The sequence below is a fragment of the Pelobates fuscus genome, chromosome 8 (genome assembly GCF_036172605.1).
Source record: "Pelobates fuscus isolate aPelFus1 chromosome 8, aPelFus1.pri, whole genome shotgun sequence".
Taxonomy (NCBI): Eukaryota; Metazoa; Chordata; class Amphibia; order Anura; family Pelobatidae; genus Pelobates; species Pelobates fuscus.
In genome coordinates, this window is record NC_086324.1 from 62,308,491 (window position 1) to 62,596,848 (window position 288,358).

At 42.4% G+C, this 288,358-nt stretch overlaps 2 protein-coding genes across 2 annotated transcripts in view; one reads left to right on the forward strand and one right to left on the reverse strand.

The window, feature by feature from the left end:
• Positions 1-69,939: 69,939 nt before the first annotated feature.
• On the forward strand, positions 69,940-225,269 carry LOC134571244 (uncharacterized). Its single transcript, XM_063429418.1, has 14 exons — positions 69,940-69,998; positions 71,007-71,028; positions 72,025-72,093; positions 73,574-73,701; positions 91,481-91,583; positions 172,175-172,287; positions 178,868-178,946; positions 180,316-180,459; positions 187,427-187,466; positions 190,008-190,072; positions 213,243-213,353; positions 213,710-213,797; positions 218,693-218,774; positions 225,176-225,269. The coding sequence occupies exons 1-14, from the start codon at positions 69,940-69,942 to the stop codon at positions 225,267-225,269; spliced, it is 1,197 nt and encodes a 398-aa protein (XP_063285488.1).
• Positions 225,270-253,296: 28,027 nt separating this feature from the next.
• Positions 253,297-288,358, reverse strand: part of ERBB4 (erb-b2 receptor tyrosine kinase 4) — a 797,331-nt gene continuing 762,269 nt past the window's right edge. Inside the window, exons 26-28 of the mRNA XM_063429955.1 lie at positions 270,547-270,594; positions 258,519-258,816; positions 253,297-254,625 (exon numbers count right to left, since the gene is read on the reverse strand). Coding sequence (XP_063286025.1) covers positions 254,180-254,625; positions 258,519-258,816; positions 270,547-270,594 — 792 coding nt within the window. The 3' untranslated portion in view covers positions 253,297-254,179. The remainder of the gene's footprint in view (positions 254,626-258,518; positions 258,817-270,546; positions 270,595-288,358) is intronic.

The window sequence follows — 288,358 nt, forward strand, 5'->3', positions numbered from 1 at the left end:
GTTGAATAACTTAAGTTCAACCAGTGGCAAGTCGCCATTAAACAGGATAAGTGCTACTCTGAAAAGGTTACCTACCTATCCCTGTACTTTTACCCTTACCAATCATAAGCCCTATCTGACAAAGGAACAACCATCTGAGTATTTAAAAAAAAAAAAAAAATCAATCAGCTTCTAGGAAATTTAGATAATCATGGTAGGTCTTAGGAAAGTTGCAGGTTAGGTATGTGCATTTTTCTGGTCTACATACCAATCTCTCTCATCTCACTGCTATTAGGCTGGAAGACTTTCCATTGGGAATTTGCCAGCCATATTAAAAAAAAATGTTATAGTTAAAAAAATTAAAAAAGTAAAAACAAATTTCAAAAAGAAAACAAACAAGACAAATACAGCTGAAAGTACCTAATTAGCTGAATCTTCTCGAGTGCTTACTATATCATGGTATGAATGAAATCTCACAGCCAATCCTCACCTACCAAAAGCTTTGTAGGGGATAACTATGGAGCTTGTGAACGTATACAAAGACAGTAATATCAAATTTAAGTGACAGAGAAAGTGTGCATACGTACAATTTAGCTGCAAGTGGCTTCTCATTAACTAAAAACTAAACGAATGAGCTTGTAGAGGGAAATTGCTGCAAATGGGTATATGGGTAGTGCATAGCTGTGTATTTCCTGTTAAATGTTTGTTACAATAAGTATGAAGCAAGTGTTTTTAAGAGATGATACTAACATAAAAAACAGTCCTCAAAAACAGATTTAGGCAGCTTCTCTCCCAAACCCAACCAAATTAAGGAAGATAAGATCCTTGTTCAGTGCTTCAAGCAGCTGCTGTAAGCCCTTGAACTGTGCGGTAGTCCTCTCTGATAATGGAAGCTGATATTATACCAAGGACAATCCAGAGCTGAATAAAGCTAATGTTCTGTAATTATACCCCAAAGTGCTATAGCTCGGCAGTCGGTGCCAGATACCCACAGCTGCAGGTGCCAGGCTTTAACACAATCAGCCAGACAAAGCTGCCTAATTACAGCCCACACTATGGCGCTGCTAATGGGATGCCATTGACTCAGATCGCTAGTTCTGTGTTTTGCAACTTTGTTTGTCTCTGTATACCATTTGCCTGTGAGCCTCGCCAGTTTGTATTTTATACTTCTACACAAAGCCGCTTTGTTCTACAATCCAGGCATGACATTAAGTGCAACTGTAGGCTGGTTCTGCCGCCTGAATTTGGGTCATGCAGAACTATGGGAAAGACGGTGAGTTCCCTGTAAAGAGAAACAAGTACTGAAAAAACTCTAGACTTAGCCAATGGACATCTTTCATAGCATCATTACAATATTTTGTATGAAAAGGGGTCGTTCAAGGATTTAATGTGTAAGTGAAAAAAATTCATGGTTGTACTTACAGGGAAATCGTTTTCATATTTTATTATCAATGGGAATAAAATATTACATGATATATAGCTTCTTTTTTTATTATTTTGTAAATCATAGATAGACGCCAACACATGATTTGAATGTTTCTCATAGCTGACTCTTACTATGTGTGGGCAGCCATCTTTAATAAATGCTTCTTAGTCACCCTTACCACTAATGCATCAGAGTTTGTGCACAATATGTTCAGCTACTACAGACTCAGAGCTTGTAGCCTGTGATTTACTTCAGGAATTGTGAATATACTGTTGCACTTGATTACTCGCATGGACTTTGGCCAAGAGATGCAGTGAACAGAAGTATTTACTTATAAGTGCAACATATTTATAGGGGTAAGTCTGACTACTTTAGAAGTTCGCCACTGCCCTATGGGAGGCAGTACCGTTATTTTTAACAATTCATTTTGGGCAGTTGCTCAGAATGTGTTGAATAATATACATTTTTAAACCAGAGAATCCACTAAAACAGCATGTATGCATGCCAACAGTTCTGATATTGGGGTCCTGTCTTGCTGTCCCACTTTAGTTCCCTCGTGTCCCACATCAAGGGACAACAGGGAACTGTCCCCGGTCAGCACAGAGCAAGTGCATCATGAGACATGCTTGCGCTGGGCAGCCGAGCTCTAGGACTAAGCAGAAAGAATTTCAGCAGCGATACCTGCCTGGTCCTGTCAGCGATGCCTGCCTGGTCCTGTCAGTAAGGTGCCAGCTAGAAATGTTGTCACACCCCTTCAGCTGGCAGGCCCACCTCTTTATGGTGGACCCGCCAATTATGCACTTTGAGGTGATGCGAGCTGTGTCACTTGCGACACGGATAGTGTCACTGGCAATTGCCCCGCTCAGGGGGGCATAATATAAAGAAGCCCATACAATACACAGAGCTGGCAACAACACAAAGATAAGGGTAATTGGGGGGGGGGGGCACACCCAGAACATGTATTTCTAAGTAGTGGTGGTGCTGTAAAGACCAAAATATATACAAAATCCAGATTAAGGTACGGTGCACACACACACAAAAAAAAAACAGTTTTAAATTTTACAACGCTATTTAAAAGATCACCTAGATTCGCAAATGCTGTGCTGCTTAAGGACTGTTCCCCTGTGTCCCCAGATGTAAGAAAGGACCCTGAAATCGGGACTGTCACAAGGCCTAGTAATATAGTGTTTTCAAAATAAGCGCTAATGTAAATAGCTTTTATGAATATGTATATATATATATATATATATATATATTATTTTATATTTATAAATACACACTTTTTTTAGAATATTTTACATGTATCTGTATATGTATATATATTTTATATGTATTTATATGTATTTTATGATCTGTGTCTTTGGGTCTCATCTACTGCAAGTTCAATTATAGGTACTTTGAAACACAAGCAAGGAGGCAGACTGATACAAAGGAAACGCATGGCCGGCTGGATTTATCCTTATCTCCTCGAAGAAAGCTGGAAGTGAGGTGTGCTATCTGTGATCATGAAAGAAAAAAAAAATCCTATTAACATTAATTGGAGGATTTTAACTCCTCAAAGATGCAGTAATTGAATTGCATTGTCTTCTAAGTGATTAGGATTAATTGCTTCCGCTGTATCACTTTTCTGTTCATTATCTGCTGTAAGTGGGACAATTTTCTTGTTTCGAAGAGTTCATCCATCTAATGCAAACCCTCCTGCTGGCCGTGCACAGCCTGCCAAGACAGCAGCTACTGAGATTACATAGGTATAGGGAGACTTAGAACTGTCTGCGTATATAACCCTACTATCTACTTACTAACCAAGCTCGTGGAAAAAAATAAACAAAACTTCGTTCTCTGGGAAAATATTGCTGTATCAGAATTGACGAAGCATTTAGGAACTTAAAGTATTTTAGGAGCTTGTAAGAGCTGGAAAATGTGGGCTTAAAATGAAATCAATGAAAGGAAGCCAGCTGCACCCACCAAACGTTAAGGGTTTCTCAAACCCTTATGAGTGTAAAATAGATTAATACCCTATTGGCAGTATTCTATAGGTCCCCCCAAAATAAATACATTGTTAAATAAGTTTCACTTACCATACTTCAGTGCAGGAGAAGCTCCCCGTCATGGAAGTCTCAAAGCTCCCCGTAAGGTCATAGGAGCTATGTCGAGGTCCAGTCAAATACTTCTCACATAGAAAACTTTGATTGGTGGATTTAACAGGCTCTGAGCCCACAATGTGAGGGGGGAAGGGAGGGAGTGAATGGAGAAGGAGGGAGGGCTTGGGTTAAAAAAAAATTGCAGAGGTAATAGGGAGGAGGAAGGGCTTTAATCAGCGTGGGTGGGAGGGAAAGGCAGTGTGTGCTGACAACAGATAGTTTTTATGCACAGAATTGACACTAGGTAGTTCGGAACAGAGATCTGGGCTGCCTAGGTCACATTTGGCGAGGGTGCAACTTGCCCACAGCACACAATTAAAATTATTTCTGGATGTGCAGCGTTTCAAGCTGAAACACTGAATATCTAGACTCCTACCAGCAGGACCCCTTCTAATTACTGAAGGGGTCATGGTGGGTGGATTAACCCTTTAAATATTTAAAGCATGTGCAGGCCATCCTGCAGCCAGGATTGACAATTGACGCTATTGTTGTACTATGTAGATGATAGAGTAATAACAGCGCAAGCATGTTATTACATTTGAACAAATACAGGGCCTTTTTCTAATGCTAGAGCTCTTCAGCAGGGCTCTGCACATTGAACCAACATGCTCACTATAAGAGGATTATTAGTGATGACAAAACACACCCTTCTCAGGGGGCCGCTGTGATTGAAAAATACTCGGGCCAAATTTTTTCCCAGTCCGGCCCTGAACTCAATTATCTCCAGGTAAACAAAAAACAAACAATTTCACAACTCCCCAAAAGTATCCCCAAAATCCATGGAAACCCCACACATCCCCACACATCGGGATAGCCCCGATCTGAGTGACCAACATATCCAAAAATCACTCAGCTCGGTTCAGTGGTTCGGATTTCCCATGGAAGTCAACTTTTAACATGTCTTTTTACATGGCCCATAGTCTTTGGGCAGGAGGCTAGCCAGCAGGCCCCTCCAGGTACACATGGCAGAGGCATCTTTGCCACCAACGTGATTACTATTTTTCTTTTTATTTCATAGTGTTAACTTTAGCTCTACACAGAGAATAACCATAGCTAAATAATTGTAGATTATACTAGCTTTAGTGTAACTATAATCTTAATTTTATTAATGACAGGAGGCGAATATTTGCTTAAGTCTCTCTTTACTAGAACTCCACAGCAGCACATTAACAGAGAGATAAACACCAAAGACAAAAACATAAGGTATCTATATAAGGCTCCTCCTAAGCCACCATTTCCTCTTTCACGCTGCGACAACGTAACGTACACAACAATGACAATAACTAAATAAAGAAAAATTCACAACATAACGATGAATGTCATCTGGAAAAACTTCGGATAATGGATGAACTTGATCTTTATCCCGCCAAACGGCCGATCCTATGAACTGAAGTCGAACCATTAAACTGAAACGAAATAAACAGAATCGAAAACACTGATTAGTGAACGAAATGTACTGATAAAACAAATCCCACGATCCAGTACTGATAGAATAAAGACACGAAATCCATAATAATGACCGTCAATACAGTATAACATGCACTTCCCACAACATCACCCCAGACTAACCAACCTAGCCCAGATAATCAGACAAATCAACAGAAATACAATCAATGCAATCCATCCAAAACAAGGGGGGGAAGAAATCAAATTGGGTGGGAAATATTCGCCTCCTGTCATTAATAAAATTAAGATTATAGTTACACTAAAGCTAGTATAATCTACAATTTTATAGCATGACAGGAGGCTTCATATTTGCTGTTTTAACGCTCCGACAGCAAAGCAAAAGAAGCATGTTCCGACGGTCTAAAGTAAAATAGGCGAAAAAAACTCTACACGGGACCCGTCCGCCGAACGCAAAATGTCCTGAAGGGAAGCGCTCGCCAAAAAAGCTCCGGAAGCTGCGGCGCCCCTAACCAAAAGCGCTCAGAAGGTCGCATCCACGCCCGCCAGAGCCAAAAGACATCTTATCCATCGCGCCAGTGCCTTCGCTACACGAAGCTTAGGCGAGTCCTAGAAGTAAGGGCATGATACAACCATCGAATCCGACTTGGTACGTCTAAGCACCTTGACTGAGACCCCCTCTGGAGAAAAACGAGAAAGCGCCGACACCGAAGGCCCGGACATCCGAAACACATCTGAACGAGACCAGACACAAGAGGGCAAATTTCGCTGAAAGCTGGCGAAGAGAAAGGTCCTGGTTATCAGGCCAATTCCGAAAGAACGCCAAAACCAAACGCACGTCCCAGAGGGAAGAATACTTGGGCGCCGGAGGGCGCACCAGTCTCATTCCACGCAGGAGCCTGCAGACTAGCGGATCCTGGCCGATGGGGAAAAACCCGAAGCGGGACAAGTGCCGTCGAGATAGCTGATCTAACCACGATAACCAAGCGATATGACCGACCCAGGTCAAAGACAAGAGACAAGAAATTCAGCACGCTAGATACAGGACCCGTAAAGGGATCGGTATCCCGTTCCAAGCACCAGCGAAACCAGGAGCTCCATGTTGAGAGATAACACCTCTAGTGCTCGAAACCGAGTGGTTGATGTATTGCACCGCCGAACCATTGTCCATCCGAAGGAGCACGCATCAGTCTGACAGATGCTTCGCCAGGCTCCGAATTGCCAACGAACCTGCAATCAACCCCAGGCAATTGATGCGGGATTCCGATCTATTGTCTGACCACGGGCCCCCCGTGGACCTCGTCGTGCACGAGGCACCCCAGTCCCAAAGACTCGGATCCGACTCCTACACGAGATCCAGGGTCATCCCGAATATCGCCTTGCTGTTCCAGGCGGATATATGCGGGAGGCACCAGCTCAATCCGGCCTGCACGTCCGAGGTCAAGGAGATCATCTGGTCCTAAGAGGGTCTCTTGCGTAGAGAGTGCGCCTTCAGCCACTGCATGGCCCTGTAATGTAGTGGGCCCGGGTAGAACACCTGTATAGAGGCCAAGAGGAGACCCACCACGCGAGCCAACCTCCAGAGGGGAGTTCGGTCTTGTCGAAAACACGTCTGATCTCCTTCCGAATGGTCGTTATCTTCGCCACAGGCAGGCGGAGAATGCCGTCTTGCGCAACGACTACGAAACCCAAGAATTCCACCGTCTGCGCAGGCTCCAAGGCCGATTTCTTCAGAATGACCACGAACCCCCGGCATTCCAACGAGGAAAACGCAGAGCGCGTCCGAAATCTGAGCCCGGCGGGGTCCTCGCAAAGATAAGCAAGTCGTCCAGATAGACGATGCAGCGTACGGCCTCTGCTCTGAATTGGGTGACCACCGGTTTCAGGAGCTTGGTGAAGCACCAAGGGGCCGAGCTGAGGCTGAAGGGGAGGCATGGGAATTGGTACGGAGAGTCTCTCCATACGAATCAGAGGGGACTGCGACAGGCCCCGTCCACCGGGATGGAGAGGTAAGCGTCTTCTAGGTCCAGTCTCGTGACCCAGTCTACTGGCCAGAGAAGGCATCGAAGAAGGTGAATGCCCTCCATCTCGAAGTGGTTGTATACCACGAAGGCGTTCATTTCTCCTAAATTGATCACTGGACGGAATTCTACAGACTTCTCCCTTACCAGGAGAAAATCGAGCTGACGAAACCCCCCAAATCCGGGGCCTGTAGGACCGCGCCTTTGGCTAGCGTTGCTCGAACTTCCACCTCCAACAAAGGCTGTTGGCCTCTTGTGATGACGGGGATCCTCGGGCGTCCAACCTGTGTAGGGGAAGAGTGGAAGTCTGTGACATAACTCCGCACTGTCCCAAGGTAACCGTGGGCGAAGACCCTCCCGATCGAAGACTTCGCTTTATCCCGGGAGGTAAACAGAATAACCTGTTTCTGCAGTTCCTCAACGAAAGGCTCCCTGAACAGCAGACCTTTAGCCAGGGGACCCACATCTTCGGCTCCCAAATCCGACAGCTTGTTGTCCATATGGAAGAGTGCCGTCTTCCTGGGTTCCGTGCAAAGGGCCACAGTGGCATTGCCCAGCAGGCAAATTGAACGAAGTGCCCAGTCCCTCATGGTGGCTGGGTCCAGAGCCCTACCTTCTATGAAGGCCTCGTCTGTTAGGGCCAACATCCGGGGTAACCGCCACCCTGTCCGGCAGTACCGGTCTGGGGCATTCCGCCCGCAGCTTCTTGCAGGCCTCACTTCCAAGGGGTCTACGGACCCAGTAGCGCACAAATTGTGCCAAGTGGTCGGGCAGTGACTAGTCCGAGGACCTGGGGCGTCGGATAGATTGAGGCTCTAACAGAGGTTCTCCAGTAGTGCCCAAAAGGGTATCGTCCCCCAACATTGTCGTGGGGGCCCTAGTCGGTGGCGCGTCTTCCTCTTCCCGGCATCCACCGGGACCCTCGCCAAGGTCCGCAACCCAAACATCTTCTCCATCTGAGGGAGGCTGGTCTGCCCGCCACACATCCAGCACGGCCAAGGTGGGGGGGGGGGTAAGGAGGCCTCCTCCCCTGCGCCCAATAGGCGGTGGCGCCTGGCCGGCGAGGTTGTCAACCTCAAACCACGTCACTTCGCCTGAGTCTTGCCCGTCCGGGAGCGCGGTTCAGGGTCTTCACCCTTTCAATAGCGCGTTCGCGCACTTGCCTGCTCTCGCACCTGAGAGTCTGACTCATCCGAGTCTTCTGCCAACTGAGGGGTTCCACACACACCCCTGTCTGTATGTGGTTGAGGGAGGGCCCTAGCCAGGGCTTTTTCAACAGATGCGGTCACAGCCGCATTAAGTAAAGCCTGCAAATTCTGCTCCTGTGCAGAGGCGTCCATAAAGTCTGAGTCTATGATACTTGATACCTACGAAGCTAGAAAAACAGGTATCATTAGCAGGCAAAAGGGGCAGCACCCCTAGTGTTGGCAGAGGCAAGTAATAATGCATGCAGGCTCAACAAACCGTTATCCAGGGTATGGAGCCACCAGTCCAATAGCATGCATAGTATGGCACAGACAAAGCAGGCCAATCAAGGGGCACAGACAAAGCAGGCCAATCAAGGGGCACAGACAAAGCAGGCCAATCAAGGGGCACAGACAAAGCAGGCCAATCAAGGGGCACAGACAAAGCAGGCCAATCAAGGGGCACAGACAAAGCAGGCCAATTATAAAGGCACAGACAAGGCAGGCCAATTATAAAGGCACAGACAAGGCAGGCCAGTATAAGGGTACGGGCGGTACCGACCCAGAGGTATAATGCAGGCGGAAACCTAGATCCTTTTAGACATGTAGTAGAATCTTGACTATTAGGGTGCAGGGTAGAGACGAAGCTGGGTCCTTATAGGCAAGGTTCTTCAAGATAGCGATACACTTTAGTTTTTATATGGTTGTGCCTAATCCATTAGGCCACAAAATAAGAGTGCCATGCTCAACCACCCAGATGGGGCCTGAACCCACAATCCCTGGCTTTTGACGCCAGTGCTACCTCCATCAGGCATAAGTGGGTAAGGACACCAGGCAGGGACACCTGCAGGAGGCACGCAGTGCCATGTGGAAGTCAGGAGAACCAGTAAACCGTAAAACCATGTCCATAGAAAAACATACAGGGCAAGCACACATGCAAAGAATCGAAAACTAAAGTCTATTGCTTAGTTACTTGGGAAGGTGAGGGGGATTGAATCTGCGACCCTCATATATGGGGCATAATTTATGATGCAAGGGCTCACAGAGCTGCCTCACATGGACAGAAAAGAAAGCTGTCACCAAAAAATACGCACCCCCAAACAGCCCAGGAGATGGGGAAACACACCGGACCAGCTAGTCACTGTACCTTTAATAAGGCAGTGACGCGCGCATCTAACACCGTGGAGAGCCGCGCACCCACTGCCCGACCACGCGGTCGCGGGGAAGGCGACCGGGAGCGGAGGCTCCCGCGGCAAATGAATAGATCCCTGCTCCGTCCCCACTCTGATAACAGTGTTAGCGAGTGAGCGGGGACGCGGGCAGGGTAAAGAACAAAACGGGGATTCCCGCTCGGCGGACGAAGCCGGCGGGCGGGAATCAAAGGCAACACACGAGGGACCGCAGGAGTCTTTCTCCGCGGTCCCGGCGGTCGGCACGGGGAGCGGTCGGAAGACAGCTTCTCGGCGACCACCACGACCAATAAGCCAGAGGAAACAGAACAAACAATAAAGCCAACAGGGTAAAACAAAACTCCCAAGGAGAAAACAGGCACAAAGAAATAAACACATGGCAAACTGTCAGTAATCTGTATAACTAAACACATGGCAAACTGTCAGTAATCTGTATAACTAAACACATGGCAAACTGTCAGTAATCTGTATAACTAAACACATGGCAAACTGTCAGTAATCTGTATAACTAAACACATGGCAAACTGTCAGTAATCTGTATAACTAAATACATGGCAAACTGTCAGTAATCTGTATAACTAAACACATGGCAAACTGTCAGTAATCTGTATAACTAAACACATGGCAAACTGTCAGTAATCTGTATAACTAAACACATGGCAAACTGTCAGTAATCTGTATAACTAAACACATGGCAAACTGTCAGTAATCTGTATAACTAAACACATGGCAAACTGTCAGTAATCTGTATAACTAAACACATGGCAAACTGTCAGTAATCTGTATAACTAAACACATGGCAAACTACCAGTAATCTGTATAAATAAACACATGGCAAACTGTCAGTAATCTGTATAAATAAACACATGGCAAACTGTCAGTAATCTGTATAAATAAACACATGAAAAAAACTATCAGTATTGTAAAGGAAACATTCACCAAAGAAAATAAAAGAGCCAGAAAGGCACATAAATCTCACAACCAAGCATAGTTCATAACAATCATAAATAAATCACACTAAATCCCAAAGCCACCCACAAGAAGCAGGAGGCAGAGGTACTCTGACCTGTACTGATGCAGAGCAGCAAAGAAAGAGGAAATGGTGGCTTAGGAGGAGCCTTATATAGATACCTTATGTTTTTGTCTTTGGTGTTTATCTCTCTGTTAATGTGCTGCTGTGGAGTTCTAGTAAAGAGAGACTTAAGCAAATATGAAGCCTCCTGTCATGCTATAAAATTGGGGACATTTCAAGCCCCAAGGGTTCAGCAGAAGAGACGTAGTTACATGCAAACCCATCAATATTATATATTTCTCTGATATTAACATACACAGCTTTGAATACGGTTTTGGCCTTTCATAGTAATGGAAAAATCATAAGCTGTTGACTTTTTACTGGTCATCAACTGTGAAGAAAAAGCCAAACGAATCAAATTTAAAGAAAGTCAGTAACAAATAAAAACGAAATCCCAACAGCTCGAGCGGAATATATGATGGACAGTCATTGTATAAACAATTAAATCTTCTCTTGTCCCTGGTGACCTCTTCTAAACCAATCTTGGCAAAGCTTTCCTCTGCCACTGGTGATTTATATGGGGTCAGTTCACACTTGTGATGTTGGAAATAAATTCTCAATAGTGCTGTTGTCAGTATATGCTATAGTCAAGAGCCATTTGTGTTTGTCTTAAAGAAAAGTGTTACATAATAACTGCATGAAATCAGCAGTAAAAACACTTTACCTTATATGATTGTATAAGGTTCAACTAAAATACTTCTCATATTGATAATAATAAGTATGCAGCTTAGCTGGGACTGTGTATCAGAGAAGGAACTGGGTAAAAGGTGAGAGTATCTGTACAATTAAATACGTGGTAAAGTTACATTATTCAATGCATTTCATTTGACATAATTCTAGCTAGGATTTCGCATTGTCTTTGTAGATAATAATCACAGTCTAGCTGCGAATGCACTAAGTCTCTGATTGTTTTAGGCCAGGTAACAACAGTTGAAGACTATCAATTCTTTACCTGCTAAACTGGGGGTGCCCAAAAGGTATATCCCCAGATCTGGTACATGAAATGTGCAGTTCTATAACATCTTGCCTTCAACTTTTAACTAAATGAACGCTCGTGTCCTAAATGTAAATGATCTTTTCTAGATATGTTGCATTAATTATACATCTATCTATCTATCTATCTATCTATCTATTTATCTATCTATCTATCTATCTCTTATATACAGTATTTATTTATTTATTTACATACATGGATGCATTAAACACTAGAGGCCCAAGAACAAGAGAATTACAAGGAGTTTGGGGCAACTAATTTATTAAACTAGACCTTATATTTACTACTGCAAGCTGTACCACCATGTACCTACTCAACAGTAAGTGTCTGCTAATTCAATCAGTCTACTCTGTTTGAGTCTAGATTTCTTACTTCTTCTCTTGTTCCATCATAGAACTAAGATTGAGGAGTCAGAAAACCAACAATACATCATGCAAAATTCAAGGTAGAGAAATATTTAGGGCTTCTTTTCAATCTTGTTGGAAAATAGCGGTCACCAACAGCTTGTACAAATTACCGACAGATTTACAACCTTGTTGCAAAATTTGTGTAGCCCATTGCTAATAATGGCTGCCACTACAGATACCAACCACTCACATATCATCATCTTGCTGGTAAAGCAGTGAAACACACACCTGAGTATTCACACATCACCCTGTGTGGAATGTAGCAATAGGCAACTAGCATCTGGACAATAAATGTAGTGAATATCCTTCTCCCTTATATCTGTTGACCAAAAACCCATAAATCACCTAACATTCCTAAATTGTTTGGAATAACGTGCTTTAAAACATCAGGTATGATGTTGTATCGATCAGGTAGTGTAAGGGTTACACCCGCTTCACAGTGACAGACCAAACTCCCCGCTTAACGCACCGCAAACAACCGCAAACAGTTCATTTGCACAACTGCAAACTCCCCATTTGCACAATGTTGGATACCAAGCTAGCCATGTCCCGTTCCTTGTCCTCACTGATGTCATTGAAGGTCTCTTCCTCCACCCAGCCACGTACAACACCAAGGGTCCCCGAAAGGTGACAACAAGCCCCCTGTATTTTTTTTTTAATGTACACTACTGTTACATCAGACATGAGTTACACTGGTGTGACACTGTGCCCTGGCAGGCCCTGAAACACACACGTGTGAAGGAAACTGACTGCTATTATATTACAGTCAAAAAAGTTGTTGTTTTTTTTTTTAAATGCAAGCTATTGTGACACCAGATATGAGTGGTGGCTCTGAGACCACCTTAAAAATATTGGATATCGCTAAAAATCATGATCACTATATATTTTCTCTATAAACCTCTAAAACGAACCAAACTACTCATCCATCCGCTATACCACTTTATCCCACCTAGAACTAGTGCCAAGTTAAAATACTTGACTCTTACTTACCCACACTCAGTCATGCCACACACATTTCACCACTACTCTCACTGAATTCCTCTGACTACGGCTAAATTCATCTTCTACATCAGAACACTACTCCTAAGATTGGGTTGTATCCATGTCTCGGCTCTTTCATTTAGAATAGGGGCAGCGTCGGTCTCCTTCAACACTGACACTCCAGTGCATATTATTGGGCAGATGGAAATCCTCAGTCTACAACCGATATATTCCTCATCCTGAGAAAGAAATGAGGAAAGCTTTTAAAAGTTTGGCTTTGTAAATTTGATGCAATAAGTGTGTTTTTCTTTAATACCTTTTCACCCTCTTTGCATGAACCCGATTTACATATATTACTAATATGTTTCTGAACATATATATTATATTATTTACTCACTCACTCACTCACTCTCTGGGCTGGCCTAAGACATCATGCTGCCTAGGTCCAACGATAAATCACTATGGGGGATAATGTATAATAAACAGAGGTTACTGTCTATGGAGGGATAATGTATAATAAACAGAGGTTACTGGCTATGGGAGGATAATGTATAATAAACACAGGTAACTGGCTATGGGGAGGATAATGTATAATAAACACAGGTTACTGGCTATGGGGGATGATGTATAATAAACACAGGTTACTGGTTGTGGGGGGATAATGTATAATAAACACATGTTACTGGTTGTGGGGGGATAATGTATAATAAACACAGGTTACTGGTTGTGGTGGGATAATGTATAATAAACACAGGTTACTGGCTATGGGAGGATAATGTATAATAAACACAGGTTACTGGCTATGGGGGAGATAATGTATAATAAGCACAGGTTACTGGATATGGGAGGATAATGTATATTAAACACAGGTTACTGGCTATGGGGGAGATAATGTATAATAAACACAGGTTACTGGCTATGGGAGGATAATGTATAATAAACACAGGTTACTGGCTATGGGGGGATAATGTATAATAAACACAGGTTACTGGCTATGGAGGGATAATGTATAATAAACGCAGGTTACTGGCTATGGGGGGATAATGTATAATAAACACAGGTTACTGGCTATGGGAGGATAATGTATAATAAACACAGGTTACTGGCTATGGGGGGATAATGTATAATAAACACAGGTTACTGGCTATGGAGGGATAATGTATAATAAACGCAGGTTACTGGCTATGGGGGGATAATGTATAATAAACACAGGTTACTGGCTATGGGGGATAATGTATAATAAACACAGGTTACTGGCTATGGGGAGGATAATGTATAATAAACACAGGTTACTGGCTATGGGGGGATAATGTATAATAAACACAGGTTACTGGTTCTGGGGGGATAATGTATAATAAACACAGGTTACTGGTTGTGGGGGGATAATGTATAATAAACACAGGTTACTGGTTGTGGGGGGATAATGTATAATAAACACAGGTTACTGGTTGTGGGGGGGATAATGTATAATAAACACAGGTTACTGGTTGTGGGGGGATAATGTATAATAAACACAGGTTACTGGCTATGGTGGAGATAATGTTTAATAAACACAGGTTACTGGCTATGGGAGGATAATGTATAATAAACACAGGTTACTGGCTATGGGAGGATAATGTATAATAAACACAGGTTACTGGCTATGGGGGAGATAATGTATAATAAGCACAGGTTACTGGCTATGGGGGGGGGGTAATGTATAATAAACACAGGTTACTGGCTATGGGGGGATACTGTATAATAAACACAGGTTACTGGCTATGGGGGGATAATGTATAATAAACACAGGTTACTGGCTATGGGAGGATAATGTATAATAAACACAGGTTACTGGCTATGGGGGGATACTGTATAATAAACACAGGTTACTGGCTATGGGGGGATAATGAAAATGAATGTAGCTTCAGAATTAATCTAAATTGTATGCTGTCTAGGAGGTGGGAGGGTCTGGGAGGGAGGGTCTGCTGCTGATTGGCTGGAATGTGTCTGCTGACTGTGAGGTACAGGGTCAAAGTTTACTCAATTATGACGAATAGGGGGCGGACCGAACATCGCATATGTTCGCCGTCCGTGGCGAACGCGAACACGCGATGTTCGCCAGGAACTATTCGCCAGCGAACCGTTCAGGAAATCACTAGTGGTAATACATTTAAAAGAGAGGATGCAAAACACCAAAGGGGGTTAAGAGGCACACAGGTGAAGATGCTTTTTTTGGGGGTGGGGGGGGGACGGGGAGGCAAAATGCATCTTCACCTGTGTACCCAAAAATCCTTGCACCGGCAATGAGCTGACTATCCTATTAAATTAATTGAGCATCCAGCAAAGGCAATGGAAAGTGAGCCCAGCAAACTACATATAGGGACCTCAAATAGTAAATTGCTAAATTATATCAAACTATAGATTCAATTTAATATTGTTGGATACGCTTTTAAAATTATATAAAACTTTTGAATAAACTTTTTTAATAATTTTTTTTAGTGCAGAATAAAACATATAAGCTTGCAAATCTAGCATGAAAGGAGTATATATAACAATAAAAGTTGCGTATATTACAGGAAAAGTCAGGAATACACCTTGTTTTACCATAGAACGATGGGTTTGAAAGAGAGAAATCAATGCTATAAATCTGCACTAGTTTTTATATAGACAGGCTTACTGAAAGATTTTTAAGACAGTTGAAAAGTTTACCCTGGTGGGCTCCTTTGTTTTTAAAGTTACTTCAGATGCCTATAATGACTTTGTCTACATTTAGAGAGTAAAAGATAAAATAAAAGAGAGGCAGCATTAAATGGAATAACAGAGAAAAAAAATAACAGTGAAAAAACAGGCATATGCTCAGGTGAGGCGACGCCTCATGAGGCCCAGCACCAGCATGCAGTATTCCCACTTCCTTCCTGCCTGCTGTGGTAGCCCCACATTTCTTATGGGTCTTCTGCACCAGTGTTGGGTTGTGCATCTCTTTCTACAGGGCCCACCAATGTGGCCTCCACCACTTTAAGTGCACCGTTCGAGAGAGGGTGGCAGCCAGATGTCCTTCAATGCTCAGGGGTGGCCTCAATGGAGCATGGGTATTGCATGGAGCAGGTATGTGCAGCTTGGCTCGCAGGTGACATGTGATGGAGGTAGCCTCTCCGAGGTATTTAGGAGTACATGTGGCGTCCGCCATATTGTGTATACCATTTTCAGTAGAACCTGGCACCAACCCCCAGCAGATCTGGAAAGCCTCCAGGGTGATGACCAGGAATACCCCACCAGTCCAGAGTGGAAGCTGCAGGGGGCCAGCTTCATTTTGAGGTGATCCTGCATGCGTCAGGCTGAAAGGTTGACCACCTCTCCCTCCTACAGCAACTGCTAAGCCACACTCGTGATGGCAGAAGGACCGCGGATGAATGACTATTAATGACCGCAGGTGGCACTCCCAGGCCAGTCAGTCGATTCGAGGGTCCAAGCTTGTGCTGTCATTCTGAGATCAGGAGCCAAAATCTCAGAGAAATTGTGCTTTTTCATTGATTTACTGGGAGCTCTCTAGAATCACATCTTGCTGCCATGATAGCCAGGCCTCGCCCCCTTGGATAATCTTTTTAAATATTTTTTTCAATATATTGAAATGTCAAAAAAGATATCATGTTTAAAAAAGTTTCAATATATTAAATATCACAATATTACAAAATTTTTATATTTTCATTTTATTAAATAATTTTAAAGTTTAAACAAAAGTAATTTGAAAAGCTTATCCGACAATATGAAATTGAGGCCTAACTCTGCCAAGCGTTCAGGGTGAGAAATAGGAGGCACAGCCTCTTTGAGGAGAACCATTGGCTAAAAAGCTGTAATGGCTGGCTAGGACTGGCTAGGCATCTAGTAAAATTGAAGAGAAGAATGATGCCTGCTCTAAATCAAACACTGGGTCAGGTGCCTGGTTAAATCAAGCCCTGGGCATGCACTCGAGGTCCCGATTGTGTGGAGATGAACGGTAGATGACCGATTATTAAGCAGCGCAATGATTGCTTGTGGATGTGACAGTCAGTTATTTATTGTCTGTAATTTATGATTGTAAAAATTAAGTTTAATTTATGCACTGCTTTTTACAGTGGGATATCCTTGTTCTAAAGGTTGCCTTTTGACTGAAGGACTTGGGGGAAAAATGTCTACATAAAAAAAAAAAAAAATAGAAAAAATACATAATAGCTGTTTACACTTTCTTGTTACACATGAATAATTGCAAGCAGTCGTATGAGTAAGGAGTTTTTGGCTCTCACTGTGGTGCTGTTCTTTTGGCCTGCCGCGTGTATGCCAATAAAGTTGCTATTGTTTCGTATGCTGTTGGAGAGTGGGGTCTTCGTTAACCGGCAGTTTCTCCTCTCAGAGTTGGCTGCCTTTTAGCCCTATCAGCAGGCAGAGTTTGGGTAACCAATTACTATTTATATTATTTCATGTATGCCTCTTTAGTCCAGTTGATATTTGGCATATTGATGTTACAAACGATACATGATAATTGTACCAAAGTGTTTTTAGATTTTATAGAATTTTTTTTTTTTTTTTATCATTGCTGTATATTATAATGGAAATGTAATGGAAAAGCATAAAAACGAAAGCCCTTGTCTTATCCACAATGAAAGTGCTACAACACATCTAATTTTTGCAATTTAGTATAAATAAATAAAAACATGGTATAACATTATAGGTGACGAAGGCCCTGCTCATATGAGCTTACAATCTATGAGGTAGGTGCATGGATATTATTATGTTGTTATTTATAAAGCGCCAACAAATTCTGCAGCGCTTTAAGTACACTTACTGTTGAGGTATCTGACCAGGATTCAAACCTGAGTTTCCAAGTTTAACCAGCTAAATTTTACATACAATTGAACGAATACAGCACAGAACTTCTCACAGCACAGCAAAGTTTTATTGAAGTAAAGTCCTTCAAGAAGCAGATCATTTTCAGATAGTCATGGCATTAAATAAATATGAGCTGCCATAATTCTCCTATTATTACCAAGTATTATATATATCAGATCAGCATAATAAATAATATGTAACTCTGACAACTTTGCTCAATAGTAGTTCTCAACTCTTTCCTCTTCCAATTATTCGTTTTTGGATCCCTATATTCACATATTAACTGAATGATATATTCTTAAAAAAATGAAAAAATAAATACATAATAAAAAAATAAAAAATAAATAAATAAATAAATAAATAAATAAATATATATATATATATATATATATATATATATATATATGTCAGTTTGTTATACATGTTTGCTGAAGGTAATACTCCTACTAGTTCTCCTCTTTCTGCATTTCCCAGTTTTCTTCCCTCCACCCACTTGCGAATGTTTGTGTGTGTGTGTGTGTTGGACCAGATGTTAGATAATCGAAACTAATTATCCATACAATTTGAATGCACGTCTGTTTTTCTAGGGAGATTGATTTTCTAGATTCTCCACTTGTCTCTTCAGTCTGCCTTAGTCTGTCTGAATTATATATGTTTTAGTATTCTGCATCCTGCTCTCGTTTCTGTATTAAGAACAAGCAAAGATACAGTTTCCGTACCATTTTCTTTGCTCCTTTAATTGGCCAGAAATACTATAGATCTGAGATATTCGGTTCCGGACATAAAAAAGGTAATTTCTGCGGAAAAGTAATCCTAATTTACTAAAATGAAAAAAACAAACAAACAAGTATGATGCCAAAGTTGTACCAACTGTATATTTAAAGACCTGGAATATGACCATTGAATCCAAATTATGGTTCTTCAACTTTGGTTTTAACTGAGAAAACATCTGGTTAAGCCGCCAGAGAGAGTCAGTATCCACCTTTCAAAGTGGAGAGAGGGAACAGTGCAGGTTAAAATGGCAACGTCACCAGTGGTGTCTTGGTTTTGTGCTGCCCTAGGCAGGACAAAACTCAGACACCCCCCCCCCGCGCGCGCGCGCGCGCCACCTCCACCCAACCCTTCCCCGCCTTCTAAATACACACACATTCACTGACAGATACGCATACACTAGCTAACAGACACACACAGTCGGACACACACACACACTAACAAACACACATAGTCGGACACACACACTAACAAACACACACAGTCGGACACACACACACTAACAAACACACACAGTGAGACACACACACTAACAAACACACACAGTCGGACACACACACTAACAAACACACACAGTCGGACACACACACACTAACAAACACACACAGTCGGACACACACACTAACAAACACACACAGTCGGACACACACACACTAACAGACACACACAGTGAGACACACACACTAACAAACACACACAGTCTGACACACACACTAACAAACACACACAGTCGGACACACACACACTAACAGACACACACAGTGAGACACACACACTAACAGACACACACACTAACAGACACACACTGTCGGACACACAGTCAGACACACACAGTCAGACACACACACTAACAGACACACACACACACACTAACACACACAGTCACAGACACACACTAACAGACACACACACACACACACACACACACACTAACAGACACACACACACACACAGACACACACACACAGACACACACACACTAACAGACACACACACATACACACTATCAGACACACACAGTCAGAGACACACACACACACTCACATTAACACATTTTTTTTTTTATTTACTCCCCCCCCCCCTTACCTTAGGGAATGCTGGGGGTGGGGGGGTTCTCCCATTCCCTGGTGGTCCAGTGGCTGCAGGACGGCACTGGCAGGCAGGCTGGGCGGCCGGCAAGGGAGCTCTTGCCCTGAGCTCTCTGCTCAGCTCCCTCGCGCGCCGCCCGCAGAGTGAGGCTGGGAGGCGGAGCCGGAATATGACGTCATATTCCGGCTCCCAGTCTCACTCTGCGGGCGGCGCGCGAGGGAGCTGAGCAGAGAGCTCAGGGGAAGAGCTCCCTCGCCGGCCGCCCAGCAACCAGCAACCAGCAACCAGCCCAGCATGTCTGTTAGCCGCAAGGCTAACAAGACATTTGCCTTGGGCATTTGGGGGCGGCGTTTTTTGCCGCCCCCTGGAAAATGCCGCCCAAGGCAAATGCCTTGTTTGCCTCGCGGCTAATACGCCCCTGAACGTCACACTAAACACACCTTGAAACATATAGTTATGACAATGGATCTGCATGACTTGAGTTATGACAATGATTATTTGGCTGTTTGAACTGGTTTTAATTATGGGTCGTATTTATTGCCGGACATTATCCAAACTTTCACCAACGATATCAAACTGGATTGCTATCTGTGTTTTTTAATACTCAGTTTACAATTTTCATGAATCCATCCATTGTGATACGAATGATATTCAGAAAGAAAATGCACCATACTCACTGATTTGACACAATTTTACTATTATGGCAAATAAGGCAATATTAAATCACACATTGCAGAATTTTCATGAAAAGGTCCCAATACTGTGTTGCTTAAAAGGATAAGGAGAAAAACACTTATTTTATTTAGAATAGTCATCTAGATTGTTCTAATAATAAAAACACTCACATTTATGGACTCCTGGGGTGGTGTTGCCAGAGTCCTCAGCCTTGTATGCCAAATACATCGTCTTCCTTCTCCCTCTCTGCCCTTTTCCACAGACCCTGAATCACATGGAGTTTGGACCCCATACACGTTGGCATGGATAGAGTATCTCTACCTATCGCTCAGATCAATTTTTTATGGGTCGCTCTCATGTCCCTTTCAAATTCCCAATGGTAAGACGCTCTCCCCCACTGTTATTCCTATTGGGTAGCATAAATCTCAGCTTATACTGATGATCAGCTCTTTCTGTTCATATTTGTCTTCCTTCTCTTGTTTCCCCTTCACTTCCTCTTTCGAAATCTGTTCTTTTTTTCTTAATTTCTGATCCATTTATCTTTAAAATCTTAACAAAAGGTCGAGCTTAGGGCAAGTTCCATTATCTTGACAAAGGAAGTGGAGCTTGCCTTAAACTCCATCCTTTGTCAAGTTTGTCAAGCGTAGGAGAAATACATAATACAAGTAGTCCCTACTTTGCCTTGTGTTTTAATGAGAAATAGATCAGAAATAAAGAAAAGAAGCACATATTTTCAAAGGAAAAGAAAAAGAAACAGGAGAAAGGTAAGTTTGAGGTAACAGAGCCATATTTAAGATAAATATTGGTAAATCTGAGATAGTGAGCATTAATGTCTCTACTACTCCCAACTATACCACTCCCAAACACAAAAACTCAAGTATTTGGACTGTGTATTTTTTGTGCCGACATTTCATTTCTGGACTGCCCTTATAGGTGGGATCAGTCTGGTATACAAATGGTGTAGGTTCACTCTGTAATGGAACAAGTGAGCAAAAACATTTTTGAGACCTGACTGGGATTTACCGAAGGCCAAGTATCTCCAGTTTGTCCAGCCTCAGAGTTCTCATAATATCTGTTTTTTTTTGCAGTGCAGTTTGATAGGGCTCTCCCTAAGCAAAAAAGGGTAATCCAGACATGGGCCCCGTGCTCACTTGCCTAGAGGCGTATCAGCTATACCTTCATGATGAATCTCAAAGAAGGCCAAAATGAGTGTCCGGGGTTACTACATCTTTCGTGCAGAGACAACTTGCCATCATTTCCGTTCTGGACTGCCCTTATTGTGAGGATCAGTCTAATATGCAAATGGTATAGGTTCACTCTGTAATGAAACAAGTGAGCAAAAACATTTTTAAGACTGAAGGGCAAACTATTAAGTTTTTCTAAATGTTTGTCTGTTCTCATATTCTATGTAATTCTCTGTATTTGGGTGAATATCTTACTCCCAACTGCAAATGTCAAAAAAAAAATCTCCACCTGCTTGTTCTCCACCTGCTTGCTTGTTCCCAAACTGCTTGTTCTTACCACTCATGTTGGTCTTTCCCACATGTGACATGGATAGGTATTGAAAATGAATATCTTCTCCTGTTTCTTATACCTATTCCAGACTTTGCCTATTCACATAACTGTCTTTTTTTTTTTTACTTCCATCTACCGGACTCTTACAGAATACATTTAACACTGTAAGCCTCCTTGTTTACATTATTTTTACTACCATCCACTGGATTTACCAGATTTGTTCTGCAGAGTTGTTGACATCTATGTCTAGGGGGTACGAGGCATGCACATGATATTAGATGACGCCTTTGATGAGATGCCCTCACAAGGAATTATTTTATCCTACTTTTTGACCTCTGTACCTTGATCTATACCCATACCGTGCCTACTTCTTATGATTAACCTATGATTGGCTACTTTGCTAATTTTCATATTCAATATCATGTTCTATTACCTAATTTAACAGCAATTTTTATTTACTTTTAGTCATAGCATTTTAACTAAAATTCCATTTAGTTTTAGTAATATTTTAATCATCTGTGTTGTTTTAGTTTTAGTTTTAGTGTAGTTTTAGTTAACTAGAAATCATCAGATTTTAGTTGACTATATCTACAGTAGATGTGTTTAGTAAAAAAAAATTAATGCATTGTTTAAGCATGTCTCTTGAATTTCCAAACTCATTATATAATATTGGAGGAGTGAACATCTATTGACCTGTTATTATTTAAGGTATTAGGGTATGAACATGTGATATAGACACATATTTAAAGGACCACTATAGGTACCCAGACCACTTCAGCTCAATGAAGTGGTCTGGGTGCCAGGTCCCCCTAGTTTTAACCCTGCAGCTGTAGACATAGCAGTTTCAGAGAAACTGCTATGTTTACATTGAGGGTCAATCCCAGTAGTGGCTGCTTCTGCAATCCTCAAAGTGCTCCTTTAACTGTTATATAGCATGTCTTTATTATTTATCTTAAAATTAAACAAAACTAAGTCTCATAAAGAAACAAAATATGCCTTTGCCTTTTCACAAAAGACCAATAATTATATATGCATTGAGTATGATAATTTGCATATAACAGTCTTCATTCGTTCAAGCAGAAGTAAATCTCTAAAATATTAATTTTAAAAAGCTGTATTGACTTTAAAATGCCATTGCACATATTACCTGAACTTGACTATAACAAATTTAACAGTTATATGTTATTAGACAATTGTCGCACCAAGTGCATGCCCCTAAGGAGTCCCAGATAGCTAGGCATCAGTAACACACTAAATTTGTATTAACTTGCATAAAAAACAGCAATATAACCACTTATGATAATAGCTAGTTTGCAAAAAAAAAAACAAAACACAGATAAAGATAAAGATCTTCATGTATTGGCCCTATTTACTGCAGAAGAAACAGCTAGTAGCCACCAAAACCAGCTATAGATGCTGCGTGATTGCTCTCGGCTCTCGAAAGAGCATCAAACAGGGAGCTGCAGAGTAGACCCTATGGAGTTGACCTCTGTCCAAGACTCTGGTGCACATTGGCATGGCACCTCGTAGAGCAGAGGGAGAGGCACAGAGAGGGAGTGCCAGGTAAGCAGCGGTGGCCTGACAGACTCTGTCCAAGGGAGATACCACTGGAGCCATCCAGTCTCGATCAGAATGCTGACGGTAAAACAAATGAATTATATGTGGAGCATCTAGGATACAGGAACCCAATATGTGTTGGACTTCATACTCGGGTTCGCTAAACACCATGATTTGTAGTGGTGGTGGTGTTATAGTTCAAGAAATGTATTATCCGTAAGGGGTTCAGCAGGGAGACATGAAACGTAGGATGAAGAAAAGAAAAGATAAGTAACCGCACCCAGATCATTGAATAAATACACTTATTGGACCTCAAAAAAACATTGAGGAGACAATAATAGCGTAATACAGTCTATACAATGAATATGTGGTGAGTGATCTAGTATGGTTACACTCATATTTAATAGAGCTATTTCAGAGCTCTGCTGTTTCAGCACATGGAAGGAACAATCCCCGTCAAAGGATATATGCAGGAACAGATGTCCTGGAGTGGCTCAGATGAAGTACAGCATATAGGTCATATGTGGCGATAAATATGTAGAATACTCCAATGGTGAAATAAATATATATAAAATTGAATAAAAGAAAGAATAAAATTTACTCACAGTTTCCAGAGCAAGAACTTGCTCTGGTTTATAGAACATGGGTGGTATAATCCCCACCTAAGGATATTGATGGTACCAGGAAGTGATGAATGGAAAAATAAAAAAGTGTAAATATATAGTAAATTACACTATTTATTAACCATATAAATAGTATTAAAACAATAATATAAGTGCTCAAAACATTTTTTTTTGCCGATGGTAGACCCTTAACAGGAACAAATGGACCATTTTTGTTAAATGGTCAACCTGCACCATGATGGTATTGTAACCATGTGACCTAGGTAAGTCCATGATAAAGTCAACGGTTAGGTGACTCCAAAGATGAGAGAGAATGGGTAGTAGTTGTAAGAGACCAGTTGTTTTTGTATAAATTGATTTGGAAAAGGCACAAGTGGCACATGAGGTGACAAATGCTTTGTTGTCTTGTAATAACGAAGGCCACAAGACATTTTATTGTACATTGTGTAGGGCTTTTATCAGACCTCCATGTTTGAATACCGGTACCTCATGACAGCATTGTAGGACTTGGAGACAGATAGGTTCAGGTATAAATATCTTGCCGTGTGACAGAGGGTATTACTTTGACGAGAGATGAAGCTCAGTGGAAGCAGTGTAATTTTGTATCTTTGTTAGGAAACTAGCAGTTTGATTTTGTAATATGGGTTCTTCTTTCTTTGGTCATTGTTCTTCAATTGAGTAAATTGTAGATAGGGCATTGGCCTTCTGATTTTTAGGAACCGAGGCGATATGTTATGTGGAAATGAGAGAAGAACAAGTGGCATGCCAATGACACTGCCCCTGCACACGATACCACTCTTTACCTTTACATAGGCTAATATTCAGCGCGTGCACTAAGTGGGTTGGACCACAAGGAGTATCAGCGGCTCCCTCCTACAGTCTGAGGGGATCTGCATCCAGGCTGGTTTGCGTTGTGGCATCTGTATAGGATCCGCTAATGGGAAGAGCGTCAGACAGGTAGCTAGAGTGGAGGCCCAGCACACACTGACATGGTGCTTCATAGAGTGGAGGTAGAGATGTGGCAAGGGAGTGTCAGGTAAGTAGTGGTAATCTGGTAAAAGGTAGACTTTATCGTGTAATGGAAACATTGCAGTTTATAAAAAACTGCAATGTTTTAGATTGCATGGTTAAGAGGACAGGTAAACTGCACCCAGACCACTTTACTGATATTAACCCGAGTCACCCATTGAGGTGAAGTGACCTGGGTTACTATAATAATTGTCCTTTAAAAACGGTGCTTTGTGAATCTTTACAACCCTATATTTTGTATAGGGTTAAGATGTGAAAGCAATGATTTTAACCCGGACACCGATTTGGCTTTACTAAGTATGAAAATTGAATTTCCAATCGAATTTGGACATTGTCACTCAATTTTTTCCAGTCGTCAGTGAATAACCCTGAGAGTCTGCGATTGTACTGAGAATCCAGTTCCAGCCACCAATGCATGGCCTCAACAGATTGAGCTTTGTAAGAGCATAATTAGGTAAAAAGTGAAACAAAACAAATATTAAATAATTATGATAGATGTGATAACATAATATTGTGTTTAATTTGCTATGAGACGACAGTCTTTAGATATGTAACATTTACACATATTCACATAGTAAATAAATATTTGAACATTGGGTGAGCCATTATCTGAATATTATGAAAAGCCTACTGGTTTCCCAACACATTATGTCTGGTGCATGGAAACTGTTGCATTTTTAAATTCTGTGATAAGCCATACAAATAAAACCCCACACTCAAACTCCCACTATTCCTAGGTGGAAGCAATGACTTTAGGACACATCATCCCTAATAGATCCAATAAAAACCAAAGAAAAAAAAACTTGCACACTATCCCAAATCCCTATGCGTTTTTAAATACCTGGATGGTTTGTTTTTTATCACTCCAATGGCTATTTAAGTGTAAGCTCACCTGCAACATCAAGGCAAAACATCATAGATGAGTCGAACACTAGCAATTCACATTGCTTCTAGCTATAAGACAACATCTCGAATAAAACAGAGAGGGGTATTTTTCTAAACCCCTACCCCAGGGGTCAGCAACCTAGGCACTCGAGGTGCCTTTGCCAGAATCAAACAGCCTCTGGCCTTTAAGGAGTCCAAGTGGGACGTCAGATATCTGCTAGTGCCATCCAAGAGGCGATTGCGCGTGATGAGGGACAAGTCTCAATCTACGCATTGCAGCACATAGAGAAAATGATCTCAGATCACTGTCTCCCAGCACTTGTGAACAGGAATCCGCACTAGAGTAGAGCAGCCAGCAGTATCTATTGCAGTTCCTGTCCTTGACCTGTACCTGTTCCCCACTGGACCCTAGGGAAGCCACCCACACTGCTAGATATACACAGGGCTGCAGAAAAAGTCTTCCTTATTAACCCTTGTAGCGGAGCTCCCTGTACCCCGGCTGGGTACCTCCATCAAGTACCGCTTTCTAGCTGGAAATAACGAACACCTCAGCGCTTCTGCCCTAGTCGCCATGGCATGAATGGGGTCGTTCTGGAGCCTCTCTGTCCTGGAACAGGATCGGGGACAAACTCTATTTCCTCCCAGGGACTGGACGACACACAGTCCTGGGAGCTATAGTCCTCACAAGGACTTTCCCCACTGAATCCTCCATGAGCTGGAACAAGGTGCTGAGCAATGAATAGCCCTATCCCCTAACAGTAACTGGATGACACATAGTTCTGGGAGTACAATTGATTTTAATGAGCCAAACTCAGCGTTTTATACACAGACTCCAGCAGGGGGTCTCCAAACAATACAATGCCCTGACCCTCCCAGGAATATCTGGGCTTGGGAGATAATTTGGTTAAAGACTGGTAAGCTAATTATCTCCTAGGAACAGACCTTTTCCCCTCCTTGGAACTCACTCTGCTGCTTTGGGAGTGAGACCGGCTGTCTCCACTCCCAATAACTCACACTGCCACTGGGGAGGAAGGACGATACTCTTCTCTCCCTGGAATACACTCTGTAGCAGCAGTGTGCGTTACAGCCCTTAATAGGGAACACCTGGGCTGGGAGGCAGCGTGTTACATTAGAGATTGTGCCTTTTAGCTGAAGACAGCAAGGTGAATTGCTAGTGTAGGATCCGCCTAAAAGCTCTCCATCCTGCTGTCTCTGTCAAGATTGATGATTTCAGCCAATCCAATGTTGTGAATTTAGTTTGACTTGCTTTTCAACTTGGAAATACCTCTAATGTAAATATTGCAGTTTCTACAAAATTGAAAAAAACGGGTCTGCTACACCTCATTGAGATGAAGTCATCTGGGTGCCTCTAGTGGTGCTTTAAGCTTCTATAAAACTAGGGTTATTTTCTGCCAATAGTTTTTATTAAAGAATGTGGCAGTCGCATATTTTAAAGGTTGAACTTGATGGACGTAAGTATTTTTTCATCCATAATTACTATGTAATAATTCTCAATTTGTAATATTCTCTTAGGGTATCCAATATTTATTTTAGCCACCAACTGATTATTTCCACAATATAAGGGAGGACAATGTTAATCCTTCTCTGGATTCAATTAAAAATGAAGTGTCCCAAGACCTGTGCCACTGGAAAACAGATGTCAAAACTCCTCAAAATGTATGAGGACACCATGTCTCCTGCTGTTGCTCCCAAGTTCACCTTCGTTGCACCTTCTGAACTGACCTGGACAGAGGTCTGTAACCTCTGTGAAATGGAATGGAATTCTGCAAGAAGACATTGTGTCAAACTGAACTTATGTTTTATCATCCCCTTACAAATGTCTGCAATGTCTTGTAGCACTCATTGAGTTAAAAAAAACTAAATTTTCAAACCTATGAAAAGCATATTTTTAGGCACTCAAGATTTTTGTTGTCTTATTCAGAACATGTACCGTACATGCTGTCCTTGCTTGCAGGGAATTATTAAAGTTTATAACAATAATAAAAAAAAAAATCCCAAACTCACTATCATTTATAAAAAATAAGTGAAATACCAATTTGTCATTAAGTTCTGCACGACCTTGTCTATCCTCTTAGAAGATATACAGCTCGAGAATTCACTGCAGCCTTGGCTGTATAATACCCTAAATGGATGGTGCTCAGTTTTGAGATTTCAAGTTCAGCTGGTCACTTGCTGCCTACATAGGAGACATTCAAAAAGTTTTATGAGGATAATTTAACCTTTTGTAAGATGATAGCTGATATGAAATGGCTACATTCCACCCAAAGAATTATTTCAGGTAACATAAAGAAATAAACAAATCTTTCTATACTTTCTCATATTTTGCTTGTGGATATATGCTCCAACTTTAAAGAACACCTGTGTCCAGGAAACATTTCTGCCTTTTTTCTGATAGAGAAGAGAGTAAACTCAAGATCTCCTAAGAACCGCACAATATGCTTGGTATTAAAACTTTTTGTTTAAGAGGAATTTTAAAAATAATTTTATCTTTTTAGTGGGCAAGTCTGTGTAGATCAAAATGGACGTTTAGATTACTGGACAGCACGTTCCAGTGCAATGTCATTAAACCTGTTTTAAACCACTTTCCTTGCAAATGCTGGATTTAATTATTTTTTTGTAAAGGCCTTTCTTGCATGATCACTCATATAGCAATTAGTAGTCGTTCAGGCAATGAGAGACAAGTTATGACATGACAAGGGTTTAGCGTCTGGAAAAATACTGTTTGACTGTTTCCAGCTTGACTATTTTCCATTAGAACTTTTTCTCGAATTACCATTAAAGGGTACCTAAGAACCATGATGACCTCATCTTGGTAAAGTATTTAAAACTTTTTATTCCTATGTGTAGGGCAGCCTTCCTGGGATGTCAATCAACCAGTTGCTGTTCTCTCATTCTGACTGGTGATCTAAATTTTGTGCAACTTTTGTAGCTGACGTCAGTGTGCACAGTTTGCTAATTCTAGACACAGTGGACAACAAGCACAGTTTCCCTTTTGGCTGTTACAGAGTCAACAGTATCTCAGTGCTAACAGCAGCAGTATTGTTATATGTATGCAGCCATGAAGAGTGTAAGGACTTGCCCCTGTTTCTGGCTATCTAATTCATCTCCCAGAATGAAGTGCAGACCAGAGAGGCTCCTTCTAAGTTGTCACTTAGTGTTCCTGAGGCCAGGTATGCAGGTAACCTTCTGTTGAACTGGAACACAGGCTGTGAACCCATGTTGCCCATGACTGGGTGAGTTACGAGCACAGTATCAAAGCTCTAGCTGCCTTGCTATCAGGCAAGTAAACTAATTTACTTCTTCGCAAAGAAATATCATACAGTGGTTCAGTTCTCTACCTCTGCCCTGCCTTGGTGCATTGGTTAGAGAAAAAACAACACAATGGAAAATGTATATAGATAGCAGAGGAGTATAGCTGATAATCTACAGAAACAAAACATAACACAATAGTGTGATATTGTAAACAAACATAAGAACTGCGCAAATATAAGTGGAACTCACAAGATGTAGATAGTAAAATTGCCTTAGGGTGCTTCCCCTTGGATATATGGGGGGGTATTTTCTGAACTCCCTCTCAGCTGGTTGATGGTATCTCCACAATATGGAAGTTCGGACTCAGGAAATGGTTAAGAAATCTGCTTTATTTAGTATGTATAAAAAGTAAAAACACAAATATGGTCCAACATGTTTCGTCTGACAAAGACCGCTTCAGGGACACAATAATAAAAACAAATAAAAATATCCTAACAAAATGACAAAATGACAGCATAACCCTTCCCTCCCCAGTCCTTCCTTATATGTGGCTAGCTTTTCTTCCTATTGTTGGTCCAGGGGGCGTTGTCCTCACTGTCCAGCTGTTTCAAGGGATTCCTCAATTAATTTTCACGGGTATCAGTCTTGTGACGTCACTTCCGGTTTGTCACTTCCGGGTGACGTATGCATTCCAAATGGTGGCCATTTTGCGTTCCAATAGGAAGAAAAGCTTTTATTTTTTTTTTATTATTGTGTCCCTGAAGAAGTCTTTGTCAGATGAAACATGTTGGACCATATTTGTGTGTTTACTTTTTATACATACTAAATAAAGCAGATTTCTTAACCATTTCCTGAGTCCGGACTTCCATATTGTGGCGATATCATCAACCAGCTGAGAGGGAGTTCAGAAAATACCCCCCCATATATCCAAGGGGAGACACTCTAAGGCGATTTTACTATCTACATCTTGCGAGTTCCACTTATATTTGCGCAGTTCTTATGTTTGTTTACAATATCACACTATTGTGTTATGTTTTGTTTCTGTAGATTATCAGCTATACTCCTCTACCATCTATATACATTTTCCATTTTGAAAGGGATAAAGTCTGGAATATCCACAGAAGACGCTGCTTTCATTACTACGATAAGTGATTGTTTTTGTACAATTGTCTTACAGAAGTGTGGGTTTTACACACTCTGTTGCCTGCCTGTCACATATTGAAAAACAACACAAGCCACTCTGTTGGCCCGTCAATTTGAGTGCAAGACATTGATTGCCCCTGTCAGGCTATAGTTCAAATTGTGTTCTAGCTGAGGCTGATGGGAGTTAAAATATACATTGATAAAGTTGCACACGTGGAGCAAAAAAACCTAAATGAGCACAGAAAACTTTATCGGTGAATATGCCTGGTGGAAATAAGTACAACAAGATTATTCACTAAAGTGAAATTTAAAAATTAATTTCAAATGTTCTCATTTTATTTTTTAAATAAGTTTATTTCCAACAGTCGAAGATGACGATATCAAAAGCATCAGTTGCTGATCACATTGAATTAGGTGAGTAACAAGTATTTGTGTTTTTAACAGCAGGAGAAAGACTACTGTTTGTATTCCTAGCTGTGAAAGAACTTCAACTGCAAACACTATTTGCATATTTTGTAAACTCCTCTCTGCACAGCTAACAGCTATAGCACTTATTAATTCACTGTTTGATACATATGTTAAATTACTACTAGGGAAACACAATTCTCTGAGCCTATTTTATTATTTTTTTCATAAACACCTTTTCAAAAAATAGTTTGTGATAAAATTCTTAGTAGTTCTCAGAACATTCTTTGTTACTTCCACAGTAAGTGTTTAGCGAAGAAATGACAGAGATATCGCTCACAATTTATTCTCCTCTTTGTTCATGTCAAAACCTTTTTTATCAAATCTCCTTCTCGACTGTCTTCACTGACAAGACGTTTTTTTTTTTTTTTTTTGGCTAATGCGCACAAAATCCTGCAAATTGACAGCTAAAGACAAAAAGATAAAAAGGAATCATTCTTTCTGTTAATCTGAACATGTGTATTTTGCAGACAGGAGATCTGAATCATCGACCTAAGATAAATGAAATCCTGATCAATAGAGTAATAAAAAATAAGGTTATAGTTTTTGAATGCAGTATAATTAATAATATCAAATAAAATAAGCAGATATTAGCAATGAGATATGTGACGGCAGATAAGAACCATTCGGCCCATCTAGTCTGCCCAATTTTCTAAATACTTTCATTAGTCCCTGGCCTTATCTTATAGTTAGGATAGCCTTATGCCTATCCCACGCATACTTAAACTCTTTCACTGTGTTAAGCTGTACCACTTCAGCTGGAAGGCTATTCCATGCATCCACTACCCTCTCAGTAAAGTAATACTTCCGGATATTATTTTTAAACAAGTCGAACAACTATAGGCCAGTAAGTCTTACTTCAGGAGTGGGGAAGGTAATGGAAACTATGTTAAAGGTTAGGATTGTTGAACATCTAAAATCATATGGATTTCAAGGTCAGAGACAACATGGGTTTACTTCAGGAAGATCATGCCAAACTATTTATTTTTTTGATTGGGTAACTAAAATAATAGATCAGGGTGGTGCAGTAGACATTGCGTACATAGATTTCAGTAAGGCTTTTGACACTGTTGCACATACACTGCGTGCAGAATTATTAGGCAAATGAGTATTTTGACCACATCATCCTCTTTATGCATGTTGTCTTACTCCAAGCTGTATAGGCTCGAAAGCCTACTACCAATTAAGCATATTAGGTGATGTGCATCTCTGTAATGAGAAGGGGTGTGGTCTAATGACATCAACACCCTATATCAGGTGTGCATAATTATTAGGCAACCTCCTTTCCTTTGGCAAAATGGGTCAAAAGAAGGACTTGACAAGCTCAGAAAAGTTAAAAATAGTGAGATATCTTGCAGAGGGATGCAGCACTCTTAAAATTGCAAAGCTTCTGAAGCGTGATCATCGAACAATCAAGCGTTTCATTCAAAATAGTCAACAGGGTCGCAAGAAGCGTGTGGAGAAACCAAGGCGCAAAATAACTGCCCATGAACTGAGAAAAGTCAAGCGTGCAGCTGCCAAGATGCCACTTGCCACCAGTTTGGCCATATTTCAGAGCTGCAACATCACTGGAGTGCCCGAAAGCACAAGTTGTGCAATACTCAGAGACATGGCCAAGGTAAGAAAGGCTGAAAGACGACCACCACTGAACAAGACACACAAGCTGAAACGTCAAGACTGGGCCAAGAAATATCTCAAGACTGATTTTTCTAAGGTTTTATGGACTGATGAAATGAGAGTGAGTCTTGATGGGCCAGATGGATGGATTGGTAAAGGGCAGAGAGCTCCAGTCCGACTCAGACGCCAGCAAGGTGGAGGTGGAGTACTGGTTTGGGCTGGTATCATCAAAGATGAGCTTGTGGGGCCTTTTCGGGTTGAGGATTGAGTCAAGCTCAACTCCCAGTTTCTGGAAGACACCTTCTTCAAGCAGTGGTACAGGAAGAAGTCTGCATCCTTCAAGAAAAACATGATTTTCATGCAGGACAATGCTCCATCACACGCGTCCAAGTACTCCACAGCGTGGCTGGCAAGAAAGGGTATAAAAGAAGAAAATCTAATGACATGGCCTCCTTGTTCACCTGATCTGAACCCCATTGAGAACCTGTGGTCCATCATCAAATGTGAGATTTACAAGGAGGGAAAACAGTACACCTCTCTGAACAGTGTCTGGCAGGCTGTGGTTGCTGCTGCACGCAATGATGATGGTGAACAGATCAAAACACTGACAGAATCCATGGATGGCAGGCTTTTGAGTGTCCTTGCAAAGAAAGGTGGCTATATTGGTCACTGATTTGTTTTTGTTATGTTTTTGAATGTCAGAAATGTATATTTGTGAATGTTGAGATGTTATATTGGTTTCACTGGTAAAAATAAATAATTGAAATGGGTATATATTTGTTTTTTGTTAAGTTGCCTAATAATTATGCACAGTAATAGTCACCTGCACACACAGATATCCCCCTAAAATAGCTATAACTAAAAACAAACTAAAAACTACTTCCAAAAATATTCAGCTTTGATATTAATGAGTTTTTGGGGTTCATTGAGAACATGGTTGTTGTTCAATAATAAAATTAATCCTCAAAAATACAACTTGCCTAATAATTCTGCACTCCCTGTAGAAGGCTTATCAACAGAGGGTTGTATTCAATGGAGTATATTCGAAGCATGGGCTTGTCACCAGTGGGGTTCTTCAGGGATCTGCACTTGGGCCCATTCTCTTTAATATTTTTATTATTGATATTGCAGAAGGTCTTAATGGTAAGGTATGTCTTTTTGTTCATGATACTAAGATTTGCCTCTAATTTAAGACTATATCCTCTTGTGGTAGTTTTTATTCTTTAAAATATGGTCTCCTCCTTTTACCGTGTTGATTCCCTTTATGTATTTAAATGTTTCTACCACATCCCCCCTGTATCGTCTTTCCTCCAAGCTATACATATTAAGATCCTTTAACCCGTCCTGGTAAGTTTTATCCTGCAATTCATGAACCAGTTTAGTAGCCCTTCTCTGAACTCTAAAGTATCAATTTCCTTCTGGAGATATGGTCTCCAGTACTGCGCACAATACTCCAAGTGAGGTCTCACCAGTGTTTTGTACAATGGCATGAGCACTTCCCTCTTTCTACTGCTAATACCTCTCCCTATACAACCAAGCATTCTGCTAGCATTTCCTGCTGCTCTATTACATTGTCTGCCTACCTTTAAGTCATCGGAAATAATCACCCCTAAATCCTTTTCCTCAGATGTTGAGGTTAGGACTCTATCAAATATTCTGTACTCTGCCCTTGGGTTTTTACGTCCAAGATGCATTATCTTGCACTTATCCACATTAAATATCAGTTGCCACAACTCTGACCATTTTTCTAGTTTACCTAAATCCTTTGCCATTTGGCTTATCCGTCCTGAAACATTGACCCTGTTACATATCTTAGTATCATGAACAAAAAGACACACCTTACCATTAAGACCTTCTGCAATATCAATAATAAAAATATTAAAGAGAATGGGCCCAAGTGCAGATCCTTGAAGAACCCCACTGGTGACATGCCCATGCTTCGAATATACTCCATTGAATACAACCCTCTGTTGCTTGTCACTCAGCCACTGCCTTACTCATTCAACAATATTGGAATCCAAACTTAAAGATTGCAGTTTATTGATAAGCCTTCTATGTGCAACAGTGTCAAAAGCCTTACTGAAATCTATGTAAGCAATGTCTACTGCACCACCCGGATCTATTATTTTAATTACCCAATCAAAAAAATAAATAGGATTAGTTTGGCATGATCTTCCTGACGTAAACCCATGTTGTCTCTGACCTTGAAATCCATATGATTTTAGATGTTCAACAATCCTAACCTTTAACATAGTTTCCATTACCTTCCCCACTCCTGAAGTAAGACTTACTGGCCTATAGTTGTTCGACTCCTCCCTACTACCTTTCTTGTGAATGGGCACAACATTCCTTAACTTCTTCTACACCACTAAGCTCTAATAACTTTGGGTGTATTCCATCAGGTCCCATTGACTTATTTGTCGTTACTTTTGACAGTTGAAATAGAACCTCTTCCTCTGTAAACTCATATGTAACAAATTACTCATTTGTCCTTTATCCTAACTGAGGCCCCTTTCCTTCAATTTCATTGGTAAATACTGAACAAAAATATTCACTGAGACGGCCAGCTAGACCTTTATCCTATATACATACCTTCCTTCTTTTGTTTTTAATCTAACTAATCCTTGTTTTACTTTCCTTTTCTCATTTATGTTTCTAAAAAATGTTTTGTCCCTGTCCCTGACTGTGCTATTTTCTCTTCTGTGAGTGATTTGGAAGCACTTATTACTTGCTTAGCCTCTTTCTGTCTAATCTGTAGATCTGTCTACCTTCCTCTGGAGTTTTTTTTTTTTTTTTTTTAAATTCTTTATTTTTGCAGTGCATATGGTGATAACATTCAGGCACGTGGTACCCCAAAGGCAATCCGCATGCATAGTTCAGATCAAAGAGTGTACAACATAGAAAGCATTGGGATATGGCAGTACAATGCACTATTTTTATATTTAGGAACAGGCTTAAAACACGGTAATTAGGTATATCAAGGATTATAAGATGGCTTGTTATAGTTAAGGTAAACAAGATTGCTGAGACAGTCTACGAGGTCTTAATGATAATAATGTAGGTAGAGTAACTTAGCTTTAAATGCTCTGATTCGTGTTGGTACAATATCTACAGCGTGTGAGCTATCTAAAGCTTAGTGAGTAGACAGTAATTGTGCGTAGGTAAGTCAAGATTAAACATAGCAGAATTATATGTGAATAAAGCGAGATGATAAGAGGCTTAATAATTGTTAGGAGACACATGGCTCAAATTAAAGCACATGAATAAACCAGTTGTTATACTGAACAGTGAAAGTCTAGTCAGCTGCTGGAGTGGTAAGGCGTAGTATGAGGGACATGCGGTGGGTTTGTTGGATGAGTACTATGCCCTTCGCTGTGCTGGTTATCCCCGTGTATTGTGCCCCTGACTCAAGGGGGGGAGAGAGGAGGGGTGGTAGGGGGGGAAAGGGGGGGGGGGAGGAAGGGGGGTAGGGGGGGAAAGGGTGGGGGGGTGATGTCCCGTCCGGTTAGGCGTGCCGGTATGGTAGTGAGGTCATGTTGTGACAGTGTCCTGTCCCAGTCCTTGCCTAAAGCATGGATTGTAGCATTTAGCAGTTTGTGAAATCATAAGCATAAGGGTAAACTGACCTAGCATTAGGTGTAACAAATTAAAGCAGAATGTTAGGGCATAACAGTGAGCCCTTATAACGTCCGCACATATCTGTGTCCCTCAGACCCACTTGGTAGCGTAAGTCCCATTGGGCTCTGAGCAGTCAGGTCCCGTGTGTTTCGGAGCCTCTGGGCACGAAGGGTTCTACGTTGTCGAGGTCCCAGGATCTGACCGAATTGTCGGGGTTATCGGTGGGTGCTTGTGTGGCAGGTAGTGGCATACCGTTCGCTTCCAGGAATGCGGATATGTCATCCGGCGTGCGGAGCGTGTGTGTAACTCCGTTACTCTTTGCCATGAGGGAGCCTGCCGGACCCCAGCGGTACTGCACCCCTGAAGACCGCAGGTGGGTAGTGACCGGCCCCAGGGATCTGCGCCACTGAAGCGTTGCCTTGGAGAGGTCTTGAAAAAAGGTGAGCTGAGAGTCCTCAAATTTTAGGGGCGTCTTGCCGCGGACGGCAGCCATTATGTGGGCCTTGTCGGTGGCAGATGTGCAGCGGACTATGACGTCCCGTGCTGTGGTGGTGGTTCCGAGGCCCGGGATACGGAATATCCCTTCTAAGGTGAGTCGTTTGGTCACTGCTGGTGGCAAGATAGTGGCTAGCAGCCTCCGGGTGTAATGCGGTAGTTCCACCGCTGTTATTCCTGCTGGGATGCCCCGAATCTTAATATTATTCCGGCGTTGTTGGTCCTCTAGGTTAGCCACCCGTTGTGAGATGATGTCCTGCTGGGCCTGTAGCTGCTGTATTGAGCCGTTGAAGTTGGACACTGTGGCTTGGGTGACTTGGATATCTCCCTCAGCTGCCTTAATGCGGTCTGTGTTGGCCCGTATTTCGGCCTGCAGAAGTGTTCTGTCCGCCGCCATCATTTGGTGCAGTTCAGCAAGGAGCATTTTAAGATCCCCTTTGGTTGTCGGAGCTGAGCTATCAGTAAGGTGAAGGCTCGTCGAGGGGTGTGGAGGCGGTGAGTCCCGTACAGCGCTCCGTTGTATTTCAGGCTGTGGGTTCTCCATCTGTGGAGTTTTAGGTGCCGCAGGCCGTTGGAGCATGGCTCCTATGTCCCTGTCGGGTTTTTGTGATCTGCGTCCCATATGGAGGCTTTGTGTTTGCGGGGTTATCAGGTGGGACTCGGGTTCTCCTATGTCCTGTGCCTCCAGAAAACTGTCGAGGAAAGTTTCTAGGCCTCGTGCTTGTGATGTGTGGTAGGCCCCAGTTTTGCGTTTTGGTTTTGCTTGCCTTGGGGTGAACGTGAAAGGCATCAGTGTGTGCAGCTTGTCGCCCGGCTGGCAGTGCCGCGATTTATTTTCAGTTTGGACGGGTTTGTCTCGTGGTTTTCAGGCTTAATTTACACGGTGAGCCCCTCTGGAGTTTTTTATAATGACCAAAAGCTAATTTTTAGTTTTTTACTATTTTGACCACATCTGCGGAGTACTACAGTAGTTTCTCAATTTTTTTGATTTTTCTGACAAGCCTAATGCAATTTTCTGCCTTCAGCAGTGCAACTTTGAAATAATCCCATTTCTCTTGTACTCTATTTAAATTGCTCCAGTCTGATAATGACTCCTTTACACATATTCTAATTTTAGAAAAGTCTGTTTTTCTTAAGACTTTTGTTTTTGTGTGGTGTCACTCAGTCACTGTTCTTTTATTAAACCACACTGACTGATGATCACTGGATCCTAAACTTTCACCTACAGTTATATCTGATACCAAATCTCCATTTGTTAACACTAAATCTAGTATGGCCTCTTTAGGAGTTGGCTCCTCAACAACTTGTTTTAGAGACAATGCCAGTAGGGAGTTTAGAATATGTGTGCTCCTAGCACAAGCAGCTATTTTGGTTTTCCAGTTCACATCAGGGAGATTAAAGTCACCCATGATGATAACTTCCCCCTTCATTGTCATTTTAGCCATTTCCTCAACTAGTAGATTGTCTAACTCTTCTATTTGTCCTGGGGGCCTATAAATCACACCTACATGAGTTACAGTGTGATTACCAAATACTAACGTAACCCAAACAGACTCTATGTTCGCCTCACTAACTTTTATTAGGCTAGATTTTATGCTACCCTTCACATACAGAGCCATCCCTCCCCCTTTCTTGCCTTCCCTGTCTTTTCTATATAAAGAGTACCCTGGTATTGCTATGTCCCAGAGTGCACAGCGCAGCACCCCCTCCTGCAAATAACTCCATGTGAAGCATGGACACTGGACCACATGAGAGGATTGTCTGTATACCCTACTCGGTCTGACAGGAAGTGCTCGCTGAGAGCAATGAACTGCTTCCTGTCAGACCAGGTAGAAAAAAAGATCCTCTACTGAAGTCCATGCCGTCAACTACAAAGGGGGAAGTAAGGAAACAAAGGAGGGAATAGCAGGAAGAGATTACAATGGGTTAGAACAGGCCACAAAGGGGAAGGGACCACGAAGATGAGGGAGTGGAAAAGACACACAGAGGGGCCGAGGGAAACAGACAAGGTGCTGGGAGAAAGACATTCAGAAAGGGGCTGGAAGTTAGAATGAGATACACAAATTGGCTGTGAAAAGAGAGAAGAGACACACAACAAGGGTGGGGAAGGGGAGAATGATACACACAAAAGGGACTGAGAAAGGGGGGTTACACTGAGGAACTGGGGAGAAAGACAGACAGATGGCCTGTGGGAAGTAAGAGACACACAGAGGGGATTGGGGAGAAAGAGACACACAGAGGGGATGAGGGAAAAAGAGACATGCAGAGGGGTTGGGGGAAAGATACAAGGTGCTGAGGGAAGAGAAATACAGAGGAGCCAGGGGAGGCGATAATGAGATACACAAAGGGGCTGTGGGTAAATGACATGCAGAGGGATTGAGGAAGAGAAAGAGTCACACAGAGGGGGTTGGGGACAAAGACACACAGAGGGGGTTGGGGACAAAGACACACAGAGGGCCTGGGGAGAAAGAAACACAGAGGGTCTGGGGGAAAAAAACACAGAGGGACTGTGGGCAGAAAAGGACACACAGATGGATTAAGGGAGAAAGACACATAGATGGGCTAGGAGGTGTCAGGGTACCTGAGGTCTCTACCTCCGAGAGAGGTAGAGACTTAGTCGTTCATCCATCCGGACGGCCTGATTTCCCTCTTCCTCGCGGTCCATCTGGTCATGCAAAGCCGGCCGCGAGGGAGTGACTCCCTTTTATAGCATGACGCCCGGAGGTCGACGTCAGGACGTCAACCCGGAACGACCTGTCACTCAATTGGTTCAGGACCAATCAGGACTCGACGGAGGTGTGTCTACTTATCTGAACAGGGCATTTAACAGTGCTTCTTTCATTAGCTCATTGCCCTGTCGTGGTTCTAGCTTGTTCTAGTCACTCAGTGCTCGTGTTTTCTAGTTATCCCTTTTGGTTTTGACCCGGCTTGTTTGCTCTATTCTGCTTATCTCTGTTACCCTTGATTCGGCTTGTCTATCGCTTACCTGTCTTCTGTTACCCTCGACCTCGGCTTGTCTTTGACTATTCTCTACTGTACTACTTACGTTAGTCCGGCCATTCTAAGGTCCGGTATACGTATCTGGCTACTGTTTGTACTCTGCGTGTTGGATCCCTGTCCCGATCCTGACATTACGACAGGGCCAATGGATCCTGCAAGTACAAACAGTCAGCTTGGTTCTCCTGATCCTAGGTTTGAAGCCATGGATCACAGAATGGATCAGATGGCGCTAGCACTACAGGCGTTATTATCTCGTGCCAATAATCCACCAGAAGAGTTACGTACTACTCCTATCTCTCCTGTAGGTTCAGGCCTAGAGGTAGCCACTGTAGGTGCTTCTTCTCACATTACCCCACCAGTACGTTATGGTGGTGCTCCTGAGAAGTGTCGTGGTTTTTTAAACCAAATTAGTATCCACTTTGAATTGCAACCTCGCTCCTATCCTACGGATAGGGCAAAGGTGGGATTTATTATCACCTTACTCATTGAGAAGGCTCTGAGATGGGCCAATCCACTGTGGGAGAACGATAACCCGTTAGTATATAACTATAACGCATTTGTAGCTGCTTTTAGAAGAACTTTTGACCCTCCAGGTAGAAAGGTTAATGCAGCCAGATTACTGTTACGCCTGAGACAGGAGAACCGAACACTTGTGGATTATGCACTAGAGTTCAGGTCTCTGGCGTCAGAGGTCAAGTGGAATGAGCAGGCGTATATGGACGTATTTTTGAATGGGCTATCAGATGTAATCCTTGACGAGGTTGCTACTAGAGAACTTCCTGAGAATTTAGAGGATTTCATTTCGTTCATTTCTCGTATAGATGAACGTTTAAGAGAGAGACAGAGCACTCGAGAGAGGAACCGGAGACCTTCCTTTAGGTTAGCTCCCGCATTTCTAAGTCCTGACTCCACGGTCTCATTGCTCCCTGAACCTATGCAGGTAGGCTATACCCGCCTCTCTGAGGAGGAGAGACAGTACAGGAGAAAGGAGGGGTTATGTATGTACTGTGGAGCCAGAGGTCATTTACTCTCGAACTGTCCTAACCGCCCGGGAAAAGCTCGCACCTAAGTTCCTCTAGAGGACAGGCCTTGGGTGTTTCTATTTTGTCCTCCACTCCTAATTATAAAGATCACAGGCTTCTGCTACCAGTTTCCTTAACCTGGGAGAAAGAAGTGGTAAAGGCTATGGCCTTGATAGATTCCGGAGCTGCTGAGAATTTTATCGACCAAGCCTTTGCTACTAGACACAATATCCCATCCCAGTTAAGGGAGACACCCTTGGCCGTTGAGGCCATAGATGGTAGACCATTACTGGACCCCGTTATCTTTCGTGAGACCATACCCATTAACTTAAATGTTGGTATCCTACACGTGGAGAATTTATCTCTCATGCTCATTTCGTCCCCTTCTGTTCCCATAGTTCTGGGGTATCCATGGTTGAAGAGACATAACCCTATTATCGATTGGGAATTAGGGGAGATACTCTCGTGGGGTCTGAGCTGCCAGGAGAAGTGTTTACGCAGGGTTTCTCCATTGGCCAATATTAATACACCAGGTAGTTCTACTCAGTCCACAGAGAGACAGATACCGCCCCTGTACCAAGACTTAAAGGCAGTATTCGACAAGAAGAATGCCGATTCATTACCTCCACACAGGCCATTTGATTGTAAAATTAAGCTTCTACCTGGTACTATGCCCCCGAGGGGTAATGTATATCCTTTATCTGTTCAGGAGAACTCTGTTCTAGAGGAATATATCCGTGAGAATTTAGAGAAAGGATTCATTAGGAGGTCTTCTTCCCCTGCCGGGGCTGGGTTTTTCTTCTTTAAAAAGAAGGATGGCACGCTGAGGCCTTGTATTGATTACCGAGGTTTGAATAAAATAACTATCAGAAATGCCTATCCTATCCCATTGATTACCGAGTTGTTTGATCGTCTTAAGGGCTCCAAAGTCTTCACCAAATTAGATCTCAGAGGGGCATATAATTTGGTGAGAATCCAGCATGGACACGAGTGGATGACGGCGTTCAATACTCGGTATGGCCATTATGAATACACAGTTATGCCATTTGGACTTTGCAATGCTCCTGCAGTATTTCAGGATTTGATTAATGAGGTACTTAGGGAGTTTCAACATGATTGTGTTATTGTCTACCTGGACGACATACTGATACACTCTAGGGAGATTGAGACTCACCATAGACAAGTCAGAAAGGTACTACACAAACTTCTGCAACATGGTCTATACTGTAAATTGGAGAAATGCAGCTTTGACCAGTCGCAGATAGACTTTCTTGGTTACGTGATTTCTGGGGAAGGCTTTAAAATGGACCCTGACAAACTCCAGTCTATTTTAGATTGGCCGTTGCCTAAAGGACTCAAGGCTATTCAGAGGTTTATTGGTTTTTCCAACTATTATAGGCGCTTCATTAAGGGATACTCTTCTATCATCTCGCCTATTACCAGTATGACCAAACAAGGGGCTGATACTAAGACTTGGTCTACGGAGGCTCTTGTTGCGTTCAAGACTCTCAAAGAACTTTTTGCCTCTGCTCCCATTCTAGTCCACCCTGATACGACTCTGCCGTTCTTACTCGAGGTCGATGCCTCTGAGACGGGAGTTGGTGCTGTTCTGTCTCAAAGGTTAGGGGTGGACAAACCGTTACACCCTTGTGGGTTCTTCTCTAAGAAATTATCTGGGCCTGAAAGCAGATATGACATCGGTGATAGGGAACTGTTAGCGGTCATTAAGGCTTTAAAGGAGTGGAGACATTTACTAGAAGGGACATTACACCCTGTTACTATTTTAACGGATCATAAGAACTTGTCTTATATTGGGGAGGCTAAGCGCCTGTCCGCCAGACAAGCTCGTTGGTCCTTGTTCCTTACTCACTTTAATTATGTACTTACTTACAGACCTGGTTCTAAGAACTCTAAAGCCGATGCTTTGTCTCGTCAATATGAACCGTTCACTATAACTGAGCCAGTCCTTTCCTCGATAGTTCCTAAGGGTAACATCATCGCTAACACGAATCTCAGGATTCACTCTCCGTTGCTTACTGAGATCATGAAATTACAGCATCTTGCGCCCAAACAGACTCCTGGGGATCAACACTTCGTTCCCGCCACTCTCCAACTAGAAGTGTTACGCTGTTTCCATAACAGCAAGGTGGCTGGGCATCCTGGCATTCGCAAGACGTATGCTTTGATCTCTAAAGATTTCTGGTGGCCTGATTTACGTAAAGATATTAAAAAATTAATCGGGGCGTGTGAAGTTTGTACCAAGACTAAGCTACCTCATTCGTTCCCATGCGGATTTCTGCACCCTCTAGAGGTTCCTGAAAAGCCATGGTCCTGTTTGGCTATGGACTTCATTGTTGATTTGCCTATCTCTAAAAAGCAGACTGTTATCCTCACTGTGGTGGACAGATTTACTAAGATGGCTCACTTCATTCCCTTACCTAAACTCCCATCTTCGCCCGAATTAGCAGAGATATTCGCTAGGGAGATCTTCCGTTTACATGGGATACCTTCCCAAATTGTATCGGACAGAGGTTCCCAATTTGTTTCCCGTTTTTGGAAATCCTTCTGCTCTCAACTAGGCATCAAATTGAATTTTTCTTCTGCCTACCATCCTCAGTCCAATGGAGCTACTGAACGCACCAACCAAAAGGTTGAACAATATCTACGTTGTTTCGTTTCTGAACACCAGGACGATTGGGTCGGTTTGATTCCTTGGGCGGAGTTTGCACACAACAATCTCGTTTGTGATTCTACGCATTCTAGCCCCTTCTTCGTGAATTATGGCTTTCATCCTTCCATTCTTCCTTCGGAGTCTTCTTCCCAAGGGGTACCGTCGGTTGATGTCCATGTTGCCAATTTGAGGAAGTTGTGGGACCAGACTCGACAAATTCTTCTGCACAATTCTATGCTGGTGAAAAAACACGCTGACAAACGTAGAAGGGCAGCACCGGTGTTTGTTCCAGGCGATAGAGTATGGCTAAGTACTAGAAACATTCGGTTAAAAGTGCCTTCCATGAAGTTCGCTCCTCGGTATATTGGACCTTACAGGGTGTTGGCTCAAATTAACCCAGTTGCGTATCGTCTAGCTTTGCCTACTACCTTACGCATTCCTAACTCGTTCCATGTTTCGTTGCTGAAACCACTAGTTTGTAACAGATTCTCCTCCACGATCGCCCCTCCTCGCTCTGTTCAGGTGGAGGGTCAGGAGGAGTATGAGGTCAATTCCATCGTCAATTCTCGAATCTCCCGGGGCAAAGTACAATATCTGGTCGATTGGAGAGGATATGGTCCTGAGGAGAGAAGTTGGGTACCTCAGGAGGATGTTCATGCTCCCCGTCTCCGCAGGGCATTTCACTCTCGCTTCCCTTCTCGTCCTGGTTACTTCCGCCCGGTGGGCGTATCTGAGAGGGGGGGTACTGTCAGGGTACCTGAGGTCTCTACCTCCAAGAGAGGTAGAGACTTAGTCGTTCATCCATCCGGACGGCCTGATTTCCCTCTTCCTCGCGGTCCATCCGGTCATGCAAAGCCGGCCGCGAGGGAGTGACTCCCTTTTATAGCATGACGCCCGGAGGTCGACGTCAGGACGTCAACCCGGAACGACCTGTCACTCAATTGGTTCAGGACCAATCAGGACTCGACGGAGGTGTGTCTACTTATCTGAACAGGGCATTTAACAGTGCTTCTTTCATTAGCTCATTGCCCTGTCGTGGTTCTAGCTTGTTCTAGTCACTCAGTGCTCGTGTTTTCTAGTTATCCCTTTTGGTTTTGACCCGGCTTGTTTGCTCTATTCTGCTTATCTCTGTTACCCTTGATTCGGCTTGTCTATCGCTTTCCTGTCTTCTGTTACCCTCGACCTCGGCTTGTCTTTGACTATTCTCTACTGTACTACTTACGTTAGTCCGGCCATTCTAAGGTCCGGTATACGTATCTGGCTACTGTTTGTACTCTGCGTGTTGGATCCCTGTCCCGATCCTGACAGGAGGGAAGAGACATTGCAGGGGAAGGGGACAAGAGACACATAGAGGAGCTGTGGGCAGAAAGAGACCAACAGAGGGTTTGAGGAAAAGGAAAAAATAGGGACTGTGGTGGCAGAGACAAGGGGTTGGGGTAGGGTAAAAAGAGACAAACAAAATGGGCTGGTGGTAAGAGACACACAAAAAAGGTTTGTGGGAGAATGAGACACACAAAGGGTTGTCTGCCAGCTAATTTATAAAAGTTGCAATGTCTATTGAAATATGCACTTTGTATAAAATAAAAAGAAGAAAGAAGAAGCTTAAGTGCTTTAGAGTCCTGGAGTGTCCATTTTTCCCTGCCAGGTTTGAAATCTTCTCCAGGAGTACTTGAAATAATAGGACTACAATATGTACTTTGCTTTATTAAGTAACCATTCAGTTAAGTTAATTGTAGATTATGCTAGCTTTAGTGTACCTATAATCTTAATTTTATTAATGACAGGAGGCGAGTATTTGCTTAAGTCTCTCTTTACTAGAACTCCACAGCAGCACAGAAAACAACCAATCAGAAAAAAGTTAGGTATTATAAAATTCCCTTCCCATTGCATCATTTCCTCTTTCAAGCTGCGACAAAAACAGAACAAAGGCAGAAAAAATAATGGGAAGAAACGAAGTCCTAGAAACAATGAATACAGCAATGTCCACCATCCGAGAAGAATTGCCATACCAGATAGCGTTGATGGACTGTAAACTGAAATGAGAGAAAAACAAAATTGAACAGGTTGATTATCCAATGAAATGTACTCTGAATAAACCTGTAGGTACCCAATGTAGCAACCAAAATTACCTTAATTATGTAAATATCCCAACCCTACTTATAAAAAACAGACATAAGGACAGGTGACAGGTAGCAGAGACAACAAGCAGAGTTGTATACATACCTGATTAATCCAACTATTAAAATTAAACAAGGGAGGGATAAGAACGGGTGGAAAATACTCGCCTCCTGTCATTAATAATATTAAGATTATAGGTACACTAAAGCTAGCATAATCTACAATTTTATAACATGACAGGAGGCTTCGTATTTGCTGTTTTAACGCTCAGTCAACAAATCCAACGCTGTTTGTTTCGCTGGTACCTATTCCAGGAGATATCCGAGCAATCTTAAATGGACTTTCCAACTGCGAGAAGTGCCAGTAGACGGGTCGATGAGGATGCCAGCTGACGAAACATCCCAATACGGAAATAACACCATCCGTTGATTGCTCCATTGTACGTGGGGTTGTGACCTGTTTCCTAGCAGCCGGTGCATGAGCTGCCAAGCTGACCTATTAGCCATTTTCCTGTAATTGTAAAATGTCGAAGGTAATTTACGGACTTGGGGCCGTGAGACGAAACTGCCACCATGTCTCAACTCTTGATGTGTAAGGTGGTTCCTCCGATCATACCAGGGTCACTTGGCGATGTGGCCTTGCAGGTAGATCTCCAATCTCAAGGAATGCGCCCAAGTCCACCACCAATTTCGTAATAAAACTGAGTAGGATCTTTCGTTCTCTCCTGGTCTACCCGGTGAGATGTCTCATCCGAGAATAAATTTATTATGCAGGCAAGAGTGTGGTCAACTAATCGTATCCTAAGTGACTGTGTAATCCTCGGCTGTGTAATCCTCGGCTGCGGTAATCCTCGGACTGTGTAATCCTCGGCTGCGGTAGGGAAAGGACACCAAAAGGACGTCCAATCAGGGTCCCAAACTGAACTTGTGTGGTGGAATGGTGGTCGACTATTCTGGGGATAGTGAATCCCGGAAATATTCGGAGGGATGGGAAACGTAAACCGGAGTTGAGATCTCCATCCAGATAGGTCATCGTCTAAGAGTGATAAGATGTACGGATCCAATGTTGATTGGGACCTGTATAACAACGAAGAGTCCTCACGTGCTGTAGTGAGAGAGTGAAATAATCCGCTTGCCCGTAGTATGATCCTGATCCATGCCCGACCTGTCAAGATTTGTGTAGGGGTTCCTGGTCTACACACCACCTACAAGATAGGGTATAACATAGTGAGACCCCTAGATCCCAGTACCCCTGACTGTCCGGGCATGTATCTCCCAGAGTAGGCCCTAGGTAAAGGGATCCAGGAATGTGAGTTTAATAACCATAGTCAATGTAAAACAGCCGGCCGCGGCGAGGCGGCCACGTGTGTGAGCCAGGTACTCGCATATGAATGAGGGAAATCCCGGGCGCCGGCAGGCTCACACTAGAGCTCGGGGAATCAGAGGAGGCAGCCAAACGGCTAGTCTCCTAACACCCCGAGCAGAATGCCCGTAGTCCGGCGGCGCTTGGAAGTGGGGTGGGGGGTAGGGTAACTAACGGACAAGGCAAAGGGAGAGCAGACTGAAGGTCTCCCCGGAAAAAAGCCCCCCATAAAACCCCCACTCTGTAAGGCAAAACATCACCCCAAGCAGCAGGGGGAGCAAAGAGGAGTAGGGTGTAGAAACCCCAGACTAAATCTATATATAATCTATGATAAAATAATACATATAATATAAAATTAAATAATGTATAAAATATAACCAAATAACATATATAATATAACTAAATAATATATATAAAATATATAAATAATAAATATATAAAAAAACATAATATGATCAAATATAATACATATAAATCATAATCCATTCCCAAAGCCCCCAACTAATATTAGCAGGAGGCAGTGGTACTCTGGCCTGTACTGACTGCAGAGCAGCAAAGAAAGAGGAAATGATGCAATGGGAAGGGAGTTTTATAATTCCTAACTTTTTTCTGATTGGTTGTTTTCTGTGCTGCTGTGGAGTTCTAGTAAAGAGAGGCTTAAGCAAATACGAAGCCTCCTGTCATGTTATAAAATGTATTCTTCCAACATATGTGGTCTTTCAGGATTCCAAGCCTTACGTGGAAAATGGTGTCATCTTCTGTTAACCTTTTGTCACGTTTAAACATTTGTTATGAAGGAACACAACTGCAGATTTCGTATAGTTGAATATTTATTAAAGAAAGTAAAAGGTAAAAACTTTAATTCCAAATTACAGGCACTGTAGCTTAAGTAGTAAATGATAACTGAAGTCCACAGTTACAGGCACTGTAGCTTTAAGTAGTAAATGATAACTGAAGTCCACAATTACAGGCACTGTAGCTTTAAGGAGTAAACGATAGAAAATTGCAGACACTGAATCAATAAAGAGTCTCTTAATAGAGTTAACGGTTTAGGTGAGAAGTAATTACAATAGCTGTTGCATACTTTAACTTAAGCAAGCCAGATGCAGATAACTGATATGAAGTATGAGTTGAAGTTAGCTGTAACAGGATTGTTTTTACCGAAGGACTTTTGGAGACAGGTAATAACAGCTTTTAGATGCAACTCTTATCACATTGGTTTTACTTAGCTTCCTGCACATAGAACACTGGTTCCCGAGATATCCTCAGAGGCGTATGAAGAGTGTTTAATCTTTAGTCTTGGATGAGGAGAGGTGAAGGGAACTTTGCAGAGTCTTTCAGTCCGGTTTGGTAGCAGAGGCTTTCACAACGAAGTTGTAGCCTGGTTGTGAGTAAGGAACGTAGTTCAATAATCCAGCCCTGATCAGCTGGTGCAGTCAGATTAAATAGGCAGACCGTGTCATAAAGGGGTGTGGCTAGACTCCGTGGAACCAGGAAGTAAGAGGATACCGTAGTTAAGGCATTACAGTACCCCCTCTCTAATGAGCAACCTCAGGGTGCTATTGACTTGGCTTAGAAGGGTAACGCTTGTGAAATTTGGAAATTAATTTGTCAGCATGAACGACAGAGGAGTTTTCCCATGTATCTTCATCAATTCCATATCCTTTCCATCTGATGAGGTATTGTAAGGAGCCACGATGGATCCTTGAATCCAGTATACTTTGAATTTCGTATTCTTCTTCACCCTGGACCAATATGGGATCAGGAGAAGTAGTGACATTTCTTTGGAAAGGATCAGGATGATGAGGCTTCAACAAGGACACATGAAAAACAGGATGTAGCTTTAAAGTTGGTGGAAGTTTCAATTTAACGACATTACGGTTGATAACCGATATTATTGGAAAAGGACCAAGGAAAAGAGAACTTAACTTCTTTGATGGACGATTTGTAGAGATGTTCTTTGAGGAAAGCCAGACAAGATCACCGATTTTATAAGAAGGTGAAGGTTGTCTTTTTGTATCAAAAAACTTCTTTTGATTGGAGGAGGCCAATTCTAGATTCTCATGCAATTTCTTGAATAAAGAGGACATATGAGAGATTTGATTCGAATCGGAGAGATTAGATGAAGAAACTGTCTGAGCAGGAAATGAGGAAGGATGGAATCCATAATTGGATAGAAATGGAGTCATTTTACTGCTGGTATGAAAAGAGTTATTGTATGCGAATTCTGCCATGGGTAACCATGTGATCCAATCGTCTTGTAAGTGAGAGCAATAACATCGTAGATATTGTTCTAGGCATTGGTTGACTCTTTCAGTTTGTCCATCTGTTTGAGGATGATATGCAGATGATAGTTTACGTTGGATATGAAGAGTGGCACACAATGCATTCCAGAATTTGGAGGTAAATTGAGTTCCTCGGTCTGAAATGATTTCGTCTGGCAGTCCGTGAAGTTTAACTATGTTATCAAGAAATATTTTCGAAAGTTCAGAGGATGTGGGTAACTTCTTTAAAGGAATGAAATGAGACATTTTCGTGAAGCGGTCTACCACCACTAAAATGGTGGTATGATGATGAGAAGGAGGTAATTCTACCAGAAAGTCCATAGAAATGGATTGCCAAGGTCGTTCAGGAATTGGTAAATTCAATAATTGACCAAATGGTTGATGATGGGCATGTTTTGATCTTTGGCATACAGAACAAGATTTGACATAAGATTCAATAGTTTGGTCTTGACGAGGCCACCAATAGTATCTTTTAGACAATTCAAGGGTCTTTTTTATACCTGGATGACCTGCCAGAGGAGAATCATGAATAAATTCGAGTACTTTAATTCTGAAAGAGGGAGGTACGTAAATCCGGTCTTTGAAGTAGTAGAGACCGTTTTTCTTGGATAATTGAATTGATTTAGGAAGTTCGAGAGCATCTTCACTGAGATCTTTAATGTCATCAATAAGAGAAGATAAGATTCCAATGACTTTAGGCGAAGGAGGTTCAATTTGAGTGTCTTTATGGATCCTGGAAAGGGCATCAGCCTTTTTGTTTCTAGACCCAGGTCTAAAGACGATTTGGAAGTTGAACCGGGAAAAAAAGAGATTCCATCTCACTTGTCGAGCAGACAGTGTTTTATTGGAGTGAAGATATTCGAGATTTTTATGGTCAGTATATATGATTAAAGAGTTCTGAGCACCTTCAAGAAGGTGTCTCCAGGTTTCTAAAGCCGCTTTGATACTTAATAATTCTTTTTCTCCTGTAGGATAATTCTTTTCGGCAGGAGATAATGATCGTGAGAAGAAGGCAACAGGATGAAGAGGTTCTTGAGGAGTTTTGTGTTGAGAAAGGACAGCTCCAATTGCAAATTCCGAAGCATCCGTTTCAAGGACATAAAGACATGAAGGATTTGGAAGTTGAAGAATAGGAGCTGTTGTAAATTTTCTCTTTAATTCAGTGAAGGCAGTTTGAGCCTTCTCGTTCCAATTGAAGGGATGTTTTTTACTGTTAAGTTGATTGAGTGGGTGAGCTATTTCAGAGTAGTTTTTAATAAATTTTCTGTAGAAGTTGGCGAACCCTAGAAATCGCTGTAATTCTTTTACTGTAGAGGGAACAGGCCAGTTGATGATACAATCGACTTTTGAATTATCCATACCTATTGAATGAGGGGAGATGACATAACCTAAGAAGGTTATTTCTTTGACGTGAAAAACACATTTTTCGGGTTTAGCGAATAATTTGTGAGTTCTGAGTCTTGATAACACCCATCTGACATGTTTTCTATGTTCCTCAGGAGTGTTGGAGTATATGAGAATATCATCTAAATAAATGATGACACAGACGTCCAATAGGTCTCTAAAGATATCATTTATGAAATGTTGAAAAGTTGCAGGGGCGTTGCAGAGGCCAAAAGGCATCACCAGATATTCGAAGAGGCCATATCTTGTTCGGAAAGCAGTTTTCCATTCATCATTAGCCTTTATCCTGATGAGATTATATGCCCCGCGAAGGTCAAGCTTAGTGTAGATGGTAGCAGTTTTTAATCGTTCAACCAGTTCATTGATGAGGGGAAGAGGATAACGATTTTTAACTGTTATTTTGTTTAAGGCTCTGTAATCAATGATAGGACGTATAGTCTGGTCTTTGTTTCTTACGAAAAACATACTTGAGGCAGCAGGTGAACTAGAGGGTCTAATGAACCCTTTCCGTAGGTTTTCATCTAGATATTCTTTGAGAATTTGTAATTCAGCCTCAGAGAGAGGGTAGATGTGCCCAAAAGGTACTGGGGCACCAGGTATGAGGTCTATAGGACAATCGTAGGAACGATGAGGCGGGAGCGTTTCAGCTTCTTTTTTACTGAAGACATCTGAAAAGTCTGAATAACAAGAAGGTATGGTTGGTTCTTTGGAGATTTGAAAAATAGGAATTTGCTGTAAACATGTTTCTTTACAATAATGTGAGTTAAAGGTGATAGAGAAAGGAGACCATGAAATTTGAGGGTTGTGGTTCCTTAACCAATTGATCCCTATTATAACGGGATAGAGAGGTGATGGAATAACATCAAATACTAGAAATTCAGTATGAATATGATTGGTGGTTACCTTTAGAGGGATGGTTTCATGAAGAATCGGTCCCGAGGAGATAAAGGAGCCGTCAATCACTTTAACAGGAACAGAAATGGCTTTTTGAACACAAGGAATTTTATTCTTTGTTACAAAGGTTGAATCGATGAATACTCCATGTGCACCAGAATCGATGAGAGCTTCAGTCACAATTCTCACCTTATCCCACTGTATTACAAGGGATACAGGTGTGAACGGAGTGGTCGATGTTGAGGGGGGTGCACTGAAGATCGCAGAGGTATAGGCTTGTCTACCGGCCTTTGTCCGTTTTAGTAAGGGACAATCAGAGACCAGATGATCTTGAGAGGCACAATACATGCATAGGTTTAATTGACGTCTTCGGTTCTTTTCTGCAGGAGTGAGTGGACTTCTTATTACCCCTAATTCCATGGGTTCACTTGGTAAAGAAGTTTTTTCTGGAGCTTTTGAGGGAGTAAAAGATTTTCGGTCTTTAGAATGAAAAAGGGCTTTTTCTGCCTTTCTTTCTCTTAATCTTCTGTCAATGCTGATTGATAAGTGAATTAGAGCGTTCAAAGTAGTAGGGAGTTCTGTTCTAGAGAGTTCATCTTTTACAGCTTCAGATAAACCAATTCGAAACTGGTTGCGCAATGTGATGTCATTCCATTGCGTTTCAACAGCCCATCTTTTGAATTCAGCAATATAATCTTCAACGGGTCTATTTCTTTGCTGTAGTGTTCTGATTGTTAAATCAGCTGTAGCTTGTTTATTAGGATCTTCATAGAGAAGAGACATGGCTTCAAAAAATTCATCCAGTGAGCCTAAAATGGGGTCATCATTGTCCAAAAAGGTATGGGCCCAGAACATAGGTTCACCTCTTAGAAAGGAAATAACTGAAAAAACCTTAGATCTTTCTGTGGGATAAGCTCTAGGTTTTAAAGCAATCAATAGTTTGCAGGAATAAAAAAACTCCTTATATTTGGAACGATCACCATAGAATTTTTCAGGGTTACATACAGCAGAATCACTAGCCGAGAGCAGAGTAGTATGAGGAGTACGAGTTTGTAAATCTCTGACATAAGTGAGAAGTCTTTCGTTAGTGACTTGCAGGTCTTGCACATCTTGGGTTAGTGTATCAACTCTTTGATTCAGCGTAGTTATAGTAGAATCAAAATCTGCTGGATCCATTACAATGGCTGGATTATTCTGTCACGTTTAAACATTTGTTATGAAGGAACACAACTGCAGATTTCGTATAGTTGAATATTTATTAAAGAAAGTAAAAGGTAAAAACTTTAATTCACAATTACAGGCACTGTAGCTTAAGTAGTAAATGATAACTGAAGTCCACAGTTACAGGCACTGTAGCTTTAAGTAGTAAATGATAACTGAAGTCCACAATTACAGGCACTGTAGCTTTAAGGAGTAAACGATAGAAAATTGCAGACACTGAATCAATAAAGAGTCTCTTAATAGAGTTAACGGTTTAGGTGAGAAGTAATTACAATAGCTGTTGCATACTTTAACTTAAGCAAGCCAGATGCAGATAACTGATATGAAGTATGAGTTGAAGTTAGCTGTAACAGGATTGTTTTTACCGAAGGACTTTTGGAGACAGGTAATAACAGCTTTTAGATGCAACTCTTATCACATTGGTTTTACTTAGCTTCCTGCACATAGAACACTGGTTCCCGAGATATCCTCAGAGGCGTATGAAGAGTGTTTAATCTTTAGTCTTGGATGAGGAGAGGTGAAGGGAACTTTGCAGAGTCTTTCAGTCCGGTTTGGTAGCAGAGGCTTTCACAACGAAGTTGTAGCCTGGTTGTGAGTAAGGAACGTAGTTCAATAATCCAGCCCTGATCAGCTGGTGCAGTCAGATTAAATAGGCAGACCGTGTCATAAAGGGGTGTGGCTAGACTCCGTGGAACCAGGAAGTAAGAGGATACCGTAGTTAAGGCATTACACCTTTCAACAAACATTACCTTCACTTAGTTGAACCCATTGCAATAAGTTAATGAGCCATTTTAATTCAATAATTTCAAGCATACAGCTGATACAACCCAACTGCATTAAACAGAAAAGAAGATTATTATTATTATTATGATTATTATTAGGATATTTATATAGCGCCATCAAATTTCGCAGCGCTTTACAATGGGTGGACGAACAGACATGTAGTTGTAACCAGACAAGTTGGATACACAGGAACAGAGGGGTTGAGGGCCCTGCTCAATGAGCTTACATGCTAGAGGGAGTGGGGTAAAATGACATAAAAAGGTAAGAATAGTATTAGACTAGTGACAGTTGCAGAAGAGGAATCAGTCAGGTGCTATTAACAGTTTAACTGGTACGCTTTTATGAAGAAGTGGGTTTTTAACAATTTTTTTTGAAGGAGTGGAGACTGGGTGAGCATCTAACGGATGAGGGAAGTGAGTTCCACAGGAACGGTGAGGCCCTCGAGAAATCTTGAAGGCGAGCATTAGAGGTGGAAGTACGGACAGAAGATAGACGTAAGTAAGGGCCTAGACGGGACATACTTGTGTATAAGGGAGGATGGATAGGTGGGAGCAGCATTATGTAGAGATTTGAAAGCAAGAACCAGAATTTTAAATTGAGCTCTATATTTTATAGGAAGCCAATGTAGGGACTGACAGAAGGGTGTGGCATGGGAGGTGCGGACAGGAAGATGAGCCTCGCTGCCGCATTCATTATGGACTGTAACGGCGCAAGTTGGGAGCATGTAAGACCACTGAGAAGCGGATTACAGTAGTCAAGGCGAGAAAGGACAGTGGAATGTACCAACACCTTAGTCGCATCTGGCGTTAAGTAGGGGCGGATTCGCGCAATGTTTTTGAGATGGAAATGACAGGATTTGGCGATAGATTGACATGAGACTTGAAGGAGAGGTCGGAGTCAAAGAGAACATCAATATTTAATCTTTATTTGAACATTATAAGCAGTATCTGGAAGTGGGTGATTTACCCCACCCTGAAATTCCATAATACCATGAAAGTATATTTGTTGTCTTTACCGTTTTGCAAATGACATAGCATAACATATCAAGAAAGTAAAAAAGTGACATTTGTTTTTTTTTTAAAGCATACGATAGCATGTTATTTAGCAAAAATATTTAATCTTTATTTGAACATTATAAGCAGTATCTGGAAGTGGGTGATTTACCCCACCCTGAAATTCCATAATACCATGAAAGTATATTTGTCGTCTTTACCGTTTTGCAAATGACATAGCATAACATATCAAGAAAGTAAAAAAGTGACAAAATTTGTTTTTTTTTAAAGCATACGATAGCATGTTATTTAGCAAAATAAATAGATTAAATTGAATTCTATATATTTTATATATCAAGTTACATGTTGATGTGGTAGGTGAACTCAAATTTTAATATATGACTGTGTGTCCTTATACCTATATGCACAATAAGATCAATTTCTCCACATTTTTCAATGTCTGAACTGAATTTCTCTGACGAACAAAATTCAGCAAATTAAAAGCAATGTTTTCCCTAACATCTGGTGCACTCCCAGAGGAGAAACCCATATCTTTTCATAAGCACCTTTATAAAAAAAAAAGCTTGCCTTCTGTTATCACTAAAAATATTTGGCAAACAACTAAACAGAAAACAGAACATGACTAAAAAGAACACCATGCCTGGAAACATACAATTCATAATTATCATTTTTTTTTTTAAGTCTTTGCATATTTGAAGACTGTACATTTTATTTTGTGCTGATAAACAGATCCTATCCTAATTACACAATTTAATGTTGTTTTTTTTGTTTTTGTTTTTTTTTGGTATTTCTCAGTAGTTGCATTTTTAAAGAATAAATGTAAAAAAATGTAAAAACAAAAGAAAAACCCTTCTCCCTATAGAGAAGATGAAGCTTTCATTTGTAACTTGAAAAATTAAATAGAAAATGAATCAAACATCAAGGCAAATGTTTAATGAATAATACTATGATAATTTTATTAGAGCACTAATTGGCCCGCCAAATCAAAAGAAGTAGTTGAGAGAGATAACATCAACTCTCAATGGTTTGGGTTATTATTCACAATAAGTATAGTATATGGGCTATGAATGTAAAAAAAATACTTTCTACAGTTTTATTCCTATCTTATTGCATTAGGCAGAAACCCCTGTTTGAAGAAAATTTTGAAGAAAAATAGGAAAAACGTCCTTCTCATCTCCATAATAGCATTTAGACTTCTCCTTGGATCAAGAAGCTGTTACCCCGCATATTAAATGTTATATTCCTCAATATTATGATTTTTCAAGATTTCATCCACTCCCAGTTTAAACCACCGCTTCAGGCAGAGATTTGTTTACCTTTCTTCATAACTTATATCTTCCATTTCCCATATTAATTTTATAGCCCCTCTGTACACTTTTCCTAGTGTCGTAATATCCTTCTTTGAAACCAGTGCACAAAAGTACATGGCATACTGAAGGTGTGGTCTTACCATTGATTTATAAAGAAGCAAACTTAGATTTTTGTCTTGAAAATGCCACTTTTGATACATGACAATACCTTACTGGCCTTCGCAACTGCTGGTTGACATTGGACTAGATCTAGTTTGAGTGGTTTATAAGTGTATCCAGAACTCAGAGTTGGAATTATGTTCCCTTAATATATGTTTTATCATAACGCATTTTTTGTATTACATAATCATTAGGGTTAGTGTTAGGACTAGGTCCGGGAATAATAATTCTAGGCCTATGAATAGGTTTGGTGTAACAGAATGGTTAGGGATAGGGTTACAGACAGAGTTAGGGTTAAAGCTAGTATTTGGGATATGGCTGGGGTTATGCATATCGCTAGGTTCTTTAATCTTGGCCAGTATTTGGATATATATATTCCAGTCTGCCCAAGATGTGCAATCTCAATTCTTAAGTAAGAGCTGCTATTATTTATTCAGTCTCTCTCCCAATATTGAAAGGTCAACAGATGATCTGTAGAGCCATAGTAACATTGTTTCCTTTGCAAAATCAATATTGGGCTTAGGGCTTGATTAAAATGGAGGCAACTGCATAAAATATGTCAGTTGATAGAACGGATAATGATCTGGTGACGGTTTTCCAATGGTGGCACAGAGGGGAGGATCTCACAGAGGGGAGCGGATAACCCCTCAGGCCTGCCTCTGTGAAATTCCTCCCATTGCAGGGAGAACTGGGCGTCCGGGCTCCCAATTTTCTTCTATCTATTTTTTAATTTTTGTTCAAATGTGGAAAGTATACCAGCAAGGATTACAACATCCAAAGAACAGTGTTTTATTATAACAATGTATATTCTGTAAGAGAAAGATCTGGTGTTAATGAGCAGCTGTGGGTGCAGATCCAGTTCTGGTGGTGTGCTATACAGTTCCACTGACGTAATGCTATTCTATCATCCACCAAGTTAAAGAAGTAGACATCCTGTCATGCAGAGTCCAGGACTGCCTACTAAGAGCTCTAACTACTTACACCAATAACTTACCTAAGGTCCTGACTGCTTACATAGTTCTGCATTATATATTTCAACACGCAGAGTTATATTGATCATCCTAGAGTATTATACATAATACACTGTGTTTATTCTATGATGATGATCTCTATATACGTAAACAGTACTTTTGCTGGTCATGATATACTTTTGTAAAATTGGGAAAATATCATCACCATTGTGGGGTTCTCCCTATCCATTAGGTGGGGTCTCTTTGATCTCTCAAATTCTGCACATGGACTCAAACCTTTTCATCTTATACTATATATATATATATACTTTATATATATATATATATATATATATATATATATGCACTAGCTTCTTTTATTCTTTTTGCAAAGAGAGATAACTAGAAAAATATTTTATTTTATAACTCCAATTATAATTAATATGCAATATTATTTATATTTTTTAAAAAAACATCAGTTTCAATGATCTGAAAAACTGTTTTTAGCTATTTAAAATGTTTAATGCATATGAGTTTGTAGTACTTTTTATCTTCTCTACATCAGCATGAATGCATCCAAGAGATGTTTTATTAGTTCCCCTAGCAGCCTTGCTAAAGAGTTACAACTAGTTTAAATGGAATGCCAAAAACGGCATACCACAATACGATGAAAATAAAACACTACAATAAAAACACAACTGCTCACTGCAATAAAAGCAAAATATGCAATCCCTGCTTACATTTCTCTTATTGCAGAACATATGACAGGCTCCGGTTTGTAATGGACAAAAAAAAGCAAAAACAACGAAAATTATTCTGCACATATCAAACCATTGAATTTTCTTCTGTAAAATAGGTAAGCATTCTCAGTAAACAGTGAAGAAAAATTAAATTCATGGCAAGACTTTTTTTTTTTATTTAAAACAATTAGTATATAACATTAATTATTAATTCTAACATATTTTAGCATTTACAGAGAATAAATAATGGTGAGGCTGAATTTAGCAAATGTCCCCCAATTACTATGTAAAGTCTCCTCTGAATTGAATATTAGTAAAGGTGTAAAGTGGAGCATGTGCGTTCTCGTGGTAAGGACTGGACTCTTAAAAAACGGTGGCCAATCGATTGGTCTCTCTTATTTTCTCTTATTGCATTTACAAATGATTGGTGACTATGCAAATATGGCACACAGTCAGTGTCACATGGCATTCATTCCCCAATATGATGTCTTTCTATTTATGTTTTATTGTTATTTAAAAAAAAATTAAGGTAACGGTATTTGGTGAGCAATTGCTGCCCATTCTAAATGTATCGATTTAACACGAGCCTTTCTTAATAAAAGCAAAAATATTTATTCATATTTTTCCAAGTATTTATCATGAATACAACATTGAAAATTATATATGTTTTTTTTTTTTTATATATAAATTTTCTCTCCCCATTTTTTCATTTCTGTATATCTTAATTTAGAAAATAATATAAATTGGCAAATATATAACCCCCTCTCCCCAAAACTTTTTTTTTAATTAGAAGGAATATGGCGGGGTTTATTTTGTTTTCAAGTACTCATGACCTTTAATCACCCCAAATCTTGTGTTACTGTTCTGATTTGGGATCAACCTGGAGTAAAGCATCACAGTCACTGCAGCATATTGCAGTAGTTATGGTGCCTGTTTTGCAGTGATTTAAAATAAACTACGATCCACCCTGGCAGTAGTTATGGTGCCTGTTTTGCAGTAATTTAAAATAAACTATGATCCACCCTGGCAGTAGTTATGGTGCCTGTTTTGCAGTGATTTAAAATAAACTATGATCCACCCTGGCAGTAGTTATGGTGCCTGTTTTGCAGTGATTTAAAATAAACTATGATCCACCCTGGCAGTAGTTATGGTGCCTGTTTTGCTGTGATTTAAAATAAACTATGATCCTCCCTAACAGTAGTTATGGTGCCTGTTTTGCAGTGATTTAAAATAAACTATGATCCACCCTGGAATTCATAGCCCACCCCACCCATCTGTAGCCACACTGATAATGCCTAAACGTTACTGTTTATGCTGTTTTATAAAAAAAAAAAAGAAAAGTAGATACTTTCATAATGTATGTGATATATTGCATTAATGAATGCTTGCTTTATTTTGGGTGAATTTAGGGTGGGGTATTTTCTCTCATTTATTAAAACAAGGTTGTACGTTTCCTACAGTGCAGCCAAGAGAATAGTCATATAATTACAGGTGTTCAGTTACAGGAATTTGATAAACACTAGTATTGTATATTAGTAACATGTTTCTTTCATCCCTCCAGCAGTGAAGGTGTTACACAGACAGCATGAGAAAGTGTTTGGTCAAGCCCAGCCCTGCAGCTCCTTGGTGATGATGGCTAAACACAGACCTGGAAAACCCTAGCAGCACTAGAAACTAAATCACACAAGTGCTATTATTAAAGCCATCGCCTCTCTCAAAAGATCTTTTATACAGTGACAATTGTCGAGACACAAAGGATTATGGGGCACACAGATCAATATGACTTTCCACAAGACGAGGGCTATTATAGTTTGATTGAGCTGAGGTAAGAACTACTATAGCCTTGCTAATAAATAAAATTAACCTGGCTTGTGACGAGGGCCCTCTTTTGCTTTTTTTCCCCACTAGTCAATGTAGATTGTACTGTCTGTTTTACCCCAGTTGTACCACTCTGTGGAATATTCTGATATTTTAAAATTACTACCGCTAATATTTCTCATGAAAGTGAATTAGTATATGGTTATCACACTAAAAATCATCGTACCATAATTTCCACGTGATACAAATTGTAATTTTAAGTGAATTATACAATAACAATGTTATAGCCTGTCTATAAGGAAAGTAATTTTGCTAAAAGGGAAGTGTCACTGCCCACAATATTTTTTATATTACGTAAACTTATGCCTGTATTTGACAAATATGGATTCGTGAGGTGTGAAAAATAAAATTAACAGTAGAAATCCACACCTTTTTATCCTGTAAATGGGCGCCCTCATCACAAGCACTGTCGTTTTGCTCGCAGCCATCGGCGTAGAAAAAGCATACGATAAATGAAAATAGTAAGGGTGTTTTACTAAAGTGAAAATTGTTAGAATTCAACGTGATTTTTAAACTTGAGGCCAAAGCAGTTAAACTGATAAAAAAAAATCCAACCAATTCCCAGGGTCATAATCCAATCACACCAAAACTAAAACTAACATCCTATTACTTTCTTCAGGAAAGTTAGTGAGAATCTAATAGATTTGTGCACGCATTCTTTTCCGCTGGTACATCCAAATTAAATTCCTTTTATGGTCTCACGAATCGATCCATCTGGTATCTACCAATGGAATCTTATTTAATGAATTATGCTCCACAAGTTAATCCTGGACAGATCGATTGATTCGGGCATGGAATAAAAGGAATTTGATTCATACGTACCAGTTTATGAGAATTTGTGCACAAGTCTAGATTCTCTGTAGTTAAAGGGACTCTCCAGGGAGGCAAGTTTACTCACCTGGTTCCAGCGCCGGGAGCCTCGTGAAGCCGCGCCCCCTATTTCGCGAGCAGGCGCGAGCAGGGAGCAATCAGACGCTTCCATTTGGGCAAAGCCGCGCATGCGCACATACATTCATGCCGCCCTCTGAAGTCCTGAGCGCAGTACCGCGCATGCGCGCGGTGTGCGCGGCCGCGAGCTGAGCTGAGTGACAGCTCAGCTCGCGGTCTTTGCCCGCCCCCCTCCGTCGCTGACAGGCTGGAGAGAGAAGGCGCGCACACAGTGCCTTCTCTCTCCTGAACACGTCAGACGTATTTTCAAACGTCTGACGTGTACAGGGCCTTTTTAGGGCCCTGCGTGATAGGAAGTCCCTCTAGTGGCCGTCTGAGTGACGGCCACTGGAGGTATTCCTATCAATCAATGTAAACACTGTATACAGTGTTTACATCAGATTGCCTGCAGGGAGCTATAGATCTCACCTGAACAACTACATTAAGCTGTAGTTGTTCAGGTGACTATAGTGTCCCTTTAATGATATTATTATGGTACACATATGCATTAACACTGAATTCTTTTCGACCCGCCAGCCCAGTGGTGTACTTTATTTTCGGAATAGCGTGAATCAATACTTATCTTGCTGTGGAATACAGTTATGATATAATGATATTACACACATGCATTCACACAGATTTCTTATAGACAAGCCCAGAGGTGTCATTTATTCTTTGAATACCATGAATCACATGAATCGATACTTCTCTTGTTGTGGTATAAAACCTCTAAATGCTTCAATCCCATAGAATGAATTGCAGGAGTACACTCTGCAGCCATTGATATTACTAGAAATTAGTGAGCAAGGATTTCTGGAATAGGGAAGATACGTTGTTTACCTTCATCTTAATTTTGCATTAGAATTGTCCCATTGCCTTTCCCATTGCCTTTCCCTTTGACATTACATTGTAAACTGCAATTCTAAACCCTTAAATTCTAATAATGCAATGTTCATCCTTACTAAGAGTCACTAATGATCAGTGGCGTACTAAGGGGGGGGCGGGGGGTGCGGTCCGCCCCGGGTGCCACCAGTTAGGGGGGTGCCACCAGGTAAGGGGTGCCTCCAGGGCTTGTGACTCTGTGAGCTGTGTGGCTGCACAGGGCGCCGGGAGTCACACAGCTCACACACGCAGGGGCTGGGAATTCAGCAGTACAGTGTACTGCACGGAGAAATGGGGGCGGAGCCAAACCGGATGCGGGGGCGGAGCTACAGCCAGCCTCCATTTGCTGCCTTTCACTGCAGCACACTGAGGGGAAGCAGGAAGGAGGCCCTGCTTCCCCAACTCCAACACACCAGGGACTCACTGACTGGACTCCTCCACCAGTAAGTGAGAGAGAGAGAGAGAGAGAGAGAGAGAGAGAGAGAGAGAGAGAGAGAGAGAGAGAGAGAGAGAGAGAGAGAGAGAGAGAGAGAGAGAGAGAGAGAGAGTGAGAGTGAGAGAGTGAGTGAGTGTGTGTGTGAATCCCTGCCTTTGACTGTCTGTGACTGTGTGTGTGAAACTGCTTGTGACTGTCTGTGAGTGTGAATCCCTGCCTTTGACTGTCTGTGACTCAGTGGCGTACTAAGGGGGGGGCGGGGGGTGCGGTCCGCCCCGGGTGCCACCAGTTAGGGGGGTGCCACCAGGTAAGGGGTGCCTCCAGGGCTTGTGACTCTGTGAGCTGTGTGGCTGCACAGGGCGCCGGGAGTCACACAGCTCACACACGCAGGGGCTGGGAATTCAGCAGTACAGTGTACTGCACGGAGAAATGGGGGCGGAGCCAAACCGGATGCGGGGGCGGAGCTACAGCCAGCCTCCATTTGCTGCCTTTCACTGCAGCACACTGAGGGGAAGCAGGAAGGAGGCCCTGCTTCCCCAACTCCAACACACCAGGGACTCACTGACTGGACTCCTCCACCAGTAAGTAAGAGAGAGAGAGAGAGAGAGAGAGTGAGAGTGAGAGAGAGAGAGAGAGAGTGAGTGAGTGTGTGTGTGTGTGAAACTGCTTGTGACTGTGTGTGTGAATCCCTGCCTTTGACTGTCTGTGACTGTGTGTGTGAAACTGCTTGTGACTGTCTGTGAGTGTGAATCCCTGCCTTTGACTGTCTGTGACTGTGTGTGAATGTCTGCCTGTGACTGTCTGTGACTGTGTGTGAATGTCTGCCTGTGACCAGTGGCAAATCTGATCCGTGCCCCCCCCCCACCCTGACCCTCTCCCCCCTGACTGTGGGTCCTTCCCCCCCACACATACATACAGACACAAACACATTCACACACCCCCGACAGACACATACATACACACATGCAGACACATACATACAGAGACACAGACACACACATACATACACAGCCATACATACAGATACACACATACAGAGACAGACACACACATACACACATACATACACACATACAGAGATACACACATACAATCATACACACATACAAAGACACAGACACAAACATACATAAACACATACACACACACATACAGAGACAAAGACACAGACAAACATACACACAGAGACACACACATACATACAAACACAGAGTCACAGACATACATACGGATACACACACACAAAGAGACAGACCCACACAGACATACATACATACGGATACACACATACAGAGACACAGACACACATACATACACACATACAGAGACACAAAATGTTTCCTACCATGTGTGATTTCCCTGGGGTCCAGTGGTGGCTCAGCCTGATGGGAGTCAGAGTTCTCACTCTGACTTCCTCCTCCTTTCTGTTTCCTTCCGCGCGGGCTCTCAGTATGCTGGGAGGAGTGACGTGCGGTCACTTCCTCCCAGCGTGTGATGATCTCATCACAGGGGGTCCGGTCGCGCTCTTAAAGCGCTCAGCGCAGACCGGGCCCCCTTACAATCCATGTCCATCAGGTGGCCCCTTAACATGCGGCCCCGGCGGTTTGCTGCCGGGGCCGCAAAGCATGGCAGCTGCTAACCGGTCGCGGGGGGCCGCAGGGCGGCCGGGCCCGGTTGCAGCTGCGACCCCTGCGACCGCGGTACGTACGCCACTGCCTGTGACTATCTGTGACTGTGTGTGTGAATGTCTGCCTGTGACTATCTGTGACTGTGTGTGAATCCCTGCCTTTGACTGTCTGTGACTGTGTGTGAATGTCTGCCTGTGACTGTCTGTGACTGTGTGTGAATGTCTGCCTGTGTCTGTGAATGTGTGTGAATGTCTGCCTGCGACTGTGTCTGTGAATGTCTGCCTGTGACTATCTGTGACTGTGTGTGTGCATGTCTGCCTGTGACTATCTGTGACTGTGTGTGTGAATGTCTGCCTGTGACTATCTGTGACTGTGTGTGTGAATGTCTGCCTGTGGCTATCTGTGACTGTGTGTGAATGTCTGCCTGTGGCTATCTGTGACTGTGTGTGAATGTCTGCCTGTGTCTGTGAATGTGTGTGAATGTCTGCCTGCGACTGTGTCTGTGAATGTCTGCCTGTGACTATCTGTGACTGTGTGTGTGCATGTCTGCCTGTGACTATCTGTGACTGTGTGTGTGAATGTCTGCCTGTGACTATCTGTGACTGTGTGTGTGAATGTCTGCCTGTGGCTATCTGTGACTGTGTGTGAATGTCTGCCTGTGGCTATCTGTGACTGTGTGTGAATGTCTGCCTGTGGCTATCTGTGACTGTGTGTGAATGTCTGCCTGTGGCTGTCTACCTGTGACTACGTCTGTGACTGTCTGCCTGTGCCTGTGTGTGTGAATGTCTGCCTGTGACTGTGCATGAGACTGACTTTTGGTGACTGTGTGTGTGACTGTCTGCCTGTGCCTGTATGTATGAATGTCTGCCTGTGATTGTCTACCTGGGACTGTCTGCATGTCACTGAGTGTGTGTGACTGTGTGCTGCCTGTAACTATGTTACAGTCTGCCTGTAATTGTGTGTGTGTGTGAGACTGTGTGTGTGTGTGACTGTCTGCCTGTAGCTGTGTGTGTGTGACTGTCTGCCTGTAGCTGTGTGTGTGTGTGACTGTCGGTCTGTAACTGTGTGTGTTACTGTCTGCCTGCAGCTGTGCGTTTGACAGTGTGCAAGTGACTATGTGTTTGGTACGGTGTGCATGTGGCTGTATTTGACAGTATATGCGTATAACTGTGTACATCTGACTGTATCTGACTGTCTTCGCCCTGCAGTGAGTCGGCACATAACATCATCCAAGCATCGGCGTCATATTACAGGATGTGCAAGGGACGTGTGCATGAAGAGCACAGAGATCCCAGCAGCAACCACTGACTACCAGGGACTGAGGATCCACTCTAGCCCTCCCAGAGCAAGGTAGGGAGGCTGGGTGGACCTCTTAATTATTAAATGTGTGCATGTATGTGTTGTTTGCGTGTGTATATCTAATTATGTGTGTTTGTAATTGTATGTGTGTGGGTCTGTGATTGTGTATGTATGTGTTTATGTGTGTGGTTGTGTGTGTATCTCTGTAGTTAAGTGTGCGTGTGTGTGTGTGTATATATATATATATATATATATATATATATATATATATACACACACACAACACACTTAACTACAGAGATACACACACAACCACACACATAAACACAGACATATACAATCACAGACCCACACACATACAATTACAAACACACATAATTAGATATACACACGCAAACGTCACATACATACACACGTGTATATATATACATACACACACACAATCACAGATATACACACAGACATACACCTATTGTGTTATTGTGTGTGTATATAAATGTGTATGTGTTTGGTACATAGCTCCCTTATTTGGTGTCCTTAAATATTGCAATCCCACATAAGGATAACAAATAAGGGCGTTATCTACTAAACAACTGAAATTAGGAATTTTTTTTTTTTTTTAATTCATCTTTTAGCTGTTTAGTTGATAATTCTCTAAATTGGTGTCCTTATGGTAGATTTCCATATTTAAAGATACCAAATTAGGGTTCTGTTTAGCAGATGGCTCCCTTATCCTTATTTGGTGTCCCTAAATATGGCAATCCCACATAAGGATAGCAAATAAGGGAGTTATCTGATAAACAAAGATCGACGTTAAGGAAGTCAGCTAGCCCACGAACAAGAAATCTGGGTGGCTAATGTGAATTATATGCAAATTTGTTGACTGATGCCAACGTGCACTGCATGCTGCCAATGGCAGCACATTACCCCATCCCTTAGTGAAAAGTTTTAGTGCCCCCCCCCCAGTTTGGATTGTGGTATCTTACCCCCTATATATTGTTCCTATGTGTCTATGTATCTGCATGTGTGTCAGTGTGTATTTAGGTGTGTGTATGTGTATATGTGCATACATCTCAGAATCTCGCCAACACTACACACAAATACAACCCTGCATTTCAACGTCACCATTATATATAACCACACCACTGCCTTCAAAAACCACACTACATAAAAATGCATGCCTGCATTCAAACGCCAACACCACATACAGACACACATCCTACATTCACTCAAACATACTCCATACAAAAACATGCTTACATTTAAAAGCATAAACACTGCTTAATACTAAATACATAAAAAAAATAAAAAATTGTGGTTGCTTTTTACATTTTAAAGTTGGGGGGTGGGGGGTGCCAAAAATAGGACCCGCCCCGGGTGCCAAATGCTCTAGGTACGCCCCTGCTAATGATGCTTGGTGATTAATGTCTCCTGTTTCTACATTATAGACACCAAATTCTGAGAATCAAATAGTCTCCTGCATAGTTGATTTAATGAGAGGGGTCCTTGCCCAGATAGCTAATATGAGCTCTGCAAAAACCTCTGGTTTCTAAACATTTTGATATTATTAGTATAGTATATACCGTATTTTTCGCTCCATAAGACGCACTTTTTTTCCCCTCAAAAGTGAGGGGAAATGTCTGTGCGTCTTATGGAGCGAATATGAAGCTTTACTTACCTGTCTTGCAGCGTTGGCCGGCAGCACAGGGCGCACCGCGGTAGTGGAACTTGAATTTCATGTTCCGGTTTCCGGCGGGACTGAAAGGAAGTGCGCACAAGCTGAGTGCGCACTTCCTTTCAGTCCCGCCGGAAACCGGAACATGAAATTCAAGTTCCACTACCGCGGTGCGCCCTGTGCTGCCGGCCAACGCTGCAAGACAGGTAAGTAATTATAGGACAAGGGGAGGGGGACAGTATGGGAGGGGGATAAAGTCTATGGGGAGGGAGGGGGATAAAGTCTATGGGGAGGGAGGGGGATAAAGTCTATGGGGAGGGAGGGGGATAAAGTCTATGGGGAGGGAGGGGGATAAAGTCTATGGGGAGGGAGGGGGATAAAGTCTATGGGGAGGGAGGGGGATAAAGTCTATGGGGAGGGAGGGGGATAAAGTCTATGGGGAGGGAGGGGGATAAAGTCTATGGGGAGGGAGGGGGATGAAGTCTATGGGGAGGGGGGGATGAAGTCTATGGGGAGGGGGGGATGAAGTCTATGGGGAGGGGGGGGTGGAAGTCTGTGGGGAGGGAGGGTGGAAGTCTGTGGGGAGGGGGGGGTGGAAGTCTGTGGGGAGGGGGGGGTGGAAGTCTGTGGGGAGGGGGGGTGGAAGTCTGTGGGGAGGGGGGGGTGGAAGTCTGTGGGGAGGGGGGGGTGGAAGTCTGTGGGGAGGGGGGGTGGAAGTCTGTGGGGAGGGGGGGGTGGAAGTCTGTGGGGAGGGGGGGTGGAAGTCTGTGGGGAGGGGGGGGTGGAAGTCTGTGGGGAGGGGGGGGTGGAAGTCTGTGGGGAGGGGGGGGTGGAAGACTGTGGGGGGGGGGTGGAAGTCTGTGGGGAGGGGGGGAGATGAAGTCTGTGGGGAGGGGGGGAGATGAAGTCTGTGGGGAGGGGGGGAGATGAAGTCTGTGGGGAGGGGGGGAGATGAAGTCTGTGGGGAGGGGGGGAGATGAAGTCTGTGGGGAGGGGGGGAGATGAAGTCTGTGGGGAGGGGGGGAGATGAAGTCTGTGGGGAGGGGGGGAGATGAAGTCTGTGGGGAGGGGGGGAGATGAAGTCTGTGGGGAGGGGGGAGATGAAGTCTATGGGGAGGGGGGGAGATGAAGTCTATGGGGAGGGGGGGAGATGAAGTCTATGGGGAGGGGGGGAGATGAAGTCTATGGGGAGGGGGGGAGATGAAGTCTATGGGAGAGAGGAGAAGACTATGGAAGGGGGCGGGACACTATGGGACAGGGGAGAAAAAAAATATTCTGTACAAACTGTCCCATAGTAAGAAACACTATGGGACAGTTTGTTCAGAATATTTTTTTTCTGGGTTTCTTCCTCTAAAAACTAGGTGCGTCTTATGGTGAGGTGCGTCTTATGGAGCGAAAAATACGGTAAGTATCTTATTATAGTGTGCATGGTAGAATACCAATGCTATCTGCGCTGTATGACACATCATCCTGAGGTTGGCAATTATGTTGCCTTTAATGTTTTGGATTGAAGTAGACATGGTTGTTTGATTTAATGCTTTTCTAAATGATCTATTTGCAAGCCTCATTGTGGAAGTGTTTAGAGGTACATGTCATTACCTTGTATTAGATGTAATTAAACTTATAACAGTAGCATTTTTTATTTTGCAAATTTGATCCCTGCCATATTAATTGGGAATAACAAGCTAAATGAGGTGCAAATAGATTTGACAATCAATGCATGGATGGAACTTTAAAGTGACAAAGTGACATCTCATTCTTCACCATAAAGTCACACTGGGGAGCTGTATTGAAATGTAAGGACCTTGTCCGAATGCAACAGCCTGGGCCCAGATGCTAGACAGGGGTCCCACCCATTAAGATACCTTGTTAAAGGAACACTATAGGGTCAGGAACACAAACATGTATTCCTGACCCTATAGTGTTAAAAAACAACATCTAACCCCCTCTGGCTCCCTTCTTACCCCCCTAAATATAGTAAAATCTTACTTGTGTTCAAGTCTGCAGCTGCTGCCTCTACCCCTAGTCTGCCTGCTGTCTGCTGACCTCATCAGCAGTGATTCTTTGAGTTAATCACAATGCTTTCCCATAGGTTTGGCTGACACTGTCAAGGAGGCAGATCAGAGGCAGAGCCAGCACAAGTCAAACACAGCCCTGGACAATCAGCATCTCCTCCCAGAGATGCATTGAATCAATACATCTCTATGAGGAAAGTTCGGTGTCTGCATGCAGAAGGTGGAGACAATGAATGGCGGTACTGCACAGTGTGCAGCACTGCCCCAGGAAGCACCTCTAGCAGCCATCTGAGGAGTGGCCAGTGAAGTTATCACTAGGCAGTAATGTAAACACGGCATTTTCTCTGAAAGACAGTGTTTAGAGCAAAAAAGCCTTAAGGGAATGATTCTACTCATCAGAACAAATACAATAAGCTGTAGTTGTTCTGGTGACTACAGTGTTCCTTTTAAGCTTGCCTCATTCACTATCACTATAGTAAGAGTGAAATTGGGACACACTCTGTAACCTGCCTAGGGAACTCTGAGGTTTTAATCCTACTCTTCCTACAGTTATTTAACCCCTTAAGGACACAACTTCTGGAATAAAATGGGATCGTGACGGAATATTTCCGTCATGTGTCATTAAGGGGTTAAAAGAGTGACATATTTAAAATAGCCATTAATGTACATAAACTGACAACCTTTCGGGCTAATATTTTCCATAGTAACCGTAATTAAATAGGTTTTATTAACACAGCCTAATACAAATTTGCTTTTTTCACTGTATATGTCTACCACAAATCCCGCACTACAACCCCTAGTTCTTTCTGAATCACTATTGACCCACATTGTATCATAAACCATAAAGTGCAGACAGGAGTTATTTACAGTGATTAATTGTCAGGGTATGTGCTAAAAGAGCATTGGGGTTAACATATACCTCTGAAGTGTCCCTATGCAAGAGGGACAGTCCCTATTTTGGGTCCAAATCCTTCTGTCGCTCTTTTCTATCCTAATGTCCCTCTTTTCCAGGTTTCCATTTTGTTGGTGTGTGTAAGTGTGTAACAGAGTTCCAAAGCAGAAAAACACACATTAATGTATCTTTAAGCTACAATAAATGTTTTGAGAAATCAGTCTGTGTAAATAATATACATCGTTCTTGTTCTAAATTTATGTTTTAGATGCATAAATTGTTATTACTGAGTTACCTAACATTTCTCAGCCCAAACTTGCACCCCATAAATGAAGGTTTACCTCTTTGTCCATTTGAAATGTTGGGAGGCGTTGTTAGCATACTGATGATTACCAAGATTATGGTAAGATTGTTCTCAGTAAACAATAACTACATAATTCTAGGCTAAAAAGGATTCACAATTCAACAATGCATTTAAATAAATATAGGCCTATTCATTAAAGTGTGAATTGTTGTATATATTCAAAATACATTTTAGGCCAAAATTGTTTAATTGGAAAAAATTCCTAAGTCGGTTATGTTTTCATTTGAGCTATTTTTGTCTTATATGAAAATTTTACTTAGAAAATGGGAACAGATAAGGAAAGGAGACTACCTAAAGGGGCAGAGTCCTACCTTACTGAGATTACGTCATACGTGAAATCATACAAAGGTAATAGCAAAAAGATTAAATCATAATACTAAATTTTATTGAACAAGAACCTAAAATTAAAATGAATAAAATAGAAACAAAAAATGTGCATAAAGAAGAGCGGAGGAAATGTCTCTGAAATAAAGTAAGGAGGATATTAAAGCATCCCTACAAGGCACCCAAGGTAAGCTGTATATATAGATATGGGTGTGTATGCTATAGTCTGGGTAGGACGGAAGACCAATAACCCCAGGGTATCAATAACACATTATACTCAGCGAGAGTCGCATGGCCTATGAATTGCAGGTGAAGCATAGAATAGAGGTAACAAAGACAGATGAAAGCCTGTGAGGTTCAATTAGAGAAGCTCATTTGGTTAGAGAGTGGGAGTAAACGTTCATATAGTATGATGAGGTGGTCATCCCTCAGTAGTTAGTTTAATGAACTAAAAACACTCCCCCACACCTCAATTCACCATGCTAATCGTTCTAGAACCATAAGTAACACAACAGACTAGCCCTGATCCCCTTGATCACCTCACACTAACTGCTGCTTCGAGGCAGCTATAGATTCTACCTTGCTAGCCCTGCATGCCACCCTTGAAAAAAATGCAGCTGACCTGGAAATAGTAGTAGTAAACAGGGATTCTCCCCCTTAGAAAAGTAAATGTTAAAATAAGGGCATCGGCACAATCAATAACTTGTTTACTGAGAGTTACTGATTGTGTCGATGCACTTATTTTAACAAACTTGCAGACTCACTACTCAATCATGTGCCATTTAGGAAATAAATCAGTTTGTTTACACAGCCCTAGTCACACCTCCATGTGACTTACACGGCCTTCCTAAACACTTCCTGTAAAGTGAGATCTAATGTTTACACTTCCTTTATTACATATTTTGTATTTAGAATTTCTTATCTCTTACAATGTTAATAGCTTGCTAGAACTTAGAGGAGTCTCCGATATGTGATTAAAATCCAATTTACAGAGTAAAAGATTAAAACTTTATGAAATTGAGACCATATTTTTTATGCAGCCTGTGTGAGTCACAGCCAGGAAAAGTGTGGCTAGGGCTGCTTAAACAAAAACAAAAGTGACTTAACTCACAAATGGCAGAGAATTAAACAGTGAGACTACAGGGGCATGATTTATACACCATGACTGCTTCATCAAGCTAAAGTAATTTAGTGACTTAATTTGAAATTTGCTTTAAATTTACTCTGAAATCCCACTTCTCAATTTACTGAGTAACCCTGTTTGTGAATAATGTCGGATAGTATTTTCTCCAAAAAATGTAAACATGTTTTGAAGTTGAATTATTAATTTGAATTTGTATTGTTTTTGTTTGTTTTAGGATGCTGACATCTGCACTTGGGGTGAGTGTTTTATAGTTTATATTCTCTGAAAACTTTGTAAAAGCTTATGCACTAAAAGTGAATTATAGTGAATTGTAAACCAAACTCAGAAATCAAGGCACACTATTGGCTGATACAGAAATATGGTCCAACCCAGCCATGCATGTAGCTGCAATATACTGTTTAGAGAATAAACCCCTATATTGAACAACAGAAAATACTTAGTCTAGTATGTGAAGTATAGTTATTTTGAGGTTGAATACCAGGGGTTTTATAGTACTAAATCCCACTTTAACATTTAAGATAAATTAGCCAAGCTGTGACTATAACGTAGTTGGAGAATTTTCCCTAAATTTTGGAATCTGTGTTTCAATTCAATGTAAACATTTCCTGGCTGTGCGCCAGGAAGTCCGGTATGGAGCCTTACAGAGTTCAAAAGTCCCGGTAGGCTTTGTGATCACTCTGCTCCTATGCGTTTTGTGAGGGAGTTCTTACTTCTTCAGGGAGTGTGCTCCCTTGCGAAACGCGTTTTATCTACTAAACTGTTAAACCAGGTGCAGAGGACACTACGTAGTATAAAGGCAGTGAGATTTCCAATTTTACTTATTTAGTAGTTCAATTTTTATGTTCTTTAATTTATTTTATTTAGAAAAAAAATAGCCATACAGACTCTTTTGGATCTAAGTCTGTATCTTTGATACGTTTTTACTTATTGTTTTTAAATTTCAAATGCTTTCATATTCTTCTATTTAGCATTACTAAATGTATTGCCAATTGATTGTATAGTTTTTCCCTTTTGCCTCCCTTCCCTCATTTTGTGGAATCATATTTTTTAGGCCTTATTCAAAAACTATAGGAAAATCCTATTTAGGTTGATATAAATCATTTATTTTTCCAAACTGGCTATTTTATTGTCAATTCTCTGCAACTCCCAGTTTATTGAATAAGCCCCATGAGTAAAATTTGAAAGATAAAGAAAAGTGACATTGTATTTTTTGTATTTGTTTTGTATTCCAGTTTTGTAAAGACCTAATAGAAAAACACATTCCAACTGGAATTTTGGAGAATGGAAGAATTGTTTCAAAGGTAATATTTTTTAATCCTGTAAAAACACAAATCCAGATGACATAGGCCTCATTCAGCAGTAACAAGGCTAAATTTCCCCCCCTGCCTATCCCCCCAAAAAAACTACGTAGATGCCTTATAGCTTTACTGTATGTAAAAATTGTTTAATTGCCCCTACACAAATAGTCCATATGTGCCTTGTCTTTCAACTTCCTGTATCTGAGAGGTTACTAGATATGAATATGTTTGTGCTATTAAAGTTTTAGAATTGTGTACTTACATCTCGACAGTTGCTCTTAAGAGAAAACAGATGTATGAAAGAGTTGAAGTATGTTTTCTTGAAGCCGACCATAAGTCATTATTAAGTATTTCCATAGAAGAAAGACTGATGGTTCTCCAGTATATTCATTTATTGTCCTTAATGAATGAAGTAGTAACATTAGCAGAAAGGATGATTATACTTGAAGAAATTAAAGTTTGCCTACAGAAGAGTGAACAGATACTGAAAGAATAATAGATGTGCAGTTCTTTGCCTAAATAGGCGGTTTAACCATATTCTGTAGACATTTTTCACAAGGATGCACGACGAAAGCATTGTAAAGGCCGTACACAAAGATGCTGTGCGAAAGTGACATAATAACCATACATTTCTTAATGTGTAACAGAAAGCTTTATATGTAAGAGACAATATAGCATAGAATGTAGCATGACATGTTCTACCGCACAATGTAATTAATGTGAGTTAGATAGGATATTATTGTATAAACCTTTTGAGAGTCGCAGTTTTATGTTTTGTAAAAAAAATTATAAAAAAAATACTATAGATAAATGAATAACTAACATGCGGGGTCTTAAAAAAAAGGATTATTTCTACGAGCCAAAGAACAGAGAAAATAGCAAGAGAGTGATAAAGAAAGGGTGAATAGGAGGAGAGAGAGTTCTATACCTCTGTATGATTTAGTGGAGGTAGGAAGCGGAGCTCGGTGGACCCCAGGTTAGAAAAGAAAGCATTCTTTAATGGTTTCACTACTAACAATATGTGGGCCACAGTGCACTCCTGGCACCATAACCACTAAAGCACGCTTTAATAGTTATGGAGCTTGGAGTATTCGTTTAAATAAATTGTTCATAGACCTCACTTCTGTACTCTTACTCATGCGCAACCTTACAGCAGTCATGTCAGCTCCTGGAAGCTGAAGTTCCAGAAGCAGAAGAGGACTGTCAGGAAGACAATGGGGACAGGTTCAGGTTAGCTTGGCACCCACCCAGACACCTCCAGTGGTGATGTCACTATCAGAGGTCTTTGCAAATTATGCAAAGTGACCAAACAGATTTGCTTTAAATCATTGTTTTTGGAATAAGACATAAATTATGAATATACTGTTTTAAATCACAAACAGTTACGTGGGTTAACCATATTTGCTTTGTTAACTGGTATATCTTAAAGTGGACTAATATAGAGCTTATTTGGAACTAACTATAATTTTACTGTGTTTTTTAGAATCTCCGCAAGCTGTTTGACTTGGGTTATTTTACTTCTGCATTGAATTTCGCCAATCTGAAGAATGGTTTATATAATGTTAAAGTGTTCATTAAGTGCCTTGACATGCTGGAAAGAAAAAATCTCAGGTACTGATATCAAGGAGTTAGAGTTGTGTTTATAAGGTCGCCTTGCCCACTGGGAAACAGTGAATTCTAAATTTGCAATTAATGAGAGTTTATTAAAAAATACATAGTGTTAAATGGACACTCTATGGACTATGACCACTACAGTTTAACAATGAATAAAAGTGCTGGGCCTCTTACAGCGCCAGCACCTCTGTGTTGCTTGGCCATTGCCGAAGAATTAGCCAGAGCAGTGATGGATGGCATTGATTTGTAATCTCAACCTTACACCTACCTCAAGTCTGCGATTGGCCGGCTATTTTTCTCTGTAAAAGTTTGTGAATGTTACTTAACCAGAAGAGACCCAAAAATGCAATTTCTTAGTCCCCATTCCATGGAGCAATTGGATGGAATGTTAATAAATATAACAACAGATAAAGGGTGCTCCAAACCTATTGACTTCCATATTAAATAACCAATATGCGTGGCTATGTGCATTGAAATCTCTTGGAGAGACAATCTCACAAAAAGGGGAAGAGGGAAGAGAGTTAGTTAATAAACGTAACAATGGGTTGTATACATTTAGCACTTTACAATATACACTGAAATAAATTATGAACGCAACAGTTTTGTTTTTGCCCCATTTTTAATGAGTAGTGATGTCCCGAACGGTTCGCTGGCGAATAGTTCCTGGCGAACATAGCTTGTTCGCGTTCGCCACGGATGACGAACATATGCAATGTTCGGTCCGCCCCCTATTCATCATCATTGAGTAAACTTTTACCCTGTACCTCACAGTCAGCAGACACATTCCAGCCAATCAGCAGCAGACCCTCCCTCCCACACCCTCCCACCTCCTAGACAGCATACAATTTAGATTAATTTTGTTTGTATTATTTTTTTTTGTCTTTGTGTTTATTATACATTATCCCCCATAGCCAGTAACCTGTGTTTATTATACATTATCCTCCCCATAGCCAGTAACCTGTGTTTATTATACATTATCCTCCCATAGCCAGTAACCTGTGTTTATTATACATTATCCCCCCCATAGCCAGTAACCTGTGCTTATTATACATTATCTCCCCCATAGCCAGTAACCTGTGTTTATTATACATTATACCCCCACAACCAGTAACCTGTGTTTATTATACATTATCCCCCATAGCCAGTAACCTGTGTTTATTATACATTATCCTCCCATAGCCAGTAACCTGTGCTTATTATACATTATCCCTCCAATAGCCAGTAACCTGTGTTTATTATACATTATCCCTCCCATAGCCAGTAACCTGTGTTTATTATACATTATCCTCCCATAGCCAGTAACCTGTGCTTATTATACATTATCCCTCCAATAGCCAGTAACCTGTGTTTATTATACATTATCCCTCCCATAGCCAGTAACCTGTGTTTATTATACATTATCCCCCCATAGGCAGTAACCTGTGTTTATTATACATTATCCCCCATAGTCAATTATCGTTGGACCTAGGCAGCATGATGTCGTAGGCCGGCCCAGAGAGTGAGTGAGTGAATAATATAATATATATGTTCAGAAACATATTAGTAATATATGTAAATCGTGTTCTTGCAAAGAGGGTGAAAAGGTATTAAAGAAAAACACACTTATTGCATCAAATTTACAAAGCCAAACTTTTAAAAGCTTTCCTCATTTCTTTCTCGGGATGAGGAATATATCGGTTGTAGACTGAGGATTTCCATCTGCCCAATCTTTTAATAATATGCACTGGAGTGTCAGTGTTGGAGGAGACCGAAGCTGCCCCTATTCTAAATGAAAGACCCGAGACATAGATACAACTCAATCTTAGGAGTAGTGTTTTGATGTAGAAGATGAATTTAGCCGTAGTCTGAGGGATTCAGTGAGAGTAGTGGTGAAATGTGTGTGACATGACTGAGTGTGGGTAAGTAAGAGCCAAGTATTTTAACTGGGCACTAGTTCTAGGTGGGATAAAGTGGTATAGCGGATGGATGAGTAGTTTGGTTCGTTTTAGAGGTTTGTAGAGAAAGTATATAGTGATCAAGATATTTAGCGATATCCAATATTTTTAAGGTGGTCTCAAACAAACATAAAATGCTATATAAAATTTGTGGGAATATCGAATAGTCGTGTACAGTAAATCAGAGAGGGCTCAGAATATCGAACCATCGATCGGTAACCTGGATGAAGTAGGGGGTCTATCTGTTTTATTAAATAAGCGGTAATATGCTTTTAATGGGATAGGACGTTAGGAAAGGTGTGTGATTGGGATAAGTGGTTGTGGCTGTATTTACCTTATCCTGGGACCGACCTGGCTCCTAAGCTTCAGCCGCGCGTGGCTGGATCACTCCTGCCTCCACACGAGCCGCATGCGGCTTGATCTCCTGACTTAGCCGCGTGCACTGACCGCAGTGATCGGTCATGTGGCCTGCCTGGCCCTAGGAGCACGGCTCAAGTCACGAACTCGCTCTTAAAGGGGCAGTGGGAGCCAAAAGTTGATTCAGGCTCCCATTGGCCCACGTCATTCCAGCACCCCCACACACGAACGTTTTGGGGGCACAATAGCTTGCATTTAAAAAAACAAAAACTTTTTTGACTGTACTATAATAGCAGTTTCCTTCACACGTGTGCATTTCAGGGCCTGCCAGGGCACAGTGTCACACCAGTGCAACTCATATCTGGTGTAACAGTAGTGTACATTAAAAAAAAAAACTAGAAATTTGACTGTGAAATAATAGCAGTCAGTTTCGTTCACATGTGTGCGTTTCAGGGCCTGCCAAGGCACAGTGTCACACCAGTGCAACTCATATCTGGTGTAACAGTAGTGTACATTTTAAAAAAAAATACAGGGGGCTTGTTGTCACCTTTCGGGGACCCTTGGTGTTGTACGTGGCTGGGTGGAGGAAGAGACCTTCAATGACATCAGTGAGGACAAGGAACGGGACATGGCTAGCTTGGTATCCAACCTTGTGCAAATGGACTGTTTGCGGTGCGTTAAACGGGGAGTTTGGTCTGTCACTGTGAAGCGGGCGTAACCCTTACACTACCTGATCGATACAACATCATACCTGATGTTTTAAAGCACGTTCTTCCAAACAATTTAGGAATGCTAGGTGATTTATGCCCTTTATGGATTAAAACCAGACTCTGCATCAACTATGTAATTTTCCATTTGAGTTTTGCCATGGATCCCCCTCCGGCATGCCACAGTCCAGGTGTTAATCCCCTTGAAACAACTTTTCCATCACTATTGTGGCCAGAAAGAGTCCCTGTGGGTTTTAAAATTCGCCTGCCTATTGAAGTCTATGGAGGTTCGCCGGGTTAGCCCGTTCGCGAACATTTGCGGAAGTTCGCGTTCGCCATTCGCAAACGGAAAATTTTATGTTTGCAACATCACTATTAATGAGCTGAACTCAAAGATCTAAGACTTTTTCTATGTACACAAAAGGCCTATTTCTCTCAAATATTGTTCACAAATCTGTCTAAATATGTATTAGTAAGCACTTAGTTAGTTAGAGTGGCCCTTTATTGTGGCCAGCCTAAGGCACACCTTTGCAAACTTCAGGCTGTTTAATCAGCATCTTGATATGTCACACCTGTGAGGTGGATGGATTATCTCGGCAAAAGTGAAGTGTTCACTAACACAGATTAGACAGATTTGTGAACAATATTTGAGAGAAATAGTCCTTTTGTGTACATAGAAACAGTCTTAGACCTCTGAGTTCAGCTCATGAAAAATGGGGGCAAAAACAAAAGTGTTGCATTTATAATTCTGTTCAGTGTATGTAACTACAATTTAATTCACTTAATTCATGTTACTGCAGATACTCCCTCCAGACACCCTGTGTTACTGCAGATACTCCCTCCAGACACCCTGTGTTACTGCAGATACTCCCTCCAGACACCCTGTGTTACTGCAGATACTCCCTCCAGACACCCTGTGTTACTGCAGATACTCCCTCCAGACATCATGTGTTACTGCAGATACTCCCTCCAGACACTTTGTGTTACTGCAGATACTCCCTCCAGACACCCTGTGTTACTGCAGATACTCCCTCTAGACACCCTGTGTTACTGCAGATACTCCCTCCAAACACTCTGTGTTACTGCAGATACTCCCTCCAGACATCCTGTGTTACTGCAGATACTCCCTCCAGACACCCTGTGTTACTGCAGATACTCCCCCCAGACACTCTGTGTTACTGCAGATACTCCCTCTAGACACCCTGTGTTACTGCAGACACTCCCTCCAGACACCCTGTGTTACTGCAGATACTCCCTCCAGACATCCTGTGTTACTGCAGATACTCCCTCCAGACACTTTGTGTTACTGCAGATACTCCCTCCAGACACTCTGTGTTACTGCAGATACTCCCTCCAGACACACTATGTTACTGCAGATACTCCCTCCAGACACCCTGTGTTACTGCAGATACTCCCTCCAGACACCCTGTGTTACTGCAGATACTCCCTCCAGACATCCTGTGTTACTGCAGATACTCCCTCCAGACACTTTGTGTTACTGCAGATTCTCCCTCCAGACACTCTGTGTTACTGTAGATACTCCCTCCAGACACCCTCTGTTACTGCAGATACTCCCTCTAGACACCCTGTGTTACTGCAGATACTCCCTCTAGACACCCTGTGTTACTGCAGATACTCCCTCCAGACACCCTGTGTTACTGCAGATACTCCCTCCAGACACTCTGTGTTACTGCAGATACTCCCTCCAGACACCCTGTGTTACCACAGATACTCCCTCCAGACACTCTGTGTTACTGCAGATACTCCCTCCAGACACCCTGTGTTACTGCAGATACTCCCTCCAAACACCCTGTGTTACTGTAGATACTCCCTCAGACACTCTGTGTTACTGCAGATACTCCCTCCAGACATCCTGTGTTACTGTAGATACTCCCTCAGACACTCTGTGTTACTGCAGATACTCCCTCCAGACACCCTGTGTTACTGCAGATACTCCCTCCAGACACTCTGTGTTACTGCAGATACTCCCTCCAGACACCCTGTGTTACTGCAGATACTCCCTCCAAACACCCTGTGTTACTGTAGATACTCCCTCAGACACTCTGTGTTACTGCAGATACTCCCTCCAGACATCCTGTGTTACTGTAGATACTCCCTCAGACACTCTGTGTTACTGCAGATACTCCCTCCAGACACCCTGTGTTACTGCAGATACTCCCTCCAGACACCCTGTGTTACTGCAGATACTCCCTCCAGACACTCTGTGTTACTGCAGATACTCCCTCCAGACAACCTGCATTACTGCAGATACTCCCTCCAGACACCCTGAGTTACTGCAGATACTCCCTCCAGACACTCTGTGTTACTGCAGAGACTCCCTCCAGACACCATGTGTTACTGCAGATACTCCTTCCAGACACCCTGATTACTGCAGATACTCCCTCCAGACACTCTGTGTTACTGCAGATACTCCCTCCAGACACCCTGTGTTACTGCAGATACTCCCTCCAGACATCCTGTGTTACTGCAGATACTCCCTCCAGACACTTTGTGTTACTGCAGATTCTCCCTCCAGACACTCTGTGTTACTGTAGATACTCCCTCCAGACACCCTCTGTTACTGCAGATACTCCCTCTAGACACCCTGTGTTACTGCAGATACTCCCTCTAGACACCCTGTGTTACTGCAGATACTCCCTCCAGACACCCTGTGTTACTGCAGATACTCCCTCCAGACACCCTGTGTTACTGCAGATACTCCCTCCAGACACTCTGTGTTACTGCAGATACTCCCTCCAGACACCCTGTGTTACCACAGATACTCCCTCCAGACACTCTGTGTTACTGCAGATACTCCCCCCAGACACTCTGTGTTACTGCAGATACTCCCTCCAGACACCCTGTGTTACTGCAGATACTCCCTCCAGACACTCTGTGTTACTGCAGATACTCCCTCCAGACAACCTGCATTACTGCAGATACTCCCTCCAGACACCCTGAGTTACTGCAGATACTCCCTCCAGACACTCTGTGTTACTGCAGAGACTCCCTCCAGACACCATGTGTTACTGCAGATACTCCTTCCAGACACCCTGATTACTGCAGATACTCCCTCCAGACACTCTGTGTTACTGCAGATACTCCCTCCAGACACACTGTGTTACTGCAGATACTCCCTCTAGACACCCTGTGTTACTACAGATACTCCCTCCAGACACCCTGTGTTACTGCAGATACTCCCACCAGACACTCTGTGTTACTGCAGATACTCCCTCCAGACACTCTGTGTTACTGCAGATACTCCCTCCAGACACTCTGTGTTACTGCAGATACTCCCTCCAGACACCCTGTGTTACTGCAGATACTCGCTCCAGACACCCTGTGTTACTGCAGATACTCCCTCTAGACACCCTGTGTTACTACAGATACTCCCTCCAGACACCCTGTGTTACTGCAGATACTCCCTCCAGACACTCTGTGTTACTGCAGATACTCCCTCCAGACACTCTGTGTTACTGCAGATACTCCCTCCAGACACTCTGTGTTACTGCAGATACTCCCCCCAGACACTCTGTGTTACTGCAGATACTCCCTCCAGACACCCTGTGTTACTACAGATACTCCCTCCAGACACCCTGTGTTACTACAGATACTCCCTCCAGACACCCTGTGTTACTGCAGATACTCCCTCCAGACACTCTGTGTTACTGCAGATACTCCCTCCAGACACTCTGTGTTACTGCAGATACTCGCTCCAGACACCCTGTGTTACTGCAGATACTCCCTCCAGACACCCTGTGTTACTGCAGATACTCCCTCAGACACTCTGTGTTACTGCATATACTCCCTCCAGACACCCTGTGTTACTGCAGATACTCCCTCCAGACACTTTGTGTTACTGCAGATACTCCCTCCAGACACTCTGTGTTACTGTAGATACTCCCTCCAGACACCCTGTGTTACTGAAGATGCTCCCTCCAGACACCCTGTGTTACTGCAGATACTCCCTCCAGACATCCTGTGTTACTGCAGATACTCCCTCCAGACACTTTGTGTTACTGCAGATACTCCCTCCAGACACTCTGTGTTACTGCAGATACTCCCTCCAGACACCCTATGTTACTGCAGATACTCCCTCCAGACACCCTGTGTTGCTGCAGATACTCCCTCCAGACACCCTGTGTTACTGCAGATACTCCCTCCAGACACCCTGTGTTACTGCAGATACTCCCTCCAGACATCCTGTGTTACTGCAGATACTCCCTCTAGACACTTTGTGTTACTGCAGATACTCCCTCCAGACACTCTGTGTTACTGTAGATACTCCCTCCAGACACCCTGTGTTACTGCAGATACTCCCTCTAGACACCCTATGTTACTGCAGATACTCCCTCCAGACACCCTGTGTTACTGCAGATACTCCCTCCAGACACCCTGTGTTACTGCAGATACTCCCTCCAGACACCCTGTGTTACTGCAGATACTCCCTCCAGACATCCTGTGTTACTGCAGATACTCCCTCTAGACACTTTGTGTTACTGCAGATACTCCCTCCAGACACTCTGTGTTACTGTAGATACTCCCTCCAGACACCCTGTGTTACTGCAGCTACTCCCTCTAGACACCCTGTGTTACTGCAGATACTCCCTCCAGACACCCTGTGTTACTGCAGATACTCCCTCCAGACACCCTGTGTTACTGCAGATACTCCCTCTAGACACCCTGTGTTACTGCAGATACTCCCTCCAGACACTCTGTGTTACTGCAGATACTCCCTCCAGACACTCTGTGTTACTGCAGATACTCCCTCCAGACACCCTGTGTTACTGCAGATACTCGCTCCAGACACCCTGTGTTACTGCAGATACTCCCTCAGACACTCTGTGTTACTGCAGATACTCCCTCCAGACACCCTGTGTTACTGCAGATACTCCCTCCAGACACCCTGCGTTACTGCAGATACTCCCTCCAGACACCCTGTGTTACTGCAGATACTCCCTCAGACACTCTGTGTTACTGCATATACTCCCTCCAGACACCCTGTGTTACTGCAGATACTCCCTCCAGACACTTTGTGTTACTGCAGATACTCCCTCCAGACACTCTGTGTTACTGTAGATACTCCCTCCAGACACCCTGTGTTACTGAAGATGCTCCCTCCAGACACCCTGTGTTACTGCAGATACTCCCTCAGACACTCTGTGTTACTGCAGATACTCCCTCAGACACTCTGTGTTACTGCAGATACTCCCTCCAGACACCCTGTGTTACTGCAGATACTCCCTCCAGACACCCTGCGTTACTGCAGATACTCCCTCCAGACACTCTGTGTTACTGCAGATACTCCCTCCAGACACACTGTGTTACTGCAGATACTCCCTCCAGACACCCTGTGTTACTGCAGATACTCCCTCCAGACACCCCGTGTTACTGCAGATACTCCCTCCAGACACCCCGTGTTACTGCAGATACTCCCTCCAGACACCCCGTGTTACTGCAGATACTCCCTCCAGACACCCTGTGTTACTGCAGATACTCCCTCCAGACACCCTGTGTTACTGCAGATACTCCCTCCAGACACTTTGTGTTACTGCAGATACTCCCTCCAGACACTCTGTGTTACTGTAGATACTCCCTCCAGACACCCTGTGTTACTGAAGATGCTCCCTCCAGACACCCTGTGTTACTGCAGATACTCCCTCCAGACATCCTGTGTTACTGCAGATACTCCCTCCAGACACTTTGTGTTACTGCAGATACTCCCTCCAGACACTCTGTGTTACTGCAGATACTCCCTCCAGACACCCTATGTTACTGCAGATACTCCCTCCAGACACCCTGTGTTGCTGCAGATACTCCCTCCAGACACCCTGTGTTACTGCAGATACTCCCTCCAGACACCCTGTGTTACTGCAGATACTCCCTCCAGACATCCTGTGTTACTGCAGATACTCCCTCTAGACACCCTGTGTTACTGCAGATACTCCCTCCAGACACCCTGTGTTACTGCAGATACTCCCTCCAGACACTCTGTGTTACTGCAGATACTCCCTCCAGACACCCTGTGTTACCGCAGATACTCCCTCCAGACACTCTGTGTTACAGCAGATACTCCCTCCAGACACTCTGTGTTACTGCAGATACTCCCTCCAGACACCCCGTGTTACTGCAGATACTCCCTCCAGACACTCTGTGTTACTGCAGATACTCCCTCCAGACACCCTATGTTACTGCAGATACTCCCTCCAGACACCCTGTGTTACTGCAGATACTCCCTCCAGACACCCTGTGTTACTGCAGATACTCCCTCCAGACACCCTGTGTTACTGCAGATACTCCCTCCAGAAACTCTGTATTACTACAGATACTCCCTCCAGACACTCTGTGTTACTGCAGATACTCCCTCCAGACACCTTGTGTTACTGCAGATACTCCCTCCAGACACTCTGTGTTACTGCAGATACTCCCTCTAGACACCCTGTGTTACTACAGATACTCCCTCCAGACACCCTGTGTTACTGCAGATACTCCCTCCAGACACTCTGTGTTACTGCAGACACTCCCTCCAGACACTCTGTGTTACTGCAGATACTCCCTCCAGACACTCTGTGTTACTGCAGATACTCCCTCCAGACACCCTGTGTTACTGCAGATACTCGCTCCAGACACCCTGTGTTACTGCAGATACTCCCTCCAGACACCCGGTGTTACTGCAGATACTCCCTCAGACACTCTGTGTTACTGCAGATACTCCCTCCAGACACCCTGCGTTACTGCAGATACTCCCTCCAGACACTCTGTGTTACTGCAGATACTCCCTCCAGACACCCCGTGTTACTGCAGATACTCCCTCCAGACACCCTGCGTTACTGCAGATACTCCCTCCAGACACCCTGTGTTACTGCAGATACTCCCTCCAGACACCCCGTGTTACTGCAGATACTCCCTCCAGACACCCTGTGTTACTGCAGATACTCCCTCCAGACACCCTGTGTTACTGCAGATACTCCCTCCAGACATCCTGTGTTACTGCAGATACTCCCTCCAGACACTTTGTTTTACTGCAGATACTCCCTCCAGACACTTTGTGTTACTGCATATACTCCCTCCAGACACCCTATGTTACTGCAGATACTCCCTCCAGACACCCTGTGTTACTGCAGATACTCCCTCCAGACACCCTGTGTTACTGCAGATACTCCCTCCAGACACCCTGTGTTACTGCAGATACTCCCTCCAGACATCCTGTGTTACTGCAGATACTCCCTCCAGACACTTTGTGTTACTGCAGATACTCCCTCCAGACACTCTGTGTTACTGTAGATACTCCCTCCAGACACCCTGTGTTACTGCAGATACTCTCTCTAGACACCCTGTGTTACTGCAGATACTCCCTCCAGACACCCTGTGTTACTGCAGATACTCCCTCCAGACACTCTGTGTTACTGCAGATACTCCCTCCAGACACCCTGTGTTACCACAGATACTCCCTCCAGACACCCTGTGTTACCACAGATACTCCCTCCAGACACTCTGTGTTACTGCAGATACTCCCTCCAGACACCCTGTGTTACTGCAGATACTCCCTCCAGACACTCTGTGTTACTGCAGATACTCTCTCCAGACACCCTGTGTTACTGCAGATACTCCCTCCAAACACCCTGTGTTACTGCAGATACTCCCTCAGACACTCTGTGTTACTGCAGATACTCCCTCCAGACACCCTGTGTTACTGCAGATACTCCCTCCAGACACCCTGTGTTACTGCAGATACTCCCTCCAGACACTATGTGTTACTGCAGATACTCCCTCCAGACAACCTGCATTACTGCAGATACTCCCTACAGACACTCTGTGTTACTGCAGGTACTCCCTCCAGACACCCTGCGTTACTGCAGATACTTCCTCCAGACACTCTGTGTTACTGCAGAGACTCCCTCCAGACATCCTGTGTTACTGCAGATACTCCTTCCAGACACCCTGATTACTGCAGATACTCCCTCCAGACACTCTGTATTACTGCAGATACTCCCTCCAGACACTCTGTTTTACTGCAGATACTCCCTCCAGACACCCTGTGTTACTGCAGATACTCCCTCCAAACACTCTGTGTTACTGCAGATACTCCCCCCAGACACCCTGTGTTACTGCAGATACTCCCCCCAGACACCCTGTGTTACTGCAGATACTCCCTCCAGACACCCTGTGTTACTGCAGATACTCCCTCCAGACACTCTGTGTTACTGCAGATACTCCCTCCAGACACCCTTTGTTACTGCAGATACTCCCCCCAGACACTCTGTATTACTGCAGATACTCCCTCCAGACACTCTGTGTTACTGCAGATACTCCCCCCAGACACTGACACAGAGCAGAATAGGGACTGTTCCCCCTACATAGGGTCACTTGGCAGATATGGATTGACACCTATCCTAAGGATCCCTGATACACACTGACACAGAGCAGAATAGGGACTGTTCCCCCTACATAGGGTCACTTGGCAGATATGGATTGACACCTGTCCTCAGAATCCCTGATACACACTGACACAGAGCAGAATAGGGACTGTTCCCCCTACATAGGGTTACTTGGCAGATATGGATTGACACCTGTCCTCAGGGACCCTGATACACACTGACACAGAGCAGAATAGGGACTGTTCCACCTACATAGGGTCACTTGGCAGATATGGATTGACACCTATCCTAAGGATCCCTGATACACACTGACACAGAGCAGAATAGGGACTGTTCCCCCTACATAGGGTCACTTGGCAGATATGGATTGACACCCATCCTAAGGATCCCTGATACACACTGACACAGAGCAGAATAGGGACTGTTCCCCCTACATAGGGTCACTTGGCAGATATGGATTGACACCTGTCCTCAGGGACCCTGATACACACTGGGGGGGGACCTACTGTCCTCCCCCAGCCCCCACCCCTGCGTGGTGGGTGGGGGCCATAAAAATAATAATGGGGGGATCTACTGTCCTCCCCCCGTCCCCCACCCCTGCGCGGTGGGTGGGGGCCATAAAAATAATGAGGGGGGACCTACTGTCCTCCCCCCCTGGCCCCCACCCCTGAGCGGTGGGTGGGGGCTGTGACAAGACCAATCTCGCCACATTGCATTGGAGGAGCCTGGGCGCTCACCTGCTGCCTTTGGATTATGGACCGGCAGCTAAAGGGTTCATTTTACTGTGCAGAAGGATTTATTTCTCCCTTTCCGCACAGCCGTTCGGTAGATTCTATCTACCGAACAAACAGCCATTTTTCAGCCTCCCCAGAGCCGTGGGAAGCCGGCCGGCGCCGTTAATTGGCCACCCAAAAGCTGGAGTGTGCCCTCCATTTACCTCCCTGAAGCTGCGGTTAACCGCAGTTTAATTGATTGTTACTGGGTGGCCGCGGTTACACTTAGCGGCCACTAGATGGCGGTTTTCTGGAGCTCCCTGGGCAGCCAGCGCTTTTCTGCCCAGCTTTCATGCACCAAACCCAGACACTTTTACATGCAGGCACCGCTGAACCTCCAGCCCCTGGTTCTAAGTCGTTTATATTTAACCGAATGCATGTAAATTCGGTAGTTTATTTTACGTAAATGTTGTAACCCAGATAGCACAGCCATGGAGCCAATTCGTGTAATTAAAGACTTTGGCTTTATGGCAATTAAACTGTATTCGTGAGGTCTGAGTGCCATTCACCTAATAATGTGCACTCAGACCTGAGCTATCTGGGGATATGTTACATGTCTGTGTTTTATGTATAAAATGTGTCTTTATGTATTTTAAAGTGATAGTCTGTCTTTGTGTCCCCACGTGTGTAATGGAGTTTTTCTTTTGTCCTGGGAGATAATTGAATTACTTCTCCAGGGCAGAGGGGAGGCAGCCAGGATGCATTGTGGGGATGTTTTACTGCTGGATGTCTGTAATTGGTACTTGTCTGTCTGTTGTTACAGTCTTCCATCTGGTCCCCTACGGGAGTGTCCACCAGGTGGGAGACCTGCATAAATACAGGGGCAGGTAGCCCTCAATAAACAGACCACTGCTTAACCCTCAACACGGAGCCTTGTCTCGTTCTTGGGGGGATTCACTGTATGCTGATAGGGACTGACTGCCAGGAGTGTAAGCCGCTTGGGAGCTTTTCCTGTTCGTCTGCTAGCAGCTATTCGTGAGGTTCCAGTTCAGGAGTTTGGAGTGCTACCTTATTCCCTTGTATGCAGTTCGGGAGTTTGGTGCATTCACTTATATCCAATTCGTGAGTTTTGGTGATTTAACAGTAGCTGTGCCTGTCTGTGAAAAGGGGATTATCGCCTAAACGATTTTAACCCCTTGTCTGCTGAAACGGTCTGTTACAGGGGCCCTAAAAAAACAATAAGGGGGGACCTACTGTCTCCCCCCAGCCCCCACCCCTGAGTGGTGGGTGGGGGCGCTAATTAAAAATCCCCCCCAATCAAAGGTGACTAGGGGTCCCCAAGCCCCTAGTCACCCACCCCCCGACTCCAAAAAAAGTTACCCCCTACCTACCCCCCTCACCCTAAAAAATAGTGAAGGGGAATAAAATAATTAACCTGTAAAGAAAAATTAAACTTACCATTTGACGTCTTCTTATTTCTAAAATCTTCTTTTTTCAGTCCCAAAAAAGGCCAAATAAAAAAGCCATAAGAACCGACGCAATTTAAAAAAATAAAATAAAACGAGCGCAAAAAAAAATTATACATCTTCACCCATGGAGGGCTCTGCGCAGACTGAGCTCTTCAGGGCGGGGGGAGGCTTATAAAGCCTTGACACGCCCTGCAATTAGGCTAAGAACACTCTTATTGGCTGGTTCCAAATTCCAAAGAACTTTCCCACGCTGTGTAAAATGACACAGAGCACTCTGATTGGTTATATTCCAAGCCCACCAATCACAGTGCTCTGTGTCATTTTACACAGCGTGGGAAAGTTCTTTGGAATTTTCCCACGCTGTGTAAAATGACACAGAGCACTCTGATTGGTTAGATTCCAAGCCCACCAATCAGAGTTCTCTGTCATTTTACACAGCGTGGGAAAATTCCAAAGAACTTTCCCACGCTGTGTAAAATGACACAGAGCACTGTGATTGGTGTGCTTGGAATCTAACCAATCAGAGTGCTCTGTGTCATTTTACACAGCGTGGGAAAGTTCTTTGGAATTTTCCCACGCTGTGTAAAATGACACAGAGCACTCTGATTGGTTAGATTCGAAGCCTACCAATCAGAGTTCTCTTTGTCATTTTACACAGCGTGGGAAAATTCCAAAGAACTTTCCCACGCTGTGTAAAATGACACAGAGCACTGTGATTGGTGGGCTTGGAATCTAACCAGAGTGCTCTGTGTCATTTTACACAGCGTGGGGAAGTTCTTTAAACCAGCCAATCAGAGTGTTCTTAGCCTAACTGCAAGGCGTGGCAAGGCTTTATAAGCCTTCCCCGCCCTGCAGAGCTCAGTCTGCGTGGAGCCCTCCATGGGTGAAGATGGATTTTTTTTTTTTGCGCTCGTTTTTTTTTTTTTTTTAAATTGCGTCGGTTCTTATGGCTTTTTATTTGGGCTTTTTTGGGGGCTGAAAAAAGAAGATTTTAGAAAAAAGAAGACGTCAAATTTTAAGTTTAATTTTTCTTTACAGGTTAGTTATTTTATTCCCCCTTCACTATTTTTTAGGGTGAGGAGGGTAGGTAAGGGGTAACTTTTTTGGGGGTGGTGGGGGGTGGTGGGAGACTAGGGGCTTGGGGACCCCTAGTCACCTTTGATTGGGGGGGTTATTTAGGGCCCCACCCACCACTCAGGGGTGAAGGCCAAGGGGGAGGACAGTAGGTCCCCCCTCATTATTTTTATGGCCCCCACCCACCGCGCAGGGGTGGGGGCTGGGGGGGAGGACAGTAGGTCCCCCCCCATTGTGCTTTATGGCCCCCACCCACCGTGCAGGGGTGGGGGCCGGGGGGAGGACAGTAGGTCCCCCCATCATTATTTTTATGGCCCCCACCCACCACACAGGGGTGGGGGCTGGGGGAGGACAGTAGGTACCCCCCAGTGTGTATCAGGGTCCCTGAAGACAGGTGTCAATCCATATCTGCCAAGTGACCCTATGTAGGGGAAACAGTCCCTATTCTGCTCTGTGTCAGTGTGTATCAGGGTCTCTGAGGACAGGTGTCAATCCATATCTGCCAAGTGACCCTATGTAGGGGGAACAGTCCCTATTCTGCTCTGTGTCAGTGTGTATCAGGGATCCTTAGGATAGGTGTCAATCCATATCTGCCAAGTGACCCTATGTAGGGGGAACAGTCCCTATTCTGCTCTGTGTCAGTGTGTATCAGGGATCCTTAGGATAGATGTCAATCCATGTCTGCCAAGTGACCCTATGTAGGGGGAACAGTCCCTATTCCGCTCTGTGTCAGTGTATATCAGGGTCCCTGAGGACAGGTGTCAATCCATATCTGCCAAGTGACCCTATGTAGGGGGAACAGTCAATATTCTGCTCTGTGTCAGTGTGTATCAGGGTCTCTGAGGACAGGTGTCAATCCATATCTGCCAAGTGACCCTATGTAGGGGGAACAGTCCCTATTCTGCTCTGTGTCAGTGTGTATCAGGGATCCTTAGGATAGGTATTAATCCATATCTGCCAAGTGACCCTATGTAGGGGGAACAGTCCCTATTCTGCTCTGTGTCAGTGTGTATCAGGGATCCTTAGGATAGGTGTCAATCCATATCTGCCAAGTGACCCTATGTAGGGGGAACAGTCCCTATTCTGCTCTGTGTCAGTGTGTATCAGGGTATCTGAGGACAGGTGTCAATCCATATGTCAAGGTGTCAATATGTCATATGTCAGGTGTCAATCCATATCCATTGTGATTTAGGAATGTTAGGTGATTTATGCCCTTTATGGATTAAAACCAGACTCTGCATCAACTGTGTAATTTTCCATGGGAGTTTTGCCATGGATCCCCCTCCGGCATGCCACAGTCAAGGTGTTAGTCCCCTTGAAACAACTTTTCCATCACTATTGTGGCCAGAAAGAGTCCCTGTGGGTTTTAAATTTCGCCTGCCCATTGAAGTCTATGGCGGTTCGCCCAGTTCGCCCGGTTTGCGAACGTTTGCGGAAGTTCGCGTCCGCCGTTCGCGAACTGAAAATTTTGTGTTCGCGACATCACTAGTCCCCTCTGATATTTTACAGGCTCCATCCACATGGGATGGAACTCTTTCTAGCCAACGGGCAAAAAGCAAGTGAATGATAATTTGCAAATGTACGTTCTACCGGATGCATTCTGTCACAATTTAATTTAAAAATGGTGCTTCACAAATATTCTGGATTCTATATTTTTCATTGGGTTTGGATGAGAAAAGTACTCATTTTAAAAAAGACATTAAATGCATCTGGCTGATTGGTGCATATTCAATTGAGATGATCAAATACTAACAAAAATTTGCTTTCGTAAATATGAGCTTTGTCATTCCGGTTGGAATTCAACCGTTTTCACGATTTTTTTTCTAAACGTGAATAACCCTGTTTGTCAAAGTTAATAATACTTAACAAAAGCAGAGTTTGGCAGTCAGGCTTTGACAATTCCCAGCAGCTGTTTCTAGCATATGCCAAGGTTCTACAGAGGGATTTCTTTGGATCCTTTAAGGTGATATGACTGCAGGCAGATGTAGTGCCAGGGGTTGAAGATAGACAACACAAGAAAGATTAGAAAAGAGCTTCACATAAGTATAACTCCACTCAGCTTCTTCCCCCGACTGCTGCATGCCAAGTGTGTATGCCACCTTTGGGGGATCCTTGCAAAACATGAGAGACCACCAAACGTAAGAGAGTAGTTTTAACTGGTTAAAGGGACACTATAGTCACCCAGACCACTTCAGCTCAATGAAGTGGTCTGGGTGCAATGTCCCTCAGGTTTTAACCCTTCACATGTAAACATAGCAGTTTCAGGGTTAATCCAATCTTCCTGACAGCCACTAGAGGCGCTTCTGTGACGCTGGATGTGAAATGGAGAAATGCTTTCCTATGGACTGTTGCTGCGCATGCGCATTCCGCTCCACTTGGGAGGTGACGTCGGCGGGGGAGGAGAGGTCACCAGCACCGAGGGAGCCCAGCGCTCGATTAAGGTAAGTAGCTGAAGGGGTTTTAATCCCTTCAGCCCAGAAGGAGGGGGACCCTGAGGGTGAGGGTCCCCCAAGGATTATATAGTGTCAGGAAAACGAGTTTGTTTTCCTGACACTATAGTGATCCTTTAATTTAAATAGCTACATTGGCAACGTTTCTTTTTAAGTTCCTTTTGCAAACAAATTGCATCTCAAAGTTTAGTGAAAACATCACAAATTAAACAAATAAAAGTATACTAGTACAGAGTACTATTAATATTATCCACCATAAAAAAGCACTGCCCATATAAAATTATTTTTTTGCCATTCTCTGTAACATGCAAAAAAAACACTCAAGAATTTAATCCACACAAATTAGCGTGTGCACTTTCAAGTCTCTATCTTTCCATTTTACAAATGTCAAAATATAATTTTCCGCAACAGCACAAATAAATAAAGGTCTACCAGCACTTACACACCACGCTTAAAAGGATCTTTCAGAGCTTCCCGGTATGGAATGTAAAGGGGAGGACAGTTTTACACATCATGCGACCTTGCAAAAAGTAAAAAAAAATCTCCCGTAAAAAAGTGTATTCGTTTCAAGCTGCAGGTAGTTAACACATACATATAGGAATTTTGTGAAAATGGATTGTTATAAATAGAAAATTTTATTTATCGCACCAGCACCTTCCTTGAATGTTCAATTGTGCTCAATTGTGCTTGATAGTTTTGCTGACATCCAAAAGGCGAGAATGGCCTTCTCTGCATATGAACATCTTGATCAGAGGGGAATAAAAGAAGAGACGGACATAGTTCTGAAAGCTATGAAGGTAGGAGATGCAAGCCTCGCTGACGTATACATATATATCTCAATAATTAATACCTGGATAAAAGAATACAATGCACACAGTAAATGTGACATTTAAAAAAAATACATTTCAAATATCAGATTTGTTTGAGAGAATGGGGAAGGGAGGTAGGTATTTTAAACATATAGGGTTGGATTCTCTTAGCAGAGTAACAAATTACTTTGCATGCTGAATAACAAATTCTCCTGTGAAGTCTATGGAACGATTACTATTCAGTAAGTAGAGTAAGGTCTTAATCCAGTTCATAATGCAGTACAAAGAAAGAGTAAACGTAATAGTTTTATGGGTGTTCTGAGATAATACAATATAGATAACAGAGAGAGCAAAGAGGGAATAATGGAGAATAGAAACGGGAAACAGGAGATGTGAGTATGCCCTGAAGGTTACAATTTAAAGAGACACTCCAGACCAATAAAGCACTTTACCTTCCTGAAAAGCTTTGTGTGTGAAGAGCCTATCCTCTTTTTTTTTTTCATTTGCAAAAAGTGCAGATCCTAATAGAAATGTAACTTTTATAATGTAGCAGAATGGACATTTGCAAGCTACCTTTTATCCCATATATTGGCTGTCCATATCTTCTCCCTGTTTATTCGTGTATTTTGGCCCAGTTGTTTTGTGTGGTTCATCTTTGGCCGAAAGGGAGATGTCATACGAACGGAATCCATTCGTCTCCTGAACAAGGACCACCTGTACCCCATTAGAACGTTAACACCAACCACTTAAGTGCGAAACCACAAGGGAAACAATTAATAAGGTGCCATCTTGTCTCCTGAACGAGGGTAGCGGTACTTGGTCATCGAGTGCCTGGAACTATTTTCGGCTTGGCACTCGCGTGAACATTGGTAAACTGTCGACCACTGCCCACCTACACAAACGGCGTTCGGGAGATAAAAAGTACCGAACAGGGGAGCATTCATATCGTGAAAGAGATTCCCTTGTATGGTTTTTGCACAGAAACCCCGCGAACAGAGACCGGCCAGGGCACCTATTCTCATGGAACTATTTTGGGCTACCACCTCGTGTCTTCCACACAATGCCATTTCCGTTCTACCAAAGCGATCTGAGTGATTCTTGGATATGTTGGACACTCAGATCATGGCTATCAGAGAATGTACTTTTTATGGGGTTCCTATGTATGGTTGGGGGACTTTTGGGGTCCGGGATATTTTGGGGATTTTTTGTACCTGAGAGATAATTAAATTGGAGGATTTTACTCAGGCAATTATCTCTCAGGCACAAGGGATCCTCTGATTGAAACCCTTGCATTTTCCTTGCATGGGAGATGGCATAAAAGCTATGTGAATGTGTGAATAAAGTTCAGTTATACCCCGAGAGCTGAGTGTCGTCCAGTTGCTGGGAATGAGGTGGGAGATTCCTGGATTATTCTACTGTGTCTGACTGTTCCATTGGAGTGTTTTACTTGTTTCTGAGTATATTTTGGAGTACCCAGCGGAGAAGAGTCCCTGCTAGGACTAGGGCTTTGCTACATACAAACTAATCAGGTTACACCCCCCTAGGTTTCAAGCAGGCAACAGGTAATGTAACTTCCTGGTTTGGTTTGCTCAGTGGAGCTAAAGTCAGGAGGCAACAATTACTCGGAGCTTTTGCCTTGCAAAAGATTTAAATGGCTTGCTGCATTTGGAAGTCTGTGATTGGACATAGAGTCTGGGTGGGGCTAGAAGGGTAGGGGTTGCGAAGGCTGCAGACAAGAAGACTGCAGGTTTTACAAACTGCTTTTATGTATACCCGCAATGAAAACATGCATAATTAAATGCATGCAAGTTTACATTTAAGGTATTTCTATTAAATAGTATTTTTTATTTATTTTGTATATGGTCAGTTAAGTATTCCTTTAACAGAGGAGATGTGCAGATTCCCTGTAAATGGAAGTTCCATTGGCTTTTCATACATACCAGATGTCAGAGAACATTTTCATAGAATCATAGAGGAAGGTTGTCTTTATTTCCGTAGTGTTGCGATAACATGTCATTGTGTTTCTAAGAGGCAGTCCCATCCAAAATGCATGTTAGGCAACCTGAGAAGTAAGATAAAATAGGTTCAAATTCTATTATCCTGTTAAATGTGCTTTAGGCCAGGGTAGGCAACTTTCAGCACTCCAGATGTTGTGGACTACATCTCCCATTATGCTTTGCCAGCATTAAGACTGTAAGAGCATTCTGGGAAATGTTGCCCACAACATCTGGAGTGCCGAAGGTTGCCTACCCCTGGTTTACGCAAAATGTAAACATTGCTGTTTCTCAGCAATGGCAATGTTTTACATTGCCAAAGGAAAAGGACATCATCTATGCACCAAAACCACTATGCTAAGATGTAGTGATTTTGGTCTTTAGTGTCCCTTTAAGTGTACATGTACTCAACTAGTAAAGGAAACAAATAGATTTCTTCTTTAAATCTTGACATGATTGAGGTAGGCATAGCTGCATTTGACTTTTTGGGGAATGTAATTTTACAGGTAAAGGGTTAACATTTCATTGATTTCTTGGCCTCTCACCCCCTCCCTTGCTGTTTGACTGTCTCCTTATATCTGCAACGGTGTCTGAAACACCTGTCACGTAGTTTAACAGCAATCCACGATCTCTTTCTAATATGTCAAACAAACCCAAGAACAATTACCGTGTTTCTACATTTGTTGTCTTTCTCACACAGAAGGCAGCACTCTGAGCACAGCAGGACTGCAGCTTTTCTTTACCGCTTTCTTTAGAGTAATAAAATATTCATTTTTGAGACATCAAGGGCACCCCGAGAGCAGGGTACCTTGAAGATCCCCATGTAAATTTTGCTTGCTGTTCTTTCAGATGTAATGGGTTTCTAGAGTCTGTGAAGTTCACCTTTCTTAAAAAAATAAAAATAAATAAATAACGACTCCATTAGGCTCTTGTACTAACTGCTAAGGGATTCTGTATAGATGTGTTTAGAATAATTGCTTTTAGATCTTATGGAACCTTTTAGCGTATGAAAAAAGTGTACTAGTTCTCTATAATTCCATTTTGCCAATAGTGGGTTTGTCATACATTTCCTGAAGACGATTCCTTTTCATTGTTATTTATCATTGAAGAGTTGCAATAGGGGTCGTAAAGTTTTCGTTTTGCGTAGACTGAAGATTATACAATGCAATGATGCAATGATGCAATGCAGGCTGAGAGGTTGTTCTGCTCTATTTAGAAAAGTACAAACATTTTATCCACATTTGTCCAAAAACTCCTCAACTCCCCTGCGATAGTTGTTAAATAGAGCTATAAAAACAAATAAAATAGTAGGTTATGGCAACCTGAATTAAACTGTAAGTAGTCTAAACAGTACTTTGCTAATTTTAAATCAGTGCTAATTAAAGACGTGGAAACTCTAGGGAGATGTCGGCTATGGATGTCACCCGAACAGCCTGGCATTAATCAATAAAACATATTGTTGGGTCCTATTAATAGTTTTTAAGATAATATTAATAATAGATTTCTAACCTGTCTAACAGGTTGTGCACACTCTTGTGCGTATCGCTCTTTGTATACTCGCACTCTAGGCTGGGGAGGGGAGGCTGTGTGCATGAACAGAGGGAGGGGGAAATAAAAAAAACTCAGCAATATAGGGAGCTGGGGATAGTAGGAATCATTTAAATAAAGGATGGATGGAGGCAATGGAGACCAAGGCTTCCCCTCGCAGGTGCGTTCCCAGCTGACAACATCTATTGCCAACGCACAGTTAGCTAATTCCTAAGTCAAATGTGCCAGGGGTGAAAATACTTTGAAATGTGCAGCATTTTATACAGATTCCTACCACCATGACCTCTTCTGAAAAGGAGTAACCTTTTAATATTGTTAATGGCTCATCGGTATCTGTTAACGAGTCAATAATTACCAAATAACAGATTTCAATGTACCCATTTATGTCCTAATATGTTTCTGCCAAAGAATAAGCATTTTTCGGCTGAGTTCTGCTTTAGTTTGGTTATCTGGTAAAGCCAATGCTGCTGGCATTTTTATCAGTCAGATGTGTGAGGCATTCCTAATTCGACTCAAACTCTTTTCATTTGAAAATCCTGTGTAAGTATAATTTAGTAGTGAGGTGCAATCCTCAATTTGACACTCAGATAATGAATCTCACTCTTGCCAAATTCCATCAAAAATAAATGGTTAACTGGCCAATAAAATCAGCCCTTCGATTTAACTCTGTTCGGAAGTGATGTATTGTAAAATTGGCTGTTAAAAGATTTTACTACCTTGTGCTGAAGCAGAAATTATAATTTGTTCTTCTTTGGGTTGTAAAAATACCAGTACCTGATGGAAATTAATGAGACTATTAAAACCAATGGGGTCAATTTCAAGTATATACTATTTTCAGCCCATCTCAAAAGTGTTTTTCACATGACAACAATTCTCATTTATAAAAATTGCCAGCATATTGGGGACATAATTTTTCAACCATAGATTCCCAGTAAAATACACCTGCCTACTATCATCATGGTCCACATGTTTTCATGGTTCTAAGCAATTCCAAGGTGAGCTCCCTTGCAAGCAGCGTTATTAATTAAAGAGATACTCAAGGCACTATAACCACTGCAGCACATTAAGGTGTCAGGAGTCCCAATGCCATCTGCTGATAATTTGTCAACCTATTTAGAAAGTTTTGACACTTACATTTCTATATTGAACAAGGCAATCTGAGTGGGTCTGTTAAAGTAAAAGTACATTCCTTTTCTTGATCAGGCACGTAAGGTTTAGACAGTATTCATTTCTGAGAGTCTAGAGCTAGTACATGCTGTTTAGACTTGGTATTAGTTGGTATGAATTTCTATTTTTGCCCAACACAGCAAGAGAAGTGTCAAACCATTCCTAAATGGTTTGACTGATTAGCAAAGGATGGTGACCTGGAATTAAATCACAATGAAGTGCTTATGGTGCCTAAAGTGTCAATTTAAAGGGAAAATTCTGTGGAATATACAGCATTTTTTAGGCTAAATCTGCAAATCTCGTTTTCATTTTTAATTCCTGACAATTTACAGCTCAGTTAATATGTTTGAGATGATCTGTTAATATGGCCGTTACTTGTAAGTTGAATAACAAAATAGAAGGAAAGTCGAGGCACTCCAAGGTACAAATCAGGCAATTTTATTGAACCCACTCCATCGCAACGTTTTGACCTACACGGTCTTTGTCAAGCTTAACAAAGACCGTGTAGGTCGAAACGTTGCGATGGAGTGGGTTCAATAAAATTGCCTGATTTGTACCTTGGAGTGCCTCGACTTTCCTTCTATTTTGTTATTCAGCATTTTGGTCTCTGGTACTGAGACTGTCTGAGTTGCACCCAGCTACATACTGCTTAAAGGGATAGAGTGCAGTTCCACACCCTACCATAGTTACTTGTAAGTTGGTGACGCTCTCTCAGCATGGCACAATGTCATATCTCTTGAATTCAGTAAAAAAAAAAAAAAAAAAACAAGCCTTGTGAAAATTATATATTTCGGGGTTAATTCCTAAAACTGTAAATTCAGCGAATGTTTGCAACTCACCACATTGCATGGTTTAATAAACATAAACCATAACTCTGCTTTGTCAAAATGACCTCGTAGAATGAAATTAGATTGCAAAAAACCTCTGTGAAGTGGAATATTTCTAATGGATATGCATTGCCAAACTGTCTTTTCAAGTGCTAACAAAGAAACAAAGAATTCAAACAGTATAAGTAAAAAGACTTCAAAGTGGATGATGACATTTCTCCCGAGGAAAGCTCCCAGTCTTCAGCACGAATAATCCATCATGGGAGCATTGTCTGAGGGAGTGAATCCATTAAAGCCCCCCCCTACTTCATATATGATAAAATCCACATCAAGGGGTACATCAGGACATTTTTACCCCATCCCCTTGGCTCTTGTACTGATCTGACATCAGAAAACTCTATGACCATATCTAGAAAGGACCTTATCTAGAAAGGAATTTTGTTGATCTATGTCTTTCTAGTAACAATTCATACAGTTTAAAGTCATCAGTAAGAAATACTGTATATATGTTTATTGGAAAGAGCATTCTTATCTATCTATCCATCTATCTATACAAATGCATAGATCCAAAACCACACATGAATTGACACTAGTTGCTTAGCTAGCATTCTAAGCCAATTGACCCCATGTTTATTTCAAGAAATCTTCATAAACTAATCTGAAAGACAATGGCGGGCAGGCTTATCTTCATGCACTATGTTTTAATCCAGTAATTTGTACAAAAACATTTGACTTATTTTCTTTTGTGTAAGGATGAATATACACATGGATTCACACTTCAAATTATTTAAAAAAAAAAACACTTTTTAGTATGTTTACATTGCAGGACTAGGTGTCACGGTTGCCATTACCCTCACACCCAGGATAAAGGATACCCACAAAGCGAAGGTCCAAAAAGCCATATTACCAGGCCTTAGTGGCCAGATTTAACATTTTACAAGAGAGAATCAAAGTAAGGAATAGCCAAGGTCAGGGAAACAGATGCACAAAAAAAAGCCAGGTCAGGATAATAGAAAATACAAAAGTCAATATACAAGCTGGGTCAGGATAACAGAAATACACAGGTCGCAGAAGAGTCGCAGAAGTACTAAAACGTGTTACTAACAGAAACCACGATAGAGGTCGAAACGTTGCTGTTCTTTTTTTGTTTCATTAAAACTGCCTGCGGCTTTAACACTTTGAGTGCATGGGGAATTTATGTTTTGCCTTGTCGTTGTGGGATTGCTGGTCCTGCTCCGGAGCAACAGCTGGCTGCTGGGATTGAGTGCAACTCCTACCATCATTTTTGCAATTAACTTATAAAGAGGCAAAATTATATTTTGATCATGTGAATCAATACCCATTTGTATATACGAAAGTACCTTACTAGCTTTTGCAATTGCAGACTGGCATTACATATTGTTGCCTAGTTTTTCATCTATAATTGTTCACAAGTCCTTTTCTTTTAATGGTATCCTTAAATTAACCCCATTTAATGTAAAAGTGACTTGTGGGTTTCTTATTCCAAAATGCATGACTTCACAATTATATGTATTGAATGTCAACTGTCAGTTGCCTGCCCAGTCCCTTAATTTATCCAAATCACTCTGTAGTGAAGTTATATCATATTCAGACTGTATTTTCTTGTCTAGTATACGGTGACATTCCAATATTCACTTCAAGATCATTTATAAAACGATTAAAGAGAATTGGACCCAGAACACGACCCTGAGGCACTCCGCTTACCACTTTTGTCCAAATTGAGATTTTCCATGTGCAACTATTCTCTGCATTCTGTCTTCAAGCCAATGTTCTATCCAAGAATGCAATATTTTATCTAATCCAACTGATATCAGTTTTACTAGTAACCTTTTGTTTGTATCAAATGGCATTGCATAGTAGGTTACATCTACTGGATCACCCTGATCTATATTTCTAATATTGTCTTCATAGAATATAATTAAGTTAGTTTGGAATTACCTGTCTTACATAAAACCATTTTGATTCCAGCTAATGCTATTATTGTTTGAAATAAATTCTTAAATATTATCCTTTAATAGCCTTTCAAATACATTTCCAACCATAGATGTTAAGATCACAGGACTGTAGTTTCCAGATTGATCTTTTTAACTCTTTATTATTATTATTATTTTTTTAAATATGGGCACCACATCTGATTTTCTCCAATCCTCTGGTTCAATTCCTAAAAGAAAAGAATTCTGAAAAACTAAAAATAGTGGTATGGATATTTGTACACTAAGTTCCCTAAGCACACGTGGGTGAATACCATCTGGCCCTTGGGCTTTGTTTATATTAGCTTTATTAAAAAACTTTCTGAAGCATTATAGTCTGTGTTAACCAATCACCTGTTTGCTGTAAGGCTATCATAACACGGATTTGCAAATCTACACCTATAGATTCTTATTCCCTTTAGAGTGAATTATTTAGAATTGCTGCCTTATCTTGATTCTCCTTGATTAACTCACCCATCTCATTTTCCAATGGACAAACTTTTTCATTCTTAACCTTTTTGGCATTAACGTAACTAAAACACTTTTTTTGATTGGAGTTTGCTCTCTTTGCCATGAGCTTTTTATTATCTAGTTTAGCCCACCTAATCGCCCTTTTGTAAGCCCTCTTGGCCTGCATATATTTGTTAAAGGATGCAAATGACCCCTCTGATTTAACAGTTTTGAATGCCTGTTTCCTATCTGTTATTATTTGACTGACACATCTACTAAGTCACATTGGTTTTAATTTGCTTCTTTTATACTTGTCTCCCAGTGGTATATTGAGAAGCATACTTTTTAGAATTCATTTAAAGACCTTCCATTTATCCTCTGTCCATAATTCATGCGAGCCAATTAGATGTAACAATGCCCTCATCCTATTGAGTATAGCCTTTTTAAAATGATGCATTTTTTTATGTATAAGTTACAATAATAGAGTCAAACTGAGAAATCTTAAAACAAGACAATTACATGTTTATAATCTCCCTTATAACCACAGATAGTCCAGCATTTATTAGAAGTGCTCTAGTCCATAGGGATCAATTTAGACGGCGTGGTGTAAAAGCTCATTTTGGTCTGCTGCTACAGATTAAGATGAATATCCAATCTTCAGGCTCAATGTCACGTCTGACAAGATCTTATTCCCAAACAATTAAAAAAAAAATTCTCTCTCTCTCTCTCTCTCTCTCTCTATATATATATATATATACATATATATATATATATATATATATATATATATATATATATTATTTGTAATTTTTATTTTATTTTATTTTTTATGAAAGTCAGGTTAGTTAATGCCACAGAGTGTATATCAGATTGTGGTAAAAAAAACTACATACCTGTAAGATATGGAAAGTATTGCTAGTCCTAACAGTGACTATAGTCATCAACATGTCATAAGTAACTGATATGATAATCTTTTACATCTTGCAGTGTCGTAGTTAGCCAAATAACCTCTTTTATTCTTCAGAATATGTGTAGGTAAACCTGGATTTTATAACAAGACACAGAGGCTCATATTGCATCCCATTCTTTACTGTCCACCAATAACAGCAAAGAATACAAACAGAATGAAAAAATAATGAACACACATTAACATAGGCCCCTCCCTGCTCAGGTCCCAGTATAATAGGCAGCACTTCCCTTCCATTTCCCTCTTTCTTTGCTGCTCCGACACAAAGATAAGTACATGTCACTTTTGTCATGTTATTTCCTATTGACATTTGTTTGCTATTGTTTAATACTATTATTCATTATTAATATTTATTATTTTTCTGGTATTGTACTATATAGCTTCATTTTATTTTATTTATTTTATTTTATTTATTTTATTTAGAATTAGAATTCCTTGTTGCATACTTTGTATTTGCTTACTGTTTCCAGGGTCCAGACCTCCCCTGTTATGTTTTGTTGCTTACTGCCTCCGTTTCCCACTTATTCCTTCTACTCTCATATTCCCTGAAACCCTCAGCGCCATTTTGCTCACGTTTTTCCCTGGTTTTCGGCTGTATGCGCATACGAATTAAGCCCATTCAGCTGATTCATAGCGCACACATACCGCTCACCATTCGGCAGAAAGGGCCATTAGCCTGTTTGCCACATTCGCTTAATTTTCGCTAACAGCTCGTTCGCCTGCTTTACATTTTTTCCTATACTTACCTATTGTATCGACGAATTTGTCTCTTTTACCTGCCGAACGTTCGGTTTCTTCTATCATTACCGAACTTCGCATTTTTTTCTGCGAATCTCGCGAGATTACCGGCAGCCATTTTCTGACTTCCTGTCTTCTTCCCTACCCTCTGTCAGAGTGTGACACTGGTCTGGGCCCTGGTGAGATCGTTTTTTTGCTTGTTACTACCTGTTTGGGTGACTAACTCATACTATTCCTGCTAGCTTATTGGGATTAATTTTCTGTTATCATTACCAACCTAATTGTATTTTTATCATGCCTAAGCCCAGACTAACTTCTGGTTCCCCTCCCTCTGTGGAGTCTGATACCCCACTCAGTAGGGGTGAAGCCCCTGTCACCTCGGGCAATTCACCGGCTCTCTCAGACAGAACTACCCACTCTGATGGGCCGCAGTTCTTAGCGCTACAGCGCTCGGTGACAGACGCCATTATGGCAGCCATGGGGTCCATGTCATCTACCCTCTCCCATACCATTTCTCAGGCCCTCCTGCCACATCCTTCGGAAGAGCACTATCCGGGCTCCACAACGCCTCTGTCGCGTCCTCCTGTGGACCCACAGGGAGAAAAACCCAAGAAGGCTACCCATAAGTCTAAACATCCCTCTGCCTCCAGAAACACCATGACTGGCGTACCTACAGTCGCCCCAGAAAGCGTGTCACACCCACGCAAAAGAGCCTTTCCGCGCAAGGCAGAACGGGCGCGGCTATGGAAATGTGCCAGAGCACAAGTTGAGAGCGACTCCGACCCAGAAATCGGGGCAAGTGAGGAGGCTAAGATTGAGTCGGACAGCGACTCTCATGTGGATGCCACTGATACAGGTTTTGACCGCCTTTCCTCTGCTCAGGCAGAGACGTCTGGAGGCGAGCCAGGGACTAGGCACTCCGCGACTGCGGGGTCCACCCTCGTGGATCCATCAGGTGTTCTACTCTTCGACCCGGATGACTTACACCATCCGAGATCGGCAGAGTGGCTCCTGGCCGACCACGTTGCCACGTATCTAGAGAATTGGGTACGATGCCCACTTAGCAAAGCCGCCTGCAACAAATTGAGGGCAGAGTGTCCAAGGCCTGTGGTGCCTAATAAAGTTTGCGACACTCCTGAGGTAGACCCCAAGATGACTTACGAAAATAGGCTGGAACCCCCGTAAGGGGCTTGAATCTGCCTTAAAATCCTGCCTGGATAAACACCTGGATATATTCGGCCCATTGGCAAAATTATTTGACTTGGCGGAAGACGCCAGAGCGGAGAACCGCATGGTTGACCCTGAAGACCTACGTGGTTGGGTCCAGAGAGCAATCTGTATTGCTGGGAGCGTTAACACCTCCCTCTCGATTGAACGGCGTAAAGCCATCTTATTTAAGATAGAATCAAAACTGGCAAATCTCACCCTCACAGAAGCCGGTAAGGACGCCCAAGGTCTTCTCTTCGGCAGCTCCTTTATCAAAGATTTAGGGCGTTTTGTTGGGGCATTTACTGCCCTGGATAAGGCCCAAGCCTCCATGAGGCGAGTTTTCAATGGACGGGTCTCCACCAGGGCCGGCAGATCCAGGAGCCGTCTGTCCGGCCATAATTATTTCCAATCCCGTGGCACGGGAAGAGGCTCCTTTCAACAGCGTACACAGTACCAGGAGACTAACACCCGTCCCTCCTTCTTCCTGTCACGCGGACGCCCGTGGCGTTCCAAAGGCTTCCGCGGCCACTCCAGTTCCAGACGACTCTAAGGTGAGTTACCTCATACAACATATTTCTTCTCCTGTTTGTGTAGGGGGCAGACTCCAACATTTTTTCCCAGCCTGGTCACAAATAACATCAGACTCCTGGGTGCTGGCCACTATTCGGGGTTTCCACATAGAACTAATAGAACACCTTATACACATTCCCCCCCCTCGACCGATCTGCTTTTCACTCCAGGATCGCAGACGGATCGACGAGGAACTCTCCACCCTTCTTACCAAGGGGGCTATAGAACGGGTGCCTCTCAACCCCGCAGGGGTCATAAGCAACATTTTCCTGGTGGAAAAGAAAGGCGGTCAATTGAGACCCATCATAAATCTGCGCCCCCTCAATGCCTTAGTCCAGTACCGTCATTTCAAGATGGAAGGTATTCACCTGTTACGAGATCTTCTCCTTCACGGAGACTGGCTAGTGAAGCTAGATCTCAAGGACGCATACCTGACGGTACCAATTGAGTTGAGTTCCCGAGACCTCCTACGCTTTCACTGGCGACACAAGACTTGACGGTTTACCTGCCTACCCTTCGGCCTCTCCTCGGCACCATGGTGCTTCACGAAGCTACTACATCCTGTGATGGCCTGGTTACGCAGTCGGGGAGTTCGTCTAATTGTATACCTAGACGACATCCTCCTCATGGCTCAAGAAGATCGCTCCACTCTCCTTACCCACCTGCGACTGGCCATAAGCCTTCTTTCCCGCTTGGGTTTCGTAATCAACTTGGAAAAGTCGTGCCTAACCCCCACCAGTCGCATGGAATTCCTAGGATTCCTCGTGGACTCGGGAGATTCGACTCTGAGCCTGTCAAGGTCCAAGATCCGTTCCATCCGCAAAGAGCTACGCAGAGCCCTCAATCGGCCCCGGCTCACCTTGCGACAGCTTGCACGGCTAATGGGCCTACTGGCCTCACCGATACAGGCGGTATTACCGGGCCCGCTCCACTACCGAGCACTGCAACACCTGAAGATTGCGCACCTGAGAGCCGGTGCATCCTACGCAGACCTGGTGTCACTGGACACCGAAACGAAGGACGAACTGCAATGGTGGATTATCAACCTGTCCGCATGGAAAGGCAAAGCGATCTTTGGCTACCTACCAGAGTTCACGATCGACTCAGATGCAAGCCTCCACGGCTGGGGGGCCCATTGCGAAGGAATTTCAACGGGTGGCCGTTGGTCGGCAGCCGAGTCCCGGCTACACATCAATGCGCTGGAACTCCTAGCGGGTTCCTTCGCCATCCGTAGCTTCGCATCCGTCTCCGCATGGACAATGTCTCAGCGGTGAGGTATGTCAACCACCTGGGAGGTACGCAGTCAGCAGTGTTGGCCACCTTGACTTTTGGGAATTTTGCCTAGAATGGAACCTGATGGTCCACGCGGAATACTTACCTGGTCTGCACAACGTTCAAGCGGACTGGGGGTCACGTTATCTTTCAGACACCAGCGACTGGAAATTGGACACGGAGGTGTTCTCCAGTTTATCGTCTCTCTAGGGTCCCTTCACTATCGACCTCTTTGCTTCCCGGCTCAACACCCAACTGTCGCGCTTCTTCAGCTGGAGGCCAGACCCGATGGCGGAGGCGGTAGACGCCTTCCTGCAAGAATGGAGCGGAGGCCCCCTATATGCTTTCCCCCCATTTTCCAGGATCCCGTGCTCACTCCTGCAGACCCGCAGACACCGGGCAGAGTTGGTCATGGTGACCCCCTTCTGGGAGACGCAGTCATGGTTCCCCCAAATACTCGAGATGACGATGGACTATACCTGACTACTGCCGTCGTTCCACAAATTGCTGCTGCATCCGATGGGACGATGTCACCCGCTCCGGTTGGATGGCTCCCTTCCACACCTGGCGTGGTGGATCTCAGGGGTCACTGGGAGATCCAAGGAGTTTTGGACACGACTAGACGACTGTTGGCAGAAGCATGGGCTCCCGGAACTAGACGGGCATATGGGTCAGCTTGGCGAGCTTGGGCTGGCTGGTTGGCTAGGGACGCGGATCCCGTTTCGGACCCTGTAACCGTGATCTTGCAATTTCTGACTTCCCTCTTTGAGGCGGGTAAGGCTTACAGGACTATCAACCTCTACCGGTCGGCCATCTCTGAGATTCATCAGGGCTTTGACGGATGCCCGGCGGGACAACACCACTTAGTGTGCCGACTCCTCAGGGGCTCTCGATTCTCCAGACCACCCAGGCCTCGTTACTCCACGACCTGGGATGTTTCCGTTGTGTTGTCCTTCATCTCATCCTGGCCCGCTAACTCAGCACTCTCCCTGAAACAACTATCTGCCAAGTTGGTTTGCCTGCTCTGCCTTGTATCATGCAAGAGAGTCTCGGACGTCAGAGCCCTGGACTTCAATGCCAGGTCATACACCCCGGACGGGGTAACGTTCAACATCAGTCGACGGACGAAGACCTCTATCAAATCGGTATCCTACCCGAGTTTCCCTACCTCTCCAGCATTGTGTCCAGTGGCTTGCCTACGCGAATATGAAAATCGCACCAAACTTCACCGTTCCGCTATATCCCCACAGCTATTCTTATCCTTTCGTCCTCCTTTCCGCCCGGTCTCTAGCACCACATTATCACGCTGGGTGAAATGGTTATTGGCCCAGGCGGGCATTGATACTGCGGTCTTTGGCGCCCATTCGGTCAGGGGAGCCTCGGCCTCAACGATGATGACTGCAGGTGCACGTCTGGAGGACCTTATGAAAACAGCCGATTGGTCTAGGGAGTCTACTTTCCGGTAATTTTACTTTCGCCCGGCCCCACATACATTCGCTGCAGTAATGGACCAGCTTTAAACTTGCAATATGAGCCTCCGTGTCTTGTTATAAAATTGCATGATTTTGCTATTACATGACGAAAAGTCATGATTTTATTAAAGACACGGAGGTGAGTATTGTCCCACCTATGTTCTATTACTAATGTTATATAATTTTCCCCACCCAGTTGTCGAATGTTGCAACGAGTTCACATTGAATATTTTGGTACGGTAAGTGGGGCCGTGTCATAATGGTAAGTTTATGTTGGTTACTTGCTAATCACTCTGAAGTGTGGGACTGTATATATGTGGGAGTTTTTCCTCAGTTTGAACTTGACACTAGTTGCAATTATCGACTTTAACCTGTCGGCTCCTGTTCCTTTATGTTTTCACAGCCTGATCTGACAAGGTGGCATGCCGTTATCCAGCTTGAGAGGACTCCCCCCACTGATAATCTCTGGTCCTATGGTTCATCTGGTCGTGCTTCCCTGTTGTTGTTGAATTATCCTCTTCAATTCTAAGTTGTCTACTTATTGGACTTTATTACCGTTCTTGGTTTGGACATTGTTACTACGGTCGCATCTTCAGAAAGAGGGAAATGGAAGGGAAGTGCTGCCTAATATACTGGGACCTGAGCAGGGAGGGGCCTATGTTAATGTATGTTCATTATTTTTTCATTCTGTTTGTATTCTTTGCTGCTATTGGTGGACAGTAAAGAAAGGGATGCAATACTCGCCTCCGTGTCTTTAATAAAATCATGACTTTTCATCAAGTAATAGCAGAATCATGCAATTATACTTACCTGATACATATACCAAGATTGTGATTGTGTCATACAGTTTTTTTTACACTGTGACCACGTATTCTCACACTATAGCAGACTCATTCTAAAGATATCCTGCTCATCTAATTACCACACATTTCCTTACCAGAGCTCTTCATAATAAAAATACCTAAATAAACATTTAACCGTTATCAAAGCACTGGTGTAAGTTACGGTCGCATGTGGCAGAAGTAAAATGTATCCCCCTCCATGTACCACCCCCAGGCTCCCATCCACTCTGTTCATCTGTTTGTAAGGCTAATTCAACACTTGTAAAGACTGTAGAGTGTATTGATAAAGTGCTTTCCAATTTTTATGAATAAACACTTCTTAATGCAATAGAAAAAATTACGGATGTAAGCATATTTTGTGTATTTGAATGTATGTATGTATGTATTTTTGTGTAGTGTTGGCTAACTAATGTGGGTCCTCTCCTTAGGGTTCAGGGGGGCTCCTGCAATTTCCCAGGTCCTCATGCTGCCTCGCACTCTGCTTAGTGATGCTGAGGCCGGAGTGACGTCATATTTCATCACCACAGAGAGCGCGTGATTGAGCAATGTGAATAAATGGAAGATCACCGCTCCCTCGCCGCTGCCACGGCATCCTGCCTCCTCTCTCCCCTGGTATATTTTAGCAGAGTAGGCACCTGCCGTCCTGGTAAAAAGGTGCCTAGTCTGCGGGATGCCCTTAGGTGGCCAGTCGGCCACCTCCTGGGCCCCTTGGGTCCGGCAATCTGCCCGCTGCGCTCGGCACTAGCCCCGATATTTTCACCCGGGGCAGCACTATTAGCCTCCCCTGTAGTTATGCTACTGTACCAAAGAATATATTTCTTGCACAGTAAGTTTATTTCATGAATCTCCAACATTTCCGCTACTTACAAACAATTCATTTTTGCCAAGCATTAACCACTCATTCCATTTTGTTTCATCATTAATAGTGCATCTATGAATGTGTCATATCCATATACAATAAAGAGAAAAAAAGGCACGTTGCTTATAAGATCTCAATTTAAGTTTGGTAAAAAAGTTCAGTTCTTGTGTAATATCCATATCGTAATTGTTTTACATAATACCGATGGATCCCCATCCAAGATTCAGTAATGTGATTCCCTATTAAGCAGATGGTGAGACTTCTGTAGGTTTTTTTTCTGTATCCATACACTACTGTCTCGATTATTTGCAGTCTTTATCTTGAATGTAAAAATACATTTGTTTAAGAATGTATGGAGGGATAACATTAGAAGTAATAATTGGTTTCCAATTCATTTGCAAATTAATAATTTGTTTCCAATTTATATTCAAAAAGAATTGGCTCTGAAGTACTGTCTTTTTTCTCTTTTTGTGAGTTCTGTCTGTAAGAAAATCCAATGTCCTTGAATCCATTCTATCAGGTGATAATGGTTGAATATATCAATATCAGTTTTGATTGACAGATATAATCTGGTTTAGCAGATACTTTTTATAGAATTTTGACTGGACTCAATGCCAGTCAAAATTCTATGAACCAAACCCATTAAACAGTTCAGCTGTTCGATAAATTTCCTATTTATCTGACTTTTTTAATGACTAACCCTAGCAGTCATGAAAAATAAATTAAATTAAATGCAATCGGGGTGAAGTGGAGGCATGTTCACTATCATAAATGTTATCAGAGAGTATATGTTCTGATAAGGTTTTATTGGGAATTAAATCTATTTGAAATGATAAAAGTCTAATCAGGGGCAGGTAATGTAATCAGGGCCGGATTAACATAGGGGCTGATGGAGCTGCAGCTCCAGGCCCAGGCCCATGGAATAGGCCCATTTAAAAAAAAAAAAACACACACACTTTTACACACTACTCTTAGGTTTGCCACCTGACTGGTGATAAATGGAGATTACTCTGCAATACCAGCACCAGCCAGTAGGGTTCACTGTGTGTGGAGAAAGGCAGGGATAGGAAGTAACAGCATATCCCTCCCTGCCTATCTCTACTCACTGATCCGTGGGGGAGCAGCTACACAGCACAGAGAGTCCAGACAGCAGCTCCCAGCCTGCAGACACAGACTACAGCTCAGGGAAGTGAGGGAGGATTGGAAAGGCAGAAGGGAGACATGGGGACACTGAGACACTAGGGGACACATGTGGACCCTGAGACACTAGGGGACACTGAGACACTAGGGGACATATAGGGGGACACTGAGGCACTAGGGGACACAGACACTAGGGGACACTGAGACACTAGGACACATGGGCAGAGTAAGTGATGAGAACCGCACTCAGTCCCAACGGCCAAGGGTGCTCCAGAGCAGGACCAGCAATCCCAGTACAATAATCCAAGAAGAAAAAACTCACAGGCACTCCAACTTCAAGCCGCAGGCAGATTTATTATGACAGAATGCAACGCAACGTTTCGACTGGAAAGGTCTTTTTCAAGCTGGCTTGAAAAAGACCTTTCCGGTCGAAACGTTGCGTTGCATTCTGTCATAATAAATCTTCCTGCGGCTTGAAGTTGGAGTGCCTGTGAGTTTTTTCTACTAGGACACATGGGGACACAGACACTCGGAGACCGGGAAACACTGAGACACTTGGGGACACTGGAAAACATGGGGACACTGAGACACTAGGGGACACTGGGACACATTTGGATGCTGAGACACATGGGGACGCTGTGAGACATGGGGACATTGGGAGACACCGAGACATTGGGACACGGAGACACTATGTCCCAATTTCTCCCAGTATCCCCATGTCCCTCATCCAGTGTCGCTAGTGTCTCAGTGTCCCCAAGTCTCCCAGTGTCTGTGTCCCATGTCTCTCAGTGTGCCTAGTGTCCCCATGTGTCCCAGTGTCCCTATATGTCCCAGTGTCCCCATGTCTATGTCCACAACTGACCCCATGTCTCCCAGTGTCCCCAAGTGTCTGTCTCCCAGCCAGTGTCCCCTAGTCTCCCAGTTTCCCCTAGTCTCCCAGTGTCCCCTAGTCTCCCAGTCTCTGTGTCCCTAGTGTCTTAGTGTCCCCAAATGTTTCAGTGTCTCCATGTCTCCCAATGTCTGTGTTCCTAGTGTCACAGTGTGCCTAGTGTCCCCATGTCTCCCAGTGTCCCTATATGTCCCAGTGTCCCCATGTCTATGTCCACAACTGTTCCCATGTCTCCCAGTGTCCCCAAGTGTCTGTCTCCCAGCCAGTGTCCCCAGTGTCCCCTAGTCTCCCAGTGTCCCCTAGTCTCCCAGTGTATGTGTTCCCATGTCTCTGTGTCCCTAGTGTCTTAGTGTCCCCAAATGTTTCAGTGTGCCCATTTCTCCCAGTTTCCCTAAATGTCTCAGTGTCCCCATGTCTCTCAGTATCCCCATGTCTCTCAGTGTCCCCGGGTCTCTCAGTGTCCCCATGTCTCACTGTGTCCCCAGTATCCTAGTGACATGGGGACACACTGAGACATTGGAACACTGGGAGAAATGGGGACACTGAGACACTGGGAGACTAGGGGACTGGGCAACATGGGGACACTGACACTGTGATACATAGGGACACTGAGACACTGGGTGACTTGCGAGACTGAGACACTGTGAGCAATCCATCTATACAGCAGAATCAAACTGTGAGTAGTTTGTTGGTGATTTTACAGAATTTTCTCTGATGTCACTGCTTGTGATTATACAAATGATTAAGGCTGGTATTTTTTTTCCAAGAAAGGTGGCAACCCTAACTACTCTTCACATACTCTTGCTTAAAGGAGCACTATTGGGTCAGGAACACAATCATGTATTTCTGACCCTATTATGTTAAAACCACCACCCTGGCCCCTTCTTGCCTCCCTAAGTATAGTAAATATAACTTGTATTCAAGTCTGCAGCTGCTGGCTCTGCCTCTGAACTGACTGTCTGCTGACATCATCAGAAGTGGTGGTCTGAGCAAATTACAATACTTCCCCATAGGATTGACTGAGACTGTCAACTAGGCAGATCAGGGGCAGAGCCAGCACAAGTGCAACATAGCCCTGGCCAATCAGCATCTCCTCATAAAGATATATTGAATCAATGCATCTCTATGAGGAAAGTTCAGTGTCTGCATGCAGAGGGTGGAGACACTGAATGGCAGTGCTGCACACTAGGCAGTACTGCCCCAGGAAGCACCTCTAGCAGCCATCTAAGGAGTGGCCAGTTGAGTTATTTTCTCTGAAAAGTCAGTGTTTACTGCAAAGGGCCTGAATGGAATGATTCTACTTACCAGAACAAATACAATAAGCTTTAGTTTTTCTGGTGACTATAGTGTCCCTTTAAGTTTGGAAGCTTAAGAGGGATGTATGGGAAAAAAACTTGTGTGGACTGGCTGACAATAAAATTAGTTTAGGTAATGCAGACGTTGGTCTCTCTAACACTGTGGCATGTCCCCTTTCTTTTACACTTACTACATACATATTTTCTCTTTCTCAGACTATATACCAGGAACTTCTGCCTGCTAGTAAGAAGGTAAGGAGACAAGTGGACCAGCGAGTGCTAGGGGACAGTCCTTAGAAAGCATGGAGTGAGTGCATCATTAGACAGATTTATGTCAAGCTCAGGGTGCTACCTGCATAGTATGCCCTTAGTTGGACAGACTGCAGGATTGGCGGGCAGCCTGACATGCATTCATGCCAGGCTGTCCTTCAAATTCTTTGGACAGACATGCCCCCTTTTTGGGCATGTTCTCCCTGTTTGGCAGGTCTGGTCACGTGTTCTCCCCTTTTAGCAGGCTTGGTCATGTTCTCCCCTTTTGGCAGGTCTGGTAGCACCAGTGGCCCACCCTTTTACCCCACCCATTGACTTCCTGCTTCACTGGACACGGCTGTTAGGGGTTATGGATTTACTTGAAAAATGAAAGCATAAATTAGAGAGAGATTAGCATAGAGTATGTGTTTTCTCATAGCTGCATCCTATGAGTTTCCCTCCAGCACCATCTCCATTAGATACATGACGCTTGGGAGGTATGACTGTATTAGTGTTTTTGGTCGATAAGATTCCGTAATTAGGCCCATCATAATTGTCAGCACCAGGCCCAGTGTGCTCTTAATCCGGCCCTGAATGTAATCAAGTCCAATGTTGAATAAGTCTCTATACTAAAAGAGATCATGTTTGGATAAGTGCTATCTTACATCATGTAAATTGACTCTGCATGTAGGTCGGGTTAATTAATTAATTTGTTTCTGTTTGAATGATCTTTAGTCCAGATAGAATCTATGTATGAAATATTACATGTTCTATAACATTTAGAACTTTCTGGCAGAATGTAGGTCACAGGTTGGGATGCTAAGGAAACCACCGTCCAACAAAGACATACCGAGTATGGACCTACAGAACATAGAGTTTATAAAGCTGAATTCTATCTGCAGATATAAAAGGAACACACTAATGCAAAGTCATTCTTGGTTTGTTCTGTTTATTGAATTCAAATTATCAGAGCTATGCTTTTATCATGTGTGTGTGTAAACTATTTGAATATCCATAATGCTCATTGTTGAACCCAAAAAACCAAAACATTTTTGGGGTAATTCAAATAAGTTTTCCATATCACATTTACCCACAGGAATTTAATTTTCTTCTAGTTTTGATCTTGGCCCCTCGTGATTTATTGGTACCGTACAAAAAAACCTGGCATTTCATAATCAGAACGCATCTCCTCTATAAAATGAGCTTAGCATACTACTGTTGAAGTAACAAATATCATAAAAGCAACCAAAGGCTGGTGAGAGAGCCAATTGGTTGGTGATGTTAGTTAATGTGTCTCCTATACTATACTTGTGTAAAACTTCGGCACGGCTGAATAGTTTTTGGACAAGCCGAAGTTCGGCCATTCCCTGGTTCGGTTTACCCAAACTTTGGTTAAATGATTATGTTTCAAACGAAATTCAAGCAAACTGATTCTGTTTTTAAACTCTCATTGCTGGTGAGTGAGGGGTTAAAAATGGAAGTGATGGGTATAAATCAATTTTTTTCAAATTACTAACCTTGTTAATCATTACAAACAAAAAAAAAACCTGCAGGGATCAGTATGACCTGCACATTAGTACAAAGAAGGATCTTTAACTCTTCCATGACCCCACTTGCCAAACCGTGAATGGGGGCATATCTGATAAACTGCTTACCTTAATAAAAAACTGGCAACTAGTAATGTACACCACTCTATGCCCCCCCATTGACATATCACTGTCCACACCCCTTGACTCCTTGGCGTTGCAATCAATTAAATATATAAAGCAAAGGAGACATAGTGATACCACCGTAACCACACAGTGGGGCTCTAATTAAATAATAATAACACTGGAGGGGCATATTGTTTTCCACATACTCACATCCATAGTCTCAGGTTCTAATAAATAAAACAGGGGCCCTCAGCCCCCATCCATTGGAGTTGAATGGGGTCTCTAATATTGATAACCAATGCAGGGCTGCTATCAGACATTTTGGGGACCCTTACACAAGTCATCGCCTGGACCCCTGGGGTCTGTCCCAAGTCCAGCCATACGTCTGACCCCAATTCCGCCTCGAGAGGCCATTCCACCACCATCTTGCAATCACCAAGACCTGTTGTAGAGGATGTCGTTTTTGTTTGTGAAGAAAATAAAAAAAAAGCAATGGATTTGTTTCGTTTTTATAGTGTGTGTGGAACACAGAGGATCTGATGATATTATTCCAGGAAGGTGTGCTTCTAGTAGTGCTAGGAACAATAGTAAAAACAAATGTATAATACAATTACATTTAAAAAAACAGTAAACATAGAAACATAGAATGTGACGGCAGATAAGAACCATTCGGCCCATCTAGTCTGCTCAATTTTCTAAACACTTTTATTAGTCCCTGGCCTTATCTTAAGTCTAGGATAGCCTTATGCCCAGCGGCGTACATGCCGCGGTTGCAGGGGTCGCAGCTGTGACTGGGCCGCTCTGCGGACCCCCGCAACCGGGTACCAGCTGCCACATTTTGTGGCCCCAGTCCATCGGGTGGCCCATGCTGTCAGGATGGATATGGATTGTGAGGGGGCCTGGTAATTTATTTTTATCGAGATTCCACCACAACCCCAGGTGCCGATGCATGCTGTCTGACTGTGCCACTAGCTCCTTGCAACGACCTCCCCCTGCTTCCAACTTGTCTCCTCCTCCTCTCTGTCTCCCCATCTGAACTTTCGCCCTGTTCTTCTTCTTGCCGAGCGGGCACCCACGTGACACCCATGGACGCATCATCATCATCAACCGCTTCACTTGTATCTGACAACTCAGCAAAGGAAGCAGCAGCAGGTACAACATCATCATCATCACACCGTACGTCCATGTGTGTAATGCTGCCTGACTGAGACATATCCCTGTTATCTACATCCTCTGGCAATAATGGTTGCGCATCACTCATTTCTTCAAACGGATGTGTAAATAACTCCTCTGACAGATAAAGTGAAGCGGCTGTGGTGCTAGTGTTGGTAGTGGCGGCAGGCGGGTGAGTGGTATCTTGAGAGGTGCCCGAAGCTAAGCTGGAGGAGGATGGTGCGTCAAGGTTCCGAGCGGAAGCTGTAGAAGATTGGGTGTCCTGTGTTAGCTAGTCAACTATGTCCTCAGAACTTTTCAAGTTCAGGGTACGTGGCCTCTGACAATTAGGCATTATTCTACGGCAAAAGGGAATCACAGCACCAAGACCACGACAGCCCCTGCGCGGTGGCCTGTGTCTGCCTGTCACTTTTTTTTGGATTAGTGGTACTATGCGTGCAAGCTACTGTGAGACCAGATATGAGTGGCACTGTGCAGTGGCAGAGGTTGGCAGAATACACGCTGACACCCGCTTGAAGACAACTAACTGCTATTCAATCTATAACAGTGAAAAATGTGTTTTGGTTTTTAAATGCAATCTATTGCGAGACCAGGTAAGAGTGGCAATGTGCACTGGCAGAGGTTGGCAGAGTACACGCTGTAGGCCTGACACACCCGCTTGAAGACAACTAACTGCTATTCAATCTATAACAGTGAAAAAAGTTTTTGGGTTTTAAATGCACGCTATTGTGACACCAGATATGAGTGGCAATGTGCACTGGCAGAGCTTGGCAGAGTACACGCTGTAGGCCTGACACACAGACGCTTGCAGACAACTAACTGCTATTCAATCTATTACAGTGAAAAATGTTTTTTTGTTTTTAAATGCAAGCTATTCTGACACCAGATATGAGTGGTGGCACTGGGCAAGTGGGCACAGTATCCACTGTGAGCCTGACACAGAAGCTGGCAGGCAGGCAACTGCAATTAGATTACACAGGAAAAAAAAGCAGACTGATGTTCTAGCCCTAAAAAATGCTTTTTGGGGTGCTGTCCTTACAGCAGAGATCAGATGAGTCCTTCAGGACTGTAGTGGACACTGAATACACTAGCCTAGCTATATATTTCCCAATGAAATGAGCAGCAGCTGCACTTCCCCTCCTCTATCTAAGAATGCAGCTTCAGAATGAATCTAAAATGGACGCTGTACAGGAGGTGGGAGGGTCTGGAAGGGAGGGTCTGCTGCTGATTGGCTGGAATGTGTCTGCTGACTGTGAGGCACAGGGTCAAAGTTTACTCAATGATGATGAATGGGGGCGGATCGAACCGCGCATGTGTTCGCCCGCCGTGGCGAACGTGAACACGCTATGTTCGCCAGGATCTATTCGCCAGCGAACAGTTCGGTACATCACTAGTCTCCATGAGGTAGGTCAAGTGGAGTACTGATGTGTGGAGTCCCAACAGCAGACAGTTCAGTGTTTGTAAGTTCGCCACTTGTAATTCCTGGCTTCCGCTATGGCTCCGCCCATCTTATCTGCGTGTTCACGTTGGGTCGTCTACGCGTTTCTCTGTTCTCAGACGGCTTTGTCAGGACTAGGGTTGAGCGGACACCTAGATGTTCGGGTCCGGCGGGTTCGGCCGAACTTCGGAAAAAAATTTGGGTTCGGGATCGAATTTTTGGGCACAAAATGTCTCAAAAAAAGTCCTGGAAAGGGCTAGAGGGCTGCAAAAGGAAGTAAAATGGGGGAAAGAGTAGGACAAGTGCCCTGCAAACAAATGTGCATAGGGAAATCAATTAAAATAACATAAAATACATAAAAATTAAAAATACAGCCGAGCCATAAAATAGCACTAGATGGAATCTTTGATTTTAGCTTTGGAAGAACATAAATCAAAATCTAAAGCATGGCTGTCAGGAGGATCAACAGAATTATTCATTTGAGAGAGGGTTGGAGTGCAGGGTATTCTCTTTAATTGTTCAAACTGAGTTCAACTCCTGATGCATGGAGAAAAGGCCTTCACAAGCCTCTGCTATTGTGTACATAGTTTATACTAAGTGACCCATAGGTTGAGGAGGCGATGACCGTTGCACTGTAGGTGGAAGCAGCGGTGGAGGAAGAGGAGGTAGCCAACACAGTTTTTTATTTGGTTTTTTTATTTTAATTTTTGTAATTTTTTTAATTGGGGCAGCCCCCAAAATATTTGGACATATAAAAAAAGAAAACAAAGAATAAGTGCACTTGAGTATAACAATGAGGCCGGTATAAATGTCTATTCTGCTTCAAGGTACAGACAAGTCTGGTGGGATCCATGCCTGGTTCATTTTAATAAACGTGAGCTTGTCTACGTTGGCTGTGGACAGGCGACTGCGCTTGTCTGTGATAACGCCCCCTGCCGTGCTAAACACACATTCAGACAATACACTGGCTGCAGGGCAGGCCAGCACCTCCAAGGCATAAAGGGCAAGTTCAGGCCATTTGCCCAATTTGAAGACCCAGAAGTTGAATGGGGCAGACCCATCAGTCAGTACATTTAGGCATGTGCACACGTACTATTCCACCATGTTGCTAAAATGCTGCCTCCTACTAAGACGTTCCATATCAGATAGTGGTGCTGGTTGTTGTGGCGTGCTGACAAAGCTTTTCCACATTTCGGCCATGCTAACCCTGCCTTCTGAGGTGCTTGCGGTGCCCCAGCTGCATTGGCAACCTCTACCTCCTCCTCTGCCTGCGCCTTGTGCTTCCACTGAGCCCCCGGTGTCAGTTGGGAATGCCCTCAGCAGCGCGTCTACCAGCGTGTGCTTGTAGTCGCGCATCTTCCAATCACGCTCCAGTGAGGGAATTAAGGACGGCACGTTGTCCTTGTAATGGGGATCCAGCAGGGTGGCCACCTAGTAATCAGCACAAGTTAGAATGTGGGCAACTCGGCAGTCGTTGCGCAGGCACTGCAGCATGTAGTCGCTCATGTGTGCCAGGCTGCCCAGAGGCAAGGACAAGCTGTCCTCTGTGGGAGTAGTATCGTCTGTGTCCTCTGTATCTCCCCAGCCACACTCCAGTGATGCCCACGAGCTGCGTTGGGTGCCACCCTGCTGTGAACACGGTTCCTCCTCCTCATCCTCATCCTGATCCTCATCATCCTCCTCCTCATCCTTCAGAACTGTGCCCTGGCTGGACAATTGTGTACCTGGCCTTTGCTGGTGCAGGAACCCACCCTCCAAGCCACTTGTGAATGACTGGCCTGATATCCGTGGAAATGACCCCTCTTCCTCCTCCTCTTCCTCCTGTGCCACATCCTCTTCCATCATCGCCCAAAGCGTTTTTTCAAGGAGACATAGAAGCGGGATAGTAAGGCCGAGAATGGTGTCATCGGCACTGGCCATGTTGGAGGAGTACTCGAAAAATGGCACACAGGTCTCGCATGGAGGCCCACTCATTGGTGGTGAAGTGGTGCTGTTCCGGAGAGCGACTGACCTGTGCGTGCTGCATCTGAAACTCCACTATCGCCTGCTGCTGCTCGCACAGTCTCTCCAGCATGTGCAAGGTGGAGTTCCACCTTGTGGGCACGTCGCATATGAGGCGGTGAATGTGAAGGCCGAAGTTACGCTGCAGCACAGACAGGCGAGCAGCAGCAGGGTGAGAATGCCGAAAGCGTGCACAGACAGGCCGCGCTTCATGCAGCAGCTCTGATATATCTGGGTAGTTTTTCAGGAATTTCTCCACTACCAAATTCAGCACATGCGCCAGGCAAGGGATGTGCGGCAAACCGGCTAGGCCCAGAGCTGCTACGAGATTTCGCCCATTATCGCACACCACCAGGCCGGGCTCAGTGGCAACAATCACTCATCGGTCTGTTGTTCCATGCCCATCCACAGCTCCTGCGCGGTGTGGGGTTTTTCCCCCAAACATATAAGTTTTAAAACAGCCTGCTGTCGTTTCCCCCTGGCTGTGCTGAAGTTGGTGGTGAAGGTGTTACGCTGCCTGGATGAGGTGGTGGTAGAGGAGGAGGAAGCGGAGTATGAGGAGGAGGCAAAGAAATGCCCTGCAATCCTCGGTGGTGGAAGGACCTCCTCTTTCTCTCCAGTGTTTGGGAGATGGACAGCTGAACTCTTCCATGGGACAGTGTGGAGATGCTTCGGGATGGTGGCGAACGTGGTGGCATTGCTGACGGCTATCTCAGATATAAGAGACTAATTATTAAAAAGTATTTTAGAAAATTGGGCAGACATTTGGTTGGTTCTTATCTGCCATCACATTCAATGTTTCTATGTTTCTATCCTCTGTTTGCAGGTTGGCAGGTGCCACTGTGACTCCAGAGGTGGAGGAAGAGGCCGAGACAGCAGCAGAAAAGGAAGCAGGAGGAGCCTGAGACCTTTCTTGTTTTTTTGAGGTGCTTACTCCACTGAAGCTCGTGCTTTGCATGTAGATGTTTGGTCATGCAGGTTGTGCTCAGGTTTAGCACGTTTATGCCTCGTTTCAGGCTCTGATTGCACAGGGTGCAAACCACTCATGTCTTGTCGTCAGCACATTGCCAGGGAATTCCTTGGAGCTGGCTTTGGTGTGCTCGGTCCCTGGGTGCGGTAGGCAGTAGCAGGCATACCGTCTAGAGGACGGCCGCTCCGCTTTTGCACCCTGCTCCCTCTTATGCTGTGCTGGTGCCTCTGTGCGACCACCGCCTCTTCCTACAAACTGCACACGTCACTCGCATGACCATCATTCCATGTAGGGTCTAGGACCTCATCATCCTCCACATCATCTTCCACCCACTCCTCAATCCTGCCCTCCTTGCCGGTCTGCACACTGCAGAAAGCCACAGTAGTTGGCACCTGTGTTTCGTCATCATCAGAGACGTGCTGCGGTGGTCCTTGCATGTCCACATCCTGACACATAAGTGGTTGTGCATCAGTGCACTCAATCTCTTCCACTTCTGGGGCAGGGCTACGTGGATGGCCCATGGAAAGCCTGCCAGCAGAGTCATCAAAAAGCATAAGAGACTGCAGCATGACTTGTGGCTCAGACTGCTTGGCTGATTTGCAAGGGGGTGAGGTGAAAAAAAATATGGCCATGGGCTGCAGGTGCCAAATCTGAGCTTTCAGCAGGGGACCGGGTGGGAGACAATGTGCAGGCACTGGAGGCACTGTCAGCCATCCAATCTACTATCGCCTGTACTTGTTCTGGCCTCACGATTCGTAGACCAGCATTCGGGCCTACCATATAACGCTGAAGGTTTTGTCGCATACTCGCACCTGAGGAAGGTGTTTCACTTGTGCGTGTAGCTGGCACAGATCGACAACATCCTCTCCTTGCAACAGGAGCTCCACCAACACCAGCAGCACCACGGCCAGGGCCACGTCCCTTATTTGACACTCTCCTCATTCTTTGCGTTCACCCACTAAACTAACAGGTGTTTTATGTCAGGCAACAATGTAACCGCCAATTCAACAATTTTAGTTTTTTTGTTTATTGGAATGCAGTAAATGCACCGCAGGACGCAAATGTACTATTTAGCACCCAAAACTATTAGAATTTTTCAAAGTGCGCTATAAGCACAGTATTTGACGGTTCTTTTTGACTCTCAGATATGAAGTGCACACCCCAAATTTACTTTTTATCACCCCAAAAATTTGAATTTTTCAAAGTGCGCTGTAAGCACAGTGTTTGACGGTTCTATTTGACTCTCAGATATGAAGTGCACCGCAGGACACAAATGTACTATTTAGCATTAGCACCCAAAACTATTTGAATTTTTCAAAGTGCGCTGTAAGCACAGTATCTGACGGTTCTATTTGACTCTCAGATATGAAGTGCACCGCAGGACGCAAATGTACTATTTAGCACACAAAGAGTGTGATTTCTTAAACCAACAATGTAACAGTAGTATTTAAGGGTTTTATTAGACTGCAAGAAATGCAATATGCAAATGTACTATTTAGCACCCAAAAAATTGCTGTATTTAAAAATGCCTAGATGTTGCCCACTGAGCTACCAGAACAGGATTAAAGTCATGTACCTGGCACACATGCAGTTGCAAGTGCACTGCACTCTCTGTGGCACTGGGCTCAGGGCAGGGTACAAAAATGAAGTATAGCACCCACTAAAATAATCGTTGTAGTTTGAATAATCGCTGTAGTTTGCAGATTGAACACCAGAATTCTTTCCTAAGCTGTCCCTCACAGCTGCAGCATCCTGTACCTACACTAATAAGAGCTCGTGTGCGTGCAGCGCTACGCGATTCCAGCTTATATATAGAGGCTGGGTCACATGCTGCACTGGCCAGTCACAGCCATGCCATTAGTAGGCATGGCTGTGATGGCTTCTAAGGGCAAACAAGTCAAAGGCTTGTTGATTGGCTGCCCTGCAGCCTTTCAAATTGCGCCATTAAATCGCCGAACACCGAACTCCAACCCGAACATACAGTGAAATGTCCGTGTTCGGGACCAGGGTCCAAAAACTGTAATGTTCGGTGTGAACGCAAACTTTGCGGTTCGGGTTTGCTCAACTCTAGTCAGGAGTAATGAGGCTCATTTTTGTATTTTATTTTTAATATTTTTATTGTACATTTGATATGTTTGTTAATAAATTGTCATTTAACCATTTACTCTACTAATATATAAACTGTATGTGTAAAACAGTTATACCTATATAGGTATAATATAATAGCTATCCATACAGATCTGTACTATTACTATTTCCAATTCCTTCTTTTTTGCATGTACCATTTGCCTCTGAGTATGTGAATGCCATCTACTGAGAAATATAAGTATACTCTCCTTTTTTAAATTTTGGATGCATGTGGGTAGGGGCTTATCCCCTTAGTATCGCTCCACTTCTACAGTGCCTTACTAAATACAACTTGTTAAGAGATCCATAATTGCATAAATGTTTAATTTAGAATTTATCTCCTCTGTAAATAGCCTGCTAGAGCCCACAGGAGCCTCTTATATGTTATTAAAGTTCAATTAGCAGAGCAGTAGATTACAACTTCTAAAGTAAGTAAGATATGAAACCATTTTTAAATGAAAGCTTTGTCAGTCACAGGAAGAAAAGATGTAGCTAGGGTTGCAGAAACAGAAAGAAAAGTTATTTAAAAACACATACAAATCAGTAACACTTTTAGTGGGCACATTTTACAGAGAGGGTGGGATCAAATTACAGAGGTGAAGTCTAGAATCCCACCATCTGAAAACTTCACTAGCCGCCCTGATAAATCCAACTCTAATTCCAACAATTCCTATTTTATTGTATATCAGCTCTATGTAACACGGAGTGATAGCCTTGATGTAAGTCAGCTATAACAACACTGAGTAAAAATGTATTATCTTCACGATCAATTATTTGCAATACCTTCCTATTTCTCTCGAGATAACATCTTCATCTAATGCCCATGAATTGACTTGGCTACCTTTAAATAAAAAATACGTGGATGAACCCATCTAAGCTAGAATGGGAAGGAAATAGCCGGCAAATCACTCGAGATATTAGAAAACTTTTTTTGTGAGGATTATTGTAAGACAATCCCTTTAGAATTTAGAACGAACCGAGGTTTTCCGTAAAACAAGGCCAGATCAGCAGGAAGACTAATATCTTATAGAAGCTGTGTACAAACTTAATCAGCCGCAGTGAACTGCTTAATGCCAGCAGAGTGTATTGACACAGAATACAATCAAGTAGAAATGGAATTGAATATAGCAACACTTCCTGGCTGTTAACAGCTCTCTGCTCTGGTTATATTGCATGATTAGTATTGATCCACTGGGAATAAGAAAAATAGCCTCTCTTGTTCCCAGATCAAAAGCAGGATGTGCACTTTTATCAGCAGCTTTTCGCTCTTTATTAAGAAGCCGCTTCTGGTGGGGGAATTAACTGCGGAGGCCGTGTGTTTATGTATTGTTGTTGTTGTTTATATTCCCAGTGGGAACACAAAGCAAATCTACAATCCATTTAAAGACAGGCTTCTGTCACGTCATAGACAATCTATTTTATCATGGCCAGTTGCGATCTCAGCTTACCTGCTCATCGTGGTTTGTTTCATCTTTAAAAAAAAAACATAGTCATTGACCACTGTTTTTCCCCATAGCACTGGGCTATGTTTATACATTCAGACTGGAGTGTCAGCCTTAGTTTATAAGGAGTGTGCTGCTTTTAGAATGTAAGGATTTATATAATGGACATTTATGCAAAGTTCACTTTGGAATGTTACAAAGAAAACTCCTGGAATCTACGTGTTCCAGCAGCCATGAAGGACTGTTTTTTAAAGAGGCTCATTCACTTTTAAGCGACTTTGGATATTGTACAAGGAGGTGACATCAGTGGCAGAACTACCACCGGTGCGGCTGCGCCGGGTCCCCCACACTTTTGGCTGTGTGTGTATATGTGTCAGGGTATGTGTCTGTGTGCCTGTGTCAGGATGTGTCTGTGTAGTATACACAAAAAAGATATGACACTCTTGCATACAATCCAGATGCTCCAGGCCCATGGTTGACAAAACCCAATTTAGCAGATATGAAGAAAGTCAGGTTCAGGAATATTGCAAAAAGCAGATTTATTGGAACAAAGGAGCAATGTTTTGGCCTTTGTCATGTGTCTGTGTGTCAGGAGGTGTCTATGTGTTAGAATGTGTGCATGTGTCAGTGTGCTTATGAATTTGTGTGAATGTGAGGCATGCAATCAAGTCATCCACCCCAATGCAGTGGAAGAACTAAAGTAGAAAGGGTCCTAATGCGATAATTTTTGGGGGACCCCCTACCGCAAGAATGGCCAAAAGGTAGATGCTTATCTGTCGCAACTCTAGCAATGCTTTGACAGCTGGAGTCTACCATTTTCCCACGCTTGCAGGGTTGTGTTTAGCATTGAGCAGTGTTTGTGTGTTTGAATGTAAGCATGTTTTTGTATGAAGTATGTTTGTGTGAATGTAGGGGTGTGTTTGTATGTGGTGCTGGCATTTTGAATGTAAGTATGCATTTATGTGTAGTGTTGGTTTTCGAATGCAGATGTGTAAATCCACTACTCAGCAACTTAGTAGGCTTATGCAATGTATTATCAGATCATGTATTTTTGCCTAGATTAGGTGTTTTCAGAAAAACGAATACAATCTGTCAACATTGAAGTTGCTATTAAGTGGATAAGTGAGTGCGCTGGATCTTGTGTATTGTATAAATTGGCCCCCAGCAGCACCCTATTTATGCATGTTCAGGTGACTGCAGCCCACTGGTTTCATATATGTGTATTGATATTTAATTTTGGTGTAAAATACAGTGTTTGTGTGTTTAATTAACGCACTAATTAAAACATGCAGTCTGCTAATTCTATCATGTCAGCTCACTGCTCATCCGCACCTTTTACCTGAGGATAATGATAGAAACATAGAAACATAGAATGTGACGGCAGATAAGAACCATTCGGCCCATCTAGTCTGCCCAGTTTTCTAAATACTTTCATTAGTCCCTGGCCTTATCTTATAGTTAGGATAGCCTTATGCCTATCCCACGCATGCTTAAACTCCTTTACTGTGTTAACCTCTACCACTTCAGCTGGAAGACATGCCTTTAACAGAGTTTAAATTTCCCCCACCCCTTCCTGTCAAGGCCGCACTTTGACTGACAGACGCTCACTCACTGGCAGACACACACTCACTGGCAGACGCACACTTATTGACAGACACACACTCTCATATACACTGAAAAACAAATACATACACACCGTGAAGACTTTTCGCACAGGGCGCCTAATTGCCTAAGGCCGGCCCTGATGCTGTGTAATGCATCAATATAGATTTACAGGGGTCATTAAAAATAAACGTTCAATTTATTAGATAAAAGCTCAAAAAAACTACATTTACCAAGAGGAGATTTTATTCTTGTAGTTAACTGATGGTTATTTAAAACTGTGTTTGAGCTTATTTAAGTAAAGTATATGTCAATTTCCTAGTAAGTGCTAAAAATACTGCCAGGGCTAATCACTAAACTCTGAATGGTTCCTAACCAATTGGGTAAAACCATCCAGTTGCGTATGGGGCCATACAAAATTCAATATTCACACTACTTAACAATTATGCAAAACAGGCTCCGAATTAGTCTATATATGGTCCAGATTTAATTTGGACTGAAGGCTGTCTGAAGGCTGAAATTTATTCCCGGGTCACTGTCCCCCCCTCCCCCTTCCCACACCCAAGACCACTGGGAGGGGTGAATAAACAAAAAAGAAAAGCATTGGGAACATACTACCTGTGGTCATCTACCTGTGGTCAGTGGGTGAGGACTACTTATTAAACAGGGGTGTGTAGAGTCCCCCAAACCAGTCAGCACCCTTGGGCGGTGGGTGGAGTTTCTAATTATGATACAATGGTGGGAACCCCCATTCCACTAAAAGTTCCCTACTTGCCCCCGCACCCCCACACCATTATAAATAATGAGGGGATACCCAATAAACCAAATACCTGTAAAAAATAATTATTATTCTTACCACCTGATATCTTCTTTCATCTTACATCTTCATATCTACATCCTCACAAAAGAAAAAGTAAAAAAAATCATAATTCCCAATGTTAAAAAAATATATATTTTTTTTAAATACACAATCTGAAAAAAAACAGACGAGAAAAAATAATTCAAAACGTGATGCAAGCCTACCAATAAGAGCTCTAACAAGCAAGTCTCACTTCTCTCAAGACTTGCCATTTAAATATTCCCATGCCTCTCAGAGCAAGCTGAGCAATCAGAGCGCTCTACTGGGATTTTAATGAGTGGGAAAGACTTTATAAAAGTTTTCCGGCCGTGAAACAATTCTGTGCAGAGTCCTTGTGGGGCTCACATGGATTTATTTTTTTCATATATCGAGTTTTTCATTTATTTTCTGACTCGGGTCTTTCTTTTTTAAAGGAACATTGGAAATTATGGTTTTTCATTTGGTCTTTTGTGGGGCTGAAAAAAATAAGATGAAATAAGAAGAAAGAAGATGTCTGATGGTAAGCATATACAGTCAGGTCCATAAATATTGGGACATCGACACAATTCTAATCGTTTTGGCTCTATACAAATGAAACAAACAAGATGTGCTTTAACTGCAGACTTTCAGCTTTAATTTGAGGGTATTTACATGGTGTAGGAATTACAACAGTTTGTATATGTGCCTCCCACTTTTTAAGGGACCAAAAGTAATTGGACAAATTAACAGTCATAAATCAAACTTTCACTTTTTAATACATGGTTGCAAATCCTTTGCAGTCAATTACAGTCTGAAATCTGGAACGCATAGACATCACCAGACGCTGGGTTACATCCCGGGTGATGCTTTGCCAGGCCTCTACTGCAACTGTCTTCAGTTCCTGCTTGTTATTGGGGCATTTTCCCTTCAGTTTTGTCTTCATCAAGTGAAATGCATGCTCAATCGGATTGAGGTCAGGCGATTGACTTGGCCATTGCATAATATTCCACTTCTTTCCCTTAAAAAACTCTTTGGTTGCTTTTGCAGTATGCTGCGGGTCATTGTCCATCTGCACTGTGAAGAGCCGTCCAATGAGTTCTGAAGCATTTGGCTGAATATGAGCAGATAATATTGCCCGAAACACTTCAGAATTCATCCTGCTGCTTTTGTCAGCAGTCACATCATCAATAAATACAAGAGAACCAGTTCCATTGGCAGCCATACATGCCCACGCCATTACACTACCACCACCATGCTTCACTGATGAGGTGGTATGCTTTGGATCATGAGCAGTTCCTTTCCTTCTCCATACTCTTCTCTTCCCATCACTCTGGTACAAGTTGATCTTGGTCTCATCTGTCCATAGGATGTTGTTCCAGAACTGCGAAGGCTTTTTTAGATGTTGTTTGGCATACTCTAATCTGGCCTTCCTGTTTTTGAGGCTCACCAATGGTTTACATCTTGTGGTGAACCCTCTGTATTCACTCTGGTGAAGTCTTCTCTTGATTGTTGACTTTGACACACATACACCTACCTCCTGGAGAGTGTTCTTGATCTGGCCAACTGTTGTGAAGGGTGTTTTCTTCACCAGGGAAATAATTCTTCCGTCATCCACCACAGTTGTTTTCCGTGGTCTTCCGGGTCTTTTGGTGTTGCTGAGCTCATCGGTGCATTCTTTCTTTTTAAGGATGTTCCAAACAGTTGATTTGGCCACACCTAATGTTTTTACTATCTCTCTGATGGGTTTGTTTTGTTTTTTCAGCCTAATGATGGCTTGCTTCACTGATAGTGACAGCTCTTTGGATCTCATATTGAGAGTTAACAGCAACAGATTCCAAATACAAATAACACACTTGAAATTAACTCTGGACCTTTTATCTGCTCTTTGTAAATAGGATAATGAGGGAATAACACACACCTGGCCATGGAACAGCTGAGCAGCCAATTGTCACATTACTTTTGGTTGCTTGAAAAGTGGGAGGCACATATACAAACTGTTGTAATTCCTACACCGTTCACCTGATTTGGATGTAAATACCCTCAAATTAAAGCTTAAAGTCTGCAGTTAGAGCATATCTTGTTCATTTCATTTCAAATCCATTGTGGTGGTGTATAAAGCCAAAAAGATTAGAATTGTGTCGATGTCCCAATATTTATGGACCTGACTGTATATATATTTTTACAGGTATTAGTATTATCAGCGTGAAAGGAAGGAGGCAGGGAACTTTATTTGAATGGGGTGTGGCTTGGGGGCCCCTAGCCACTTATGGGGTGTCTCACATAAAGAAAATTTGAGGGGGGTGGTCAATGGCATGTCCCGACTTGCATATCTGAATAGAGCTCCCATCTGGGGGCTGGTGGGGATCTAGCCCCCCCCCCCCTCTGTATTATAATTACAGCCCCCAACTTCCCAATTTGCTGCCAATGTGGGTGGAAGCCAGGGGTACATTTGGTACACTTGGTTCCCCAATACACTAAGTAATCCCCATCCATATTCGAATGTCTCTCCATTTTTCTTTTGTTTAATCGCCCCCACCCACTGGCCACAGATTGGGGAAGGTCGGTGGACAGTGATCTGTCCAACCCCTATTTTTAATTTTGTTACTTATCCATAAAGACAAGACTTGGCCTTAATTCAACTCACTACTCAGACCAATCCTTCCGCATAGGGGCACCTTCATCTGCTTCCTCCCGTCATTTTCCAGCACATATCAAGGCAATGAGACACTGGAAATCATCCACTTATACATTATATATACCAGAACCGGTGAAAGGGATTCGTCAGGCATTTCGTAACTTATCCAAGTAATTTTAAAGGTATTGAAGAAAGAATAAATTTTGTCCTCTTTATTACAGGCCTACTGCATTGTTGGTTCCGGCACACCACAACCGACTGGTGTTATTAACTATGATGTTTATTACTAATTATGTTTTATCTAACCATTACGGCAATATTGCCACAACCACAAATATAGAACTATAGATCAGTCGTGTTCTTCTTAGTACAATGGTCTCTAAATGTTCTCTATAATTTTCCGTTACCTTGTTGTGTTATTGCTGTGTAAATGTAGGCAATCTAACTGGAAATCATTATTAAATACAAATATAGTGAGTTAACTTGAACACTGGTTATATCCAGCATTCAATCACGTTACACAGTAGGTAAAGTTATTCACATATTAATATTGCAGTCCAGAAGAGAAGCCCATAACGTAAAACAGTACCTATAGTGAAATTAAAATAGTTTAAAAACAACACAATGCAAGCAATGCAAATAAAATACAACAAAGAAAAAGCAGAAGACAAACCGTGTTTATGCAGCAGTATAATAGAGTAACAAATCCACTTTCACAAGGTCTAACAGTATTATTGTAATGCATTAGTGTTTCTGGGCTCCCTGGTCACAAAGGAGTTATATTCTTGCACTTTTTCTTTCTTATGCCAATTTAAATCCAGATCTTTTTCGAGAAACAGTTGATTTCCTAACAAATGCAATTTCGAAAGGTCAAGACTGGTGAAGGCAGCTTCTGTCTGAGCCCCAGAGAAATGTTCAATATCCAGGGCCAAATTACAAGTGCTACTCTGGTAGGTTAATTCAGTCAGCCCCTTCCTTTAAACATTTGCAGAGGACTCACGAGTGAATTGGATTGTCTGTAAGGGGCAACTTCATTTTCTTTCTGCCGTAGTGCATTTCAGTCACTGGGAAAATGAAACACTTAAGACTGGCTAGATCGATTGCATTGGTCTTATCTATCCTTTACTGTATAAACAGGCATTCTCCTTTGGAGAGCGAAAAAAAAACCACAATATTTAGTGAGATTTTTCGTTTTCTCTGCAAAATGTTACGGTGGCAAATTGAAAAATCGTAAATGAAACCCACAGCACTAGATGATTGTTACAAATGTACCTTTTGTGCTTTTGTAGATGCCATTACTTTCCGTTTAAATATATTCACTGTTTTTAAAGCAGCTATTCGGCATGATCATAATCTGTATGTATTCTCCTTCTGTTGCAGAGAATAGGTCAGGATGAGAACAATACTGTGTATGATAGATCATAGAATGGTCGGGGATAATGTAATTGCCTTCAGGAATGCTAAACACATAGGGCCTAAACAGGTAGAAGAATAGTCGTAGAATAGGCAAGCTGGTCAAGGAGTTAGAAGAAGGACAATAACAGGATAGCAAGCGAAACCAAGGAATGCCGGAAGACAGAAACCACAACAACTGTGTTGAATTAATAACTTGGGAAATGAAGAAATTAAATTAAGGATTAGGAATACAAATGTGAAGCTTTTGCAGTCTGTTTTAGATATACCCCAAACCATTGAAAAATGGATAATTAAATGCATGCACATTTTCATTTGGGGTTTATCTACTAAACTGTGTGTTTATTTTTTATTTTTTTAATTGGGCAGTGGAGTGTCTTTGTAAGATGGTTATGTGATGATGCAATTATTGACCGACCCTGATCTGCTGGAACAAAGACAATCCCAAAGCACAATGCAACTGCTAAAAAAAAAAAAAAAACTTTTTATCAGTCTTCTGTTCAGATTTACACTCCAATACTATAACAAATGACTGGGCGTTTTTAATAGTTTTGAAACACAAAGAAAAAAAGATAATGGAGCACTGACACATACCTTTTTATACATCTCCTTATCATTCCTTTATAGCTCAACATCCACCATTAACTATCTTCAAATGAATACATCAGACATACCGAGTCTTTCTATATCTATACACAGCAAACCCTATAGTCAGACTACAAAGACCTTTGCAAGTTGATATTAAATACTAGCTATGTAAAGCTGGCAATAGCATTAACAAGGCCATTTTGCATAGTGCTGCAAACTGACATTTAGAATTTGTACTAAATTATCACTTGGCAGAGGACTTTGTCAGCATAATTGCAATAAAAAAAAAAATTCACCCCAATAAAAGCCATAATTATTTTCTTTGTAATTAAGGTATTCTTCTATTGTAAATGATATGAATGTAATTCTCATTGCAATAGACTCTTTTTATGCAGAACTTATCTCTGATTGTCAAGAGCAGACAATGAGCTCCATTTTTAGTTTTGCTTTCTTTTATTCTAATTTTTGCTCCTTTTCCTACTTTTTCACTGTCATCTAGAACAGGAGGAATTTGTTTGGTTCATGTGAGAACCAAAGATGTCTGTGACTGCATTGTCAAGGAAGCCAAGGTGGCTGGTTTTAATAGTTAGAATTAAAAGGTGTAAGAGATATTACGAACAGGCTATATTTAAGTCAATTTATCAAGATACGGAACTGTAACGTTCTTTGGGCGGTTTCCAAATTCTGCTTCTATTGATGAGTAAGAAGCATTCATGCGCATACACACTTAGATGTTGTGTGTAATTTATAGCAGGGGATCAAAAGTGCTAAAGATGCTGTTTCAGAAATTCTGGCATGGATCATTTAAATGAATTAAGGCTTGAAGCTGGAGGGCATCATGGGAAATGCAGTTCGGAAAAATATGAATAAAAATGGCAAATATCATGTTAAGAAACGTATGACAAGATGTATATAAGAAAATTTAAATATTGTGACGGAGCTCCCTGTACCCGACTGGGTACCTTCGCCAAAGGACCGCTTCTGCCCACAGTCGCCGTGGCTTTACTGGGGTACTGGAACCACTCCCTCCTGGAGCCAAATGGGGAATTGCCTCTAGACACCCCCAGGCACTGGGCGACACTCAGTCCTGGGAGCTCTAGTCCTTACAAGGACTTTCTCCGTTGTATCCTCCACACTGGAACAGTGATTAAAGAATAGACCTTTCCCCTTCCAGTAACATAGTTCTGGGAGTAAAAGCTGGAATACGTTTATTGGCAGCCACAACTGGTCTTATATGCACGTCCCCATGTAAGGGGTACTCCCCCCTGGGCCTGAGAGTAGACTACCGTAAAAACATACACACTATTACATTGGCTCTCATGTTCAGTACACTCCCATATAAAACAAGATAATCCCTCCCCTTTGCCTGGGAGATAATTGAGTCAAGCACTGTATTAAACTCAATTATCTCCAAGCACAAAAAACACACATTTCCCAAACACCCCAAAAGTACCTTTAAAATACATAAAAACCCAGAAAAGTTACATACCCTGATAGCCCCTATCTGGGTGACCAACATATCCAAAAATCACCCAGATTGGTTGAGGGGTTCAGGAATTTTCTGAAAGTCATAATTTGACGACCGCACACATGGTCCCAGAAAGTCAGGGCTTGCGGTAGGTCTAGTTCGGTAGTTTAAAAATTGAAAAAACTACCAAACATAGTGTTCTTACACTGGAGCTTGTTTCCCTTGTTCTTGGGAATGTTTCCACCGAACAGTGTCTTTCTAAGTGTTGTAGGACAGTTTCGTTGTCCAAAAATAGTTCCATGATCGCGATGACCAAACACCGCTACCTGTATTCATGCAAACAAGATGGCCACGACCTCGTGGTCATCCATAGGAAATGCGGCCACCCAGAAAAACAGTTAGAACCATGCAGTGGAAATTGCTACAAAGTATCAATTAGGCTTAACAAGCTCCAGGGTGGTCTCTGGTTCGTGCGGCTGTTTGGTTCCCGAACTAAATAGTCCAAATACACGAACTGAGACTTTTATATTACATTTTACAGGGTCCATAGTCTGTGGGCAGGAGGCTGGCAAGCAGGCTTCCCCTGGACAAACTTACTTGGACAGGGGAGTCTGTCACAAATATATATATATATAGCATAACTATTTATTTCTCATTCTTGGGTCTTCTACCAGAGGCCTGTGAGTCTGAGTGTTCTGTGCAGTATCCTAGGTGTTCCTAGAATTGCACTCTTCTGGACAGTGATCTCAGATGTCAGATGGAATATATTAAAGACATTCCCCCAACTGGGAAGTCACAGCCCCAAGTGCTCCTACAACAACTGGGACTACTACTGCATTCATGTTCAACATCCTTTCTAGTGCTTCTTAAGTCCTTGGTGTCAGGATCGGGTCAGGGATCCAACACGCAAAGTACAAACAGGTACAGGGTACGTATACCGGACCTTAGAATGGCCGGACTAACGTACAGAGAGTATAGAGAATGGTCAGAGACAAGCCGAGGTCGAGGGAAGGAGAGAACAGGTAAGCGAGTAACAAGCCGGGTCAAGGATAACAGAGGTAAACAGAGTAAGATAAACAAGCCGGGTCGTAACCAAAGGGATAACAGAAAACACCAGAGCACTGTGTGACTAGACAGGCTAGAACCACGACAGGGCAATGAGCAACAGGGCGAAGTATGTTTAAATACCCTGGCTAGAGAGGATAGACACGCCTCCGACGAGTCCTGATTGGTCTCCAACGGATTGAGTGACAGGTCGTTCCGGATTGGCGTCATGACGTCGGTCTCCGGGCACCATGCTACATAAGGAAGTAACTCCCTCGCGGCCGGCGTTTATGTGACCGGGTCGACCGCGAGGAACAAGGGAAACATGGCGTCCGGACGGATAAACGTGCAAGTCTCTACCTCTCTCGGAGGTAGAGACCACAGGTACCCTGACAGTACCCCCCCTCTCAGATACGCCCACCGGGCGGAAGGAACCGGGACGAGATGGGAAGCGGGAGTGATACGCCCTGCGGAGACGAGGAGCATGAACATCCTCTTGAGGTACCCAACTCCTCTCCTCAGGACCATATCCCTTCCAATCGACCAGATATTGAACCTTCCCTCGGAGATTCGAGAATCAATAATAGAGTTAACCTCATACTCCTCCTGACCCTCCACCTGAACAGAGCGAGGAGGGGCTATTGTGGAGGAAAATCTGTTGCATATAAGTGGTTTCAGCAATGAAACATGAAACGAGTTAGGGATGCGTGTGGCGAAACCGACCTCGCCACATGTCCTTGGAGGGGGCTGATTGCCCGCCTCTTGCCTTTGGACTATGGACCAGACTTTATGGGAATGTGATACCCCAGATAGCCATACCATGGAGCCTATTCATATAATGAAAGACTATGGGAAAGACTTTAGCTCCATGGCAATTGTACTGTGTGAGTAGGATCTGCGCGCTATTCGGTAGTTTTGTGCGTGCAGATCCCAGCTATCTGGGGATAGGTGAAATGTCTGTGTGTTATGTGTAAATGTGACTTTATGTATTTTAAAGTGTTTTATGTTGTTTTGCAACCATGTGGTTAATGGAGTCTGCCTTTAGTCCTGGGTAATTGGATTACTTCTCCAATTAACTCCAGGGCAGAAGGGAGGAAACCAGGGTGCATTGTGGGGATGTTTTTCTGCCAGCCAGAAAGGAACAAAATATACTTTTAGTAACTTTTGAACCCCTGGTCGGATTCATGCCATTTTTTTATATGTTGTTCCCCTGAATGGATTGATTGTGGATATGTATTTTTATGTGAATGTGATGTATGGTTTTAAAGTTATGAAAGTTGTGTAAAAGTATATTTTACACTGTATGCATAATGGGATTATGTGTCACACTAAGGGGAGGGGATGTGTGGGAGGTAACATCTATGTCATAGGTTCTTTTATGCCTCCCCCTGGGTGTGGCCTGTATGTGTGAGTGGAAATAAAAGCGAGGCTGGATGAGCCAGTCCAGAGTTCCTGTTTTACCCTCAAAGTGATGTGTCGTCTCATTATTGGGGGGGAAGGATTTATGGCATGCTGTTCCAGTTGACTGCTAGGAGTACAAGCCTATTCGTATGGTTCCTATTCAATGGTCTACAGCATTCCTATGCTTGAGAAGGTTCATATGCTGCATCGGTTCGGTGATTGTGGTGTCTGCCAGAGTGCTTGGAGTCCTCAGGAAGCACTAGGAGCATCCATTAACGGAGGTACCAAGTCGGGGTGCCAGGCGATCCGTTACATTGGTGGCAAGCGGTGGGATGGCGTCCTAGTGTGAGGTAAAGCAGCTCGGAGACACAGTTCGTTTGGATTACAAAGGGAGGGCAACGCTAGTACCCGTACAGCGCCCCTATCTACAAAAGAAGCAACGTCGGCAGGGCAAGCATGGCGCCCAGTTACAGTCAACAGGAGTTTGACGCTATGATGAAAATGCTGCTGGCTTTCTTTGGACCAGAACCCCCGGAGGAGAAATACATACAGAGCACAAGGAAAGTAGCGGCAGCGTATCTGCAGGGTCTAGCAGACAAAAAAGCAGCTGAAGGTGTCGTCCTTCCTCCCCAGCGGCAGCTTAGCACACCAAGGGGAGATAGTAAGCCCCTCACCAGCGCAGATGGGACCGTGGTCTCTGCGGCCAAGCTACAAGGAGCTGAAGGGGCCGTCCTTGCTCCCCAGCGGCAGTCTACGGTTCAGGGAGAGGAGCCTGTTATCCCCTCTCCCCAGCGGCAGCTTAGCATACCAAGGGGAGACAGTAAGCCCCACACCAGCGCAGATGGGACCGTGGTCTCTGTGCCCAAGTTACAGGGAGCTGAAGGGGCCATCCTTGCTCCCCAGCGGCAGGTTACAGTTCAGAGAGAGGAGCTTGTTACACCCTCTCTCCAGCGGCAGCCTAACCCACCAAGGGGAGACCGTAAGCCCCACACCAGCGCAGATGGGACCGTGGTCTCTGTGCCCAAGTTACAGGGAGCTGTAGGGGCCATCCTCGCTCCCCAGCGGCAGTGTGATTTGTTGGGAATTGGGAGCCCAGCCCCCTTTCCCCAACAGCAGGACTCTGTGCTGGGAGGAGAGACAGTCGGTCTCCCTCCACAGAGACTGGAAGTATGTATGGGAGAGGAGATTGTTACCACCTCTCCCCAGCGGCAGATTATTAATGTACAGGGAATTGGGAGCCCGGTCTCCATTCCCCAGCGGCAGAGTATCCAGCAGGGAATAGAGAGCCCAGCCCCCTTTTCCCCACAGCAGGACTCTGTGCTGGGAGGAGAGACAGTCGGTCTCCCTCCGCAGAGACGGGAAGTATGCATGGGAGAGGAGATTGTTACCACCTCTCCCCAGCGGCGGATCATTAATGTACAGGGAATAGAGAGCCCAGTCTCCATTCCCCAGCGGCAGAGTGTTCTAATGGGAGAGGAGCTGGTTACCACCTCTCCCCAGCGGCAGCTTAATGTACCAGGGGGAGACTGTAAGCCCCACACCTGTGCAGATGGGACCGTGGTCTCTGCACTTCCAGCACAGGGGGTAGGGACGGTCGGTCCTGCCCCCCCACAACAGGGCTGTTTAGCCAAAGGGGAGACAGTCTGTCTCCAGCAGCAGAGCTGTGTAACTAAAGGGGAGACAGTCGGTCTCCAGCAGCAGAGTTGTGTAACTCAAGGGGAGACAGTCGGTCTCCAGCAGCAGAGCGGTGTAACTCAAGGGGAGACAGTCGGTCTCCAGCAGCAGAGCGGTGTAACTCAAGGGGAGACAGTCGGTCTCCAGCAGCAGAGCGGTGTATTTAAAGGGGAGACAGTCGGTCTCCAGCAACCAGGCTCCAACCAGACTACTCCCGTGGTAGTGCTGGCAACAGGACAGAGTACCGCTGGTCTCTGCCCCCTCAGCAACCTACCAAGGCAGCCTACCAGTCCCCCACACAGCCGTGGTGAGGCACCTGAACCTGGACAAGATTCTCCCTCACCCAGGTGTAGTAACTGTTTATTGTGGGTGGGCTGCTCTGCTGTTTCTGTCTTGTGGGTGGGCTGCTGGACTAACAAGGGCACTGACCGGCAGGAGGTCAAGTACCCTGTTAGTCTGGGGGGTAAAGGGGAGAAGTGTGGCGAAACCGACCTCGCCACATGTCCTTGGAGGGGGCTGATTGCCCGCCTCTTGCCTTTGGACTATGGACCAGACTTTATGGGAATGTGATACCCCAGATAGCCATACCATGGAGCCTATTCATATAATGAAAGACTATGGGAAAGACTTTAGCTCCATGGCAATTGTACTGTGTGAGTAGGATCTGCGCGCTATTCGGTAGTTTTGTGCGTGCAGATCCCAGCTATCTGGGGATAGGTGAAATGTCTGTGTGTTATGTGTAAATGTGACTTTATGTATTTTAAAGTGTTTTATGTTGTTTTGCAACCATGTGGTTAATGGAGTCTGCCTTTAGTCCTGGGTAATTGGATTACTTCTCCAATTAACTCCAGGGCAGAAGGGAGGAAACCAGGGTGCATTGTGGGGATGTTTTTCTGCCAGCCAGAAAGGAACAAAATATACTTTTAGTAACTTTTGAACCCCTGGTCGGATTCATGCCATTTTTTTATATGTTGTTCCCCTGAATGGATTGATTGTGGATATGTATTTTTATGTGAATGTGATGTATGGTTTTAAAGTTATGAAAGTTGTGTAAAAGTATATTTTACACTGTATGCATAATGGGATTATGTGTCACACTAAGGGGAGGGGATGTGTGGGAGGTAACATCTATGTCATAGGTTCTTTTATGCCTCCCCCTGGGTGTGGCCTGTATGTGTGAGTGGAAATAAAAGCGAGGCTGGATGAGCCAGTCCAGAGTTCCTGTTTTACCCTCAAAGTGATGTGTCGTCTCATTATTGGGGGGGAAGGATTTATGGCATGCTGTTCCAGTTGACTGCTAGGAGTACAAGCCTATTCGTATGGTTCCTATTCAATGGTCTACAGCATTCCTATGCTTGAGAAGGTTCATATGCTGCATCGGTTCGGTGATTGTGGTGTCTGCCAGAGTGCTTGGAGTCCTCAGGAAGCACTAGGAGCATCCATTAACGGAGGTACCAAGTCGGGGTGCCAGGCGATCCGTTACAATGCGTAAGGTAGAAGGAAGAGCTAGACGGTACGCAACTGGATTGATTCGAGTCAGCACCCTGTAAGGGCCAATATAACGGGGAGCGAACTTCATGGAGGGCACTTTTAAACGGATGTTCCTTGTGCTCAGCCATACCCTATCGCCTGGAACAAAGACCGGAGCCGCCCTTCTACGTTTATCAGCGTGTTTCTTAACCAGCATAGAGTTGTGCATAAGGATTTGTCGAGTTTGGTCCCACAACTTCCTCAAATTGGCCACATGAACATCAACCGACGGCACCCCCTGGGAAGGAGAAGCCGAAGGAAGAATAGACGGATGAAAGCCATAATTCATGAAGAAGGGGCTTGAATGAGTAGAATCGCAAACGAGATTGTTGTGTGCAAACTCCGCCCAAGGAATCAAACCGACCCAATCGTCCTGGTGTTCGGAAACAAAACATCGTAAATATTGTTCAATTTTCTGGTTGGTACGTTCAGCAGCTCCGTTAGACTGAGGATGATAGGCAGAAGAAAAGTTCAACTTGATACCTAGTTGTGAACAGAAGGCCCTCCAAAATCGGGAAATAAATTGAGAGCCTCTGTCAGATACAATTTGGGAGGGTATCCCATGTAGGCGAAAAATCTCCCTAGCGAATATCTCTGCCAATTCGGGAGAAGACGGTAGTTTAGGCAGAGGAATGAAGTGAGCCATTTTAGTGAATCTGTCAACCACGGTGAGAATAACAGTCTGTTTTTTAGAGATAGGTAGATCGACAATAAAGTCCATGGCCAAGCAGGACCATGGTTTCTCTGGAACCTCTAAGGGATGCAGGAATCCACATGGGAGTGTATGGGGTTGTTTGGTTTTAGTACAAACCTCGCAAGCAGCGATGAAATCTTGAGTATCTCTACGTAAAGCAGGCCACCAGAAGTCTTTGGAGATCAAAGCAAATGTTTTGCGAATACCAGGATGTCCCGCCATCTTGCTGTTATGGAGACACTGCAATAGTTCCAGTTGAAGAGCAGGAGGAACGAAGTGTCGACCCGCAGGAGTCTGTTTAGGTGCTAGATGTTGCAGCTTAATGATCTTGGCCAGTAACGGAGAGTGAATCCTGAGATTCGTATTAGCAACAATATTGCATTTGGGAACTATAGAAGAAAGAACCGGTTCTGGTATAGTAGAGGGTTCATATTGGCGAGATAAAGCATAGGCTTTAGAGTTCTTAGAACCAGGTCTGTAGGTCAGCACATAATTGAAGTGAGTCAGGAATAAGGACCAACGTGCTTGCCTAGAAGACAGGCGTTTGGCCTCCCCAATATAGGACAAGTTCTTGTGGTCCGTCAAAATAGTAATAGGGTGTAAGGTCCCCTCCAATAAATGTCTCCACTCCTTTAAGGCTTTAATGACCGCTAACAGTTCCCTGTCACCGATGTCATATCTGCTCTCAGGCCCAGAAAGTTTCTTAGAAAAAAAACCACACGGGTGTAGTGGTTTATCCACCCCTAACCTTTGTGACAGAACCGCACCTACTCCTGTCTCAGAGGCATCGACCTCGAGTAGAAACGGCAAAGTCGTATCAGGATGAACCAAAATAGGAGCAGAAGCAAAAAGTTCTTTGAGATTCTTGAAAGCAACGAGAGCTTCAGTAGACCACGTCTTAGTATCCGCCCCCTGTTTGGTCATATTGGTAATGGGCGCAATAATAGACGAGTACCCCTTAATGAAACGCCTATAATAATTGGAGAACCCAATAAACCTCCGGATAGCCTTGAGTCCCTTAGGCAATGGCCAATCTAGAATAGACTGGAGTTTGTCAGGATCCATCTTAAAGCCTTCTCCAGAAATCACGTATCCCAGAAAGTCTATCTGGGTCTGGTCAAAACTGCATTTCTCCAACTTACAGTACAAACCGTGTTGCAGAAGTTTGTGTAACACCTTTCTGACTTGTCTATGGTGAGTCTCAATCTCTCTAGAGTGTATGAGTATGTCATCCAGGTAGACAATAACACAATCATGTTGAAATTCCCTAAGAACTTCGTTAATCAAATCTTGAAAAACTGCAGGTGCGTTACAAAGACCAAAGGGCATGACCGTGTACTCATAATGACCATAGCGGGTATTAAACGCTGTCTTCCACTCGTGACCTTGCTGAATTCTCACCAAGTTATATGCCCCTCTGAGATCCAACTTGGTGAAAATTTTAGAATCCTTTAGCCGGTCAAAGAGCTCGGTAATCAGGGGAATAGGATAGGCATTTCTGATGGTTATTTTATTCAAACCTCGGTAATCGATGCAAGGTCTGAGTGAACCATTCTTCTTTTTAACAAAAAAAAATCCAGCCCCGGCAGGAGAGGAAGATCTCCTAATGAATCCCTTGTCTAAATTCTCCTGAATATACTCCTCTAAAACAGCATTCTCTTTAGTGGATAGAGGGTATACATGACCCCTGGGCGGCATGGTACCAGGCAACAGATTAATTTTACAATCAAATGTCCTGTGTGGGGGTAGCGTATCAGCGTTCTTCTTGTCGAACACTGCTTTTAAGTCCAGGTATAGAGAAGGTATCTGTATCCCCTTAAACTGGGTAGTACTGTCTGGTGTGTTAATTACAGCCAATGGGGATACCCTGCGTAAACACCTCTCCTGACAACCTTGACCCCATGAGAGTATTTCCCCTAACTCCCAATCGATAATAGGATTATGTCTCCTTAACCATGGGTACCCCAGAACTATGGGGACAGAGGGGGACGAAATGAGCATAAGAGATAAGTTCTCCTCGTGTAAGATACCAACAGTTAGGTTAATAGGTATAGTCTCACGCGAGATAACAGGCTCGAGTAGCGGTCTACCATCTATGGCCTCAACGGCCAAAGGTATCTCTCTTAACTGGGATGGGATAGTGTGTTTAGTAGCAAAGGCTTGGTCGATAAAATTCTCAGCAGCACCGGAATCTATCAAGGCCATGGTCTTTAGCACTCCCTTTTCCCACGTGAAAGAAACTGGTAACAGCAACCTGTGATTTTTATAATTATGAGTAGAGGACAAAATAGAAACACCCAAGGCCTGTCCTCTAGAGAAACTTAGGTGCGAGCGTTTCCCGAGCGAATAGGACAATTCAGGCGCAAGTGACCTCTGACTCCACAATACATACATAATCCCTCCCTTCTCCTGTATTGTCTCTCCTCTTCTGAAAGGCGAGTATTGCCTATCTGCATAGGTTCAGGAAACAGTGAGGTATTGGAATCAGGACTTTGAAATGCGGGTGCTAACTTAAAGTTAGGTCTAAGGTTCCTCTCTCGAGTGTTCTGTCTCTCTCTTAAACGCTCATCAATGCGAGAAATGAACGAAATTAAGTCCTCTAAATTCTCAGGGAGCTCCCTAGTAGCAACCTCGTCAAGGATAACATCTGATAGCCCGTTCAAAAATACATCTATATAAGCCTGCTCATTCCACTTGACTTCTGCCGCCAGAGACCTGAACTCTAGTGCATAATCCACAAGTGTTCGGTTCTCCTGTCTCAGGCGCAACAGTAATCTGGCTGCATTGACCTTCCTACCAGGCGGGTCAAAAGTTCTTCTAAAGGCAGCTACAAAGGCATTATAGTTATATACCAACGGGTTATCGTTCTCCCATAATGGGTTGGCCCATCTCAGAGCTTTCTCAATGAGTAAGGTGACAATAAATCCAACCTTTGCCCTATCGGTAGGATAGGAGCGAGGTTGCAATTCAAAATGAATACTGATCTGGTTTAAAAAACCACGACACTTCTCGGGTGAACCACCATAACGTACTGGTGGGGTAATACGGGAAGAGGCACCTACAGTGGCTACCTCTAGGCCAGAATTTACAGAGGAAATTGGAGTAGTACGCGTCTCCTCTGGTGGGTTATTAGCACGAGATAATAACGCCTGTAGTGCTAAGGCCATTTGATCCATTCTGTGTTCCATGGCGTCAAACCTGGAATCAGAGGGACAAACCTGACTGTTTGTACCTGCAGGATCCATTGGCCCTGTCGTAATGTCAGGATCGGGTCAGGGATCCAACACGCAAAGTACAAACAGGTACAGGGTACGTATACCGGACCTTAGAATGGCCGGACTAACGTACAGAGAGTATAGAGAATGGTCAGAGACAAGCCGAGGTCGAGGGAAGGAGAGAACAGGTAAGCGAGTAACAAGCCGGGTCAAGGATAACAGAGGTAAACAGAGTAAGATAAACAAGCCGGGTCGTAACCAAAAGGATAACAGAAAACACCAGAGCACTGTGTGACTAGACAGGCTAGAACCACGACAGGGCAATGAGCAACAGGGCGAAGTATGTTTAAATACCCTGGCTAGAGAGGATAGACACGCCTCCGACGAGTCCTGATTGGTCTCCAACGGATTGAGTGACAGGTCGTTCCGGATTGGCGTCATGACGTCGGTCTCCGGGCACCATGCTACATAAGGAAGTAACTCCCTCGCGGCCGGCGTTTATGTGACCGGGTCGACCGCGAGGAACAGGGGAAACATGGCGTCCGGACGGATAAACGTCCAAGTCTCTACCTCTCTCGGAGGTAGAGACCACAGGTACCCTGACACTTGGTATTTATCCATCTTCTCATGTTCCTTCTTCCTGATGTTATAGTCTCTGGGTAATGCCACATCCAACACCACTGCAGTCTTCTGTTCCTTGTCTACCACCACGATTTTAGGTTGGATGGCCAGAACTTGCTTGTTTGTCTGGATCTGAAAGTCCCACAGAATCTTAGCCCTGTAATTCTCAACTATGCTTTGTGGTATCTCCAATCTGGACTTAGGCAGGTCCAGCCCATATGCTGTACAGATGTTGTGGTACACAATCCAAGCCACTTGGTTGTGCCTTTGTTTCTGCTAACATCTTGCACCCAGCTACTATGTGCTGTAATGTCTCAGGGACCTCTTTGCACAGTCTGCATCTTGGGTCTTGCTTGGTATAATAGATCCCTGCTTCTATTGATTTTGTGCTGAGTGTCTGTTCCTCTGCTGGTAGGGTAAGTGCATCAGTGTCCAGGCACCAGTAGCTGGGGGATGCTGTGAGAACCAGGTCAATGGCCTGTCACAGGGGGACCAGGAGGTGGCCTGCTGGCCACCTTAGGGCGCCCCAGAAGCAGGCACAGCACTTATTCAGTAAGTTCGTGTCTGTCAGTGTGTGTTTTTCAAATCACTGAGATTGTGTGTCTGTCATTGATAGTGTGTGTCAGTGTGTCTGTCAGAGAGAGTGCGTTTGTGTCTGTCAGTGTGAGTTTCTGTCAGTGAGTGTGTTTCACATCAGTGAGATTGAGTGTCTGTCATTGATAATGTGTGTCAATGTGTGTGTCTGTCAGTGTGTCAAATCAGTCAGTGTTTGTGTCTGTCACTAAGAGTGTGTGACTGTCAGTGAGTGTGTGTCTTAATAAAAAAGGGGTGGGGCTTATAGATGCAAAATTGGCATCAGTGCCATGTCTTTTGGGGAGCATATAGCCAAATACTAAAAAGTATAGTTAAAAATCTGTGTTTAAAGAAACACTCCAAACAACATAACCACTACAGTAACAATAGGGGGTTTATAGTTACTGGAGTGTTATGGCACCCCTTAATGTAACTTGTCAAGTTGTCAAGAGTTTGAAGCTCTGAAGGGGATGCAAAGGCAATTCTAGCACCACTAAAGTTGGAAATTGTGTTTATGGTGATTTGAGTGTTTCTTTAAAACACTGTTCCATTGTTAAGGGTGTCTGCAGAAATGCAGGATGAAGTATGACATAGTATTTTATAATTCTATACACATTAGAGCATTATAACTAGATGGGTAAAACGGCTGCTCCCTTGAGCCTAATTTTTTTAAAAACTTCAAAAATATGAGCAGTTTGCATACATCAATGAAGGAAAAAGCAGTTTGGAAGAATAATTACAATTGCCTTGAAGGCTTAATGTGAAAACAAATACATGATTTCAGCATGAAACTCAAAGTAAAAGCTGGGATATATCATAGCTGCAAGACATTTGTGATTTAATATTCTTCAGGTTAGAAGTCTGTTTAGTGGCAGAAGTGTTAACACTTCATACACTTCACTCTATTCATGATCCCACAGAGATTGCTGAACATCAATGCTTAGTGATCCTATCTGCCTTATACCTGGCAGGTGAACACTCTCAGGAACAGATGATCCCACTGTAGTCAGTCTGTGCCACACCGCAGAAGATGTAAGGACTGTACAAATGTTACTTATAATGTGTCAGCTTATTCTCTCTCTATTAGTAATCCAGCCATGATTGACTGCAGCGATTTCAAAGGATTTTGAAGCGATTTTGAATGAACAATGAAGCATTGGTAGCTTTACAGTAACATTTTGATGACCTGTCATCACACTTCTATCATTAACCTCTTAACTGCCAGAACATACCTATAACATATTAGCAAATTCGACAGAAAATAGATAAAACCATAAATGATGTCTTATGCCCCCTTGTGCTTTTTATACCTCCTTTGCGACTCTTAAGCCTCATTTTTGCCTCTTACCCCCTCTTTTGTCTCCTAACCAATTTTTTGTGTGTCTTTCATCCCTCCTTATGTCTCAAACCCCTCTAATGTGTGTCCTCCACCTCTGTGTGTCTTTTACCCCCCCCGTGTAGTGTCTCCTCTCCCACGTGTCTCCTATCCACTCCCCCTTTACGCTGTTCCCTTCTCTTCTTACTGCCCCATCTCTTACTTTTCTATATCGTGACATCATGGACCATACTAGTATAGCTTCTTTACGTCACTGAATCAAACATATGTTTCTGAATGTGAAACAGTTTTTTTCTTAAAAAAAATCATTTTCAAGGTTCCTTTGTAAGTAAGCACTCACTTATCTGAGTGCACGCTCACAGTTCTTTATCAGCTAAAAAATAGAAATAAATAAATAAATAAATAAACAGTGAACGATAACTGTCCGAGGTGACACAAAGGCCTATTTGTATTGTAACCGCATCTCCGTGATCAATTAACTGTCTTTTCCAATTAGCAAAGCAAGAAATCACAAAACGTCCCAGCCTGAAGGTGTCCTTGGGATATGCTGCAACTTGCTAGATGTTCATTTTACGGAATCCTTGCCACTGTGGCAGAGTATCCATGGCTTAGCGCCTCCTGGGATCAGAATACCACATTTTCACGGACAGCATTTGTTAGCAAGCAGAAGGGAGCTCTGCTGGTACTTCATTAGGAAATGGCTGATAACTGGCTTGTTTGACAAGGAGAGAGACGTGATGGATTAAGACCATGGATAAAATTAAATGATATCCCTTCAATTGCATCTTACAGCAGCAGGTCACCCGTCACCTTGGGACGAACGTCTATTAACTCCCTGTGGCATATAGGATCTATTATTATATATTTATAGATCATTATAATTTATAAGGCGTATTGATTTATTTATACTCAAGGTGTTAATAGATATGTGTTTCTAGCCGTTAATATATCCATTATGATTCCTTTTAAACGCTAACGTAGCAATGCAAAATTATCCTTATAATTGTTATTTGTTCATGTAAATACAGACATATTACTAAGGTCTGTAGGATGGATTTACAGATGGTCAACCATTTGCATTTTGTATTGCAAGTATTTGATGACTACAATGTCATAATTCAATTATTTAATTGTTTATATTGGATGACAAGAGGCCCCTTTCAAGGTTACGGATATGAAAAATGGATTTGACAGACCAACATGAAAATAACTGGTAGACTAATGTTGTTTAGAGAGTCCAGGCTGTTAGTGTCAGGCTGAGCCACATACATTGGAAAACCACTCGAAAACTGTTTCAAAGAAAACTGGGGACAGACGGAATCATAGCATCAGAACCCCTACAATAATTATTATGATAGTTACGGTACTAACTATTACTACTTTAACTATTGCTAAAGCGGGCGGGAGCGGGAGCGGGAGCGGGAGCTTACAATCTAGCGTAAGACAGAATTCTGGTACTGAATAGGTTAAGCAAATAGCAGATCTTATGTATTTGCTGGATTTAAATTTCTCAAGCAGCACAAGGTAAACTGAAAAAGAGGGTGTTATTCAGCAACCAAGCAAAATTGTCACCACCTAATTGACCTAACCAACTTCATCAATTCCAATTATATGGTGACTAGAGCCATTTATTGTTGGGTAGGGCAAGCTAATTAAATTGCTATAAATATTAGTTTGCATTCTAGTAACAGCCAACATCTAATGAATTAACTGCTAATAGCTCATTTATTAAATGCCATTTACATGCTGGTCGTAGACAGTTTCAAAGTAATAGGAAAACTTTGCCTTTTTTTTTTGTAGGAAACGTCCTTCAACTTTATCCTGACATGGATTTTATTTAATTAACGTGTTCCATACGGGAAACAATCTGTTATTCCTGTGTCATTTATGTCTTGCATTCTTATCTTACTATTTTGCAATTAACTGAACTACATGTAATATTTGTATGAGCTGTGCAAGGGCAATGATTTTTTCTGCTATACGCCACCCCATCCTACGCTCTACAGTGTGTTACAGAACAATTTCACCTCAACAGCAAATGTCCAGACTTACACAGTATCAGGTTTATAGAAGGGTAAATAACTAAAGTGAGAATTTCTAGGGGTTAAAAGTGAATTTAAAATTAGAATTCACAATTCCAATTCACAATTCACAAAAATTAGGAAAATTCCAATTCAATTCTGTTTTCAGTTCAGCTAGTTTGGCTTTAAAATTGAAATTATATTTAAATTCACGTTGAATTCTCAGTTTAGTGAAAAGGTCTATAAAATGTGAATTATTGGGAAATGATAGTGAATTACAAATCTTGGGGCAAAATAGCTGACTTGGAGACTTTTTACAGTTCGGCTATTGTAGTCTAAAATGTGAAATTCACTTTGAATTCCAAACACTGTGGCCAATAACTTTAAAGGAATGTATTTACTAAATTCCAACTTGCAGATAATTAAATTCTGAATTGCAAGATTTAGGAAAAAAATATCAACTAAGCTCTCGTCACAGCAAGACCATTTTATCCAACATTTTGCCATCTATTGCAATTTTAATTCATAGTGCCAAATAGTGATGTCCCGAACGGTTCACAGGCGAATAGTTCCTGGCGAACATAGCTTGTTCGCGTTCACCACGGACAAACCTATTCGTCATCATTGAGTAAACTTTGATCTTGTACCTCACAGTCAGCAGACACATTCCAACCAATGAGCAGCAGACCCTCCCTCCCAGATCCTCCCACCTCCTGGACAGCATCCATTTTAGATTCATTCGGAAGATAAATTTTTAGTGAGAGGAGGGACAGTGTAGCTGCTGCTGATTTAATAGGGAAATCGATAGCTAGGCTAGTGTATTCAGTGTCCACTACAGTCCTGAAGGACTCATCTGATCTCTGCTGTAAGGACAGCACCCCAAAATGCCCTTTTTAGGGCTAGAACATCAGTCTGCTTTTTTTTTTTTCCTGTGTAATCTAATTGCAGTTGCCTGCCTGCCAGCGTGTGTGTCAGGCTCACAGCGTATACTGTGCCCACTTGCCCAGTGCCTCCACTCATATCTGGTGTCACAATAGCTTGCATTTAAAAAAAAACAAAAAACTTTTTGGACTGTAATATAATAGCAGTCAGTTTCCTTCACACGTGTGCGTTTCAGGGCACAGTGTCACACCAGTGCAACTCATATCTGGTGTAACAGTAGTGTACATTTAAAAAATAAAAATACAGGGGGCTTGTTGTCACCTTTAGGGGACCCTTGGTGTTGTACGTGGCTGGGTGGAGGAAGAGACCTTCAATGACATCAGTGAGGACAAGGAACGGGACATGGCTAGCTTGGTCAGGGCCGGATTAACATAGGGGCTGATGGAGCTGCAGCTCCAGGCCCAGGCCCATGGAATAGGCCCATTTAAAAAAAAAAAAAAATTTTTTTTTTTTTTTACACACTACTCTTAGGTTTGCCACCTGACTGGTGATAAATGGAGATTACTCTGCAATACCAGCACCAGCCAGTAGGGTTCACTGTGTGTGGAGAAAGGCAGGGATAGGAAGTAACAGCATATCCCTCCCTGCCTATCTCTACTCACTGATCCGTGGGGGAGCAGCTACACAGCACAGAGAGTCCAGACAGCAGCTCAGACTACAGCTCAGAAAAGTGAGGGAGGATTGGAAAGGCAGAAGGGAGACATGGGGACACTGAGACACTAGAGGACACATGGGGACACTGAGACACTAGGGGACACATGTGGACCCTGAGACACTAGGGGACACTGAGACACTAGGGGACATATAGGGGGACACTGAGGCACTAGGGGACACAGACACTAGGGGACACTGAGACACTAGGACACATGGGCAGAGTAAGTGATGAGAACCGCACTCAGTCCCAACGGCCAAGGGTGCTCCAGAGCAGGACCAGCAATCCCAGTACAATAATCCAAGAAGAAAAAACTCACAGGCACTCCAACTTCAAGCCGCAGGCAGATTTATTATGACAGAATGCAACGCAACGTTTCGACTGGAAAGGTCTTTTTCAAGCTGGCTTGAAAAAGACCTTTCCGGTCGAAACGTTGCGTTGCATTCTGTCATAATAAATCTTCCTGCGGCTTGAAGTTGGAGTGCCTGTGAGTTTTTTCTACTAGGACACATGGGGACACAGACACTCGGAGACCGGGAAACACTGAGACACTTGGGGACACTGGAAAACATGGGGACACTGAGACACTAGGGGACACTGGGACACATTTGGATGCTGAGACACATGGGGACGCTGTGAGACATGGGGACATTGGGAGACACCGAGACATTGGGACACGGAGACACTATGTCCCAATTTCTCCCAGTATCCCCATGTCCCTCATCCAGTGTCGCTAGTGTCTCAGTGTCCCCAAGTCTCCCAGTGTCTGTGTCCCATGTCTCTCAGTGTGCCTAGTGTCCCCATGTGTCCCAGTGTCCCTATATGTCCCAGTGTCCCCATGTCTATGTCCACAACTGACCCCATGTCTCCCAGTGTCCCCAAGTGTCTGTCTCCCAGCCAGTGTCCCCTAGTCTCCCAGTTTCCCCTAGTCTCCCAGTGTCCCCTAGTCTCCCAGTCTCTGTGTCCCTAGTGTCTTAGTGTCCCCAAATGTTTCAGTGTCTCCATGTCTCCCAGTGTCTGTGTTCCTAGTGTCACAGTGTGCCTAGTGTCCCCGTGTCTCCCAGTGTCCCTATATGTCCCAGTGTCCCCATGTCTATGTCCACAACTGTTCCCATGTCTCCCAGTGTCCCCAAGTGTCTGTCTCCCAGCCAGTGTCCCCAGTGTCCCCTAGTCTCCCAGTGTCCCCTAGTCTCCCAGTGTCTGTGTTCCCATGTCTCTGTGTCCCTAGTGTCTTAGTGTCCCCAAATGTTTCAGTGTGCCCATTTCTCCCAGTTTCCCTAAATGTCTCAGTGTCCCCATGTCTCCCAGTGTCCCCATGTCTCTCAGTATCCCCATGTCTCTCAGTGTCCCCGGGTCTCTCAGTGTCCCCATGTCTCACTGTGTCCCCAGTATCCTAGTGACATGGGGACACACTGAGACATTGGAACACTGGGAGAAATGGGGACACTGAGACACTGGGAGACTAGGGGACTGGGCAACATGGGGACACTGACACTGTGATACATAGGGACACTGAGACACTGGGTGACTTGCGAGACTGAGACACTGTGAGCAATCCATCTATACAGCAGAATCAAACTGTGAGTAGTTTGTTGGTGATTTTACAGAATTTTCTCTGATGTCACTCCTTGTGATTATACAAATGATTAAGGCTGGTATTTTTTTTCCAAGAAAGGTGGCAACCCTAACTACTCTTCACATACTCTTGCTTAAAGGAGCACTATTGGGTCAGGAACACAATGTCAGGGTACCTGAGGCCTCTACCTCTAAGGGAGGTAGAGACTTGGTGGTGTATCCGTCCAGGCGAGCTGTTTCCTCCGTTCCTCGCGGTTCATCCAGTCACTTAAACACCGGCCGCGAGGAATCCACGTCCTTTTCTAGCAGGACGCTCAATACGTGACGTCATGACGCTATCACGAGCAATCTGTCACTCAAGTGTCCGATATCCAATCGGTACTTGTCAGAGGCGTGATTTCCATCCAGAGCCAGGGTATTTAAGCTTACTCCTTACTTCAGCTCATTGCCCTGTCGTGGTTCTAGCTTGTCTAGTCACTCAGTGCTCTGGTATTCTAGTTTGCTCTATTGGTTTTGACTCGGCTCGTTGTACTACCCTGCTTCTCTGTTATCCCTTGACCCGGCTTGTCTCTCGCTTATCTGTCTTCTCGTTCCCTCGACCTCGGCTTGTCTCTGACTATTCTTTACTCTCGGTACGTTAGTCCGGCCATTCTAAGGCCCGGTATACGTACCTTTCCACTCTTTGTACTCTGCGTGTTGGATCCCTGTCCCGATCCTGACATTACGACAGGGCCAATGGATCCTGCAGGTACAAACAGTCAGCTTGGTTCTTCGGATCCCAGGTTTGACGCCATGGAACATAGGATGGATCAGATGGCTTTGGCACTACAGGCACTTTTGTCTCGTGCTAGTAATCCACCTGAGGAGACACGTACTCCTTCTATCTCTCCTGCAGTCTCAGGTCTAGAGGTAGCCACTGTAGGTGCTTCTTCCCGTATTACCCCACCAGTACGTTATGGCGGGTCACCGGAGAAGTGTCGTGGCTTTCTAAACCAGATTAGCATCCATTTCGAATTACAACCCCGCTCTTATCCTACAGATAGAGCAAAGGTTGGATTTATTATTACTCTGCTCATTGAAAAAGCTTTGAGATGGGCCAATCCTTTATGGGAGAATGATAATCCACTAGTCTATAATTATAATGCCTTTGTAGCTGCGTTTAGAAGAACTTTTGACCCTCCTGGCAGAAAGGTCAATGCAGCTAGATTAATGTTGCGCCTTAAACAGGACAATCGAACACTTGTGGATTATGCACTAGAGTTCAGATCCTTGGCGGCAGAAGTTAAGTGGAACGAACAGGCTTATATAGATGTGTTTCTGAATGGGTTATCAGATGTAATTCTTGACGAGGTCGCTACTAGAGAACTCCCTGAAAATTTGGAGGATTTAATTTCTTTTATATCTCGTATTGATGAACGCTTAAGAGAGAGGCAGAACACTCGAGATAGGACCCGTAGACCCTCCTTTAAACTAGCGCCTACCTTTCAAATCTCTGAGTTCGAAGACTTACGTATTCCTGAACCTATGCAGATAGGCAGTACTCATCTCACTGAAAGGGAGAGACAGTACAGGAGAAGGGAGGGTTTATGTATGTATTGTGGAGTCAGGGGTCATTTACGCCTAAATTGTCCCAATCGTTCGGGAAACGCTCGCACCTAAGTTCCTCTAGAGGACAGGCCTTGGGTGTTTCTACTTTGTCCTCTATTCACAACTACAAGGAGCTCAGGCTTGTGTTACCCGTTTCTTTAAAGTGGGAGAAGGGAGTAGTTAAGACTATGGCACTAATCGATTCTGGAGCTGCTGAGAGCTTTATAGATCAGGGTTTTGCTGCCAAGCATGCTATTCCATCCCAGTTAAAAGAGACACCTCTGGCTGTCGAGGCCATCGATGGTAGACCGTTACTTGAGCCTGTTATTTTCCATGAGACCATACCGATTAACTTGACTGTTGGCATCCTGCATAAAGAGGATATATCCTTAATGCTCATTTCTTCTCCGTCTATTCCCATAGTCCTGGGGTACTCCTGGCTGAGGAGACACAACCCTATTATTAATTGGGAATCAGGGGAGATAGTTTCGTGGGGAGAGAATTGTCAAGAAAAATGCTTGCGGAAGGTCTTACCTCTTGGATTAACTAATACATCGAATACCTCTGACAATCCTACAGAGACACAAATTCCGCCTCAGTATCTAGATTTAAAGGCAGTATTTGACAAAAAGAAAGCCGATACCTTACCCCCACACAGGTCCTTTGATTGCAAAATTAACCTACTCCCTGGTACCATGCCTCCCAGATGTCATGTATACCCATTATCTATAAAGGAGAACTCAGTCCTAGAGGAATATATTCACGAGAATTTAGACAAGGGATTCATCAGGAGGTCCTCCTCCCCTGCCGGGGCTGGATTTTTTTTTGTTAAAAAGAAAGATGGTTCTTTGAGACCTTGTATTGATTATCGAGGCTTGAATAAGATAACCATTAAAAATGCCTACCCGATTCCCTTGATCACCGAACTCTTCGATCGTTTGAAGGGCTCTACAATTTTCACCAAGTTAGACCTCAGAGGGGCATATAACTTGGTGAGAATCCAGCAGGGACATGAGTGGATGACGGCATTCAATACTCGATATGGTCACTATGAATATACTGTTATGCCTTTTGGGTTATGCAATGCGCCAGCGGTATTCCAAGATCTGATAAATGAGGTTCTTAGGGAATTTCAGCAAGAGTGCGTCATTGTATACCTAGATGATATACTCATTCATTCTAGTGAGATTGAGATTCATCACAAGCAAGTCAGGAGGGTTTTGCACAAGCTTCTCCAGCATGGCTTGTACTGCAAGTTGGAGAAATGTAGCTTTGATCAAACCCAGGTAACCTTTCTCGGCTATGTGATCTCTGGGGAGGGATTTAAGATGGATCCGGATAAGCTCCAATCCATTCTAGAGTGGCCTTTACCCACAGGTCTTAAAGCCATACAGAGATTTATTGGTTTTTCCAATTATTATAGGCGCTTTATTAAGGGCTATTCTTCCATTATTGCACCTATCACTAACATGACCAAACAGGGGGCTGATACTAAGAATTGGACTACTGAAGCTCTCCTTGCGTTCAAGACTCTCAAGGAGCTTTTCGCGTCCGCTCCAATTTTAGTTCACCCTGACACTTCTCTGCCTTTTTTGCTCGAGGTAGACGCATCAGAGACTGGTTTAGGTGCTGTTCTATCTCAAAGGTTGGGTGTTGATAAACCATTACATCCATGTGGATTTTTCTCTAAAAAATTGACCGGTACTGAAAGCAGGTATGACATTGGTGACAGAGAATTACTAGCGGTTATCAAGGCTTTGAAAGAATGGAGACATTTATTGGAAGGTACATTACATCCTGTTACCATTCTGACAGACCACAAAAACTTGTCCTATATCGGAGAGGCCAAGCGTCTGTCCTCCAGGCAGGCTCGTTGGTCGTTGTTTCTTACCCATTTCAATTACGTTCTGACTTACAGACCTGGGTCAAAGAATTCTAAAGCCGATGCGCTATCTCGCCAATATGAACCCTCTGCTTCAGTTGAACCACTTTTGTCTTCCATTGTACCCAAATGCAATATTATTGCTAATACCAGTCTCAAAATTCATTCTCCGCTACTTGACCAGATCTTGAAGTCACAACATCTAGCTCCCGGAAACACTCCTGAGGGAAGAAACTTTGTTCCTCCTGAACTTCAACTGGAGCTCTTACAATGTTTTCATGAAAGTAAAATAGCTGGTCATCCTGGTATTCGCAAGACATACTCTCTGATATCCAAGGATTTCTGGTGGCCTTCACTTCGAAAAGATATTGAGGAGTTCGTCGCAGCTTGTGAGACTTGTGCCAAGACTAAACTACCTCATGCATCCCCATGTGGCCTGTTACACCCCTTGGACATTCCTGAGAAACCTTGGTCCTGTTTGTCCATAGACTTTATCGTTGATTTGCCTGCTTCCAAAAGACAGACTGTTATTCTCACGGTGGTGGATAGATTTACTAAGATGGCCCATTTCGTGCCATTACCTAAACTTCCGACTTCTCCTGAATTGGCGGAGATTTTTGCGAGAGAAGTTTTTCGCCTACATGGGATTCCTTCAGAGATTGTTTCTGATAGAGGTTCTCAATTTGTCTCACGTTTCTGGAGATCCTTTTGTTCTCAAATGGGCATCAAATTGAACTTCTCCTCTGCCTATCACCCTCAGTCTAACGGAGCTGCTGAACGTACTAATCAAAAGATCGAACAGTATCTGCGTTGCTTTGTTTCCGAACACCAGGACGATTGGGTCGGTCTGATTCCTTGGGCGGAGTTCGCACACAATAACCTTGTTTGCGATTCAACTCGCTCTAGCCCTTTCTTCATGAACTATGGCTTTCATCCTTCGATTTTTCCTTCGGTTTCCTCTTCTCAGGGGATACCGTCGGTTGATGATCATGTCGCCAACCTGAAGAAATTATGGGATCAGACTCGGCAAATTCTATTACATAGTTCCTCGCTGTTCAAGAAACACGCTGACAAACATAGAAGAGCGGCTCCTGTTTTTGTTCCTGGGGATAGGGTATGGTTGAGTACTAAGAATATTCGCCTAAAAGTTCCGTCCATGAAATTTGCTCCTCGCTACATAGGCCCTTACAGGGTTCTCTCTCGTATCAACCCGGTTGCGTATCGCCTTGCTCTGCCACCTGCCTTACGCATTCCTAACTCTTTTCATGTCTCCTTGTTGAAACCCCTCATTTGCAACAAATTCTCCTCTAAGGTCCCCTCGCCTCGTCCTGTTCAGGTGGAGGGTCGGGAGGAGTACGAGGTCAGCTCCATCATTGACTCCAGAATTTCAAGGGGAAAATTGCAATATCTGGTCAACTGGAGGGGATATGGTCCTGAGGAGAGGAGTTGGGTACCTCAGGAGGACGTCCATGCTTCTCGCCTTCGCAGAGCATTTCACCTCCGCTTCCCATCTCGCCCCGGTTCATTCCGCCCGGTGGGCGTATCTGAGAGGGGGGGTACTGTCAGGGTACCTGAGGCCTCTACCTCTAAGGGAGGTAGAGACTTGGTGGTGTATCCGTCCAGGCGAGCTGTTTCCTCCGTTCCTCGCGGTTCATCCAGTCACTTAAACACCGGCCGCGAGGAATCCACGTCCTTTTCTAGCAGGACGCTCAATACGTGACGTCATGACGCTATCACGAGCAATCTGTCACTCAAGTGTCCGATATCCAATCGGTACTTGTCAGAGGCGTGATTTCCATCCAGAGCCAGGGTATTTAAGCTTACTCCTTACTTCAGCTCATTGCCCTGTCGTGGTTCTAGCTTGTCTAGTCACTCAGTGCTCTGGTATTCTAGTTTGCTCTATTGGTTTTGACTCGGCTCGTTGTACTACCCTGCTTCTCTGTTATCCCTTGACCCGGCTTGTCTCTCGCTTATCTGTCTTCTCGTTCCCTCGACCTCGGCTTGTCTCTGACTATTCTTTACTCTCGGTACGTTAGTCCGGCCATTCTAAGGCCCGGTATACGTACCTTTCCACTCTTTGTACTCTGCGTGTTGGATCCCTGTCCCGATCCTGACACACAATCATGTATTTCTGACCCTATTATGTTAAAACCACCACCCTGGCCCCTTCTTGCCTCCCTAAGTATAGTAAATATAACTTGTATTCAAGTCTGCAGCTGCTGGCTCTGCCTCTGAACTGACTGTCTGCTGACATCATCAGAAGTGGTGGTCTGAGCAAATTACAATACTTCCCCATAGGATTGACTGAGACTGTCAACTAGGCAGATCAGGGGCAGAGCCAGCACAAGTGCAACATAGCCCTGGCCAATCAGCATCTCCTCATAAAGATATATTGAATCAATGCATCTCTATGAGGAAAGTTCAGTGTCTGCATGCAGAGGGTGGAGACACTGAATGGCAGTGCTGCACACTAGGCAGTACTGCCCCAGGAAGCACCTCTAGCAGCCATCTAAGGAGTGGCCAGTTGAGTTATTTTCTCTGAAAAGTCAGTGTTTACTGCAAAGGGCCTGAATGGAATGATTCTACTTACCAGAACAAATACAATAAGCTTTAGTTTTTCTGGTGACTATAGTGTCCCTTTAAGTTTGGAAGCTTAAGAGGGATGTATGGGAAAAAACTTGTGTGGACTGGCTGACAATAAAATTAGTTTAGGTAATGCAGACGTTGGTCTCTCTAACACTGTGGCATGTCCCCTTTCTTTTACACTTACTACATACATATTTTCTCTTTCTCAGACTATATACCAGGAACTTCTGCCTGCTAGTAAGAAGGTAAGGAGACAAGTGGACCAGCGAGTGCTAGGGGACAGTCCTTAGAAAGCATGGAGTGAGCGCATCATTAGACGCATTTATGTCAAGCTCAGGGTGCTACCTGCATAGTATGCCCTTAGTTGGACAGACTGCAGGATTGGCGGGCAGCCTGAAATGCATTCATGCCAGGCTGTCCTTCAAATTCTTTGGACAGACATGCCCCCTTTTTGGGCATGTTCTCCCTGTTTGGCAGGTCTGGTCACGTGTTCTCCCCTTTTAGCAGGCTTGGTCATGTTCTCCCCTTTTGGCAGGTCTGGTAGCACCAGTGGCCCACCCTTTTACCCCACCCATTGACTTCCTGCTTCACTGGACACGGCTGTTAGGGGTTATGGATTTACTTGAAAAATGAAAGCATAAATTAGAGAGAGATTAGCATAGAGTATGTGTTTTCTCATAGCTGCATCCTATGAGTTTCCCTCCAGCACCATCTCCATTAGATACATGACGCTTGGGAGGTATGACTGTATTAGTGTTTTTGGTCGATAAGATTCCGTAATTAGGCCCATCATAATTGTCAGCACCAGGCCCAGTGTGCTCTTAATCCGGCCCTGAGCTTGGTATCCAACCTTGTGCAAATGGGGAGTTTGCGGTTGTGCAAATGGACTGTTTGCGGTGCGTTAAACGGGGAGTTTGGTCTGTCACTGTGAAGCGGGCGTAACCCTTACACTACCTGATCGATACAACATCATACCTGATCATGATGATGAGCACCTAGCAACAAGACACATATGTTATGTATAGTGTAATTTCTGAGCATATTATGCACATATACATCATATATATGTATATGTGTTTGTAGATAGCACGGTCCTCTAGGGTAAACAACAGGCACAGTCCTTTGGTTTTCATATAATCCAGGCACTTTATTTGTAAGTCCACACAGCAACACAACTAAAACATAAATATAACAGGTTTCCCCTTTAAACAAAAAGCCTAGCTCGTCTGAGCACTAACTCACTTCAGATTCCCTATCTCTCAGGGGTTAAACTATAACAAAATTATTGGTTTCACCAACCTAGTTCTTTGTCCGCTCTCAGCACTCCCAGTGCTCCAAGCCAGCCTTGACTGCTTCACTTTCTGCACTCCCAGTGCTCCAAGCCAGCCTTGACTGCTTTCCTTTTGCACTCCCAGTGTACACAGTCTCCTTGACTCTCTCACACACTGGAGAGAACAGTCTCTCTCCTACCTGCTTAGCATAACATTAACATAAAAATATAAATATAGACATATAAAATCCATTACGGGGGCGGCGCCTGACTTCCGGTACGGATGGCCGCACACTGAAAGAGCTCCGTACATCAGGGCCCTAAATCAGCTATCTTAAGCACGCTCAACCGCCCGAAAACCACCGAGGCTTACCCCCTGACTCCCCCAAAGCACGTTCTAACCCCAGAATGGGTAGAAAAACGAGAACCGACCCGATGGTAGCGCCGATATTCCGCAGCCGCGCTGACAAAGGCCGCACAGGCGCAGAGGACCGACGGGAAACTGACTCTGAGTCTGAGACAAGCGAGGCGGAAAAAGGTACTGCAGACCTCACCCCAATTACCAAAGGGGACCTGAAGGGACTCCTAAGGGACATTAACGCCAACATGGCTGCAGAATTAGCCAGACACATGGCCCCCATTAGAGAAGGCCTGGAAGACCTGACCAGACGCACTCTAGCAGTCGAAGACAAAATGGAGGACATCTCCACAACGACTAGCAGACATGACACAGCTATACAAGACCTCCAAGCACAGGTACAAGCCCTTGAGAGCGCGCAAGAGGACCTAAACAATAGGTCGCGCAGAAATAATGTCAGGATCAGGGGGCTCCCCGAATCCATTGCCCCTGACACCTTAAACACCACCCTCAGAGAAACATTCAGCGGAATGCTCCCCGAGGCCCCCCCAGCTGAACTCATCATCATCATCATCGAACACACAGCCTAGAGACGTCATAGTCCGCCTCCATTATTTCCATGTGAAAGAAGCACTAATGAGGGCCGCACGAGACTCCCCAGTCCACGTAGACGGACACCAGGTTCAATTATTCCAAGACCTGGCCCCTAGCACGCTTTTCAAAAGGAAGACCCTGAGACCCCTGACTCAAGCTCTCACGAGACAGAACCTCAGGTACGCTTGGGGGCACCCCTTTAAGCTAATGGTCCGCAAAGGAGACAGGACCTACACCCTCCACGACACGGCGGACGCTGCAGACTTTGCGGCCCAACTAGGCCTACCTCGCTTAGAACCGGATCCAGACAGACAACGAGAACGTCGAGAACTGCCAACCACTGCAGGAAGAAACTGGCAATCCCAACAGAGGGGTCGCAGACCCTCCAGAAGAGACCAGTCCCAGCATTAATCCTAGGCTCGGGCACCTGCCTCCCACCCGACCGCCTAGCCGACCAACCGGGACCAATCCCACCTGCAACCACCCCTCGCACTCCCAAATAGACTCCACTTGCCATCCCCAAAGCAGCATGACAACGCATCACCCTAAACTAAGACCCTGAAGATATGGACACGAGATGAACAATCAGACTGGCACACAACTCACCGGCTACTAACTCATCACCGGCACATAAAGACTTATCCCCAACGCCCCTCTGCCTTCATCCCTCCTCCACAGACAACCACCCAAGGGACACTAACCATCGACAGGACCACCTGCAGCTAGACCACCAGCTACCAGGCCCAGGCGGACAAGAAAACTAAACCCGGGGACCGCACACCCGCCAGGGCCCACGAACTTTCTCCACCAGCTCCATAGAACCGGGACATTGCCTTACTTGGCCCACCCAACACTCATAAAATGCTTATAGCTATGCACGGGGGGGAGAAAGGGTAGAGGGGGGGAGGGAAAAGGGGGAAAACACATTGGACTGACACGGACCGAAACTGCGGCCTCCCATTTACCACTAGGGAGGCCCCAAACCCAGGACGGGCCCTCCCAAATCAGAAACACCACCATAACAAGGACGCAGGCTTAGGGAACGACCCACCCCGACCCTAGGGACACCACATATACCACGACCCACGGACCCCCGAGCATAGATGCCAGCTCTCCATTCGCCCTACTAAACACCCCCATTGGCCCATATCACCACCGAACAGCCGCCTACAGACCCCCCCACGAGAGACCGAACCCAACAGATATGAGGAGGGGACCTTAGATAATCTCTACAAACCTCGCACCCCCTAATGACAGTCTAAGGACCACGGACGGGACGCCCACTCCAGGGACTCATAGCACCGACACCTCAGTAGACGACAGCAACGATAACACGGGTGAACCATGATGAGGGACCCGGCGGGGAGGCGGGAGGGAGGGCAGGGAATGTCTGGATTTGCCAAACCAAATGTATCTCATATAACGTTAATATGTTCTTTTCCTGATCTCTTTCTCTTATACTCGTATATAGGTTCCAGTGTACAACACGTTTTAATCTACCATTCTATGTATAATACCTTTAACGTTTGAAATGTTTTGTTCCCACTAAGGGGGAGGAGGGGGACAACCCAGATGGACAAACGACAGACCAGACGGGCAGGAGAGCTCAGAGAGGCCCCACGGAGACTTTCACTGCGGACGACACACCTACTAACTCCACCACACCTCCGCAGGGAACAACCCGACCGTACTTCCTACGGAACGTTGGACGACACTCCCCACCGCCTGCTGGCCTAAACTGTAAGTCCAGCAGCAACACACACACACATACTTGAACCCGGCTGGTCCGGGTTGCAGGGACCCACGCCCCTCCGTAACCCCTAAATACCCCCTACCCCACCTCAACACCAACCCACCCACCTACCCCCAAAGGGACACCTCGCACACACAGCCACGCAACATGCCAACCCACCTCAAATGCACTTCCATCAACGCAAAGGGCCTCAACTCCCCCAAAAAACGTCACGCACTACTCAGATGGGCCCAGAGACAACAAGCCGACATCCTCCTAGTCCAGGAGACCCACTTCACCGCACTCAAACACTTCCCCCTCACGAACCGGACATACAAAACTAGCTTCTTAGCCAACTCCCCAACGCCCAAAACCAAAGGGGTAGCCATTATATTAAGAGGCACAAGCCCCTTAACAGACATAACCGCACACCCTGACCCCTCAGGACACTTCCTCACAATAACAGGGAGAATAGGCACCAATCATTACTCCTTCTGCTCTTTATACGCGCCTACCCAACCAGACCCAGACTTCTGGAATACATTCTCCGCACACATAGCCACACTATCCAACACCCGCCTCATCATAGGTGGGGACTGCAATGCAGCACACTCCCCACACCTGGACAGAACACACCGCGCACAACCCCCACACCTACCAGCCAGAAATGACACACTGTTCCAGCAGTTCCTCTCCTCTCGAAACCTCATAGACATCTGGCGCGCCCAACACCCCTCCACCAAAGACTTCACCTTCTACTCTAACCCCCATAACTCATACTCGCGGATTGACCACTTCCTGATCTCCCCCAACGTCCTCTCCCAGACAAAGTCCACGAGCATAGGTACGATATCATGGTCAGACCATGCCGACATCAACCTAACACTGTGCATTGCAGACATCACACGCCCATGGACGTGGAAACTAAATCCCATACTACTACATGACCTCCCCATCACAGACACCATCTCCAAAGACCTGTCAGACTACTTTGAACTAAACTCAAACCCAGTAGAAACATCCCCCACGACCCTGTGGACGGCGCACAAAGCGGTCATCAGGGGCAAACTCATAAGCTTAGCCTCAGCCCGGAAAAAACGTAGGACACAACAGATCACAGACGCAATAGCGGAGATACACCGCCTCGAAGCCATACACAAAGGGACCAGAGACAGCAATACCCTAGATCAATTGACCGAAGCCCGAACCCTGCTAAAACGCCTCACCATGGAGGACACCGCGAAAGCCCTCCAGTGGCTCAAACAGAAATACTACGAAAAAAGCAATAAAGCTGACACCATGCTAGCAAGACGCCTAAAACGCCGCATCGAGGCCAACAAAATCACAAGCATACGCGACCCAAGCCGAAACATGTGCACCCAACCCGACCAGATAGGCTCCATATTCCAATCTTACTACCAACAACTCTACAACCACACGGCACCACTAGGAGACACCACACAGGACGTCTCAACCCTCACACAGACATTCCTGAACGCACTTAAGCTCCCAAAGCTAACCACAGAGATTAGCCAGACACTAACAGATGACGTAACAGTGGAAGAGATGACCCTAGCCCTCCGCGCATTCCAGCCCAATAAAAGCCCAGGCCCTGACGGATTCGGGGCAATATACTACAAAACCTTTAGCCACCTCTTGCTCAAACACCTCTGCCCGGTATTCAACGCCATGCTGCGCGGCGAGAAGCTGCCGACAGACATGGTAGCAGCAAACATTTGCCTCCTCCCAAAACCAGGCAAGACACTAGACGAACCAGGACATTACCGACCCATATCCCTCCTAAACGTAGACCTTAAAATCCTTACAAAAGTCATGACCAACCGCATAAACCCCCTACTACAAGCCCTAATCCACCCCGACCAAGTAGGCTTCATCCCCCACAGACAAGCGTCAGACAATACCAGAAGGGCCATAGACCTCATTTGGTACACCACCCACAAACACACCCCCACGGCAATAATTTCCCTAGACGCCGAGAAGGCATTTGACCGCCTCCTATGGCCCTTCCTCTACCAGACCCTGACCCACTTCGGATTCCCCTCACAATTCATCGCCTTCCTAGACGCAGCCTACGCGCACTCACAGGGCTCCCTCCTCCTCCCCAGCATCGCCCCCCCCACATTCACCATCTCTAACGGGACGAGACAGGGGTGCCCACTATCACCTATACTATTTGCCCTATCCCTAGAACCCTTACTGGAAGCAATACGATCTGACTCAGACATTGGAGGAATCACCATCAGAGACCAGACCTACAAGGCATCTGCCTATGCGGACGACATCCTCCTCACCCTCACAAACCCAAGCACCTCCATAAACCACCTTATGACACTGATCCATTCCTACTCTCGCATATCCAGCTACAAACTAAACGTCACAAAATCCGACCTAATGCCGATACACATACCCCCACATGAACTAACCAACATCAAGGACCAATTCCCATTATGCATCCGCCCAACGGCCATCGACTACCTAGGCATAAAGCTCACCGCCGACATCTCCACCATGTATCAAACTAACTACACACCCATACTTAAAAAGGCACACGCAGACCTGCAGACATGGGCCCCACTAGGGATCTCGTGGCTGGGCCGAGTTGCCTCAATCAAAATGAACCTCCTACCACGATTGCTGTACATTTTCCAGACACTACCCATAGCAGTTCGAGTGGCAGACATAAAATCTTTACAGAAAGCGGTTAACAATTTCATATGGAACCACCGAAGGCCCAGAGTAAGGTGTGAAACACTATACGTCCCTAAGCGATCAGGCGGCCTTGGACTACCCAACTTTATGCATTACCTATATGCTGCCCACTTATCCCAAATCCAAATGTGGCATCTCCCGCCCATGGAGAAAAGATGGGTGGACATTGAACACTCAATCTTTGGTCATGACCACCCCTCCCAATACATGTGGACCCCCAGACAGCACCGACCACTGCCCCCCCCAACCGCACCCACCATAACACACTCACTCGACCTCTGGGACAAAGTACACCTGAAATACGACCTCTCCTCGGAAATCTCCCCAATGACCCCGATTCTCAGGAATAAACTCTTCCCCCCGGGACTCACAGCCCAACACTTCGCCCAATTCGAGAGGAGAGGAATTGCCAGACTAAGCCACCTATACACGAACAACCAGCCCATCACCTACGAGAACCTACCCGAACCCACCACACTCACCACGTTTGACTACTTCCGCTTCATCCAACTCCGCAGCCTGGCAGCATCACCCTGCATCCAACAAGCAGGCAAATCCCAGCCCACTAAGTTCGAACGAGACTGCACCACAGCCCCGGCCAGAAAGGGACAAATCTCTGACATATTCCTCTCAATAGCAACCCACACAACCCATATCAACCTCCCATACATCCGGGCATGGGAGACAGACCTGGGCACACCAGCCGACACAGGAGACTGGGCTGAAATTTGGGAAGCCACCGCATCACTAACGATATGTGTAACATTTAAAGAACAGGCCTATAAAATGCTATTCCGCTGGTACCTCACCCCCCAGAGGCTAGCATGCATGCACAGACTACCCACAAACCAGTGTTGGAAGCAATGCGGTGAAACAGGCACTTTCCTCCACTGTTGGTGGACGTGCCCAAAACTCCAACCCCTCTGGCACTCCGTAGGCGCAATCCTCACCAGAGTCCTGAATAACCCATGCCCCCTCGACCCATGGACCATGCTCCTATCCAAACCAATGGACACATTCACAAGAGCCGAAAACAAATTGATAGCAAGAGTGGCCCTTGCCACACGTAGAGCAATTGGCGAAGTATGGTCCACAACCACAACACCCAACCAACAAACAATACTTAGGAAAATCCAAGATCACATGGACATGGACAGGCTCACAGCCCAAATCCACGAAAACATCAAACAGTTCCACAAAACATGGGACCCTTGGCTCATGGCCGACACATCTTTACCCTGGTAAGACAACACATACCACACACCACAAATCAGCACCAGCAGAATACGAACCACGACCCTCACCTAATCACAAGCCCACCAACGCTACTTGAGACACACAACGAGGTGTACCCACCCCCCACCCACCCTCCCCACCCCCTCCCCGGGGGGGCCGTGGGACCCTGCAAACGAACACTCACTCTCCACCGACGATCCGACCCCACCGGACCGACGACCCCCCCACTCAGTCCAGACGAGGACACCCCGCCCACACCCTGACAGAGGTACCCATCGGCCGTACCGCTCCTGTAACCACAGGACCACTCATGACGAAACTACCACACCTACACAGACGAGGTACCCACCCCACGAGACAACCACCTCTTATCCCAAGGACCATCCTGACAGGAAGACCGAAAGGGCCGTACACGGCCAAAACAACTCGGAAAAGCTAACTCAGCAACGAAATTAAGACCACGTAATGTATATACGCTGACCTGACATTTGCTGTTACATGTTTGGACCCCACAACCTCCCCCCCCTTGTTATTCTTTTATACTGTACCCCTGCCCTTGAATACCAATTCTATAAATAAGGAATTTGAAACAAAAAGGCATCCGTATCCCCTTCATTTTCTATGTTTGTACCCCTCCCTAACCCTTAGATCCAGAGCAGCAACGAATGTTACATACAGAGTACAAATGTACTAACCAACATCCGATAATTTAACCAATGATAGACCGTACTTAACCTGTCTCTTATGTATGATTGTCATTCACATAAGAAATAAGCTTTGCGATCTTTGTAACTGTAACCTTATTCCCTTGTTTTCTTCTGTACCCCTACCCCAATGACACTGAAAACAATTCAAAATCTGACAAAATAAAGAATTTTTTTAAAAAAAAATCCATTACAATAATTTATAGCAGAGTTTACAAGATTAACCTATATTCTTGCAAATATAATTTTAATTAGAATAACATACCCTCTTGAACATGTTAACATCTCTCAGTCATTATAATATTAAGCGACAGTGTCTCTGTCTCCAAATCTCTCCTCTGTGTGTTAACATTTAAAAGGTACACATATTTATACCTTAGATGTCTTCATTTTAGGGTTACCGTAGTTCATATATGAAAAATGTAACACTTCATTTATTTTTGTTCATTCTAGGGACCTCCCTTAACTTGGCAAAAATACAAGGCCATAACTAAAACGTAAGGGTGCACACGTCATGGGAAATTCCCTGACTTAGGACAAGATGGCATCTTACAGTCTGAACATCTTTGTCTATTTAGAGTTACTGCAGTATATTATGTACTGAAAGAGTCGTAGCATAGCCTTGAAGCTTGTTTACGCATTATTGTTATTGTAGTTCGTCTGGGACATAATGGCGTAAACATATTATGCACTGAAAGTAGGTAAAAGGTTATTGCTTAAAGAAACATGTATGAAAAACAATATGTTCCATTTCTAACACCTTGTCAGTTTGCAATATCTCTTAAAGACAAAGTACACAGTTTGAGAAATACAATATTTGCCCATAGAAAATGTATAGATTTGGTGAAAAACCTATTTAATAAGAGGTCTTTCTCTCACATGTCAACTCTTCTTCATAGACTCCTGTGTTGAAGAATTGCCTTACAGGGAGAGCAGGGGAGACTCAGTACAGGCAGTTGTTCTGCTCTCCAAGCATAGAAAACAGAGTGCACGAGTTTTGGTTGCTATGGATCCTCCCTAGCTATTGCTGCTAGTTGGTTAGAAAGTATAGGTTCAGACACCAGCATGCTGACAATAAATTGTAACCATGTGTCCCCAAGCAGGGCAAATGACAGCAGACAGTGGGTGGGCGGGAGGTGTGTGTTACAGAAGTGTAACACCAGGGGTCAGGTCTTGGGATAAAAGTGTGGGAATTCACCTAAGGTTTCCACCATCCTCCCCAAAAAAGGATATACAATGCTTGTAAATATATTTAAGGGAGAGGAAGTATGGCTGTAGTGTGAGGGGATAGAGACTGTGATGTAGGGGGATGTCGAAAAAAATATAAAAATATATAAAATAAATGTGCTTTAGTGTGGGAGATATGAACAATATTTTAAGAGATATTGGCACTTTATTGCTGGGGGATAGTGGCAGTATTGTGTGAGATCCAGGTTTTAGTGTAAGGGGATAAGGTCACTATTGTGGGGGATATTGAGGTGTTTTAGTATCTGGGGATAGGAGAATATTATGGGAGAATAAGGCCAGTATTGGGGGGATCGGGGATTTAGGGTGCGAGGATAGAGTCAGTATTGTGGAAGAATAAGGGTTTAGTCTGGGAGATCAGGGCAGTAATATATAAATGCTGACACTATATTTCACAGGTTTTTCTGTTTTGTTTTGTTTTTATTATGTTTGACTGCTCCATGAAATAGATATTATTTAGCGTTTGTTGGTAAGCAGTGTGTTAAGGAGACATAGAGTAGATTGTGAGGAGGGCTGTCCTGAGGATAGATTATCAAAGTCTGGCCATGCACCTGTGATCCAACACTTGGCTAATACCCCAGGAAAGACAGAGCACAGCAGCAATCAGATACACGAATGAACAGCACAATTACAAACCGTGTGAGGACACCAATCTGAGCTGTCTCCACAAGGAATAATTAATTAAGCTAAGTAACCCACACTTATGCCCATAAAGCATTTTCTCAGTTACTTAATTAAGGCTGGTTTGTATAAATTGTTGCAAATTGCACTACTTAAAGTTAGATTGCAAGAAACATTGTTTCAGTCTGGATAACAGACAAAATAAAATGTTGTTTTTGCTGTCTGTTTGTCTACTAATTTGCCCGTCTATTTTTTTATTGCCTCTTCGTTCTGTTGGTCTGTATGTCTGTCTAATTTACCTGTCCATTCTATCTGTCTGTTTGTCCTGTCTGTCTATTCCATTTGTCTTTTCTTTCTGTCTCTTCTGCCTACCTGTCTGTCAAAATGAGTAGTTCAAATGTCTCGATTTTAGACAGTGCTTCATTGTGAATATTCATCAATAGCTGTGGAACATGCAGCCTTTACCCTATTATAGTTTGTAAGAAATGCACTAAATTAACAAGGATTGGCACTGATAGAAATGTTTAGACAAAGAGCCACTATGGTAATATAATAATAGTAATATTGCCCAAACTACAAACAAGAGAATATGACATAGTGAACAAAAAAAAGATTTAACTAATTTGCTATGGACTTTTCAGTAGAATTTGTCAATTTGTCAATTGAAATCTTTTGGATGCTCTGCGCAGTGTTTATCAAGGTGTTCTGAAAAATGACAGTTAAATCTCATCATTACTTATCATTATTTGATCATGCTAATTAAAGTGTTTTAAAAGTGATCTAAAAAGTGAATTTCTTCAAAGTGATTTTCACCAGTTTTTGTGAAAGTTTCCATTTCAAGAGACTTCCAAATTTAGAGTGGAAAGAGAGAAGTGAAACAGAACACTTTTCCGTCTAGAAAATAGTGAAAAGATTGATATATCCATTATCCACTGTGTCGCTAGAAAAACGGCATGTATTCAAAGATTCATATTTAGCAAATTGTGCCAAAAATTTGCTGAACATTAGCAATAAAAGTGTCGGTGGCTGATAAATATTCTAAATAAAATGAACACTGTATATATTATTCTACAGAAATATCAGTGAAATTTTCAGCTACATGGGACAAGCAATCTTTAACTTGTCCTATGTCGAAGCTTCTTGATACTAATGTTACCCTATCTTGCCTTACAATTTCTTCACTATATGTTTTTGTGTATTACATATAATTCCTTAATAAAAAGAAGAGTTCATAGTTGCTAAAACCCCAATAGTCCTTATGATTCATCAGATGAGTACTGTAACTTTGTGTCCCAAATATATGATAGTATTGGAACTTTGTTATTTTATATTAATATCAAGCAGTATATTATCTATAACTTTGTCCAAAACAATTTTTTTTTTTTTTTTTTTTTTTATCTTGGTTAATGCATATTTCAAAAAAAATGGTGTCAAACATGTTTAGAGAAGTAAAGGTATTGCTGTGTAATTGTAGTACTTGTAGAATGTTTATTGGTAAATGTATCATTTTCTACTAATTATGTATTTCACACACCTTTTTAAAATTTCTGTGGTAGATATTTTTTAAGAAAATATCATAATAACATAATAGAAAACTAAAAGCAAGACATTAAGATTGATTGATTAAGATCAAATTAAGATTCTGTTAGATCACACAAGTGAGCAGAAATGTAAAGAAATTGTAAAGGAAAAAAAGAAAAAAGTTATAACAGAATAAACTGTCTAATATTTTAGGGATGTTTTGAAATGCTCTAGCACACTTAAATATAAAGTTAAATAGTGTTGAGAAAATTAAGATTTGTCTTGGGCATAGAATTGCTTCTGGGAGATGCTTGTGAATGAACTTGTAAAAAATACTTTGCCTATCGTGGCATAAATCAAAATGTAGAATTGGAAGCATCCCATTTAAAATTTTTGGTGCAAAACGTGTAAGACCAGAAAAGACAATGGAATATGGATGGATTGGCGCTAGTTACAAAAGCTGCAAGTGCAGCTCCCTTAGTGTCTGTAATAACTCACAAGACACTAGTATATAATATCACATTTACTATAAAAATACATGGTGCTCAATAATAATCACCAACACACAGTGAGATAAACTTAATTCAGGAAAAATCCTAATGGTACACCTCTGAAACTTTCTGGCTCTGTGGAAGGAGGCAACAAGCTCCCGTCGGATCCCAGTAACTTTATTCCTTGCCCTCTCCAATTTGAACAGGAGTTTTCCGAAAAGTGGCACCAAATGTTATTACCGGACGGAACCCTTTATAAACAGACACAGGGAAGAATGAACTATGCACCTTGAAGAAGACCGTAAGGTTGAAACGCGTTGCGCTTTTTACTGAATGTGAACACTGATTTGCTGTTTGTTGCTTCCTTTTTCCTGTATTTTGCACATGATTTTTAAGTAAATTGAATCTATTATAACATATTGAATCCATATTGGATCTGTGGAAGAAACAACTACAGGATTGGGAATTACACCAAAAGCACTTTTACTACTGACAAGCCAACATAGTCAGAGCTTGCTTTATGTGGCTCTGGGAAGTGTGAGTGACCCATTACCTCTGCCTTTTAATTTTCTTGTGTAATAAAACAGTATTATGCTATATGAGCTTTTCTGTTTTTCAAATTAATCAGAGCTTTATCATTAGGGTTTTTCCTGTATTAAGTATATCTCACTGTGTGTTGGTGATTATTATTGCGCACCCTGTATTTTTATATCACTTTTGGTGCAAAAGCCTTGGAAAAAAACGACAAACAACTCAAATGGACTCCTGTAAGTTGCGTATTTCATGCAGGTTAACACACAGGCTAATGTCAGTACATAACCCTGATAGAAGTGGTGTATGGGAAACTGTTTTTACATTTTCTTCTTAACTTCCATAGCTTCTTCAAAGCCCTTCTCCCTGTTCTGGCATTGGATGTTTTTAATGTACTATTAGCATATATATCACACAAGACTGCATTCTACTGGGACCATGCTGCTGACTCTGCATTGCTATTTTTGCTTCCATTCTAATTTGTGATGTAAACAGTATAATTTACTGACTATAGACAACTGAGAATGGAAAAGCTTTGTTATGATCAATGAACAGACACCATCTCATTCTGACTATATGTGTCAGATGGGAACATGCTTGCTACTTCAGATCTCACAGAAATATTTCCATAAACAGTGATAATGTTGGAAGAAAAGAAACAAAATAAAAATGTCCAATAGCCTACATTTATTTTTTATGATTTCCTGTATTTTAAATGCCGAAAATGCATATATTTATATATATTTAACATTTCCAGTTAAGGGAAAATACCAGTTTTCCATCACAGATGCAACTATTTAACCATCTGGGCAACAACGAGTTTTAACAACGTGTAGTATCATGAATATTATAATTTGTACCCTTCGCGATTACAGAGATTGTGGTCCTGAAGCACAGTTATATTCCTTTCAACATCCGTATACTATATCATGATAAGCAGAGAGGAATATGGGATTTGTATACAGGGAGTGCAGAATTATTAGGCAAATGAGTATTTTGACCACATCATCCTCTTTATGCATGTTGTCTTACTCCAAGCTGTATAGGCTCGAAAGCCTACTACCAATTAAGCATATTAGGTGATGTGCATCTCGGTAATGAGAAGGGGTGTGGTCTAATGACATCAACACCCTATATCAGGTGTGCATAATTATTAGGCAACTTCCTTTCCTTTGGCAAAATGGGTCAAAAGAAGGACTTGACAGGCTCAGAAAAGTAAAAAATAGTGAGATATCTTGCAGAGGGATGCAGCACTCTTAAAATTGCAAAGCTTCTGAAGCGTGATCATCGAACAATCAAGTGTTTCATTCAAAATAGTCAACAGGGTCGCAAGAAGCGTGTGGAGAAACCAAGGCGCAAAATAACTGCCCATGAACTGAGAAAAGTCAAGCGTGCAGCTGCCAAGATGCCACTTGCCACCAATTTGGCCATATTTCAGAGCTGCAACATCACTGGAGTGCCCAAAAGCACAAGGTGTGCAATACTCAGAGACATGGCCAAGGTAAGAAAGGCTGAAAGACGACCACCACTGAACAAGACACACAAGCTGAAACGTCAAGACTGGGCCAAGAAATATCTCAAGACTGATTTTTCTAAGGTTTTATGGACTGATGAAATGAGAGTGAGTCTTGATGGGCCAGATGGATTGATTGGTAAAGGGCAGAGAGCTCCAGTCCGACTCAGACGCCAGCAAGGTGGAGGTGGAGTACTGGTTTGCGCTGGTATCATCAAAGATGAGCTTGTGGGGCCTTTTCGGGTTGAGGATGGAGTCAAGCTCAACTCCCAGTCCTACTGCCAGTTTCTGGAAGACACCTTCTTCAAGCAGTGGTACAGGAAGAAGTCTGCATCCTTCAAGAATAACATGATTTTCATGCAGGACAATGCTCCATCACACGCGTCCAAGTACTCCACAGCGTGGCTGGCAAGAAAGGGTATAAAAGAAGAAAATCTAATGACATGGCCTCCTTGTTCACCTGATCTGAACCCCATTGAGAACCTGTGGTCCATCATCAAATGTGAGATTTACAAGGAGGGAAAACAGTACACCTCTCTGAACAGTGTCTGGGAGGCTGTGGTTGCTGCTGCACGCAATGTTGATGGTGAACAGATCAAAACACTGACAGAATCCATGGATGGCAGGCTTTTGAGTGTCCTTGCAAAGAAAGGTTATATTGGTCACTGATTTGTTTTTGTTATGTTTTTGAATGTCAGAAATGTATATTTGTGAATGTTGAGATGTTATATTGATTTCACTGGTAAAAATAAATAATTGAAATGGGTATAAATTTGTTTTTTGTTAAGTTGCCTAATAATTATGCACAGTAATAGTCACCTGCACATACATATATCCCCCTAAAATAGCTATAACTAAAAACAAACTAAAAACTCCTTCAAAAATATTCAGCTTTGATATTAATGAGTTTTTTGGGTTCATTGAGAACATGGTTGTTGTTCAATAATAAAATTAATCCTCAAAAATACAACTTGCCTAATAATTCTGCACTCCCTGTAATTAGTGTAAAATGCAGTTTAAAGGGCGTTACATTAAAAAGGAATTGGGAAATATTGACAAGGGAATTATATATTTTAGATCAAACTTACTTGTGCAGGTAAAACAGCTGTTTGGAGAGTGGATATTTCAGCCATAGAGCTACTCGATACTAATGAATTAGAAAGGATAAAAATAGGGAGCAGTGCATTGATGAGGTCCTCGGGCCCTAAGAGAGGTAAAATAGAAAAAGAGGACAAAAAGATAAAATCTAGTGTAGTGGATAAATATGTCTAGTGTGGCAAAAAGGAAGAAATTTGGTGCTGTAGACAAGCTCCAGATGTAGCACTTGGGTGGCACAATACCTGCCTGTGGATATAGATCTGTAGTCTTGGTCCAAAAGGGTATGATTCATAAATGTAATGTGAACATAAACGCTAATATAGTACAGTAAGTCAGATATTTAGAGCTTTAATTAAAATATATATAAATGCACACTCACATTTAACGGAGCCTCCGAGTGGTTCCTTTCAATTGGCTTGGAGTGCAAAAGATACCCATTTTCTAATAAAATATCCCCATTTTGTGGTTCAGTTTGCTATATTCATATCTATATCTATATATATATATATATATACTTTTTTTTTTCTCCTGGAAAGTGTCCAGATCACTTTGTTCAGGTGATTTATTTTTCAGGAAACAACATAAATGGCACATAACATGGATTTTTTTGTTTTACTAAAGTAAGAGCTTACAGGAAATAAAAAATTTTGGTCCATTTTTCCAAACTGGAAGTTTTTTCAATTTGACTACTTTGGCCTTACGTTTGAAATTCACTTTGAACTCTTCAGTGAATAACCCTGATATATGTATTGACTAGGTGGAGGACAATGCCATCTGGACACTTTCTGTATGTTAGAAAGATTGTTATTCATAGCTAGCTGTTATGTTTAGTTTTTGTGAGTTTTTAAATGTTCTTTAAGTTTATTTATTTATTTGTTTATTTATTTATTCATTTTTCGGCTTTGGTTTTGGGAAACCATCGCAAATGTTGACATCTATGATGTTATTAAATTGCACAAAACTTTCATTTTTGATTTAAGTCTTGTACAAAAGAATTAAATTGTAACATGTTTAACAAGAAACGAAAAATAAATATCTCTCCATGCTTATGGCATCAGGCACTGTGTGTAACACAAATTACATTAAACAAGGTCATTTTGTCGTTGTCATTGAGACTCCCTGAACTAATCAGGAGATGAAAGACTCTTTCCAGGATGTAGGCAATCATTCTTTATTGACGATTATTTTGAGCTTGGGCACGATAACCTCAAAGATGTGCCTAAGGGCAGTATTGTTGTTAATATGTATACCGATACATCCATGATTAATGCCGGGGTTTTCATACAATACTCTCCAATGAATTTCAGGTATGGGCCGTGCAATTAGATGTTCTCCCTACAGGGGACTATTTCTGGCCATGTCACCATAAATGGATCAACTTGTATTTGAGTTACACGGTCATATCTCTGAACACACAGCAGCACCAGACCAATTCCACTATACAAACATTGTCATAAAGTACAAGTTTAGCCGCTTGTACAGAGAATATACGCAGACAGCATTTTAAATGGATAGCCTCTTCTAGTGTTGTGCATTTTCTTTAATTTGGTTGCCCACCCATGCCCACCTCTGGTGCTCAAAGGGTTAATGAGAGTCATTTATTTCATCAACTAGTTTAAATGTCATTAAGAAAACTTTTTTTTTTAACTCCAATCCAGTTTTTTGTTCACTGGTAAAACCCTTCTCCATATACACATACTTTGTATATACTGCATCTCAAAGTATATATTATTAAAAAAAATATATATTCTGTCTCCTTAGTAAAAATAGTTCGTTTTTTTCCTTATTTTTTTTAAAATTCCTAATACAATCACATGCAGTACTGACTTATTATTACATCCACATAACTCACAACACGGGAATGTATAAAGTCAGTATGGGCAGGCTTATAGCAGGCAAGCCAGTGACTCCAGCATGTGACTCCCCTAAATTCAAAGGGGGCCGTATCCACAGAAGGAGCATGTCTGCAAGGTGCGAATGCACACCAAAATGAATAACCAAACCTCTGGCTAGTCCCAAATAGCACTGTGCATGCACAGAGTGCTGCTAACACTCTCAACTCATGTGCTCAGTGTCCTGAGTGTCAATGTTTAATGATGCACTCATGCTGTGCTTGCTGAGGTCTATCACCTAGTTGTCCCAGATGTGAGGCACCAGGAAACAAACTTGAAAGGAGGGGACCCTGAAAGTGTAATTGTCCCTCCAAACTTGAGACTGCATCTCATATTTTCATGCCTATGTGTGTACCTAGTGTATGGGTGATGTACACTCACAGTGTCCTTATACATGATTCACGTCGGTCTCTGTTCTTCTTCATTTGAATGTCTGATGCTCAATGACTATTTCCTGTCTCCTCGGGTGAAATCCTCTGTCCAGGAAATTTGCCACTGATTTCAAATCATACTTTGCAAAAAAAGCCCCATTACACTTTTAGGGGATAAAATAGTAAGTTTAATATTAGTTTTTTGTCTTCTGTGTTTCCTTATTCCTACAGTTCTAGTGGTAGTTTGGGGTGGATTACCCTAGCCAGAGCAAACCTCTATCAAAGAGAATGGGAGAGACGGTTCCTTTCTCGCTGACTTTGAAAAATGCCACTTCCTGTAGGACTGGTGTTCTATAGTCCGGAGCTGGATTCAGTTAAAACATTTTATGGCTACATAACACCATTAAATTGTCAGTGGTCAATTTAGGGTTCAAGTTGGGCAAAAGTGAAAGTATAGTCACGGAGGCCAGTCACATATTGCTCTCTGTTTCATTCTGTTTCGCGAGCTTAATGCATTGATTTTTTTTCATGCAGATGTGTGGTTTTGCCATATCGCCACAGAAGTTATTAATGCACCTGAAGAACAGAAGCAGTTATGTGGAGAAAGGAAGAATTCAGTTCTACGAGTTCCTGGATTTGCTCACACTGTAAGTGATTGTGGTAATTGTATCCTTATCGTTCTTTAAATGAGATGCAGCTTCAATGGATCACCTTCTTCTTTAGGGACTAATATAACATGTTAGATTTAAAACACTAGCAAGGTTACTGAAATTAAAATAAATAAATAAATAAATAATAAAAAAATGTATATATATATATATATATATATATATACACACAGTATCTCACAAAAGTGAGTAAGCCCCTCACATTTGTGTAAATATTTTATATTTTTTTATGTGACAACACTGAATAAATGACACTCTGCAACAATGTAAAGTAGTAAGTGTACAGCCTGTATAACAGTGTAAATTTGCTGTCCCCTCAAAATAACTCAACACACAGCCATTAAGTCTAAACCGTTGGCAACAAAAGTGAGTACAGCACTATGTGGAAATGTCCAAACTGGGCACGTGCACTCTACTTCTTTGGTCAACCATGGCGAGGCCTGTTCTGAGTGGAACCTGTCCTGTGAAACCGCTGTATGGTGATGCTGCAGCTCAATTTCAGGGTCTTGGCAATCTTCTTATAGCCTAGGACATCTTTATGTAGAGCAACAATTCTTTCTTTCAGATCCTCAGAGAGTTCTTTGCCATGAGGTGCCATGTTGAACTTCCAGTGACCAGTATGAGAGTGTGTGAGAACGATAACACCAAATGTAACAAAACCTGCTTCCCATTCACACCTGAGACTTTCAAACACTAACAAGTCACATGACACATGACATGGGCCCAATTTGGACATTTCCACTTAGAGGTGTACTCACTTTGTTGCCAACGGTTTACACATTAATGAATGTGTGTTGAGTTATTTTGACAGCAAATTTACACTGTTATACAGGCTGTACACTTACTACTTTACATTGTAGCAGAGTGTCATTTCTTCAGTGTTGTCACATGAAAAGATATAATAAAATATTTACAAAAATGTGAGGAGTGTACTTTATATATATATAAAAAATATATATATAAATAAAAATGTACATATATAGCAACAGAGTGCAAGAGAATACCGAGAACAAACAATTCAAATAGGTTGCCTTTGGTGGGTGCCTACTCAGTTTTCAAGATGATTTTACCTTATCTTGTGACAATACAGGGAAAACCTTAAGCATTTGCATTTGGATCCCACTTCAGTCCAGTGAGATGTGGCTGATACCCGTTTAGGCACAGTTAGCAAACTGTCCACGTCTAGAGTAGCATTTTAGATTAGGGAGACCCTGGGCAATTTGAAAACAAACCATAACAGAGGTATAGAGAATACTAAGAACAGCCTACAAGTCAAATAGCTGGCTCTTTAATGGGTCCCCACTCTGTTCTCAAAATTATTTAGCTTATCAAGTGCCATTACAGAGAGAACCTAAACTATTTGCATATCAGACTGATCCCGCCCTAGAAGGCAGTCTAGATATATGATGCGGGCTAACTTGCCCTCTGCTTTCTTACTTATACATCTATGAAGCTCAAGTTCTATTATTTATATTGCACTCTACAGTTCATTGTAGTGATTATGGGCCATTAAAGGGACAGTGTAAGCACCATAATCACTATATCTTAATGTAGTGGTTGTGCTGACTAGACACAGTCTCTGCAGTCTGACAATTGCAAAAACATATTGTTGTTTTTGGTACCATCTATATAATTCATTAAAAAAGCGAGGAATGTATTTGGTTCCTAGAATGCCCCTTTAATGTCTACATTTCTATAGATTTATAAAAAGCTGTATACTTCAATTAAGCTGAATTTCTGCTAACCCAGTAAATGCAAACATCAGGATTGTGGATAAAAAAAAGCAAAAATACAAAAATTTGATCCATCCTACATACAGTCCAATTGAAATGGAACATGGACTGAATATAAAGTTCTAGTCAGTGTACACATTGTGAAATATGTAAGCACTCTGATACAGCAGGACAGTGAGTAAGTGCATCCGTAGTGACCTTTAATTTGAAAGTAGGAATAAGTAGAGAAATTCTGAACATTTGCAGATAAAATAAAAAGCATTTCTGAATGTCACTGAATCTAATTTGCATGCAGTACACATTGATCCACTCATCAGTTTTCTGTCTCAATGTCAGCTTTCCTTGATTTGGACACAGGCTTAATTTGGGGGCGCTTAAGCATACAGCAAAATTCCCCACCACCTCTCAGCCTCCACTTTGATTCTCGCACTGTATGTTCTAAATCAGTGATAATTGGCTATATAAACACATATAGAGCAATGAATAAGGTATAATACTCCTGTATGTTAGAGTCTCGCCAGCAAATGATTTTGAAAAACAAAAATATGGCAGCCTCGCATGGCCACAGTAAGATAAAATGAAATGTCCCAATATCAGGAGCACAACTGATATTTACGACAAAAAATCCAAATTGGACACATCCCCATGTACTGAAGAGGGTCGCATACCTGAGTCCCAAGAACTAAAACGGAAAACAAAACAGAAGGGGAGTGTACCCCCCTGTCCACATTCCCGAAGGACATACAGCAGCAATGTACAATTAGTTAGATAAAGTAAAATTTTGGGTCTCCCCAGAAGGACCATGACATCATAGTGGGGGCGTATCTCGGATACCACACTGTGCTGGTCATTCAATAGACGCAGGTGTTAATACCATAGTTGCACCCCTCTTCCCAAATGACACTACAGTGCCACCTGACGTACCTCATGCATCCCCATGCACCTACACCACACTCATCTACATGGGGCATAAAATGATGTCCACATATAATGACATTCCATTAGAAACACAACGGAAGTGATGAGTAAGGACAAAAACACAAACATTGGGGAAGGTGCAGAAACCAGGTCCCTGGGCATCCCTTAATTCGTAAACCCTTAATAAATGCATCTTGGTAATATAATTGGACACACACCCCGTTTCAGCACATCCATCATCCACATCAATGGCAATATGAGACTACCCCACAGGGGCAAACATGAAAGCCTATTCAAACCATCACACCATAGTACTTCCCACTGGTTTTCTGAAATGATAATTATAAGGCATGCATTTTATCCCCTGTAATGGCTACCACTTTAATTATGACCTCAAAGGTATGATTAGTCTTAGGGATTAGTCCCTATGAATGTCACAGCACAAGTATCAGTTACCAGGTAGTCCCAGTTTAGGAAGTTCTGCTTACCAGGAGTCAGAGGCGTAACTACAAACCATGGGGCCGTGGTCCCCCCCATACCCATATGTCTACTTCCCCTCTCCCATAAGTCCCCTGCACACACACACACACACATGCAGACAAACATCTACACATGCAGACACACACATAGACACACACAGAGACACACAAACACACACACATAGATACAGACACACACACATACACACATGCACACACACACACATATAGAGACACATACACTAACACACAGACACATGCAAAATGTTTAAGTCACCCTCCTGTTTCCTAACTTTTAGGTGCAGGAGGGTGACTTTCCCTGAGGTCCAGTGGCTCAGGTTGATGGGAGTCAGAGTGGGAACTCAGACTCCCATCAGCCTGAGCCAATGGACCCCAGGGAAAGCCACCCTCCTGCATCTAAAAGGTAGGAAACATGAGGGTGACTCTAAATCCATCCTTTACCTTGCTTGCTTAATTGTTAAATTATTATTATACATTTTGATGTATCAGCGATAATAAGTGATATATTTTCTTTCCAGTAATGCAAACTTTGAACCAAGTTGCAGCTTAAATTTCACCTTCCTTTTTTAGAAACTTCTTAAATACTAACAGCACGGGCCACCCGATGGACCCCTGAGTGCACGGCCCCGTCAGTTCTACCGTGAGGGCCGCGTAACGTTGTCGGTGGGCAACCTGGTCACAGGTGTGACCCCTGCGACCGCGGTTGTTCCGCCACTGCCAGGAGTGGTAAACCTTCATAATAGTTGGTGCACAAAAGGGTAGACTCCAATGTATCTATCAGTTGAGGGACTGGTTGTCTGCCCCCTAGGACAACAAGCCTTCATGGCTCACTCCTCAGTTGTAGAAGGTGAGTACCCACTCCTCTGCACTTGTCTGGGGCACTTTAGCAGCGGCTGTGGAATGGGTGTTGTCTGGATTTGGTTGGTGCCTCCCAGGAAAGCCAATCTGTCACTGTGACCTCCAGCAAGTCCATAGCCCTAGTAAAAGGTGGTGTTTTGATGAACCATGTTTTGGTACCCCTCTTGGCAACCAGCTGAAGGAGCAAGCCCTATCTGTATGGATTGTTGGGGGCATTAGTGACAGACTTCAAGGCCTTCCAAGATTGTTCGGTATGTCTTGAGAGATCCTGAAGACCTCTGCCTCTCTAAAAGTGATCGATGGGTACTGGTGCAGGAGATACTACTTCAACTGAAAGTCAGTAAGGCAACACACAACATTCCTAGGTTGCGCACCTCTGGGAGATCACTGCTGAAATTTGCAGTGTGATTGCACTGGGCCAATTAAGGCAGAAAAGACTGAGCATAGGATGGAGCAGAACAGCTCTTGTAGGAGGTCTGGGATGTCCTCTGGGCTCTCTGCTTCTGGGATGCCTTGCACACTAGGGTTCAAGCACCTGCCCCTGTTATCCAGGTCATTTACCGATGTCACTAAGTGTGTTAGGATTGTGGCATATGTAGTTGTAGCAGCCATAGTTTTATGGGCTGTTGTAGAGGTGGCTTGGATTGTGCAGTTGGACTGCAAGACTTGTGTGTCCAAGGCTGCAACATCTGTGCATATTCCCACTATTTCTGTTTGGATTAGACCCAAGATGTGTTCTAACATCTTAACAACATCATCTTTGGTGGACAGTGAGGGTATAATTCCACCACTATCTGGCTCCTCTCAAGCAAGAGAGTATGGGAGAATGGCTTTCGGAGCTGGAGTACATACCGCTAGGGCTGGGTTCCATATTGGAGTCTGTCAGCTATGACTGCAGGGCCCTTGAGTGTTCCAGTGTGGAGGCCATAAATCTAGTCTACGGGGTTTCCTCTGCAATCAGGGCAGGTTGAGGTTTGCGTTTTTTGCCCATAGTGTCGATCGCTGTCGCTGGGAATTACATATTATAGCTTGTGGTTCAAATGGCCTTGCTCATCGGTGGTAAGACACGCTTCCCTCCTCTCCCCTACTGTATGTTCATTGTACCTTGCCCTCCAACAATAAAGTAGCTAAGGTGATGCTAAAGGTGCTTTCCTGGTCCCAGTTAATGAACTGATTAGCAGCACTGAAAGGCAAGACACGGAATTATGAGATAGAAAAAAATAGAAAAAGAAAACAAGCACAAGGAAAACAACTTACCGATAATTTCACTAATCAGTTTATTCTCTTTTTTAAATTCCTGCAGACTGTGTTCTGGCTCCTCGGAACTTCATAGAGAAGTAGACGTTAATCCATGTGTAATAACTGAAAAATGCTACATTCTGTTTTGTTAACTAAGCAGATATATTTCAAGCTGTATTTTATAAAAAGAGCTTACACTTCTCTGGAAATTCTATAATTGAATAAAACATTTAGAATTACCTGTTACTTGTCTTAACTTTTCTCTTGTTTAGCTTTGTGTTAAATTTATATTAAAAAATTTGAAATTGATATTACAATCCAGCTCAGTCCTGGCACAGCTAGGGCACACATTGCATTCTACTAAGAGGGGAAGAAACATTGTTTTTGATTCTTCTCCTTTCTCTCTCTCTCTCTCTATCTCTCTCTGTTCTGTTAATTTCCTGACAGCCAGGAGCAAAGGACAGAGCTTATAACAAGGACAGGTCAGGGAATGAAGATGGACGCAAACAGAACAGGCACATTTCATTTTATTTTTAAGATCTATAAACACATACTTACTAAACATTATATTATGAAGAAACTACCCCCTTAAATGCAGGTATACCACTATTACATGAAGCGGGTCCATGAAAAACTGTATAAACGTGAGTGATCTCACTGCAGGATATGAATTGGCTTTATGGGAGGACCAGTTCCCCGTCTTTTTAAAATGTTATTTGTACAAGGATAGGGCTTTTGTGTGTAGGCAAATTTGAATCTCAAAAGAGTTACCATTGAAGAATTAGAGGGGAACATATGTATTTGAGAGGTGTGAAAAATAAACTATGATAAAATGCAAAAATTCTCACTTCCTTATCCTGCAACTGGATTTTAGCTCCCTGTTTATGTTATAAACTCTGTCCTTCCTATGATTTCTCTGTGATGGCTGCCAGGTGCAAAGAAGAAGAGAAATAAAATGATGTTTCTATCCCACCTCTTCATTTGCAATATTTGTTCTGCCTTAGTCTTTTTTACCACGGGTTATTGGGAATGTTCAAAGTTTCTTTCAATATTATAAATTCCAAAGTGACAGCCCAGCCCTTACAATGAATTGGCTCTTGATATATTTTTGAATGCTAGATTAGACATTTCAGGATTTAACTTCTAAAGTTTAGTAGTCAACATGGAAACTAACTAGAACAGCAGAAACCGACCCATGGTGACTGCTCCCCATTTTAAAATATGCTCCACAATTGTGGACTCAAGTTACTTTGCGAAAATCTTCCTCTGTTGCACATTGTTCACTAATAATATGTTTTGTATTTCCCCCAGTTGCGAATCAAGGAAGAATTTTATTATAATAGATGAAAGAGTGGGAAGTACTGACAAAACCAGCAGAGGCATGTATCAGGTGAGATTGATAGATACATTCTATGCTATCCAACCAGTGTACGTTCTACTAGGAGAATTATACCAGTGATAATAATTAATCATAAGAGTTTATATGGCATTTTATTTCTATTTTCTATTTTTTACCTACATATTTTATCAGGACTAATAGAGAAATTAAACAGTCACCAGATACAGTTATGCAATTGTATACTAGAAAAAGTGACAATAAAAAAAGAATTGTCAAGGATGCATTGATTTTCAATTGAAATCTAATAGAAGTTTTTGATTTAAAACAAAAAAGGTTGTGTGCACAGAAAGAAAATAAGGTTCATCCAAATAATTTTGTTAGAAAATAATAACTTTATTGAGCAGAACCAAGTGTGGCCCATGTTTTGGTTCCATCTGTTCGAAAGTAATTTGCATATTTTCACTCCAAACTACATTTGGACAACCACTTTAATTTTTAACTGAAGGGGATTAAAAATGGTAGTCCTGGCACAGCTAGTCCTGAAATCATGTCTGCATGTTTCTTTTTGCCCCCATTCCCCTGAGGGTTAGTTTGACAAATAAAAGCTGATAGGGTCCATTTGAACCACCTCATACCACAACCCACCATGCTATGGGTACATGCATGTCTTCTAAACAGCGAGGAGACAGCAGCTACTTGCTGTCATAAAAGACTAGCGATTAGGTAGCTATTATTAATACAATAAAAGCTACAAATAAATAACATAGTGAGCGGGACATTGTGTCCCCTAGTGCTACCTAGGTGGAGGCTATAGAGAAATAATAAAGAGGGAGCTCTAGCAGGACATATGCAATTGACAGAGCAGGACACATGAAATTCTAAAATGAACACACTCCAATTAGGGAAATTTAAAAAAGAATTAACTAGAAAAGGAATATTCTCACTTTACTGAAAACCCTATAAGTTGCCTATCATGCTTGAATATCAGTCTAACATGTTCAACATTTTATTTTCTTGATAGATATAAACGCAATTGAATAAAAAGTTGCAAAACCCATTTATTTCAGTGAGTATTGCATCATGTGATGATTCACTCGGACAGGTAAAGGACATAGAACTCCAGAAGCGATCTATCAAAATTCAAGCATATGCCATACTTGGGACGAATAATATGACTTAACATGCTATTGCCTGAAGATTTGGTAGCAGCATTTTAAAACCATTGTCAATTTTGTTAGCTTAATACCTTCGGGTGACATTCAATGATTGAGACTCAACTATTTCTACTTTATTGAGATGGTGGGGTTCTATCCTGACCGTTCATTTGATTTAATCTTTCCTATTAAACTCTAAATAACTGTGCCAGTGACAGTGAGTATATGTGAAAATCAAATTAATGTCCTGTCTTGGGGTTTTCCAGCTTAACGACATGAGGAGTTTCATGATGACCCCTGATGAGAAGTTGGAACGTCACCTCAATTGCAGGTTTCAGCATGTAGACAGTTGGCAACTTCCTCAGCAGACAAGCAGGACAAAAGAATCTGACCATAGCAAATACCAACAGGTACGAAATTAGATTCTTCAGCTCCATTATATTTGCAACTAAGATATATCCTTTAGACAGCAGTTTCAGCAAAGTTCTTGAACCTTGACAATCTGTTATTTTTGACAAGTGTTGTGGCTTGGATGCTGGTTAAGAAATATCAAAGAGGTGTCAGATGCTCTCTTGATGGAATGTTACTAGAAATAGTCTACAGGTGGGTAAGTAGATGCAGGGACTGGTACCTGCCTGCAAAGTTCATTGTGATATAAGTTTCTCAAGAACTCTCTGCATTCACTTCTTATATTAGAGGACGATTTGTTTCTGTTCCTCAGCTGTGCCGAGCACAGACATCTGTCTGTGAGTGAATAATCACTCTCTAAAGATTCTCCTGCCTCTGGGCTATTTTGGGATTTGGGAATCCAAGCAATGAAATCTTCTTCATCGGTTTCACAATGATCATAACATTTATGTGTGTTAACTTTCAGGGCAGTGGAGCACTGGGAGTCATATAACTCAATGCCCTTGAGCACTATAGCGAAAGGACAGCAGCTCTCTTATTATTTAGAAGGCTTATTTGCACACACTTGTGGGGTGTTGTTTTTTTTCGCCAATCATTATTAATATTATATTGACATCATTATTTAGTATTCTAGTAGTCAATTTGAAGAAGTTTACTATAAATTGCCCTTCATCCACTTCAAAAGATACAGGTCAACAAATAGGAAGTGGGAATACAAACAGCTGCATTTGGACCCATCTTAGGGGGGAATGGGGGCTACTTTCCAGATTTTGAACATATTGCTTACTCCTCACACATGTACGAGGGGGTTAAAAATGGCAATATGTGGTATAGCTGTAGAGTGATATGCTGGAATATGAAGAATATTTGAGCATCACAGACCTGTCACATGTGAGAAAAAAATAACACCTGTACCTGGTGTTTTTCTGACCTACTACCACAAACGTGCTTCTAAACCATGACACAAACTTTCTTATGCAGTTACCTGGCCACATGGCAAATGGCAAATGTTACAACACATTACCTACTCATATTTAAACACTCAAAAACCAGCACCATGGGTCATACCGTTACGATCCCCTTGTACCCTACTCATAACAAATGGTGCCCGGTACAAAATGTTGACAATTATCTGCAATCACTCCACAAACAACCATTACAACCTTTGCTAGAACTGCACGGTAACGTTCTAACTACAGCAAGGTTTATGCACTATGTAAGACTGCTGTTGACTAGACTCGGCTTGAACCCTAGTAAATTTTCAGGTCATTCTTTTCGAATCGGGGCAGCATCTACAGCCTCTGCTAACCACATACCTCCGCACATCATCAAAACAATGGGACGCTGGAAATCTTCCGCTTATACTCTCTATATACCCAATCCTGTTAAAGAATTAAGACTAGCTTTCTGTGACTTATCTAAATAAAGTTTTTGGTCAACGTATTATGTCTTATGGTATTTTATTTTTGCCCACTTTTTACAGGCCTACTGCTCTGTCGGTTTCGGCACACCACAACCGACTATTTCCAACTAATTGGTATTTATGTTATTATATGCTATGATCTCATATACGGCTATATGGCCACGACCACAAATATATATATATATATATACACATACATTAAATGTGTTAGTGGATAGTATCATTTGCAGAGAAATTTAATATTATATATATATACTGTTGTGCACCAGTTGCATATCTTTAAAGACACCAATATAGCTTTAATGCATTTGATTTGGTTTTTAGCTTCATTAATATGCTGTAATTTTTTGCGTGCTCAAATCTTTATAGTTTTGCATAAAATAAACGTTTTGCAGAAGGCTGCACCATAAACCGGCCTCTTTACCCCACCCCTGACTCCAGATAAACACTTCCTTATCAAAAATGTATGAACACAACCAGGGCTGGATTAGGAGCACAGTGGGCCTGGAGCTGACAATTATGATGGGCCTAATTACAGAATCTTATCGACCAAAAACACTAAAACAGTCATACCTCCCAAGCGTCATGTATCTGATGGAGATGGTGCTGGAGGGAAACTCATAGGATGCAGCTATAAGAAAACATATACTCTATGCTAATCTCTCTCTAATTTATGCTTTTATATTTCAAGTAAATCCATAACCCCTAACAGCAGTGTCCTGTGAAGCAGGAAGTCAATGGGAGGGGTAAAAGGGTGTGCCACTGGCGCGAATCACGTGACCAGACCTGACAAAAGGGGTAAACGTGCCCAAAAAGGGGGCATGTTTGTCCAAAGAATTGGAAGGTCAGCCTGGCATGAATGCATGTCAGGCTGCCTGCGAATCCTGCAGACTGTCCAACTAAGGGCATACTATGCAGGCAGCACCCTGAGCTTGACATAAATGCAGAAGTTCCTGGTATATAGTCTGGGACAGAGAAAAAGTGTATGTAGGTAGCGTAGAAGAAAGGGGACATGCCACAGTGTTAGAGAGACCATGTCTGCATTACCTAAACTAATTTTATTGTCAGCCAGTCCACACACGTTTTGTTCCCATACATCCCTCTTAAGCTTCCAAACTTAAAGGGACACTATAGTCACCAGAACAACTACAGCTTATTGTATTTGTTCTGGTAAGTAGAATGATTCTATTTAGGCTTTTTGCAGTAAACACTGTCTTTTCAGAGATGGCTGGTCACTCCTTAGATGGCTGCTAGAGGTGCTTCCTGGGGCAGTACTGCCTAGTGTGCAGCACTGCCACTCAGTGTCTCCACCCTCTGCATGCAGACACTGAACTTTCCTCATAGAGATGCATTGATTCAATTTGATTCTTTATGAGGAGATGCTGATTGGCCAGGGCTATGTTGGACTTGTGCTGGCTCTGCCCCTGATCTGCCTAGTTGACAGTCTCAGCCAATCCTATGGGGAAGTATTGTAATTTGCTCAGACCACCACTTCTGATGATTTCAGCAGACAGTCAGTTCAGAGGCAGAGCCAGCAGTTGCAGACTTGAATACAAGTAATATTTTACTATATTTAGGGAGGCAAGAAGGGGCCAGGGTGGTGGTTTTGACATAATAGGGTCAGAAATACATGATTGTCTTCCTGACCATATAGTGCTCCTTTAACCCCTTAAGGGCACATTATATGTGTAACATGTCATGATTCCCTTTTATTCCAGAAGTTTGGTCCTTAAGGGGTTAAGCAAGAGTATGTGAAGAGTCTCGGAAAAAAATACCAGCCTTAATCATTTGTATAATTAATTAGTTATGCATGACATCACATGATGTAAATCACAAGGAGTGACATCAGAGAAAATTCTGTAAAATCACCAACAAACTACTCACAGTTTGATTCTGCTGTATAGATGGATTGCTCCTAGTGTCTCCCTGGCTCCCAGTGTCTCAGTCTCGCAAGTCACCCAGTGTCTCAGTGTCCCTATGTATCACAGTGTCAGTGTCCCCATGTCTCCCAGTCCCCTAGTCTCCCAGTGTCTCAGTGTCCCCATTTCTCCCAGTGTCCCAATGTCTCAGTGTGTCCCCGAGAGACATGGGGACACTGAAAGACATGCGGACACTGAGACATTTAGGGAAACTGGGAGAAATGGGGACACTGAGACACTAGGGACACAGACACTGTGAGACATGAGGACACTGAAACATTTGGGTACACTAAGACACTAGGGACACAGAGACATGGGAACACAGACACTGGGAAAATAGGGGACACTGGCTGGGAGACATGGGGACAGTTGTTGACATAGATATGGGGACATATAGGGACACTGGGAGACATGGGGACACTGACACATTTGGGGACACAGAGACATGGGAACACAGACACTGGGAGACTAGGGGACACTGGCTGGGAGACAGACACTTGGGGACGCTGGGAGACATGGGGACAGTTGTGGACATTGACATGGGGACACTGGGACATATAGGGACACTGGGACACATGAGGACACTAGGCACACTGAGAGACATGGGACACAGACACTGGGAGACTTGGGGACACTGAGACACTAGGGACACTGGCTGGGGGACATGGGGACACTGTGAGACATGGGGACATAGTGTCTCCATGTCCCAATGTCTCAGTGTCTCCCAATGTCCCTATGTCTCACAGCGTCCCCATGTGTCTCAGCATCCCCATGTGTCTCAGCATCCCCATGTGTCCCAGCATCCCCTAATGTCTCAGTGTCCCCTTGTTTTCCAGTGTCCCCAAGTGTCTCAATGTTCCCAGGTCTCCCAGTGTCTGTGTCCCCATGTGTCCTAGTGTCTCAGTGTCCCCTAGTGTCTGTGTTCCCATGTGTCCCCTAGTGTCTATGTCCCCTAGTGTCTGTGTCCCCATATGTCCCCTAGTGTCTCAGTGTCCCCTAGTGTCTCAGTGTCCCCATGTTTTCCAGTGTCCCAAGTGTCTCAGTGTTCCCATGTCTCCCAGTGTCTGTGTCCCCATGTGTCCCCTAGTGTCTCAGTGTCAGACTGTCTCAGTATCCCCTAATGTCTCAGTGTCCCCATGTGTCCCTTCTGCCTTTCCCCCCATCCCTCACTTACCTGAGATGTAGAGCTGCTGTCTGGACTCCGTGCTGTGTTGCTGCTCCCCCACAGATCAGTGAGTAGTAGAGAGAGGCAGGGATATGCTGTAACTTCCTATCCCTGCCTCTCTCCACATACAGTGACCCCCTACTGGCCGGTGCTGGTATTGCAGAGTAAACACCTGCATTTGTATTGCTGGTATTACTGCAATACCAGCATGACCAGGCAGCCTCAAATACTGGCTGTGCCAGTAAAATACCAGTCAGGTGGCAAACCTAAGAGTAGTGTGTGTGTGTAAAAAATAAATTTCAAAAAAATATATATTTTTTTATTTTTATTTTTTTTAAATGAGCCTATTCCATGGGCCTGGGCCTGGAGCTGCAGCTCCATCAGCACTATGTTAATCCGGCCCTGAACACAACTCAGTCACTGAATGATTTGAACAACAACACAACCTGCATTAAAAGGAGAGGACACTAAGGGAGACATATAGTAAGGATATCACTAGCTGTTTGTAGTTTCTCTCACTGTATATACATATATAATTAATTATTTTTTTTGTGAAGATATAAATATTTGACCATGCAAAAAAAAAACAGTATATTAATGAGACCAAAATCTATCAGGTGCATTAAAGTTGAATTGGTGCCCGGAGTGTATATTTACGTTGGACTTTGAGAAGTGCTCCTTGGGCACAGAAACTTAAGAAATGAGAACAGACACACATTATGGTTTTTTTTTTGGCATTATATATATTATATATATTTCTCTAGAGTTAGAACATGTGGCCCACAGATTAACCCCTTAAGGACACATGACATGTGTCCATGTCATGATTCCCTTTTATTCCAGAAGTTTGGTCATTAAGGGGTTAAACTAAAATTGCTTCAAAGATAAGCTTAAAGTAACAGCTTCCTAGCAACATTACCACTGCAATACGTTGTACTAGTTATGGTGGTTGGAGTGACCCTGTAGTGCATGGCCTGTAATATACATTTTCTATAACCATCAACTCTTAAAGGCTCCTACTGCAGCATTTTCCACTTCTTTAACCTAGCCGTAGACCTTATTTGGAGATGAAAGAGTTAACTTTAGAAGCTGATAATTCCAATTAATCCCTTACTTTCCATCCTTTTCTCCTTTATTCTCCAAGCTTTAAATACCAGGGCACAGACCGTACATTGGCGCTAATTTCAACATCCTTATTTTATATTAAACAGAAAGGTCAGATGAATGAAGACAGAGGCCTCAGGAGAGGAAATATTTAATAAAAATCATGCAGGGGGTTCCGATGTGATTATGCAATAACAGCAAAACTTGATCAGCCGCAGAATATTGAAATTGAGACAAAATTGCTTCCAGCGCTACCACTACTACTTGTTCCCATCATAAACCTGGGGTTGTAATGTTAAAGAGTGCCATCTGCTGACTGTAATCCATTGGTTTATGTTCTAGGTCAGTGCCTCCAACACTGGTTGGTTGACAAGTGTCAGAGATTATCATGCCTTCTCTGTCTCTGCTTCATATTTGTCAGCTTCCCGAACACTGTCTAGATTTTGCACCTGCATGCATGTAGGCAATGGAGAAAAAATCTCACTACTCACGTTGTAGGTTTGTGAAAAGGAAATCAAGCTAAGAGAAGGAATTAAAATATACCACCACCACTGTTTTTGATAGAATGCACATCTTGTTAGGCTCTGTGTAACTGAAAGTAATGGAGAGCACTGGAAGTTTAACCTACACTAAATAAACACATATTGCATTGACAACCTTCGGTACTCCAGATGTTTTGGACTACACCTCCCATGATGCTTTGCCAGCATTATAGGTGTAAGAGCATTATAGGGGATGAAGTCCACAACATCTCGTCAATGTTTCAGACCACTTTACAGTTTGTAGTAAAAAGCACAGAGTTTGCATCTTAAGTGTTTTTTAAAGCCTGCACATGTGTTGTGCATATTTTACACGCAATTTACAGTTTATTCTCTTGAGCTGCACATTTGAAAAGTTTTCTTGCTACTTTTCAGTCTGAGAATCTTAGAATAGTTTAGGGGATTTACAGGAACCTGAGAATCTGCACACACTACAACCGCTCATTCATGTGAATAAAACACTCAAAAATGCCAAACGTTTTAACATCAAACTCAGAACTCTATCAGGCTACAGAAAACATAAAATCCGTATACTGTACACACAAAACAGGAAAATATTGAGAAACAAATATGCATGTAAATCAGGAAAAATAACTACCAACAAAATTGCTGCTCCTTATTGTGGCTGTTTCTTGATTTGTGTTTGCTATAACATGTGCCCTCGAATTTCTGCAAAATTCTTGTGTGTTAGGAAGATGACATCAGATATCTCCTTTTTATTCTTTAAATGTCCTAAATGTGTCTAAAAAAAATGTGCTTTCAAACATAAACAGTGTAACAAAATTTAGTATAAACATGCTATTTTTGTTCCCTTTGCAGATTACAACCTTTAATGGAAAAAGATCAAAGCCTCTGCATCGTGAGTAAAAACTTCCTTTAAACAGCGTCTTGCTATTTTCTAACTTTGATCCTCTTTAAATTTAAAGAGGAGCTGTGATTTCTCAGGATTTTTAATATTATGTTTACTGAGCCCCTATTTTTAACTAATGTGTGTTTTTGAGGTGTAAAAAGATGGACCAAATGACCAAATATCCTGCTTGTGGACATTTATTAGGAATCTGATAGCATATCTTGGACTAGAGCTTACTAACATATCACCAGGATGCAATAATAATGTCACTATCTGTGCATAATGTCCACAAACATTAAGTACAGTTGCATTAAGAATCTACGGGGCATTGCAGGCTGATATTGTAGCCTGCAAAGAAAGTCTATAGTGCACTCAGTGTACTCAGAGACTTCCCCACTCTCTGTATACAACTTAGTGATTAGTAATAATAGGTGACTGTCATATTGTTTGATTAAGGTGACTTAAGCAAAATACATTTGGTTAATGAGTACTAGAACAGGCTGTTTGTGTTAGAATTTTGGTTTTGAGTAGCTATGAATCGAGGTGAAGCCCTATATATAAAATTTTGCTGCAGTGAAGTCCTGTATCATATCTTATATAGCTCAGCCTGGCGTAGGGATAGGTTATGGGGCAGACAACACTAATTTAGGAGTAGCATAATTGTAATTATTGTCGATAAGGAACACCCTGAAAGTATTTCAGCTAGTAGACTTAAAGGCACAACCCATATGACAGATGTTTAAAGAATAAAGTGCCTTGAATGACTGAATTACATTACTTTTTTCAAGGTACCAATGACTGCATTTCCTTAGAAGAAACTATCAGTAAGCACATTAATTAAATTTGTAATGTGCACTGCATGCCCGATCACACCATGATGACATATGATGGGTTTAAGTTCTCTATTATGAGCAATATTGCTTCCCATTGCATCTTCAAAAGAAGGTGAAGGAGAAAGTATCTCTCTTGATAAACACCATCGATCAAGCAAGGCTGGGATTTACACTAGACTTTAAAATACAATGTCACCCATAGCTCATTCTTCCAGGTTTAATATATATTACTTACAGTCACCATCACAAGTGATCCGTCACAGTGAGTTATTTGAAATGAACATTCTACTTGTATCATAGTCTTTAATAAAAAAAACTATCAGGAAGAGATTTTATTGCATATATATATGCTGTGTAGCATGTAGTAGTTTTAAGAAAAAAATGTTCTTTTTGTTTTGTATTGTTTATAGCATATCTCTGTTTACACTTATCTACTCATTAATCTTGAGCCCTGTCGTTTTTTTTCTGCTAAACCCTAAATTTAATGGCCTTGCTTCTATACACCTTTTACGCAAAGCTCAATGACGCAATGGATACTCATATATATATCTTCCAGACAATGTTGTGTTTTTGGAATTAGGGATTGATCGTTTAAACAACAAGTTGTCAGCTAAGTTTAGGAGGAAACTGAAACTACGTTCCAATATGAATCAAATTTATTATTTGGTAAGAGCCAAGGTAAAAAAGAAAAAAAACTAAATTTTTCTTAACTTTTTCTTTTTTCTTTTTATTCAATCACCTTGGGTTCTTTAATAAACTATTTAAGACTATTTAACCTTGCACTCACTTAATGCCAACTTCTTTAAAGTCAGAAGTCATAATAGACTGAGACAATTCTCCAAGTTGGCTATTGACTAACAATGAAGAAGTTGTAAGTTGGTCATATTGAATAATGGAAATGTTTCACTTTGATATTAGCCTCCAGCACTCATAATTACAGTGGGACAGTCCAGATTTCAAAGTCCTGTCCCAAATATAGTGTAACAAAAAATCATCATTAGACACACTTGCAGGGTACTAAGACTGCAGAGAGCGCTGAAACAGACCTACACATACGGACATTATTTTAAAATTCTTGTAGTATTTTTTAGAACACTGCATTCCTAGAAAGGCCTTCAAACTATGCTTTTATTTATCATTGTCACAACAATTGTATTTTTATCATATCTTACTATGCTTACTATGCATCTGAGTGTGCATGTCAGTAAATGTAATTCATTTAAATTTTTTTTTTTTACAAAAAACTGTTTGGTAGGGTCAGGGAAAGAGTTAAAAAGGAACTATCATTTTTTTTGTTCCCCAATATCCATTTGTCTACCGACCTTGTCACTCCACCATTTCCTGAATATTCTTTTCACCTGTCTCTTTTGCACTTGTAATCCACCTGCACCTTTAATATATTTCCAAATCACTTCTCTCTTTCAATAAGCTTGTTATTTTTATTGTATCTGCCCCCAGATGTCCCTCTTAGGCTACCTGTAATCTCTCTTTTATAATTCATTAATTCCTATATGTTTATGTCATCTCCCTATTGTCTGGTTTCTCCCCATTTTGGCCCTCTCTTCTGCCCTTTAAACTAAAAACGAATAAAAGTTAAAATCATATGTGATTTTCTGTTAAATAAAAAAAAATAATAAAACATATAGTAGCTACTTTTCTGTGCTTATAAAATACTGTTATCGCACATTGACATTTAAATGTTACCTCCTTCATTCAGAGAAGAAGACATCCTTGACGGAACAAGTCGAAGAAGCCTGGACGCTTGTAACTCCTGTACCCCATGTAAGAACCTCTCAAATGCTTAAAATCATTTTAATATCAGTTCATAACCTTTACATGGGAATGGTTTAATTGCTGGCCTTGTTGAAGTAAAAACCAGAACATTAAACATGCTTAAAATTAGCAGGCAGACAATGTTAATTTATTCCATTAGAATCCCTACCTAACATTAAATCTAATCATTATACAATACGTTTTGACAAATTTGTAGTCATGTTCCTGAGTGGTGTACTGTGTTTTATTGAATGGAGATTATTGTAATACACCTGATGTTTTTCGTGACTTGGAAAATGAACATGCAAATAGCTTTCTCTGGCCTCGCCATTCTCCTGTACTCCTGATGGAGCCTGACAAATTGGAGATCCCACAGTGACTGCCAAGTAATCAGACTGTGACAAATGCCTTACTACCAGCAATTTGTTTTCATTTTAAGGAAATTCTCTGCCACCACAGTTGTTACCTTAACAAAGCAGTCACGATTAATTTTTTCCTTCATTACGTCAAATATACCTGCTTGAATCACAGCTCGTCTGACTATTGTTAATATTAACGTCTCCTTATGGTTAGAAGCAGCACCCTGTCTCATGCTTAGTAACCTTTTGTATAAGTGTTAGATAGTAATGCATTACGTTAGTTTTTTGTGTCTACAAAGAGAGGAGGACATGACTGGTTGAGTGCTGATCAGTTGTCCAAATACTTTAATATTAATAAGCTGTGCTCCTTAAACCTTGTGTTTCTTGGTATTGTAACCGCTGGCGGTTCCCTTATTTACCACTATAATGCCTTAAAGCATAGAACTTAGTAGGGCTAACCATACAGATATCTTAGCCATAATTTTATATAGTTAGTAAGAGATCCTCTATTTAACATATGTAAATAATTGAGAATACAATATAAAATAAGGATTGTCTTGGAAGCAATAGTTTTGTCTTTTTGGATATTTATTATATAAAAATATAAATATAAAATCCATTATAGCAGAGTTTATAAGATGAAATGAAATGCTTGCAAATATCATTAGTAGGTTAACATACCCTTCTGAACATGTCATCATGTCAGCCTCTCTGTCATTTTAAGTTGGAGCAGCGTCTGTCTCCAAGTCTCTCCTCTGTTTCTTAACATTTTAAAAGTACACTTATTTATACCTTAAGTGTCGTCATTTTAGAGTCACCATAGTTCATATATGAAAAAGTAACTTGTCTACTTTAAATCAATTTAGGACCTCCCTTAATTTGGCAAAGATACAAGGCCATAACTAAAGGGTATATACGTCATGGAAATTTTCCTGACTTAGTTCAAGATGGCATCTTAAAGTCTGAATAGCTTATCTGTTGTTTATACTAAGACGTAAGTGCACAGTCGTGGGAGATTCCCGGATTTGGGGAAGTTCCATTAACTTGGGGTTACCACAGTATATTGTGTACTGAAAGAGTCGTAGGCCTTGAAGCTTGTTTATGCATTATTGTTATTGTAATTCGTCTGGGACAAAATGGCGCAAACATATTATGCACTGAGGTTATTGCTTAAAGAAACATCTATGAAAAACAATATGTTCCATTTATAACACCTTGTCAATTTGCAATATCTCTTAAAGACAACGTACACAGTTTAAGAAATACAACATTTCATTCTAAAACTTGTAATATTTGCATTTGCCCATAACAGTATAAAGTGGAGTGTCTAGGGTTTTATTTAGTGGTTTAATTCAATAGATAAAATCATAATTTCAGCCCTACTTTTTTCAGACTACTTTCTATATTTTTGAGGCTGCATATAGCATTGCTAAGACTGTTTCCAACATTTTCTGCCTAGCAGGTATCCATGCGTTGTCATGGAAGGATACTGACACTGTCCTATCGTGGTTCTCCTCCTATCTCTCCCAATGTTCGTTTAGTGTCTCCTTTTGCAACAACACCTCCTCCCCTGTTGAAGTCCCCATAGTCTCTGTGTTTGGTCCCCTTCTATTCTCTCTTTATACTGCCTCTCTTTTCAAACTCATTAACTAATTTGGACTTCGCTACCATCTGTATGCCGACGACACCCAGATATATCTCTCCTCTCCTGATCTCTCCCCCGTGGTCCTGCAACTGGTCACTGCTTGCCTTTCTTCAATTTCTGATTGGATGTCTTCCCACTTTCTGAAACTCAATCTCTCCTAAACTGAGCTTCTTATTTCCCCCCCTCATAATGCTGATCCTTCTCCTTCGCTTTCCCTGCAAGGTGATGGTGCTTGCATCAGTCCATCCTTGCAAGCTCGTTGTCTTGGTGTTATCTTTGATCCTGGCCTCACCTTTGCGCTACATATCCAGTATGTTGCTAAAACCTGTTGATTCCACCTTAAAAATATCACCCGCGTCCGCCCCTTTCTCATGCAAGGTGCTGCCAAAGAGCTTGTTCATGCTCTGGTAATCTCTCGCATGGATTACTGTAATTCTCTAATAGTTGGTCTCCCCAAAAGCCAAACTGCCCCGCTACAATTGGTAATGAATGCTGCCGCCAGGCTGATCTTTCTCACCCGTCGTTCCTCCCATACATCGCCCCTCTGTCGATCCTTACACTGGCTTCCTGTATCAAATAGGTGTCAATTCAAAATACTAACCCTTACCTATAAAGCTCCAACCAACTCTAGCCCCTCTTACATTTCTTCCCTGATTCATAGGTATGCCCCTTCTCAGTCTCTCCGCCCTACCAGTGACCTTCTCCTGTCTGCTGCTCGCACCCTTACTGCTAACTTGCACTTGCAGGACTTCTCACGGTCAGCTCCCTTCTTTTGGAACAAGCTGCCTACCCCATCAGACTTTCCCCTAGTCTTCAATTGTTTAAGAAGTCCCTCAAAACACATCTGTTCAGAAATGCTTATGGACTCCCAGTATAACGTATGTATACCTTTCCAAATCTATCTCTTGCTCTCCTAAAGAGCCACACTCCACTCTCACCTCTAGTTCTGCTACTTTTCCTCCTTGTTTGGTGGCTGTCACTCATGCTGCCACATTGTGTATTTGTACCCCACCTCATCTAGACTGTAAGCTCATTTGAGCAGGGTCCTAATCTACCTATTGTTCCTACGTCACTGTGTAATGGTCTCATGTATTCTAAATTTCCCCTCCTTTCATAATATTGTAAAGCGCTGCAGGATTAGTTGGCGAAATATAAATACCAATAATATTAATAATAATAATACCTATAATCGTTTATTTATTAAAACTATCTATCATAGGTATTGCTCTGGCAGCATACATTGTGGGCACTGGAGCTGAAAGTTTTGATAGGGCCATTTACATAAGCATATTAAAGTGAAGGTCCATTCCACAACATTCACATGTTACATGGAGATCTCACCAAAAGACAGAGCCTTTACAAATTACAACATTGGTATCTCCAATGTGCAATTGGGCAAGGCAGCACACTTCAGATAGTTCACCTCAGAACTACTGTTTAGTCCACTCTGCAGACTCAAATCTGGAACACTGCTTCACATATGGCACCATTTACAAAGTATGAAGTCTCCACTAAAATAAAATAGAAAATAAATAAAAGTACAGGAAATGGCAGCAAATGGAGGCAGAGAATGCAGAAATGTCCTGACATTGTGCTATGATGGTTGGGGACAGTTCCAGGGTGTCCCCAAAAGCAAGACACGGGAGAACTAAGACAGGACGGTGGGACAGGACCCAAAATCAGAGCTGTTCCACTGAATTAGGACGGTTAGGAACTATGTATCAATAGTTCCCATTACAAAAAGGTGGTTTCACCAGTTTTACTTCATGTGTTAAGAAAGTTTAGTACCCTTATGCCCATTTAATCATATGAATAAAACAACAGTTACATTTTCATTGTATGCACATGTTATAAAGACAGGTGAATGCTTAAGATTGCTCTTACTATAATTTATTCTAAGTTCATAAAACCAATCTGATATATGCCGCCATTTCAGGAGGAGCATGATGTCCCCTTTCCCATCTTTATGGGATCATACTTCTACAGGTGTGTAAATGTAAACAGAGCACATGACTGGTCTAGCAACAAATCTTCAAACATCATCTCTGTCAATTTCACAGTGACTTGCTGCTGGAAATGGTTTTCATTGGTGGGTTCTGCTTTCTCTGCCTAATGACAGCCATACAGCTGCTTATCAATAAATTATACTCTATTACCTTTTACTACTATACCAAATATATCTCTATTACAGCCAATTTCAATGACTTCCTATAATTTGATCTCAAGCACCCTTCATAAGTCTGGTCGTAAAACTAACTTTGGTTGAGCTCAATCATCGTCAAGTATAGTTTGTCTTTGATGGAGTTTATTAATCATACTTGGAGGTGTACTTTAAGGTTTCTGCTTCCTAATAATGAAATGCTGATGAGCAGGAGATATATGGCCACTAGAAAGATGACAGACAGGCTCTACAGCTATAAATGTATCTACATTAAAATTACTGATTGATTGCATGATCACTTTTGTAATATAGATAACACAGAAATATTAAACAGCCATGGATATAACGGAGATTCGAGAGGGGAAATATATTTTTGAAAAAAAAATGTAATGCCACCTAAAGCCTGCATGTCATATTTCAGTGTACACTTACCCAACTGGCCCAGTCTTTGTAAATAATAGCTAAGTGTTCTTTAGAGATTTGAATGTTTGCTCCTAGTACGCTACTCCAGTTTTTCTTCACTTTTGCACAGATGTATTTAACGTGTTTCCATGGTTGTTGCCCTTTTATTGCCACCATGTTTCTGCACCTTGCTCCAGGCTGCCTAGATGTCCTGGTCCTCCTAATGCTTTACTCTACCAAGTCTTTATTTTCACTGTTTTTTCTGGATAGATTAACTTGTTCCCAACTTTCAACTGGTCTCCAGTATTCAAACTTACATCAAGCTTTTCACAGAACTTATTCCACTTGCAGATTTGAATAAATGGGTTGACTGCTTAAGTTTTTGGTCATTGCCTGAATATAGGGGTCCTGCTAGAGTCCAAATTGGTCCATCAATAACATGAGAAAATCCATGTGAGCCCAAATGGGAGCCTATGTTTTTTAAAAGTGGCTTTTACATTTTACATTCAAAATGAGAACTGTAAGCATAGTCAAGCTCCAGCATCCACCAAGATGGTAATAGACAGTATGAAGCTTCCTAGTAGTTACATTATATAAACATATCATACATTCATATTTCGTTTCACATGATAAATCTGTGTGGACCAGCATGGCACATAGCTCCACTGTCTCTCCACTGGCATCCCCCGGTGCAGAAGCTGTCCTCCACAGGAGACTACATTGATATTGAGGACACCTATATGTACAACTTATCAGCAGGAAGCTGCCCAATACATACAAATGGAGTTGGACTCTAGGACAGGTGTGCTCCTAGTTGAACCTAGTAAGCAATTGCTGTCTGTTCTGGAAAACAGTTAGTGGAACAGGCAATACCTGAAATATGTAAAGGAGTTTGGGCAATATCATAATTTTTTATGTGCTAATCCTGCCCAACCAGGACAAAGTGATATGCTTTCAGGAGTGTAAATAGGATTTGGACTTATTGATAAGCACATTTGTATTTATAAAGATCTTAGCATAATTAGCATAATTGAATTTATAAAGATCTGGAAGGTACCAAGGGATGTGTACCGTACTTTTATTATGAGGTCCACTCTCCAGTCATAGGTGTTTATGACTTTTTAGCAAAGCTAGGGCTGAGGGGGGCTATCCCTCAGAAAAAATTGCTGTTTTAGTAAAACATTTTTATTTATAAAGGAAACCCTTGATATGTCAGGGTGTTGACTAAGGGCTATGGCTAAAGGCTCCAGAGGTAATACGAACAATATGTGCGAGAGGACATCCCTCCCTTGTGCCATTGAAGATCGGTAAGAGAGAGGGCGTAAAGTGAATAGTAAACTTGGGCAGAGGGTTTCAAAGTTAAAGGCCATTAGAATGCGGTTAATATCCGGCATGAAGCCAAATGCATCTAAGGTCATCGTCATGTATTTATAGTTTAACCATTAAAGGCTTTCTCTGCATCTAAAGACATGAACAAACAGGAAATGCTAGAAGTATGGATCATAAGGAACTTCCTGATGTTATCCAAGCCCTGTCTCATCCTGATAAACCCTGTTTCTTCTGAGTGGATAATATGCTTGCTACTTGTTCATAGGTTTTCCAATACCTCCTGGAATATTATAAGCACTTTAAGGGCTAGTAGATGTTGGTCTATAATTTTAGGGATCTAAAGCGAGTTGAGGAACCTTCTGGGGGAGATAAATGACTTACACCTTCAGGTTATTTAACATAGAATAAAATGTTGCAAGACAGAAGCAATGTAAACAGTATTGAAGATTTCTTTGTCTTGTTTGTCAAATAGGTAGGCAATCTTAAATGAGCATTGCTTTCTTTTAAGCTGTCTAGCTAGAAAAGCCAGGTTAACTTGTAAATAAAGTAAAAATCGACATTTAAAGCATCTAAGAATGTAGCCTGTCTGTAAGCATAGTGAGAATCCAGTACGTTTTGGAGTCTGCAAATGGCAGCAAGGTTTGCTGGAGAGGGTAAATGCTATTTTTGATAGTTCAGTTATTTTAACAGATTTTGTAAATGATCTTCTTTTTGTTGAGTTTTGTTAATATGTTTAAGAAAAAAACCCTAATACCTGCCTTGTAAGCAAGCCAGACTGAATTAATATGTGTGTTTGGGGTTGTCATTAGCCTGGAAATAGTCAGCTAATTCATTTTGCACACTCTCCACTATCTTGGAGTTCATTGAGCTTCCATGTGCCTGAACCTTTAGAGAAAAAACTCTCAGTCAACTTTAGTATTATGGGAGTATAGTCAGACCGGGTAATGGAACCGATACAGGTGGAGAGAAACCTTTGCAGATGCAAACGTGAGACAAATAATTTATTGATTTATGCATATGAATTATGGACTTGAGAGTGGAATGTAAACTTTCCTCCCCTGGATGTACTCTCCATGCATCATAGAGCTTGTCCGTTAAAAACAGGTTGGCTGCCTTGGGCTCCCTCCCTGTTGTGGTAGAATCATAATGAGGATCCATAAGAAACTTACAGTCTCCATCGATAGTGATGTCTACACACCCTGCTAATCAAATTAGTCCAAAAGGTCATTACATTTACAGGACATCAGCTTTGGCAGCAGCAGCTTCAGCCAATGTCATTCTTGCTAAGTGAAAAAAAACATTATAACCATTGTAAGTAAATAATGAGTGGTTAAGATAAGATGTATAGATTCACTTCACATCTTAATTTCCACACGTATTTGAAGGTTCAGGTAATCTATCCCCTCTGCCTAACAGGATACCAATGGTACACCTGTACCGGACAAGGTCTACAATGCCAACCCGCAAACTAAAGTAAAAAAAACAAAAACAGAAAGAACCACAGAATGTAAATAGAACAAAAAAACAACTGCAAGGAAATATTAAACATCATTAAATGTTTGTGAGACTTCAGTGTAGAATGGTCACCACAAGGGAGGTCCAACTAAGGGAAACTCCACCATAGTGATTGCCTCCTTAAGCGAGACTATAATAGGAGCTAACGTCCTCAAAACAGAATGCGATGCAAGAAATTACCATTTGAAATGAGGTGTAGAAAAGTCGTAAGTATATTCTTGTTCAAAGGGTTAAGGCTTCGGTCAACAGGTCTCTCAGCCCACAGGCACCCAGCAAATTTCTGCAACTATTTGATATCAGTTCCTGACTCCTTTCAGACCCACTGTATGTTATTTTTAACCTTGGGTGATTCTTTGTTGGAGACAAGTGCAATATGTATGTCCCTTTGAGCCAGAAGACGCAGGCCATCCTCCATCATTAATATCACATGTAAAGTTCTGTTGCATTGCATGAGAAGCTTTGTTGCAAATTTCAACCAAAAAGCAACATTTGCCCCTTGCATGGCCTTCACAGTGGCCTGAAATTCTCTCCTCTTGGTCAATGTTGTTGGCAAGAGATCTGTGAACAAGAGGATGCCTCTATAAGGTGCAGGGAGGTATCAGATCTTTCCACTTTCATGAGCCTCTCCTTGACTGTGAAGTGCATCCCTACAGTCACATCACATGGCACTGAGTTAGCCAGGTGCCTGGGGCTTGGCAATCTGTATTAAAGTAATCTCTAGAAACTAGAAGTACATCTCGCTTATCAGCAGTGGACTGAAATGCTTGGAAAAGTGAACTATAATTATCTACCATTTCCTCAATGCTTCTCAGGCAAATGTTATTCCTCCTGGAGCAATCCCCCAGCTCCATTAGTTTGCATTCCATTGCTGTCAGTCTCGCCTCTAAAGTCAATGTTTGTCAGTCATCGAGTTATGGGCAGACACAAGCTCTTCTAATTTACCTTCCACCTGGGAAGTTCTCTCCCCCCAGGCCTCTCCTCAGGTATTCTGACAACTTATTTATGCTGTGCTGGAGGGAGGTTTTTAGTCTATCAAGCAGTGTTTGGATTGTAACCTCTGAGAAGTCAGTGTGTGCCACTGCTTAAATGTGCCACCGTTGAAATGGCGGTGATGTTGCTGCCAGCTGAGCTGGACTTTGGCAAGGTAGACCTGCCGTCACCATCTTGGACCTGGTATGCACAGATAGATGCTGTGATGTGGAGGCCAGTGCTGCTGGGTTTTGGCTTCTTGGATACCCGAGATCTCATTTAGATGGTCTCCCCTTTCACATACCATGTGGGTAGACTTAGGGTGCAGAGTGGCTTATTTTTAACACTTTTAAAAATGTTCGAGCAGGAGCCTGTTTCGAACACGTTCTGCTACATCAACTTCTGGTCATGCCCCCATGGGAGCCTATGTTTAAATAATTTAAAATAGGATCATAGGATGTGTTATCAGAAAATCTAGCTCTGCATCAACATCATTTACTGGGGGATATTCAGAAGGACATAAACTAACAACTCTGCTTGCTTTGCTACCACTAGAAGACATCATTAAACGGTATAACATAAGATAGAATTGTTGTGCAGGTGACATACTACTTTATCTTCTCTTCGCACCAGGAAATAAGGATCCAGAATTTCTAATCAACAGATGCTTAGCATATCTCCTGGAGTAGTTGATGAATGTTAGTTGGTTGAAGGTGAACCCTGACAAATGTAACGTCCTGTTGATTAGAGGACACATCAAGACTTTCTAATAATCAGACAATAGTCTTAAAATTCAGACATTGAAACTAAGATAAAATCAAGTGCAAAACCTTGGGATTCTGATAAAATGTGCTTCATATCATCTGAAAAATGCAGCAGTATTAGAATTTTAAACAAAGTAATGTAAAAATGAATCTTCCTCAGCAGCTGCAGTAGCTGCTGAGGAAACATCCAGGGGAGCTGATAAGTTCTGTTATGTGGTCTGTCCTCCCATGATACGGTACCTTCTGGCACTTATCTGCTCCAATGCGCCCAGGGCCTCTTGGGAGGGGTTCCCATGCGCTGCTACTCTAACGGTTTTCCCGCTGTCTTGATCTGGCATCCTCCATCAGCGCTGGGCTCTGTGATAGTGCCACAGTGACCAGATGGCTAGAGTCCGTTAGTTAATATTGGTGGTGCTAGAGGAGCAGGTGGGAGGAGCTCTGAGGCAACCAATATGGCATTGGTTCCCAGGTCCTCCTTTATTGCCACTGGGGGCTCAGATTATATGGAGGTGGAGCTGGACACATGACTTGCTCTCCCTATAAATTCTTGACCTCGCTCCTTTGCTGCCAGTCCTGACCATTGGAACACCTGACACTGCTTCCTGCCTGCTCCTTTCTGGTTTCACCGCTTCATTTATAAATAAAAGCACCCATGCCCTCATACATTTCTCAGGTTCCCATATCACGCTTGGGCATTTATGCAAGTCATGTTTTCAAGGGTTGTCATTCCACTGCAACTGAGTTCCTCTCCTTGCAAATTAATTAGTAGGTTGTCACATCTGCCCTAGTCAATAGGTCCTAAAGTATCTTCAACATATCTGCCTGTTTTGTGCTTTCTGGAAAACTTTTTAATTTAAATTTATTTAAGAAGAGGCTTCTTGCAAACTACCCACTGTATGTTTTATCATGGAAGTGCATATACAATATTTTTTTCACAAAAAGCTGGACCTTAAGGGGATTTGGGTTTTTGCACCCTGTGCCGTGTAATCGGCTGCTCTATATATTGAGGAAGCGACAAAATGTGTATGTTTGTGTGTGCTATCACCTGCCTCACTAGAGTGTATAGTACTTCAAAGGTCTTCACTGTCTGTAGTTTGGGCAAAATGGAACAGCCAGTTTAAAAACCTGCTGACCCACTGCTTTTATTAACACCCATTCACCACTCTCATCACTGACTACATCTGAAAATGAAAATGCATTATAAAAAGGCCATAACTACTACAGGTACTTAAGGATTGTTTTCCTATTCCAGGTGTTGAAGGACCCCTAGTCACCTGGGGGAGTCACCCGGGGGAGGTGGGGTTATTTTTTTTACTTAGGGCCCCCATCCACCGCTCAGGGGTGGGGGCAAGGGGGGGGGACATTAGGTCCCCCCCAAGTCGTATTTTAAGGGCCCACACCCAACGCTCAGGGGTGGGGGCCAGGGGGAGGACATTAGGTCCCCCCCCCTCATTCTAATTTAGGGCCCCCACCCAAAGTTCAGGGGTGGGGGCCAGGGGGGAGGACATTAGGTCCCCCCCCTAATTAGTATTTTAGGGGCCCCCACCCACCGCTCAGGGGTGGGGGCCAGGTGGGAGGACATTAGTACCCCCCCTAATTAGTATTTTAGGGCCCCCACCCACCGCTCAGGGGTGGGGGCCAGGGGGGAGGACATTAGGTCCTCCCCCTCATTCTAATTTAGGGCCCCTACCCACCGCTCAGGGGTGGGGGCCAGGGGGGAGGACATTAGGTCCCACCCCTAATTAGTATTTTAGGGCCCCCACCCACCGCTCAGGGGTGGAGGCCAGGGAGGAGGACATTAGGTCCTCCCCCCTCATTCTAATTTAGGGCCCCCACCCACCGCTCAGGGGTGGGGGCCGGGGGGGGGGCAATAGCCCCCCCTTTAGTTTAAAAGGTGGGGGGACTCAGTTTTTAATTTTTTCATTTTTTTTTACAGTGAGCAGCCACTGGCTGCTCACTGTTTAATAGACATGCCCCTACTCGCGGTATAGTGAGTAGGGGCACAATTTACTAATACTAAGTAATAGTTACTTAGTATTAGTAAATTTGGCTGAAAGACCAATTTAGGTCTTTCAGCCTTTTGGTAGATAACTCCCTAATACTGTGGGAATTAGGGAGTTATCTACCAAGCGGCTGCAAGAGGCTGAAGTCCCGAAGTTGCCGAAGTTCCGAAATGCCGAAGTGCCTAATTGCTGAAGTGCCGAAATGCCGAGGTCCCGAAGTTCCGAAATTACCGAATTTCCGAAGTGTCGAAGTGCCGAAGTGTCGAAGTGCCGAAGTGTCGAAGTGCCGAAGTGTCGAAGTGCCAAAGTTCCGAAGTGCCAAAGTTCCGAAGTGCCAAAGTTCCGAAGTGCCAAAGTTCCGAAGTGTCAAATTGCCGAAGTTCCGAAGTGTTGAAGTGCCAAATTGCCGAAGTCCCGAATTTCGGAATGCCGAACCAAAACAAAAGTTTTTCCCATGCACATGCCTAATTCTTAACATTTAAGCTCCTGAATTGAACCAGGGTAATCTACTTAGCCTAACGATTACAGCAGCACTGAACTGGGAAAATAATTTGCCCCCGGCATTTTTTTTACTTACAGCAGCTCAGTGGGAGGGGTGGGGCCAGAGAGGGGGTGTATTGTGTCATCATCAATGACAAGTACGTTCCTCCAAAGTAAGCATTTTGCTTCAATGATCTTTATTTATTTATAAAATATTTTACCAAGATGGATACATTGAGATTTCTCTCGTTTTTTAATTATGTTCATGTGCAGAGCCCAGCCGAAGAGTTCTCACATGAGAAAAAGGCCCTTTGTTTGTTCTGAGAAGCGTGTGTATATGGGGGATAGCGGGTGTATAGGGGATGCAATGAGTGTTTTCACAGTGGCTGTAGTTTATATAGAGGATGTAGTTTATGTCAGGAATGTAGTGTGAGTGTAGGTGATGCAGTGTGTGTCCGTAGAAGATCTATTTTTTTTCCTTATTGGATGAGTGTGTATAAGACATGTAGTGTTTATTATTGTATTGTGCATAGGGGGGGTTGAGATGGCTGAGTACACTCCTGTTACAAGCTCCGATGTTGTGCTATGTCAGAGCTTTGCTGCAAGTCAGGACAACACAGCTCTGAGGAAGCACGCTGTTGGAGCTCATGGGTAGAATGCTCTTCATGCAAGTTAGAACCTTCCGAGTCCACTCTCTCCAGCAAAGTTCCCGTGCAGACACACATCAAGGCCAGCACTTGGATATCGCCAGCCATGCATGGGTCCGGCAGTAGAGATCCTTTGATCTACTCTGTTGACCTCAGTCCATGACCATCGTGGCCCACTGGACATTTGCCTAGTTTGCCTGCATTACAGTAATGAGTTCCTTAGAGTGTTCCTTTAGGATAGAATTGATAACTTTTAACACTATAAACAATTAGAGTCACCTAACAGTTTTTTTGCCCTGTTATTAGCCTACTCATTCTAACCAATTCAAGTCTATCACTTGCTCAGAATTAACACAAATTCTTCTGCATTTAAGGCATGGTATTCCCATCCCTCATCTCCTGCATTTTGTCAGATAGGCCACGTCACTTGAGGCATTTAAAAGAACACTTAAAAAGAAGGCTCATATTTTTCCTTAGGCATTTTAGCTCACATCTGTCTTTCGATGCTTCTTTTGCAGTGCTGGATTAAAAGCCTCCTAGGACTGATACTGACAGATATGATGGGTGATAATTTGGCCAAAGAAATAGCATTGATAATCAATTTGTCTATATGTATATCTGTAAAATGCTTTAAGGCCCACAACAATGAGAAAAATGCTGTAAAATTATTATTATTAATATTGAAATAACTTTTCACGCATCAAGATAATTTAGATGCTCATGGTAAAATACAATACCTGGGTTAAAGTGACATTGAACGTTATTTAACCCCTTAAGGACCAAACTTCTGCAATAAAAGGGAATCATGACGTGTCACACACGTCATGTGTCCTTAAGGGGTTAAACTTTTTTTTTAGCTTTAACGCAAGTACCCAGTGAAAAATAAAATTAATATCCTGGGCAGATACAATCTAAGTACTTTAAGCATTCTGTAGATGAAAGAATTTTTGTTTTGTACCATTTCAAAATCTGCCTCTAAAACAGCATGACTGTGCAAAGAAGGGAAGTCATACAGAACAGTGTACACCTGCCCGTTTCACTGGGAGAAAGTGTGCTTGAAGCATATTAAATGTATTTTATTAGAAACAGAAGGGTCGAAATTAACTCTTTACTCTTTTTTGTCTCCTTTCCTCTTTTTTAAGGAGCAGACTATGGACTTGTTTCCAAAGTGGTTGTTAAAAAGAGATTTAAGCTGTTGTTGTTATTATTAGACACTTATTGTTGTAATTACTAGCTGGTGGATATGTGCAGGCCAAAAATACAGACTATTTTCTAACCTCGTCGCCAAGCCCATATTTTGTAGCTTTGGTATACTGCTAATACGCCCACCCCTACAGATGCCTGGCGTTCACCAATTAGCAACTTGCATATAAAAACAGCATGTCACCATGAAAACAAGACAACACAGTAGAGAAGACTCACCCTGTACATGCGCACATCACCTGTGATTGGCATTAGCATATTTAATGCACAGAGATGGTGGTAGTGGATGGGGTTTGACATAGAAAAATCTTTGTTTTGTGGTGGTTGATTTAACAAAATAGATTTGTAAGTCAATATTACCTGTACACACACATTATATGTTTACACATGACTGCTGACCAATACCAGTCCCCCCAACCATTGCCCCCCAATAACACACATGAAACATTTTTATAGTGGATCACAGCTTTATTTAACATGACCAGTTTTAAAACGCTGTCCAGCTCTGTCAGCTGTTGGGTGGTTGCCCAACAGACAGTTCTCCCAAATTGTGTTCCATGAGTCTCAACAGCCGGCTACTCGCCATCAACTCTGTGTAGGCTGTCATCTCCCCAAGCTGCACTGTCCAGGAAAAACCCACCACCGCTGACAGCGCAGCCTCAATCCCTGCCTGCAGGCCCACATTAAAAATGTCTAAACCTATGGGGGACAAATGAACCCCATCCTGTCGCTGCACTTTGTCATGCACCCCCTCCAGCTCAAAGTGCCTAACCACTATGCCACCCAAGTGGCGTTCAACCAGGAAATAGTAATGTTGACTTTACGCCTATAGCGCTCCAAAGCCTTTCCATACCCGCCACTACGCCAAACCGGACGTGGAACGATTTCAGACCAGACAAGGGTCAGATCCTAAACAACGCAAAACAGCGGGCCAGGTCCCTAGTCAAAACCCGTCCCAAGTCAAACCTTGAATGCCCCTCCAACGTACACGGGCCTCATCATACGAAAACCAGAGGTTACGGCCATATGGTCTATTCTCGGCCCGCCTAGCTGCCCAATAAATGAACGAATGTCCCACGATCCATACAAAGCAAGGAGCCACACCTAAAACTATAACAGAACATATAACCATGCATTAGCTGAGCCGCTGACCTACAGCAAGTGGGGGCGCACGTAGAGTTGAAAGCGTCCAGACTGCCAGCCCCAAAACAGGCTTATCAAATTCGCCTGTGTGGCAGCCCCTATTCTAAAGGAGTGAGTAGTGTAACAGCCCGGGGACAGCCCAATCCCCACCACGCATGACCGAAGCACTCTAGCAAATTGAAAATGGCTAAGGGACGACCCATCCTGATGACGTAAGAAGGAACCAACCACCGACCCTCGGACCCCCAGGAACTCTCGTAGTAACCGCACCGGACAGAATGGACCACCTGTCGCACTCACCCGAACCTGAGCACCTGCTCCTCCCTGATCAGTCTTGGACCTACGAATGATCAACATCATGTCGCTCACCGTAACCCTGACATCCGACAGTAGCATGGCAGCCGTAGCCCGAGTACTGGGCCCCATTAGCTCCCCTATTCGGAGAGCCCCAAAGAAACAGAGGGCGAACACGGCCCAAAACAGACAAACCTCGTAGTCCGAGGAAACAAACCTGGGCAAAAATTCTAAGAGTCTGCACAAGATCCCGTAGAAAATAGGACGCCGAGAGTCAGGCCTATGGCCTTTCTTCCAGCCCTTCATGACCCGCGAGACCCAAAGCGCCTTGGTAATGTCCTGCCACCCACACCACTGAAACAGAAATGACACGGCCGCCAAATGTCTTTCAACCACCGCAGTGACTTACCCGCAGCGCAAAGCGAATCCAATAAGGCCAGCATTGCTGACAACCTACCTGCGTCCGAGGAAGTGTCCCTGGTAGCACCGAACTCCCTCCACCTCCGCCATATGGCTGTATACGACCTCCACGATGGCTCCGACAATGAGGGCACGAGGTTCCAGTCCGCGCCACCTCCGGAGCTACCACTCGAAACCGGTCCCACTGAAACCGAGAAAGAGAGTCGGCTATAACATTTAGCTCCCCAGGCACATGACGAGCAATTAGCCACAAATTATGCGATAAACTAAGCAAAATCAAGCACCTGAGGAGTACCAACACCGGAGGGGACGCAGACGTGGATCGGTTGATCACATGAACCACACTCATGTTGTCCGTGTGAACAACCACCTTCTGATTAGCCAACTCTCCACCCCACAGCTCAACTGCCACTACTATGGGGAATAGTTCCAAGCAGGTTAATTTGTCCAACAAATCCGTCTCCTGCCACTGGCGAGGCCATGCTTCCGCGCACCAGTGCCCCTGAAAGTAGTACACCGAAGCCCACGGAGCTGGATGCATCAGTGTATAACTCCATATCCCCATTGGACAATGCCGGATGAAGCCAGCAGGATTGCCCGTTATACCTACGCAAAAAGGAACTCCACACCTGGAGATCCTCTCAATGCCACCGATTGATCCGAATAAAATGGAAAGGCTGCTTAACCCCGACCGTCGACAAGGACAATCGCTGACAAAACGCCCTTCCCATCGATAAAACCTCTGGCAACCAAAAAACCATGGTCTGGGTATCCACTTCAAACCCCAAATAAGACAGAAGCCCTACCAGCCTGTAACGAGATTATACCCCAACACGCAGGATCCAGCTAAACAGAAGACAACACAGAGGGAAGATACGTCTACCGGTCCTTAGAGTGGCCGGACTCGACGTATATAGGAGAAGTACAGAGTCAGGAACGATCCGAGGTCAAGGGCACTAAGAGACAGCGTAAACTAGGACTAGCCGGGGTCTGGTACACAGTAAACAGCAAGCCGGCAAACAGAACAGATAAGGCTAAAGAGAAAACTAAGTCAGAATACAAAGCCAATGTCAAAACGAAGAAACACAACTGAACACCACAAGCACTAAAGGGAACTGTAGCAGAAACCACAATAGGGCAAGGAACAAGGGAAAGAGGTAAATATAAATAGCCAAACCTCTGTTATGATTGGTCCCTGTCATATCCACACCCCCAAAAGGTAATTGTATGGGGAGTGTGGCATGACAGGGACCAATGGGAGACCTTTTCTAATTAGGCTCCCACTGTCCCTTTAAGAGCGCGCCCGAGACTCGCGGCGCGCTCTTAGTGTCAGGCGGGACACGTGACCGCTTCTCGTGGTCACTGCCCGCCCTCCATCTCCAGCCGTCGGATGAGCCGCGCGGCTCGTGCAGCAGCTGAGCCTCACGCGGCTTGAATAGAGGACCCCGGCCGGCACCCGGAAGGGTAAGTACCGCTACAGAGCCCCACTGTCTTCTCTTACGCTATCGGGACTCCAAATTTCGAAGAGACCTCACGAAAGGAATCCAGCAGCACTGCGCACAAACAGAAAATCATCCAGATAGTGAGTAAGAGAAAACAGGCCCGATACCCGAGAAGCCACCCATTCAAGAAACGACGCAAACTTTTCAAAATAGGAACAAGAAATAGCGCAACTCATTGGCAAACACATATCGAAGAAGAAGGAACCTTGAAATCGACAACCCAACAAGTGAAAGCAGTCAGGATGGACCGGGAGTACCTGAAAGGCGGACTCGATGTCCGACTTGGCCAGCTGAGAAACCATCCCAGCCTCCTGCACCAACTCTAAAGCCTGATCAAAGGAGACGTATCGAACACGCAACGCCTCCTTATCAATGTCATTATTCAGCGACCCGCCCGACGGGTAGGACAGGTGATGAATGAGACGAAAAGACCCCGGGTCCTTCTTGGGCACAAATCCCAGGGGAGTCGAATGGACTGGCCACCCTACCCAACCGAACTTCCTTCCTAAGCTTATCCTCCAAAATTGCTTCCTTGCCGATCACCAAACGCAGATCATCAGCCAATGACGGGGAATCCCACCATTACTGCCACCGCCATCTTGGACCACTGCAACGCCGACTTCACCAGCCCGAGTCTGCCGTCTCCCAGGTACGGATGGCCGTTCAGGGTGCGTGGCCGGGCCGCCACCTCGCCTCCGCTCGCTGTGCTGCACCGGGCTGGGAGATAGGCGCGATGGAGGCCTCGATCTCCTGGCCCTCCGCCCACCAGGAACATCAGTCCGACCAGTCATCTCTCCCTCAGCTGGGCCAATGGTCCTCCCGCCCGACACAAGCTCATCCAGGGCACCCTGGCCGTGCACCTCCAGGTAGGATTGCAGGAGCCTCAGCAATACAGCTTCTGGGGTAATTGCAGTATCCATGACAGGGGTAGTGGGCAGAGTAAATAGTACCAGGGAAGGGGTCACTAAGGAGAACTACAGTTTGTTATACTTGTATTACAGGGGACAGTCAGCCAGGAAAACAGTCAGGTGCCCTCAACTGATCCTGCCCACTGGTAAGTCCCATCCCTCTCCCTTTTCTTAATAACCCCAACTTTGATACAAATGTTGCTTTATTGACCCAGCCCACAATCTTGGGCAGCAGTCATGCCCCCCCCCTTCCTTAGTGTTCCAGGGGGAAACTCTCTAGTTAGATTAATTTCTATTACGTGAATTGATCATTTCAATGACACACACACTTTACTAACATACATGTTGTATAATGGTTTATTTATGCTTTGAACTCTCTGTTTGGCCTTTTACTTGATTGATATGCTTTCATATGTGCTATAGTCTTAATATGTAATTACATATACATAACATATACACTTACAAGCCACAACATTAAAACCACTGACACTGACAGGTGAAGTGAATAACATTGGTTATATTGTTACAATGGCACCAGTCAAGTGCTAGGATATATCAGGCAGCGAATGAACAGTCTGTTTTTGAATTTCATGTGTTGGAAACAGAAAAAATAGGTAAGCAAAAAGATCTGAATGGCTTTAACAAGGGCCAAATAGTGATGGCTAGATGACTGGGTCAGAGCTTCTCCAAAACGGGAAGTCATGTGGGGTGTTCCCAGTATGCAGTGGTTAGTACCAACCAAAAGTGAGGCAAGGAAGGACAACCGGTGAACTGGAGTCAGGGTCATTGGCACCCAAGGCTTAATGATGCATGTGAGGCTAGCCAGTCCAACCACACAGATGAGCTACTAAATTGCTGTCAGGACAGAAAGGTGTCAGAACATACAGTGAATCGCAGTTTGCTGCGTATGGGCTCCATAGCCGCAGACTCGTCAGAGCGCCAATGATTACTCTGTCCATTGAAAGTGCCTTCAACAGGGACATGAGTGTAAGAACTGGACCATAGAGCAATGGAAGAAGGTTGCCTGATCTCATGAACCATGTTTTCTTTCATCCCAGGTGGATGGCTGGGTGATTTTTCTTTGTTCCCCTGGGGACACGATGGCACAGGATGCACTATGGGAAGAAGGCAGACCAGCCGAAGCAGTGTTCTATACAATGTTCTGCTAGGAAATATTGGGTCCTGGCATTGAAATGGATGCTACTTTGACACCTACCTAGAGATTGTTGCAGACCACGTGCACCACTGCATGGCAATGGTGTTCTCTGATGACAGTGGCCTCATTCAGCATGATAATACACCCTGTCACACTGCAAGAAGTGTTCAGGAATGGTTTGAGGAAAATGACAAAGAATTCAAGGTGTTGCTGTGAACTCCAAATTCCCCAGATCTCAGTCCGATTGAGCCTCTGTGGGATATGCACTTGCAGGACTTATAGGATTAGTGCCAGATACCACAGGACATGTTCAGAGGTCTTGTGGAGTCAATGCCTGGATGCATCAGAGCTGTTGGCTGTACATTGGGGAATATTTTAGGAAGGTTGTTTTAATCAGTGGCATCCTAATAGGGAGGCGGTCCACTCCGGGTGCCACACATTAGGGGGGTGCCATGACTGCCATAAACCCGTGTAGGCCAGGCAGCATTATTTTTGAGGAGGAGGAGCGTGGAGGCGCGTGACGGCACAAAATGCCATGCTGCTGTGACGTCGACGTATATTGAGCAGCAGTAGAAGGATCTGCTCTGCTACTATGTGCATCACTGTGGCAGAAGATACTTGAGGCCAGAGCAGCACGCTGGGAGTGTCTGCTTGCACATTTTGTGTTTTTTTATTTTTAAAATGGATAATACTGGCAGGGGTTTTGTGAAGAAGTGGCAGCAGGGTTTTTTTTGTGAAGAGGGGGGTCAGGAGTTTTGGTGAAAAAGGTAGGTCAGGGTTTTTTGTGAATGGGGGGGCAGAAGTTTTTGTGAAGAAGAGGCAGCAGGGTTTTTTGTGAAGTAGGTAGGGGCAGGGTTTTTGTGAAGAAGGTGGGGCAGAATTTTGGTGAAGAAGGTGAGGGCATGTTTTTTTGTAGAGAGGAGGCAGGGGTTTTGTAGAGGGGAGCAGAGTTCTTGAAGAGGGGTGCTGGGGTTTTGTAGAAGGGAAGGCTGGACAGGCATTTTGTAGAAGGGGAGGTAGGGCAAGGTGCTGACTTTTTTTCTGAAGGGAGGTGCAGGGCTTTTTCTGAAGAGAGGTGGGGGTTTGTATAGGGTGCAGGAGTATAGTATTGGGGACTGGGCACTGTCTTTATAGAAGGGGGCTGGGCAAGGGTTTTTCTGAACCGGGTGCAGGGGTTTTGTAGAAGGGGGGCTAGCCAGCAGTTTTGTAAGGGGGCAGGGATTTTGTAGAAGGGGGGACACAGGTTTTGTAGAAGGGGGCAGTGATTTTTGTGAAGGAGGCTGGGCAAGGTTTTTCGTGAAGGTGCATTTTTTTTTTTAGAAGGTGGCAGAGGTTTTGTACAGGTGTTAAGGTTGTGGCTGATCAGTGTATTATTTACTAAGGAATGAATGGTGAGATAGTGGCTGCCATTACAATTTTGTGTCGATTGTCAATTTTGTCAACTTGAATACTATACCTAAGTAAATGAAGTCCCTGCTTTTTCATATGTATTTTATGAAAACTACAACATTTATAGATTAGCTTTGAGCTATATAGAAGCACATTAGATACATTAAAAAAATATATTTTTGAAATTTGGTACACTAACTGTTTGTTCTTTGCTGATTGTGACTGGAGCCCTATTTTCCCCAAAAATATTTATTGTAATAACATAATGATTGTATGCAGTTCCAATCGATCACCAGCAATCATTGGTGTATGCTGAGCCTTGCTGTAACGTATACAGACTCCTACAGGTATGAAATACCAATGTTCTGGTATATGCTGTGGAGAAAATAATAGATGGGATGGTAGGGGGAGACATATGGCTGAAGTGGGAGAAGGATGTGTCTGAGGAGAAAGACATAGGACTGGATAGGTTCGATAGAGAAGGAGAGAGAAGGGGAGAGAGAGAAGTATGGAAAAGATGAGAAATAAGCGCAGTGAAAGAGAGAGAGATAAGGCTAGTAATGGCAACTTTGAGACGTGACTGAAGGAAGCTGGATACAGAGCTCTGCTCTCTCCCAGCCCAACATTGATCGCATAGGGTAAGAACAAGTGGTATATGGAGCAGCTGGTGTGTGGGTTGAGGTGGCATGGGGAAGGATGATTGTTAGAAACAAGATGAGCCCGGCATGGGGCATGTGACACCACAATAAAATGTACACCATGTGTGGTGTATACAGTTGTCAGAACTCCACGACAACAAAACTCACCGTAATATATGGTGTGAAAAAATGTTCACAGAGCTTCACGGCAATAAAAGCATAGTATAGACTTATCAGATCGCCATGGCAATAAAAGCATAGTCAGCTATAGTATAGACGTATCAGATCGCTATGGCAATATAAGCATAGTAAGTTATAGTATAGGCGTATCAGAGTTCCACAGCAATAAAAAATATAGACGTATCAGATAGCCATGGCAATAAAAGCATAGTCAGCTATAGTATAGGTGTATCACAGTTCTATAGCAATAAAAGCATAGTATAGACGTATCATATCGCCAAGGCAATAAATGTATAGTAAGTTATAGTATAGGTGTATCAAAGTTCCACAGCAATAAAAGCATAGTATAGAATTATCAGATCACTATGGCAATAAAAGCATAGTCAGCTATAGTATACACGTATCAGATCGCTATGGCAATAAAAACATAGTAAGTTATAGTATAGGTGTATCAAAGTTCCACAGCAATAAAATCATAGTGTAGACATATCAGATTACCATGGCAACAAAAGCATATTAAGTTATAGAATAGGTGTATCAGAGTTCTATTGCAATGAAAGCACAGTATAGGTGTATTAGATTGCCACATCAATACAAGCATAGTATGTTATGGTGTGTAGGGTGTGTCAGTGCTCTACAGCAATAACACAAGTGAATCAAATTGCACTACAGCATTAAAAAATGACTGTATTACAGCATCACAGTAATACAACTATAATACACAGGATATAGATATATTTGTGCTCAGAATTTATCTAATACGTAATGGAATGTAGAAGGAGAAGCAAAGTTGGTTGAGGTGTGCCGAAACCAACGTTCAAGTAGGCCTGTAAAAGAGGGCCCACAAGGTGAATTGTTAATAAATATGGGTGTAGGTGGGGACAAACAGCTTGCACGACAAAGGTAAGTAGGGGGGTAGGGTTTATATAGGATCATAACTCCTCCCACAAATTCAGGCCAAATGGTCTTCCAACATATATATATATATATATATATATATATATATATACATATACACACATATATATATATAAGCTCTAAACAATATTTTTTTTCTATCTGCTACTTCTAATAAATCTACCACAGCAAAATTACAAAACACAACTATGTTGAGGTAATTAACCTAGAGATTAAATCTATGGTAAAATTACTACTTTTTTGAAGAAGGCTTTTTTTTTGTTTTTTTAAATGACAAAATATGCATAAATCAATTGACAGTGTATCTACAAGTCTATATATTGTATAGAATCAATGAGAGTTCATATACAGTCCAATACTGATGTTGGTTATGGATGAGGATCCATAATGGTGGACACAGAGTCTGAAATTAAAATCACAGATCCATAGTGCACTGTAAAATCACTTTTATTGCGAACATAAAATAAAAACATAAAGAAGTGAGCGGTAAAAATCGCTTATCAGGAGCGAAACTCGTATCCCCCTTTCTACTGTGTTCCAGCTACTCCATAGGGTAAAGGCTTCACAGTATCAAACCTAACGCATTTCATGAAGGATAGCTTCCCTTTCACATCCAGCTAGGTGATTTATTATCTTATTCAGTAGCTTTTTTATTGCTCCTACCATATTGATCCCACCCCAGATCTGTCCAGGAAATATTATATTGTAATACCCAGTCCATATGCTCTGTTGAGGCAGTTCGCTATGAAGCTGTATATACAGATAATATAAGAAACTGAAGAAGATTCAGTTAATTCACATAATTTCCGAATCATTTTTGCTTTTGTTTGTATTGACAATGTTTGTGTTTGTCCAAATTTCATTAACATCCTTTGTTTCAAAGATGACCCTCAAACAGTGCTAGTGGTGTGCGCAGTTCTGTAACTCTCGTTGTGATTATATTGTCAAATTATGAATAAATTGCTTGCATCACCACGCATTTCACTTTTAATATATTTTTTTGTCTAATTTAGTTTTTGACTAATGAATGAATGACCTCAAGTTCAGATGGATTTGGGATGCCAAGTCTAATATAAACTACATTGAGTTATTTTGTTAATTACTTCTTTGTTGAGATAATGCATTCATGTTGGTATATATATATTTTTCTACAGCTAAGATGTCATTGCTATACCCCCCCAAAAATAAAACCAATACTGTCCGGGGGAGATCTTCAAGATACACAGAATGAGATAGAAGATTTATTATACCAGAAGGAGACTTTGGTAAGTTCATTGCATCAAGGAATATGTGATCGTAATAGCAGCATCCCAATGTAAAGGGCAGCATGGCCTTGTCATATTAATATGCAAAATAATTCATACGTCACAAGTCCATCATTCCCCAGAAGATGTTATAATTTGGGAAGATGATAGATTACTTTTAACAAAAGCATTCCTCTTGATCACTATTCCAAATCGCCTTCCTCAGTGCCTTAAAATGCTATGTTTTAAAATAATCATTAATATATAGAATTCCTCACAATCAAGCCAGCTGTTAATTAAACAATATGTATCTAGATCCTTGTTCTAGAGCAGAAATACAATCTCAATGTTATTTTGTTTTTTTTACATGCTTATAGGGTGAGAAATCAAAGTGGGAACTGAACTGGAAGCTGGATTACTATCTGCCTGGATACAGAGAACAAGCAGCATTCAGACACAAACCTGGTATGTTAACTTTGTGATAGATGACATTCACCATACATTCCTGGAGGTATATATAGTCTTCATACTCAGGAAAATGTATGCCCTCTAGTATGTAGACTTCATATTGGTTCATTTCTCTTCAGCACCATAGGAATTCTTAAATGACCATGAGAGACACCCAGGCCACTTCATCTCAGTGCAGTAGTCCTTTATTTTAAACCCTGCAGTGTTAAACATTACAGTTTTTTTTAGAAACTGCTATGCTCACATTGCTGGGTTAAGCACAGCTCTAATAGCAAGGTACAAGTCAGCAAACTACCCAAAAGGCAAAGAGGAAAAGGATTGACAGACATATTACTGGATCTTAGAAGGGCTGAAGTTAATGCTAGGCAGAAATACGAAATATCAACTCTAGTATAAAACAAATATTCAGGCCAAAGTAAGACAGAACGCAGTTAATGCGAACAAGGTCAGAACATAGTAGAGCGGGAACCATAGGGCAAGTCAAAGATAGAGTCAGGGACAAGCCAGGTCTGGTACACAGAAACACTGGAATAGCAAGCAGGATCAGAATATCGTGCATAAGGGTCTAGAGCCCACAAAGTTTAGGAGTCAGAAAACTTGATATAGGATATATATTATTGCGTCAGATTCGCGCACCGGCATTGTTCCAGGAAGGATGCCAACTAGTTAAGAGAAAATATTGCATAAGTATTGCGTTACTGTACAATAGAAGATGACCAGAATGACGTGAGTGCGATGTAGTAATCATGGTGCTCTGTGTGGATGAAATGGTTTGGCCTGAATTTGACTCAGATGCATCAATTTGAGTGAGTGGTTTCCAAATTGTTTGTACCACCTCAATGCTTCCCCACCCACAATCTGTCTTATCTAACACCAGATTCTCTCTTATAGCCTGGGCCCTATACAGCATTTCAAAAGCTACTCCAAGAACTCACAGTACCAAACCCTGCAGGAACAGCCAGTGGTAGCACTCCTGGAAAATTGTCTTACCCATCCTATAGAAGCCATCCCTAGACCCGTCTTCCCCTCCCAACTATTGTCCCATTTCCCTGCTTCCTTTTTCCTCAAAGCTTCTAGAAAGACTTGTCTTTACTCAAATGACTTAGTTCCTAAATTCCAACCTTCGCCCCCACCACTCTACTGAGACTGCTCTTATTAATTCGGCACTGTCATGCCGAATCCCGTTTTTTTTAACCCCCCTCCCGCCTTCACTACATCCAATTGACCCCCTTGTCACCCCCAAATACCCCTAAGCCCCCCAGATTACCTATTTTTTCATCTTTATTTTCTGCCCCGATCTATATTCAGGGCGCCGCCATCTTTGTGTGGGTAGATGAAGTCCCTGTGGGACACGTCATCTGCCCACACTAGACAGACTGTGAGATTCCCGCACATGCCCAGTGAAACACCTGGACATGCGAACGGGAATTCCATCTATTCATTCATTCATCAGACAGACGAATGAATGAATAGAAAAATCAGACGAACAAACAAACACTGTGTATCAGAGTTCGTTTGTTCGTTCGGTTTGTTACAAGGAGGGAGCTACCGGCGTGCAGCTCCCTCCTTGTAATATGTACAAATAGAAGCGGCAGGGAGCAGTGCTCCCCACCACTTCATACGCCCCCATGTCCCCCCCTCACTCTACGGGGGTCAATGTCTACTGCGAGTAGGGCATGTCTACTAAACAGTGAGCAGCCTGTGGCTACTCACTGTAATTTTTTTTACATAAATTACAATAAGGGGGGGCGGACCTATTGTCCTCCCCCCTCCCCCACCCTGAACGGCGGGTGGGGGCCATGAAGATGATGAGGGGGGGGACCTACTGTCCTCCCCCCCAGGCCCCCACCCCTGAGCGGTGGGTGGGGGCCATGAAGATAATGAGGGGGGGGGGACCTACTGTAGGGGACCTACTGCCTGGGCGGCGGGTGGGGGCCATAATGATAATGAGGGGGGGTGACCTACTGTCCTCCCCTGCAGGCCCCCACCCCCGGGTGGCGGGTGGGGACCATAAAGATAATAAGGGGGGGCCTACTGTCCTCCCCCTCGGCCCCCAACCCTGTGCGGCAAGTGGGGGCCATAATGATAATGAGGGGGGACCTACTGTCCTCCCCCCCTGGCCCCCACCCCTGAGCGGTGGGTGGGGGCCCTAAATAAAGAGAGGGGGGGAGACCTACAGTCCTCCCCCGGCCCCTACCCCTGAGCGGTGGGTGGCGGCCCTAGATAAGAATGGTGGGGTGGGACCTACCGTCCTCCCCCCCAGCCCCCACCCCTGAGCGGTGGGTGGGGGCCCTAGAAAAACAATAAGGGGGGACCTACTGTCCCCCCCGGCCCCCACCCCTGAGCGGCTGGTGGGGGCCCTAAAAAAACAATAAGGGGGGACCTACTGTCCTCCCCCCTGGCTCCACCCCTGAGCGGTGGGTGGGGGGCCCTAAATAAAGAGGGGGGGACCTACTGTCCTCCCCCCAGCCCCCACCCCTTAGCGGTGGGAGGGGGCCCTAGATAAGAATGGTGGGGGGAGACCTACCGTCCTCCCCCCGGCCCCCACCCCTGAGCAGTGGGTGGGAGCCCTAAAAAAACAATAAGGGGGGGACCTACTCCCACCCCCACCCCCCACCCCTGAGCGGTGGGTGGGGGCCCTAATAAAACAATAAGGGGGGGGCCTACTGTCCTCCCCCTGGCCCCCACCCCTGAGCGGTGGGTGGGGGCCCTAAATAAAGAGAGGGGGGACCTACCGTCCTCCCCCCCGGCCCCCACCCTTGAGCTGTGGTTGGGGGCCCTAAAAAACAATAAGGGGGGACCTACTGTCCCCCTCCGGCCCCCACCCCTGAGCGGCGGGTGGGGGCCCTAAATTAAAATCCCCCCCCAATCAAGGTGACTAAGGGTCCCAAGCCCCTAGTCACCCCCCCCCCCCCCACCCAAATCAAACTATCCCCTACCTACCCCCCTCACCCTAAAAATAGTGAGGGGGAATAAAATAAATAACCTGTAAAAAAAAAATTAAACTTACCATTTGACGTCTTCTTTTTTCAGCCCCAAAAAAGGGCAAATAAAATGCCATCATACCCGTCGAACTTAAAATAAAATAAAAAACCCGAGCGCAAAAAAAAAACCTGACGAAAAAGAAAAAAACAGAGCGCAAAAAATAAATCCATCTTCACCTATGGAGGGCTCCGCGCAGACTGAGCTACGCAGGGCGGGGGAAGGCTTATACAGGAAAACAGGAAAATCTAAATGAAACAGACTTGCAATAAAGGAAGGATAAACTTTAGTTGACTCTTTACAGGTAGTATTTAGGGAGTCTGTGCAAGTCACATGCAGGGAGGTGTGACTAGGGTTCATGAACAAAGTGATTTAACTCCTAAATTGCCAATAATTGAGCAGTGAGACTGCAGGGGCATGATGTATACACCAAAACCCCTTAATTAAACTAAAGTTGTTTTGGTGACTATAGTGTCCCTTTAAAGGTAGGCAGACAGTGTAATAGAGCAGCTGAAAATGCTAGTAGAATGATTGGTTGTATAGGGAGAGGTATTAGCAGTAGAAAGAGAGAAGTGTTAATGCCATTGCACAGAACACTGGTGAGACCTCACTTGGAGTATTGTACACAGTACTGGAGACCATATCTCCAGAAGGATATTGATACTCTAGAAAGTGTTCAGAGAAGGGCTACTAAACGGGTTCATGGATTGCAGGATAAAACTTACAAGGAAAGGTTAAAGGAACTTAACATGTATAGCTTGGAGGAAAGACGAGACAGGGGGGGGATATGATAGAAACATTTAAATACATAAAGGGAATTAACACAGTAAAGGAGGAGACTATATTTAAAAGAAGAAGAATACCACAACAAGAGGACATAGTCTTAAATTAGAGGGCAAAGGTTTAAAAATAATTTCAGGAAGTATTACTTTACTGAGAGGGTAGTGGGTGCATGGAATAGCCTTCCAGCTGAAGTGGTAGAGGTTAACACAGTAAGGGAGTTTAAGCATGTGTGATATAGGCATAAGGCTATCCTAGACTTAAGATAAGGTCAGGGACTAATGAAAGTATTCTGAAATATTGGGCAGACTAGATGGGCCGAATGGTTTTTATCTGCCGTCACATTCTATGTTTCTATACTAGTTTAAGTTAAGTACTTAGCTAATCTAAGAAAAGTACAATGACACTGTAGTCACTGTATTTACTCTCTTTGAATTGGTTAGAGTGCATGGAGTTCCCTAGCACTGTCTCTCCATTCAATGTTAAACCACTTTAAAGCAGTTTAACACTAAATGAGAGTCCCTAGCCACCCACAGCCCGGCCCTTTCTAAAGGTGTGGCTGAGACAGGGCTAACACACTTCCATGTTGTTGTACACATTCCTACAATCAGTTGGACCTATGATAGACTAAAAGCAGTCAGCTGGCACTCTCAGCCAATCACTGCTGCCCATTACTGCATAGGCTAATACTTCCTCATTATCCAAAGCAGCACAGAGAGGATGGACTGTCGGGCCTCTCATTTAGCATTAAAACATAAAAACCTTAAAAACTGTTTAATGCTGAATGAAATGACAGAACCAGGGAACTCCAGACACTATAACCAGTTTAATGAGATGAAGTTGACACAGTGCCTACAGGGTTTCTTCAAGTAATTCAAAGTGTCAAAAGAAGACAAAACAAACGAAAGCCAAGTTGCCAAGTTGATAAGTGACGATACTCATTACCACCTGTTGAGTGCACTCTTCTCAAGTCAGGCTTTGACTAATAGACTCTAATAGTAATTTACTCTTCACGCTTTCATTGTGTTAAGGTATTAGTTTTTCTGAATGGAACAATTTGCTGGTCAGTACAGAGAGTGACTTGGATATAAAATGGCAAGTTGGTAGAATGGAATGTTATCTAATTTCAGCTGCGACGCAAGCTCCGCAATCTATCACAAAGAAAAGCTGTAAAGTTGATGTGTTTGAGAGGCTGTCAGCTCCAAGGAGAAGGTGAGAAATAAAACATAGTGAAGCTTGATGGAAATCGCATGTTGTCCGCACATTGGTTGCGAAATAAGTCCTCAAGTTGGACAGAATAAAAAGATTTATTAGCAGTGATAAGCAGATCAGCCAGGTGGGGTTTTGGGCATCAGTTGCAATGCAATAAATTGTTTCGAATTTCCTACATATAGTCCTGCTTGAAGCCAGGTACACACAACAGATGATGCGATAGTTAAACTACATATATTTAAGCAAGCTATCTAACCAGGTTTGTTTCAGATCAGCTCTATGCAACTTTCAATACTGAGAGGTTTATTCACTATTTCTTTAAATGTCACTGTCACACAGAGATTCTCCAAAACTATTTATTAAATCGAACTAATGTCCTTTCGGAGCTCTCACACGCACACTAACAGATACTATAAATTCTCTTGCTAACAAACACACACAGTGTTATTCAGTAAAGTGAACATTTTCAGGAATGCAAAGTGAATTCAAAAGTAAACGTAGATTTCAAGTGTAAGGCCAAAGTAACTAAACTGGAAGCATCGCTGACTTGGAGAGTTTTTACATTTTTGCTTTTTTGGGCCTTATTCACTAATTCACTATTCTCACTGTCAGATAAAAAATCAGAAGAGCATATGCTCCCAGAAGCTACAGAGTCATTTAGACATTTACAAACTCTCAAAGACGCACAAACACACATTCCAAGATATATTCCTAATAAACATTAGTATTAGATAAATTCAGAAATGCAAAGACATACTCTGGCACTTATACACACATTTAGACTTTATCAGATACTACTAGACACAGTAAAACATTATAAGACAAACTCAGACCTCTCTAGACACGGTAAAACATTATAAGACACACTCAGACCTTACTAGACACAGTAAAACATTATAAAACACACTCAGACATTCCTAGACACAGTAAAACATTATAAGACACACTCAGACATTCCTAGACACAGTGAAACATTATAAGACACACTCAGACATTCCTAGACACAGTAAGATATTATAAGACACACTCAGACATTCATAGACACAGTAAAACATTATAAGACACATTCAGACCTTCCTAGACACAGTAAAACATTACAAGACACACTCAGACCTTACTAGACACAGTAAAACATTATAAGACACACTTAGACCTTCCTAGACACAGTAAAACATTATAAGACACACTCAGACATTCCTAGACACAGTAAAATATTATAGGACACACTCAGACAATCCCGAGACACAGTAGAACTTATAAGACACACTCAGACATTCCTAGACACAGTAAAACACTAGAAGACACACTCAGACATTCCTAGACACAGTGAAACATTATAAGACTCACCAAACACATTCAGACACTTACAGGGTTATTAACTAAAGCACTGCCAGTACGTACATTTATCATTCACTTACAAAAAGCAAGTGAATGATCAGTTGATAATGTGCCTCCTACCGGACACATTTGGTTCAGAATGTTTGTAAAACCAGTGCTTTGTGCATATTTTCATTCCTATACTTGGATAGGATTCACATGTGACAGCACTGATTTTAATCCAGACACTGCATGCATCCAGAGGATTGTCTCAGACCGACAGAATTTAGACCGTACAGTGGAACCTCAGAACTCGAACTTAATCCATTCCAGAATGCTGTTCGAGTTCCGATTTGTTCAAGAACCCAATCAACATTTCCCATAAGAATTAATGTAAAATAGATTAATCCGTTCCAGACCCCCATTACAGCATTTTACATTTATATGTATGCATTAAAATGAATTCTCAAATTATATTACGTGCAATCTTCCTCTTCCTCTTGTTCTCTTCTGTCCTGCCTCCCTGCAGCTCTCCTCTCTGTTATCCTCTGTCCTGCCCCCCTGCAGCTTTCCTCTCTGCTCCACCTTGCTGGGAGGAGTGGGGACCCTCAGAGTCACAGTTAGTACAGCTCCCCTCGGTTGAGGTTTCGGGGTCCCCCTCAGACAGGGTCTCTGACCCTAAAGATGAAGGTAATGAGGAGGTACCTGGGTCCATGTCCTGGGAAAGTTTGTCTTCCATGGTGAGTTCACTGTCGGCTAGCCGCCAAATAAAAACTCAGGTAATCCCAGTGAGAGCTGAGTGTGCACTCATGGGCTCCCAGCTGGTCAGCTCCCACCCAGAGAGATTGGGGGGGGGGGATATGGAGACAGCTGGCTGTAGAGGTCACATGGCCCCGGTGAGCGGATCTTTGATGTTCGGGTACCGAGACATTTTTTACTCGAAGTTTGTGTTCGACTTGCGAATTGTTAGACAACGGGACCGTTCGAATTCTGAGGTTCCACTGAATTTTGCTTTAGTAAATATGAGAATTGCCATTGTGGTCAGAATTCTGACAAAATCTGGTGTTTAGTGAATAGCCCTTGTGCAGACATTGTCACAGTAATAATCAGGCACTATCAGATACTTTTACTGACACTCTATGAGATTCACAACCACACTGTAAAAAAACAAAAAATACATTAACTCTGCTCCCATGACACTTACCTACTTTATCTCCCAAAAACACAGGTGTCTCACCACCTATGAGTTGGCAGTATTGGGGGTTTACCCTTCTTACAGCACCTTCTAGGTTAGTCTAACCTACCTATCACATATACATACGCTATATCTCTTCACTCCATTTAGATTTTAGACCAGACCAGAAAGTGAAGCACAAAATAATTCATCTTCACAGTTGGTCAGTGTTATTTTTTTCCGAGTATTTGAACCCCTTAAGGACCAGCTACATTTCATGGAATCATCACAATCTAGTCCCTAAAGAGCAAAGGCATCTTGTTTAGTGTGTACGCTGTATATAGCCCTCACACAGTTAAATAAAGTGAGAAATCCCATTGTGATGTATGATCTTTAAACCGTTAAAGACACAGGCAGTTCTTTAACTTCAGAACCAAAGCAAAACCTAGAGTTTGTGCTTGTTCCATCACAATTAAAGGGTTTCCCTTTAAGTAAAGTGGACATGTATTTTATACATATTATATTCATATTGTTTATGAAGAAAAGGCTTCATTTTAATATCCCATATATCTTACACAACATTAAATGACAGAGAACTGAGCAGTTAGACTGCACGGGCATGATTTATACACCAAACCACTCCACTAAGCTAAAGTTGCGTTGGTGCTTATAATGTCCTTTTAATAACATATCTTATATCTACCATTCAGTTTTATTATAATTATTATCAGACAGGTATATGTATAATTATCTCAAATAATATCACGTTATGCGTCACATAATACATATAATTGTGTATTATACGATGTATGATATTTGTCGGTTTATCACAGACTTCTCGACATTTCTGAAACAAACGGATTTTTTTTCCCTGCTACCAGACATAATATTAATAATATTAATATAAAGGAGAAGAACTTTTCAAATTCTTTCTTCCCAGTAGAAATCAAAGTGTTTTACAGGTGAATAACCAAGGAGGCCTTTAGATGTAATTAATAAGGATGCACAGAATAGAGTATAATGAATGATAGATGGATGTTGAACTGTTAATCCCCTTACGTAAAACGGGCACTAATTGAATGCCATCGAAAATGAATGAGTCTTGATTTTTTTTTTTTAAAGGGTTCTAGAGGAAAGGGGTCTCTCTGCCTGTATGAGAAACATAGTTTCCAGTAGTTTGGGAATACTAGGTGATAAGCTTGCTGATTAAAACATGAAAGATAGAGTATAAAATATATATATATATTACAAATTGTTTTGTATAGCCTGGAAACTGTTTGCTGTGTAAATTTAATTAAAATACCTTCATATAGGGGCCTGCGTTTTCAGCCAATCTAGATTCCTACTCATTTATCTAAGCGTATCAGCTTGCCACGGCTTCAGAACTCTGCATATACAATGCATAGTGCTCCTTCAAACTTTAACTGGCTAATCCCAAGCTGCTTGCCTGGCAATATTCTAGGGTAATTAGCCAAAATGTACGAAAACAGTTTAACATACCTGGAGTCCGTCAGGTGCCAGCCAACACTTTCTTTCTAAATATAAACTCCTACAAGGAGCTTCTGTTAGCTCAGTTAAGCCCTGTCATGCAGTGACACAGATCATCAGTCTTCACCCTAAAACTAGCAATGTAAGAGTATTCTTCTTGCAAGTGAATAGACCTGTTTTCTATTGTGTGCTTGTGCATTGTGTACACACAGTCATTGCACATTGAGCACTACTGTCCCATATACATAACATTTTAAAGATTAATGTATTAGAAAATAATGTGGGTTCCCAACAGTGCTCACTCTCTTGAGTCTACACTTCCCAAATATCTTCATAACTACTACAACCTGCTTAGGCCAGGGTAGGATAACCCTTTCCTTTTTACAACACTTTGTCCTATTACCTGCGAGCCCCAGGTGCCAGGTCTCCTCTGCATCAAGCTTGCAATATCTGGCTTTGCAGAGCTGCAGAAACCTTATGCCAATATCACCAGCCATTCATTAGCTGAAAGTGTCAACTGACTGTTCTCCGGTCAATGAATGACATTCTCTGCATAGAACCAGTGGCGGAAATACTGCGGTCGCGACCGGGCCCATTACTCCAGGGGGCCCTGTCGACCTCTGCAACCAGGGTGCTGTTATTGTGATGCGGCCCCAGACGCCCGGAAAAACAGCTGGGGCCGCATTGAAGGAGCCCATCCCAATAGCAATGGATTTCTTGAGGCCCGGTCAGCGCTTCAGCACTTAAAGTGTGCAACCAGGCTTCAGTGATGATGTCAGAGCTGAGAGTAAGCAGTCACTTCCTCCCAGCTAACAGAGCGCCGTACGGGAGGAGAGGAGGAGAGTGGAAGCTCTGACTCCCATCAACATGAGGTAGCCACTGGACCCCAGGGAAGTTACTACATTTGTTTGTAACAGTTTGACAGTTTGCATGTGTGTGTGTGTGTGTGTGTGAGGGAGATTGTCTGTATCAGTAAAGTATAGCTGTGTGTATGTGTCTGTATGTCTGTGTGTCTGTATGTCTTTGTGTGGGTGTCTGTTTGTCTGCATCTGAATCTGTATATGCATCTTTGTCTGCATGTGTGTCTGTATGTATATGTATTTATATGTTTGCCATTAAGTGTGTCTATGTATCTGCATGTTTGTCTATAAGTGTATGTCTCAGTATGTGTCTGTGTGTCTGTTTGTCTGCATGGGTATCTGTCTGTATATGTATTTGAATGTTTGCCATTAAGTGTGTCTATGTATCTGCATGTTTGTCTATAAGTGTATGTCTCAGTATGTGTCTGTGTGTATGTTTGTGTATCTGTTTGTCTACATATGTGTCTGTATATGTATCTGTATGTTTCTATGTGTATCTGTGTCTGCATGTGTGTCTGTATGTGTGTTTGTTTGTCTGTGTCTGTATGTGTATGTGTATCTGTTTTTCTGCATGTGTCTGTATGTGTATCTGTTTCTCTGCATGTGTATATGCATGTGTGTCAGTGTGTGCACCTATGTATATGTATGTGTGTCACTGTTTATATCTGTAGAAGTGTCATTATGTGTGTTGGTGTATTAGCATGTGTGTCCATGTATGCATCTGTATGAGTTATACAAATGGAGGGGTGGGGTAGGGAGATGCATGGGGGGGCCCAAGGCACTTTTTGCACCGGGGCACTGTGGTTTCTAGTTACGCCTTGGCATAGAACTGTAAACAAAATTGACATTAGCCAACCCAAAACTCTTCATCTGGATGGGCTAATGACTCTCCAATGACACTGTTGGATGTGAAGTCACCACTCCAGCAGCAAAGGGGTTAAACTCAGTATGTGCAGAAATTCATAGCAAAACACTGCACATACAGACTCTGAGCATTAAACCAATTTAAATCATTCATAATGGTTGAAGTCACCAATTGTTTTCCCTATTTGTCTATTTTGACTTAAACGTGTCCATAACTCACAACATCGGGAGGTATGAGATTGGGACAGACAGGTGTGCCCTGAGGGGAGGCATCGCTATTGATGACACTTATATAACTGGTTTTGCCCATAATGGGCGGGCCCAAATAGAAATGGGTGGACTTGCCCACAGAAGGGGCATGTCAGCATGACGACAAGCACACAAGGCTCCAGGTCGGCATCAAACATATAAGACTATGCAGAGAGCACTTCTTCCAGAACAAGTTGACCTAATGAAGCTCTGGGGACGGTTCCCTTGTGTCCTGAGATGCAGGGCCCCATGGAACAAAATGTGGACGTGAAACAAGACCCTAAATAAAGACTCTCCTGTCAAAAAAAAAACTCTGTGTGTTTGCCTTTAAAATGCTGTAACAATGTAACACCATGTAAAAGTGTGTCCCACCTGCATTGGCCTTCACCTCTGCCCTCTCATGTAAGATTTCTAAATAGCTCTTTGTTTGGATGTGTTTTGTCCTGTAGGACTCCATCACCCTGTCATGCCATAACCTGTGATGCTTACAAGTTGGGAATTTCAAACAAAGGGCAAAGAAAGAAATTGGGACATAGGACGTAACAGCACCCTGCCATAGACTGAAAGCCAACTGAAAAAAATGGATTAGTGACTGATGATCATTCATTGTGTGCTGCAAACTAAATAAATGTGAATGCTAAAGCAGTATTATTTGAACCTGATCTTTAGACCCACCGATATACTATAATTTTATGATGTCCTTGTTTTTTTTGTAGTGCTGGTAAGTTGTGTCAATGTTCTGTCTAAAGAGACTGTTTTGTCCAATTGAGAAGAAAAAGGTCCAGGCACTCCAAAGCTCAATAAGGCACAGTTATTTTGAACAAAGTGAATCCAGCAACGTTTCGACCCTACAACAGGTCTTTTTCAAGCTTGACCATTGCTGGGTTGAAATGTGCCTTATTAAGCTTTGGAGTGCCTGGACCTTTTTCTTTTCAATTGGATTAAACTATTTGGGGTTTGGCCTAGCCCCAGGCCTGGTTGAACCCCTTTTTTTGCTTATTTGAATAAGTGCAGCTCCTTATCTTATCTTTACTTGCAAAGACAGAATATTCAAGGATATAATCTTTCAATGTAGGGTAATAACTGCTTGATTCAAGGATAAATCTGACTGCCATTCTGGGGTCAAGAATTAATTTTTTGTCCTAGCTTGTTGCAAAATTGTGCTTCAAACTGGGGTTTGTTTGTTTTTTTTTGCCTTTTGGATCAACAGCAAAAAAACAAATGTGAGGAAGGCTGAACTTGATGGACGCAAGTCTCTTTTCAGCTATCTAACTATGTAACTATGTAACTATGTAACTATGTAACTATGTAACTATGTAACTATGTAACTATGTAACTATGTAACTATGTAACTATGTAACTATGTAACTATGTAACTATGTAACTATGTAACTATGTAACTATGTAACTATGTAACTATGTAACTATGTATGTTGGTTTGTTGTAGACAGCGGTTTGAGCATTTTAATTTTATGGATGTGTTTTTTGTTTTTTTGTAACTATCTCAGGTTTTAATAGTATCAATAGAGACCATATCAAATCTCCCATGATGCTTTGTCATCCTAAAGGCATTTTAGAGGCATGCAAAGCATCATGTGAGTTGTAGTTCTACAACATCTGGGGATCTATTTTTTGGTTACAGTATTTACTTATTTTGGAAATTTCACTGCTCAAGACCATAAACCTAAATGAAACATATCAGGCTACTGGAATTTCAGTAAGTGTTTTACAAGATGCATGTGGCTGATTTAATAGAGTGAAATTCCTCATTAGCTTCGCAGCAAGGTATGAGTGGAATCTATACTGCTCCGATGAGCCGTATCAGAACATGACTTATATGGACAACCTTACGATGTCACTTCTGAAGCAAACTGCATCTTAGTCACAATAATGAAGAAAAATTGAGACATTTGCATATAATTGCTGTAATTTCATTAATGAATGTTTGAATAATTGTACGCTTTCTTTTCCACTGCAATTTGGAAGATGTCATTTTATGCTTTTTTAATGTGGAAACCAAGACTAATTATTTTTTGTTTTTCTGAGCTAAGTGAAATCTCTAAGAGAGAAAACGATGGTGAATAATGTGTGACTGGGAGATGGAGCAGTAAATAGAGAATATAGAGAGAATTACACAAAAGATTGACATGGACTTAAGCCATCGAGGACTATTGTATGCATAGCATGCAGCTCTGAATTGTGAAGTGTTAAAGGAACACTCTAGTGTTCTCCTCGCTGTTTAGGTCCCTCCCGCTTAAGGGTTTTAAAAGGTTTAAAATGATTGACTTAAATTATTTCCCACAGCGGTCTGTTCTCACCATGACTGAGAATATTAATCTTCATGATCTCAGCCAATCCAAAGCTTCATTTTTTGGCCCTGCAATGTTTTACTGTGCAGGGTAAAGATGACATGAGCTCTGAACCCAGACCACTTCATTGAGATGAAATGGTCTAGGTGCCTTTTGTGTCCTCTTGAAATTACATTAAACCATTTATTGGGAATTGCAGGGCAAATGCTATTTTTTGTTACTGAACTCAATAGCGAGGTTGGATTCTGAAAATTAAAGCAGTGTTTTTTTTTTAATTTTGCCAGATTTTGAAGTTTGAAATTGAACAAAAAACAACTCTCCGAGATCTTACTTTTTAAACATATTTTTGCTACTTATATACAGGGCAGGAGCTAAAATAAGGTGGCACAGGCAGCCACCTTAGGGTGCACTGGCCTAGGGGGCACAATGTCCGTTGACTGGCAGGAGGGAAGCTCCTCTCCTGCTGGTCACTTCATGTAGCGTGGCTGAGCTCCAGCACCTCTGCCCAGCCAGCCTCCGACTCTGGTGCATGCCGAAAGCTCTTTGGAGGGGATAAGATATGAATCACGTCATATCCTTGCTCCCTGTGCAGCACACTGACTTCAAGAGATGGGGCTGGTCTACAGCATTGGAACTCCACAGATCACATACTTGGACAGCATGCTTCCCAGGGACCTGATTGCATAGAGCTGAAAGGTACGTATGCAATTGTGACTACATGTATGACGGCCTGTGTCTTTATGTCTGAATGTCAGCAAAAAACAAATGTGAGGAAGGCTGAACTTGATGGATGCAAGTCTCTTTTCAGCTATGTAACTATGTAACTATGAATGTCTCTGTATGACATGTGTCTGCATGTCTGTATGACTTTATGTATGTCTCTGTATGCTTGTCTATATGTCTCTGTATGCCTTTCTCTGTATGACTATATTTCTGTGTATATATGTCTCTGTATGACTGTGTATGTATGTCTATGTATGCCTATATGTATGTCTCTGTATGCCTGTGTCTATATGATTATGTAAAAAGTGTGATTATGTATGCCTTCGTCTGTATGTCTCTGTATGATTATATGTCTGTGTAATTATGTCTCAGTATGTCTGTGTATGTATGTCTCTGTATGCTTGTGTCTTTATGTCTCTTTATATCTGTTTCTGTATGACTGTGTCTGTATTTCTTTGTATTCCTGTCTGCATGTCTCTGTATGACTGTCTGTATATCTCTGTATGATTGTATCTGTGTGTCTCCCCTATTTGTTGTATGTCTGTATGATTATGTATGCCTTCTCTGTATGTCTCTGTATGCCTATATGTCTGTGTATGTATGTCTCTGTATGTCTGTGTCTGTCGGTATGTCTCTGTGTGATTGTGTATGCATGTATCTTTATGTCTGTGTCTGGATGTCTCTGTATTACTCTGTCTGTATTTCTCTGTATGCCTGTCTGCATGTCTCTCTATGTCTTTGTATATCTCTGTATAAACCAAAGCAAAATAATGTTAAAAATTCTCTGTTTTTTACAGTATGTATTGGGGCTGATGTGTACTATAGTCGTTGCTGCCGCCCAAGAGTAGTGGGGGTTTGAGTGCAGGACTCGTTTTTGTATATTTGTATATCTCTTCATGACTGTGTCTGTATGTCTCTATATGACTGTATATCTGTGTCTATATGTCTTGGTATGACTGTGTCATTTTACACAGCGTGGGAAAGTTCTTTGGAATTTTCCCACGCTGTGTAATTTGACTCATAACTCTCTGATTGGTGGATTAAGTAACCAATCAGAGTGTTATGAGGCAAATTACACAGCGTGGAAGAATTCCAAAGAACTTTCCCACGCTGTGTAAAATGACACAGAGCACTCTGATTGGTGGATTTCAAACCAACCAATCAGAGTGCTGTGACAGGTAAATGTAGAGACTTACCTGTCAGTCTCTTCATTTACCTGTCAGAGCACTCTGATTGGATGGCTTAAACCCACCAATCAGAGTGTTCTGAGCCTAATTGCAGGGCGGGGCAATGCTTTATAAGCCTTCCCCCGCCCTGCAGAGCTCAGTCTGCGCGGAGCCCTCGCCGGACGAAGATTGATTTTTTTTTTTTGCGCTCTCTTTTTTTTTTTTTTATTGCGTTCGTTATTATTCATTTTTATTTGTCGTTTTTTGGGGCTGAAAAAAGAAGATTTTCGAAGAAAGAAAACATTGAATGGTAAGTTTATTTTTATTTTTACAGGTACATAGTTGAAGGTCCCCCCTCATTATTTTTAGGGTGAGGGGGTAGGTAGGGGTTTATTTTTTGGGGGAGGGGGTGACTAGGGGTTTGGGGACCCCTAGTCACCTGGGGGAGGGGGGTTAAATTTGTATTTAGGGCCCCCACCCGCCGCTCAGGGGTGGGGGCCAGTGGGAGGACATTAGGTCCCCCCAATTTGTATTTAGGGCCCCCACCCACCGCTCAGGGGTGGGGGCCAGGGGGGAGGACATTAGGTCCCCCCCTCTTATTCTTGTTTAGAGCCCCCACCCACCGCTCAGGGGTGGGGGCCAGGGGTGAGGTCATTAGGTCCCCCCTTATTCTAGTTTAGGGCCCCCACGCACCGCTCAAGGGTGGGGGCCAGGGGAGAGGTCATTAGGTCCCCCCCAATTTGTATTTAGGGCCCCCACCAACTGCTCAGGGGGGAGGACATTAGGTCCCCCCTTATTCTTGTTTAGGGCACCCACCCACCACTCAGGGGGAGGACATTAGGTCCCCCCCTATTCTAGTTTAAGGCCCCCACCCACCGCTCAGGGGTGGGGCCCGGAGGGGAGGACATTAGGTCCCTCCCTTATTCTTGTTTAGGGCCCCCAACCACCGCTCAGGGGAGAGGACATTAGGTTCCCCCCCAATTTTTATTTAAGGCCCCCACCCACCGCTCAGGGGTGGGGGCCGGTGGGGAGGACAATCGTTCCTCCCCCCTTTTTTTACTTTAGGGCTCCCACCCGCCGCTCAGGGGTTGGGGTCAGGGGGGGCAATAGGTATAGCTTTTTTTTTTTTTTTTTAACAGTGAGCAGCCACAGGCTGCTCACTGTTTAATAGACATACCCCTACTCGCGATATAGCGAGTAGGGGCATAATTTACTAATATTAAGTAATCTTTACTTAGTATTAGTAAATTTGTCTGAAAGACCAATTCAGGTCTTTCAGCCTTTTAGTAGATAGCCTCCTAATACCGTGGGAATTAGGGAGTTATCTACTTATTCATTCCTGTCATTACATGACTGGCTAAGTAAGTTACATATTATATGAATGTATGTTACTTGATTGTTGTAAGTGTTGCAAATGCTTACAGCTGAATCCTAGCCAAGTTTGTATACTTTTTATTTGAAATTGTATACAATGTAACATTTTTCTTTCACTGGGTAAGTATATTAGTACTTAGGCAATACTGTGCTTCGGAACTTCGGCACTTTAACACCTCGGAACTTCGGGAACTTCGGCACTTCATCAATTCGGCACTACTACACTTTGGAAATTCAGTAATTTTGGCACTTCGGGACTTCGGCAATGCAGCTATTCGGACATTCGGAAGCACCCGAATGTCCGAATTACCCGAAATTCGGCCGAATTTTAATTCGGACAGAAACAAATTGCACATGTCTACTGATAGTCCCTGTCCTGTTTCAAAATTGTCCGTACGCTAAGTAATCTAAGATCTCCGTACACCAACAGAGACAGATGTGAGTAAACCTGTATTCCCCATGCATTGATTGTATTGGCTGCAATATACTTAATGTTTTGTATGTATCTGACAAAGCTGTACAAACTCCATGCTACCTAACCTACCCCCCCTCTTTATTTTCTGTATCCCTGAATGTCGTTTATTATCGTTTGAAAAATTGAATAAAAATCAGACATTGAAAAAAACTAAAGAATAAATGGAGAGAGTCATATCTATAATTTCTGTCCAGAAGACAACTAAGATTCTGCATTTTTTGCAGACTCCCTGGCCACTGGTAGAGGAGTCAAGAATGAGGAACAACACAAAATACCACCCACAAGAGTGAGAAATATATATCATATTTTTAATCCCATGGTGAATCAATGGCAACATCAGTAAAAGTATTTCCTGTAATGAATTGAAATAATGCACGGTTCACCTCTCTGCAGTTTGGGGGTGCTCTAATCTAACAAACCCTAATTCCATCTCTAACTCTAACCCAAACACACTAACCCTAGTCTAAAGATACCTTTACTTATCGAAAGATAGACTCTTTGAAATTGTATTTGTGATGTGGTATTTGTGTTTTGTGCCTCATTATACATAAACTTTTTTTTATTTATCAAAACACGATATTGAGGGCTATAATGTTATTACCAACTTGTTGATCCAAGTAGAAATGTAATTGTCACTTTGGAATTTCCAGTGCCCAGAGGCCACCTCCTCAGTATGCAACATTATAATGAGGAAATCTAATTATCCATTCATGTTCTTGTATGGCATAAGCACATTATGCACTGGGCGACTTAGGGAGAGAGATAGGGCATAGAATAATTTAGCTAAATCACCACTGTCTCTTTCAATGCTGCTGTGGGAAGTCTAAGTCCAGTCAGCAGCACAAAAAGAGAAGAGACAACTCATCCTACACCACACCATTCCAAGCATCTCAGTGCCTAATGTGAGCATGGGATACACAAAAAAAAAAAATAGTTGGATCTATGGTAAATAAATTGTTTCTCTCCAATCTACTTGAGCTGTCTGAAAATATCTCAATGATCAAAGATACAGGGAATGGATAGTGTGATCTGTACTGCACAGCACTGCAAGCATTGTCAGTAACCCATAGTACAGAGATTAATGATTCACTCTTTACTAGTCCTCGAAATTGCTGGGTTTTAAAAATGATTTCTTTCTTTGCACGTGTTTATTGGCTTTTCACTCTCCTCTTTTGTGAATTTTCAGTGTTGAGAGAAAACTACACAATGAGCCACGATGCCCCCTCCCATCCCGTGCTCCCGTATAAATAGAAGGTCAATATATTTTTACGATACAATCCTTCTGCTCACACTAGCTATGTATTAGCCCATAAAAAATGTATATTATCAGCCTGCAAATGTATTTTCCACACCTTGCTGGGGCTGTGACACTTTTGGAATTGAAAGGTTTAATGGTGGCGGAATGAAGCTGGGTTCTCGCTCCGTACAGATCACGTTCATCCGCTGTCTTACACTTTCTATTTAGCTATTATCCTCAGTATCTGTCTAACTACGTGCCAAGTAGCTCCCTCTCTCTCTTTCTCTTTTGAAATGTAACTTGCTCATTAAAGTTAGAATTGTCGAAACAGTTTGTGTATACATACTAGTACACAATACACATTCCAGTTGCAAAAACATACTTTTACAATTACTTTTCCAGAAATTACACCAATAAATTAAAAAATATTTTTTTTCTTTGTTTTTTTTTCTCCCCCATGTTATTACTATTATTATGTTATTATCATGTTATTATTTATAATATAATAATAACAAATTCCGCAGCGCTTTACAATGGGTGGACGAACAGACATGTAGTTGTAACCAGACAAGTTGGACACACAGGAACATAGGGGTTGAGGGCCCTGCTCAATGAGCTTACATGCTAGAGGAAGTGGGGTAAAGTGACACAAAAGGTAAGGATAGTATTAGACTAGTGACAGTTGCAGAAGAGGAATCAGTTGGGAGCTATTAACAGTTTAATTGATACGCTTTTATGAAGAAGTGGGTTTTTAATGATTTTTTGAAGGACTGGAGACTGGGTGAGGAGGGAAGTGAGTTCCATGTGATACTCCATTTTCTTTTGCATGTATTTTAAAGATATACCATTTGTTTTCACAAATCAGTTCAGATCAGGCACAGCCAGGGCACACATTGCAATGCAGAAATATTGTTTAGTTTCTCTATGCTCTGTATGTGCTGACTGACAGGTGCAAAAGGTGGAGCTAAAACCAATGATTGACAGATAGCCCACTGGGAGGCACTTAGCTCCAGGGCAGCTGTTGGAATATTTAAATATAATTTTATTTTCTATATCGAGAATGACATTTCCCCTTTAAACCTTTATGTCTCTCCTGACGCATACACACAAACCATATATATATATATATATATATACATGTACAGCAAAAATTAAAGATCAGACCTCCACTTTCAGTAGAAATAAACTCAGTGTGCATGTTGTAATTAAATTCATTTGATATATGTATCTATCTGTCTATCTGTCTGTCTGCCAGCCCAACCTCCTTTTCTTCTTTTCTTTCCTTTGTTTTTCTACCTGCACTGCATATATACATGCAGTTATTTGTTGCATTTTTGTTTAATCTGGAGGGGAGGGGGGGGGGGCATATTTTCCATTGTGCGCCCCCCCCCCCCCGACCAACCAACACCTTTCTCTGTTTCATCTCACTCTCCAGACCCAATTGCATGCTATTCATGTACCTCTTCCCCACTCTTTCTATCCCTTTCTCCTGCCTTTTTATCTCATCCTTTCTATCTTACTTACTTGGGTTTTGTTATCTTATGAAAAACAGAAGCGGGGTCATCTTGTGTGCCGAAGGAACGCAAGCAATTATATTGCCATTGTGAGAGTATAATGCTGAAGAATCGGCTCATGAAATATCATGTTGCATACAGCTTACTGAGCGGAGGAAATCACATCACACTGCGGTGTTAAGAGAATGTAATTTATAATGTCAATAGATATAATTACCTCCCTGACTGCGGGAATGTGCACAGATTTCTAGATGGGGGGGAACAGGGTAGAAAGGAGATCAGTAAATAAATGAATAACTAAGCAGTCTGCCGGTGTGATGTGTTTGCCTTATTGGAGATATGACAAAACAGACAGTGATATGTTTTGCTCCAAAGTAACTATGCAATGGGTGCATTGTCAGCAACGCATTACAATTTGATACATTGTAGAGACACACAATTGAAACTAATAGATCAAATTTTGCTTAATAATTTTGATTTGTTGATTTAATTTAATTATTAATAGTAGCTGATATATTCCACAATGCTTTACGATTAAAGCTCCTGCTCAAACATGCTTATAATCCATGCCAATATATAATAATATTTAGCGCCAGGTGGTTTAGACCATGGATAAGTAAGTGATCTTGACTAGTCCAGATGTTTGGCAGAGCCTCGTTGGAGATGAAATCATGCACAGCAACTGGAACGTCCGTGCTTGTTAATCCAAAGCTTGGACAGTCACTTGAAGCACCTCTGCTGCTTGGACCTAAAGTGATTCATCAAACAAATGGCATAATTAAATGTGAGACAAATAGCTCAGTGTTTTTTTAACCTTCTTTGACAGGGCCACAATTTTAGCCCATGGCATTAGCATGGCAAACATTTTTTTCATTTTAAAAATATGCTCACTGACAATTCTTAGATTATTATCTAATATATAGCAAACTAAATACTGCAAAACATCTAAGACCCACACAGTGTAACATAAGTCTTCATTGCACTGGAGAAAGTAACAAGTAATAATATTTTATTTTGCCCGATCAGCATAATTCTCAAATGCTAACATAGTATAGGGATAACATTTTGGGTCCTGATCCAATAGGATATAGGAAATGCTTAGTGACAATTGTAGATAATAACGGCCTCATCAGTTATTAAATAGTGGTCAGTGTTTTGAAGTGGTCAAGGTGCCTGGAGTTTTGCTATGAAACATTGCAAATACAGATTTTGATCCCTCTTCTACCAGATTTTTAACTTCCTCTCCAGCCCCGTCTTTGGGGCCTTATTAGCCAGCTCGGATGGCTAATGTGAATTCTGTTCAAATTAATGTCAGATGCCAACACACACAGCATGCTGGCACCAAACAGCCAATTGCACACACCTCTCCTTGCCGCCCATGCCCCGTCTACATTGTTTTTTTTTACTACTCTTCACATGTGGGGAAACAAAACTTGTGTGGACTGGCTGAAAATGAAATTAGTTAGGGTAAAGCTGACTTTGCACAATATGCAAATACTCTTGCTGCTTCACTCTCTCTAACACTGTGGCATGTTCCCTTTCCAGAGGTGATTAAGGCGGCTGCCTAAGGCCTTGCGCTGGCGGGGGCCTCGGGGTCGCCTAAATCACCTTTGGGCTGAGTGACTTGTGGGGCTTTCAGTCCCTGACCGAGGGAGGGGGCCCGGCGGCTTGCCCATAATGCCCCCAGCTGTGAGGCCCCTCCCGTCTGCCCTGAAAGCCTACCTTCAGTCTGCAGCTCTGCCAGGTGTGAGCTGCAGACTGAAGTGTACCACAGGAACACTCTGACTTCTTGAGATCGCTAGACTCCTATCACGTGGTCTGCAGCTCACAACAGGCAGAGCTGCAGACCGGATAGGGAGCCCACTGGGCCACCAGGGAGAAAGGACACTAGACCATCAGGGACAAAGGTATTTCTCTCCCCAAAAATCACCCCTCCTTCCCTGACACCTGTACTCCCCTCACTACTATCTGTCACCCCCTCACTGCCATCTGTCACCCCCTACTGCCCTCACTGCCATCTGTCACCCCCTCACTGCCACCTGCCACCCCCTACTACCTTAACTGCCATCTGTCACCCTGTGGAGAAAGTTACCTTGCCACTGGTTTTTGGAGGGGCCCGTTTGCCAGCCAGGTGTTTGGTCATCGAGTGCATGGTGCTCAAATCGGACACTCGACGGTGCGCTAAACCGCTAAACTTTACCTTCCATGGATGTTCGGCTATTCGAACGGGAGTCGAACGGTATTCGGTAAAAAGAAACTCACAAACATACACTGACTTTATCCACGAACAGCTACGTTTGGTATTTCGAACTGTATTTCGAATCCCCGAAGTAGACTGGCCGCGCAGCCTTTTTCTCTGGAACTGTTTTGGGCATGGGACCATGCGTGTGGTTGGTCAAAATAAGACTTCCATAGAATTCCTGAACCCCTGAACTGATTTAAATGATTTTTAGATATGTTGGTCACCCAGATCAGGGCTATCGGGAGATGTAATAATTGTGGGGATGTTATGTGTTTTTGCAAAATATGTGTTTTTTTCTGTCTGGAGATAATTGGGTTAATACAGTATCTGACTCAATTATCTCCCAGGCAGAGGGAAGGGATTGCATGTTTGTTATGGGTTGTGCATTTAATCACTGTTCTTATTGGTCTGTGTCTTTGTGTTGAAGTCCCCAACAAAGTCCACGTGGGTGTACCCCTTGCATGGGGATTGTCATAAAAGGCCAGTGTGGCACCATTAAAATTGAGTTCCTGCTTACTCTCAACATAGAGTCTAATCTCATGTGTGGGGGGAAACGGCTGTATCTACCCTGGGGATTGCTGTATCTCTATACTCCCCCGGGATTATAATCACTAGCTCTTTTAAGAACTGTTCCTGCTACACTCTTTGGAGTAGGAGAGGCTCACCCACTGGAAGCTGGATCCTGGTTTTGAGTCCAGTGTGGGTGGAGGCTGGCGAGTTCCCATCCAAGCTGTAACGCTGGACGTGGGGACTACAGTGCTGATGGTGTCGGTGGAGTGCTTGGAGCCCTCGGTGAGCACTAAGAGCATCGATTGATGGGGGTACCCAGTTGGGTTGACAGGCGGTCCGTCACACAACCCCTACTACCCTCACTGCCGCCTGTCACCCCCTCACTGCAACCTGTCACCCCCTACTACCCTAACTGCCACCTGTCACCCCCTTACTGCCACCTGTCACCCCCTACTCTCCTCACTGCCACCTGTCACCCCCTGCTCCCCTCACTGCCATCTATCACCCCTACTACCCTAACTGCCACCTCCTCCTTCTCTAACTGACACCTGTCAACCCCTCACTGCCACCTGTCACCCCCAACTCCCCTCACTGCCATCTGTCACCTCCTACTCCCCTCACTGCCACCTGTCACCGCCTCCTTCCCTAACTGCCACCTGTTACCCCTACTCCCCCCCACTGCCACCTGTCACCCCTACTGCCATCTATTGCCTCCTACTACCCTAACTGCCATATGTCACCCTTTACTACCCTCGCTGCCATCTGTCACCCCCTACTACCCTCACTGCCACCTGTCACCCCTTCTCCCCTCACTGCCCCTTGTCATCCCCTCCTTCCCTAACTGCCATATGTCACCCCCTGCTACCCTCACTGCCACCTGTAGCCCCCTACTCCCCTCACTGACATCTGTCACTTACCCTGTCAATTAACCCCCTTAAACCTGCTACATTTACCTCCCCTTTCCCTATCACACTCACTCTGCCAACAATGCCACATTCACCCCAACCCTGTGATACTCACCTCCCCAACCATGCCATATTCACCCTGTCACATTAACAAGTAAATCCTGTAATACTTACCTCCCCTCACCCTGTAACACCCCCTCCTCCAACCATGTCACACTTGCTCTTCTTTATTCTGTCCCACTAACCCCCCAACCCTGTCTTATTTACCCCTTCACCCTGTCACACTCTCTCTGCCACAATTACCCCATTACTCACAGAAACATACATTCACATACAAGAATACTCCGTGTCAGACACACACGCTCAAGCACATATGCAGGTAGACAATGCCAGACACATTCAGAAACACACACAGGCAGATAAATACACATTGTGACAGTATGTCTGTATTAGTCAATATGTGTGTCTCTGTGCATCAGTGTGTTTGTGTGTGGTTATGCATGTGCATGTATCAGTGTGCATATGTATTGGTATATTAGTGTTTATATGTGTGTATGTATTAGTGTGTGTGTCTGTGTCTTCAATGTGAGGGTGGTATGGTATGGGTAATGCAAAGTTAAAGTTGCAAGCAACATATATATTATATGCATACATACATATACAATACATTGGGAAACACATATATTATAATATACATGTAAAGGATTATAGAATATGTGGGGAAAATGTCTATGACATTGTTTTCTTATCTGTAACTATTATTTGGTAAATTATTTTTAGAAGCCCAACCAATATATTCATTTTTGTTTCCAGTAACCCCTTCACACTGGCACTTATGTATACGTGATGGTCAGGCTATACAACCATACCCCGTAATCTTGTATAAACGATTAGCGTAGTTGCATTCATAAACCCCCTAACTCATTTCATGCCACCAACCCCTTCCTTTATAATCCCCTTCACTTATTTCATGCACACTCCTGCTCCTCCTCCCTTCATTAAAATATATATCCCTTATTTCATGTCAGCTCCTCCTCTCTTCATAATCCCCCACTCATTTCATACCAGCTCCTCCTACCTTCATAATCTCCCATAATTTCATGCAACACCCCCTCCATTTATAAAAACATCTCCTTCATACCAGCTCTCCCTCTATAAAATGCCCCTTACTTCAGGCCAGCTCCCCCTCTCTTCGTTAAAGACCCAACTTGCTTGATACAAGCTTCCCCTCTCTTCATAACACCACCACCGATTTCACGCTAGTTCCCCCTCCATTTAAAAAACATCTCCCTTGTTTTATTCCAGTTCTTCCTCCATAGAACACCCCTTACTTCATGCCAGCTTCCCCACTCGTCATTAAAACCCTTACTCGTTTCATACAAGCTTCCCTTCATAAACCTCCTCACTCATTTCATGCCAGCTCCCCTACCTTCATAAACCCCCTCACTCATTTCATGCCAGCTCCCCTTCCTTCATAAACCCCCTCACTCATTTCATGCAAGCTCCCCTTCCTTCATAAATCCCCTCACTCATTTCATGCCAGCTCCCCTCCCTTCATAAACCCCCTCACTCATTTCATGCCAGCTCCCCTCCCTTCATAAACCCCCTCACTCATATTATACCAGCGTCCCCCATTTATAAACCCCCTCACTCATATTATGCCAGCGCCCCCCCTTTATAAACCCCCTCACTCATTTCATGCCAGCTCCCCCTCCATTTATAAAAAAAACCTCCCTCATTCATGCCAGTTCTCCCTCCATAAAAACACCCCTTATGTTATGCCAGCCCCCCTCTCTTTGTAAACCCCCTCACTCATTTCATGCCACTTCCCCTTCCCTTCCTAAAGGGACCTTATTTCATGCCACCTCCTCCTACATTTATAAAAACATCTCCTTCATTTTGTGCCACCTCTCTCTCCTCATTGAGGTTACCACAGAGATAGTGAGTGGTAGCCGCTCAATTTTAAGAAGAAATATGAATCCACATTGTAATACTTTGGCTTTGACCTTTAGGAAACAATTTCATCTTTTTTTTATATAAAAATTTACTTCAAAAACACAAGTTCCTTTTTTTCATTAATCAAGAAAATCTCTACAATATTTCAACAGTAATGACTATCTAGTATTGATAGTGGCTAGCGAAGATTTAATATAATAACCTTTCTTGCTGGTCATTCTATATTCATTGTTCAGAAAAGCACAATGTGCTGTAACATCGTGTCTGTCTCCTTATCAAGAATAATGATATAGAAATACAGCGATTGTTGATATCCTACACTATATTGTTCTGTTTACATCAGATGCATGTCCTTTACTGTGGGTAAATAATAAATTATCGTTTATGTTATGATTTTGCTAGAAGGATAATGAAACCTGACAAAAGACAAATGAAACAGACATTATTTTTGGCATTTCCAAGTGGCTCAGGGCTTTATTTTGGAACGATTGCATGCCCCCCCCCCCCCCTTCATTCCTCCCCCGTCATCTAATTTAGGAGTTATTAATCACAATATTCCTGGAAGTAATGACTGAGAAGGCATTTAATTTCCAGGAATTTCATAAGTTAATCTCTCTTATCAGTGAAGACGGGGCTGTCTAAGTGGAGCTACATCTTGGACCAGACGTGACCTTCAAATGAATTGAATCCAGCCCCTAGCACAGCTGATAACTCTCCTGAGCCCGGTATATGGAAATGAGTGAAAAGACAGCGTAAATAGCATTGTGTGCAATATGCAATATTTCACTAATCCAGAAATGGATAAATCTGTTACTTTATGTGATGCATTTAGTTTTGCTGTAAATTGAAATGACTGCAGATTTTATTGTTCCATTCTTTTCTTCCCAGTAAAAATAATTGGGAAATATATTCCTTGATAGATGTGATGCTTGTCTGGCTTTTGTATGTGCTAACACAGCAGTGCACGGATCAGCAGCATGTACGGAATAATGAAGAAAAATAGAGGGACACATCGAGAGCCTTTAAATTATGCTCTAGATCTACTTCACTATAAATAAAGTGTTTATTAAATTATTACATGTGTAAGCATGTATGTCTAAATATAAAACATTTCATATTTTTACGAATGCTAATGTATTTGAGAGTGTGTGTGTGTCTGTGTGTGTGTGTGTATATATATATATATATATACACACATGAGAAAAACTTTAAAGAGCACACTCATAGGTCTTGTTTATTATAGCTAAAATATATTTATTTCAATAACAACTTTGAGCACCATAATAACTACAGCACACCGAGCTTGTTATGGTGCTAGGAGTACCCTGGCGCCCTCCCAGAGTAATTTATCAAACACTTTAAGAACAGTTTGCCAACTTACCTGGGTCCCCCGATAACCGATGTCTCATCTGAGCCAATCTGAGCCCGATATTGGCTGAGTGCGCGGACCTAGGTGAGATGTCAAACCGTTCTTAAACGGTCATGGCACTTGGAGTGTTCTTCTAAATACAGGTAGTGTGCATAACCAGATCAAGTAAACATTTCAACCCACACTGGGACTTTCGTCAGGAGAATCAGGATATTCCAGAACATGTATACCGTGGCACTGTCCTTAGATTTAGGGATACCACATCATACTGTGTTATGGAGAATAATGTACATTGTCACCCACTGTGCATTACCAAGTATAAACAGAGAGATAGAGTGATTACTTTTGTAGCTATATTTTAATGGCATCCTACTATCATATGCTTGGTCATGTTTGTGTTTCCATTAGTGTTCCTATATTTTCTGTATATTTGTAGCTTTGACCATACCTTTGAATTTAGACACCTGCTCTTGTCACAAGCGCCTAAGCACTGGTGTCCAAACAGGACTATAAATCCCAGGGAAAGGAGGATTATTATGTGTCATCATAACTGCCAGGAAAAGATTTTCGCCATCAACCAGTAATTTTTCTACCGAGCGTGTGATTTAGTTGCAGTTGCGGTGCAATAGTAAGCATTTTCCCGTTGGGTGTTATGGAGTCAGCATGTACATTAATCCAATATACTAATAACAGAATAGCAACATATTCTGTTTATGTAGATTTGCTTCTCATATAAGTAAATAAAATATGGACGGATCTGTCAAAACTAGGCTACTTTGATACAGCGGGAGTCTAAGCATGTTATTGGCATAAATGATTCCTGTTATTTATTTGAGATATGTATTTTATGCGCCTCAACGGACTTCAGTTTTTTTCTATGGAGTGTGTAAGCCTCCTGATATCCTTGTTTGCAATTGATGGTCACTTTGGCAACTCATCTTTAAGAGACTTGTTTTTATGGCAATGCAAATTCAGACGAATTTTGAGTCATTAATGCGTCAGAAAAACAAATAAACAAATCATCTAAATAAAAATATCCCCAAAAAAAGAATGGAGTCACGGAACAAAATTTGTCTATGAAACTCATTTATTGAATTAATTATTTTAATTATAGGAAGGAGGGATCCCTGAACTCCCTCCTTGTAATTTAACTGCTTCAAACCCCCATCCCCTGTGTTGTGTGATTGGATGTACATTATTTCATATGGGGTAGACCTGGTGCTGGGTTCCACCATGCACCGTACCTGTTGTCAACAGGTGAGAAGGTTAAGATGGAAACTGTGGGATAGGAGCTTGATCAAAAATAGGGGGACCTGATTGCCTACTTCCACAGATGGGAGAAGTAAGTGGAAGTAAGTGGAGGGAGCACTGTTCCCCTCTGCTTCCAGTTTAATGTCTCACTTGCTGGCAACAGATGAGAGAATATAGGACCCCCAATATTAAATAATTTAAACCCCCTGTCCAAAAGCATAGGGAGAGAGCAGAATTAGAAAAGCATAGATCCCTCATATACCTAATGTTTAGGGGGAACATTTTACCAGGACCCATTCATTTTCGAGAAAACTTCTAATGCAGGAGTGCCCAAAATGTACATCCCAGATGTTGTCGAATTACAGCTTCCATAATGCTTTGTCATTAAAAAGCATTCTCTAAACATGCAAATCATCATTGGAGTTGTAGTTTTACGACATCTGGGGAATTTACCTTTTGGGCACCCCTGTTCTAATGGATAAGAAATTAGAACTGTATCATCAAATACATTCATGCACATATTGTCAGCTAATACACACTTGTGAACATTTACAAAATGACCAAACTGACCTCCTACATATATGTATACAAACACACATACTTACAAACATATGGACACTCAATCCATACATGTAACCATACCGCTTACACGCGTCGATACTTGTTATGTATATATACACTGTACTAAATGCATATACAATGTAAATCCTTACATGCACACACATACATTTCTCCTCATACCTATATACATACACTCTAATGGCTGTATTAATACAATCCCACATTTTTTTCTGCTATAATTACTGTTTTGTGTTAAAATCACTCCAGTATCAGTGAATATCAATTTATCCATGTAGATGATGTTAATAGTAATGTCAGTGTCTGTTACTTGTGAGAAAACATGCTCATTTCAAATCTTTTGCTCATTTGTTGGCTAATTTCTTCTGATTACTCTGCCGGATCAGTGACCAGTCTTTGAAGATGAGGTTAGAAAGTCCACCGATGACAGATAAAGGTTTAACACATTGAATAGAGCGCCATAAGGAACAATTTATCTATCAGATATCAGTTATTCACTAAACTGTGAATGCTACATTCTAAACCAAAATAGTTAAATTGAGGTATTTATTTACCTTTGATGTGTATGCATTGCGTGGTATTGATGACACTATGTTTTATTGAAATATGGGTGTTAACAGTGTAGCCTCTGTTATATGCATGGCACTTTTCTTTCCAAAAAAACCCCCAAAAACATACACTGTGCAAAGTTTGCATCATATTTTATTGAATTTCATTTATATTAAATTAAAAATATATTTCTGACAGATTCATTTAACAAAAATGCAGAACAGGTTTCAAATTGTTCAGCTGGGATGATGTGATGGCATGAAGCTAAAGCAATGAGATGCTGGACTTCTGTCATTGAAAATAAAAATAAAAAGACAAAGGTGCCACTTAGAGCTTTGTCTGGGTCCTGAGATGCTTGCAGAGCATCCATTCAAAAGACCCCAAATCTCACAGCATCTTTGTCGATTCATAGCTGACTCAGAGTTGGTTTGAAGTTATTGGAGACAAACTCAAGGTCAAGGTACATCTTGACCTTGAACGTTTCTAATGAATAGGCAACTTATGGCTCTTCAGCTAGAACTCCCATGATTAGAAGACAGTGGAACTCTGGGCTTATCCGTGGCAAAATATTTTTATGGATGAGTGTTTTCATCACTATCTGTGATGTTTCTGGGATGTTTCGAGTTGTTAACGAACTGTGGCCTAATATCATGTGCCTTGTACGTCATGGATACCTACGGTATATATGTCTTGTGTCATATTATTTTAATCAATGAGATCCTATTATTTAATAGACTTAATAGACTTATTTTGACGTTCATGATGCAATGGGTCTTTCCACTCAAAGTTGCCAAGCACATTGCATTCTGGGATCATACGCTGGGCATTGTGGGAAAGCGCAAATGCGCAGACATTCACTACAATGTGATAGACCTGTAAAGTCAAAGCCTTCAATGGATAACATGTGATATTTACATTGGCTACCTAGTGCAAAGATGATAAAGATTCAATGCATTTCTACAAAGGACTATCATATCAGGTATTCTGCTTGCCTCTTTGGCAATCTAACAGTTGTAGCAGAAACATGTGAAATATTTTCAGAAAATCAAAGAATTCCACCTTTAATTACTTTCTACCCATTCAACATTTGTTTCTCTAATATGATGTATGTGAAAATAATGAAATATTGGTAACTTACGTCTTTTTAGATAATGGGGGGGGCATTTAAAGAGGCAACGTGCACTTATGATGACAAGCAGTTCGCGTTTTACTATATGTACTTTCTACAAAACTAATACTGGAATAAATTCTCAGATGATTTAGTAGTTCTTTTTTGCACGATCCTATTCAGCTGAAAAAAATAGAAACAAATGATTTCTGTGAGCAGTTATAGCCAGCACTTGAAAAGAAAACTGTAATTGTTGGAACTTATTAGCACAGTTTGGAGCGCAATAAAAAATGAGCATTGTGTTCTGTTAGACAAATACAGGAAACCTTAGTGGTGACTAATATCTGCTTTTGTAAATTAGATTTCACATCATGGTCGCGCAGCCTAAATTCAAGCCAGTTGCAAGCCACAAGCTGGAGTATAATGTCTGTGATGCTTGGAGATGTAGTCTATTATTGTAGGAGATGTAGTCTATGATCCTAGGAGATGAAATCTCTGTGGATGGTGATTTTTGTTTGTTGGCAAGGAATAAATCAATTCTAATCTATTGGAACAACGATGACTAATGATAAGTGAGTGGTAGAACAAAAAACGTCTGCAGTTTAAATCACCCACACTTTACTGATGGATGGAGATGTAACTACTCGTGTGTAGCCTACACAGTGTAGGCATTTTTTAGAAAGAAAAAAAAAGACCAGGATTTTTTATATCAGCCATTGGTTTTGCATGAGATATAATATCCTGGATGCCCTAAAACACAGGCCCGCATAGTCTCCTATCTTTTAGGACTGTCATTGAGTAACAGCGCCAGTGGAGTTGGACCTATTTAAATTGCCTCCTGTTTTGTACTTATAGATTAATGGTTGTGAAGATGTCTCATTAGGTTAGTAGTTGAGTACACATTGGTTTAACTTGGTAGAGCACAACAATTTGGGAGGGCAGCACCTCTTTAATCTTTAATCAGCCACCATTGTGAAATCTATGATGCTGGTACATTTTATTTATGACACTGAGAGCCAGAAGTTGCCTACACCTATCCAGCTAAGAACACTGGATATATGTCAAGAACATTCCAGTAATTTCAAAGTCCAAACACTGGACATAATACGACACAATCATTGAATTGAAGTATGATCTCTTAACCAGCGTACCTTGACATCACGTTAGCAATGCATTGTTCAGCAAGAACTTCCATGGGCTCACCTCTCTGGGCAGCTTTGAGGAACTTAATATGATTATTTGGGCACAGGCATGTTTTTTCTCCTTACAGATTTATCTTTCAGAAATACCTGAAATGTTTTCTAAAATTCAGTGGGGAGCTCTTAATATGGGTATGTACACGAGTACTGAACCCTTTTCTGCTCTACTTGAAATAAAAAGCAAATTGATAGCAAACTCTAGGTCTGTACATATCAGAATCCAGCTCTTCTGCAGGCTCTTGGAAAAAGACTGAGACATTTACTAAATTCCCCATTAAATAGGAATATTTCCTAGAATTGTTCAGTCCCTATAAATAAAGTCTGAATTAAGCAAAATCTGTGATCAAGAGAGCTTCAGGGCTGCAGCTGAACATGACGCCTGAGTCAGTTGTAAAGACGCCCTAAACAAATTGCCCCTGTACCACTTCACTGTCTACCAGTAACACACAAAGTCATTATTAAATCCTAATTATTAAAAAAAATGTTTTGTCTGAATATGTGACCTATTGGCACATGCATCTATGCCTCACAAGCATATACAATATGACCTCTGAGTGCTGAACATTCTAGAACAATAAAACTGAACTCCAACAGGGTTCTAAATGGCCTTTAGAAGCAATTCACAAGGAACAGTTAGCAAGGAACTTCATGACATGGGTGTGCAGCCAAAGATGTGCCTCGTGTAAAGGGGTGGAAGCACTTTTTTTTACTGTTATATTAACTCACAAATCTAAGACTGTTCTTTTTCTATATTGTGTAAAGCATAAAATGGGAAACACTTGTAACCAATTTTACACTGGACATATGTTTAAATATGGCATATACACATAAATATGTATGTATAAAATTATTAGAAAATGGATTTTATTGAATTGAGTCTCATCACCACATAAATAGAGGTTTCTTAAATATGTAAAAATATAAGAACACTGTATAACTATACAGTGAAAGGCAGTATATCTCTATACTGATAAAATGGAAACACATATCCCTAGGAGTGTTGAGGGCAAGACAATTGAAATAAATTGCAAACAAATTACAAAAACTAGGCGACATAGCTGATTTGAAAACATCAGGCTTCCTACTGCTGCTGAACCTGTAACCTTGTTACTTAGCACGCCATTGCTTGACTTCTTCTCTGGGTACCATTCATTACTTCCTGCTGGTCCTCTTCTCCTATAACCTGTGCACCTATGTCACAAATTTGAAAAAAGTTTATACTATGATATTCATGCTGATGGGGAGCTAATGTTCTGGGCTCATTGCCTTCAAGGAGACTGATATCTTTCATTTCCACTGCATTTACTTCCCAGACTATTTCATTTTACATGATAAGGATCCTCAAGGAAGTGAATGTGCCATGTTTTCACTTTATGATATGACTTAAATTGAAATAGAAGAGCACATTGCTACACATGCTAAAATAGTTAACATCTCTTGTCTTCCCTGCTGACATCGAGCCAACCTGCTCAAGCTACAAAAATTACATCTGAAAAACGAGGCTTTATCTCAAAACTCTACTCTGATTACACTGCCTTAGAGAATAATTCTGGGGTTCCTCTGTTGAACAATATATCGACTTTCAAAGAAACTTTCAAACTATAGACAAAGAAGCTACCTATTCGCAACCAAAGGTGATTACTTGATGAAGGTTTTACCAGAGTCATATCCCTGTTCAATAATATACCATTCTTGGTTGCTCAAGATAAACTATTATTTGAATAGGCATGGGGGATTCAGTGCAATAATCACTGTCAGATTTGTTCCGTTCTATCCTTCTGGTTCTTGACTAGTGGGCTACTCAATGGGAATTGACCCGCTGCCCACGTCCGTTTATCACCTGTACCTGATGCCTGTTGATCGGGGTTTTGATGACAAGCCCTGCATATTTCTCAGGTATTCTTATGGTTTTATTCTTCCAGTGACCATCTTTTATTGCATTGATATGTTGTTTTAGTTGAAGCCTTTTCCCAGGAAAACACCCACCTTCAAAAAAAAAAAAAGGAAATATTTGCAGAACAATGCACAGCTAACCTGATCAATGGTACAGAAGTTAAGGTGTAGAAATCCCCCCAAATAATATAATGTTTTTTAGTTTATTGAACTGGGGATTCCCACGTAGACATCCCAATCATCTAACCTCCTATACTTTGTCAGCTCCTGAGTTATTCTTTTACTTTTTTTTTTTTTTTTGTACTTTTCAATACACATATAATATAAATATTGACACAAGATCACATATTAAGTCACAAGCTCGAATCCAGATGGTGAGATGGTATAATGTCATTCATTGTTGACTAACACTGGACACGATGACCCCTTGATTGTGTGATAAACAGCATCTGGAGGTTAAATAAGCGTATAAATAATCAGAAGGATTCCCCATTTCATATAAGCTAAAAAAAAAAATGTAAATAAAACATAGTGGAAAATCAATGAGCAGCACATGCTGCTGTAAAATGCACTTCTACAATATATCAGCAATGGATCTAGAGTTACAAGAACAAGTACAACATTAATTCAAACTCCCTCCTGTGAAACTTCAGGATACAAATTGAAGAAATAATACTACATGAAAAAAATTCAGAACCATCACAATTCTTTCTCTGCCAGAAATAAGATACTCGTTACTGTCAGTCTAGCAGAGGAGGAATTAGACATATTTAGAACAGGGATGGACAACAGATAGATTGCAAGCTCTTACCAAAATACAACTCCCATTATACAGCATAAATATAAGAGCTGGGTATCTACCTTCAGACTACCCTTGTTCTAAGACAATTCTTCGATGCAGAAATATAGCAGAAAAGGGGATTTCGGAACAAAAACAACAGCAGAGCACACAAATGTGAAGCATATTTAAAGAAGGTTCGGGAATTGAAAAAGCCACAGCAAAAGAACCACAAGTAATGCTAAAAAAAAGGATTCTACTGTGAGCAAAAAAGCAACAACAAAAAATTAAATAAAACCACCAGCTGTTCACAAATATATACAAATCAACTGAAAAAAAGCAGCCATGTTCCAACGGAAAATGTCTTGTGAATGGTGAAAGAGCCCACCTTTATGTACAAATTCAACTGGCTTTATCTGTGACACGCTATAAAAATACTATTCACAATTTCTTAGTAGTAGCACGCAGCTGTGTTTCAATTTCTTAAGGTTGAAGGCAGCTAGATAAGAAAGCAAAAACTAGACTGAATGTGAATTATCGGGAGTCTACAGGGGGACAACAGAATGCAAAGTAGACTGTAGGATAACGCCAAAACCATAACATAGACTTCATTTTAGAACTGCTTGAGTGACAGATGATTTTTCCACTCCTTGAATTTTAATATACTCCTAAACAAAACAGCCTTGATATATGAGATTGTCAATCTATAACATACCATTGATACTCAGTCAAGAGACTGTTCCATAACACTTTGATTTGTGACATATTACCTCTCAAGCAGAACAGAATTGCAGTTGTCTGGGAGTGAACTGACATCCATACTCCGGAACATCATAATTCTGGAGATTGCAAAATTTAGACGTGGACATTTCTCAAAATCCAGATTTTAACTTATGCATGTCATGATGTCTGCTTGCAAGTCTTTCCTTATCTGCGTATGTCATGAGCTTATCTTGCCTAATGGTAAATCAAAACCATTTATTTCAAGAACCAGAATCTCTTTGGGTTAGCTTTATACAATGTAATTGAGCTGGATACGATTCATGGACAAGGTTATTAGGAGTCATTAGCAAGAGATACTGAATGCTCTAGAAGCAGCTAACAATCTGGTGCATTATGTATATGATATGCACCAATTTATTCATTTTAGAAATTGTTTCTCTCTGCTCTATTGTCATTTACTGTCTGAGTTGGAATTAATCTCTACCGCCAGAGAAACAAAGTATCAAATATATACAACTTAAAATAATTATTTACTGGCCTGGGAGAAATGCTATAGGACTGCATACTGAATAATTGATATACTTCGTGTTGTTATACCATCTTGGAACTGATATACTTAATACAAAGCTACAATATTTCCACGGAGGTGGGGGGCCTGATCATAAAACAATAGCCTGAACTGTGATGAAAGACAGGAAAGCTACTATTTACTGCAGCTTAAATATATTGCAACAAACCCGAAGCTGTGATATTAAAATGGTAAATCTTATCAAACGCTGGTTGAAAGTACCTGACTGCGTTATAACAGCAGGTTTTTGTTTACATTTCAAGGAGTAACAAATAACTACAGTTGTTAAAAACACAGTTTGTAAATTTAAATGATTAAACTTTATAAAAACCTTCTTAACGATATACGATCTCCTTCTATCTAACCTAAAATATAATTGACGTCATAGATTTAATGAACTTATATTTTTGGGGTGTTACCGCATACAAGGAATTTTGACACAAGCAGGTAAACAAACACTCAATACCTACAATATCGACATATGATATGTGCAAGTATAATTATAATAAAAATGTCTTTACATATATTGGTGCATTTAAAAATATACTTTAGGGCTCAAAAAAGTGTGGGTTTCTAAACTTGGGTGGATTCTAGAGGGATTTCAAAACTAAATATTAGGCATGTATAAACCTACCCTAATAGCGTAGAGCAGGAGTGTCCAAATGGTAGATCCCCAGATGATGTAGAACTAAGGATTCCATGATACTTTGAGTGCCTTAGAATGCCTTGAGAATGAGAAAGCATCATGGAATATGTAGTTTTAAAACATCTGGGGATCTACCTTTTGGGCACTCCTGGCGTAGAGTACTCATTGATAACAGCAATAATGAGTATTTTCAGTAGTCAAACACAGGTGTCTTTGAAGCCTGTCATGCAAAGACCAGGCTGGTCTTCATAATATGTCTCCACAGCAGCTTGCCTTGAAGACACTGTTTCAAGTGGCAAATGGAAATAATAATGGCTACAATGGACCATGATCAAGACCAAAAATAGACCATGATCAAGACCAAACTCTATCTCCACTAGTTAGTCTAGACCTTAAAGAACTGAACATCCTTAGTCCTCTAAAAATCAAATATTGGGATGGTGTATTGATGGTTGGGGTTTTTTTTTTAAGGTTTTGTTTTTGTTTGTACTTGTCATTAATAGACATATTTCTGTGGATGCTGGGTTGACATGTCAACATTCTTGAATGGGTGGCTGAGCAAATGTTATTTCCGATAGTTACAGATGTTTACCAAAAGATATATGAAAACAGACAATAATCACTGTTGGGTACATGACCCGTATGCAGTTCATATATAGCTGCCTTTTCCCCTACACAGCTGCTCTGTATAACCCATTTACTTCTGGAGGAGTCTGCAACTCAAGGGTTCTCCAGCAGTGAAGGGGTTAACAAAAATCGACCCATTTAACAGCAGTACTAGTAAATGCTACATTGTATCATTTAAACCTCCCTTGCAGAGGACATGTCTGCACTGCTAGATACCTTCTCTGATTTTTCGTATGATAACCAGGGTGCAAGAAACTTTAAATGTCCCATTTCTCCAACAAATGGCATTGCCTGGATAAAGTTATACAGTCTTTTTAATGTCAGTAGCATCCCACGTAGACCCCAAGCATTTACCCTTTTTAAAGCTGGGTGAGATTCCACTTGGTATTCCTTCAACAAACATGACTGTTTTCATGTCCACCTACATCTTCGGGGCTAAAAAAATCTTGATGTGAAATCCTGAGCACAGAATCAATTGTAAGGAGAGATCCAGTCCAACAGTTCCAAACAAAACCAGAACCTACATTCCATAGAATCCAAAGATCCTGGTCGTCAGTTAAAAGTTCTGCTTCATGAATGTTGCTAAGCAGCTGGCAGTGTTAATGCAGAGTATTAAATATACAGAGCTGATGAGGGAGACACCACCATTGGCAAAACAGTATCTTGGGTTATTATATTCCATATTGGTTATCATTACATTTCACTCATGGAACAGACAGAATTCTCCTAACTCTGCTCCTACACTACAATATGTACACAGTCCCACAATTTATTTTCCATAGTCATTCAGAGAGTTCCCATAGAAAGATTGTCCTTCAATAAAACATTCTTTATATTAAAGAAGAAAGTGAAACTATGGCTGTCTCTCCTTCAGACATTACCAAACTCACCCCCAGTTTTCATTTGCCAATCAAAAGGGGGTAATACCAACAAGCAATTAGAATATTTGATGTGATAGAATGAATAATATTACTTTATTGGCTCGATGTGGGTAAATATCAGGTTTACATAATAAAGAGCAGGTCTGATGTATTGTTCTATATGGACCTTTAGTAAACCTTTATATATATATATATATATATATATATATATATATATATATATATATATATATATATATATAGTGAGTTCAATTTGTGTATTCTGACATAATTGTCTATTAGATTTTATAGAGTGGAATTAAAAGGGTATCCCAAAACACTCAGAACAAGTGTTTATGGGATGGCAGCATCAAGCTGTGCATCTTTTTTTATATTAAATCATATCACTTTATTTTTATCTATTCTGACACGTTCTGTATTTTGTAATACTGTGATGAGTTTGTGCATAGGCAGGGTTGGAGCTTATCTCTTGTATTGGAAACCCCATCTAAGCAGTCAACACAATGACACATGTATATAACAACTAAATAATTAAGAGAAAACACGAAACCTAAATACAAAACAAGCTAAAAAAAAGTAAATCTGGAAATAAATATCAATGTATGTGTTTCTCAGAATCAAGACTGCAACCATAAAAATTTAAAAAGACTTAATCAGTTATTCTACCAATCACATTTTGTTGAGAATCAGATATAATCAAACTACAGGTATGCACTAATGTGTTCATCAACGGATTTGTTCACTTTCTCACAAACCCTATCTATTTTAGTCTAAGTACACATTGCCTTGCAAGTATAATAGTGTGGAGTTGTTTACTTAGTGAAGAAGGTAACACACTTAGTTGGTTGATCTATTTAGGACACAGAAACTGCTGCTGACTTAATAAAATATACAGTTTTAGTTCGGAAACAGTTGAGGAAATTTATAAGTTGACTGAGTGAATTGGATGTTAAAAAAATGAAACATATGGGAATGTAATGCTAACTTATCAAAGCAGAGTTAGCTTATTAACCTAAAGGAGTAGAATAAAAGACAGGATATAGTATATTTGGGTCAACAAATGAGGGCACAAGACAGTAATTTACTGGCTACAAGTACTAGCCAAAGTTTGCTGCTATAAATTATGTCTATGAGCACTAATATTGTACTGTAATTGATCATTTCATATTGGAACCTTTCATTCATGCACATGACCTTTTCAACTTTGTGGGAAGCATATTACTTTGTCTAAACTGCTAGCAGTACATCTAATTCTATAGCTTATACCCAAGAGAACTTGTTATCATGACCTTTTTTTATAGATGATATTCATCTTATTTTGGCAAGTCCATAGTCTTTCATTTATATATATATATAGGTGTATATATATATATATATATATATATATATATATATATATATGTGTTTGAGCTGCTGGTTGCTTCCATATTGCTTCATTCAAAATCCAAAAAATAATTTGAAAAAAATTAACAAAACAAAAAACAACAACAAAAACAGTCTGTAACAAGAGAAGTACATCTTAAGTGCAAAACTGACTTTCTAAGCAAAACTCTGCGTTTCCCTGCAGCATTGTCATCCTTATAGTTTTCTTATGGAACTTCCGATAATCTGGACACAATCCGAGGGGTCATCAGTCTCCATTCAAACACCGAGTAACATCTTTGTTGAGATTCCCATTTTTGATTTGCCTATTCCAGCACTTTCCACCCATTAACAAGCACATATAAATGACGAGAGCAATGGCTACAGACACAGGTAGCATTGATCACTTGCACTGAGTAAGGTCTGTGTTTACTCGGGTTTATTAACTGGTCAACCTTAGAAGTAACTACACAGTGTTTCAGGTGAGGGACCACTGCACACAGGTAGTATAATCTTACAAGCGCCCCAGTGAATAACATATGACGCACCATTGCCATTTGAAGAGTTTTGTCCAAAACACTGCTATGATCACACTGAAACACCTTACTTGTATTGTTATATTTTTTGATCTTTCAGGCCGAAACTAAACTGATAAAGATGCAATGATAGCCTTTTGCTGGAAAAAAAGTATATTGATGTAAATTTTCTTTCCTTTTTGCAGTATATTTTTGTCTTCTCAATGCAAAGCCCCTGGAATAAGAAAACTTATTTCATCAAGATGTTAGCCAACTGAGTACCAGAAGGTTTGAGACATGTGACACACTTTAATGGTTTGTGCATGTAGAGCGGAAATCGAGACACAATCACCTTTCATGTTCATTTAGAGAGTTCTTCGCTATAGTGTCAACTCTAATCATTTTCATTTAAAGTAGAATTATTGTCACTGATAACAAAATGATAGGATGGTAATGAATGGTCAAAAAAAAACCTATTAAATAATAAAAAATAAGCATTGAGCGACTTAATGACAATGCTGGCCAGCGGAAGACATTTTCCATATTAAGATTGGAGGGAAGTAAGGTTTCTTCTGGCCTTCCTGAATTGGGCTAAAAAGGTATTTAAAATTCTTGATATTGATTGGAGCTGAAACCCCCCAAACACATTAAATAGAGTGGCACATTCTATCGAAATGGTGATTTCATCCAATTTTGGTGATTTACTGCCATTACTGTTCTCCCATGGATTCTACTGATGCCTTTTTCTGACGATACATCTTCACTCTTGACCACAAAGAGCAATATTTCTCTCAGATACCTTCATTTTGTGCTGTACTCTCCTGAAATATAAGAACGGAAAAAACCTAGAGCATCCTTTCACCTGCTAATGGTGTGATCTGATATGGAGAGAAAGCACACCCGAGGAAGTGAGGTGGCTAAAAAGAAGGGTGGGTTCAAGGAATCCAACGGAATTTTAAAGAGTTTCCCCCTATTCCCATAATACTGAATGTCACTACACCACAGTGTTCCGGTGCCTGTAGGGAGGAGGGGGCAGCACGGTGCCTGGTTTCAGAGTAAACTCCGTCAGATACTCTGGGTTTTCTGCCGCTACTGGCCTAATGCGTCCATTTTGTTTATAAAAATATTTTGTGCTGTACTCGTGCAGGTAATCTGGATGTTGGATGGTGCTCCTGGGTGGAAGGCTATGGTTCCAGTATTCTGGGTTGTCAAATGCCTTCTTGGCTTTTTCTGGCACAGTAAGTCCATTGTTTTTCAGATATTCTGCATTTTCCATGGTCTTGGCAAATGAGTTCAGGTACCGATGCTCATTCACATACTCATCCTCTGATTTAGGTTGCCCGCTGGAGCCATTATGATACTCTGGGTTATCCAGAGGTTGGAGGTCACCATTCTTCCTTCGAGAGACGAAAGGATTTTCTTCTACAGGGTTTAAGTAATCTGAAAAAGAAGATAACTTTCAGCAGGAGAAAAAAGTAAGCATTAAACACTGTTATACAATAAGAGAACTTAGGTGTTCTATGCTAGCTAAAATTACTAAAATAATGCCCAAGGGGCATAGCAAGTTCAGTTTGGTTTCTATAGAAGCCACAGAACAGGCAGGTTTTGTTATTACACTTCTTTTATAGCATTGTATTAACTTGCTGATCCTTTATATATTACAAATATCCATTAATAAATAATATGGCATAAAAGATTAACTGTTTTGTAATATTAAAGTTACACTGAGTCAGCGTTCTAGAACAAAACTCAAAATATGCGGCCGTCCGTTTCCTTATTGCTTTTATTTTATGAAACATTTACAGGGTTACTTACTAAGGTGAGAATTCAAAATGAACAAAGTGAGTTGGACATTTTTCTAAGCTTTTTCTATGCTTCAATTTAGCTACTCTAGTCTTAAAATTGAAATTAATTTTGAATACTCGTTTTCCTGGCACTATAGTGCCCTGAGGGTGCCCCCACCCTCAGGATCCCCCTCCCACCGGGCTCTGGAGAGAGGAAGGGGTTAAAATCTTACCTTTCTCCAGCGCTGGGCGGGGAGCTTTCCTCCTCCTCCTCTCCTCCTTCCTAGATATCTTGTCTGCTTACCATAGCAGTGAATATATTATCAATAATTGTTGATTCCTGTAATCCTAAGGATCAGTCACACTAATGTGACTATGTAACATTAAAGGACCACTATAGGCACCCAGACCACTTCAGCTTAATGAAGTGGTCTGGGTGCCTGGTCCAGCTAGGGTTAACCCTTTTTTTTATAAACATAGCAGTGTCAAAGAAACTGCTATGTTTACACTGAGGGTAAATCCAGCCTCTAGAGCCTCTAGTGGCTGTCTCATTGACAGCCGCTAGAGGCGCGTGCGTGCTTCTCACTGTGAAAATCACAGTGAGAAGACACCAGTGTCCATAGGAAAGCATTGTAAATGCTTTCCTATGAACTGGCTGAATGCGCATGCGCGGTCAATGAGACAGCCACTAGAGGCTCTAGAGGCTGGATTAACCCTCAGTGTAAACATGACAGTTTCTTTGAAACTGCTATGTTTATAAAAAAAAAAGGGTTAACCCTAGCTGGACCAGGCACCCAGACCACTTCATTAAGCTGAAGTGGTCTGGGTGCCTATAGTGGTCCTTTAATGTTACATAGTCACATTAGTGTGACTGATCCTTAGGCAGGGGCGGGCTGGGAAGGGGGGCAGGGAGGCAATTGCCCCCCAGGCCACCCTAAACCCAGGGCCGCCCACACCCAGCAAAAAAAGGAAAAATCTGAATCTCCTGCTTCTGGCTGAGGAGTCAGATTTTTCAACTTACCTCACTCTTCCTGCAGTCTGCAGTCAGTGGAGTCGGCCGGCCTCACCTGATGATGTCAGTAGGAGGGGGCGTGACTTCCACTGCTCTTCTCACAGGACCGTTGGGGAGTCTGGGAGAAGAGCAGAGGAAGTCACGGCCCCTCCTCCTGACATCATCAGGAGAGGACGACTTCACTGGCTGCTGCTGGTTGCTGCTCCTGTTGGCTGCTGTCTACCCCTCCCTGGCCTAAGGTAAGACTCAGGGAGGGGGGAAATACACTTTAGTGTTTTTTTTATTCCCCTCCTCAGCCCTGTCCCCTTAGTCAGCCCTGCCCCCTCCTCCCTGTCCTCTCCTCAGCCCCTGTCCCCTACCTCAGCCCCTGTCACCCTTCCTCAGCCCTGTCCCCTTAGTCAGCCCCTGTCCCCTTAGTCAGCCCCTGTCCCCTTAGTCAGCCCCTGTCCCCTTAGTCAGCCCCTGTCCCCTCCTCAGCCCATGTCCCCATCTCAGCCTTAGTCAGCCCCTGTCCCCACCTCAGCCTTAGTCAGCCCCTGTCCCCACCTCAGCCCCTGTCCCCACCTCCCCTTTGTCAGCCCCTGTCCCCTTAGTCAGCTCCTACCTCAGCCCCTGTCCCCCCTCCTCAGCCCCTGTCCCCTACCTCAGCCCCTGTCCCCCCTCCTCAGCCCCTGTCCCCCCTCCTCAGCCCCTGTCCCCTACCTCAGCCCCTGTCCCCCCTCCTCAGCCCCTGTCCCCCTAGTCAGCCCCTGTCCCCTTGGTCAGCCCCTGTCCCACCCTTTCCCTGCTCCTTTCCCCCCTCTCAGCTCTTCCCCCTTCCTCAGCCCCATGCCCCCCACAACAGCCCCATAACATCCCCACTACAGCTCCTCTCCGCCAATTGCAACCGATATTACCCACACCACAGCCCCTTTCCCAAATTGTAGCCATTAACTTGCTTCAGCCCCTATCCCCCCGTACATTTCCTAAACCCCCAATTACAGCTTATACCCTCCACTACCACCCCCTGTCCCCCACTACAGCCCTGTCCCCTTACTCAGCCCCTGTCCACTGGTTTTAAAAGTGTAAAGTTTGGGTGTGTGTGTATGAGTATGTCTGTGTGTATGAGTATGTCTGTGTGTGTCAGTATGTATGTGTGTGTCAGTATGTCTGTGTCAGTCAGTATGTCTGTGTGTGTGTGCGTCAGTATGTCAGTATGTCTGTGTGTGCGTTAGTATGTCAGTATGTCTGTGTGTGTGCGCATCAGTATGTCTGTGTGTGTGCATCAGTATGTCTGTCTATGTGTGTGCCAGTATGTCTGTCTGTGTGTGTGTCAGTATGCCTGTCTATGTGTGTGCAAGTATGCCTGTCTATGTGTGTGCAAGTATGTCTGTCTATGTGTGTGCAAGTATGTCTCTGTGTGTGTGCCAGTTTGTCTGTGTGTGTGTCAGCCAGTATGCCTGTGTGTGTGTGTGTCAGTATGTCTGTCTGTCTGAGTCAGTATGCCTGAAACAGTGTGTCTGTGTGAGTACCAGTATGTATCTCTGTGTGTGTGTCAGTATGTCTGTGTGCAAGTATGACTCTGTGTGTGTGCCAATTTGTCTGTGTCAGCCAGTATGCCTGTGTGTGTGTGTGTGTGTCAGTATGTCTGTCTGTCTGAGTCAGTATGCCTGTAACAGTGTGTCTGTGTGAGTACCAGTATGTATCTCTGTGTGTGTGTCAGTATGTCTGTGTGCAAGTATGTCTCTGTGTGTGTGCCAATTTGTCTGTGTCAGCCAGTATGCCTGTGTGTGTCAGTATGTCTGTCTGTCTGAGTCAGTATGCCTGTAACAATGTGTCTTTCTGTGTGTGTCTGTGTGCCTGTCAGTGAGTGTGTGCGTGTGCCTGTCAGTGAGTGTGTGTTTTTTAGTGTGTGCCAAATCAGCAAGTGTGTGTGCCTGTCATTGATTGTCTGTTTAGGTGACTGCTTCCCCCCCCCCCATACACACACTTTCAATCACATGGGGAAGGTGTTTTTACTCTCCTCTTGGTGCAATGCACTTGAATGGATTTGCCCCCCAGGCCTAAGGCTGCCAGCCCTCCCCTGTCCTTAGGATTACAGGAATCAACAATTATTGATAATATATTCACTGCTATGGTAAGCAGACAAGATATGTCAAATTAATTGTTGATAACGTATTGCGGAAGAATTGATACCTAATATTATGTCAACTTTTTCTCCTAATGTGTAGTAATTAAATCATGTCAGAGGCAGTATAGGTGACAACCATTTATGTAGCTGAAAATTTAATTTAGAAAAAAAGACTAAACCCTCTTATTAACACAGCCTAATTTTGAAACACACTTATTGTAGTTTAAATAGAGAGATGACGTTATTGTTGTGAAGCTCTGTTATACGTTTCCTGTACACCAAAAATTTGGAGTTAGTAGAAAAGAAGATTAGGATAGAAAAAAATGGCAGTCATATTTGGACTCAGAAATACAGCTTGCCCGACAAAATGCCAGTTAATATTGAAAAGTAATCTATGAATAATATTAGTGAAGGGTGGATTGCCAACCTGTTTTTTGCTTCTCCTTCATAGGAGTCATGTAGCCATCTTCACTCACGCCTACTCGAGGATTCCGGTCTGGAACAAACACTGTGGGATCCGCACTGTATCTCTGCAGGCTACTCTCTTCTGGAACTCGCTCCGGGACCTGTTTCCGGAGTGTTCCATTGCAGCAGATCTCCTCAAAAACCTCTGCAGTAGCCCCTTGGACTGTGGGTACTTCTGGTATGGGACAGGCAGATGGTCTGTATGGCAAAGTCATTGATTCTTGAGTAGTGTAGCCACCATCTCGATACATAAATTGGTTCTGTGAAGGATACAAAAACATATTTAATTCCTTATAAAGATTTACAATTACTATTACATTCAGGCTTATTACAGTAAATAATAATAAACATTATTTCAACATTAAATTAGTTATTGGTACATGTTTTTTCTATTTCATGTTTACTCCACCCCCCTGTCAAAAAAAAATTGTCACAGATTTGTCGGATAGTTGTAAGGCAAAGATTCTGTACAAGCATTTTCCATTACATCCCACATTCATTGGCTAAGATAGAAAATGAGGGGTGTTCACCAAGCTCCAATTTCTTGCATATTACTCAAAAAAATAATTTCAATTCAAGTTCAGAGGTAACATTGGAGGATATTTTTGGAATGTACTGTCTGCAAACTGAAGAGCTTTAAATTGAGGATAAGTGTCCTTTTCTGTAGTTAAGAAAGTCATGCAATGAAATGAGGATACACTGGACCAACTATTAAGCAAGGGGGGAAATGGGCTAGTCACTTTATTGGTCAAGTCGAGGGCAGTGATGTCAGAGTTAATGAAAAGTGTCCTGCTCACAAACCAGACTAATAAAATTAGGAAAAGAAAACCACTGTAATTGTACACTGTTGTGTGGGGAATTTATCCTCCAGAGAAATGTTGATTGTAATCAAAATCACTATTGCCATTTCTCCTCGTTATCCATTAGATATAAAAAATATGACCTTTATACTTATAGATTGGTATTAAAAAGTAAATTTGGTATTAAAAGTGTTGCACCACTTCCGGCACTGTAATTTGGGTGCCATTAGCCAGCTCAGAGTTCAGCATTGGCTAATATCAATTCTGCACATTTTGAGAATCTCAACCAATGAATGAGCAGCAGGCTTGGCTTCCAGCTTCTGTGAAGGTTGTAAACCTGCCTACAAAGGGGACCAGGAGCCCGGCGGGACTTCGGCTCCATCACCAGGTAATGCCAGTGTGCTCCAAGCATCATAACCACTACAAATGGCTGGATTGGTTATGGTGGTTGGAGTAACCCTTTAAGAGAAGAAAATATATTTTCCAAGCTTTCTGTATTTTAGACTTGCCATAACTCACCTTAGGCAGTGGTTCTCGTGACCTGGGCACTCATTGGCTTTCATTAAACCATTAAATTAATTTGCCCCTTTAAGGTCTCTCTCAAATATCATTAAACACCCTTATGGTGCTATATTTCTACATTTGCAATTTACTTTACACAATGGATTTAATAGTTTACAGCACTTGTGACAGCAATGGTTGCATATCACTGTCTTGGAAACATCATTCGTTTTGTTTTATGTTATATATCTTTGATGACAGGTAACGGACGCATGAAAGTCTTACATCGGGTTAATAGTGCTTGCACAGAATGTCTCTATGTACATCACAATGAGTCAAGCTAGAACAGTCTGTAGCACAGCTTATACTTGTGTATGAACTCAAGCGGAACTAATTACAGAGCATCTGTACAGCGGAATGTCTACAATCACCCAGTCATTACATCATTACATTGCATGACCCACGTTAAAACCGTTGTTTGGTTATAGGTTAAACATTACATTCTTGCTATTTTCTATTATCTTATGCTAGAGTACACAGTGCACAGTTAAAGAGCAGACAACTCAGTGACAAATACAAACATTTTTTTTTAAAGCAGTACTCTCATGACATTCCATTTTCATTATTGATGCGCTAAATATGTGCACAAAATATATTTTTACAGACATTTGTTAACTTGCCATACGTCAAAGCAGATATGTATTTTATACCCACCCACACCATCAGTATTCTATTATAATTGTTAAATGCTAAAATAGTATTATATTTTACTACTTAAAAACTTAATTGCATATTTCTTAATGGGTTAAAGTTACAAAATCTGTGCCTTTACCAGTAACTAGCATTAGGCCTAGCCATTGTTAAGACACACAATAATTTAGGTTATCCTAGTTGATTTTTTATATTTGGGATTTCTTTTAACACATTGTGTTCCTTTCGCTTGCAATCACCTGTATTTCTCCCGTGACCCAACCATTAAGAAAGGAAGAATGCAGTAAAAGCATTAGAATAAATGAATGGATCCATGATGGAATATACATAATCTACGAGTTTTAATAAATGCTGTTTCATAAACTGAAACTACAGCTTAAGCAGTTTAACCCCTTAAGGACCAAACTTCTGGAATAAAAGGGAATCATGACATGTCACACATGTCATGTGTCCTTAAGGGGTTAATAGCTCCCCCTACTAAAGAATTGGGGTATACAAGTTTTATTTTAATTTATAATGCTGCTACATAGCTATAAATTAAATTTAAATTTCATGGTGCATTGGGCTGCATAAAACATTTTACTTCAGACCTCTATAAAGCTAAATCGATATCTTAAATACATCACTAGAATCATCAAATATTTCTCTTTGTTTCAGCATTTTCTAATTTTTTCTCTCTTATAGGAAACATGTATCCTGCATCCATTTGGGACAATATTTGCATTTAGAAGGTCCACTATCCTGTAGCAAACATTCTAATTGAGAGGAGACACATTCCCAATTGTACCATTACAGAAACAACAGCAGAGTCCATACAGATGTTTAAACTGCAATTGGATAAATACTTGCAAAAGCATAACATACAGGGATATAATTTCTAATTAGTGGGGTAATAGCTGCTTGATCCAAGGAGATATCTGACTTCTATTTTGGGGTCAAGAAGGAATTTTGTCCTAGTTTGTTGCAAAATTTGAAGCGCTACAGACTGGGTTTTTTGCCTTCTTTTGGATCAACAGCAAAAACCAATGTGAGGAAGGCTGAACTTGATGGACGCAAGTCTCTTTTAAGCCTATGTAACTATGTAACAGAACCTTGTATGAGAGAATGGAACAGGGATGAACACCATGAAAAAAGAGGATGCTCTTCTAGATACAAAAGATAAAAGTTCTGGCTCCCAGAAGCTTGAATGAAAAAAAGGATCTATTCCCAAAAATTAGTTCAGACAGTACACAAAAATACTTTCATGGATATCAAACAATTGCAAATGCAGCACAGGTTAATACAAAAATACATCTTTTTTTAAATATATGTCTAGCACAAGTACTGGCAACGTTTTCGTCAATACCTTTTGATACCTCTGTTTGCCAAGATAACAGCTCTGAGTCTTCTCCTATAATGCCTGGTGAGGTTGAAGAATACAAGCAAGGGATCTAAGACCGGTCCTCCGTACAGAATACATCTAGATCCTTTAAACTTCGAAGTCGACACTGTGGGATTTCCTATGGCGTTCACGTCAGGGTACTGATATGACCATGTCAGGACCTTGATTTTGTTGTCAGTAAATTGTTTGTGTTTTTTTTAATATGTATGTTTCGACTCATTGTCCTGCTGTAAGATCCAACCACGGTCCATTTTAAGCTTTCTGACGGAGGCAATCAGGTGTTCATTTAATATCTGTTGATATTTGATAGAGTCCATGATGCCATGTATCCTAACAAAATGTCCAGCTCCTGTGGCAGAAAAACAGCCCCAGAGCCAGCACCATATTTTACTGTGTGCATGAGGAACTTTTCCATATGGCTTCCTCTCTGTGCGCGTCAAACCTACCTCTGGTGTGTATTGCCATATTGCCAAAAAGCTCTATTTTGGTTTCATCTGACCATAGAACCTGATCCCATCTGAAGTTCCAGTAGTGTCTGACATTCTGACTCCAAGAGACAACTAACATCCGCAATTCTCCAGCTGTGATCCTTGGAGATTATTTGGCAACTCGAACACCCTCTTCACAGTGCAGTGAGACAAGCTCTTACGGGTTGATTCATAACATTTCCAATTAACTGGAACTTCCTAAATATTGCCCTGGTCATGGAAGTTGGCATTTTTAAGCTTTTGCTATTTTCTCATAGCCGATTCTCAAAAACCTTTTGCCGCTCATCACAGCTATATTCCTTGATCTTACCCATTGTGATGAATGAATGACTAATTTGGCTTTCGTGTTACCTGATAATTATACCCCTTTGAAACAGGAAGTCATAGTTGAACAATTTCCTGATTCTAGTCACCCCGGTGTACTAAAATAATGTCAACAGGAATATACTTCAGATATATATTTCACAGGATTATTGTTTATTTTTTTTAACATTTTTTTTTTATAAACCTGTGTTTGCAATTGTTTGATATCCATGCGAGCAGCATAGTTTTGTTTTATTTTTTGAACAAAAGCCGTATTTGCTCATCTTTACCAAGGGTGCCAATAGTATTGGAGGGCACTGTATATTTATCAAGCAATATGTTTGTCTGTAGGTGGTTTACTATGGAAGATAAAGATAATGAGGAATAATGTTTCATTTGTTTCTAAAGGTATTCATTTTTTTGCTGTACATATTTACCTATGATTATTCTTATTTTAATTTCACCATTTTTTTTTCTTGGCTATTCACATCAATACCCTGGACAGAGACAAAGCTATGAGAACTATTACTGCACTTCATTGTTTTGTTAAAAGTTCCCTCTCAATGTTGTGTCCTCTGGGATTGCTATATTGTCAACGCTCTGGGATCACTGTATTCTGACTCTGAAGGAGCCAATATGTTTATGACTCTGCCCCCTCGAACACACTGATTAGTGCATAGTTCCGCCCTTTCATATTGAACACAATGATCTGTGCACGGCCCTGCCCCATCAGACTGAACACAGCGATCTGTGCAAGGCCTTTCTCCCTCAGTGTCATGCCTTAATTATAATATCCTCTTACTTCCTGGTTCCACGGAGCTTAGCCACACCTCTTTATGACACGGTCTCCCTATTTAATCTGACCGCACCAGCTGATCGACGCTGGATTATTGAACTACGTTCCGTACTCACGAACCGGCTGCAACATCGTTGTGAAAGCCCTCTATTACCGGACCGGACTGGAAGACTTCAAGTTCCCTTCACCTTTCCTCATCCACGACTAAAGCTGAACTCTATCCATACAGGATAAAACGCCTCTGAGGAGATCTCGGGAACCTGTGTTCTATGTGCCGGAAGCTAAGTAAAACCTCTGTGATAAGCGTTGCATCTCAAAGCTGTTAATTCCTGTCTCCAAAGTCCTTCGTTAAAACAAACCCGTTACAGCTAACTTCAACTCATACTTTGTCTCAGTTAGCTGCATCTGTCTTACTTCAGTTAAAGTCTATGGAACAGCTATTGTAACTTCTTATCACCCAAATAATTAATACTACTAAAGGACTCTTTCTGATTCAGTTATCGTTTACTACTTAAAGCTACAGTGCATATAATTGTGGACTTCAGTTATCGTTTACTACTTAAAGCTACAGTGCATATAATTGTGGACTTCAGTTATCGTTTACTACTTAAAGCTACAGTGCATATAATTGTGGACTTCAGTTATCGTTTACTACTTAAAGCTACAGTGCATATAATTGTGGACTTCAGTTATCGTTTACTACTTAAAGCTACAGTACCTGTAAATTGGAATTAAAGTCAATACCTTTTTCTTTTTATAATAAATATTCAAACTATAAGAAATCTGCAGTTGTGTTCCTTCATAACAAATGTTTAGACGTGACAGAATAATCCAGCCATTGTAATGGATCCAGCAGATTTCGATTCTACTATAACTACGCTGAATCAAAGAGTTGATACACTAGCCCAAGGTGTGCAAGACCTGCAAGTTACTAACGAAAGGATTCTCACTTATGTCAGAGATCTACAAACTCATACTCCTCATACCATTCTGCACTCGGCTAGTGATCCTGCTGTATGTAACCCAGAAAAGTTCTCTGGAGATCGTTCAAAATACAGGGAGTTCCTCAACACCTGCAAATTATTAATTGCTTTGAAACCTCGATCCTATCCTACAGAAAGAACTAAAGTTTGTTCGGTTATTTCCTTTCTAAGAGGTGAACCTATGTCATGGGCCCATTCCTTTCTGGAAAACGATGACCCCATCTTAGACTCACTGGATGAATTTTTTGAAGCCATGTCTCTTCTCTATGAAGATCCTAACAAACAAGCTACAGCTGACTTAACAATCAGAACTTTACAACAAAGAAATAGACCCGTTGAAGATTACATTGCTGAATTTAAACAATGGGCTGTGGAAACGCAATGGAATGACATCACCTTGCGCAACCAGTTTCGAATTGGTTTATCTGAAGATGTAAAAGATGAACTATCTAGAACAGAACTTCCTACTAATTTTAACGCTCTAATTCGCCTATCAATCAGCATTGACAGAAGATTAAGAGAAAGAAAGGCCGAAAAATCCCTTTTTCATTCTAAAGACCGCAAACCTTTCACTCCCTCAAAAGCTCCAGAAAAGACTTCCTTACCAAGTGAACCTATGGAAATAGGGGCTCCAAAGCCTCCTGACAACCTATCTGAACCAATCGAACCTATGGAAATAGGGATAATAAGAAGTCCCCTCACTCCTGAAGAGAAAAATCGAAGACGTATATTAAACCTCTGCATGTATTGTGCCTCTCAAGTTCATTTAGTCTCTGATTGTCCTTTATTGAAACGGATAAAAGGCAGTAGGCAGTCTCATGCCTCTTCCATCCTAAGTGTACTTCCCTCTACCGCAAATACTCAAATGTCCCCTATCGTTCTTGTATTACAGTGGGACAATAAAAGAATTATAACCAAGGCTGTTATCGATTCCGGTGCAAATGGAGTATTCATCGACTCAGCCTTTGTAACAAAGAATAAAATTCCTTGTGTTCGTAAAAGAACTTCTGTGCCTGTTAAAGTGATTGACGGGTCCCTCATTTCATCTGGACCAATACTTCATGAATCCATCCCTCTAAAAGTAACCATCAATCATACTCATACTGAAAGTCTTATATTTGATGTTATCTCATCACCATTTTTTCCTATTATATTAGGGATCAACTGGTTAAGGAACCACAACCCTCAAATCTCATGGTTTCCTTTCTCTCTTGCCTTTAATTCCGATTATTGCAAGAAAACATGCTTACAACGTATTCCAATTCTTCAGTCTACTAAAGAACCAGCTAAAACCTCATGTTGTTCTGACACCGAACTGGAGTTTCCTCCTCCTACAGTCATTGGAATCTTCTCTTCTCTTATTGACGACATTAAAGATCTCAGTGAAGATGCTCTTGAACTTCCTAAATCAATGAAATTATCCAAGAAAAACGGTCTCTACTATTTTAAAGATCGGATTTATGTACCTCCCTCTTTCAGAATTAAAGTACTTGAATTTATTCATGATTCTCCTCTGGCAGGTCATCCAGGTATGAAAAAGACCCTTGAATTGTCTAAAAGATACTATTGGTGGCCTCGTCAAGACCAAACTATTGAATCTTATGTCAAATCTTGTTCTGTATGCCAAAGATCCAATCATATGTCCTCTTTATTCAAGAAATTACATGAAAATCTGGAATTGGCCTCCTCCAATCAAAAGAAGTTTTTTGATACAAAAAGACAACCTTCACCTTCTTATCAAATCGGTGATCTTGTCTGGCTTTCCTCAAAGAACATCTCTACAAATCGTCCATCAAAAAAGTTAAGTTCTCTTTTTCTTGGTCCTTTTCCAATAATATCGGTTATCAACCGTAATGTTGTTAAATTGAAACTTCCACCTACTTTGAAGCTACATCCTGTTTTTCATGTGTCCTTGCTAAAGCCTCATCATCCTGACCCTTTCCAAAGAAATGTCACTACTTCTCCTGATCCCATATTGGTCCAGGGCGAAGAAGAATACGAAATTCAAAGTATACTGGATTCAAGGATCCATCGTGGCTCCTTACAATACCTCATCAGATGGAAAGGATATGGAATTGATGAAGATACATGGGAAAACTCCTCTGTCGTTCATGCTGACAAATTAATTTCCAAATTTCACAAACGTTACCCTTCCAAGCCAAGTCAATAGCACCCAGAGGTTGCTCATTAAGGAGGGGATACTGTCATGCCTTAATTATAATATCCTCTTACTTCCTGGTTCCACGGAGCTTAGCCACACCTCTTTATGACACGGTCTCCCTATTTAATCTGACCGCACCAGCTGATCGACGCTGGATTATTGAACTACGTTCCGTACTCACGAACCGGCTGCAACATCGTTGTGAAAGCCCTCTATTACCGGACCGGACTGGAAGACTTCAAGTTCCCTTCACCTTTCCTCATCCACGACTAAAGCTGAACTCTATCCATACAGGATAAACCGCCTCTGAGGAGATCTCGGGAACCTGTGTTCTATGTGCCGGAAGCTAAGTAAAACCTCTGTGATAAGCGTTGCATCTCAAAGCTGTTAATTCCTGTCTCCAAAGTCCTTCGTTAAAACAAACCCGTTACAGCTAACTTCAACTCATACTTTGTCTCAGTTAGCTGCATCTGTCTTACTTCAGTTAAAGTCTATGGAACAGCTATTGTAACTTCTTATCACCCAAATAATTAATACTACTAAAGGACTCTTTCTGATTCAGTTATCGTTTACTACTTAAAGCTACAGTGCATATAATTGTGGACTTCAGTTATCATTTACTACTTAAAGCTACAGTGCATATAATTGTGGACTTCAGTTATCGTTTACTACTTAAAGCTACAGTGCATATAATTGTGGACTTCAGTTATCGTTTACTACTTAAAGCTACAGTACCTGTAAATTGGAATTAAAGTCAATACCTTTTTCTTTTTATAATAAATATTCAAACTATAAGAAATCTGCAGTTGTGTTCCTTCATAACAAATGTTTAGACGTGACACTCAGACTGAATACAGCAATTCCCCTTCAGACTGAACACAGCGATCTGTGCACGGCCCCATCTCCTCAGACTGAACACAGTGATCTCTTGGAAAAACAGGGGAGAGGACAAGCCAGGAAAGGGAAGAGTACTGGGGCAACTTGTACAACTCAGAATAACAAGCACCCACAATCACTGCTACTCATATTAATGATGCATCTCATGATGCGCTCACGCTACACTTTGACCCCCAAAAGCAGAACAGAAGGGAACAAATTCAGGACATTGGGAAACAACCTGGAAATTAAGACACAAATAACGAAGAGTAATTGCACTCATCCAGACAGCAACAGGGTGCTTAACTAAGTCAAGGCCAGCACATCCCTTACACATAGTATATACCAAGGAAGAAGCTACAGGCACTCACTGTGCTCAACTTTAAGCAGTTTTATTGGATCATCATCTCGCAATTGTCCCACCAATATCAGGATGGTTGGGAATCATGCATACCCTTTCCTTTCTGTTTAATTATTGACCGATTATTAATGTCTTTGTGTTCAGCATTGGGGAGGAATAAGGTAGATCCTTTCATTTCTATTATTTGTAAAGCTCTATTAACACATACTGCAACTATCCACACACACAGCTACCCAGTACCCACACTGTTATACACACACACATACTGCTACCAATACCGTACACACACATTGCTACATGGACACACTCTACACACTGACACACATAAACAGAAATACATATACACAGACATGCACTCGGACATTTACACACATTGCTAGACACTCACACATTACAAATACACTCACTCTTTTTGTATGTGTTCAGTAATCAGCTACAACATTGAACCACTGAAAGGTGAAGGGAATAACACTGAATATGTCGTCAAGAAGTGGAATATGCCATGATGGCAGTTGCCTCTTTCAGCAGGATAATGCACCCTGCCATACTGCAAAAATTGTTCAGGAATGGTTTGAGGAACATAACAAAGAGTTTAAGGTGTTGCCTTGGCCTCCAATTTCCCTATATATCAATCATAGTGAGCATCTGTGGGATCCGAGGCCCCATCTCTCAAGTTGCAGAGCTTAAAAGATTTGCTGCTAAAGTTTTGATGCCAGATACCAAAGGACACGTTCAGAGAATTCCACGATTTAAAGCATCAGAGCTGTTTTGTCAGCACGATGGGTACCTACACAATATTAGATTGTGGCTGATCAGTTTATATACAACCACATTTATCAGATTTAGAGAGTCGAGTATTTACCAACAGGCACTCGTGATGTAAATCCAGCCCTGTTTCTATTTCTAACTTCTTTATTCTTACACTACATGGAAAATCTGCAAAGTCCACACTCGTTTTCTTGTGTCTGTGTTCATGCTATTTTACTTATCCAGCCTTGTGGTGACATTATTTTTACTACCTCAGTATTTATTAGACAGTTAAACTCTTAATTGTGTACTTTTAATTTCCAAAGCTTACTTGTTTGCACAGTCATTCTAGATGGCTACATTTGAACAGAAACCCAAGTCATATCACATACGGTGTAACGCTTCCTTTAAGAAGAAGCCAGACTAAAGAAAATTGGTAGAGATAATGGGAAAACTGAAATATTTCAGCACTTGTATTTATAAAGGCTTATATGGTGCTGTTAGATAACAGCTTTGTCCTGTAGAGTAGTAATTAGTGAATTTGCCACCGCTTTTGATGACTTGGTGACCTACAGCCGGAGCCCAGCATCAGAAAGCAAATGACTGATTGATTCAATTACCGACCTGTCTTTTTATTCATTGTTCCTTCGGTGATGTTGCTGGACACCCTATATTAATAATCTTGCAGAGTGTTCCTTTACTGCTGCTACTCATAATGAACCAGCTGCCGGCTAATGTGATTTGCTCTCTGTTTATCAAGATTACCCACGCATCTTGATATTATAGTGATCATGTAAAATAAAAACTTCTCTAATAAATTCCCTATGTTCAACAACCCCATGACCCACACATACATTGCATCATCATGTCTAAAATCCATCTTCTCATTTGAAACTGTTGAAGAAATAATACAGAACACTGGACATAGGTACAGCTTTCCATATACCTGTATATGAGTTTTTTCTTTTAAGTGTGTATTTTCAAAATCTTTGTGAAGTTCCCATGCTATCGATGTATGCATATATCTACATGTATACATCTTGGTGCCAAGAATGTAGACACACACACTTATAAATACACAAATGTTTGTTAGCTATGTTTTTAAATAATAAATATATATAAATATATAAAACAATGGTACACAAAGAATGTGCTGAACTGAGCCCTCCTACCTTTCCTGATTTTTACATTTCTAAAATTAACCATTCAAAATAGCTTGAGTCTCATTAATCAAAGACGATAATATGCCAGCCAGTTGGTCATAACTTTACCATCAACAACAATGGTAGGTGGTAAGAACCAATATTTTCATGTCATAGCATGCCAAGGTCTTACGAGATTAGAAGAAAGTAGGTAAATGAAGTTTAATTGTGATCTGGAACAAATAGAGTCGTAAATGTACCAAGCCACATCATGTTTTAATATATTAACGAGTATTAGTTTATTAGCAGTAGCTAGCTATATGTCACCTCACAGAAGAGTGAGTGAGATATGGTGAGAAGGAAGATAATTGGGATTCTATAAAAGTGATGCAGGAAGCAAATGATGTGCAAGTCATGGGGTGGAGGAATAAGATATGTATGGGATAAAGTGATGATTCTAGGTCCAAACTCAAGAAGAACAAAAGGAATGATGTGGAGACAGCAAGACACATATTTAACCAAGGGATTAATAGATACTGCTGCTAATAAAGATAGTATTGGGAACAAATAAAAAAGAACTCAGGGCCTCTTCTCAGTCTTAAGAGGTCAATGAGTTCAGTTACCCTCACAAGAAAACTCAAATCACCTCTAAGAGGAACCATGAAAGTAACAGCCAATTGTAAGAAGTTTATCATGGCATCATAAGATATGAAGATTGAAGGCTTGGGTGCAATACTTACTCCTGACATAGGGGTGTAGGCAGGAGGAGGGCTGTGTCCAATTTCACTCTGATAGGAAAGAAAAATGGAATGATGGAGATAAGAATGAAAAGAATTCATGATCTGTATGAGCTAATAAGAAAACAGCATGCATCACAGTGACGCAAACCCCTAACCATGTGCAGGTTGTGTAGGTATGTATAGGAATGCAAAAATATTTTTTTCATTCCATACAAATCCATTTTTAATATTATTGTATAAGAAAATATCTAACAGTTCTTAATGTTTGTAATTGAAATAGTATGCACTTTATAAGAGGCTGTTCCCACTACGCGATAAAATGGCATTCATTCGTTTTTGTCAAGCCAGATTGCAGACTGATAAAAAAAAAAAAAAAAAAAAAAATGCTGTAGTGGACCAGAACTGACCTCAAAGTTCAACAACTTTCTGTTTAGCAGTTTCAGTAGAATCAAAAAGCTATTATATGCAAATTTAGTGATGTTACTTTCAAAATGGTTCAATGACGCAATGCTTTGCTATGCAATACACATCCTCTATAATAGAATGATTATGATACACATGCTCGTAAAGTGAAAAACTTTGTTAGTGTGAACTTAAGTTTTGGTTTCATCTCAAGCACCTTCCACGTGTCTGCAAGGAAATTCTGCTTGGTGAGACCAATTTTTTCTGAAAAACAGAAGTGGCTTATACCGCGCCTAGTGATTTATATATGCAGAAAATACATACATGTATCCTTGAATATTCTGATAAATCATAACCTCGGAAAAGAATTAAGATAAAAAATCATTTTATCAGGCGAAACGCGTCAAGTGGGACTAAATTATATATATTTTATCCTTTACCATTTTGTTTGTTTATATTAAAGTATACTTTTTAAGTTACTTTTTATATCCACTATTTTTTTGTTTCCTGGATCCTGTATATCCTTGGTGGGGATTATACCACCTAAGCTGTTTATACTAGAGCAGGTAATTTGCTCTAGAAAGTCACATTGCACTTTGAAAACATCTGTGACAACCACTACAAATCCAAAGACGGGGATTGTACCCTCCAAGCGCTTCACAGCAGAGCTCTGTCATAGCTCATTTAAATGTGAGTGGACTGTACATAGCCATATAACCACCTGTCTTTAAGATAATATTTACTGTATTGCACTATGATTTTTTATCTTAATTATTTTCCGAGGTTATGATTTATCAGAATATTCAAGGATACATGTATGTATTTTCTGCATATATAAATCACTAGGCGCGGTATACGCCACTTCTGTTTTTCTATTACTCATTCACAAGGTTGGGGAATCCTTGTTTTGTATACTGCTGCCCAACCACTATAGTGAGCGCCTATTATCTCTTCTTTCTTTTCCTGACCATTTTTTCTGAAAACATAAAATTGTTCAGGATTTCCAAACTTCTGCTTTATATTTCTTCGGCTGGGCAGCATTTCAGTACAAAAAACTGAATTGGGTATGGAACTGGATGAACCAAAAAGGTGTGAAAATAGGCCGATTAGTGTACTGCAAAATATATTCATAATATGATGGTATATAATATGATAGTATGTATATATTTTGCAGTACACTGATAGGAACATTTCCCCCCCATTTGGTTCACCGATCAAGTGAGGAAAGGTCACCAATAGAGGGTAAAACAGGAGAAGCAGTGAAAGGAAAAAAGTAAAAGGAAATATACCTATAAATTCATGAGATATACAATATAGGTTTGTTTACTGATCCTCCCTTTTTTTGCCTCTGTTGGTCACTAGAACTGTGAAAAACAATCAACATTTAGTGACTGTCCCCTAGCCATCAACCTCTTTCCCCCCCCCCCCAACAATCATCTCTTTTTTTGGTGCAATGGGCGGAGCTCCGAATCACAACCCAAAATGGACATGCTTGGCTTGCTTGCTTCATGATTGAGGTACATTTCCCCTCAGAGTTCAGTAATTCAAGCAATCACCCGACCAGGGCCGGACTGGCCCACCGGGATACTGGGAAATTTCCCGGTGGGCCACGGCACCTAGGGCTGGGCAGACAGCCCTAATCATCAGGCTCCTGTAATTTAAATGATTCTCCCCTCAGACTGTGCCAGCCTGTGTCAGTCCGAGGGCAGTAATGAGGGAGGAGCTAGGGGCTGGTGCAGCCGCAATTACTCAGCCAGCAGCGTCTCCCTGCAAAGTGTACAGCAATTGTGGCCGCATGCCCAACCCCCACACTTAAGCCCTGCCTCCCAAACACAAGCCCCGCCGCCCACAAAAGCTGCTGACCTTGCTGGAATGAAAAGGCCAGACACTAGCAAACTAGCATTTGCTAGTGAGTGAGTGAGCTTGTGTGTGTGTGTGTGTTTGTGTGTGTGTGTCTGTGCGTGTGTGTGAATCTGCTAGTGAGAGTGAGTGAGCTTCTGTGTGTGTGTGTGTGTGTGCCTGCTACTGAGTGAGCTTCTGTGTGTGTGTGTGTGTGTGTGTGTGCATCTGCTAGTGAGCTTCTTTGTGTGTGTATACCTGTTAGTGAGTGAGCTGTGTGTGTGTGTGTGTTTGCATCTGCTAGTGAGTGAGTGAGTGAGCGTCTGTGTGTGTGTGTGTGTGCATCTGCTAGTGGGGTGAGTGAGTAAGCTTCTGTGTGTGTGTGTGTGCCTGCTACTGAATATGCTTCTTTGTGTGTGTGTGTGTACCTGTTAGTGAGTGAGCATCTCTGTGTGTGCATCTGATAGTGAGTGAGCTTCTGTGTGTGTGTGTGTATCTGCTAGTGCGTGAGCTTCTGTGTGTGTGTGTATGCATCTGCTAGTGAGTGAGCTTCTGTGTGTTGTGTGTGTGTGTGTGTGTGTGTGTGCGCATCTGCTAGTGAGTGAGTAAGCTTGTGTGTGTTTGTGTGTACCTGCAAGTGAGGGAATTTGTGTGTGTGTCCCTGCAAATGAGTTAGTGTGTGTGTGCTAGTGAGCGAGCTTGTGTGTGCGCAATGGAGGGAGCTTCTGTGTGTGTGCGCCTGCAAGTGAGGGAGCTTCTGTGTGTTTGCGTCTGCTAGTGAGTTTGTGTGTGTATGTGTGTGTGTATTTTAGTGAGTGAGCCTTGGTTGTGGGTGCTTGTTAGTGAGTGAGCTTGTGTGTGTGTGTGTGTGTGTGTGTGTGTGCCTTATAGTGCGTGAACTTGTATGTGTGTCAGTGAGCTTGTCTGTAAGGAGCATGAGTATGTCTGAGCTTGTCTGTGGTGAGCATGTGTGTGCAGTGAGCTTGTCTGTAGTAAGCATGTGTGTGACCATGCTTGTCTGTAGTGAATATGTGTGTTAGTGAGCTCTTCTGTAGGGAACATGTGTGTGTCAATGGGCTTGTCTGAAGGGAGAGCGTTTGCGCATCAGTGAGCTTGTCTGTAGTGAGCGTGTGTGTGTGAGCTTGTCTGTAGTAAGCTTGTGTGTGTATCAGAGTTTGTCTGTACTAAATTTGTGTGTGTGTACCAGTAAGCTTGTATGTGTGTGTCATTGAGATTGTCTGTCAGTAAGCCTATTTGTGTGCATCAGTGAGCTTGTGTTTTTATGTCAATGAGCTTATGTATATTAATGAGATTGTCTGTGAGCCTGTGTATCAATGAGTTTGTGTCACTAAGATTGTCTGTTCCTGCATGTGAGTATGCTTTACTGTATAATTTAATTACCCTAAAAGGACTAATATTTTGAATTAGAAAAATAAATATACCAATAATATATATATATATATATATATATATATATATACACATATACACACACACACACACACACACATACATACACACAAGCACACACACACTACATAGCACAATGACAACTATTTTTTTCCAGGGCTGCTTTGTATCCCCAGTCCGGCCCTGCACCCGACCAGCCCAAATTTGGACTGCGTTGTCTAATAGAAATAACAAAACAGATTTTAAAGGCATACACAAGCTCATCTAGTGTGTCCATTACCTCTGCAAAACACTGGCTCTGTTTTTACATTGTTTGATGATCAAAACAGAAATGAGTTAATCACAAAATCTTTTAAAACTATTTACCTAGAGAAATACCACAACTTTTTTTAATAAATCAGTGAATATATCATGATAATGCGGGAATTTCCTATTTGCTAATTCACAAGTAGTTGAATAATAAATACTAATAATATGAGGTAGGAAGTAGAAACCTAGAATATATTATTAATTAGTACTTTTGAAAAATGAAGAATATACAGATACAACAGCAGCAACAACAACATAATAAACATATGATCACTGCATAGGTTATGGTAGAAGAAGGTGTCCATGTCCCTGTACATACATATTGCAAATGTGCAATAATCACTGCAGCTATTAGCACACTTCCACAAGGGCATGTTGAACATGTTGTTTGAGAGGAAACAGTCTGAAATATGACCTTGTGCCTATGCAGTAGCTTTATTGCCTCCGATAGTAAATTTCTATCCTTTGGTCGAAAATCCTCAATAAAAAATCTAAAGATTATTCTCAGCTCCATTTGAAAATAATGAGAGCATCCAGATTGGTTTAGACATTTCCTGGTGTGGTGAGAGCTCACTATAGAAGGTGCAAATCTTGGAGATTAACAGCAAATGCAGGGATTTCAGATATACATTTGTATTTGAAGCTTTTTCATTATTTTTTTTATCGTACATTTTTAATGGTTTGGTTGAACAACTATGATCAATTATTCTACCAAGCTGACGTCCCAAAATGACACATGAAGTACATACATTATTATACATGCCTCATACACTAATTTTGCCTAAAGCACTGACAGAACCCATACTATATGTAAAAAGATAGCAAAGGGCTGATATAACATATGTCATATGTATAAGAAATGAAATTTCGACTCCTGCCAGCACATAGTGTGGTCTACACAGGAAACTCTTTTTACCATTTGTTATCTCACGGGATTCACATCCTGAATGAATATATATCTCACATGCTCTTATTTCAATTATTCAGCTGTCTCTGACAGCTTAAGCAAAATGAAGCCTGAGATGGTCCCAGTCATCTCTTGATTGTCTGCGTTGACAAGGTTTAAAGCCAGTAACCTACCGATCCTGTATCAACTCGTCTTATAGCAAACATGACAGTAATAGACATTTCCCTTGGCTTGACATTAAGAACGAGGAATACTAAGCAAAGCTTCATTCAAATCTAATTTATTACTATCTCACATGGGTCTTTTGCATTCCCTTTAATGCTTGCACGTCAAAATGTAGGTCTGGCTTTTCAGCACACAGAGTGAGTGGTTCTTAAATCAATATGGATTGTAGGAAAGACATTATGTGGATTTAAACATTTGTATTATGATGAGTTGGGTGATGTATCTGGTAGTAACCTGCAGTGACAGGCATAACCTAATAGCTCATAAGAACCAACAGCCTATGTGGACATAAGCCATTTAAATGGCGATTTCTATTTCTTAGCTGTTGGGAGATCTATAGAGAATGATGTAGCGCTGCATGTTATTGTGTTACAACTGAAGTATATGACCACTATTTATTGTTAGGACACCATTAAGAGATACCAAGGCCTAGAGCTTAAATGTCTGATGATATCATGTAATATACAATACTCTACTAATTTACGAAATATATCTAGAACTTAGAGAGGTCAAGGTCCATGCACATTTTCTCACAGACCCGGCTGGACAGCTCAAATGGCCTCTCAAAATTATGGGTTTCAAAAATGGACGCAATAGTTAAATGGTTATTTTGAGTATTACTTAAATACATTTAATATGTGCTTTAATATCTGTATGCTCAGCTGATAGTTGGTTTCGGATCTCAGCATTTTAAATTTGTATATTTGAGTAATTAAAGTTTAATTAAAGTTTATTTGGCATTTAATCTGCTGCGATGCTCTTTGAAATGTTGTCAGTGCACAGGGACAATGGATCATAGACGTTGGTGCTTTTTAATGACACGTAAGATATAAGGATATGGCAACTGAAATATTATTCTGCTGTCACAGTGAAATCATATTCAGGAATCTCTATAGAACTATTTGGGTTCATACAGCTTACTAGATTCTATATCCCATAGGTACAAACGATTTCAGTAGTCTGCTCACTGGCTTCCTGCTTTGTATCAATGCATATATACATACATACAAAACATTTCCGCTCAACCATAGTCAGCCCCAAGGTGTCACATAATATAGTAATATAAGCTTAAACATATATCAAATTCACTTGTTCACACACTCTTATTGATGTTGTTGATACAAATGAACGTCTTTGAAATAATTTCGGATGTCTATACAAAAGAAGATAAAAATATTACAGTACTTGACTACAAAAATGCTTTTGGAATGGTACGTGGATCATCGAGGATTTCTTATTATTAATCACTTTTATATTATAATTTATAGTGCTTTGCTAAAAAGCATCTAACTACAGGCACATATTGAATCGGATATCAAAATGTCTCGAAACAGTGGATTTTCAGATATTAATAATTGCTATTTTAAAATAATCTTTCCAATGTAATATTGATAATGTTATGGGTATTCTAACCCTAATAAAACTATTGACAATTTGTAAAAAAAAAAAAAAAAAAGTGGAGAGGCAAAAGATTTTAAAAGCGTTTTAAAAGCGAATGTATATATGATCTATAGCAGCCACAAACCTATTGTCGTATCAAATACTGTAGTACCAAGTATTTAAAACTTTTTTAAGATATGTATTGTGACAGTAGTCACAGTCACTGAGAATGGAAGACAGACAATATATGTAGGTCCCTATCTTCCTCTTGTGTTTTGGTCACCCTGTGCCCAGTATTAGTGCAGGGTATGTTTAATGTATTGCTTGTCTGTGTCTCTCCCCCTCCCCCTTTTTCCTGTCCCATTGTTTCTCTAGCAGGGCGTTGTCCCAGGGACACTGCCAGACCAGTTTAAACTGGCTGCTTTGTCCCTCCTCAATCTCCCATCAGCTCTTGCTATTGTCTGACCCCACCCTTCCTTGTGCAATAGTAATCTTTGTACCCTGTTGTATGTAAATGAGGCTGTTGGGGGCTTAAAAATGTGTGTGCTATGTCTAGAAAAGGAGTTGCTGTGTTAACCTTCACCATGTGTCGTCTGGTGTTTGGGGAAAGGGATATAATCTGCTGATGGAAATGGTGTCCAGGGCTACATACACAGTAGCCTGTCCCAGGGTGGAAAAGGCCCTCAGTTATCCCAGACAAGCCTCGGTGACTGGATATGAAGTGCTCCAAGGTCCCTGATAAGTAAGTGGTAGCAGACTTGGCGGAGGTACTCGGTTGGAGTACTGGAGCTCCGTTACATGTATCATGGCGCCACTGGTCACAAATCTCAGGGTTAATACATTCTAAACATCCTCCATAAAGTGAAGGACAGCGATGGCTGAACTATGAGCTACAAACAACGTAACATATCGTCTTGCTTCGACTCTTGTGCGTCTTATGAATAAAGTATCAGCTCGTGTTTCACTTACAGTTACATTTTATTTAATCTGGCAGCTGCACAATCTCCTGTGACAAAACCTGACCTCCAATACACGTTGCAAAGGTGTCACCAACATAGAAACAACAAAAATAAACAGTTTGAAAGAGCAGGGGAGGGAGATGGATAAGAGGTTTTTTGGGTATGTTCTGTCATAACGGCTTACTAGACACAAAACTGTAATCAAGGCGTATTCTGTGCTTCTCAAAGAGTGTCATGGAGGATGAAAAAAAGGAGTTCATTCTAGTGCAGTCTCTGAATACAACTGAATACAACACACTGAAAACCAGGATTTTTTTTTTTCACTTTCTAAAGCTGAATAGCAGGCTGATGATAATTTCTCTTTCCTGCTCTTCTCAAATGCTTCATGGTGTTGCTATCTGTAATTGGACTGCTTGTCTGGTCTTTTTTGACTTCTGAAAGGATCTGATGAGCAACGTGAATGTAAAGCGAGGCCGTCCAAGCAGGAAGCCATACAAGCACATAGCCATTCCCTCTTCTCTGCCCAGCTGGCATAACCATAACATAATAACGGCAGTGAGGGGAACAATAGGTCCAAGTAATTACCATTTACATTCTGTAAACAAGCAGGTTGAAAACATAACATCTTTGAAATATTATACATAAAAACAACCAGATCTTCGCTTCCTTATCAAGATTAGTCTTCAACACTTTTTTCAACAATGTAGCTGATTAGCAAACCATAAAGATCATTGCTAGTAAGCAGCTATGAAGTGAAAGACATCAACATTTCTGAAACATTTTCACATTTTAATTACTTATATATAACACTGTATTGCTGCTGTATACACCACGCACTAGGCACTATAGGTTGTAAGTGGAAAAAAAAGAAAAGAAGCACAAATGGACTGGTTGTGTCCAATTTCTTGTGTCTGTGATTTATCTTTGTGTATACATGTAATAACTGTAACGTTAAGCGAAATATATCATGCTTACATCTCCCTTGCATTAGCAAAACTCTTCAGCGGGACCTAAAATGCCAGACACTCCTTCATAATCCACATTGTCTCAGACCACACTATAGGGCTGCTTTGTAAGCTGTAATACAAGCCTGCAATGCCCTGTATATTATGCTACGTGGGGCAAAATAATTAAGAGCATTTCACAGCACAGAAGCTCACTTTTAAGCTTGGGGTTCTGCAAATGTAATATCAGCCTCCAGTAAAACAAATGTTGGCTGAGGCTGATATGTAGTTCAGCAGTTTGGAATATGTCTGCTCCACACATCAATATCAGAGGCCTAGGCAGAAAATCATTTTGAATCCTCCAATCCACAATTGCATGTCATATGATCGTACCATTCTACCATTCTATCAGTCATGTCCCTTCACTTGCCACTAGTGATGTACCGAACTGTTCACTGGCGAATAGTTCCCGGCGAACATAGCGTGTTCGCGTTCGCCACGGCGAGCGAACACATGCGCGGTTCGATCCGCCCCCTATTCGTCATCTTTGAGTAAACTTTGACCCTGTGCCTCATGGTCAGCAGACACATTCCAGCAAATTAGCAGCAGACCCTCCCTTCCAGACCCTCCCACCTCCTGTACAGCATCCATTTTAGATTCATTCTGAAGCTGCATTCTTAGATAGAGGAGGGAAAGTGTAGCTGCTGCTCATTTGATAGGGAAATGGATAGCTAGGCTAGGGTATTCAGTGTCCACTACAGTCCTGAATGACTCATCTGATCTCTGCTGCAAGGACAGCACCCCAAAAAGCCCTTTTTAGGGCTAGAACATCAGTCTGCTTTGTTTTAGTTTTTTTCTGTAATGTAATTGCAGTTGCCTGCCTGCCAGCTTCTGTGTCAGGCTCACAATGGATACTGTGCCCACTTGCCCAGTGCCACCACTCATATCTGGTGTCACAATAGCTTGCATTTAAAAACAAAAATGTTTTTTCACTATAATAGATTGAATAGCAGTTAGTTGTCTGCAAGCGTCTGGGTGTCAGGCCTTCAGCGTGTACTCTGCCAACTTCTGCAAGTGCACATTGCCACTCATATCTGGTGTCACAATAGCGTGCATTTAAAACCAAAAAACTTTTTTCACTGTTATAGATTGAATAGCAGTTAGTTGTCTTCAAGCGAGTGTGTCAGGCCTTCAGCGTGTACTCTGCCAACCTCTGCCAGTCCACTTTGCCACTCATATCTGGTGTCACAATAGCGTGCCTTTAAAAAGAAAAAAAGTTTTTCACTGTAAGCTAATAGCAGTCAGTGTCCTTCAAGCGGTTGTCAGGCCTTCAGCGTGTATTCTGCCAACCTTTGCCAGTGTACTTTGCCACTCATATCTGGTGTCACAATAGCGTGCCTTTAAAAAGAAAAAAGTTTTTCACTGTAAGCTAATAGCAGTCAGTGTCCTTCAACCGGGTGTGTCAGGCCTTCAGCGTGTACTCTGCCAACCTCTGCAAGTGCACATTGCCACTCATATCTGGTCTCACAGTAGCTTGCACGCATAGTACCACTAATCCAAAAAAAAAAAATGACAGGCAGAGGCAGGACACCCCGCAGGGGCCGTCGTGGTCGTGGTGCTGTGATTCCCTTTTGCCCTAGAATAATGCCCAATTTTCAGAGGCCACGTACACTGAACTTGAAAAGTTCTGAGGACATAGTTGACTGGCTAACACAGGACACCCAATCTTCTACAGCTTCCGCTCGGAAGATTGACGCACCATCCTCCTCTAGCTTAGCTTCGGGCACCTCTCAAGATACCACTCACCCGCGTGCCGCCACCACCAACACTAGCACCACAGCCGCTTCAATTTATCTGTCAGAGGAGTTATTTACACATCCGTTTGAAGAAATGAGTGATGCGCAACCATTATTGTCAGAGGATGTAGATAACAGGGATATGTCTCAGTCAGGCAGCATTACACACATGGACGTACGGTGTGATGATGATGATGTTGTACCTGCTGCTGCTTCCTTTGCTGAGTTGTCAGATACAAGTGAAGCGGTTGATGATGACGATGCGTCCATGGATGTCACGTGGGTGCCCGCTCGGCAAGAAGAAGAACAGGGCGAAAGTTCAGATGGGGAGACAGAGAGGAGGAGGAGACGAGTTGGAAGCAGGGGGAGGTTGTTGCAAGGAGCTAGTGACACAGTCAGACAGCATGCATCGGCATCCGGGGTCAGCCCGACAGCACGCCAATCAACGCATGCTGTGTCCATCACCAGAATGCCATCATTGCAGAGCTCAGCAGTGTGGCATTTTTTTTTGTGTGTCTGCCTCTGACAACAGCGATGCCATTTGCAATCTGTGCCAAAAGAAACTGAGTCGTGGGAAGTCCAACACCAACCTAGGTACAACTGCTTTGCGTAGGCACATGATCGCACATCACAAACGCCTATGGGATCAACACATGAGTACAAGCAGCACACAAACTCAAAGCCGCCATCCTCCTCCTGGTCCAGCTTATTCAGCCACGTCAACCACTGCTGTCCTCCTTGCCCCCTCTCAACCATCCGCCACTCCATCTCTCGCCTTGAGCAGTTCCCGCTCATCTGCCCACAGTCAGGTGTCTGTCAAGGACATGTTTGAGTGTAAGAAGCCAATGTCAGAAAGTCACCCCCTTGCCCAGCGTCTGACAGCTGGCTTGTCTGAACTATTAGCCCGCCAGCTTTTACCATACAAGCTGGTGGAGTCTGAGGCGTTCAAAAAATTTGTGGCTATTGGGATACCGCAGTGGAAGGTACCCGGCCGAAATTTCTTTGCACAAAAGGCAATCCCCAACCTGTACTCGATTGTGCAAAAGGAAGTAATGGCATGTCTGGCCCACAGTATTGGGGCAAGGGTCCATCTGACCACTTATACCTGGTCTGCAAAGCATGGTCAGGGCAGGTATATCACCTACACTGCGCATTGGGTAAACCTGCTGACGGCTGACAAGCATGGAATGCGTGGCTCTGCAGAGGAGTTGGTGACACCGCCACGACTTGCAGGCAGGCCTGCTGCCACCTCCTCTACTCCTCCTACTCCATCCTCTTCCATAACCTCCTCGGCTGAGTCCTCTTCTGCTGCTGCGTCTTGCTCCACATCAACGGCACCCCCCCAGCTCCCCAGGTACTATTCCACATCCCGGATACGGCAGTGTCACGCCATCTTGGGTTTGACTTGCTTGAAAGCAGAGAGTCACACCGGACAAGCACTCCTGTCCGCCCTGAACGCACAGGTGGAAAAGTGGCTGACTCCGCAGCAACTGGATATCGGCAAAGTGGTTTGTGACAACGGAACAAATTTGTTGGCGGCATTGAAGTTGGGCAAGTTGACACATGTGCCGTGCATGGCACATGTGTTAATCTGATCGTACAACGCTTTGTGCATAAGTACACAGGCTTACAGGACGTCCTGAAGCAGGCCAGGAAGGTGTGTGGCCATTTCAGGCGTTCCTACACAGCCATGGCGCACTTTGCAGATATCCAGCGGTGAAACAACATGCCAGTGAGGCGCTTGATTTGCGACAGCCCGACATGTTGGAATTCAACACTCCTAATGTTCGACCGCCTGCTCCAACAAGAAAAAGCCGTTAATGAATATTTGTATGACCGGGGTGCTAGGACAGCCTCTGGGGAGCTGTGAATTATTTTGCCACGTTACTGGACGCTCATGCGCAATGCCTGTAGGCTCATGCGTCCTTTTGAGGAGGTGACAAACCTAGTCAGTCGCACCGAAGGCACCATCAGCGACATCATACCATTTGTTTTCTTCCTGGAGCGTGCCCTGCGAAGAGTGCTGGATCAGGCCGTAGATGAGCGTGAAGAGGAAGAGTTGTGGCCACCATCACCTCCATTGTGAGGAAGAGGAGTCAGAGGAGGAATGTGGCTTTGAGGAGGAGGAGGAAGACCAACCACAACAGGCATCCCAGGGTGCTCGTTGTCACCTATCTGGTACCCGTGGTGTTGTACGTGGCTGAGGGGCAGAACATACCTTCATTAAGATCACTGAGGAGGAGGAACGGGAAATGAGTAGCTCTGCATCCAACCTTGTGCAAATGGGGTCTTTCATGCTGTCGTACCTGTTGAGGGACCCTTGTATAAAAAGGCTGAAGGAGAACGACCTGTACTGGGTGTCCACGCTACTAGACCCCCGGTATAAGCAGAAAGTGGCTGAAATGTTACCAAATTACAACAAGTCGGAAAGGATGCAGCATTTGCAAAATAAATTAAAAAGTATGCTTTACACACCGTATAAGGGTGATGTCACAGCACAACGGGAATCTAACAGGGGAAGAGGTGAAAGTCATCCTCCTCCTCCCACGACCACACCGGCAAGGACAGGACGCTTTAAAGACGTGTTGTTGATGGAGGACATGCGGAGCTTTTTAAGTCCTATGCATCGCCACAGCCCTTTGGGATCCACCCTCAGAGAACTACTCGACCGACAGGTAGCAGACTACCTCGCCTTAACTGCAGATATCAACACTCTGAGGAGCGATGAACCCCATGACTACTGGGTGTGCAGGCTTGACCTGTGGCCTGAGCTATCCCAATTTGCGATAGAACTTCTGGCCTGCCCCGCTTCAAGTATCCTGTCAGAAAGGACCTTCAGTGCAGCAGGAGGTATTGTCACTGAGAAGAGAAGTCGCCTAGGTCAAAAAAGTCTATATTACCTCACCTTTATTAAGATGAATGAGGGATGGATCCCAAAGGGACTGACAGTGGGCGATACATTCAACTAAAAAAGGCCTGATGAGATGAGCTGCCTTGGGCTAAAAATGGTCCACACGCTGCTGTATTTTAGCTCTGAATGCCGGTTGACTTGCGTGACTTATCCGCCACCAACTAGGGTTCAAGCCGCAATGCTTTAGGGCACTTTCTGCCTGGGAAACAAACATCAATTTTTCTGCAATTTTGCTGCAACAATACCTAATTTTTCAGACATGTGTACATGCCTAATTTTTCGGGCCTCTGGTGCTGCACTGTGGCTTCAAAAACCAAACCAAAACAAAGGCACATAACAGGGATTAAACTGATAGGAATAGTACTACTTAACACACCACTCCTATCTGGTGGCACATTAGATTGCACGCCCCAAAATTTGAAGTGCCCCAAATTTGAAGTAGGAGGACCGACCAAGCATCTTTTTCCATCTTCCGGTTCCTAAAATCGATGCCATATACACGTCCCCTGATAGGGCGCCAGCTCGTTATTCTCTTGGGCGCCAGCTCGTTATTCTCTTTTTCATTTCACTAGGGACACTTTACGTCACTATGGGCACTTAGACCCACTCTTTGTCTTGCACAGTGTTGGGAAATCAGGCAGTCATCTAAACGTTTAGATTGAGCTTTAGCTTAGAACACGCTTGAATGTGTTTAAGGAGATTAGGGCTAGTTTAGAGGATTCTTCTTAGACCTCTCTGAGTCTTTATAGCCCTTCTACCTATCCAGCATTTCTGGAATCTAGCTAAGAGAAAGGGTGGCTGTGTGTCTGTGATACATTTAACTTTATATCACCTTATTGACACTTTATCACTCCGGTCTCCGTACTCTCTGCCTATACCCATCTATTTAGAGGGAATTTCCTTGCCCCTGCCAATATTATATAATAGGTAATAGTATTACCATTATTACACAATTAGCCACTATAGGGGAATGAGTATAGTATCCCTTTGTTATTTATAAATGATACAATAAAGACTTTTGTCCATTACTCAATTTACTTTAACAAAGGGTACTAACCACGGTATTAGGAAGCATTACTCTGCTTTCCCTTTCTCCCTGTATTATACACCTCTGCGCACTAGGATTTGTAGGTATCACTTTATTATAGTTGTCTAACCTTTTCCTATGCCAGTTTTAGATCTCCTTCTTGGGAGATTTTTTCTTTTTTCAGTTTATTAGCATACTTTCAGGGACCCTTGGTGTTGTACGTGGCTGGGTGGAGGAAGAGACCTTCAATGACATCAGTGAGGACAAGGAACGGACATGGCTAGCTTGGTATCCAACCTTGTGTAAATGGGGAGTTTGCGGTTGTGCAAATGGACTGTTTGTGGTGCGTTAAATGGGGAGTTTGGTCTGTCACTGTGAAGCGGGCGTAACCCTTACACTACCTGATCGATACAACATCATACAGTAGGTCCCCTCCTCATTATTTTATGGCCCCCACCCACCGCTCACGGGTGGGGGCAGGCGGGAGGACAGTAGGTCCCCCCATTGTGATTTATGGCCCCCACCCACTGCGCAGGGGTGGGGGCCGGGGGGAGGGAGGACAGTAGGTCCCCCCCTTATCCTTATTTACTGAATATTCCCCTGTATAACAATGTTTGGCATTTAGTGAATATTCCCTATTCTGCTCTGTGTCAGTGTGTATCAGGGTCTCTGAGGACAGGTGTCAATCCATATCTGCCAAGTGACCCTATGTAGGAGGAACAGTCCCTATTCTTCTCTGTGTCAGTGTGTATCAGGGTCCCTGAGGACAGGTGTCAATCCATATCTGCCAAGTGACCCTATGTAGGGGGAACAGTCCCTATTCTGCTCTGTGTCAGTGTGTATCAGGGTCCCTGAGGACAGGTGTCAATCCATATCTGCCAAGTGACCCTATGTAGGGGGAACAGTCCCTATTCTGCTCTGTGTCAGTGTGTATCAGGGTCTCTGAGGACAGGTGTCAATCCATATCTGCCAAGTGACCCTATGTAGGGGGAACAGTCCCTATTCTGCTCTGTGTCAGTGTGTATCAGGGATCCTTAGGATAGGTGTCAATCCATATCTGCCAAGTGACCATATGTAGGGAGAACAGTCCCTATTCTGCTCTGTGTCAGTGTGTATCAGGGATCCTTAGGATAGGTGTCAATCCATATCTGCCAAGTGACCCTATGTAGGGGGAACAGTCCCTATTCTGCTCTGTGTCAGTGTGTATCAGGGTCTCTGAGGACAGATTTCAATCCATAAGTCAAGGTGTCAATATGTCATATGTCAGGTGTCAATCCATATCCATTGTGATTTAGGAATGTTAGGTGATTTATGCCCTTTATGGATTAAAACCAGACTCTGCATCAACTGTGTAATTTTCCATGGGAGTTTTGCCATGGATCCCCCTACGGCATGCCACAGTCCAGGTGTTAGTCCCCTTGAAACAACTTTTCCATCACTATTTTGGCCAGAAAGAGTCCCTGTGGGTTTTAAAATTCGCCTGCCCATTGAAGTCTATGGCGGTTCGCCCGGTTCGCGAAGGTTTGCGAAAGTTCGCGTTCGCCGTTCGCGAACCGAAAATTTTGTGTTCGCGACATCACTACTTGCCACCCATCTCACAATGCTTCTTCCAGACATCCATCTCATGATTTATATTATTACCCTCCTATCATGCTGTGTATTCTCCTGCAGGGTGTCACAGCCTGTCACTTATTTTATTTCACTCCTTCCCAAAATCAATCAAAAGTGTTCTCCTACCAGAAGGCTCTAGACATGTTTTCCTTGTCTCGAATAAATGTAATGCTTTTTTGGGGGGAGGGATTTTTTTTAAAACAAACAATAGAAAACTAGATAGTTAATAGATAAAATAAGTAAATATTAAATTTTTCTGAAAGGCACCTAAATTATGTACCATTGCCAGTCATTAGTCTGGCAACTTGTTTTTCCATTGCAATATAATACACAACAAAATAATTCTGCAAAACATCCTTTAACAGTTAAGAGGTTCCAACATTAAGCGTCTGTTTTGAACTGGGGAAGGCAATTTCACTATAGTGAACATTTATTATTGGCAGTTACTAAGCTTTTCCAATCAATAGGGACCCACAGAAAAAATGATGTCACTTAATTCTCGATCATGAAGAAAGAACCAACAGGCTTAAGAACCAACAGGCTAAAACTAACTGAAAAAAAAGATGGGAGGCACACAAGCATGAATGCCAAAATCAGTTCACACTTCTGATCAATAAAGTTTAAAAGGAAATATTGCCAAACTAGGGCAGGAGAGGTACATGTCGCAACTGCAAATATAAACTGACTCTGGTTCTAGTCGTTTTTCTGCAATGGAATAAGTTTGGAAGTACCTCAATGAGACACTCAGCACCAAGGCCAGCTCTTTCAGTGAAGACACTGTGACCTAAAATGGAAGCTTTTCTTTAGCTGTTCATTCTAATAGCTAATTTCCCACAACTTCAAGTAGACAGATTGCCTGACCTTACTACAGAAATTATTGACTCGAAGATTCTAAATGCAGAACATTGTCAAAATGCCGATTTATGATAAATCCTTCCCCTGATCTTTATGCATTACAGCTTTTAATCTTATATTCAAACAGACATACAGCAACCTAAACAGCATGGATTAACTAGGAATCTATATTAAATATCACAATGTAATCACTTTATTTACTTTTTATTAGATAAACAGTCTTCTCGCTGAATTGAATGGCTTGATAGATATGTAGAGGGATTGAAAGATCTCTGTATTAAATGCAAATACAATATGTAAATGGAGATACCATTAGTGATATTAGCATGTCACAGCTGTCCTTATATGTTATGATGCTGAGGAATCAGTAAAAGGGAGATTTGACCTAATAAAGAGCAAAATACAGAAAACAAAAATGCTCCGGTTTTGAAAAACCTGATATGATATAAATTCTGGAGTTATGTATTCAAATGTATCTATCTATCTATCTATCTATATAGTGCAGGAGAGACAAGCTTCCACTTAGTCTAATTTTAGCATACTTGTATATACAGATTCAAGTCCCCTGACTTAAAGAAAGGTTCTTGATTCAAAATTAAATCTCACTGAGATGAAAACTGAGTTTTCTTTGTTTAATTTTAAAGGGACACTATAGTCACCACTGCAAATACATGTATTCCTGACCCTGTAGTGTTAACACGACCATCTTGCCCTCCTGGGCCCCTCATGCCTCTACAAATATAGTAAAATCTAACTGTATCCAAGCCAGAAGCTGTAAATCTGCATGCTGTTAGACTCAGGAAAAACAAGCAGTCTGCTGACGTGATAGCCTTATCCAATCACAGTGCTTCCCAATATGATTGGCTGAGACTGACAAGGAGCCAGATCAGGGGCAGAGCCAGCATGATTCAAACACAGCCCTGGCCAATCAGCATCTCCTCGTAGAGATGAATTGAATCAATGAATCTCTATGAGGAAAGTTCAGTGTCTGCATGCAGTGGGAGGAGATACTGAATCACAGGATGCTTGTGCACAGCAGATCTGAGTGGATGGAGGCATATTATGCCTGCATCAACTCAGAAGTCCCTCTGGTTCACTCTGAGTGACTGCAACTGGAGGTGTTCCTAGCTTTCAATGTAAACACTGTATTTTCTCAGAAAATACAGTGTTTACATGAGAAAGGCTGCAGGGAGCTATAGTTCTCACCTGAACAACCTCATTAAGCTGAAGTTGTTCA

Bases quoted from the DNA above. Each gene is read 5' to 3' on its own strand.
- LOC134571244 (XM_063429418.1), top strand. From the start codon at position 69,940: ATGGCCTATGAATTGCAGGTGAAGCATAGAATAGAGGTAACAAAGACA. The intron at 180,460-187,426 runs GTACGAAATTAG...TTCCCTTTGCAG, and splicing joins ACCATAGCAAATACCAACAG to ATTACAACCTTTAATGGAAA. The intron at 187,467-190,007 runs GTGAGTAAAAAC...TCCTTCATTCAG, and splicing joins AAGATCAAAGCCTCTGCATC to AGAAGAAGACATCCTTGACG.